Raw genomic sequence first — 288,358 nt, forward strand, 5'->3', positions numbered from 1 at the left:
TCCATCCCATTCTTCATTAAGATTAATTTTTAATTCTCTTTATATACAGAAGATCAACTCTATAATAAGTAAAGATTTTAACATTTTGCACCCACACAGACACACAAAGTATAAAGTACTGTTTGAAGACAAGTTTTACTGTTAATTCACATAGTACAACTCATTAAGCACAGAGGTCCTACGTGGGGAGCAAATGCACAGTGACTCCTGTTGTTGATTTAACAATTGACACTCTTAATTATGACGTCAGTGAACACCCAAGGCTCTTGTCATGAGTTGTCAAGGCTATGGAAGCCTTTTGAGTTCGCCAACTCTGATCTTATTTAGACAAGGTCATAGTCAAAGTGGAAGTTCTCTCTTCCCTTCAGAGAAAGGTTCCTCCTTCTTCAATGGCCTGTTCTTTCTGCTGGGAACTCACTCACAGAGATCTTTCGTTCTTTTTTTTTTTTTTTTTGCGCCAGAGTTTCTTGGCTTTCCATGCCTAAAATACTCTCATGGGCTCTTCAGCCAGATCTGAATGCCTTAAGGGCTGATTCTGAGGCCAGAGTGCTGTTTAGGACATCAGCCACTCTGAGTCTGCTGTGTATCCCGCTTGCCATGTTGGATCATTCTCTCCTTTTTAATTATATCAGTTGGTATTAGCAGACACTAGTCTTGTTTATGTGATCCCTTTGACTCTTAGTCCTATCATTATGATCAATTGTGAACTGAAACTGATCGCTTTGACTAGTGAGATGGCATTGGTACATGCCACTATGATGGGATTGTATTGGAATCCCCTGGCACGTTTCTAACTCTACCATTTGGAGCAAGTCCATTTGAGCATGTCCTAAATTGTACATCTCCTCCCTCTCTTATTCCCACTCTTTTATTTAACAGGGAACACTTTTCAGTTAAAATTTAAACACCTAAGAATAATTGTGTGTTAATTATAGAATTCAACCAATAGTATTAAGTAGAACAAAAAATACTAAAAGGGATAAAATATTAAGTTATTCCTTGACAGTCAGGACAAGGGCTGATCAAGTCACTGTTTCTCATAGTGTCCATTTCACTTCAACAGGTTTCCTTTTTGGTGCTTGGTTAGTTGTCACAGATCAGGGAGAACATATGATATTTGTCCCTTTGGGACTGGCTTATTTCACTCGGCATGTTTTCTGGATTCATCCATTTTGTTGTAAATGACTGGATTTAATTGTTTTTGACTGCTGTATAGTATTCTGTAGAGTACATTTTTGTATGGCTCACATACAGAAATTACCAACAACAGATGCTGGCAAGGATGTGGGGAAAAAGGGACACTAACCCACTGTTGGTGGGAATGCAAACTGGTTAAGCCACTATGGAAGTCAGTCTGGAGATTCCTCAGAAACCTGAATATAACCCTACCATAAAACCCAGCCATCCCACTCCTTGGAATTTGCCCAAAGGAAATTAAATTGGCAAACAAAAAAGCTGTCTGCAACTTAATGTTTATTGCCACTCAACTCACAATAGCTAAGACCTGGAATCAATCTAAAAGCCCATCAACAGTAGACTGGATAAAGAAATTATGGGATATGTACTCTATAGAATACTATACAGCAGTAAACAATGAAATCGGGTCATATGCAACAAAATGGAGGATTCTGGAAAACAACATGCTGAGTGAAATAAGCCAGTCCCAAAGGGACAAATATCATATGTTCTCCCTGATCAGTGACAACTAACCAAGCACCAAAAAGGAAACCTGTTAAAGTGAAATGGACACTATGAGAAATGGTGACTTGATCAGCCCTTGCTCTGACTGTTGATGAACAACTTAATACTTTGTCCCTTTTAGTATTTTTTTTGTTCTATTTAATACTATTGGTTGAACTCTGTAATTAATATGCAGTTATTCTTAAGTGTTGAAACTTAACTGAAAAGTGTTCCCTGTTAAATAAAAGAGTGGGAATAAGAGAGGGAGGAGATGTACAATTTAGGACATGCTCAATTGGACTTGCCCTAAAAGGTAAAGTTAGAAACATACTAGGGGATTCCAATTCAATCCCATCAAGGTGGCATGTACCAATGCCATCTCATTAGTCCAAGTGATCAGTTTCAGTTCACAATTGATCATAATGATAGGACTAAGAGTCAAAGGGATCACATAAACAAGACTAGTGTCTGAAAATACTAACCAATAGAATAAACAAAGGGAAAGAATGATCCAACATGGCAAGCGGGATACACAGCAGACTCATAGAGTGGCTGATGTCCTAAACAGCACTCTGGCCTCAGAATCAGCCCTTAAGGCATTCAGATCTGGCTGAAGAGCCCATGAGAGTATTTTAGGCATGGAAAGCCAAGAAACTCTGGCAAAAAAAAAAAAAAAAAAAGAACGAAAGATCTCTGTGAGATCCCAGGAGAAAGAACGGGCCATCGAAGGAGGAGGTACCTTTCTCTGAAGGGAGGAGAGAACTTCCACTTTGACTATGACCTTGTCTAAATAAGATCAGAGTTGGCGAACTCAAAAGGCTTCCAGAGACATGGCAGCTCATGACAAGAGCCTAGGGTGATTACTGATGCCATGAACAAGAGTGTCAAATTGTTAAATCAACAACAGGAGTCACTGTGCACTTACTCCTCATGTAGGATCTCTGTCCTTAATGTGCTGTACATTGTGATTTAATGATATAACTAGTACTCAAACAGTATTTTACACTTTGTGTTTCTGTGTGGGTGCAAACTGTTGAAATCTTTACTTAGAATATACTAAATTGATCTTCTGTATTTAAAGAGAAAAAAAATAGAGTACATATCCCATAATTTCTTTATCCAGTCTACTGTTGATGGGCATTTGGGTTGGTTCCAGGTCTTAGCTATTGTGAATTGAGCTGCAGTAAACATTAAGGTGCAGACAGCTTTTTTGTTTGCCAATTTAATTTCCTTTGGATAAATTCCAAGGAGTGGGATGGCTGGAGTGGATGGTAGGGTTATATTCAGGTTTCTGAGGAATCTGCAAACTGACTTCCATAGTGGCTTTACCAGTTTGCATTCCCACCAACAGTGGGTTAGTGTCCCCTTTTCCCCACATCCTTGCCAGCATCTGTTTTTAGTTGATTTCTGTATGTGAGCCATTCTAACTGGGGTGAGGTGAAACCTCATTGTGGTTTTGATTTGCATTTCCCTGATTGCTAGTGATCTTGAACATTTTTTTTTCATGTGTCTGTTGGCCATTTGTATTTCATCTTTTGAAAAATGTCTATTGAGGTCCTTGGCCCATCTGTTGAGTGGGTTGTTTGTTTTGTTGTTGTGGAGTTTCTTGATCTCTTTGTAGATTCTGGTTATTAATCCTTTATCTGTTGCATAGTTTTCAAATATTTTTTCCCATTCTGTTGCTTGCCTCTTCACTTTCCTGACTTTCTTTTGCAGTACAGAAACTTCTCAATTTGATGCAATCCCAATTGTTAATTTTGGCTTTGGCTGCCAGTGTCTCTGGGGTCTTTTCCAAGAAGTCTTTGCCTGTGCCTATATCTTGCAGGGTTTCTCCAATATTCTCTAAGAATTTGATGGTGTTGCGTTGTAGATCTAGATCTTTAATCCATGTTGAGTGGATTTTTGTGTAAGGTGAAAGGTAGGGGTCTTGCTTCATACTTCTGCATGTGGAAATCCAGTTTTCCCAGAACTACTTGTTGAATAGGCTGTGTATGCTCCAGGAATTGGTTTTAGCGCCTTGATCAAATATAAGTTGGTTGTAGAATTTTGGATTGGTTTCTGGGATTTCTATTCTGTTCCATTGGTCTGTCCATCTGTTTCTGTACCAGTACCATGCTGTTTTGATTACAACTGATTGTAGTGTGTCTTGAAATCTGGTATTGTGATGCCTTCAGCTTTGTTTTTGTTGTACAAGATTTCTTTAGCCATTCGAGTTCTCCTGTGCCTCCATATGAATTTCAGCATCATTTTTTTCTAGATCTGAGAAGAATGTCTTTGGTATTTTGATTGGAATCACATGGAATCTATAAATTGCTTTTGGGATAATGGACATTTTGAAGATGTTGATTCTTCCAACCCATGAGCATGGAAGGATTTTTCATTTTTTGATATCCTCTTCTAGTTCTTTAAGATTTTGTAATTCTTATTGTAGAAATCCCATCAAGGTGGCATGTACCAATGCCATCTCACTAGTCCAGGTGATCAATTTCAGTTCACAGTTGATCACGCTGATAGGTATAAGAGTCAAAGGGATCACACAAACAAGACTAGTGTCTGCTAATACTGATAGAATCAAAAAGGGAGAGAACGATCCAACATGGGAAGCAGGAGACACAGCAGACTCATAGAATGGCAGATGATGGGGCCATCAAAGAAGGAGGTAACTTTCTCTGAGGGGAGGAGAGAACTTCCACTTTGACTATGACCCTGTTGGAATAAGATCGAAGTCGGCAAACTCAAAAGGCTTCCATAGCCTTGACGACTCATGACTAGAGCCTAGGGAGATTACCGACCCCATAAACAAGAGTGTCAAATTGTTAAGTCAACAACAGGAGTCACTGTGTACTTACTTTTCAAGTGGTATCTGTTCTTAATGTGTTGTCCAATGTGAAGTAATGCTATATCTTGTACTGAAACAGTATTTTACACTTTGTGTTTCTGTGTGGGTGCAAACTGATGAAATCTTTACTTAATATATACTAAATCAATCTTCTGTATATAAAGATAATTGAGAATGAATCTTGATGTGAATGGAATGGGAGAGGGAGCAGGAGATGGGAGGGGTGTGAGTGGGAGGGAAATTATGGGGGGGGGAAGCCATTGTAATCCATAAACTGTACTTTGGAAATTTATATTTACTAAATAAAAAAAATTCCCATTGCAGAGATCTTTAACATCCTTGTTTAAGTTTATTCCAAGGTATTTGATTGTTTTTGTAGCTATTGTGAATGGGATTGATTTTAGCAGTTCTTTCTCAGCCGTGGCATTGTCTGTGTATACAAAGGCTGTTGATTTTTGTGCATTGATTTTATATCCTACATTGCCAAACTCTTCTATGAGTTCCAATAGTCTCTTAGTGGAGTTCTTTGGATTCCCTAAATAAAGAATCATATCATCTGCAAAGAGGGATAGTTTGAGTTCTTCCTTCCCAATTTGTATCCCTTTAATTTCTTTTTCTTGCCTAATAGCTCTGGCTAAAACTTCCAGAACTATATTGAATAGCAGTGGTGAGAGTGTGCATCCCTGTCTGGTACCAGATCTCAGTGGAAATGCTTCCAACTTTTCCCCATTCAATAGGATGTTGGCCATGGGTTTTTCATAAATTGCTTTGATTGTATTGAGGAATGTTCCTTCTATACCCATTTTGCTTAGAGTTTTTATCATGAAAGGGTGTTGTATTTTATCGAATGCTTTCTCTGTATCTGTTGAGATAATCATGGTTTTTCTTCTGCAGTTTGTTAATGTGGTGTATCACATTGATTGATTTGTGAACATTGAACATCCCTGCATACCAGGGATATAACCCTCTTGGTCTGGATGGATGATCTTTCTGTTGTGTTGTTGCATTCTATTGCCGAGAATTTTATTGAGGATTTTTGCATCTATGTTCATCAGGGATATTGGTCTGTAATTCTCTTTCAATGCTGCATCTTTTTCAGGCTTAGGGATTAAGGTGATGATGGCTTCATAGAAAGAATTTGGGAGGATTCCTTCTCTTTTTGATTGTTCTGAATAGTTTGAGAAGAATTGGAGTGAGTTTTCCTTTAAATGTCTGGTAGAATTCAGCAGTGAATCTATCCGGTCCTGGGCTTTTATTTACTGGGAAAGACTTTCTTACTGACTCAATTTTTGTCTAAGTTACGGGTCTGTTACGTTTTCTGTGTCTTCATGATTCAATTTAAGTAGGTTGCATGTGTCCAGGAATCTATCCATTTCTGATGGATTTCCCTGTTTGCTGGCATACAGCTCTTTGTAGTAATTTCTGATGATTCTTTTTATTTATGTAGTGTCTGTTGTTACATTCCCTTTTTCATCTCTGATTTTATTGATTTGGGTCTTGCATTTTTTTTACTTAGTTGGGCCAGTGGTGTGTCCATTTTGTTTATTTTTTCAAAAAACCAGCTCTTTGGCTGATCTTTTGTTATGTTTTTTTGGATTCAATTCTGTTGATTTCTTCTCTGATTTTAATTATTTATTTTCTCCTACTAGTTTTGGGTCTGGTTTGCTGAGGTTATTCTAGATCCTTGAGATGCATTGAAAGCTCATCTGGTGCCTTTCCAATTTCTTGATGTAGGCACCTATTGCTATAAACTTTCCTCTTAACACTGCTTTTGCTGTGTCCCATAAGTTTTGATACGTTGTGTTGTTATCCTCGTTTACTTCCAGAAAGTTTTTGATTTCTCTTTTGATTTCTTCTATGACCCAGTGTTCATTCGGGAGCATGTTGTTCAATCTCCATATGTTTGCATATTCTCTAGGGATTCCTGAGTTGCTAATTTCCAGCTGCATTCCACTGTGGTCTGAGAATCTGCATGATATGATTCTAATTCTTTTGAATTTGCTGAAACTTGCTTTATAGGCCAGTATGTGGTCAATCCTAGAGTATGTTCCATGTATTGTTGAGAAGAATATAAATTCTTTAAGTGTAGGATTGAAAGTTCTGTAGATATCTGTTAGATCCATTTGGGCAATAGTGTTGATTAAATCTGCTGTTTCCTTGTTGATCTTCTGTCTGGTTGATCTGTCTATTTCTGAAAATGGAGTATTGAAGTCCCCCAGTACTATTGTATTGGAGTCTAAGTCTCCCTTTAAGTCCCTTAACATATCTTTTAAATAAACCAGTGCCCTGTAATTAGGTGCATATACATTTATAATAGTTATATCTTCCTGTTGAATGGATCCCTTAATCGTTATATAGTGCCCCTCTTTGTCTCTCTTAACAGTTTTTGTGTTAAAGTTTATTTTGTCTGATATTAATATGGCTACGCCAGCTCTTTTTTCATTTCTGTTGGCATGGAATATCTTTTTCCAACCTTTCACTTTCAGTCTGTGTGCATCTTTGTTGGACAGGTGTGTTTCCTGTAAGCAGCAAATAGATGGATTTTGTTCTTTAATCCATTCAGCCAATTTGTGTCTTTTAACTGGACAGTGCAGGCCATTAACATTCAGTGTGACTATTGATAAGTAATAACTTTGCCCTGCCATTTTCCCAAAGATATTTTCTAATATATGCTTTGAGCTTCCTGTGATCTTTTACTGGGAGGTTTTCTTCCTTTACCTTTTTTCATAGTGATGGCCGTGTTTCTGTGTGTAACACATCTTTAAGCATCTTTTGCAGGGCTGGACGAATGGTGACAAATTCTTTCAATTTCTGTTTGCTAAGAAAAGTCTTTATTTCACCTTCATTCACAAATGAGAGCTTTGCAGGATATAATATTCTGGGCTGGCAGTTTTTTCTCTCTTAGTACCTGGGCTATATCTCACCATTCCCTCCTAGCCTGTAGGGTTTCTGAAGAGAAGTCTGCTGTGAGTCTAATTGGAGATCCTCTGAGAGTAATCTGATGTTTCTCTCTTACACATTTTAGAATTTTTTCTTTATGTTTCACTGTGGTGAGTTTGATTACAATGTGTCTTGGTGAGGATCTCTTTTGGTCATGTTTATTAGGGGTTCTATGAGCTTCCTGTACTTGGATGTGTCTGTGCTTCTGCAAACCCAGGAAGTTTTCTGCTAGTATCTCACTAAAAAGGCCTTCTAACCCTTTCCCTCTCTCCATGCCTTCAGGAACTCCTAGAACCCGAATGTTGGTTTTTTTTAATAGTATTCTGTAGATTCCCAACAATATTTTTTAGATTTCTAATTTCTGCTTCTCTTCTTTGGTTTGACTGTATACTTTCCTGTGCTCTGTCTTCTAAGTCTGATATTCTCTTTTCTATCTCACTGATTCTGTTGTTAAGACTCTCAAATGCGTTTGTCATTTGATCTATTGAATTTTTCATTTCATTTTGATTTCTCTTCAATATCACCATTTCATGTTCTACTAGATTCCTCATTTCATTTTGATTCCTCCTTGAGAGTTCATTTTCATGAGAGAGATTTTCTATCTTGTCCAGTAAGGGTTTCTGTAGTTCATGAATTTGTTTTTGTGAACTTCTAAATGTTCTTATCATAAATTTTTTGAAATCCGTATCTTGCATTTCTTCTATCTTATCATCTTCATAATCTTGAATTGGAGTGTCATGTTCATTTGGGGGCTTCATAATGTCTTCCTTGTTCTTGTTTCCTTGGTTTCTGTGTTTGTTGCTTGGCATTTTGGAGATATTCTTTGGTTTCTTCTTTTTTTTTTTTTTTTCCTCACTGTGGTGGCTTTTCTCGTTGTACTATGACTCTAGATTAAGTGGACTGTCTGCTTTTGGTGAATCTTTAGAGGCTTCTGGTGGGTGTGGCCAGAGAGTTCTGTTCAGTTCTTCAGGGTTAAGGATGTGCCAAAGGTGACACACCCAGGTTTGGCGTGGTAAATCTCTTTCTCTCTTTTTTTTCTTTTAATTCAGAAGGGAAATAATTCCACACAGCTGAGCGGAATTGAAGGCAATCAGTTTCTAATCTCTGACTCCTGTGGGTATAATATTTGCTCTGTCCCAAGGACCACACAAAGGATCTGTGTAGTCCTCAGTGAAGCTCAGATTCCCCTGCAATCTCGCATGGGTTGCCAAGGTTACCGAATTTGTGGCGTCTGCCACTGAGTACTCACGTCTGTGTCACTCCGTGAGTTCTCCCACACACCCTCATTTTTTTCACAGTCCCAGTTCATAAGCTCCACACATTCACTAGGTCTTAACCTCCTGTTATTTCTCCCCACCCAAGTCAGGTTTTTCTGCTTGGCTGAGGGCAGGCGCAGCCCTGAGGTGGTATAGCTGCTACCTATGTCCAAAATGGCACCAGCTCTTTGTCTTGCTTGCCTTTGTGAGGTGAGTGGAGAAAGACAATCGTGTCCGTACTGGTCCCTTTTTTATTTTTTTCTATCCTCTAGTTAGCCTGGTGAACTTTCCCCCATGGGGCTTCAAGCCTTGTTCCCTCCAGGCTTTTCCTGCCACTTTCCTGCCAGTGTCTTGGGATACTGAGGTTTCGCCTCACCTACCTTTCCAGCGCTGGTGTGTAGACTTGGTCCCTGGGGTCCCGAGCCATGGGCGCCCATGCCTTCCATGTAGGTCCACCTTGTCCCACTAGTTCCGGCAGAGTTTCCTCTGCAGTTTTTCCCCTAACTCTTCTCTGAAACTACAGTACCTCCATTTTTATTAAACTATCTTTTCCTGAATCATCAGTGTGCTCCCTCCCTATTCCACCATCTTGGAGCCCTCCTCTTTTTTTATTTATATGTCTGGCAATTTGGTCCACCATTCACTGAAAAGAGCCCATTTTTCTACTGCTCTGCAGAGCCACCTTGTCATAAATCGAGAATCTGTATGATTCTGTTTCTATGATCTTAATGGAGTTCCAGCCATTGGAGAGTTTTCCTTTCCTTGCAACCATATTCCACTGTATTGACTTAATTTTTAAAAATTTATTTTATTTGAAAGAGATATTGAGTGGTGGAGAAAGAAATTTTCCATCTACTGGCTTACTCCCCAGATAGCCTCGATGGCCATGGCTGGGCCAGCTGAAGCCAGGAGCTTCTTCCAGGTCTCCCACATATGTGGTAGGAACCCAAACACTTTAATTATTCAGTATTATTTTTATACCTGTAGTGTATTGTTTATTTACTTTTTATTTTGAGAAATAGAGCTAAATCCTATGTGCTGATTCACACCCCAGATATTTGCCATGGCTGGCCCTGGGCCGGGTCCAAAGCTAGGAGCTAGAAACTCAATACAGGTGTCCTGTGTGGGTGGCAGAGACCCAATTACTTGAGTCTCAACTGCTGTCTCCCATGATCTGCATTAGCAGGACTAAAGGACCGGAGGCATCTTCCACTGCTTTCCCAGCCACATTAGCAGGAAGCTGAATCAGAAGTGGAGCAGCTTGCCCTTGAACCCAGGCCCACATAGGATGCAAACATTGCAGGTGGGGGCTTAACCTGCTTTGCCACAACTTTGGGCCATGCACACTCTTAACTATTTCTTTTTTTGTAAGAATTTCCTCATTCCTTCTTCCCCTCCTTTCTTCCCTCCCTCTTTTCCTTCCTTCAATTTATTTACTTGATAGGTAGTTAGATGGAGAGAGGAGAGAAAGAATCATCTCATGTGCTGGTTCACTCAAATCGTTACAACAGCCAGGGCTGGATCAGACTTAAGACAAGCACCTGGAACTCCCTATAGCTCTCCCATGTTTGTGGAAGGGGCCCAAGCACTTGGGCCATCTTCCACTGTCTTCCTGGGAGAATTAGTAGGGAGCTGAATCAGAAGTGAAACCGCATGCTTCAGATCCAGCTCTATGCCAATGGCCTGGGAGGGGCAGTGGGGCATGGCTCAAGTGCTTGGGCCCCTGCCACCCATGTGGGAGACCTGGATAAGGCTACCAGCTTGAGTTTGACCTGGCCCTCACTGTTGCAGACATCTGGGGAGTGAAATAGCAGGTGGAAGATCTCTTCTCTCTCTCTCTCTCTCTCTCTCTCTCTCTTTCTCTCTCTCTTTCTGCTGTGGCATAATAAGTTAAGCCTCCACCTGTGGCGCTGGCATCCCATATGGGTGCCTGGAAGAAGCTCCTGGCTTTGGATCAGCCCATCTCTAGCAGTTGTGGCCATTTGCAGAGTGAATCGGTGGATGGATAAATAAAATAATAAAACAAATAAATGAAAATCTCTCTCTCTCTGTATGTATCTGCCTCTGCTTATCTCCTTCTAACTCTTTCAAGTAAATAAATAAATCTTTAAAAAACTGGAGCAGTTGGGACTTGAGCCAGTACTCCTATGGGGCATTACAGATGGCAGCTTAAGTTGTTGTGGCACAATGCTGGTTCCTGTTAAAAGTGGAAATGTTTTTTTTTTTTTTTGAAATTAAGTGCTCTTTAGGAAAGTTGTGTGCCAATTGATAGTGTCATATGTTAGTGTCCTACTACCCACATCTGTATCAACATTGGATATTATGATATTCCCATGAAGGAATACAAAGGGGCTTCAAAAAGCTCACAGAAAATTCTCAGTCTTTTTTTAAAAGATTTTATTTATTTATTTGAAAGAGTTAGAAGCAGAAGCAGAGAGAGAGAGAGAGAGAGGTCTTCTGTCCACTGGTTCACTCCCCAGATGGCCACAATGGCTGTAGCTGGGCTGATCCGAAGCCAGGGGCCAGGAATATTCTCTGGGTCTCTCACGCTGGTGCATTGGCCCAAGGACTTGTGCCATCTTCCACTGCTTTCCTAGGCCATAGCAGAGAGCTGGATTGGAAGTGGAGCAACCGGGACTTAAAACAGTGCCCATATGGGATTCCAGTACTGCAGGTGGTGGTTTTACTCTATGCCACAGTGCTGCCCCTCTTATTGTCTTTTTTTTTTTTTAATTTAAAATTTATTTGAGAAATGCAGAGATACACCACCACCACCTCTCCCACCTGCTGGTCCATGCCCCCAAATGCCTGACTCTTTTTGTCTTTTGATTCTACTTTTCCACATTTTGTTCCTTTTTAAAAAATATTTGAGAGACAGAGTTGCAGACAGAGTTCTTCCATCCACTGGTTCATTCCCCAAATGGCTGCAACGGCCAGACCTGGGTGGATCTGAAGCCAGGATCCAGAAGCTTCTTATAGGTCTCTCACACGGGTGCAGGGGCCCAAGCACTTGGGCATCTTCCACTGCTTTCCCAGGCCATTGGCAGGGAGCTGGATGGGAAGTGGAGCAGCCAGTACTTGAACTGGTGCACATATGGGATGCCAGCACTGCAGGCGGAGGCTTAGCCCACTATGCCACAGGGCCAGTCCCTTCACAAAAATTGTAAAAGCCTCCTCCTATAGTCTTGAAAGGTGGAAAGTCATAAGCTTAACCCCTAGAAAAATATTTATGATTATAATTAATGCAAAAGGCAGACTGCAACTGCATATTTAAGCAAAAAATGGGATAACACAGTTTTAAGGCATTTTTCCTTCCTCTTCTCCCAAATTTTCCTTAATTATACTAGTTCACAATGTGAATGTAGAAAATAAATACTCTGGAGTACAAGAGGCTTGGTCCCTGTGTCAGTTTTCAACCAACTTAAGCCATACTAGTAACGGTAAACATAAAGGAATTTAATACAAAAAATCCAGTTTATATTCACTGGCAGGTGTAAAAGGTGTTTAAGATTGATTCTCAGGGCCAGCGCCGTGGCTTAACAGGCTAATCCTCCACCTTGCAGCGCCAGCACACCAGGTTCTAGTCCCGGTTGGGGCACCAGATTCTATCCCGGTTGCCCCTCTTCCAGGCCAGCTCTCTGCTGTGGCCCGGGAAGGCAGTGGAGGATGGCTCAAGTGCTTGGGCCCTGCACCCCATGGGAGACCAGTAGAAGCACCTGGCTCCTGGCTTCAGATCAGCGAGATGCACCGGCTACAGCGGCCATTGGAGGGTGAACCAACGGCAAAAAGGAAGACCTTTCTCTCTGTTTCTCTCTCTCACTATCCACTCTGCCTGTCCAAAAAAAAAATTGATTCTCAGAACAATGCTACAAAACTGCCAGACATGGGAACAATCAGGAATCCAAGTTCAGTGGGCCATAGAACCTTAAGGGTACTGGAAGTTACTACAATGCTGTTGGCTACAAGAAAATACCACCTTAGCTATGGACCAGGGAGAGGGAATTTATTGCTTCATGAGCTAAAAGCAAACTACGAGGTTTAACAATATTAATACCTCATAGACTTCTATCTTTCTCTCTCTCCACTAAATTCAATTTCTGAGTTTAGATGAATTTGATTGTTGTGAAGCCAATGACATGCAGAACACTTGCCCCAAGGCTGTCTAGGAGACATGGTTTTCATCCCTACAACTTGTAACTACTGGCTGCCCCTCTGTAAGAGGTGAGATCTGCAGTTAAGTGAGTCAGTCTTACCCAGACCCTCTCTCTCCTGAAGTTTGTGTTGACAGAGTGATAACTATGAAGATGGTAAAGGACTGACCTACCTGATCTGCCTTCTACTCTTCTCTGCCTTGTTATGTGCCCTAGCTGCTGGTTGGTTTTATCAATGGCAAGTCCCAGGGAAAGCACCTGGCTTCCTCCCTGCTCTCCAGTTGTGTCCTCCTCCCAAGCCCAGTGCCTGCTGGTGTACCTTCTCCACCATTAACTGCTGTTGCCAGGTGTCAACAACAGTCCCCCCCCCTTCCACCCTTAGTTCTGGAAGTAGTAATGGTTTATCATTGCTCCTTGCAGTTGCTCAGGGTTTTAAACCACCCTTCGTTGGTTTGCTTAACCCCATTTATTTAATAGTCCCTTTATTCAACTCTATTCTATTGCTTCCATTTGAGTGTGCTATCTTTTCTTGCTACAATTGAGACTGTTATACTGAGAAGACAAGACAAGATTTTTTTTTTTTTTTGACAGAGTGGACAGTGAGAGAGAGAGACAGAGAGAAAGGTCTTCCTTTGCCGTTGGTTCACCCTCCAATGGCCACTGTGGCTGGTGCACCGCCGTGCCGATGCAAAGGCAGGAGCCAGGTGCTTCTCCTGGTCTCCCATGGGGTGCAGGGCCCAGGCACTTGGGCCATCCTCCACTGCACTCCCGGGCCACAGCAGAGAGCTGGCCTGGAAGAGGGGCAACCGGGACGGAATCCGGTGCCCTGACCGGGACTAGAACCAGGTGTGCCAGCGCCGCAAGGTGGAGGATTAGCCTATTGAGCCACGGCGCTGGCCTAAGACAAGATTTTAATTCTGTGGTGCAGACAGTCCATCTGTTATGGACTGAATTGCATCCCACAAATACATTTTTGATTTCTAAACTCCACGAGTGGGCACTGTGGTGCAGTGGGTTAAGTTTTCTGCTGCTTGGAATGCCCACATCACATGACAGAGCACTGGCTTCAGTTCCAGCTACTCTGCTTTCGATCCAGCTTCCTGCTAATGCATCCTGGGTGGCAGCAGAGAGCCCAAGTACTTGAGCTGTGTCACTCGTGTGGGAGACCAGGATGGCGTTAAAGCCTCCTGGCTTCGGCCTGGCCCAGCCCTGGCTGTTATGGGCATTTAAGGAGTGTACCAACGGATGGAAAATCTTTCTCTCTGTCACTTTGCCTTTCAAGTGATAAAAATAAACATTAGAAAAATACAAAGATTAGTACCAGCTGGTGCTGCGGCTCACTTGGCTAATCCTCCGTCTGCGGCGCCAGCACCCCGGGTACTACTCCTGGTTGGGGCGCCGGATTCTGTCCCGGTTGCTCTTCTTCCAGTCCAGCTCTCTGCTGTGGCCCGGGAAGGCAGTGGAGGATGGCCCAGGTCCTTGGGCCCTGCACCCACATGGGAGACCAGGAGGAAGCGCCTGGCTCCTGGCTTCGGATCGGTGCAGCGTGCCAGCCGTGGCGGCCATTTGGGGGGTAAACAGAAGGAAGACCTTTCTCTCTGTCTCTCACTGTCTAATTCTGTCTGTCAAAAAAAAAAAAAAAATTGGTCCCTTAGAATTCGGCCTTTTAAAGATTTATTTATTTGAAAGTCAGAGTTACAGAGGGAGAGACACACAGAAAATCTTTTTTTTAAACTTTTATAATTTTCTTTTTTTTTTTTTTGACACAGAGAAAGGTCTTCCTTCTGTTGGTTCATTCCCCAAATGGCCGCTATGGCCGGCGCACTGTGCCGATCCAAAGCCAGGAGCCAAGTGCTTCTCCTGGTCTCCCATGGGGTGCAGGGCCCAAGCACTTGGGTCATCCTCCACTGCCTTCCCGGGCCACAGCAGAGAGCTGGACTGGAAGAGGGGCAAGCAGGACAGAACCGGAGCCTCAACCAGGACTAGAACCCGGTGTGCCTGCGCTGCAGGTGGAGGATTAGCCAAGTGAGCCATGGTGCCGGCCAGAATGCGGCCTTTTAGAGATAGGGCCTTTACAGATATAATTCAGGTTCAGTAGCTTGTATGGTGGGAGGGTAATTAATCTGATTGCTTTCTTTACAAGCAGAAACAGAGGTGCAGAATACACAGAAAAAGGATGTGAGGCATGAGGACAGAGCCATCTCCAAGTCCAGAAAAGAGGCCTCAGAAGAAGCAAACACTCTGACACCTTCATCTTGGACTCTAGCTCCTGACACAGTGACAAGTACCTTTCTGCTCTTGAAGCAATCTAGTCTGTATTATTTTGTGTTGGCAGCCCTAGAAGACTGAGTACCACTTCAGAAACCAGCACAAAAAATATGGGAAAAGTTACCAATTTTCTGACTTTCAGAGGAAGGAGCAGCATGTGCAATGTGCACAAGGTGCATTGTGCCATGTGTGCAGTGTTGCAGTGTGTGCAGTGTGCAGTATGTGAAGTGTGTAGTGTGTATAGTGTGTGTTGTGCCATGTGTGCAGTGTTGCAGTGTGTGCAGTGTGCAGTATGTGAAGTGTGTAGTGTGTATAGTGTGTGTTGTGCCATGTGTGCAGTGTTGCAGTGTGTGCAGTGTGCAGTATGTGAAGTGTGTAGTGTGTATAGTGTGTGTTGTGCCATGTGTGCAGTGTTGTGGTGTGTGCAGTATGTGAAGTGTGTAGTGTGTATAGTGTGCGTTGTGACATGTGTGCAGTGTTGCAGTGTGTGCAGTGTGCAGTATGTGAAGTGTGTAGTGTGTATAGTGTGCGTTGTGCCATGTGTATAGTGTTGCAGTGTGTGCAGTGTGCAGTATGTGAAGTGTGTAGTGTGTATAGTGTGTGTTGTGCCATGTGTGCAGTGTCGCAGTGTGTGCAGTGTGCGCAGTATGTGAAGTGTGTAGTGTGTATAGTGTGCATTGTGCCATGTGTATAGTGTTGCAGTGTGCGCAGTATGTGAAGTGTGTAGTGTGTATAGTGTGCATTGTGCCATGTGTGCAGTGTTGCAGTGTGTGCAGTGTGCGCAGTATGTGTAGTGTGTATAGTGTGTGTTGTGCCATGTGTGCAGTGTATGCAGTGTGCAGTATGTGAAGTGTGTAGTGTGTATAGTGTGCATTGTGCCATGTGTATAGTGTTGCAGTGTGCGCAGTATGTGAAGTGTGTAGTGTTGCAGTGTGTAGTGTGTATAGTGTGCATTGTGCCATGTGTGCAGTGTTGCAGTGTGCAGTATGTGAAGTGTGTAGTGTGTATAGTGTGCATTGTGCCATGTGTGCAGTGTTGCAGTGTGTGCAGTATGTGAAGTGTGTAGTGTTGCAGTGTGTAGTGTGTATAGTGTGCATTGTGCCATGTGTGCAGTGTTGCAGTGTGCAGTGCATAGTGCATACAGTGTGTAGTGTGAAGTGTGTGCAGTGCATGTAGTGGTGCAGTCTATACAGTGTGCAGTGCATCCAGTGTGTATAGTGTGCAGTGTGTACAGTGTGTAATGTGCAGTGTGCAATGTGTAGGGTGCAGTGCATGCAGTGTGCATCGTGCAGTGTGTGCAGTGTGTGGTCTGTGCAGTGCACCTGCTGCATCCATGGCAACACTGCCCCACTGAAAACACTGCACACACTGCATGCATTGCACACAGCACACTACACTGCAGGCACTGCACGCTGCGCAAGGCAACACTGCACAACACTGCACAACACTGCAGGCACTGCACACCACACACTGCACACAATTCTCAGTGCATCTGAGTTCCACTTGGTTTCCAAGGCCCTTCATCCTTGGCCTTATTCTTTGAGTCTTTTTATTATTATTATTTAAAGATTTTATTTCTTTGAAAGGCAAACTTGGGGTGGTGAGGGAGAAAGAAAAAGAGATTGATATTATATTTGCTGGTTTATTTCCCAAATTGCCACAACAGTTGGGACTGGGTCGGGCTGAAGCCAGGATCCAGGAACTTTATTAGCATCTCCCACATGAGTGGAAGGTGCCCAAGTACTTTGGACCAGACTCCTTTGGTTTCCCAAACCCATTAACAGGGAGCTGGATTAGAAGTGGAGCAGCCAGGACTTGAGCCTGCACCCAGTTCGGATGCTGGCATCTCAGGTGGTGGCTTAACCTGCTGTGCCACAATGACAGCCCCCTCATCCTTTGACTTTTAGCCCTGCCTTTGTGTGGATGACCTCTGTTTTCATGTCTCCTCCCACAATGAATCAAAGCAATGGACTGCACAGCTCAATTGGAGGACCACAGAGATGACTGTGTGTCTCTGTTTGGTTTCCTGCACCACTAGCTTTTGGGGAAACCATCCATCATGCCATGAGGTACTCAAGCAGTTCTGTGACAATGTCACATAACAGGAGAGAGGCTCCCATCAACATGAAGTGCCAACTTGCCAGTTGTGTGAACGAACCACCTTGGGGCTGATCTTCCAGCCTTATAGACGACTGCTGTCTCAGCTGATGTGCTCATAGTTTCATTAGACTCTGGGCCAGAGTTGCCCAGGCAAGACAAACTATCTCATCTACCTAGCTCAATTTTATTTTAAGGAAGGCTCCAGGCTTGTGAAGACTGGCAAGCCTGAAATTTGTAAAGCTGGCCAGTAGGTTGGAAATATAGGTAGGAGATGAGTTCAAAGTCTGTGGCACAGGCCAGCAAGCTAGAAACTCAAACAGAATTAATATATTATAGTCTTGGGCAGAAACCCTTCTTTGGAAAACCCCAGATTTTTCTCCTAAGGCCTCCAACTGACTGGCTAAAGTTACCATGTACATCACAAGATCATAGGAGAAACACTGAGCCAAGAGTTAATCATCAACAGTGAGTCATAATAATAAAATTCTACCTAATGTAGCACAAAAACACATCTTGAGAATGTAATTTTCAGGTTCATTGATGTGGCGTAGTGGGTTAAACTGCTGCCTGCAATGCAGGCATCCCATTTGGGCACCAGTTCGAATCCTGGCTGCTCCATTTCCAATCCAGTTTCTTCTAATGAGCCTGGGAAAGCATCGGAAGATGGCCAAAGTGCTTGGGCCCCTGCACCCATGTGGGAGACACAGAAGAAGCTCCTGATTTTGGCCTGGCACAGCCCTGGCTGCTGTGGCCATTTGGGTAGTGAACCAGTGGATGAAGATCTCTCTCTCTGTCCCCCTCTGTCTCTGTAACTCTTCCTTTCAAATAAATAATACAATCTTTTAAAATCATTTTCTATAGGTATTTACTCATTTTATTAGACAATAATTTTGGGTACTATTAAATCAACGAACCTGAGGAGGAATGTTATTTGATCGCAATAGGTACCATGCTTCCCTACAGGGCCTGTGTTGTTGCACAGTGAGTTAGGCTGCCACCTGTGATGCCGGCATCCCATATGAGTGCCTGGTTCAAGACCCAGCTGCTTTACTTCTGATCCAGCTCCCTGCTAATTCTCCTGAAAAGCAGTGGAAGATGGTCCAAGTACTTGGGCCCCCACCATCCACATGGGAGACCCAGATGGAATTCCAGGCTCCTGGCTTTGGTTTGGCCCAGCCCTGGCTATTGCAGTCATTTTGGGAATGAACCAGTTGATGGAAGATGTCTGTCTGTCTGTCTGTCTGTCTCTCTCTCTCTGTCTTTCCTTAACTCTTTCAAATGAAAATAAGTAAATCTTTTTAAAAATAACACAAAATGCTTCCCAGTTTTAATCCAGCTTTTAAATATGTAATAGCTTTCACAGAATTCCCAAGTCATTCTTTATAAAACTCTCCTTAAAAAAATTGCAATTCAAAGAGTAATCAGAGGACATATTTTTTCCCCCAAAGGAGTTACATGCAAATACCCAGAAGTTTCATTATTTATAAGGTGATCAGAAGACAGATGAGGAGAGAATGACCTTAAAGAAGATAACCTCATCCTCTCCAAACTCCCCAAATATGATTTTGTGAAAGGCACAGGTGCTGAGTAGACAAAAGGGCAGACTTACAGCCATGCTTGGGATTTTGTGAAGTATTGGAGATGTTTGCAAACTGTCACAGAAATGAAAAATTCCAATTAACAGAATCCTTCAAGTCATAGATTACATATAAAATGTACTTTGTAATGATAACATTTGCACCCAGGTCCTTATTTGTTTATTTATTTGGGCCCCTCCCTTCTCTCTCTCTCTCTCGCTATCTCTCTCTCTTTCTTTCAAGATTTTTATTTATTTCAGAGGTAGAGTTACAGAGAGAGGGACAGACAGAGAGGTCTTCCATCTGCTTGTTCACTCCTCAAACAGCTGCAACAGCCAGAGCTGGGCAGATTTGAAGCCAGAAGTCAGGAGCTTCTTCCGAGTCTCTTACAAGGTGCAAGAGCTCAAGGACTTGGGCCATCTTCTGCTGCTTTCCCAGGCCATAAGCAAAGAGCTGGATCAGAAGTAAAGCAGCTAGGACATGAATTGGTGCCCATATGGGTTGCCAGCACTGCAGACGGAGGCTTAGCCTACTCTGCCACAGAGCTAGCCCCTATATGGGTTTTCCTTCAATAAAATACTGGTAGCACTGGCAGGTGGAGGAGTTAACAGGGCATATGCACATGCTGACAATCTCAGTTTTTCCCGTTTTCCCTGACTAGCTCAGGACTCACATTTTAGCATGATCTAATGAGAGCTTTGTTGCAGAGAGTGAGTGACCCTAGAGAACAGAGAAGCTGGACTGGGAAGTACAATTAATGTAAGATTTCTTTTTAAATAAAGATATCTGAAAGGCAGAGTGAAACAGGAAGGGAAAGATCGACTTCCACCTGCTGCAATGGCCAGGGCTGGTCAAGCTGAAGTCAGGAACCTGGAACTCCCTCCAAGTCTTCCACGTGGGTGGCAGGAGTCTAAACACTTGGGCCATTTTCTGCTGCTCTCCCAGGCCATTAGCAGGGATCCAGATTGGAACTGCAACAGCAAAGACTCAAAGGAGCGCTCACATGGGATGCCAGCATTACAGAGGCTTAACCCACCAAACCACAATGCTGCTGCCCAAGTGTGTTTTTTTTTTTTTTAAAGATTTTAATTATTTGAAAGTTAGAGAGCTACAAAGAGAGGGGTAGAAAAAGAGATCTTCAATCTGGTGGCTCACTCCCCAGATGGCCACAATGGCCAGGGCTGTCGGCCGAAGCCAGGATTTTCTTCTGGGTCCCCCATTTGGGTGTAGGGCCCCAGGCACTTGGGCCATCTTTTGTTTTCCCAGGCCATTAGCAGGAAGCTGCATTGGAGTGGAGCAGATGGGACATGAAATGGTACCCCTCTGGGATGCTGGCATTGCAGATGACAGCTTTACCTGCTATGCCAGAATACGGTCCCTCAAAGCTGGGCTTTTGGTCCATATAAAGACTCTAAGGATGGATGGGAGCTATAAATAGCCTCATTAGTTTACAATGTCAGTATTCACACTATTTAAGGTCTTGAAACCAAAGTGAAAAGTTTTATTTTGTAGCAAAAAAATCTACAATTGGATCTTTATAAAAGATGTGTAAGAAGGGATAAATAAAATTATACATAAGATATTGTTTTTGAAATTTGGAATGATGATCAACATTCAGTTTACAAGAACTCACGAACAGCTAAATACATCTTTTTACATGAGGGAAGTAAAAGCTGTATTAATCCCTTGACTCATTAGTTTGTTGAAACTTTCATATACAGAGACTATACCGCACCTAAACAATAAGCCTATGTGAAAGAAGACAGATTACTTCAAAGCATAGTAATACATATTTAGATGGACTAAAAACAATTATCTCAATAATCTGACAATTTAATTTACCAAATCAAGTTTACCGTTATCAAGTCCACGATGTCTACTGCATTCATTTATACCGTGGCTTTTCATCTCACTGTTCAGGTTTTAAAATTACATATTTTCCATATCATAACAGATGTTCTTGATGACAACTGTTATGCCAGGACGCATGTTTCTTTCTTGCTAGTGCACCAACTTTTGGTCACAGGCACAATTCCTGTTACAAACTGGATGGCTTAACTGACTGTGGAGGCTGAGTTCTACTAGCACAAACCAGAGATAAGAACTGAAATTGTTTCTATCACACCCCAAAAGGCTTTGGAACCACTCAGATGACATCTCCAGTGGGCCAGCATCCAGAGGCATTAGCTGTGGAAGGATGCTCACTATCGATGACATAGTCCACAGGCATCGAGTAGTTAGTACTTTAAAAAAATATTAAAAAAATACTACTTTCCCTTGAGGGAGAAAGCAGACAACTTCCCACTGGTAGGAAGACAAGCACAGGTGCCGCATTTCCAGTTGAAGTGTGAATAGGAAGACTGTGCACCCCATTAATTAAATATAAAATGTCCAGAAGAAATTCTGACCTTATTGTACAAGTACAGCAGTGTTTGCATATATATTTAAATTCAGGACTAAATATAGTGCTATCTACATGCAAAAACACAGTCATAGTACCTTTATGGAATTTGTCTAATCACAGTAGTTTATGTGGTACTGATTAACATTAAAATGTATAAACTAGAGTACAGATTTATAACATCTTTTATAGCTTATGTGGGTTAGAAAGCTTATATTTTTCAAGCTTGAATTTAGCTTTTCAAAGGACAGCTATGTGTGCTTTGCTTGACATTTAAACCTTCATAAAATCTTAGTCTTTCACAATAAGAAGTATACAGGAGCTGGTGTTGCGGCACAGGAGGTAAAGCTGCCGCCTGTGACACTGACATCCCATGTGGGTACTGGTTCATGTCCTGGCTGCTTCATTTTCAATCCAGCTCCTGTTAATGACCTGGGAAAGCAATAGAGGATGGCCGAAGTGTTCAGGTTCTTGCCACCCAAGTGGGAGGCCTGGATGAATCTCCAGGCTCCTGGCTTCAGCTTGGCCCAGCACTGGCTACTGTGGCTGTCTAGGGAGTGAACTGGTGGATGGAAGATCTCTGACTCTCTATCTCTCTCTCTGTATAACTCTTTGAAATAAAATAATTAAACCTTAAAAAAAAAAAAGTTGAGGTTGTCAAACATGTAGCAGAAAGAAGAGTAGTAACATCATAATAGTCACATGGGTAACCAGTGGCTTTCAAGCCTTGCCAAAATCTAGCATTTTAAGAGTTGAGTTAGGGGTGAGTTAAAGGGTTTGGTTTGACTTATTTTTTCAAGTGTGTTATTTTAAAACCTAATAAAAATGTGTATTCTAATGTGTTACATACTCTTACCATGCCACATTAGACATATTCTGTATTAACTTCAGCTACTAGGTTAATCTTAGTTTAAGTTGTATTCTCAGGTGTATACAATCTCTAAATAATCTCCTGAGATGTGTTTAAAAGCTGTTATTGTTCATATTTATATTTGCAAGAAGCAAAATTTTATTGAGAGTATGCAAACAGAATAAGGCATAGGAACAAACTGCTGAGATTTCTCAGCTCCTCATACCCCACATTTGCATTACTCAGAAATAATTCAGAAGCCTTGTTATTCTTACTAAAAGACTAAAATAAGTAACCTGGACACTCAACACATTTATAAATATACTGATAAAAGGGACTTTTCAGTAGGTATGTATTTGGGTAACGAAGTTTTAAGAAAGCATTTAATGCTAAAAATCTTTGGAAGATGCTGATCAATAAATTATCTTTTAATTTGTTAAAACAATGTTAATGTGATTTAGTTATCTACAGCAAACCACTTTTCTAATCCATTTCAACTCTTAAATTGCTCAGTATAATAGGGAAATTTCTACAGATTAGAGTATTGTAGATCTTCAAAATTGGTGAGTTGTAAAAAGTGAAGCAGAAATCACAGTAAAAACACTCATAATTGCTTTGGGCCCTCCTGTTGGGATACACAGCCTTAAAGAAAGGTTTTCATTCTTGAGTTGTATATTTTTGTGGTTTACCTCAAAGTATGTTCATCCTTCAGGTAATACAAGTTAGTATCTTTATGCCTAAACTATACTGTGTGTTTTGATAGTTGAGGCACACTTCAGTCATTTGAGATTTTATTTTGTGACTTCATCAATAAACAGCTTGCACACCAAACTCAAACAATCTTTTTTATTTAAAAATCCACCTCAAAATTCACTTCTGGGCTTTAGTTTTTGTTTAAAAAGAAGCAAACATTTAAAAGCATTAAATGTTACTAGTCTACAGTTCATCTTGTTATAAACACTTTTAGTCTGTGGACTGGGGAAACAAACCCATTACATTGATTAGGCACAGCACTATGGCCAAGGGGGCCAGAAATCGGCACATCTGTGTACTTAGGCAACAGTTAGAGGTCTGAATGGAGGGAAAGGTGTCATGCCTCAGCAGTGAGCATTTCTATCTCTATGTATGTCCCCTCCAAAAACTGTTAGTCTCAAACCAATATATAAGAGATTGCATGTAACTTAGTTAACAAACTATACTTGCTTTCTAAATTATGTTGCAAAGCTAAGACAGATGAATATAATAGTAGCCTCACTAAATTTCTGGTCTTGGTATCAGTGTCACAGGACCATGTTATAGGTGAGACAGAATTATACCATTCCTCTGGTAGTTTCAGAAATCTGAGTGGAAGGGGTCCATGACTGTAAGATTTCACATTATAGTAAGGCTCCAATATTTCTTGAATTGGGGCAGTGAATAGAAATCACAGTACAAAATCTTCAATTCTCTGACTGAAAAAGCAACAGGTGCTACATAGGAGAATCACTTATATAACATTTTTTAAAAAAAGGTAGATATAAAATATTAATTGCATAGGGATTTAAATATAAGGCCAAGAAGAATAGTAAGTAAAAAAATCATAGAAAGGGCACTGTGGTGTCAAAAGAATTTCATTCTTAAGAGTAATAAATCTGAATTACTGTCTAATTAAAAATCACAGTATGTTGCTATAACTAACAGTGAGTGTCAACTGCTTCATTAATTCCAAACTGGGAACCAATGTTTACATTAACAAGAACACAACTAAAGCTTGTAGTCTAAACCTGATCAGTGTATTAGCACATCAGTGCCTTGTACGTACCTGATTAGTTATACAATCTACCTTTCGCAAATAACATTTAATAAATGTTAACAAGTGTAAGAACACAACATCACTGCATGCCACCAATGATTTGCAGGCTTACTTGATAGTGTTATATTTCAGTCTTTCAAGAGTGCAAGATCCTACCCGGCAGAATCTTCACTCAATGAACCAAAAACACTGTAATTAACAAAATATAACAAAGTTCCGCCATGAAAAACTAAATGTACATGAACCAGAGAACTAGGTCCTGACAGCAGTAGGACATGACATACACTATCCTTAGCATTTTGGAAGGCAATGAATTTGGTAAGTCCAACTCTACTTTGTAGCCTAAGCTAATAGTTACCACCCGAAGCTTCAGGGAAAGCTAACTTGTTTATCTACTTCTCATTTTAATGTCTTTAGACTTTAAACACTAACTTCCAAATCTAGAAAGTAGCTTAGTTAATTTAGTACTGTTACATAGAATAGTGGCGGGGGGGTGGGGGTGGGGGTTTAGGGGGGAGGGGCAGGAAGTTCGAAAGGAATTCTGTTAAAGTACATGGGGGAATACCCAGACCAATGTTTTTAATGAAAAAGTGCATAAATACAGTAATACTACAAGTGTGTTAATTACGGAACAGATGTTTCTCTGGGAGCTAAATACTATTTCCCCACGTTATTTACACAGCACGAATTGTTCAGATACCACAAAGCACCATTTACAGTCTAAATTGCTTGATTATGTCTGAAAGGTCTTTTGACTGCAATCCTACAAGGATCTACCTAGAGTGTCAAGTCATCTTCAAAAAAGGATTTCTCTCTCCAATGTGCTTCTCTCTCGTTCGGAAACGGCAGAGTGCTGCTTTCACTTCACATTCTTGCTGGGTGTTTCCGACTCTGTGGACTGCCGGCCGTCCGTCCAGGCTTCCCGCGTGCTCTTCAGAGCCAGCGTCTTCTGTTGGTCAACCACAACATAATCCACTCTCTCATCAGCGACACTGCTGCCTGAGCCACTGCTCTTTTGCTAAAATGCAAAGAGAAAAGGTCCCACATGTGAAGGAATGTTTCTGAGTGAAATGCGTTCTTGAAACAGACACACAAATGTACCATGAACACTCTTGAAATTCTACAGGGTCTCACACACAATGACAAAAAACATTACCTCAATTTAACAATGGTTTCTGTCTCCTAACTATACAGTATCTTCCCCTTAAATTTAAAATTATTACATGTAAGCATTCAAACTAGTGCTCCTATCACAGATAAAATCCACAGCGCATAAGGAGAGCAGACACCTGGCTCATGTTGCCATGCACAACTGGACTGTTCCTATGAGTTACGCTTGACTTACACTATTTTCATTCTATTTAAAAGGCAGAGAGAGAGAGAGAGAGACAAACAGATCTTCCATCCACTGCTTCACTGGGGCAAAGCCAGCAGCCAGGAACTCAGTCCAGGTCTCCCACGGGTGACAGGGCTCCAGCTGCCTGAGCCATCCCTGCTGCCTGCTAGGGTGCAGTAAGCTCCATTGGAAGTGGAGCCAGGACTTGAACCCAGGCACTCCGGTGAAGGCTGCAGGCATCCCAAGGAGTGTCTAAACTGCTGTGCCAAATGCTTGCCTCTTTTCAAGCCCTGATCAGTGTTTACTTTCAGAACTAAGGAATGATTTTTGAAAAGCATATTTTAAAAATGATGGGGCCCATGCTGTGGCATAGGGGTAAAGCCACTGCCTGCAGTGCCAGCATTCCACATGGGTACCCGTTCAAGTCCCAGCTGCTGCACTTCCAATCCACCTCTCTGCCATGGTCTGGGAAAGCAGGTGAAGATGGCCCAAGTGCTTGGGCCCTTGCACCCATGTGGGAGATCAGGAAGAAGCTCCTGGCTCCCGGCTTCGGGTCCTCCCTGTTGCAGCCGTATGGGGCGTGAACCAGCGGATGGAAGATCTCTTTGTATCTCTTTCAAATAAATAAATCTTTATTTTTTTTAAAAAAATGACAAAGTACATAGGCTAATGGACACTCTTTTTTTTTTTTTTTTTTTTATTAAACTTTTATTTAATGAATATAAATTTCCAAAGTATAGCTTATGGGTTACAATGGCTTCCCCCCTCCCATAACTTCCCTCCCGCCCGCAACCCTCCCCCCTCCCGCTCCCTTTCCCCTTCCATTCGTGTAAAGATTCATTTTCAATTCTTTTTGTACACAGAAGATCAGTTTAGTATATATTAGGTAAAGATTTCAACATTTTGCCCATATAGCAACATCAAGTGAAAAAACTACCATTGGATTACTAATTATAGCATAAAATAGCAATGTACAGCACATTAAAGACAGAGATCCTACATAATTTTTTTTTTCAAAATAATTAATTTTCTATGCCTTTTCCATTTTAACACCAGGTTGTTGTTGTTTTTTTTTTTTTTTTCATTTCCAATTCTCTTTATACACAGAAGATCACTTCAGTATATAATTAGCAAAGACCTCATCAGTCTGCGCCCACACAGAAACGCAAAGTATAAAAATACTGTTTCAGTACCAGTCGTAGCATCACTTGGCTTTAGACGACACATTGGGACACTCTTATTTTTAAAATCCAACTAGATATCAGACAGATATAATTATCAATGCATTGCCAGGTGTTAAGTAGGGGAAGTACCGAAGGTGTAAGAGAAATAGAGGGAGAAGTGAGCTTCTAAATGGCAGAGTTCCTGTCTGTAGGGTGCATTTTTATCTCCGCAATGCAATTGGGAGGAGACACTAAAACAGACCATGTTGTTAAGCTAAGGGTTCCTGACCAACTGACGTGGCCCCAGAGTGGTGGCAGCTCCTGGTTCCAAGAAGAACCAAATACAAATCCTTTTTGGAGGGAATTTAGGTCCTCAGGATTCCCACAGAGATGTTGGGCAAAATGCACAAAACACGTGAGGAAACAGGCCGTGAAGAGGCTAAGTCAGCAGAAACAGTAAACACAGAAACTTGGAAGGACTTCAGCTTTTGAAATTATGGCATAAACTAACACTGAAAGGAAGCGAAGGAGTAAAATAGGGGATAAAATTATTAAAATCAAAGAATCAAATACAACTTCATTTTATAAATGAAAAACAATTGAAATTAAAAGCTAAAGAAAATTGAGAATGAACTTGGTGATAGATTTAAAGAAACTAAGTAGAGAGTGATAAGATGGGAAATGAGTGGTAAAACATGGGAAATGAGGTGAGAAGTTCTAACATGTCTAATCAGAAACCTGAGAGAACAGAAAGAATAATATTTAAAGAGATGACCAAGACTTTGCCAGAATGACAGATGTTTCCAGAATTGACAAAGAATAACATATAAAGGAATTGTGAACTCAGTAAAAACCCTTTTCCAAGAATGATGGAAAAATAAAGATATTTTAGCTAAAAACTTAGAGAATTCACCGTTCACAGACTTCCACTAAAGGAACTTTTAAAAGATGTATTGCAGGGGAAAGGGAAACTATTAAGGAAGATGTGATACAAGAGTGATGATAAATAAGCTGGTAAACATAGGAAAACATAAATGAACGTTTAAATAACAGTAACACTAATTTGTGAACTCAGACAAAATTCTGTACAAAATAGCACATAATCTGAGCTAACATTTCCAGGAGAGTGAACACACTACCTTTGGAATTTAGTGATCATGTCAATGGGGAAAACAGAATTTGTCAGTCTCCATAATTTTTTTTACTTGTGATCTAGGAAACAGCATGAGGTAATGAGCTTTCTGAAACTTAAACACACAATTCCCCTCAAAGATTATCCTGTAGGTTTACGATGCGAGTTACCTGTGTTTCTAGAATCGGGGTTCGCTTACCTTACGTGGTGGTGTGGACTTCCCAGAGTCTAAATCGAGGTCGAGGTATTCTACTTGCTTGTCTCCTTTGGGCTTGATCACAGGACTGCTTCCTCCATCAAGACTGTTACTGCCAAGAAGACTCTGCAAGTACAGCACAACCACCTCAGTGCTGAGCCATGAGAGGGACGGCCCCCTGTGTGTGGTCTGCAGGGGCCTACATGTTTGCTGCAAGAGGACACAGCTTAAGGAAAGGCCTATCTAGAAAATTAAGTACTTGTAGGATTGAGAGAAAATAAGTAGTAGTTTTAAAATGCAATTAAAACTTAGAGCAAGCTAGGAAGTAGTTTCAAAAGCTACCCATGGTTCAAACTAAGATTGGGACATCAAACTGAAACCACCTGTGAGAGTTCAACCTGAACATTATTAAAATTACTTTTGTGCTCAGTATTTTTAGGTAGATCTTTATATTACCTACTTTCAAATTAATAAACTTTCTACATTTTATTTAAAAGCTTTCCAAATAAAACTATCACCTAAAGACTTTGAATAAGGACTCCATTGGAAAAGCCTGTTTTATTTGAATCCTCTAGAATTCTTACCACTTAATTCCCCCTGCTTTCTCTTAGCCTGATCCTTTCCTTCCTAAAAGGAATTGTGCAATTCTCCAAAACAAGATAAAGAAAATATGAAGATAGATGACAGCAATAAACAGCAAGAAAAAGCTTAGGGCAGGAAATGGCAAAGAAATAGGTTAGCAGGAAGTTGAAGATCAGGGCTAAGCGAAAAAGGATGGCCAAGACGACATCCCTATATACATCCTCTATGACAGTTTTCTAACTGTGCTCCAAAAAAGGATCTGTTTTCCTGCCTTTCTGCTTTTAACCCCATTGGGAAATGTTCCTGACTTCTCAGAGGAAGACTCCATGCGTGTTAGAGCTTTCACTTGTGTGCCTTCTGCCATGGTGTTACTAATGTTCATATAGGATCTCATACTTTAGAAGAAAACCATAGTGATGCAATGAACTTAAAAATTTATACCAGTTATGATAAAACAATCTGAAAGCTGCATAAACCTGGCTATATTGATTGCTTTCTATTGCTACTTCATTTCTTTTTCCTTAGGCTGAACAGAGAACGCTGTGCTTTACAGAATGGACATTTGCTAGACAAACACTGAACCTAGTCCCTCGTTTGGTTGAGCAGGGCTGCTGACAGCCAGTATAAACCCTCGTTGTGAATTAGGAAAGGGTGTTTCTTCCCCTAGGGCTACACGGCTCTGTGCCCAGGCCCAGGCTGATGAATGGCATCTGGCCTGGATATGGGTACATGGTGTGTGCAGTACTGTGTACATACTGCATACTGTGCAGTACACAACTTGCACAACTGCATGTGACAGCCCTATCTGGAAGAAAGGATTTTTTAATCAAAGCGACCAAGTGCTGCTAATAAAATGTTCAATAATATTGAAAGTAGCAGGCACAAAAAGTTTGGGTACTCAATTGATAGAAATAGTAACCTTCCCCTTCTCCCCTTTTCTAGTTTGTGAAGAAACTGAAATCATCAGGAAAGTGTTTCTTTGAATAACTGCACACTTCACTGTCACACACAGAGTCAGCTTGTGAGTGTATGTAGAATTCTGCACTCAAAAGTGATCCGTGGAAGACGGCAGGCAAGTGCCGGACTGGAAGCACACAGAAGCAGTCACGGTACCCGGAAGGCTATAGACTCCGTAAGTTCATATGACCTGCATGCTTAATACCTATTAGCTCTTCCTAAAGACACTTTCTCAGAGTTGCTCATTAAACGTTGTATCTAACTATTATTAGAACTGTGGATTTTTTTCACTGTCATGTGTCCATAAGGAAGTCTATTTGCTTTTTTTTTAAGATTTATTTTAGAGAGAAAGGAGTGAACCAGCTGATACAAGATTTCTCTGTCTTTACCCCGTCTCTGTAACTCTGCCCTTATATATCTTAAATTACAGAAAAAGGCCTAATTGAGTTAATAATAAAAATTGGAAACAATATCTTTTTTTTAATTTTATTTGAAAGAGAGTTAGAGAGGTAGAGACAGAGAGAGAGGTCTTCCATGTGCTAGTTCACTCTCCAGATGGTTGCAATGGCCAGCGCTGCGCCGATCCGAAGCCAGGAGCCAGGAGCTTCCTCCAGGTTTCCCACGTGGGTGCAGGGGCCCAAGCACTTGGGCCATCTTCTACTGCTTTCCCGAGCCATAGCAGAGAGCTGGATCAGAAGAGGAGCAGCCGGGACCAGAACCAGTGCCCATATGGGATGCTGGCACTTCAGGCCAGGGCTTTAACCTGTTGCGCCATAGCGCCAGCCCCAGAATATCTATTCTGATGTAGTATTTAGGATTTAAATTCTTACTAGAGTCTATTTAGTATAATCAAGAAAACAGCTAAGTCATTGAAAATAATAAAAACCAGTAAGTTGAACACAGCTTTATGATGCTTGTAATTCAAAGGTGATCTAAATGTTACTTTAGAATACTTTATAAACCTGCTAAATTTTCAATTTCATTAGCTAAAAAAAGGATCAAATCAAGTCTGTCAAATCACTTAATTCTAGTCTCTGACAATATAGAGTTGTCAGGAACCTCTTTTTGCCTAAAGTCAATTAAATATGAGAAACAAATTCATTGACAGAATTAGGCTTTATATTTTGTATCTCCAAATAGGAATTTTTAAGGAAAATCGTCATTAAAATGTCACTCACTCCAAATTTTGACATTAGTTCCTTGCTTATCCTGACAGATACTGCCTGGTGTCCTCCACCACCTGCTCTCCCCTCTCCCCTGAGAGTGGGATTTTTAGGAGGACCCACTGTCCCTCAGAACTAAGGCCGTGCTTCCTAGCCACCTTGGTGTCTGTGTGTGGCTGCACAGGCGAGACTCCGGTGGATGGTGTGTACCTGGAAGCTCCCAGGGACCTTCTTCATGAAGCAGGTGTATTGTAGCCTCTGCTGCTTCTCCCTTCCCTCCCCGCGGGGTGTGGGACTGCACTTGGTGAGGGCCATGCCCAGGGGACAGCAGAGTCCAGGGCTGGAAGGGGCTGACTCTCTGAGGGCTTCGGAGAACTGCACTGCCACAATAATTTTGCATCAATTCTCTGCGCTTTACCATGAGAAAGAAATCAGCTTCTCTCAAGTCACTGACTTATTTTTTTGTTAACTCAGAGGTGAGCCTAATCCTGATATGCCTGCTCACTAAAAAACCAGCAGAGCAAGTCTTAAATCTGAGAAAAAGCAAAAGCACACTACTTTTAAGAATTAAAATTAGTTTACATTCTTAAAACATCTGAAGTTATTTCTGGCAACTATGTGACAAAATGCTTGCTACTATTAGAAAATTCTGCTTTGTGATAACATGGCTAATCTAAAATTATGTAGCAGGACTTTTTAAAGCCATCTAAGGATATATTACTGAAACAGTCTCAAAGACTTTCTTCACATGACTGTTTCACCATGAACTGGGCCTGGAGAACTCCATTATAAAATGCTTCCTATGTATTTTCTTAGACTATATATAAAAAAAAAAAGCACATCTTAAATATAGCTGGAAAATTTTATGTTTTTCAAACAATTTACAATGAAAGATAATGATGTCACATGTTGACTCTTTTACTGGTTTTAGACTTTATGATACTATTTTAAAAGTTGTCTAGGGGCTGGTGCTGTGGGTAGTAGGTAAAGTCACCGCTGGCAATGCCAGCATCCCATATGGGCACCGGTTTGAGTCCTGGCTGCTGCACTTCCAATCCAGCTCTCTGCTGTGGCTTGGGAAAGCAGCAGAAGATGGCCCAAGTCCTTGAGCCCCTGCACCCGTGTGGGAGACCCAGAAGAAGCTCCTGGCTTTGGATTGGCGCAGCTCTGGGTGTTGTGGCCAACTGGGGAGTGAACCAGCCGATGGAAGATCTCTCTCTGCCTCTCCTTCTGTGTAATTCTGATTTTCAAATAAATAAATCTTAAAAAAAAAAAAAGAAAACAGATTTATTTGTTTGAAAGTTAGAGTTACACAGCAAGAGAAGGAAAGGCAGAGAGAGAGAGAGAGAGGTTTTCTATCCATTGGTTCACTCCCCAATTGGCTACAATGGCCGGAGCTGCACCGATCGAAAGCCAGGAGCCAGGAGCTTCTTCCAGGTCTCCCACATGGGTGCAGGGGCCCAAGGACTTGGGCCATCTTCTATTGCTTTCCCAGGCCATAGCAGAGAGCTATATGGGAAGAGGAGCAGCCGGGACATGAATCGGCGCCCATATGGGATGCCGGCACTGCAGGCAGAGGATTAACCCACTGCGCCACAGTGCTGGACCCTACATCTCATCTTCTAAAAGATAGTGTGAGCACCGACTGTAAACCATTAATGAAAACGCCTGAAGTTGGGTTGGCCCCTGACATTAGTCCTCGTGCACATAGAGCTCACAGCCAAGGTGTTTCCAGAGTGCCTTTTCTCGGAGGCTGGTGTCATGAGACACAGATAACTGACCTGTTGGAGATGTTATTCTGGTTTTCCCTTGAGTGCCTGACATTTCCGAGAACATAACAGCAGCTGTTAAAAATAAGTAAGTATCCATTGGCTGGTTCACTCCCCAATTGGCCGCAATGCCCAAAGCCAGGAGCCTCTTCTGATTCTCCCACGCAGGTGCAGAGGCCCAAGGACTTGGGCCATCTTCTACTGCTTTCCCAGGCCATAGCAGTGAGCTGGATGGGAAGTGGAGCAGCTCGGTCTTGAACCAGCACCCATATGGGATGCCGGCCCCCAAATAAATAAATCTTTAAAAGTTGTCTATCATTTTTTCCTCAAGTATATAAAGATGGGAGGGAAAATTCACATCTTGCATGATTGAAAAGAGCTGCTGGAGACAGAGAAGCTTAGAGGAAGGCTTTACATACCTGGTCTTCACTGGACAGGTTTGGGTTCATGGGAACGTAATTCTCTTCACTGTCATGTGAGTCGCTGCTTGACGTTGTGCTGTGCACTGAATCTGGTCGTGGGGACAGGGGAAACCTGGAGGAGCTAATGACAGAAATTGTCATTGCAACAATAAACCTTGACAAACATTTATAAAATCACATCCAAAATAAAAATGAGTCATAGCATGCATACCTTCAGAAATACTCATTTATGTTTATAATTATTTATGTATGCATTTATTTTTTTTTTTGACAGGCGGAGTTAGACAGTGAGAGAGACAGAGAGAAAGGCCTTCCTTCCGTTGGTTCACCCCCCAAATGGCTGCTATGGCTGGCGTGCTGCGCCCATCTGAAGCCAGGAGCCAGGTGCTCCCTCCTGGTCTTCCATGCTGGTGCAGGGCCCAAGCACTTGGGCCATCCTCCACTGCGTTCCTGGGCGACAGCAGAGAGCTGGACTGGAAGAGAAGCAACCGGGACTAGAACCTGGGGTGCCAGCGCCGCAGGTGGAGGATTAGCCTAGTGAGTCGCAGCGCCGGCCTATTTATGCATTTATTATAACATGATTTATTGTGCAGAGCCAAACACAAATAATATGCATAGCTGTATAATGAAGAACATTTTGGACATCAAATTATCTTGTGTAAAACAAAAGTATATTACCGGGGGCAGGTGTTGTGGTGCCGTGGGTTAAGCTGCTGCCTACCACATATCCGTTCACAGGTTTGAGTCCTGGCTATTCTGCTTCCAATCGAGCTCCCTGCTAATGCACCCGAGGAAGCAGCAGATGGGGACTCAAGCACCTGAGTTCCTGACAGTCATGCAAGAGAATCAGGTGGCGCTCTGGGCTCCCAGCTTTTGCCTGGCCCAGCCCCAGCTCTTGGGACCATTTGAGTAGTAGACCAGAGGATGTAAGATCTCTCTCCCCCTTTCTGTAATTCTGCCTTTCAAACCATAATTTTTTTAAAAAATACAGTACCAGTGACTTGGTGATGAATAGAAAGTCACAAATATAAAAAGGAAAATTTAAGAAATTTAAGAATATTTTTAAAAGATTATTTGAGAGGCAGAATTATAGAGAGAGAAGGAAAGACAGATCTTCCATCCCCTGGTTCCCTCCCCAAAAGGCCTCAATGGCCATGGCTGGTCCAAGCCAAAAACAGGAGCCTCCTCAGGGTCTCCCATGTGGGTGCAGAGGACCAAAGACTTGGGCCATCTTCCACTGCTTTCACAGGCACACCAGAAAAGAGCTGGATTGGAAGTGGAGCAGTTGGGACACAAACCTGTGACCATGTGGGATGCTGGTACCGCAAGTGGTGGCTTTACCAGCCACGCCACAGTGCTGGCCCCTAAGAATTCTTAATCTGCAAAAATTTTTATTTGAAAGGCAGGGTGAGCAAGTGAGTGATATCTCTTCTATCCACTGGTTCTCTCTCCAAATGCCCACAACAGTCAGGGCTGGGTTAGGCTGAAGCTGAGCCTGGAACTCCATCCAGGTCTCCCAGGTAGGTGGCAGGGACTCAAGAACATAAGCCATCACCTGCTGCCTCCCAGAATATGCATTAGTAAGAAGCAAGACTGAGAGCAGAACAGCAGGACAGGAACCAGGCACTCAGCTATGGGATGTGGATGCTCTAAGCTTAACCTGCTATGCCATAACACCCACCCCAAGGATTCTTATACATATCAACATAGGCTTACAACTTTGTAAATTATTTTCACTTCCCTATATATATTTAAATAAATCTCAATTACATGATTCCCACAAGAAATTTTCCAGATCAGCTGTCCTCAGAAATTTTGGGTTAAATGAACACTTCACATTTTTAAAAATTATTGAGAACTCAAAAATTATTGAGAACTTCTGTCTATATGAATTATTCTATTGATGTTTATCATAATAGAAATGAAAGCAGAAACCTTTTTAAACATAAAGGTACACAAATACACACTCCATGTATGATATCATGTTATCATGTAGCCTATGGAAAAATGCAGGATACACTCAGGAGAGAAGCAGAATGGAAAAAGCAAATACTGAATTAAAATAGATTTAACAGAAGTCAAAAAGGTGATGTGCCTCAGTCCATTCTTTGAGATCTGCTAATTCTAGATATTTTCCACAATAACAACAATTCCAGGTATAATCATTATCCAAACAAGGTATTTTAAACAACTCACTCTCGAGCAAAACTCCTGGTGATGGGAGATCTAACTGGAGCCTGTAATTCCTCCCACTCTGGCAAAGGTTTTATTTCTAAAGGTGCTGGCTTGACTGAAAAAACAAACAGCAGAGAGATTTTTTAGTACCCAGAACTTTGGAAATAATACAAGAGTCTCCCTTTACATCTCAATCTATATTCGACAGCCAGGGTACAACTAAAATCAGCTTGTTTTACACAAGAAATGAGGTTCATGGATGTTAAATGGTTTTTCCAATGATACACAGCCAAACAACTAGTGACAGAAACTGGATCTTTGACAGTGTTTCATAATTATTAACTCAAGGACTCAAGTTCTATTCAACAGGTTGTCCTCTGAATTTAAGCAAAACTTTATGAACATAAACTAAGAACGAGAAAGGGTAATACGGTCCAATTGCTTTATTGGTGCTCAATTTATACTTTTAATTCTTTCATGAATTCCCTCTTTTCACTAACTTCATTGTCAATATGGAAATTAAGTTGTTCATGTAAAAAGTTTCTAACTTCAATATTGAAGAATGGGAACTATACATATAAAATGATGCACGGGAAATATGAAAAACAAATCTTTGCTAAAAAGAAAGCAAAAACTTTGCTAAAGTCAAAAGAACTTATCAAACCTTTTAAGAAAACTCATGCCTAGTTTGGAAATAACAAAACCAAACCATAATTACTGTATCTTTTGACTCAAACTCTGCTCTGAGCAAAGGCCATAATCTCAAACAATTACCTGAAATTTTCAGCTTAATTTAGCCAACAAATCCTTTCCCAATTAAATAAAATTCGGTAGATGCTAACATTCTTATTTTTATTTATAAATGGTCTTTACCTCATTATTGCAGCGACTATTGTACTAGTATGTATAATAGAGTTCTTAACCCATTACTAAGACTGAAATGTTTTTCAGAAATTTATAGAGTAAGCAAAAGAACTAAAACAATCTTACCTGTTAATATTAATTGTATTTTAGAAAATTATTAAGCATATTTTTTATCCTGCCACTCTAAAGGAAAATTTTTCATTTTGCCAGTTTGCTAGTTAGTCTGTTCCTATGTGTATAATTCTAATCAATGATGTTATAGTTATCAAATACAAAACAGATGGTCACATTTAAGGACTGAGGCTCAGGAGTAAGTATTTTTGTCAACTCAAATACAGTGAAGAGTAAATTGGTTAAATTTGGGTGAAAGCAATTTTATCCATATACTTAAAGTAGACCTGTACAGAATACTGCACTGACTGAAGTGCAGTATTTTTAATTCTTAATGTTACATTTTTTTGATAACCAAAGGCTAATAATACACAGCAGCTTAGCTATCAATATCTAAGTAATGGTATAATTAATGCGATAAATGACCATTGTTTCAGAACAGACTATGTATAAAGACAGGAGACAAAAGCAGTTTACAAACTTAAAACAATGTGTTGTCTAAAATGTTAAAGGAATAATGAAAAAGGATAAGGCTGAATATTATATATTATCGATATATAACATGCTGCTGTTAATGGCATAACAGGTAGACTCACTGAGTTACAGGAAGCATTCACTTGACAGACAACATGCTGGGATGTTTTATTTACAAAAGTTGTAGTATCTAAGGCTCTTCTTTACTGCCTTAAGAACAGAACATTACAAGATAAATTCCCAATACCCCATACAGCATGCGGTGCTAGAGTACATACCCTTTCTTCTTGTAGCAAAGTCACCTATGGTTTGTGAATCAGTTCGCTCTAAACCATGGGGTTTGGGTCTTAAAATTTTAGGACTTTGACCTAATTGGTAAAAAGAAGACTCTCTTAATATGATGTTATTTTTTAATTGGAAAATGGATTCTGTACAAATAACAGAGCCCCGTGCAGAAATGCTACATCTCAGAAGCATAAACAACAGTCTGTGGAAAACACTTCAGCCTTGCTATGTACCCTCCTGCGTGCTCAGCACCACGGGAGGAGGAAGCTGCATGCAGTTAGCAAAGGGTTATAACCGACGGACGGGTTTCAGCAGGACCACCAGCCTGGTTAGTTGTTAACTTTGAGGAAAGGGAGGAAAAACGTGTGCCATGTTAGTTTTTCTTCTAACATGTCTTATAAAATGGGATCAAATAAGAAGTTACAAAGTCCCTCCGATCTCAATTACATCTCTTCTTTGAAGTTTGGTGTCTCATAAGAAAACACGAAGGTCTCTGCCCACACACAAGCACTGTGTTGAGACCCAGTCATTGGCCTCAAACTTTCCCTCTCAGAAGCCTCAACTGCAGAGCAGCAACATCATCTGAAAGAGTACTTTAATCTATTCCGTTCTCAATGGTTCCACATATTCTTAATTCACAAAGTTGAACTGACATCTGCTAGAAGGCAAAATTAGCATTTTTGGATAAAGGTTGATATCTAGCCTCTATCAAAATCTAAGTCTCCGGCCAGCGCTGCGGCTCACTTGGCTAATCCTCCGCCTGTGGCACCAGCACTCCGAGTTCTAGTCTTAGTTGGGGTGCCGGATTCTGTCCCGGTTGCTCCTCTTCCAGTCCAGCTCTCTGCTGTGTCCTGGGAAGGCAGTGGAGGATGGCCCAAGTGCTTAGGCCCTGTACCCGCATGGGAGACCAGGAGGAAGCACCTGGCTCCTGGCTTCGGATCGGCTCAGCGCCAGCTGTAGTGGCCATTTGGGGGGTGAACCAACAGAAGGAAGACCTTTCTCTCTCTCTCTCTCTGTCTAACTCTGCCTGTCAAAAAATAAAAAATCTAAGTCTCCTTAAAATATAATTCTCTAGAATATAATAAATAGTAAAATTTTACTATTAGGAAAATACATTTATGGTAGACTCACAAATCAAATCCAGTTTCTCTACTTCATGGATAGATATCCTCAGAGGACATAAAGAAGGGACTTGCTCAGCTTGCAACTTTAATCTGATGCAAAATGAAGGCTTCCTTTGGCCCCCCACCCACTGGTGTGGTGCTCCCATACCATACGGCACACTGCTTTACCTCTACACTTGCTGGGCTGCAGAGAATCGAAAGGCATTTGTAGTTCAGTTTTGAGCTCCTCTGAGATCACACAGTCGCAAACTAGAGAACTCAACTGGAAGAAGAAATGTACTTATTGCTACACTTGTGTGTAAGGCTGACGTTACTGTGACTACATGGATGTGGCTTGAAGCACCACATCTGTGTGAGAGCCACAGGTCGCCGACATACACCTGAGGTGAAGTGTAATAACTATGCAAAACTTCCACAACGACTTTAGGCTTGTGGGTGTTTACCCACTGTGTCCTCGACGACTTCCTCTTCAGAGAGACCCGTGTGCGTTAGCTCTGTAGCTTCCTCCTGATTTCTTTCTTTGTGGTTGTCTCCTATTCCTTACTCTGCATTTCTTAACTCTGCACCCTCAACATCATATCTGAGTTTGTAAATGCCCACGGTCATGTGGCTGCTTGATCTGCCTAGTTACACTTCCTCACTTTTTCTTCAGGCCCCCACTTCCCACTAGTTGGAATAAGTCACTTCCAGTCACCTCTCCTGTACTGGAAACCAAGTTGATCATTTCTGCTCTAAACCATTTTTCACCTCCCCAGGCTTAGCCAGGGCATCAGTTCCCGGACCCTTAGGCAGACAGCCTCAGTTATATTTCCACAATCCCTTCTTTACCCAAATGTATTTGGTCATAAAACACCAGCGCCTTGCCAATATGACAATAAAAAGAGCTTTTCAAATGAGCAGCTCTGAAGGGGGGAGTGGATGATCAAGGTCGGTAAGAAGTTACTGAAGCCTGTATAAATGCAGGCTTGATGGCTACGTTCCAGAGTGATCACGGGCTTATGAAAAATAAGAAGAGGGCTATTTTGAAACCTCTGCTTAGAGGTAGAAAAACAAGGCAAGAACAAACCTACTGTTTGGGAAGGAAGAGAAAGTAATCTTAACAGATTAAAAAAAAAGAGCGAGAAACTCAACTCCTATCTTGCTTTATTCTTCTCCAGCTAGGTGAATGACATTCAAACTGAAAAGGAAGAAACAATAAATGGCAACAAAGAGCCTGCTATGTGAGAAAAGTGCTAGGCAGGACCCAGCTCCTTCCAAGTTCTATTCAGTGAGTTTTATTCCAAGACACCCAATGACTTCACAGACAAGGACACAGAGTTCCTAAGGGTTCTCTGGAGCAGTCATGGAGAACGTGGAAGGCGCCACAAGAAAAAGCTGTGCGTGCTTTGGACGTTGTGTTCTTTTGGATCGCACTCTGCTCTGGTGAGACCATTCTCTAATTCTCACTTCAGCCCACTCCTCCACTCACCACCGTCAGTTTCCATCCCGACTTTACTAACCAGTGTCTGTGAGTTTCTAAACAATGCTCAAGTGATGCTCTGCTGAGACTGCCCTGAGGAAAATCTCAGCACTGAATCATTCATGATGAGCATTTACTGAAGGGTCCTTATGCCCTGGGCACTCTAAACCTCACAACATGCTCCCAACAACCTTGTAGGAAAGGTACCTTTAAAGCATGTCTTGTTGATCTGTCAACACTTGTTGGAGAGACTGGGACATTTGCGCAGAGTCACCTAGCTGGTGGCAAAGCCAGGAATTGAATCCAGACATAGGGCTCATTCTGTTATTCCTATATCCTTATTCCAGTCTGCAATCCTTACTGTACTATAGCTCTTCCCACAAAAGGATGCGAATTGTTTTGCTTTTATGTACAGTAAGTCCTCCCAACTTAATTTCAAGTACTTCAAACGTTAAATAGATATTTAACATCATTACATTTCTCTGACAGCTTTACCTTCATGACCAGTAATTTCTTGTCAGTCACTACTGAAGCCAAACCCATACCCCTAATGTCTTTGATGTAGATTTTATCAGGTCTCCATATCTCTTTCTTAGCTTGCAGTTCCTCTGTGAAGATTAACTCTTTAAATTAAGGGAGTGACACAAGAGCAAGAGACTAAGTCATAAAGACCAGAATTGCCCGTACAGCTCACATGGTTAACATCTCGGTTCCAGCCTGTATTCCAAGGGTTTTTGAGGACATTTACAGAACCTGATCAAAGAAACTACCATCCAGTCTACCCTTGGGCCCAGACAGCCTGGAGCCCTCCTTTGCCATTCCAAAGGAAACATGCTTGCCAGGCAGAGGAAGGCCATGCGCACTGTGGACCAACCAGAGGCCCACACGTGAGCTGGTCACACCCTGCTCATCTCCAACTTTGAACTACAAGACCCACTGTCTTGACTGGGGGGAGGGGGGGTTCAGGAATTGAACATTAGATGCCTGACTCCTTATTCTGTGCTTTGCAATAAACACATGCTTTCTTCTGTCACCCCTGTCTCGGTGATTGGCTTGCTGTGCACTGGTTGAGCAGACTCAGTTTGGGGCTCTAGAGCAACTCCAATCCATTCTTGGGGTGTTCAACAGCAAATAAAAGCAAGTCTAAAACAGATCTGATTGTGATGATGCATACTACACAAAGTAATTTTCAAAGGAGTCAAATGAGCCTAGCAATCATATATAAGCCCCAAGCAGATGCATGGAAACTGGAAGCATTTTACCCCAACTCTTCCTCTACTTTATCTTCTGTTATCAGAGTACTCCTTTTCCACGATATAAAGTGAGATTTTCAAAGCGCATTTATTACATTTACATGTATTTTCTACTCTATGAAAAGCTTAAGGTTGGTTTTAGGACAAAAGTTAGTGTGTCACTCAGGTACTTTGTTAGTTTTCCCAAAATCAATCTGTTCCAGATAGGAGTGAAATTCATGCCCAAACCAAGGCCCAATATCACTTAAGAGGTGAGAACACAGAAAAAAGAGCGTGCAACTACTCTTTTTTTTTTTTTTTTTTTTACTGTATTCTTAAATCAGAATGAGCTTTCTAGGTCCAACCTGATTGTGTTACCTGCCTGCTTAAGTCTTTTAAGCACTTAGAATGAAGTCCCAACTTATTAGCATGGATCATAACGCCCTCAGGATCAGGGACCTGCAAGGCATTTGGCACGCCTTCCTCTGCTTCTTCCCTCCTTCCTGCCTACAGGGACCTGCAAGGCATTTGGCACGCCTTCCTCTGCTTCTTCCCTCCTTCCTGCCTACAGGCTGCCTGCCCACCCGCCCACCCACCCAAGACGCCGGGCCAGTCTTATCTCCTCTTTTTGAAAGCATCCAAGCAGGTTGTTTATTCTGACTCGATGCTTCTCTGTTCTGCCTCCTCTAGCACCATTTAATTGCAGCTTAGACTCCCATACTTTCCTCAGGGGAGCTTCCCTAACAGTGCCAAGGCTTACCTCAACCACAGCCCCTTCCACAGTCATTAGGATAATGTGTTTACTTTCCTGCCTCCCCCGCCAGGCAGTGAGCCTCTTCAGGGGAGCAGCTTTTCTTTCCCCATGGTTGGAGCCCTAAGGCTCAGCAACAGGTATATGTTGCTGCCTGTGACTGGCAGGCTTTTAAATCCAGGTTGAATGAATGTTATTAAACTGCCTTTCTTTTTTAAATACGCTGATCGATTTCACACACTTCTACCTGCTTGTCTTTTAAAAAGGGGAACAACTAAATGTTCTTCCCATGGTTGGTCATCTCAAATATGGTCAAAGTAGCCGCACAGGATCGTGTGTTAATTCCAGAGACACAATCCTTTTCAAAAAGTCCATACACTACTGAGCATCATCCTAGTAGGTACTGCTTGAATAAATTCAACTCAAAGTGGAAAATTTATTTTCCCTATCATTCTAGGTTTAATGTGGCACAGGTTAGTTGGTTGTCCCGATATTTTGGAAATTCTATTTCCAGTAGGTAGCTCCACAATCAAGAAAGAAAAGTAATTCACAACATTATTATCCTCTGCTAGTCCCCCAAATTAATCAAGATAGAATACTGAAAATTTTTACACTTAATGGTCTCATTGTATAAAGGGTATAAGAATCACACCTGAAGATCAAGACTACTTCAGAAAAATAAAACCCCACACATTAAGGCTATCTGGACAGCTGCACTCCATTATTTATGCCCTTTAAATTGTTACAAGTTAACCTAAATCCTGATTTAAGATTGAAAATAACATCTGTTCATCGAAGCCTAGTAACTTTCTAAGTGGGATGCAAAGTGTGCCCAGTATTGTTAGATACTTTCTCATACCTTGTTGTCTTATATCACATTTAGTTAAAAAGGAGCACAGCACAAGAGAAAAGCAGAGACATTTTTCTTACTATGATGATTCTGAGTAATCCTTTTTTTAGTGAACTATTCTTGATTTTGTTATGGGTATTTCAACTTGGGTGCTCTCAATTCATTTTGCATCTAAGCAAATATACCAAATAAATTTGGTCAAGGAGCTAAGGATCGTCTCTGAACAGTTAAGTTTTAAAAGAATGAACAATCTCCAGCAGTAACCAAGAACCTGCTTTCTCCTGTCCTACTGTAAATTACAGTCACTTCGGGTTGCTCTGCAGAACTAGGACAGTTAATCTCACATGTACACGAATACCTAGTACTTTCTACGTACACATGTGTAGTTACCCACAGATGTAGTATATATAAGAGGTACAGTATATATCATATTACTTTGGTATATATAAAATATTATATGGGCAAAACAAGCTGAAACAGATTATGCTAAAAAATCTTAAAATTTTTCTAACATATAGAGATCTTACATGAGTCTACATTATACTCTCACTGCATGGAATCTCATTGTGAAATACACTGGAATCTTTCAAACTCTGTTCTGCAGGGCCAGAGGAAGTAAAAAAAACAGGCAGGGGCACAAGAACTTAGGACTTGTGTCCTTCCAGAAAACTCAGCACCTCCACATTTATGCAGGGTTGCAAGCTATAAAACTGAAGTTTGGAGTTAAAAAAGTCGAGATCTAGGGCCGGCACTGTGGCCCATGGGTATTGGTTCATATCTTGGCTGCTCCATTTCTGATCCAGCTCCCTCCTAATGGCCTGGGAAAAGCAATGGAAGATGGCCCAAGTGTTTGGGCCCCTGCTACCCACATGAGAGATCCAGATGAAGCGCCTGGCTCAGCCCTTGCCATTGCAGCCACTTGGGGAATGAACAAGTGGATGGAAGAGTTTTTCTCTCTCTCTCTCTCTAGCTCTTTCAAATAAATACTTTTTTTAAAGTAGAAATCGGGTGCCAACATGTATTCATTGTATGAAGTGCCAGTTTCAATACTAAAAGATATTCCAGTAGTTCAAAGAGTTCATACACTTGTATCTGAATCCTTCAGTGATCTATGAACCAATTAATTATACATCTATTATGTCCAAATATACTTGTGCATGTTGTATGCAAAGAGGACAAGGACTAATGATGTCTAAAACAGAGATTAAGAAATAAACCAGGACACAAGAGAAGGAAACCTGACCCAATAAAAAGCTCCGCCTTTCTCAGATAACCACCCCAGCGATGTCCCTGCTACCCTGGCAGTCTGGATGGCCGTGGGTGTCACACATGGCCTTCTTTACAGCTGTCGGACCACAGCTGGACCCCGGACTCACAGCAGCCACTCAGGTGGCCGATTAGACCAATCAAGTCATCTGAAGAGAGTAAACAAGGAAGGAAGGAGCCAGAAGCTGATGCGAAGGCTGGCCAGGGCACATACAAAGGAGGCAGGAGGTGGAATTGAGGCCGCACAGGCACATGGCAGGCTGAAGCACACCAGAAGCCGAACCCAAAGAAGGCAGAGGATACAGAGTAGGAGAAAACAGAGAAGGGAAGGACGCGGGAGAACCAAGCAGGTGACGAGTTCCCGTGAGACAGAAGAGCAGAGAGCGCGGGACACAGTCCCGAGAACCGCCTCCTGCCCAGAAGTGCTCCTGTGTGGGCACATGTGCGTCCGGACTGACAAACACAATGAAATCCTTTTTCCCAAGGTGCTCTGAGTGACCATCAGTCTCTGTTCTCCACAACTGGACCTTCATCAGAACCAGAACCAGTGATCTCGGCCAAGGTTAATGAGAAACTTACAAACATTCCATGTTCTTAAAAAGCCGTATACAGCACGAGACTTTTAAAATGTGCTAGAAATCCCTGCAGTAAGCCAGAAATTATCCCACTTACCACATGTATGCCAACTTATTTGGTTGCAAGGTTAAGTCATATCAAGACTATGGCTAATTCTCTATGTTTTAAGCACTTAAACCCAAATTTGAAAAGCTTGGGTGGATATTAACCGATCTGGCTGACAACTTTCTTTTATATTACAAATAGTTCCTCACAAAATATGCTACCTTAAAATTTAATGTTACTTAAGAAGGCCAGTGTGAAAAAAACAGCAGCATTTATTTATTCCCCAGCAAAGGCAGGATCATTTTTAAAAAGCTATTCTCTCAGCAGAATAGAAAGATTATACAGACAACCACACTGATCTTAAATAACTACGTCAATAATCTTAAATCTGATTTGATATCATATACTCTGGAGAAGAGGCTACAAAATAGTAGCTTGTGGCCACCATCTAGCTTGGAGAATTGTTTGGTCTGCAATGTTTCTTTTTAAAAATCAAATTAGTTACTTAAAAAATATAATGTAATTACATAAAAACAATTAAAGTAGAACATTGGAAATCAGATCATGTATACAAAATCCCCCATTTTTTTTTTTTCTGTGATACCAGAAGATTTGCCTGGATGGAGCCCTATTGTCATAATTCAGTAAAGGATTTAAGTAGAGCAGCAATAAGTTACTCTGTTTAGATGGAGCAAAGGCATTCATGTTTCCTGCTAACCCCTGTGGCTATTTTAATTTGTAACCTCTTCCCTAGAGATAGGAGACTTATGAATCTCACCAGGTCATCAACACGTGCTATAATAACTATTAATCTATAAACAGCAGCCCTGCTTCACTTGATTAAGTTGACCACTAAGGTAATATGATCTCTTCCCAACATTCTAGTCCCAATTCTGTTCTGGATTTCATGACACGATATCCCCCATCCTTCCACTTCTCCAGAGACTCCTTACCTTTCCTGTCTGGCTTGAGGTTCCTGTCCACGGGGGGTGGTTCACAGTCTGCAACGGGAACTGGCCTCCTGGGAGGTGTCTTTGGGCTGGACCTGAAGCCCATATGAGCAGGTGGAGGAACTTGCATTCCAAATGCAGAAAAATCAAATGTCCCTGGAGTCATTGGCACATAATTTGCTTCCTGAATTGGTTCTGTAAAACTGCTGGAATGTTGTCGTGGTGGTGAGTTGGGATTCATTGGAACATAATTTTCATCCATTTCTTCACTTGATACACTTCCCACTGTCAACACATTTTTGATTTTCTAAAACACACATACATTTGTTTTAATAAACAAAAACTGTCAAATGTCAAAACACAATCGTAAGTCACATCCAATCAAAGCCATCTGCAGGTACTTTTACTTCATGATCTCATTTTAGTCTCAGGATACTGAGTACAAAGATTTTGACAATGACAAGCACTCAAAGATGCCAAGGTCAATTATACTTACAAAGTGATTATGGAAGCCTTCAAGTGAGCTAGATCTATCACTTGGAAATGTTCGTGGAATATCATAGCAGTCTTGAGAACTAGCATCTAAAACAAAGAACAAACTATCATTTCTTCCCATCTTTACCAACTCTTAAATAGGCAGGAATGACCCAATCTCTACACACATGCATACATGCATCCATGTGCACAGATTTTAAAAAGGATAGTCAAAGAAGAATATGTTAAACGAGCTTATTAAATCACTAAAAAATAGACACAGAAATGCTAGCCAGTACCAATGTCATAGCTGATTATCGAGTGAATGTCTAAGCCTGGGATGAGATGATATCTAAAGATGGGGGAGACAGACACTACTTTTATTTTCCTATATTTTACTTTAAAGAGTTTTATTTATTTGAAAGGCAGAGAGAAAGAGGGGAAGGGGTGGGGGAGATCATCTGTGGGATCACTCTCCAGATACTTGCAACAGCCAGGACTGGGTGAGGCTGAAGCCAGGAACCTGGAACTCAATCTGGGTCTCCCATGTGGGTGGTAGAGCCCAAGTACTTGGGTGCTGCTTGCAGGGTGTGCGTTATCAGGAAACTGGAAAGGAGGGAGAATTGGGACTTGAACCCAGGCACTTCCATATGGGATGCAGACATCCCAAGCAGTGGCTTAATCACTGTGCCAAATTGCCCATCCTTATTTTCTCATTTTGTAAGCCAACTTCAACCTTACTTCTATCTCACTAACTTATAACTAGTTTATATAGTTAACTTCAAAAAGGGAGTTAGAAATTGGTATTGGGGCTGGCACTGTGGCGTAGTGGGTAAAGCCACTGTCTGCTACGCTGGCATCTCATATGGGCACCAGTTCTAGTCCAGGCTACTCCACTTCTGATCCAGCTCCCTGGTAATGTGCCTGAGAAAACAGCGGAGGATGATGGCCCAGGTGCTTGGCCCCTTGCATCCATGTGGGAGACCCAGAACAAACTCCTGGCTCCTGGCTTTGGTCCGGCACAGCCCATGACCGTTGCGGCCATCTGGGAGTGAAACAGCAGATCAAAGATTGATCTCTCTTTCTCTCACTGTAACTCTGCCTTTCAAATAAATCTATTAACCTGGTATTGAATAGGTACACAGGCACTTTTACAAGGACTATTCATGGTACATTAAATCTTTATCTTCTATAAGATAGCTGGAAAAAACTGCAAAATACAGAAAATTTAACAGAGTTTTAGGGTATGTGCATTAAAAACATTGGCTTTCTATTTTCAGCATTTCAAGAAAGTCTGAGAATAATCTAGACCCCCTTTTCTCCCTCAAAGTCTGTAACCTTTGCTTGCAGGCTCTATGTCAGGGGTATACTCACTAGCAGTACGTGAAGTGGGTAGTGATAAGGGGAGAGAAGATTGAGTACTTCAAAAGCAAACAAAAATCACACCAACAAAAAGCATAATGGCTTGACTGGAACAGAATCTCGCCTGTTAGACACAGTGTAAATAAAAAGGTAGGAAACAGAACCCAAAAGATGTGACACCTCAGCGGCCATAACGGCACACAGTACAGGAAAGGGTGTGAGTTGGAGGGTCTTTTCGGCTGGGCTATTTCCTGCCCCTTTGCCCCCACAGAGGGCCTGCCCACCTAGGACACAGGAGAAGTGGGAGAGCGAGATGCATGCCTGCAGAGGCAGGAAGGCATCATTGAGGTCACGCTGTATCCTTTCCAGCAGAGCATGCGTGCACACCTGGGTGCACACACGTGTCTCCCCTGCCATCTGAGACTCTGGTACCTTTGCTAGGTGACTGGCTAACTGCACAGCTGAAGGGAATAAAAGGACTGTCATTGACCATCACGCTATAAAAAGGGGCTAACATTCGGAAGACCCAGGCTTGCTTTCGCCAACCTCTCTCAGAGCAGAAGCTGACCTTTTCGCAGTTTGTTCAGCTCCACGGTGGAGATGGTGTTGCTACGTGACGGCGGCATCCCTGCTGTAGGGACGCAGTAACTGCTGTCCGTGTCCGAGGCTGTGCGGGAGAGGCTGCACGTTTCCACAGGAGATCGGTCGTGAGCCGGGTGCGGTTTCGGCGGCCGAGGCGGGGGAATATCTGGAATAGAGTCTAGCTTTGACGTCTGTCCCAAGGTCCCGTCAGGAAATGTTCGTGGGATCTGGTAAGTGTTACCAGGTGTGGGCGGAATGTCGTAACTGATGGAGGCATGCCTCAGTTGAGTCTCTAAGCTCGATATGCCGGTCGGGGTATTAAAAACATAGAGTTCCCCGTCTGCTTCGGTACTCGAGGGAGACGTCTTTGGTAGCACATCGTGGGAGTAGCTCCTGGGCAGGTTATAAAGGCTGGGGTCCACGGACAGCGACGCAGCCCGCGACGGCGGGGAGTCATACATCATCTGCTGCTGGAAAAAACCATTCATTCCGTGTTTGCTCTGGGAGGAGGCGGGATTTTTGTGGGAAGGGACGTTATCATTGCAGTCTGTTTCAGAAGAGGTGGATTTTGTAGAATCCGCATGTGTTCTACGTAAAAATCGTTAATAAACAAGAAAACTTGGTGAGGACAAGTATACAGCCTTGGCAAACATATAGATAGCTTAGCAATCAAATAGATGGCTTTTCGCATTAGATTTTTTTTTTTTTTTTTTGGTGTGTGCGGTAAGATTCAAAGCACAAATATCTTTAGCTTTTTATGATTATATATCAGACAACAGACCCACCACCACAAACCCGCCAAGAGCATTCTCCTTAATTCCTGTCCACACCTCCCAGCTCCCCCTATGAGATCTACGCATAAAACCACAATCCCTGAAGCACTGGAATTAGGCACTACAGAACTCCGGGGGAGGTAAATGATTCAGGCATAGACAAGGAAAAGCATTTCTTCTGGAGAACATGCAAAGACCAGTGCGATTTATAAAGCTGATCCGTTGCTCTTTAACCTGCCAGTGGCAAATTTGTTGTCCTGTGAAACTAAAAGTCTAATGATGACCTGTATCAAATAAATGCAACACATTTATAAATTCAATGCTACAGTCAGGGGGTAACTGAACACGTGTCACATTTCCTCCCTGTTACTACTATTTCTATCAAATGTTTAGCCAACACTGGAACCAGGATCACAGGGTTAACCACCCTCAAACAACAGTCAACCTTAAGAGATCCCATGAGAGGATATTTTAGGCTTCGGGCACATTTGTAGTCTCTGCACTTGGAGGTGTCACTTTCAGAGTAAGCCAAGAGGAAGCTAACAATACAAAATACAAGCACACTTGTTCACGTTCTTAATGCTAGACAAGATACCCAAACTGCTCGTGCATGTTGTCCCAAGTTCTGTAGGACCTTATACAATATTTTCTAAGTAACTTGGGATAGTCAGCTTCCCTGACCTCCTAGCTTCACCTGGCCCTGTGTATCGTCGCCCCTCCCCTCTAGGCTGAGAGGCCCCCCTGCTGTGCCACCTGGATTTCCCTTCTGCCTCCCTGAGGCTGCTCTTGTTTCCCCGACTCCTGTCTCTCCACCTGGGAATGGCCCTCAGCCTTCAATCCCCTTAATGTTGTCCTAAACGTGCCCCTAGGGAATCCTCCTAGTCCATCACCTCACCTTCTTTGAACGCCAACAGCTCCCATCTTCTCACCAAATTTGGTGTCCTGTATTTCCGAACTGGCAATTCTATCTGTTTATTCCAGTACGTGCTCCTGTGTCCCAAGCTAAATTCAGTTACTTCTCAAATCGGTTGTTCTTCCTAAATAGCATCATCCTGATTTATCCCGATTCTCCAGGCTCACAACCCAATTAGCTCAATTTCCTCTCTCTGACTCCCACCGTCACCCAGGCACTGAGTCCCTCCTTCTGCCAGCACAGCCACCCCTCTGCCGGTTTTCACTGCCACTGCCTGACTGCAGGCCTGTGACCGCCGAGAGCTACATTTCCGAGCCCTCCTAACCCAACTCTCCTCTAGCTTCTCCCTCTTGCAGTCTCTCCATGGAACCACATTACTCTACGTCTTTAAGACCAATGTTTTCAAAACGCAGGCTTCAGATCACTCACCTACAGGCTGCAGGAACTGTAAGGCCAAAACTACTGCACTTGGCCTGGAGACCACTAATAACCTGGCTCTATTTCACCTGGCTGTCATACGCTGTATCCCCCCCATTGGAGCCCTGGCCTCCACACAGGCCCTCCTTATCATCATCCTCCCACCAGGCTCATTCCCGCCTCTCCTTTCCTTCAAATTACTAAAGATAGCATTCCCGCGTCAGCAGGTGTACGTGTAATTAAATCCTTCTCTTCTGGTGAAGCTTGTTTCTCCCTCTTTAAAAGCAGGAGTACTGACTCTTTGTGGCATTTCTAATGCACCTACACATATTCCAAAATTTGCACTTCGTTTACTTCAAATGCAGGAGCTGAGAGAAGCTAGAGGCACAGTGAGTAAATAACTAAAGCTCCTCGCTCTGACCAGCTTAGCGGAGAGTTAGTAAAAATAGCCAACTGTTTCTAATACTGTGATAAAACAGGGTGGGACAATTAGGGTGCCATAAAGATCTACTGTGACATTTATTCCAACCTGGGAGTTTGTGGGCATGCATGCCAGAGAAGCACATGTCTGAATTGAGTCTCGTAGGATGACTAGTTTGTAAGGTAGCTCCCATGTACTGCCTTCATCTACAAACACTGACTGTTTGCATGTTGCGACTTCTTAACAGCCTTATTCATAATCTTCAAAGGCACCCATATCTAGAGGGTCTGTATCTTACAGAATTATCTTGTACCTTCATTGCGCCAAGCATAATAGTGGGCACACAGTGAGTGCCTCATAAATATTTGTTATTTAACTGTCACTTTTGCGAAATATATTTAGGTGATGATTTTGAACAGAATTTCTGCTGCACCAGGAAAGCTGTAATCCTGGTGAAATCAAAGACAGACACTGTATAAAAGAAAATGCACTGAAAACTGTCACTTAGCTATTGGCATGTTAAAGTTGATACTGTAAATAACTGTGAATCTCCGTAAAATAAAAATTCAGTTAGTAGCACAGGTAACAAAATTGCAAGTGTGTAATTTTAAATCCTCACAGCAAACAAGCACAATCAAGTTAGAATTTGATAGTATTAACTAGCATTGATTTATAAAACAAAATCTCTTTTGGTCTTAAAAGTAAAATCCCATTACAACAAATGTACAGAATTCCATTTTTGGAACTTTTCTAAGGAATTTCCGTCCATGATCTCACAGAATGGTTCACAGAAACCATTTTGTGGATAATAACAATTTCTACAGAAACATTTTTTTAAAAAGTCTTTGATCCTATACTAGTAATAATCACTTTTTACATTAAAAAATTTGCTTTTTACAAAAAAGTAGCAATGCTTAGTATCTAGTGACCCTGTCCTAAAAACATATCTACTATTCCACAGCTTAACCCCACTTTTTAACTATAAATAAATATACCCAATTGATGGCATCACTAAGTGTTATATATAAAAGCACAGGTTGGTCTGTTGAATATTGTTTTCCTGTTGTTTCTTAAAGTATTTATTTACTTTTTTTTAATGTGAAAGGCTGAGAGAGAGACAGAGCCGTCTCATCTGCTGGCTCATTCCATAAATGCCCACAACAGCAGAGACTGGGCCAGGCTGAAGCCAAGAGCCAAGAACTCTATCTAGGTGTTGCATGTTAGTGGCAGGGATGTTACTGCTGCCTTCTGGGATGTACAGCAGAAGTCTGAACCAGAAGTGGAGGCAAGACTTCAACCAGGCAGTCTGACTGGGAATGCCAGACATCCCAAGAGTCGTCTTAACTGCTGTACCAAATGCTCACCTCCGGCTTTTTTGTTAAATAGTTAAAAAACAAAACAAAACAGGGAGGCAAAAAATGGACAACAAAACAAAACCAAAAACACCTGCCCTCTGACTGCCTGTCAATCTCAGCCTTCCAAATACTCAACATTAAATGGCAAAGACGACCAAATTAAAACACCTTTAGCTTAGAAGAGGAGAGGGGTGTGGGGGCAGGGAGGGGGAAAAAAAACCAGTGAACCCATGGGTTTGGGCAAGGCTTTACGGCCCCTCCGGTCAAGCACTGAAATCCACACACTCGCTTCAACTTAAAGAGTGGCAGAGTCAAGGCCGAAGGCCAGCTCTGCCTCACCACAGTTTTAAGCAATGTATTTGATTTACAACATTTCACTAACACCCTATTTGTTTATTCCATAGAATTTGCTATATTGGGATTTTACCTGTATGATTAATTTATCACACTGATCCAAAACAATCACAACACACTCACTGCAATGGAATCGTTTTGCTCTCAAAGTCTTCTAGTAGTAGGTACTCCTCTCCTTCTTCAGAAACAAAAGATGACCCTTGGCTGGTTTACAATCACATAAGAAATGGAGCAAGATCACCATTTATAAGTCAGTGACATCTGTTAAGCGAGTAATGCTGTGAGTCTGGAACAAAGACTATGGCGGAGTAGACAGATTTCCAGGAGAGCCTTGTAGGCACAACTGTTCTCTTTGCCGGAATGGCAAGCATTGGGGTTCTTCAGCAAAAATCTGAGTATCAGGGCTCATTAGTACAGCAACATAACCCTCTTACACACCTGAAACGTACACCTGTACAAATGGGTCATCTAAACCTTCACGTCGAGGGTTAACAGGTTTAAAGGGAGGCGCACACAGGCACAGGCACACACAATTTACCTGGTGGGTTCAGGCTTCTTGCTTTGACAGTTGATGAGCAAGAGGTAGTCTTGGGGATCCTCCTGGATGCCAAGAGTTTCCGGGGGTGGTGGAAGGCTGATCAGCTGATAGGAAGGAGGTAGAGCAGCAGACGAATCCACCTGGGAGGACGGTGGTGCCGTGTTTATAGCTAAAGGCAAATCAGCTGGTGCTTGTAGGGAGATGCCAGGCGGCTTCACAGGCTCTGTAACACCAACGTTTAACCGACACTGTGTATCATATTTTCACTTTTAAAACAAAGCTGCTTTAAAGTGTGGCGACAAGTTAGTTCAACACAAAAAAAAAAAGCAGAGTAAACCATGACAATGTCAGTTAAAACAAATACTGCCTAAATGGCCTAACTGGTTCTTGTCAAAGAGATTTAAGAGGACTCTTTCTCCATTCCAGGGGCTCTAAAAACGCCTCGGTTAACCTCGTCTTGAGCAGTCTTTAGTGTTCAGGCCACGGGAATGAAGGGGTTCTGCAGCCTTAGCAGGACAGATTTTTCTATAACACAGTGTTCCTAGGCCAAGTCCACCCTCTCGAGGGGACCCATTCCCAGGCCCGTGGTTCTCTGAGTACCGAGGTCAACTCTTGACCCAATTTTTTATTTATTTTTTTGGTCTTTCCATGTGTCCATGGACTAGGGAGAAATAGTTTTAAATCTGGGACCAGTAAAACAAATTCTAGTCGTGCCCTGGGAAGTCCGAGCTTCAGGGCATCACCTGGGCCCTCAGCCCACAGCCCCATCTGCCATCTAAGGACTCGCCTGCAGCACTTCCATGGTTTCTGTGAAGAAGTAGCTAAGCTTAGCTGTGTTCTGAGAACACAGATTCGTGCAGAATGAAGTAATGTGAAAACAAGGTGAAGAACCAGAAGTAAAATGCTGTTGACAGCACTGAGGCAACCAAGTATAATTTTGAGGGTGCAGAAGAAAAAACGCTCTATTAGTCTGGTTAGGACGGAATGGAAGGCCGGGAGCAACCCAGAGAGAGGCAAATGCTTATATACTCCATGAATAAACAAACCTGAAATAAACAAACAGGAAAAGCTCGGTTGACACTGAGATTTTTCACAACAAAACATTACACACGCATACAGTGAAATTAACATGAGTAAAATAACCCCCAAGACTGAAACCCTGAGGACAGTGCATTAGTTGGCCAACGTGGTAGAATGGTCTCCTCTTTTTTATTTATTTATTTTCATTTTATCTGAAAGGCAGAGAGAGAGACAGAGAGAGACAGAAAGATGGAAAGAGAGAAGTCTTCTACCCACTATTTCATAACCCGAATGCCCAACAGGCAGGGCAGGGCCAGGCCAAAGCCAGTGATTGTGGGTAGTGGGACACAAATAATTGTGCCATTGTCTGTTGCCTCCCAGGGTGAGCATTTGCTGGAAGCTGGACCTAAAATGGAGGAGCCAGGAGCTGAACCAGACATTCCATTATGGGTTGCAGGCATCTCAAGTACTGAAACTGCTGAACCACACATCCACTCCACCTCCCTATCCCCAGTGCCTTTTAAAGTCCCATTGTGTGCCAATATTGATTGTAATGGCAGGGGTTGCCTACCATGGCTGTTTGAAGGTCTCTGCTTTCATAAGCTTGGTTGGGAATATAATCCAGGTTTTTCTCTAGCTCTTGCCTCTTACACATCTTCACATACTATGAACGAGGCCTTTTTTCTTTTTAAGTAATCTTTGAATTCCAGGCCTCTTTTCAGAAAATTGAGGATCCTGTAGCTATAAAGAGGGCAAAACTACTTTCACCATTAACAAGTGAAAGAAACAGAAAGCTAAGAATTAGGAGGTTGCACTGATGTTAATAAAACAAGGTCAGACAGATGTGATGGCTTGGTTTGGGTGGTTTTCTTCTCCCACTTAAGAGGAACTGCTCAATTATTAGTGTATAGATACAAATTTTAGAAAGAATATTAAAGGAAATGTGTGATCTATAAAAACAATCATCTTCAAAATTTATTTTAGGGGTTACAGAATATTAGAATTCATATAGCTTTATACAGTGATATATTTCTAGTGTTTAGCTTGTTATTGTACTGGTTGAACTAAAAATTTAACTAGATCATTCAATTCTAACATGTTTCTACTTCAGAGGAAGGTTGTACATAAAACCCACTGTGGATATAGCCTGTGCAATACATTGACTGCTTTCTGGTCCTTCTGCTAGTTTTTTTTCTCCTCCATGTAGTATATATTTTTCCTAATGTCTTCTTTAAGGGTTTACTATGAATTACTATTTAATATGTGACATTTTAATCCCCATAAATAAATCTCTGAATATTTTCAACTGAACCAAAACACCAACTCACCCATTTCATGGGGTATGCTGTATACACCATTTTATAATCAATATTTAATAAATGTGACTACAAGTGCTAAGAGTAAACACTGAAGTTATGGCAATAAATTATATAAATAGCTAAAAATTCATTTTTCTGTTCTTACCTTCCATAAACAAGAAAGAAAAATTAACTCGACATAATATAGGTGTTATAGTTTGTAAGGTAAGCCCTTATGAAGACTTGCCATAAAATGGAATTAAAAGATTAAAATTTGGAAATTAACTCCTATTTACTCAGGCAAACTTCTCAAACTGAAAATAGTTTTCAATTAATTAGCATCTGGTAAGGCTTGCGGAATTCTGAGAAGCAGAGCTCAAACTGCACACGCAGGTGAATGGGTCTTATAGATTTGGACTCCTTGCTTTAAGCTTTTCTAAAACCACACAGAGAAAATGCGCAGTGAGTTTCTCCCATGAATGAAACTTTTTTTTTTCAGCATTTACCACACGCAAGGCATAATCAGCACAGGTGTTCTGATTCTTGTTTGTTATTGGGACCCATGATTAGAGATATACTGCTATTCTTAAAAAAAAAGTCTTATTAATGTGTTACTATTCAAGCTTCATAGTTAGGATACAGTCTGTGCCTAGGAAGAAGAGCTGTAAAGTGAGCTAAGTGAATGTTGCTATAGCACGTATATAGATATTACAGTTAATTCATAAAGATATCAAAAAGCATGATTTATTCTAACTGCCAAGAGAAGCTTCTCTTGGTAGTTAGAAGCTAGAAAGAGAAGCTAGAAATGACATTTTACCCCTCTCTGGGGATTAAATCTTTAGAAAGTTTGTTGGAAATGTAGACAGAGAGATAAAGGGCGAGAGGGAGAAGTGAGAGAGATGGAGACACACAGAGAGAACAAACTCTTCCATCCACTGGTTCACCCTTCCCTCAAATGCCTGCAACAGCTGGGGTTGGACCAGGCCAAAGTCAGAACAGGGAGCTCAGTCCAGGTCTTGCTCAATCCAGGTAGAGACACAAGTACTTGAGCCATCACCAGCTGCCTCCCAGAGTACGTATCAGCAGAGAGCTGGAATCAGAGGTGGAGCTGACACATGATTCCAGGCACTCTGAGATGGGACGTGGGCATCCCAGGAAGGGTCTAAACTGATGCATCAAATGCTCATCCTCCCTTTCTATTAACTTAATAAGCCAACTAACCTGAATTTGACCCTAATTGATGCAACATATGTGAATACTTCAAAAAGTTCATAGGAAATAGGATCAAAAGATCAGTTTACTTTGGTGCAAAAAATTTTGAAATCTCTGTATAGGTTTTTTTCATTAATACACATGCCGGGGGCTGGCACTGCAGCGTAGTGGGCTAAGCCTCTGCCTGCAGTGCTGGCATCCCATATGAACCCTGGTTCAAGTCCTGGCTGCTCCTCTTCCATTCCAGCTCTCTGCCATGGCCTGGGAAAACAGTGAAGGATGGCCTAAGTGTTTGGGCCCCTGCATCCATGTGGGAGACCTAGAAGAAGTTCTTGGTTCCTGGCTTTGACAGCCCAGCTCCAGCTGTTACAGCTATTTGGGGAGTGAACCAGAGGATCGAAAACCTTTCTCTGTCTCCCCCTCTCTCTGTTACTCTGCCTCTCAAATAAATAAATAAAATCTTCAAAAAATTAACATTCCCATGGAAGGGAGACCTTTCATATACTCAGCAATGTATATTAAGACAAATATTTCATTGTGTAATTATTATTCTCTAACACAAAATTTCTGGTCAAACTTAAGCAAATGGCTTGAAAAAAAAGAAATTTTGTTGTACTTTATCACGAGATGTAACCTACTGCTCCTCTGCATTACAAGTCCTGGAGCAGACCGTTTGCTTCCCACCTTGTGTGACTTTCTGCTCTAAGTTAATGTGGGTATTACCTTTCTAAGAACCAAACATTGGTGTCGGGTCCGCTTCCGTGGGTAAAGTTATTCCTCAGCTCTTAATTCAGAGGACATGAAGAGTATAATTAACACCCATTAAAGCTCTAATAAGCTGTGCTGGAGCAAATTTCTAATTGAAATTTACTTGAAAGGCTAATGAGTACTGCTAAGGAAAGCCTTTCAGTGAACAGCTTTCCGTGAAGAGAAGATCCACAAACGGTAAACTGGCCCACGTGATGCCGAGCCTGATACATGGGTTTGTGCTATTCAACACCAGAAAGCCTGGTATCTGTGTCCTTCATGGAAGCTGCAGTGCCTACCTAGACAACGCCTCCATTCAAAATAATCACTTTTTAAGAAAAATGAAATGGCTCCAGCCCTAAGAGACACATGCTACTCTTTTGTATTGAAAAGGTATACTGTATCCACAGTAAGGCAGTAAGTTTTCCAAATTTGTAGTCACTAACTTACTGTACCTAAGCATGCAAATACGGAACTAGGGTGTTGCCTATGCTATTGGCAGAAGACTGGCAGAGATTTTTTTTCTCTGAAGACAGGCTACCTATGCTGATTGAATATATTTTGGCTTCTATGGTAAAAAGTTTCATCTTCATGTTCATAATTGAAAGTAAATAGTTCAAGATTAGCATTTCTATTGATAACTGACTTACTTGGTGTGTTGTAAAATTTCCCTTCTCTTTAAAGAAAAGCATTTTGAACAGATCCATGTTTAGTTTAGCAAGTAACAGTCTACTGAGAGTATGTGCTGTCATTAACACTAGCATAACCATGTCCTCACTTCTGAAGACATTTTTCAAATGGAATAACATTTTATAAAGGTAAATCTAACAAATGGCTGCAAACAAGAAACAGCAGTGGCTGAGATTTTCAGTGAAGTGAACTGTAGTTTCTGCAACTGATTTCAACAACTATTAAAGACTCTTGTTGCACCACAGTCTGTGTGTTCTAAGCAGAAAAACTATCTCCTTATGTGCCTTGGCAATCTCCTTAAAAGGTTGTGAACGCATTCCTGAAGACTTTAAAGCAGACCCTCAGGCAATGCTGAAGAATGCCATAATTCTTATCCAGAGGTGTGATGGCATCCGAATCACCTAAGGAGTATTCTAGAAATATATGCCTAGGTCATACCACAGAAGACTCAATGAATCAGGATTCAGAGGACATATTAAGTGTTAAAGTGAAAATATAGATAGGATTAAGTCTTAAAGTGATCATGTAAATAGGATCAAGTGCCTGGTAATAATAATAGATAGAGTTAAAAAGGAGAGCATGTTCCAACATAGGAAGCAGTCCACACAGCAGACTCAGAGAATGGCAATTGCTTTAAGTAATACTCTGACCTCAGAATCAGCCCTTAAGGCTTCTTGGTCTGGCTGAAAAGCCCATGAGAGCATTTCAGGCATGGAAAGCCAAGACACTGTGGCAAAAAATGTTCTATACGAAGGAGCTCTGTGAGTGAGATCCCAGCAGAAAGAAGTGGCCATCAAAGAAGGATGTGCTCTTCTCTAAAGGGAGGAGAGAACTTCCACTTTGCTTTGTGGACTCAAAAGGCTTCCCCAGCCTAGGCAGCTCATGTCAAGAGCTTCAGGTGGTCACTGATATCATATATAAGAGTGTTAATTGTTAAATTAACAACAGGAGTCACTGTGTAGTAATTCCTAATGCAGGTCCTCTGTTCTCAAAAGCTGTATTATGAGTTAACTGTAAAACTAGTTTTCAAACAGTTTGTGTGTGTGTGTGTGTATTGTGTGCAAATTGTTGAAATCTTTACTCAGTATAGAGTTGGTCTTTTGTGTACAAAGTTAATTAAAAATTAATCTTAATGAAGTATGGGACTGGGAATGGGAGAGGGAGGAGGAGGGTGGGAGTGTAAGGGTATGGTGGGAGGAGGGATAACTATATTCCTAAAATTGTATTTATGAAATTTGTATTCCCTAAACATAAATTAAAAAATGAAGAAAAGATCTCAGAGGAAACGGCCTGAAAATGTATAATAAAAACACAAAGGAAAAACAAGCAAATCTACTCTCCAGCTGAACTGGTCCTCAAGAAAACAGCAAATCAAAGCCACCAGACATGACTACACACACATTAGAGTGGCTAAAATTAGTAAGTGACAATACCAAATGATGAGAATACGGAGTGACTGAAGCTCTCAAACACCATGGGAAGGAAACTAATCGGTACGACTTTGGAGAGCTAAATCTATAAAAGCTGCATATAAATATATATATGGTCCTTGACGCAGCAATTCCACTCACACTGTACAGCCCAAAAACTAGGTGTTTGTGTTCATCAAAAGATACACACGAAAATGTTCACCTCAGCTGTATCCGTACAATGGTGCTTTAAAAGTTCATGGGAAGGGCATATTAAGGAAAAAAATAAAAACCTTTCAATTCCATGAACTTTCTGAAGTACCTCCTACTATCTGAAAACTGGAAACAACCCACATGTCCATCAATATTTGAAGAGATTTGTAATTTGTGACACAGTCACACAATGGAATGCCACCAAGGATGAAGAATGGTTATATGCTACAACATGGACCAATCACACAAATCTAATATTGGAAAAAAGAAGCCACATTCAGTGTTCCCATTTCTGTTAAGTTCAAGAATAGGCAAAACAAATCTATGGTGATGGAAGCACACACACAGAAAGAGGCTACAATTTGGATAGGGGTTTTACTGGGGAGAGTCATGAGAAAACCTTGTAGGGGGCACAAATGGGCCATTTCTTAACCGGAGGAGCAGTCACATCTGGAATTTGTGCCTTTCACAGGAGTAAGTTACACCTCAATTAAAAAATAAAAAGTTAACAGAGAAGTCCCCAGTTGAAAAAGACTGCTTTACAGGAATGGAAATGTATGTATACTCTTAGGTGCTAATTTACTTCTTTACAAAAGAAAAGAACCTCAACGGAGAATCTTGCTTTTTTTTTTTTTTTTTTTTTAATTAAGGCACTAAAATCTGGGCATTTTGAAAGAAGTAACTGGGAGGCAACTTTCTACTGGTGCATCCTGCAGCTAGACCAGGAGCCTCTACGCAAAGCTCGGGAGCCTTGTGCAGGCCCTGGGCTCTGCTTCTCACCACTTGCTCAGCAGATTAAACAGCTTCCACCTCGGTGCTGCAGACACAGAAATAAATCTGCACATTTCCAAGAAAAACAAAAGAAATTAGTTTCTACCCTCTCATCTAGGAAGGGAAAGCATTCATAGGAACCACACACAGCTCAATGAGCTCGAATTTAAAAACAGACAGAGCCTGCCAGCATTCTGCGTATTCAATAATAGCAGTGGTCACCTGGGGCAGCGGAAATAACATGGGAGCGATATTTTGAGAGGTTCCTGGAATCAAAACACAGGTCAGATTTTTCCCCTTTCCTTTTGTTTTCAGGGGAAAATTAGTTATTCTCACAGGGATGGGGGATACTTATTTTCTCAGAGCACAGTCCATTCCTCCCCACACTGAGCCTGAAACTTAAGCAGAGTGAAAAAAATCATCTCATGATGTTAGCCAGCTTTCAGCCAGGAGCGGGAGCACACTCAGCTCTCTCAAGTGGGAAGAGCACAGGGCTCAGGGAACAGATACAGGCAAAAACAAAAACACTATTATGAAGAGACTGGTGGTGAGGTCTAGGTATAAACACGGCAATATAAAACAGGTAGGGAACAAAGATGTTTTGATACTTACCTTGTCACATTTAATGTTAGGACTATGATTATAAAAGATAACCACGGTTGTCTGCTGTTTAGAATTTCACACACATCTTTAAGTGAGTGAAATTTTTTTTTAAGTGCTTTGCAAAGTCAGCTACTACAAATGCCTAAGGAAACACGGGGGCTGATTTTAAAGCCTTTTTGCAGTTTTGCCACTTTGCAGCAAAAACCAAAATTGCAGAGAACAACAAAATATTTGTAGGCTCCATGATATTACTCAATGAAGAATTCTGTATCTTTCACTGATTTATTCCAAGAAAATCACTATATATTCCAATACAGTATATTAAGACATTGCTAACTGCGACAATTTCGGGAGACAGCTAAGATGAAGTTGTGAAAAATCTAAACCATAGAATTAAAAAAAATAATTCAGCTGCATTTAGCTATAGCTCATGAACTAACTGTAGAGACTGTTGGCAAAATTCAGGGGCTTGTTATAATAAACAGATACAAGAGATCTGTTTGGCATAGCTGTTTTCTTGGTAACCAACTAGCGGACTACATGTATCAAATTTGATTAATCATACTGTGAGTTTTCTTACAACATTCACTCCCACACCTCGTATATTGTGAAAATAAAAGTTCACCAAATAAGAGTTTCATTCAGTTCAAATATACTCATAATACAATCAGTTTTATAAGAGCTTGGGAGTTCTACCACCACAAAGGCCACTGTAGCTTTTAAGTCACCCCTCCCCATACTGGTTGAAGATGTATAAAGTGCAAACAAACATTTGCTGTGACTGATTCTGCCTTTTAAAATCAATGCCAACATTCCATTTAAGTACAAAACAAAGTTCTCGGTAATGATCAGTTATAGTCAGTCGTCACAAAGCCATTTAAAACTACCTGCTTTTTCCCAGCCCCTTTTAAGACTAAATCAGGCATTTTTGCTGTCTGTGATTATCTATTTTTTCTGTAACAAAGCACTTGTTAACTAGTGTTGTAATTCCTGGATGTCTGTCCCATAGACTGTAAGCTCTGTGAGAATGAGAACTGTATTCACACACTTCCACAGTATTACTATACACACACACAAACACACTATACACACTATATATACACATACATACACACACTATATATATGCACATACACACTACATATACACACACATCCACAAATGATGTGTACACACATACATATTGTGTATACACACAGCATATATACACACATCCACACTATATAGACACATATGTACACACTATGTATATACACACATACACTACATATATACATATACACTATACACATACACATATTATATACACATACATACACTATACACATACACACACTATATACACAGATGCACATACACACACACTATAAATACACACACTATATACACATATACACAGTACATATACACTATATACAAAGATATACACACATATATACTATATTTATACCCACACACTATATGCACAGACGCACATACACACTATATATACACACATACACACTATATACACACACACTATATATATATACACACATACCCACACACTATATACACAGACGCACATACACACTATATATACACACATACACACTATATACACACATACCCACACACTATATGCAGATGCACATACACACTATATATACACACATACACACTATATACACACACACAATATATATACACACATACCCACACACTATATACACAGATGCACATACACACTATATATACACACACTATATACACACACTATACACACACAGTCACACACACTGTATATATACACATACATACACATTATACATATATACATAGATGTACACACACATACACGCTATATATATACATACACTACAGATACATACTCTATACACATATACACACTGTATATGCAGATGCACATACACACACTATATAAACACATACACTATACACAGTACATACGCATATACTATATACACATACACACTATATACACACATACACACTATATACACACATACATACATACTATGTACACACACTATATACATATATACTATTTACACACAAACATAAACACACATACACACTATATATACACACAGACATATATATACTATATATATATATATACAAATACTATGTATATATACACACACACACACACACTCTTACACTTAGCAACAGCTTTACACTTAAACTTAGCAACAACTTCAATGAATTTTTTTGGATCGTTCCTTACATGAAGGAAGCTACAAGCTCAATTCCACGTCTGTCATGTTTACCATTTGTCTCTGTCATACGTATTTGTTGAGTGAATGCCCACGGCCAAGCCGAGTCTGAGCAAATTCATGGAACTTGGGGAACTCATGAATCAATTTCCTAAAGCAAGCCAAGCCTTTCTCTTTCCAGAACGACTCCTCGGAGCTCATTGAGCTCCTGGATGATAACACTCACTCCTTCCTTCCAAGTGGCCAGAGAGAACAAACTCTGAGCTGTACAACCTGCAAAGTTAATCGCAGATTCTTGCACGCTGGAGAGTCTTTTTTCTTTTAATTTGCTTATCCATAAAAAGCAACTCCTCATCCTTTAACATTTAATCATGAGATTGAACTAATTCAGTAGCCTCTTCAGGCTCCTCTTGTCGTGCTAATTCTGCTATTTCCACCTCATCCCAGGTGAAGCCTTGAGTCCCTCACACTGATCCAGGAGAGCACTGGAGATTCTAACGTGGGGGCTTCTCAACTGTACTCCCTCCTCAGATGGGCTTTCAAAAATTAGACAATCATAGCGCTTGACTGAAGAATGCCTGTCTTCTAAGACAGCATCTCATTCCCTTTGGTAAAGAGAGCTAGGAAGATTATGAAAACAGAAGAGAACAGTGACCTCCTTCCTCATCCGTCCTGGACTGCTCAGGCTATGCAGGTAACCAGTGGAGACAGAAATCAGCCCTTGGTGCTCTAAACAAATTCTATACTGGAAAAGCAGCAGGCAAAGGAACAGCAGCAGCATTGAAAAGGGTCGAAGATGACAAATTTATTTTAACTGGAAATCCATCACACGATGAAACTAATGTGGTGTGGAAATACAATAATCATCCTTACAGACCTGTTGTTAAATAACCGTTAAAAAGAGACACCTCATCTGTGACTGTAAAACCTTCCACTGCGCTCACACATGGACCGTCAATACAGACAGGAAAGGAAAGGAGTTTAACCAAGGTTAGAATAGTACCTCCATGCCCACACACTCTGTTTAGTAACTTCACAAAAACAACTATGGCCTCAATTCCCCCTGTGAAACAACTTGATGAATTTTTAAATCATGAGGGCTTTGCAGAGGCTCTCAAGTTCTCAGCCCACCCCTACTCCCAGGGGAACTGGGTCCCTCCTTCCCTCTCTCTCTCACTGCTGCTCAAGGGGTTTTCAAGATCGTCTCTCTATGGGGTTTCCCTCACTGGGCTAGCCCCAGCCCAGCAAGGCTCCTTCTCCAGGGGTGCTGAGTGGCCAGACAGGAAGCAGCATGCTGACCTGGGCTTATGAGAGATGAGTACTGCTTCTCCAATCCAAATCTTGACGACGATTATTAATACAGTTTTTTCCACCCTTCAGTAAATCTCTAGTACACCTCAATATACACATCTGAAAACGTATACTTCTAAATGTGAGTATGGTGGTCTCCCCTTATCCAGATGTCAGTAACCTGCCATCCAGTGCTATCTGAGGGACTGGTGTTGTGGCACAGTGGGTTAAGCTGCTGCCTGGGGCACCTGCATTCCACATCGGAGGGCAGGTTTGAGTCCCAGCTGCTCTGCTTATGTTCTAGCTCCCTGCAGATGCACCTGGGAAGGCAGAGCAAGATGGCTCAGGTACTTGAGGCCCTGTACCCACACGGGAGACCTGGATGGAGACCTGGCTCCTGGCTTCAGCTTGGTGTAGCCCCAGCTGTGTGGCCATCTGGGGAGTGAACCAGCAGACAGAAGATACTTCTCTCTCCCTGTAACTGCCTTTCATTAAGTGGAAAATTCTAGAAGGAAACAGTACATACGTTTTAGGCTATGTGTCATTCTGTGTAGCCAGATGAAATCTTGTGCCATCTGGCTGGGGAACTGAATCACCCCTTTGTCTGGTGCACCTGTGCTGTATATCCTACTCACCAGTTAGTCACTTAGCAGCCATCTCAGGGCCAGATCGACTGTGACAACATCACAGTGCTCATGTTCAAGTTAGCCTTATTTTGCTTATGAGTGGCCTCAAAGTACAACAGAATGGATGCTGGCAGTTTTATTCCAGCATGTTGCCATCACTGTTCTAACAGTTATTATTGTTAATCTCTTATCATGTCTAATTTACAAATAAAACCATCAAAGGTAGGTATGTATTCAAAAAACATGATATAGATAGGAATCGGTACAATCTATGGTCTCAGGCATCCACTGGAGGGGTCTTGGCACACATTCTGTGGATAAGGGGGAATGATTTTCTAACTACGAAGACAAAGGACAGAGACCTCACTTAGTTCACCTTTCCAACTCTTGGCTCTACAAACCTAAATTTGTATGGTGTGGGGCATGAGCGCGGCCAGGCCAGGCCAGGCCCGGCCCGGGGGCTCCGCATGCGCAGCTGCTCCAGGGTGCCCCCGCCCGAGCTGCGCGGAACGAAGCCACGCGGAGCCAAGTAAGATGGCGCCCAGAGGAAGTAAGATGGGCGGAATCCAAAGTTGTTTACCACTAAAACTAATTGGCTGCGCAACAACAAGGGAGGTAACAAAACTAGTAACAAGTGTATAGACATAGGGCTAGTCCTATAGAAATCCCCCCGTAAGGTGACTGTGTAAAGTGATTGGCTGGTCCTTAGCCCTGCCCCAATGACTCTGCAGTTTTGTGCTATAAAAGGTTCTGTTTCTCAGGAAGTAAATGAGTCCTTGCTAGACTTGGCTCCCCGCTGCGTCTGATTGTCTCCGGGACAGGGAGGCTGGGGAACGGGCGAGCGGTCGCACTTACCTTTCCTCGGACCCAGTCCATCCTTGTACGGGTGGACTAAGACCCAACATCTGGCGCCCAACGTGGGGCGTGAACAGTTACTTTTCGGCCGAGGCTAAGCGGTCTCTCAGGGTAAGTGAAACCTTTATTATGGGTAATTCTATTTTTAAGGCAGTCTGGGATATAGAAGAGACAGAGGAAGATATCGACAGTAGGAAAGATGAGGAGACACAGACGGTGGAAGTTAGAACAAAAGTAAAATTTCCTCCCCCCGCCTACATTTCAGAGGAATCCAGGCCCCCGCCATACGCGCCTGGGAGCGAGGAGGGAGCGTCATTCTGTGTGGCCCCACAGAGGGACTTATGTGACCTAAATCCCAATGGCCAGCCCTCCACTGAAAGACAGGGGCTTGGGGAGGTAACCTATGCGAAAGCTTGTCCGGTGGACATAAAACAGTGTAGGGAATTGAACTCTGGGCCTGGGAACTTGCTGCCTCAGGCCTACCCTGTTAATTTAGCTCCGGGGGCTAATAGGCCCTTGGAATGGTACCCGTGGGAGGCCAAGGACCTCAAAGAACTCCGCAAGGCAGTAGCAGAGGATGGTCCAAACTCACCCTGGGCACAAACATTGCTACAAGATATAGCCTATCACCCATGTGTCCCCAAGGACTGGCTGGACGTGGCCAAGGCAGTCCTCACGAGTTCCCAGTTCATAAAGTGGTGCGCCTTCTTTAAGGAGGAGTGCCGGGTGAGAGCCGAAGCTAACCGAGCAGCCCAGCCAGCTATCCCTATTACGTATGCTATGCTGGCTGGGACGGGGGAAGGATTCTCTACGGGGGTCCAGCAAGCTGCGCTGCCTGCTCCGTACCGTGAACAAGTGAGGCAGGCAGGACTTAATGCTTGGTACAAGCTGGATGAGGGGCCCACTAAATCTCCCATCGCGGGGGTGCGACAAAAGCTGGGAGAGTCATTGCCAAATTTTGTAGTTAGGGTCGAACACAGTCTCCGTTGTAAGTTGCTGGCTGGGGACCTTCGGGATCAGTTTGTTAAAATGCTTGTTTGGGAAAAAATGAATGCTAATCATCTGAAGGCCTGCGCTGGCCTGAGGGCGGCTCATAAATCCCCAGAGGCAGTTAAAACTAAGGTGAAACTTTCAGGTGTGGCGGCAACCCCTAAAAGCCCAACACTGCCTCAACGCACTGCACCTCCAATTCCGCCCATGTGGCCACCCCTTTATGGTTATTCCCCTCCCTTGAATCGCCCGCCGCCATCTTGTAAACAGCGTGCCTACTCAACCCCACAGCCAGTCCTACTAGGCCCCGACGTGCACAGTCTTCCCTGTAAATGGGGGACCACGGCCTTTCTCTGCACTCTCTTCCAGTCAGTGTAGCCTGTTGCACCCGTACAGGCCACAGCTAGATACTCTAGGGAGACTAGTCCTTGGGCTGCTTTTTTCCTCTCCATTTACAATTCAATGCTGTCCTCACTAGGAGGGGGAAGAAAAAATGCCTTTAACTACCACTGGCCTTACCTAAAGGAACAAAAACCTTCATCCATTAACCCTTTCCAACCTAATGAGTCTTTATTTGCAGTTAATAAGACTTTTTCTCCAGCACTACGGAAGTCTCTCATTCCCTGCCGCTTTGTTTCAGATGTGTTTCCCTGTCCTAAGCAATGGGCTCCTATGCTGATGACCAGCTCTTTTCTGTGCTGCTGTAGTTAACTTATCTGAGAGTTTGCACGTGTCTTGAAGGTTTCGTGTTTTATTGGATTTGTCTGTCTTTAATGTTTGAGTGATTACCTAACTCTGATCAGATCTACCCCACAGCTTTGGTTAAAATACTCAGGTTACATGTACTGGTTGTTGGATGAGTGGTTTGACTCTCTAACAGTTTAAATTCTCAAATGGAGTCTAACAACTTTGGGACTTCCAGTAGGATCCCTGGAACTCTCAAAGGATGGGACTCTAAATTTGTTAAAGTATCAACTGTTTGGGTCAATTCAAATTATACAAAGTGTATTAAAATGTTGTGAATAATGTCAGACCTGTGCTGTATTCATGTTCTTGCTTTCCAGCTAGAGTGGCCTTACTAAAGTAAGCCAATACAGATTGGTTCAGAGAATTAAGTTAACGCAAAAGCCCTTCGGTTTGCTTGGTAGCTCACTTGCTCAGTTTTATGCTTTAAACTTGTTTCTCTTAACGATAAAGGTCTTTTCAAAGTTGTAAACATGTACTAGTGTCCATGTTTGCTGTCCAGGAGGAGTTAATGGTGTAGTATTCATTAATAACTCAGTGTCTTATGTATTGTGTACTTTTCACATCTTAAATTCAATAAGAGAAACTTTTTGAGTTTGTTAGCATGTATTCTCACAGATTGTCCATACATGACAATTCAAGACTATGTAAAAGTAACTACAGGTATAAAGTTTCAGAAGGTGTGAACAAGTCATAAAAGGTTTTAAAAGGTTTACAACTTTAAAATTGTTTACAGAGTTTTCTTTAAGTTGAGTGCTAATGCCAAAATTACATTGACCTAAAGTTAAAGTAAAAAATGTGCACTAATGTTGGCAAATATCTGGAAATGGTCTCAATCGTAAATCTTGGAATCTGTTTTTGCGAAAACTGTAACGTCTATTTTAACAGTGTCTGCTTAATGGGTTACTCTGCCATTTCTAAAGTTAGGTCATGTAAGCTCTTTTTAGCTCTGTTAAGTAGTTCTAAGTCATGTAATCATTTTGTATACTATTATGTTCAAGGTGTTTATTCAATAACAAAAAACATAAAATTCATGTTCTGTCAAGGTAATCTATTGTGTACTCTACTGTCTCTGTTAAGTTCAAATTGATAAAAAGCATTGCTAAATACCTTTATGATTAGATTTGGTCTAAAAGTGTTAAGAAAAAATTCTATTCTAACCAGATACTCTAAGTTCTCTTGGCACCTTTAACAAACTTTCTAAAAATCAAAGTTCTAAATTCTCTAAACTTTTGGTATCTCCAAAAGGGCCCCTGGAGATATCAAAAGATATATCTCTCATCTTACAGAGATAATAACCAATTGGGATGTTTAAAAGTGCTGCCAAGATGTAAAATGATTCAACACTCTACTAAAATTCCTCACAACCCACAGAAACAGGCTATGGTAAAAAAAAACCATCAATGCCTCAAAAAACAGTTATTAAAACAAAAAGGGGGAGTGGCTACCCCCCCATCTACAGTTACATAAGGCCTTGTTCACCATCAATATTTTAAATTTTTTGAAAGGGTCAAGGGAGTCAAGGTTCCAAAAACATTGGGGACATTTATCCCCTAAACCTCAGATGCTTAAAATACTGGCCAGAAATATCAGGCCTATGCCCGAGGCAAGTAACAACCCACCCAGGGAGCATTTTGCCCCTGAGGGAGATCCCCTTGTCTTTCCTCTTCCAGAAACGGATGGAGATCGAAATCAAAAGGCAGGCGATGATGCGGACGCTACTCTTCACTATGATCCTGACAAGAAGTGCCCAGCCCAGTGACGGGGGATTCGATGACCCAAATGAGATCATCAAAACACTTCAGGAGGACCTGAAAAAGATGAAGAAAACTCCAAGAAAGCCTCTTTTGGATGAGCCTTAATGGACTCTTTCCCTACCTCTTCTCTCTTCTTGGACTGCTTCTTGCCCTGCTTTTAATCCTTGCTATTGGCCCATGCATAATAAATAGGCTTATACAGTTTATACAACAGCGCATAGAGGCAACAAGGGTAAGACAGGTTGAGGTTCATTACCAGAGGCTGCTAGCCACAGAGGGCTACGATCCCCTGAACTGGGGAAGCGCCCCCGGTGCTCTCCACATTGCCAATGACGGGTAAGATTCTGGATGGACCGGAACAACCTAAGACAGGCGGTGGAGAAAGCTCACCACGCCCCCATAATTACAAGTCACGCGACACCCCAAGACGGGTAAAGCACCCAGCGTCCTGTACCAACCTAAGACAGGGCTCATGGCCAAGCTGCCTGGGTTACCAATGACGGGTAAGGGCAAGGACGGCTGGGGGCAACCTAAGACAGGGATCGCGTGCTAAAACAAAAAGGGGGAATCTGTGGGGCATGAGCGCGGCCAGGCCAGGCCAGGCCCGGCCCGGGGGCTCCGCATGCGCAGCTGCTCCAGGGTGCCCCCGCCCGAGCTGCGCGGAACGAAGCCACGCGGAGCCAAGTAAGATGGCGCCCAGAGGAAGTAAGATGGGCGGAATCCAAAGTTGTTTACCACTAAAACTAATTGGCTGCGCAACAACAAGGGAGGTAACAAAACTAGTAACAAGTGTATAGACATAGGGCTAGTCCTATAGAAATCCCCCCGTAAGGTGACTGTGTAAAGTGATTGGCTGGTCCTTAGCCCTGCCCCAATGACTCTGCAGTTTTGTGCTATAAAAGGTTCTGTTTCTCAGGAAGTAAATGAGTCCTTGCTAGACTTGGCTCCCCGCTGCGTCTGATTGTCTCCGGGACAGGGAGGCTGGGGAACGGGCGAGCGGTCGCACTTACCTTTCCTCGGACCCAGTCCATCCTTGTACGGGTGGACTAAGACCCAACAGTATGGGAGTCCCCTACACAGGTTCTGAGTGATTAAAGAGGAATATAGAAGAGAACAGGCAGAAAGCAGTCAGGCAGGGGCTGGCGCTGCGGTGTAGCAGGCTAAGCCTCCACTTGCGGTGCCAGCATCCCATATGGGCACCAGTTTGTGTCCCGGCTGTTCTTCTTCTCACTCAGCTCTCTGCTTATGGCTTGGAAGAGCAGTGGGAGATGGCCCAACTGGGCCCTTGCATTATGTGTGGGAGACCTGGAGGAAGCTCCTGGTTCCTGGCTTAAGAGTAGGCCCAGCTCTGGCTGTTGATGCCATTTGGGGAGTGAACTAGTGGATGGAAGACCTCTCTCTCTGTCTCTCCCTCTCTCTGTAACTCTGCTTCTCAAATAAATAAAATAAATCTTTAAAAAAAAAAAAAAACAGTACATAAAGGTACCTGAGAGGATCTTTCTCCAGGCTCTTTTTAGGACTTGTGTTAAATAAACCATTTGTTTGATAATTTTTCATTGTGGTTTGTGACTGTTTCTCACCTTGGTTATTTTATAATTTCATAATGTAATGTAGTTTTTAAAAGAATAAGACCTAAGGAACTGGGTTGAATCACATAAAATGCTGTTTTTAAGGTAAAAATAGTCAATTAATCAGGGGTGTTATTTGGCTCACCTTAATACTTATCTTGGAATTCAATAAGCTCTTTTTTTAAAAGAAATATTTATTTATTTGAAAGTAAGAGGTAGAGAGAGAGGGAGAGACTGAGAGAGCGAAACCTTCCACCTGCTGGTTCAGTCTCCACAATGGCCAGGGCTGAGACAGGTTGAAGCCAGGAGCTTCTTCTGCGTCTCCCGTGTGGGTACAGGGACCCAAATACTTGGGCCATATTCTGCAGCCTTTCCCAGGACACCAGCAGGAAGCTGGATCGGAAGTGGAGTAGCCAGGACACAAACCCGGAAGCTGGATTTGTGGCAGCTTTACCTACTAAGCCACAACACCAACCCCTAAAAAAAGCTCTTATTTTTTTCTTTATAAACATTTATTTATTTATTTGAAAGGTAGAGTTACAGAGAGAGAGAGAGAGAGATCTTCCATCCGCTGGTTCACTTTCTAAATGGCCACAACAGCCAGGGCTGCTCCAGGCTGAAGCCAGGAATCAGGAGCTTTTGGGTCTCCCATGTAGGTACAGGGGCCCAAGCACTTAGACTATCATCTGCTTTCCCTGGAGCATTAGCAGGGAGCTGGATTAGAAGTGGAGCTACAAGGACTGGAATCGGAACCCATATGGGATACCAGCGCCACAGGCGGCAGCTTTACCCACTGCTCCACAGCACCGCCTTCCCCCTCTTAAATAAGCTCTTAATTATGTCTTCTTGCCATTTTCTTCCTCGGGACAATAATTTAGACACTGCCCCACAATGACTACGTTTCTCCCTCTAAAACTTGTAAAAAGTTTCTTCCCAAACGGATCAAAAGGCTCAGTGCTTTTTTCCAAATACCAAGTTCCTATTATAAAGCAAAATATTATATAACTTAATTAATAACAGAATTTATGGCCTTTTTCAAAATATATCAAAAACAAGGAAAACTTATAAGGAATAATACAGTCCTAGCTTACCTTCTTCTGTAGGATTAAACCCACAGATGTCACAAATGCAACGAACCCACTTATTCATCTCCTCCTCACTGTCTGCCACCAAGTAGAAAATCCGGTCAATAGTGTTGATATCAAAAATGTAGCTGTTTTCAAACTCCTTTTTGTTAAATGTCAAGCCAGCATCAACTTGCTGACATAAATTTAAATCAATAATACGAATAGGCTTTTTGGCATGATCATTTTTGTAATATTCCAAGACATCCGGATCGCCAGTTAAACGGCCACTGCGTAGCACAAACCATCTCCTCTTCCATGCCTGGAAATAAAGAAAAATAAAAGATCCATTTAGCATTAATTTGAAAATTTTCAAGAAGCTGTACATTTATAAAACTGATTTGATAAATGCATTGTCCAGAGACAGTCACAATGTTTTTGCTTCGTTTCCAAAGCAAAAGTCAAGTTTATCCAGGCCTCAGTTAACTTAGTAATGTATGTATATTTAGTATCTTCTATTACATCTCCTACTATATAATATCAAATCAACAAGCCAAGGAAGGGATGGATTTCACTAGATATAAAAAAAGTAATGGTTTCAACAAGTGGTGTTGAGAAAGCTGGATATCCACACGCAAAAGCATGAAGTTGGACGTCCCACCAAATGAAAATAAGCCAGACACGAAAAGACAAATGGTGCATGCTTCCACTTAATATGAGACACTCAGACAAAGACAGCAGAATGGTGGTTGTCAAGGGCTGTAGGAGAGGAGGAAAGGAGAATTAGTGTTTCCTGGGTACAAAGTTCCAGTTGGGGAAGACGGACGGCGCTGATGGCTGTACAACAATGTGTAAGGCACTTAACAACACCTCAACCTGGTCAATGTTATGCTATGTGTATTTTACCACAATTTTTACTAAAAGCCATGGTTTCTCACACCTTGTTATCATGCCATAAAAATGTACACAAAGTTACTTCTTTATAAAGATGCTACCACTTCTAAGCTATACATTTCGCGTTTTTAGGTGTGGGGGCAGGGAAAGGTTGAAGGGAAAAATGGATTTAGAAGCTTTCCTGGCTTCACACATGAGAAGCAAGCAATGCACCATGTCTTTCTTTGGGGAGCCTGTTTGAAGATCTGTGCCAACTAGCAATGGCTTCATTTTATCCTGAAAATATATGTGTACGTGGAGAAAAGAGGACCGACAGCTAAAATCTACATATACTTCTCCAGCACATGCTTACTTGTAGTCTCTATCGTCACCAAATTTTCTACAGAATTATGACATGAACTGATTTTGAGTCATAGTTCTCTGATGGACCTGCCAGGAAGCTTATGACAATGGCCTGAAGCAGAGGTACACCACAAAGTGAAAACTAAAGGGCCTGAGGAGATCCAGAAACCAGCCAGTTCAGCCTTTAATAATTTTGAAAAGCTATACTCGATTAATTTGGGTGATCACTTGAGGTGTAGTATTTTAAGAAAATTTAGCTGTATTAAGAAGAAAATTAGGGGTGGGTGTTGCAGCACAGCAGGTTAAGCCGCTGCCTGCAATGCCTGCACCTCATAGCAGAGTGCCAGTTGGAATTCTTGGCTCCTCTGCTTCTAATCCAGCTTCCTGCTGATGTACTTTGCACAGAAGCAGATGATGGTCCAAGCCCTTGGGTTCCTGCCACCTATGTGGGAGACCCAGATGGAGGTCCAGGTTCCTTGCTTTGTTCTGGCCCAACCCTGGATATTGCACTGGGGAGTAAACCAGTGGAAAGAAGATCCCTCTCTGTTTCTCTCTCTCCCTGTCACTCTGCCTTTCAAATAAATAAATTTTTAAAAAATCAATTAGTTAGTCAATGCGCTATTGAATATGTTGTAAACACTGTGCTGGGTACTTGTGGGAAGAAACATAAACATGTAATTCATGATTGCCACCCTCAAGGACTTTATTAATTGTGAAGTAATAGGTAACATACATGAAAATGTGCAAACATAGTAATCTTGGCAAAATACCTGCACAACTTTTGCGATATGGACAGGCATTCTGTTGTGGAAAACACAATCCTTTAACAAGAAAAATCACAAAAAAATGTGAGGAGGAGGCAGGGTAGAGTTCCAAAGATGTTTCAAATAGTATCAAAAAGTCATAAAGCATTAAATTTACATAAATTTAGTACTGGTTTCTGGATTTTAAAAATCCAGAAGGCAGGGGCTGGCATTGTGACGTAGTGGGTAAAGCCACTGCCTGCAGTAGGGGCATCCCATATGGGTTTGTGTCCTAGTTGCTCCACTTCCAATCCAACTCCCTGCTAATGCACCTGGGAAAGCAGCAGAAGATGGCCCAAGTTCTGGGGCCCCTGCACCCACATGGGAGACCCAGATGAAACTCCAGGGTCCTGGGTTTGGCCTGGCCCAGTGCTGGCATTTGTGGGCATCTTGGGGACTGAACCAGTAGATGAAAAACAGATCTCTCTCTCTCTCTCCACCTCTCCCTCTAAAAATGAATTTAAAAACTTTAAAAAATGTATTTAATATGCATCTATTTTCTTAAAAATAAGTACCATTTCTTAGTACAATTGTGCCTCTGCAGATGTTTGCCCATCAGGCAGTAAACATGAAAAAGTAATGGAGAAGTAAAGGAAAAAGAAAATAGAGTATCAGTAATGTATCCAGGGCCATCAAGCAATCACACCTCTTGGTAAGTGACTTTTCCAGATAAGTGAGGGCTCCATATTAAACACAGAAATGACTTTTTAAAACTTTAATGCCTTGCATGCGAATCTTTTTAAAATGCCTTACTACATAATTCATTGAACATAATCCACCCCTTCCCCAATGATTCAAGCTAAGTATTATAGGCATCAATTCCTGTCCTGCTCTGTAGTGAAGCTCTCAGGGGCTGCAGGGCAGGACAGATGGACATCTGCCCCTGGACTGAACGGTGCCTCATGCTATGCTTATATATATAGTTCACCTGTGGTCTTTCAAACACAGTTCTCTGTCTTTTCTCTCTTGTAAGTTTTACCAGTTGTCATTTCTCTCTTCTGATAATACAGTTCCTGCTCTGGAGACTTTGCACCTGCTAGACATCCATAAGGCTTTTTGCCTCAGCTTTGGCCTGGCCCTCTCCAATCACTAGGCTTTCCCTTCCCTGACCACCTCAACCTAGCCACCTGCAAGGTAAAGTAGTGGCCCTGTTACCAACGTAGTGACTCTTCTTTTTTTGCAATTCAATTTTTCCTTGCATTCACTTGTTTAGCTTCCAATGCCCTAAACTAGATCGAACAGCCCAAGAAGACAGCGACCATGTCTGCTGTATTTGCCATTACATACACAATGCAAAGCGCAGTACCTCATACTCAGAAATATTTGTACCATAAATAAATACACTTCTAAGAGTATGTTGTAGAAGTTATGAGAATAGTAGATTCGATATATGAGCCACATGAAAAGGAGTACTTTTTAAAACATTTTCACTTAAAAAAAGAGCTCTGCTATTAAACATCCACAGGATAAAATAAAATACACACATATCAAACACCTTGGGGAAATGACAAAACAGCTTATATGTCACTCTTTGTATTCTGGTTGCTTGTGGCTTCCTCCATCCATTCCTTTGCTTTCCTGTTGAAATCACACTGTTAAAAGTCAAAATCCCCTTAGAAATGAAAACAACTAAGAAATGAGTAGCAATGAATCGAGGTGCACTAGATACCCCGGGCCAGCAATCACAGGCTGAGTAGACGTGGTACAAGACGTGAACCCTTACAGCAGGAAATGACAGCATTGAAGTACAGACTTTCGCCAAGTGGTACCTGCCACTTATTTATTTATTTTTAACATGGCCCAAATGTGAATGTTTGTCTCAGTCACAAAATGAGTCACTCTCATTGAATCTGGCACAGATTAAAATGGAAAACAAAAGCAATTACATAAAGTACACACTTTAATAAGGCAGATACAAAGGTTCTCTGGACTGTGGTACAAAGCACAGTGTAGCTACAGAATAAAGCTTGGTGCTCGACAAGAGAACTGACATCAGCACCCTTGCTAATCACAGCACAAAAGCTTCTCTATGTTTTGTCAGAGCACAAAACGGGCCCATATAAGTCAGTCTTTGTTATCTGAAAATATCTGGGATTCTTAAAGTTCGTCCTATTTTTATCCTTGCTGCCTTGGTAGCCCCAGAGAAAGCTGCACCCTGCCTTTGCCAATCCTTGCAGAGCAGTAACAAAAAGGACAAATTTTCTAGAAACCTTCAAAACCGAATACTCACAGTAGTTTTACACAAAATTCACGTGAAAAGCCATCTCAACTATTAGATTTCCATCACAAGGAGGTAATGAAGATGAAATATGCTAGAAGTCTGAACAGCTGAGAAGGGCTGGGTAGAAACTTACTTTGTTGTCATATTTTATATGCAATTTAAGTCACTCTCATTTTAAGTTGAATAAATGATGTAGCAACATGACATCATTAGCAAACCTACACTTTGAAGTAGCGTAAAAGTACTATACCCTGATTCCCTAGGCCCGGTGATAGTCTACTTGCTACAAAGTCTTTGGTCCTCCAGCAATCTCCCACCCACTGCCCCTAATTTTTCCATCCTTGCTTCTTGCCTCTTTGCCTCCCACCCACCTGGGAAATGCTTGCAGTCCCCCTAACACTCTGCTCTCTCCTACCACTGCACCTGACATGTGTAACCCTGGAGGCACAAGATCTAACCCCTGGATTCAACTCAGCCCCCTCTGGCCACCAACGTTGAGCTGGCTCTAAGCTCTTAGTTTCTGCTTTGTTCCCAGTTACATGACTGACACCCCTACATCTGAATTTTTTGAGAGCTAGAGTCTTTTTTTTTTTTTTTTAACTTTCATCTTTCTTTTCCCACTGCCTCGCTCCAAGTACGTCCTCCGTCAATGTCTGCTGAACGTACAGTCGAAACTCATTTGGGCAAGGATAAAATCGTGAAAGTTCTCACACTGTCCCTGCATTACAGGGATAATGACATGACTGCCATCCAGTTAGCCCATTCAAGCACTATTGGGCAAGGGGAGAAGTGTAGAAACAGTAAATCAATTTGTTTTAAAAACTACAGATACGAGATTTATAAACTTCACATCGAAATAACTTTCTAAAGTACCTTCTGTACTTAAGAAAACCGGATGTATTATCCTGAGGACAATCCTATCACACTGAAGCTAGGTCTTAAGTTAGTCTGATCACAAACAGGGTAGAGGTACGTACATAGTGATAAGAAACTGCAGGGGCTGGCGCTGTGGCCTAGCAGGTAAAGCTGCCACCTGCAGTGCTGGCATCCCATATGGGCCCCGGTTCAAGTCCTGGCTGCTCCACCTCCAATCCAGCTATCTGCTGTGGCCTGGGAAAGCAGTAGAAGATGGCCCAAGTCCTTGGGCCCTTGCACCCATGCAGGAGACCCAGAAGAAGTTCCTGGTTCCTGGCTTCGGATTGGCGCAGCTCCTGCCATTTCAGCCAATTGGGGAGTGAACCAGTGGATGCAGGATCTCTCTCTTTTTGCTTCTCTTCTCTCTGTGTAACTCAGACTTTCAAGTAAATAAATAAATCTTAAGAAAAAAAAAAAAAAGAAACTGCAGATGGAATCTCACTTTTTAATGAGAAGAATTTTCAATTTGGATCAGCTTAAAACCATTACCTGAAAAAACAGCACATGACTGGTATGGTTTGCCACAACTCTTAATCCTTTCCCTGTATTTACTGAAAGAGCGGATTATTGAGGAAACAGCTGGTAGGTATATGGGCAGGTAAAAGGGCAACACAGGGCCAGCGCCATGGCTTAACAGGCTAATCCTCCGCCTTGCAGTGCCGGCACACTGAGTTCTAGTCCCGGTTGGGGCGCCGGATTCTATCCCGGTTGCCCCTTTTCCAGGCCAGCTCTCTGCTATGGCCCGGGAAGGCAGTGGAGGATGGCCCAAGTCCTTGGGCCCTGCACCAGCATGGGAGACCAGGAGAAGCACCTGGCTCCTGGCTTCGGATCAGTGTGGTGTGCTGGCCGCAGCGGCCATTGGAGGGTGAACCAACGGCAAAAAGGAAGACCTTTCTCTCTGTCTCTCTCTCTCACTATCCACTCTGCCTGTCAAAAAGTAAAAAAAAAAAAAAAAAAAAAGGCAACACAGAGCAGAGTCCAGAGTTACCCAGGAGTTCTCAATGCTAACTGCCCACTGTCAGTATCATGGCAGGGCAGGTGTTTGGTGCAGTGGTTAAGAAGTTGCTTGGTGGGGGGGAGGGGGTGGTTAAACCGAGTCTGCAGTGCCGGCATCCCATATGGGCACTGGTGTCGGCTGCTCCACTTCCCATCCAGCTCTCTGCTAATGTGCCTGGGAAAGCAGTGGAAGATGGCCGAAGTGCTTGGGCCCCTGAAAAGATGTGGGAGACCTGGATGAAGCTCCTGGCTCTTGGCTTTGATCTGGCCCAGCTGTGGCCATCGTGGCCAACTGGGGAGTGAACCAGTGGATGGAAGATCTCTTTCTCTCTGTCTCTCCTCTCTAATTCTGACTTTCAAACAGATAAATAAATCTCTAAAAAAAAAAAAAAAAAAAAGCTGCTTAGGGCACCTGCATCCCATATTGGAGTACCTGGGTTCAAGTTCAAGTCCCAGCTCCACTTATGATTCCAGCTTCCTGTTAAAGTGCATCCTGGGAGGCAGTGGGTGATAGCTCAACTAGTTGGGTCCCTGCCACCCTTGTGGGAGACCTGGATTGAGTTCCCAGCTCCTGTTTTCAGCCTGGCTCAGTCTGGGCTATTGTAGGTATTTGGGGACTGAACTAGGGATGGAAGATATCTCTCTCTCTCTCTCTCAATCTCTGTCTCTTTCAAATAAAAAGGAAAGAAATACCTGTAGATCCCATGGGAGGGGGTAGTCAAGCCCAGATAGCTTTAAATGTTCAACTGGTGGGGCTGGTGTTATGGCATAATGGGTTAAGCCACTGCCTGCGATGCTGGCATTCCGTACAGATGCCAATAAGTCCTGGATGCTCCACTTCTGATTCAGGTCCCTGCCAATGTGCCTGGGAAAGCAGCAGAAGATGGCCCAAGTCCTTGGACCCCTGCACCCACGTGAGGGACCCGGATGAAGCTTCTGGCTCTTGGCTTCAGCCTGGCCCAGCCCCTGCCATTGCACTCATTTTGGGGAGGGAACTAGTGGATGGAAGATCTCTCTCTCTAACTCTGCCCTTTCAAATAAATAAAATAAATTCTTTATAAAAAAGTTCAACAGGTGATTCTAAGATTGAGAACACTAAATCCAACCAGTGCACAGAACTGCTACTTAAAAATAGATTTTTTTTCTAAAAGGGTCCTTTCAAGCTCCTAATTCTTTATTTGTTCACATTTTCTGCTCTGTCTATGCCTTCTCATTTGTAAAAAATTTATTTAATTATTATTTCTTTGTTGGAGAGGCAGAGACAGGAGATCTCCCACCTGCTGGTTTATTCCCCAAATGCTTGCAACAGTGAGACTGGGAGGCAGGAACTTCATCCACGTCCTCCACATGGTAACAGGAACCCAACTACCTGAGCCATCACTGCTCAGGGTCTACATCGGCAGGAAGCTGGAGGCAGAAACCATTCCCTGGGGACTGAACTCGGGCACTCTCGTGTGGCACGTGGGTGTCCTAATTAGCGTCTTTACCACTAGGCCAAGTGCCTGCCCCAACATCGCCCTATTTTGTCCATAATATTTATCCCACTTGGAACTGTCTTTGAACTGATTTCAAATCCAGTTCATTCTTCAAGATGTTTTTCAACCTTTCCCCTCTGCCCTCGACACCCCTGACAATCAATCTGCTACTAATGTCTCCTGCACTGCCGAGGAGGAAGGCATTGGAACAGGCAGTTATTTTACATTTCCAAACTCTCCGAATGCTAATACATTATTTTACCAACTAGACAGCAGCCCCTTGAAAGCTGAGGCCATTCCTTAATTTTTGTTTTAATTTCCGTAGCAGTGCTTCCCATGTTATAGACACACAAAGGCTTGATGAGGTCCTTAAAGTTGGTTACTAATCAGAATGATCACGGAAAGCCACTGAACTACAATGAAAAAGATCTCAAAGAAGACTAACACTGGGTGAAAGTACCGGACAAGGTTCTTCCAAACCACACTTACCTGTCTCGCCTCTCCAGTCTCTCACCAGAATGGCTCCTTTTCTCCTCTATGTTTTATGCTTTTATTTGTGCTCCGAAACACCTTACCTCTCTTACCCAATGAGCTCCTACTCATCCTTTAAGACCTGGTTCTAGAGCTTTTTTTTTTTTTTTTTTTAAATTGATCCATTTATTTGAAAGGCAGAGATATACAGAGAAAAGGAGAGAGGGAGGGAGGGAGGGAGAGGAGAATCTTCCATCTGTTGTTTCACTCTCCAAATGGCTGTAACAGCTAGAGCTAGGCTAGACTGAAGCCTGGAACCAGGAGCTCCTTCTGGGACTCCCACAGGTGCAGGGGCCCAAGAACATGAACCATCTTCCTCTACTTTCCCAGGCCATAGCAGAAAGCTGGATCGGAAGTGGAGCAGCAGGGACTTAACTGGAACCCATATGGGATGCCGCTCAAGACCATTTTAAAGCATTCCTCAACTTTCCCATTAAGGAATTTGCACTTGCTCTTTGGAGCACTCAGCACTGATCACCTAAGTAGCCAATTAACAAAAGCTTATTTGCTTATTATACCCAAGAAAGACTTCTGTGGAGCAGGTATTTTACCTAGAGGTTAAGACACTGCAGTACCTGAGTTGATTCCCTGCTGTGGCTCCTGATTCCAGCTGCCAGCTAACTCAGACCCCTGGAGTCAGTGGTGATGGCTCATGTGGGACACCTGCACAGAGATTCCCGCTGCTGCTGTTGGCTCCCAGCTTTGGCCTTGGCCCAGCCCCAGACATTCCAGGCAACCAGGGAGTGAACTAGCAGATGGGAGCTCTGTCTACCTGTCTGTCCCTTTGTCTCATAAATTAAGTAATTAATTAACAAACAAATAAATTACACGGTGAAAGAGTTTATGCCTACAAATGCCCTACAAAAGAAAGTTATCAATATTAAAAAATCAGGAATGATATGCATAAAATAAAACTACAAAAAATTTATGGGAACATCACTTTCTTATTACTCTGCAATTAGTAAGTGGATGTCTCCTTTTTTTAAATATAGAATTCCGGGATACATCTGGAAGGAGGCTTGCTCAGGAAATGGCTTAGACAAATAAAGCATAGTGACTTTGTTTTACAGACTGGAACTCAGGGGGTTAAAAACAAACAAGCAAGGAAAGCTGGGAACATCGCAAACCAAGCAACAAATTTTTCCCTCCCTTCCCTTAAAGTCCAATGGTTTAATATTCATATTGTTTTAATTTTCTTTTAAAGCCATGTAAATTAATGGTAATATATTCTGATACTTAAAAATCTAAAGTAACTACTTTGGGAATTACTTTACCTGTTAAAAATATTACATGCTCTTATTATTAGTAATAGAGTAAATATAATAAAGAAAAACAAATTAACCATGAAGCTGGGACAAAAGAAAACCATTCGCTTTAAACTACTTGAGTTGTTTTCCAGGAAGCCCCATCTTTTCTCATAGAGCAAAATAAGGAAAAAACAGGCTCGGTGGAAGTTTCCACTGCAGTGGCTCTATCGTTATGATCATCTGTTCCAAACACACACAAGCCTAAAATTTCCTGTTTTCCAACCATTGTCACCATTTTCTAGCCTTGTACTATCTGTGCTAACTTTAGCTTAGTAATATAAACAAAAGAACACACCAAAAATAATGCAGAACAATGCCTAGATGGAGGCTTTCAACCGTTAAAGCTTTTCAATATAAGAGTTTACATACATAGCCTGGATAAAAACAAGTTAGATGGATATCAAGCAATTTTATAAGAGCAAAAAAAAAAATTAAACTCAGAAATAGTAACTGGAAAAAATAAGAGAATTTGGAATTATCAGTAATGTATGTAATTTGCTCGTTGAAATCCGCTAAAAACTAGGCATAAGTACAGAATAAACAAAAAGAAGAGCAATAACAAAAACTCCTTTCTATTTAACATATGTGACATAACCTAAAGCCTCTTCTGGGTTATGGAACTGCTCTGAGGATATGATAAATTAGTGTAACTTTTTCTCAGAAAAAGGCACCTAAGGAAAAATGTACCCAGTTCCAGGTTCCCAGGACGCCCATGGCTCACGTTAAGGACCCCTGAAACAGGACTTAACTTTAATACTGCCAACCATAGGCAACAGCTTGGTATGCGACTGGGCTGCCCTGGACCCCAACCAGGGAAATTCAGTTACTGAAGCTCCACAGGAGAGTAGATCACCTCATGACAGCTCACGTGGGTTTTCACTTGTAAGTACTATTTCATTTTTTTCCATCATATTCCCAATTGTTGGGGCTATGTCCACCCTAACTCTGGGGATTTTTCAGTCTTCCCAACCCTAACCAGGAGAGGCTGGAGAGATGCAAGAACCTAGCTGGAAGTCCATCCAAAATAAGCACGCAGAGTTCTGCATGAGTAGGACGGAAGCCTTGGAGGACAGTGTAGCTCCAGGTGCACTGACAAGGAAGACCACCTGCCTTGGGTTATTTGGATCCTTTTCCTAGTACCACATACAAAGAGTCAGTGAGCTCCGGTGAGGATGTGAGCATAGTCTACCTATTTTATTTATTAAAGATTTATTTATTTATTTGAAAGGCAGAGTGAGAGAGAGAAAACAAGGGGGAGGAAGAGGGGAAAGGGAGGGAAGGAGGGGTGCAGGGACAGAGAGATGGAGATGTCTATTCACTGGCTCACTCCCCAAATGTCCACAACAACCAGGGCTGGGCCAGGCCGAAGCCAGGAGCAGAAATTCTATCCAGGTCTCCCATATGGGTGGCAGGAACCCCAAGTACTTGGGCCATCAGCTGCTGCCCCCCAGGATGCGCATCAGCAAGAAGCTGGACCAGAAGTGGAGGAGGGACTCATTCCTGGTACTCCTATGGGTTGCAGGCATGCCAAGCAGTGCATTAACCACTGGGCCACAATGCCTGCCCCTACTCCATCTTTTCAGATCAGTTTTTGGCTTGATTCTGTCCTAGACAAATGACAGTTGGAGTTTATATGCAATACAGTCTGTTAAGAGACTTGGAATGGGAGTTGCACTAGTGAAGAACAAGTACCTGGCTCTGCCGTGTGGGTATCTCCCTAAGAACCTCTGGAGGCGACGGTGATGCAGATGTCCAGGCAGACTCCTCCCAGTTTAGCTAACTACTGCAAAACTGCAATTAAGAGGCATGAGCCATGTAGGATCTCTATCTTTGATGTGTTGACTATTCGAATTGACGCTAAAACTACTACTCAAACAGTACTTTATACTTTGTGTGTCTTTGTGGGTGCAGTCTGTTGAAATCTTTACTTAGCCAGCACTGCGGCTCAATAGGCTAATCCTCCGCCTTGTGGCGCCGGCACACCGGGTTCTAGTACCGGTCGGGGTGCCAGATTCTGTCCCGGTTGCCCCTCTCCCAGGCCAGCTCTCTGATGTGGCCAGGGAGTGCAGTGGAGGATGGCCCAAGTGCTTGGGCCCTGCACCCCATGGGAGACCAGGAGAAGCACCTGGCTCCTGGCTTCGGATCAGCGAGATGCGCCGGCTGCAGTGCGCCGGCCGCAGCGGCCATTGGAGGGTGAACCAACGGCAGAGGAAGACCTTTCTCTCTGTCTCTCTCTCTCTCACTGTCCACTCTTCCTGTCAAAAAAAAAAATCTTTACTTAGTATATACAAAGTTGATCTGTATATAAAGATAATTGAAAATGAATCTTGGTGAAGAATGGGATGGTAGAGGGAGTGGGATGGGATGGCTATGGGTGGGAGGGTGGTTATGGGGAAAAAAGCCGCTATAATCCAAAAGTTGTACTTTGGAAATTTATATTTATTAAATAAAAGTTAAAAAAACAAAACAAAACAAAAAAAGAGGCATGAGCATTATCATGCACTCCAAATGTGCTCATAGTTATTGAGCTATTAAGTACATTTCTAGTAATCTCACCTAAGGAAATAATGCAAAATACAGCCAAGTATGTAGGTCCCAAAATATTCCACACAATGTTGTTTCTGATAGTAAATGTCTGAAACAATCTAATTATTCAACAGAAGGCAGAACAACCAAAGCTCCCAGTTTTCCCAGGACTGTCCCAGTGATAGCACTGAAAAGCCCACATCCTGGGAAACCTCTCAGTCCTGGGCAAACGAGGATAGTTGGTCACAGCCGGGAATTGTGTACATGAATTATGACATATTCCCATAAAGACATCTTACATAGCCATTAAGATAATGGTTAGAAATGATATTTTCAAGATTTTTTTTTCCCTCCCACAGATTGCAAAATTTCCAAAACACTAGAAATTTATCTTTTCCACTTGGAGCAAGTGGACTGTGGTGCAAAGGAATGCTGGCCACACCCTCCTTTCTGGGTGATCTGGCTCCACTGTCACCGACTGCTCCAGGGTGCCTGCTGCACCTTGTGCCAGACTCTACCACTGTGCTGCCTCTAGCACATCAGTCAGTCCTTTGTTCTCGCGAGACCCTGTCTTATTCCTCCTTGATCTAAGTGCTTAGCGTAGTGCACAGCATACAAAAAGTTGGTGGCTAAAATGTATGCACGGTTTCTGCTACCCGAATAAATGAACAAATGAACGAATGTCTTCTGGGACCCTGATGATACGGTGGGTCCCTGTTCTTCACTAACTAGGTCTCAGGTGGAATGGATGATGCACAAACCATCAGTGGGCTTTCCTGTTGCTGTCAGGAGGTCAGCCATGGACTCTTCCAAACTTCCGCCCACCCGAGGCTCAGTAAACAAAAAGTAAAACCTATTTAAAGATCAAGTCTGTATGAACCCTGGGACCCAAACCATGGCAATGTGCCAGTATTAGGAGTCTATAACTTCATAGAGGATTATGAGAGCATCCATATATTTTAGCTGATTTAAGTTAATATTTTTATGGATAGTTACATAGCTTTCCTCCAACACACAACTCATCATGTGTGTGTGTGTGTGTGTGTAATGACCTTCTGGGCTTTCACAAAGTTGAATGTAACGTCATTATGGAGGATAAGAACAAAATGTCATATGCTATGAAGTATGATGTCAATGAACATGTTCAAATGAAATCAAGAAATGAGGCGTTTACTTAAAAATTGTGGTTAATGTGTTGGGAAACTGATACCTCATCTCAAAGGCACAAAATCTTCCCATGAAGCTATAAATTCTAGTTGTGATTTTACCACTGTTCAACAGTCTTCGCACTGACCGTCACGGGAGCTCCTAGCCACCTGTGGCTGGCTCTGCAGTACTTGAGAAGTGGCTGTTGCAACAGGAATGGATTTTCTAATTTAAATAAAGATATGGGGGGCAGGGCATGGAGGAAGAAGGGGAGCAGTGTTGTGGTACAGTAGACTAAGCCTCTGCCTGCAGCGCCGGCATCCCATATGGATGCAGGTTCATGTCTCAGCTGCTCCTCTTCTGGTCCAGCTCTCTGCTCATGACCTGAGAAAGCAGTGGAGGATGGCCCAAGTGTTTGTGCCCCTGTGTGGGAGACCTGGAAGATGCTCCAGGCTCCTGGCTTTCGATCAGCCCAGCTCTGCCGATTGTGGCCATTTTGGGAGTGAACCAATGGATGGAAGACCCCCCTGCATCTGTAAGTCTACCTCTCAATAAAATCTTTTTTTTTTTTAAAGATGTATTTATTTATTTGAAAGGCAGAGAGAAAGAGGGAGGTCTTCCATCTGCTGGTTCACTCCCCAGATGGCAGCAAGGGCCAGAGCTGCGCTGATCCAAAGCCAGGTTCTTCCGGGTCTCCCACACGGGTGCAGGGTCCCAAGGACTTGGGCTATCTTCTACTGCTTTCCCAGGCCATAGCAGAGAGCTGGATCGGAAGTGGAGCAGCTGGGACTCAAACTGACGCCCAGAACTGCAGGTGGCAGTTTTACCCACTATGCCACAGCACCGGCCCCAGCAAATACATAAAATCTTCAAAAAAAAAAAAAAAATAAAGTTATTTGCATGTGTTATTTGCTGTGCAGTACAGGCTTTTTTAAAATGTTTATTTTTTATTTTACTTGAAGGACAGAAAGAGAGAGATTTTCCATCCTCTGGTTCATTCCCCAATGTCTGCAACAGCCAGCAATGGGTCAGGCTGAAGCCAGGAGCCCACAACTCTGTGTGGGTCTCCCATGTGGGTTGCAGGGGCTCAAGCACTTGGGCCATCATCTACTGCTTCCAGATGCATTAGCAAGAAGCTGGTTCGGAAGTGGAGCAGGCAGGACTCAAGTCAGCACTCTGATATGGGATGCAGGTGTCAGAAGCAGCAGCTTAACCTGCTGTGCCCAGGCAGTTCAGTTTTAAAGTCTATGTCTTCAACTTAAGGGAGAGGCAGTGAAAAGGTGAAAAGAATGAAGCTCTTAATAATAAAATTCACAATGAACACTTACCGTGTATTGTTAGTGTAAACTCTTATGCCTGAGATTCTACCAAGTACATGGACCTGTCTTTTGATTTCACTGAGTTCCACAAACTCTCTACCCCACAAATGCATATCACCTATGTTACTATTGCCATTAGTTGCAAAAAAAAATGCTTAATTCAGTGCATCAATGACTTTGAAAATAAATTCAATAACAACCTAAAATTTAAAAAATGCATATTCCAGGGGCTGGTGTTGTGGCATAGCAGGTAAAGCTGTTGTCTGGTTTACTGGCATCCTTTATGGATGCCGATTTGTATCCTGGATGCTCCACTTTTGTTCCAGCTCCTTTCTAATGTGCCTGGGGCAAAGCAGCAGAGGATGGTCCAAGCGCTGGGGCCCCTGCCACCCACATGGGAGACAAAGATGAAACTCCTGGCTTCAGCCAGACTCAGCCTTAGCCTTTGCAACCACTTCTGGAGTGAACCAGTGGGGAAGGAAGATCTCTCTGTCTCCCCGCCCCCCCCCTTTAAACAAATAAATCTTTTAAAAAATATATCACCCATAAAACCAACCGATTTCTAAATTCTATTTCCCTTTCAGTTATCCAATTCAAAATAATTACCACTGGGGTAGAACTAGTGTGAGTTTCCAGCAACACAAAGAAAAATATTCCCATTTTCTCCTCTAAGTTTCTCAGTGAACATTCAAAATTTATAGCGAAATAAAACACTGCTATATTAAGAATTGGAACACAGTTCAAAAACAACACTCTCATATTGAGAACTAGAGGAAAAGCACTGAAATGTCACAAAAACAAATTTCAAATTTCCATAATTACATTTAGATGTAATAAGCCAAAACAATGCTCAGTATCATTTTCTTCTGAACATAAAACTCAGTCTAAAGCTTCCAGAACAAAGACATGTGGCAATGAAAAATTTCTTAGAAAGACCTTAATTTTCAAAGAGATAAATTATGCACCCTGGAGTCACTGACTAAAAAACCCATTAAGTCCAACAGGCCAGGACAAATAAGGTCATCCAGAGAGAGCTAAGTACAAAATTGAACACCAGACAAAAATCACTGCACAGATTGTGAAGTCAAGATCTTCAGTTGCAGGAGGAAGGCTTAGCCTAAGGCTGCCGCCGCTGCTGCTGTCCTCTCTCCCTCGCTTCCCCTAGAGGCTGGGGGAGGCGTCCACACTCTCGCAAAACATTTGATTTCTCATCCGTGCTTCATGCAAATAATGATCTCATCGCTCAAGAAAAGCTGTTGACCATTTACCTCTTTTCCTTTTCAACAAATCCAAGTGCTATCCTGCCCACTCTCTGGTGTGCTGGCCCTACAGTGAGCCCCGTTCTCTCTTTCCTGTCAACTTTTTATCTCCTCTATGCTACTCAAGCCTCATAACCTTTGGCCCACAGGAAGTAGATTCAATGGACTGAAAATGACAGGGACTGCAGGGACTTGTGTTTGTAGGCTTTAATGCTTGGGGACTAGGAGAGAAGGGATGGAGGAAAGAGAAGTCAGGCAACTGCTGTGCCCAAGGAATGACAGCATCATTTAACAGAGCTCAGCTGATCTTGAACTCCATGCAAAGCTGGTAAAATTCTTACCCAAGTTATGCAGTTATACAAGTTGAAAAAATAAAAAAAAAGCACCCTCAGTATAGTAATACAGTCGCTGACATCCAGATCTCCCAGGTGCTGTGGACACAAGAGAACCTGCACACTCATCTCCAGGGTACAAGCTCTGTGAGACAGGCAGTCATTCACCAAGCGCTGGCATCTAAGGCAGCAGGGGACAACCGAGTGTCTGACTTGCCAACTTGGAAGTTCACTAAAGTCTGTAAAAGCTAAAAATAACCACACAAACATGTTTACGGCATTTTTAAAAATACAGGAGCCACAAGGGTCCTCTAAATATAAACCTTGAGTTTGGAGCTCAGAGGTTGGCTTTGGGTTTTCAGAGATGTCATCAGGACATCCCACATTTCACCACAGAAATTCACATTTCGGTATTTGACCTTAAATATACAATTGCTGGTATTGAACTAGGGAAGAGGAGAGGTGGATTTGGGATGGGGAAGAAGGCAAGCAGGAAAGGAGAAGATGGTACCACTCCCCTTATTTAATGAGAGGGCTTCAGAGTGCCACAAACCCCCAGTTCTTTGTGGTAAGGCCTGACCTTCATGAAATTCTGAACAAGGGGACATCCTGTCTGTATTTTTCCACTCGACAAGTGCCTTCTGCACTCCAGCGGTCCCTTCCCCCTTCACATTCCAAAAGTTGTAGATGCTGCTGCGATAGACAACTGTAGATATGAAGGCAAGTGGAACACAGACACAGGTGCACAAGTTCCCCCACCCTGGCTGGTACATTAGTTTGGGCAAGTTGAAGGCAATTCTTAATTCTTGATCTGTTCCTGAAAAGTGACAGAATTCTAATCAAACAGGGGGAAAATGTTCCAACTAAAAACTGTGATGCTCACACCAGCAGAAATGCTTAGAGCAGCTGGATTAAGACTATGAAGGAATCAGTGGCGTGTTTTATTAGTAAAGGAAACCAGTCTATTTGGCTTCTATAAATTACGTACAATCATTCTTTGGTATTAGTTTTTGGCTGTATTGACTTCATTTTTATTTTCTGACTTTAATTCTAAGAAACCTCAGGGGCCGGCCTTGTGGCATAGCTGGTAAAGCTGCCACTTGCAACACTGGCATCCCACATGGACTCTGGTACTAGTCCCCAGCTGCTCCACTTCCAATCCAGCTCCCTGCTCACAGCCTGGGAAAAGCAGTGGAAGATGGCCCAACTCCTTGGGCCCTCACCACGCATGTGGGAGACACAGATGAAGTTCCTGGCTCCTGGGTTTGGCCTAGCTCAGCCCTGGCCATTGCAGCCATCTGGGGAGTGAACCAGTGGGTGGGAGATCTCGCTCGCTCTCTCTCCCTCTCTCTAATTCTTTCAGATAAATAAATAAGTCTTAAGAAAAAAACAAGAAACCCTAAAAATTTAGCAGCTGTTGGGGTGGGTGCTGTGGCACCAGCAGGTTGAGCTGCCTCTTGGGATACCCCCCCATCCTCTCATATCAGAGTGCCTGGTTCCTGCATTTCTGAACCAGCTTCCTGCTAGCATGCTTGGAAGGCAAGGGATGATGGCCCAAGTGCTTGGGCCCCTTCTACGCATGTGAGACACCCGGATGGAGTTCCTGGCTCCTGGCTCTGTTGTGGCCTAGCCTGGCTGTGCAAGCACTTGGAGAATGAAACAGCAGTAGAGAGCTCTCCCAGCCACTACCTGTTTTCTCCCTACAACTCCTGGCCCTGTTGCTCTGCCTTTCTAATAAATAATAAAAATAATGTAGCAATTGTTAAAGAGCTAAGATAGAAAAACCTGCTGCAACAGGCTAAGTCTTATACGTCACAAGCTTCAAATGTCTGTGCCCTTTGGTAGAATCTATATTTCTGAAGGTTGTCCACTATCCAAGCAAAGTATGCTCGAGAACAAACTGTGCAAGTAGATACAGCATTTTAACCAATTTATTCTTAGTAAACTATTAGCAATAACAACGTCAACTGAAAAGTTAGGGGGAAATTATTCACAATCCAGCTACTATTAAAGACATGGTTTTTTTTTTCATATTCTCATGTAATCTTAATCCATATACACACATAAAGTAGCTGGTTTTTAAAATAAAGGCAAATGCATCTCTGCTTTCATGAGTGACATTTCTAGCCTTCTGTGGCAGGTTTAAAATTTCAGTTCATTAATTTTTCACGGCCTGCGATTTTCTTCCAGGTCTTGCTTACCACGCCCGGATTATGAGGGGAAAGATGAGGCCCTGCCCGAAATGCTTTTTGAAACCCAATAAAGAAAATGGATTTAGTACTGTAAAAACTGAATATATTCATTTACCACAGGCCTTCTAATTAAGCAGAGCATCCTAGACACATTCTAGCGATAAAGACATTTAGTTATAACTCAAAGAATGTCCTGTTAGGCCTTGACCAACTTGGTGCATAAGCAGTTGATGATCTAAGCAAATAACAACTAAAACAATGCACAATCCTCTCAATTGCAATGCAATCACCTTGCTTCCCAACACAGGGACTGGAATCTCATACTATACAAGTAATTTATTAACCCTAACAGATGAAGAATAATTTCTTGGAAAAAAAAATCTCTCAATAATCAATTTGTTAGGCTTTATCTCCCGAAGATTTGTGAGAATAAACACCTTTTCCCCTCAGCCATTTAAAAGTTCATAGTTGAAAAATCAAAAAAGACTACACAATCTACTTACAGTTATCTACAATGAACAAAGAATGGTTTATTCCGAAAACAGGACACTAGGAGGGGAAACAAAACATCTCTGTTTAAAATGAACTGAGCTTCAAGAAAGAAATAAAAACAAAAGCGCCACCTTGTATTTTGTTGAATAATTGACAGTGACAAGGCAAAGCAGTGCCATTTTCATTCGAAGATAACGCAACCCCAGGATGGCAGGGCAGATAACTTTCTGGTAACTGGACTGATTTTGCCAAAGCAAAGACAGAAGAAGAGAGAAAAGCCCCATCTTTAGAAAGCCTTCTAGAACTACGCAAGTTAAAAGCTGGGGCTTAATCTCCCACAACCTATGCCCGACTGCAAACCCATCTAGCATTCTAATCGGTAGGAGAAGCTTGAAAAAATAATCAGAAATAAAAACTACCCAGCACTGTAGCTATCAAGCATTCCTTCTGCTTCCTCTCACGGCCTGGCCCGCTCCTCCCACCAGAAGCTTCTAGGGCAGCCAGCACCAGCCATTTGTTTTCACTCAGTCTCGTAGGCTCTTTCCCTCCACGGCTCTGCTCTCAAAACTTCACACACACACACACACACACACAATGCCTGACAAACAGGCTCCAAGCAGTGGGAATGAAGGCGTGAGGGTGCAGGTGTGCAGTGTAAGATGAACCCTACAGCAATCATCATTATCGTCATCAAGAGGCAATCGGTTAGTGCTCATTATGAAGTGGTCTGATGGGGGGGCATCCCAGAAAAGCAAAGGAAGGACTGTGACAATGAACCGAAGATTTACCATCAAACTCGTGTCAGTGTGTTTACATTTTATATGTAGAGAGAAAAGCAGACCCCAAACCACTCCAGATGCTATCATGTGAAACACAACTAAGCAGAAGACCCTTCCCCCAAGATTTCCAGGAACATAAACGAGCCATAGAGGTTCAGTTCTTGCTTCTCCATTCTTTTGTCCGCCCCCTAGTGGAGAGGTAATGAGAAAGTGAACTTTTAAAAAGGCAACCACTATTAAAATCTGCGGAAACAAAGAAGCACAAAAGAACAAGACAAAACAGCCCACAGAGGGGATTTTGAACTTGTGCCAAATCAGACAGCCAAGCACGAGAAGGTAGCTTCTGAATTCCTATTAGACACTTTTGTCTTAATGACAAAGCTGTGGTTTCAGCTTGGGTAGGTTAACTATTTCCTTAAGCACCTTTGGACTTTTGAACACAACCTCTTAAGGAAGCACCGACATCTAGACTGCTTCTAGGTGGTTTATGGCTTCCTTAATATTTAAGTAAACAAGACTGATGGGCCAACTGACGTGCTCTGGCCACTTTGTTTTCGGTTTTCAGACGTTCTAGACATGCATAAGTAAAATAGAACCATTTCCACAAAGACGACTCTGGCAACCCAAGAATTCATTTCCACAGGAGTTGAAGTCAAGAACAGGTACAGTGAAAGAAAGACTCTGGTCTGGGAATGGCGGGCGTGGCTGGGTGACTCCTCTGGGAAGATCCCCAGGAGGATCTTTCTGTCTAGGAGGGGCGGGGGCTTTGCCTATGACTTCATCAGCAGCCACAGCCGACTCTCCTATAACCAGCAGCTCATTTCACACCCGAGTTTCACAGTAACACACATACTTCTTTAAATACCAAGATGAGCCGCACATAGGTAAACAACCCATCAGTGACACATTTGCAAGACAGCCAACCAGAGGGTTCCAAAGGGCACACACTGGGCGAAACTTTACAAAGTGATCCCTGGAGGGGGCTATTCAAGTGATGGACAGTTTCTGGGCTTCAGTGACTCAGTCGCTTTGTTTCTTAATTTCTACAACCACCACAGTGCATTACTACTTATGACTGTGATAAATAAAGTGACCTCGAGAGAGGCAGTTCCAGATTTCCTCCTATATCTAAGGACATCTAAAAACTATGCCTGCATAGTTGGAATGATGCTTTTCAGAGCCATATTAAAATCAAAGGAGATAATTCATATAAAAATAGTCTGAAATGAAATAGAAAGGCACTCAAATAGAGTTTACCTAATGATCATTTTCACACCTTCTGTGAAGTGCATTAGTATGGTAATTTTGGCAGGTACTAAAAGCAGTTAGCATCAGTGACTTATGACTATGGGTTGTGCAGCATCAGCTTAAAAGATTCAACAGCTTTTAGCCTAAATCGGGGCAGATGAAGTATTCCAAGGTTTATTTTAATAAGCAAACGCTCAGGATAAAGGGACACTGAACTTGCACTTTTCTGTCCTCAGACTGTTGTGAATGCTAGGAAAGGAAGGCGAGACAGACAGAGGGAGCTGACGTTCGTCTTCTGTTGTTCATTTCTTTCCCTTTGGGCAAAATCTGAGCAACAGGAAGTATCGAGAAACACAGAAGAGAATTCCTATTCCTGTCATGCTTTTGCCAATGTCTCTGTCGTTCCTCAGATTTCTACCAGAAAAGGCAAATTTCAACCAAAGACTTTCAAGTGATGTGTTCCTATCCTCAAGGTTCCTATGCCAAGAGGAAGGAGGTGATTCCCCAGCTCCCTGGATTTGGACATGGATTCTTGAGTTCAGTTTTATCCCTTATCTGTTGTACTGCCAAACTATTCATAGAGGGTAAAACAACTCAAATAATTCACTTTCTTTAAATCTACTATATTAAGACAGTGATGTCACCACTAAGTTTTAAATACACTAACATTATGATATAATTCTTAAAGCATGCTTATAGATCTAATTTAATGTCTTGGAGTCTGTTCAAATTATTCATTAAAACGAGTAACAAGGAACACAACAATAAAGCAGCAGCTGTTGCATTTGTATATTGGATTTGCAGTGTGTAGTGTATTTATAGTTAAACAGAGCAAAATTCCCACTGCCAAATAATTAATTATATTGTAAATATGAGTGGAGTGTAGTATCATTATCAAAGAATTAAGTTTATACAAGCAGTATTAGCTTTTCTGTGTGCTCAATTAAACTTACAGTTTCAGTTACAATTTTTAATTGTATTTATTATGTTTCTGCTGCCCGGTTTAGCATCTTTTTTTTCTAACCACACTGTAAACAAGTTGAGGCCAGGGACCCTGTTTTTTTCACTACTGTCCACTGAGATCCCAGCACATTACAGGAAAAAACAGGTGCTCAATGCAAATGGGTTATGTTAAATGTTCTATCAAGTTCCTATCTGTAGGAGGTTAAAACATCATATGGTTCAGAAACGCTTATCAGGCAACACAACATTCTAGGCCCAGGCATCCACACCCCCAGTTCTACTCTAAAGAGAAGCTGGTCATGGTGGAGTCTGCTTCCTAACTCTCCTGCTGGCTAGCCTTTGTCCTCCTCCTCCTCCCTGTTTCATTTCACTCTACCCACTCTCCGACTTTCTCTGTGTCTGGGGAGGAATGGGTTTATTTATTCCCCTCCATTCCAGAAGTGCCCCGAGGTGGTCACCCATTGCTCCAACCCTCACTGGGCTTGTTTACAATGTTTACAATTAGTATTTATTGGGGCCAGTATTGGGGCCCAGCAGGTGAAGCCACCACCTGCATTCCATATGGGAACCCAGGTTCCAATCCTGGCTGCTCCCTGCTATTGCGCCTGGGAAAGCAGCAGAAGATGGCCCAAGAGCTTCAGACCTTGCCACCCACGTGGGAGACCAGAAGAAGCTCCTGGCTCCTGGCTTCCGCCTGGCCCAGCCCTGGCCATAGCGGCCATTTGGGGAGTGAACCAGAGGAGGGAAGATCTCTCTGTTTCTCCCACTCTCTCTCTCTCTCTCACTGTAACTCTGCCTTTCAAATAAATAAATAAATCTTCGAAAATTAGCATTTCTTATTTCTCCCTCTGTTCATCAACCCTAAGAGTGTCAGGACACAGCTGACGGCACAGTAAGCAACTCTTTCAAGAAGATCTCCCTTTGATTCATCTGGGAGGGATTCGGTTTCTTATCATAAGGTAACCGGAGGAGACATGTCATGTTTCCAAATAATATGCTTACATATGATTTATCACTCTTAGACACCGTCTACCGGAGACCTGCCTGGGAAGCTCACTTCCCGCCCTTTCTGTCAAGGTAATGACATCACCTGCTTCAGCTTCAGCACAGAGGCCGTCGTTCATCCCCTTAGGGTGCATCCCCTACAATTCCTGGAGCAATTAATTTGCATCGTCTTCCTTCATCTTGCCTTACTTTCTTCTGTACCTTGCCTAATCCACCTTCTGTACCCATAAACCACCAAGGTGGGTAATATTTATATTTTGTTCTATAATTAGCTCAACTGTCTATGATTTTTTTTTTCACTCTAGAGATTAAATCAAAAAGTTCAAAATCAAGAAACAGCATTTACACTACCATGACCATGGATGTCCTAGGCAGGGGTAGGATTACACTTGCTTCTCTACTTGTCAGGGTCACCACCCTGTGCCTCTTGATGGAGAATGCTCTCCCGGGGTCAAGTTCCAACAGATTCTCCTTTTCTCAGCTCATCAACTGCTTTATTAGATCTTCAGCTAAGCTTTTCATTACACTTCCTGTTTTATTAACCCACCCCTTTCCTGGGCCCCTTGCTGCAATCTCTCCTAATCCCAATCCCCTTCTCCATTCAGGAATGGGTGCTGACAAGCCTGGCAGTGCCCTTCATCCTGCAGTTACCTACAGGGCTCTCCAAGGTAGATCCACCCACTGCTGTACACCATGCCTCTCTTTCTCAGCTTACTCCTCCTTTTGTTACATCCCAGGCCTAGGAAAGGGTATGCTCTAAAGAATAGAGACAAGCAGAGTGGCTAGTAATAGTGTTTCTTCATTTACTTCTATCTGAACAAACACAGCTTCAAAAACTAGCAGCATCTTAGAATAAAGGGAACAAAAGTTTAAAAGCTCTCTCAAACATTTGGGGGGGGTTGAGAATTATCTTGGCATTCATCATTTCAGTCACAAAAACATTAATCCATGAAAACAGGAGTTTTAGGTTCAACTTCCCTTTTATGTTCTCAAATGTATACCTGTTAAACATAATTTATTCTAAATTTAAAATGCTCTTTGTAGCACAAGGATCTCTAAACTGATATCCACTGCCAACCTACATGCATCAGGGAAGGAGACTTTGAATTGCGAATGATGAACTATATTTGGTCTGTTTATTCATTAAAAATATTTGAGCAGCTGCCTGTGTCACTATTGCCACAGGAGGGACAGCAGTTCAAGAAAACTTAAATTTTAGAGAGGAAGGACCAAAAAAAAAAAAAAACAAAAAACCACCAAGTACATTGATTTTGGCATTCTGTAACTGCTATTAAGGCTATTAAGGAAAATTCAAGTTGATTGGAAGTTGTCACCTTACCTAATCAACCCAAAGGAGGAGGGTGGGGAACTGTTCTAACACCATCCATAAAATGTCTTTTCCTAGACTTGAGCCAACACCATTCTTAATACAGTCCCTCTGGGCAGCGGCAATTATCAAGCTCTTAGGAGCCGATCCTGGGAGCCTATGGGCTTGAAAGCTCTTCAGTCGTCCTCTCAAACATCTCCATCAGCTAACAAGATGAGGTAATCAATGTGCGGCTTCACTGTGTAATCTCCACGCAAGGCCATTACTTCAGTCCCCTGCCATCATCAAATACCCCTCCTGGAACACTCACACTCCAGTCCAATAGCCATCAACACAACAATCCAAGTGAAAAACCAGGAAAAAGAAGACGGAATTGTACTTCATTACATTATTTGTTTTTTAAACATTTTCAATATTTTGTTTGAGCTATGTATGCAGAGCAAATAGAGGTATCAGAGAAGATGAAGTAAAGTATTTTGGAATTCAACAAATAATGATGATGACTAGGGCAAGTGGTTAAAGGGAATAGAAGTGCTGTGACCTAAAAAATATATGTGGACACTTCAAAAAGTTCAGGGAAAAATGGAATTAAAAGATAAATTTTGGTGCAAAAATGCTGAAATCAACATATATGAGGGGCTATCAGAAAGTTCAGTGAGAATGTGTGTTATGATAAAAATAATACATACAGATTTCTGTTCTTTTTGCACTCAAATTTATCTCTTAATTCCAATTTACATGAACTTTTTGAAGTACCCTCATGCTAAATGATGATTCTGCATAAATATGTGACAGATTTTTCTGGAGAACATACCTTACATATAATGTACAGTAAACATTGACTGAATGCTGAAATTTTTTTGTGTGCAATAAAAATGAACCAAAGGAGCCACAGCTTCCTTCAGATGGGAGGAATTAAATGTACACACAGAATAACGGAGGTGGACTCCCAAGGGATGTCAACACTGGGCGTCCTGGACAAACCTCCAGCCTGCCTTTTAATCTACATCTTCCTCCTCTTCTGCTGTCTTATTCTTGTTTCTGAATCCTTCTAATATTATTTCTCGTCTATGTCTCTTGTTTCTATTTTATTTCCTCTTAGGTTTGTCCTAAGCACATAGAAGACTTTTTATGTTTTTTTTTTAAAGGATTGTCCTTTTTTTAACTTAAAAAGCAGCTAGCACTATTTTTCTTTTGATGTGCTCAAGCAACTTCTACATTTGAGTGAACGTCTGTCTTCAGTTTTTTCAGGAATGTAGGCTCCATTGAAAAGAAAATGGCCCTCCATTTTCTTTCTTTCTTTTTTTTTTATTTGACAGATAGAGTTAGACAGTGAGAGAGAGAGACAGAGAGAAAGGTCTTCCTTCTGTTGGTTCACCCCCCAAATGGCTGCTACGGCCAGCGCTGCGCCGATCTGAAGCTAGGAGCCAGGTGCCTCCTCCTGGTCTCCCATGCGGGTGCAGGGGCCCAAGCACTTGGGCCATTCTCCACTGCCTTCCCAGGGCCACAGCAGAGAGCTGGACTGGAAGAGGAGCAACTGAGACAGAATCCGGCGCCCATATGGGATGCTGGTGCCGCAGGCGGAGGATTAACCAAGTGAGCCACGGCACCAGCCCCGGTCCTCCATTCTTGACACAGAAATCAGAAAATGCTTTTTGATAATTTGGACATTCAAGAGTTGAAAGCAAGAACTAGTTTATGAACTTTCAAGACTTTTTTCAAGACTGTTATTATTAGTAACAATAATAATTATGAGCATTTATTGAGTACTCATTAAGTACCATTGTTCTATAGACTTTACACATTAGCCTAACCCTCACCACAACCCCATGTGATAGACACTATAATTATTCCCATTTATAGATGAGAAAACAAGTCACAGAGAGATTAAGTAACTTGCCCAGAGTCATACTGGATATGGCAAAGCCAGGTCTTGACAAAACCAATGCAGTCTGGACCAGGAGCCCATACCCTTAATCTGTGATGGCGGCTGCAAACATTTTTGTAAAGAGTCCAGTTGTGAATATTTTAGGCCTTGTAGGCTACCCAGGGCTTCTTTCTCATATCCTTCTTTTTCATTTAACAGTCCTTCAAAAATGTGACGAAGCTTCTTGGACAAAACCACACCCACAGGTCAGAGGTTGCTGACCCATGTTCTAAAATTTTATTATTTCATATGAGTCAGTCTACTACTTGTCATGTAAACAAATTCAGACAGAAGCAAAAGCAAAAGATTCTAGATAAACAGGCTTACAATCTATGGCCAGTGAATACGCACAAGCTTTCAATCATTGAGTAACCACTGAAACAATACAGGTGAAGGCCGGCGCCACGGCTCAATAGGCTAATCCTCCACCTGCGGCGCCAGCACACCGGGGGTTCTAGTCCTGGTCGGGGTGCCGGATTCTGTCCCGGTTGCCCCTCTTCCAGGACAGCTCTCTGCTGTGGCCAGGGAGTGCAGTGGAGGATGGCCCAAGTGCTTGGGCCCTGCACCCGCATGGGAGACCAGGAGAAGCACCTGGCTCCTGGCTTCAGATCAGCGCGGTGTGCCGGCCGCAGCAGCCATTGGAGGGTGAACCAATGGTAAAGGAAGACCTTTCTCTCTGTCTCTCTCTCTCTCTCACTGTCCACTCTGTCAAAAAAAAAAAAATTAAAAAAAAAAAAACAATACAGGTGAAGAAAATGCAAAATCAAAATCAGAGAATTGCAAGTGGGTTATGGACAAATCCAAGGACATTCAGCTCATAGATGTGACCCAGGAGCAATTACTGCTAATGGGAAGTAATAAAGATAAATCTCAGTGAGCTTCAACAGTCAAGTGTTTCAAGTAAAAAGTTCTCTACTTTATTTGATGGACATAGTAACTACTATATAATCTGTTCCCTGATGGATACGGCATCTGAATACTGAAGAAATGCCATCTTCCTCAAAGTCCCTTATAAATACTACTTAGCAGTTACATTCTCAAGATGTTGATCCTCTTCAATGGTATAAACAGAAGATGGGGCCAGCATTGTGGCACACTAGGTTAATTCTCTGCCTGTGGTGTCAGCATCCCCTATGGGTGCCAGTTCGAGTCCCGGCTGCTCCTCTTCCAATCCAGCTCTCTGCTGTGGCTCAGGAAGGCAGTAGAAGATGGCCCAAGTTCTTGGAAGAAGCTCCTGGCTCCAGCAGTTGCTAAATGGGAAGCTGAACATTTGTATGTATGTATATATAAAACTATACATTACGGGGGCCAGCACTGTGGCATAGTAGGTAAAGCCACTACCTGCAGTGCTGGCATCCCATATGGTCGCCGGTTCGAGTTGCAGCTGCTTCACTTCCGATCCAGCTCTCTGCTATGGCCTGGGAAGGCAGTACAAGATGGCCCAAGTCCTTGGGCCCCTGCACTCATGTGGGAGACCCGGAAGAAGCTCCTGGCTCTTGGCTCCTGGCTTCAGATCGGCTCAGCTGCGGCAGCTGCAGCCATTTGAGGAATGAACCAGCAGATGGAAGACGTTCCTCTCTGTCTCTCCCTCTCACGGTCTATAACTCTACCTCTCAAATAAATAAATAAAAACTTAAAAAAAAAAAAAAAAGGAAGCGGAAGAAATGTAGCATGTTAACTATCAGCTCAAGATCCTTGAGGAATTTGTAAATCAAAATATCACGAATGTCTAGACCCTATATTCTTCCTGGTGATCTTGGCAAGGCCCAACTTACATAAAATACTAGCATGTTATCACCAACTACCACCCTCTGAAGACTTCAAAGCTTTTAAATAAGTTTCTGTAGCTTCCATATATTACACCACAATGTGTCTTTTAGAAATCAAGAGATCTATTTCAACAATGTAGTGATCATTTTGAAAAATTTGACCTAAAAGTAGGAAATTAAGCAATTTATAATGGCTTGTGACTCTACCAAAACAGCTCAACCTACAAATCCCATCCGTCTCTTAGACATCGCTCCTTATACTGCTAATTATTCTTGCCATTTCTCTGTGTGAAGGGTAAAAAATCTGAGAAACAGACTCACTTCTACTCTCTTGCCTATTAACGTAGGGCCATCTGTTTAAAATAACTGCAGTTATTTTCAGCTGTTAGGCAGTGGGTTACTTATAAAAACAAAAACAGATGCGTCCTCTTAAACATCACCCTGTTATCAAAATAGGAGCATTCCTCGCTTAAAAACTGTCCAGTGTATGTTATCTGACCGAAAGTTACAGATTTTTAAAAATACCATGCAGCAACTCAAGATGTCATGCTTACTGTCTTTAGCAGCTGCTAAATACACAAGAAAAACTAATTCAAGGAGGTAATTGTTATAAGCATTAAAACAGTATTTGCTAGAACACTAGACTCTTTCCTCTCACAACCTGGCTGTCCTTAAGAACTTGAACATTTTCTCTGCTGGGAAGAGCTGCTTACTTAATAGTTAATTTTTACCCAAAGCACTTTCTTCTAAGTGTAGAAACGCATACATTTAGCTTTTGTTTTTTCTTTGGCAATGGCGGTGAAGAGTTAGAGATCATCTCAGTTAGTATGTCTGCGTGTAACTTTCTTCTTTACATAGGAAGACATTCGTCACTGAACATTCAAGATGAACGCTTTCCCTGTGCAAGTCTCCTCTCCTCTGCCTTCTCTGGTGCTTTGAAATAACTACGTTGCTCCCAGAAAGTTTCTCTGGAAGCCACTGTACTTTGTCCTTGCCAGGTCAGATAAGGGGTTAAGTTTAATTTACAGAGCAGGCCTTCCTTGTCAGCCAGAGTGGGAGTGAGGAGGGGACGGAGAGCACCCCCAGTCGGCTTCCCCTCCTTGTATCTCACATGCTCCCACAGTTCTCACTCCCACCCCCCTTCAGGTCTCCTTCAAGGCTTATTTGGATTAGAACCTCCGTGTCTATCCAAAACAGATGGACAACGGACATCTTACAGAGACACAAATTCTGTGCTGATCAGCTTTACAACAATGATAGTTAGATGATTTTTAAATAAATAAGGAACAGCTGCATTTGTTAAGAGGCTTGGTGCAGATCATTGGTTGCTCATCCAAGTCTCTTCTTCCATTCTGCCGCAGTGAGATTATGCTTCCCAACCTCCCTGGCAACAAGAAGTAGCCATGTGGCTTTCCCTGGAGGAAGGCGAGCGGCAGGGACAAGAGCCTTTTCTGGGCCTGGGCCTAAAGACATAGGGCACGTTGCCTCGCACTCTTCCTACCCTCCTCAAGCTTGTACACGGCTGTGCCCCTGACCCAGCTTGGTCATGGAGACAGACTCCGAGATGCAGGGACGGCACAGCAGCAAGGGGGCAGGAACTTGGGCCCTGGAATTATGCAGGGAGCATGCAAGCCTGGAATGCCATCTTGTTGCAGGAGCAAGAATACCTTTGACTCCCAGTATTTTAGGGTTTCTCTGTTCTAGCAGTTATCGATAAGCTTTATCATGACAGGTATCAGTATACACTGTGTGCAGTACTGTTCTGAGCGCTTCACGTGAATCACCTCTTTAATGAGCGTCTGAGAAAAGCACTGTTAGATTATGCCATTTCCAGATGAAGAGTCACAGAGCTTGCACGGCTGAGTGAGTTTTTCCAAGGACAAAGAGCAGTGATGAACGACACAACGGTCAACTGTAGGTCTGTATGATGCGAACTTCAAACATCTGACTGCTACTGTACACTGCTTTCCTAAGGGGAAACTTAACATCACTTTACAAATGATCTCACTCTGAGATTTCTCTTCTGTGGGACATAAATTGTATTTGGGTTATTCACAAATATCCTTAATGTATTATTTAATGAAGATTTAGATCTTTGTAAAACTGAAAGAATCAGTCAGCAGGCCAACAAGAAATAGCTTTCTGTGTGAAGGTTTGGTTTTTCCTCCATTTCTAAAATTCTATTATGTTGCACACAGGGGCTAAATCTGACCTCAGTTTGGCACTGTACGGCATAGGTTTACTGTCCCTAATCCAAAAACCTGAAATTTCAAATGCTCCAAAATCCAAATCTTTTTGAGAGTCAAATGGTGTTCAAGAAGTTTTGGAATTTCAAATTTCAGAATAGAGATATTCATTGAGTAAATTCGCACAAAAATTTCCAAATCTGAAAACTCCAAAATCTGAAACACTACTGGTCCCAAGCATTTTGGATAAAAGATGGTCAATCTGCAAAGGATTGTTAATTCAAAATGACCTCGCCCTAGCTGTGTTAATATTGTTTATTATGAGACAGCCCAAGAAACACTGTTACTCAACACTGGGGTTTTCCTTTCAGTAGTATGAGGCCACACACCTTCACTCCTCCCCAGCTTTTGAAACTCCAACCATAAATTTTAAAACGAAAATAAATAAGCTTAACGAAAACTCCAAAATCAAAAAAACCTCAAACCAGGAGAGGGACCGGAAAGGTACATAAGTATTAGAGGGGGTCGGCAGGGTGATGGGAGGAGAAGAGACTACAAGATAAACTTCTTGTGTCTTTACATTTGAGAAGATCAAATGAGAATTCTTTCAACTTCCAGAAAGCTCTTATAACTAGGTGCCAGCACACACTTCTTTATTCAGTGAGTAAATATGGACGGAGCACTTATTGTCAGGTGGACTGCCGACACTGGATACAGAAGAGCGATTCAATCAGAGCGAGGACCGGGACGTAAGGCAGTCGCTTTCATACGATGGGACGGTTTTTATCCTAACTTAAATTGGAGTAGAAACTCTAGAATAAGCTGTCTTGTTGTTTAGTAGCTTCAGAATGCACGAGCCCACAAGAAAGGCTTCTTTACTTTTGCTCCTTACCTATCAGACCTCTCTCCAGAGGGGCTGGGAGCGCTGTTGTATTCATGCTTCAGACAAGTAGGGAACTCACTGGGGAAGTCCCACTACTTCACCTGGGTGCTTATCTTTCCTACCCATCCTTCCAGAAGGTCTGAACATACATTTGAAATTCATGGTTGTGCCATCTGCTTCCCCGCACAGACGCCAACCTCACTAGGTTTCCATTAATAGGACACGAATGAGCATCACGAGTCCCTTCCCAGCAAAAGCAAGCATTTCGTGATTGACGCTGGTCTTCTCGTGCTACGCTTGGTTAAAAAGACATGGGAAGAAAAAGGATTGGCACCACATAAACTAAATCACTTCTACATAAAGGTTCTGCATACATTGGATTACCCACTGCAGAAAGATAGCCATGAAAATACTATGTTCTGTGAGTACAACGTGTGAGTGCTTCTAGGTGGGGTTTAGTGTCGTCAGGTACGCTGCCTGCAGACGGTGTGGAGAATGCTCCAGATCTCTGTGGAGTGGACTGGGAAGCTCCCCTGCAGGTGGCCCATCTCCTGCGCTCACATGGGGTTCTGCCCACATGCTCCTCCATATGCCTAGCCAAAGCTCTCTCTGATTTCTGGCTCAGCCACGGTGTTTCAAAGGATAGTTTAAAACTTCCAAATATCAATGTATTCAAATACTGCTTCAGCTCTTAAGAAAACATTCAAAACTTTAGTTTTCTTCTGTTAAAAAAACTAGCTAAAAAAATCACTCTGGGTTTTTAAGGTCTTAAGTAAGCGCTCATAGTTCAACACAATTTTCAGAGCTCTGTTTCCGTTTGCACTTATGTTCTTCCAGGTAGTCATATATATCTTTAGTAATAAGCATTACCTTGTAGGCAGCATCACTGTCACACTGACTAGTAAAATAATTGGTAGGCATTTACTAGATAGAAGAAAGGAAGACAGCACAGCCCAGGCAGATCTGGACCCAGCCTCATTCAGTCTATGTAAGGAGACTGGAAACATATGGGATGATGATAATCCCACACAGAAGGAAATGAGTGCCACAAGAGAGGTATACAAAGCACCAGGGAAAGTACCACCCCCAGGCTAGGGCAAGGGACCAGGGCAGAGGGAAATATGGATGGAGGAGGCGCTCAAATAAAATCAGCAGCCTCTTCTGCCCCAGCCAATCACAGTCCCCAGTCCTCGAAGCCTTTGGATTGAGAGAGGCAGAGGATCCAATAGGGGCAAATACTTGGAGATGGTCAAGTGCAAAGTGGGCATGAGGTACTTCTGTGAGGATGGAGTCCCGACTGTGTTAAGGCTGTGAAGAACAGCAGAATAGCAAATGAAGATGAGGGTCAAGGAGTGGGAGGACCTGAAGTGACACACAAAGAGCATGGACTTTATCGAGCAGGCAATAGAGACTCAATAGCCACACTTGCAGGAGGTGACTTTTAAGGAGGCCGAGACTCTAGGCAGGGGTGCCAATGAGAAGGCAATGGGTACTGGCCTACAGTAGGGATAAAGCAAGGCAGAACAGTGGGCATTAGAGAGGAGGGACATCCTTGAGTTAGGATGCTCTGCTTCGAAGACAGAAGCTGAGTGGGTGCTTGGCACCACAGTTAAGATGGCCACATCCCATAGTGAAGTACCTAGTCCAGATCTGGCTCCATTTCTGCTCCAGCTTCCTGCTAACACACAATCTGGGAGGCAGAAGATGATAGCTCAAGTACTTGGCTCCCTGTCCCCACGTGGGAGATCCAGAAGGAGTTCCTGGCTGAGTTCCTGGTTTCAGCCTGGGCCAGCCCTGGCTATTGCAGGCATCTGGGGAGAGAACCAGTGGATGGAAGATCTCTCGCTCTGTCTCTGCCTTTCAAACAAAACTAAAATAAATAATCTAAGACAGAGCTCATGTAAGTTAGCCACCTTCTTCACCCTCTCCCTTCACCTTTACCAGGATACCTCATACCTGGCTCCTTATATCTCCCCCTGAAAAAAGACTTCTTCGAGGATCACTTGCATGCTGATCCACTCCCCCTGGGCCACTGATTGTCACAAGTACAAAGTACTAACTCTGCATTTCCAAGGCAATGACTCACTCTGCTTACCACATTGCTAACTGTGGCAGATAATACCAGCTGCTCCCTTAATATTCATTTCCTCATTTTCTATAGCAGAGATCAGCAAATTTCATCTGTGATATAGTAAATACTCTGGGTTTTGCAAATGGTCTCTGAAGTAACTACTCATGCCTTCCCTTGTCACGTGAATGCAGACATAGACACGGTTCACTTGTAGTGTCCTGATACAGAATGAGGAGGCAAAGGCATCAGAAGCCTATTGACTTGTTTAAGTCATTTCTGGGCATTCATGAATGGGCTTCACTGTGCTCCAATACAACTTTATCTACAAATGCAGGGGGCTGGCTGATTCAGTGTTCAGACAGTTTCCTCACCACTATTGCACAGTGATGTTTGGCTGGCTAAGGACTGCATGTCCTAGACTCCCTTGCAGCTAGCTGTGGTCATGTGACTGTTCTCACCAATAAGGATGTAAGTGAAAATTATCTGAACAACCTCTGGATCACCCCCATTCTCCTGAGCTGAAGTGAGATCGTGCTGAGCCATCTTGGTGAAGACGAGGGTGACATTCATGGGCTGGCAGAGAACAAGACAGAAAGCAGATGTCCACTGAGGCACCACCCTAGTCTAGGTCCAAAATGGATCACCTGGACTGTTTTGATACTGAATGAGAGGGAAAAGGCAACACAAACATTTCATTTGTTTAAATCACTGTATTTTGGGCATTTTTTTCATAAAGATTCACATTTTCAAGTTTAGCTCAGGGTACAAGCCTGTAACTTAGAAGGGAAAATAGCTTTGCCCCAGGATGCCGGAACCCGTGACCAATCATCAACCCCAGCATGGGGGCACATCTCTATACCCATCACAGGAGATATCTAGTGGTGGCTTACTCTGTGCTGTGCACTTATAAAATACAAGATCTGCTTTATCTTTAAAAGCATTATTATCTTGAGATGTCAGGCCCTGCTTCTAAGCAGCCATGCAGCTCCATCAGGTACAAAAGCAACAGAAGGGACATGTGGCTCTCAAGCTCCTTCTTTTCCCCCAAAGCAACTCCCTGATGTCAAAGAGAAACTAGTGATGGTCTGATTATTGCTTCCAGGTTGACATTCAGACATGGCTCTGTGACTCCAGCTTTCATTTTCAAACCCCAAACTGCCATAAGACCCACTGGTGGATGGCTCCCTTTGCTGAGAGTCAAGTAAAGCAAAATGACACAAGGTTAAATGACTTACCCAAATTCCTTTGAAAGACTTCAAGAATGCCAAAGTGTGGATTTCATCAGACAGCCCCAGTGGCTGCAAACCAGTCTCAGCTGGTACATCACCTCCTCCTTCACTTCCCATTAGAACTTAACTGCGTAGACACTTGCTACACCAGACTGAACCGAGCTCTAAAATACGCCAGCAGAAGGGAAGAGCTCCTTTTCTCTCCAGGAGAGGGTGAGCAATCCCACTGACATGTGTGGTTGCCCTGGTCTGTCAGGTGCAGCATCCAACTCTGCCTGGGGCTTGGCACCCATCATGAGGACCATCTGGCACCATTTCCTGCACAGAGTGGAGGCTCAAGGAAAGTCAAGGTAACCTCGAAACCACAGCACAGCCAATAGCACCAACTGATCATGGTGGATGAACACAAAATTCAATTGTAAAAAACTTTAACCTTTTTTTAATTAAAGGACAACTGTTTTCAAAACTGGCTTAATTTTCCAAAATAGAATAAAAGTTGACTTTCTGAAAATTTCACTAGTTTAATTACCTATGAATTGCTAATTAAAAGTTAATTATATGGGGCTAGCATTGTGGTACAACTAATTAAGCTGACATTTATGATGCTAGCATCCTATGGCAGAACACCAGTTCAAATCCAAGCTACCTGCTTCCGACCCCACTTCCTGCTAACATGCTTGGGAAGGCAGCAGAAGATGGCCCAATACTGGGGCCCTTACCACTCATGTTGAGGGCCCAGATGGGGTTCCTGGCTCCTGGTTTTAGCCTGGCCCGGACCTGGCTATAGAGGCTTCTTGGGGAGTGAACCAAGCTGGTGGAAGACTGGTAACTAACTCTTTCTTTCTTTCTTTCTTTCTTTTTTTTTTTTTTTTTGACAGGCAGAGTGGATAGTGAGAGAGACAGAGAGAAAGGTCTTCCTTTTTGCCGTTGGTTCACCCTCCAATGGCTGCTGCGGCTGGCGCACCGCGCTGATCCGAAGCCAGGAGCCAGGTGCTTCTCCTGGTCTCCCACGCGGGTGCAGGGCCCAAGCACTTGGGCCATCCTCCACTGCCTTCCCAGGCCACAGCAGAGAGCTGGCCTGGAAGAGGGGCAACCGGGACAGAATCCGGCGCCCCAACCGGGACTAGAACCGGTGTGCCGGCGCCGCAAGGTGGAGGATTAGCCTGTTAAGCCATGGCGCCAGCCACTAACTCTTTCTTTCTCTCTCTCTCTCTCTCTCCCCCTCCCTCCCTCCTTCCTTCTCTCCCTCACTGTCCCTCTCTGTCACTCTGCGTTTCAAATAAATAAGTGGATAAATCTTTCAAAAATTAATTATAGTTTCTGCTCTTCTAAGGATTATATAAAGAAAAGGTTTGCTTTGTTACAGATGCATTGCAAAGAATAAATAAATCCATCTTGAGTAAAGCACAAAATTAACATATTCTCGTTACTCTTTTGAACCAATTCTTTTTAAAATTAGGAAGATCTAATATCCCAAATGGGCTTTTTAATCAGCATATCTTCCAATAAGTCTTTGCAGAGGAAAATCATAATGTATATAACGTTATTTAGTCATTACAGATCATTATTTTCAAAGGATGTTTTGGAATATGGAATATGCGCACACACATATTATTCTGGTAAAAAAAAAAAAAAAGGCAGGTTTTGGGGTGGTCATTGTGACGTACTGGGTTAAGCTGCTGTCTGGGATGCCAGCATCCCATATAGTGTTGGTTCCTGTGTTTGCTACTCCTCTTCTTATCCAGTTCCCTGCGAGTGATCTGGAAAAAGCAGTAGAAACTGGCCCAAGTGTTTGGTCCCCTGCCACCCATGCAGGAGACCCAGACGAAGCTCCTGGCTCCAGCCTGGTCCACCCCTGGCCATTGCAGCCATCTTGTAAGTGAACCATCAGATGGAAGATTTCTATCTCTGTCTTTCCCTCTCTCTCTATAACATTGTCTTTCAAAAAAATTTTTTTGTTTAAAAGACAGCAGGTTTTAAAATAGTTTCAGTCATTCTTATAAAAAGAATGCCTATATATGTATATAAATATGTATTGAAAATAAAGACCACAATATTTTAACAAGTTTTTCCCTGGGTGGTAGAATTACAAGTGGTTTTTCTTTTCTTATTTATACTGCTCAGGATTTTGTAAATTGTCTACGTAATACCTCATAGCAGGATACTTTTTTTTTTTTTTTAAAGAACTAGGTATAAAGAACATCCTCGCACTAAAGGCACAGCTTTCTCTTTCCACCATGTCCTGTAAGAGAATGCAGAATGTGACCTTGGGAATAATACACACCACGCTGTGTCCAAATCACACCCAGAAATCTCAGTAGTGCACACACTGAACAGCACACGAGTTTCAAGGACTCGACAGTGGCCATTTCAGGAGGATCAGAAAGGGGCAGCACGCGGGCTGGAAACACAGCGTCCCTGGGGAGAGCGTCCAGCCCCATTACAACCCAGCCATTATCCACGTTCCACGTCCACTAAGCTGACAGTCAAGACGGAGAGGGGAGTGTGCCCAGCACTCAGGCATCTGTGATGGATCACTGCAGAAGGAGGAGACTTCCAGGAATGCTACTTCACGCCGGCTGCTTTCAGGAAACAACTAAACTAAAAAGATGTGCGTGTAGTCGCAACTTAGCAGAAGATGAAATGAACTAGAAACCAGCTTCTACTTCACAACGGATAACTAAAAACAAAGCAAGTCCCCACCATTAGGAAACCCAAGTCAGCATAAAGCTTAAACCTGGAGAATGTTATCCCTGACATCCACCACGAGGCACAAGGGCTGAGGCCCTGTATTTATTTATTTATTTGCAGCTACGGGGTGGGGAGGTGGGGGGAGGCTAAGGGCTGAAGCTAACAGATCACCAGGAATGGTCACGCGACCCCTGAGCGCTGTTTCTCAGACTAGCTTCCTCTGACAAGCAAGCTCTGGTTTCAGAAAGCCAACAGATCGTCAGAGCAGCCTGCACTAGCCAAGCTCCATTACTATGTCCATGACGGAACCTCTTAGCAGAGCAAAACAGGTCTTTGAAAGGAAAAAGGGAAGGTAGGGAGTGTCAGGAAAATGTCTGATAAAATTCCACTGCTTTTTCCACAACAACAAAAACACAGTTTCCCAAGCCCTGAATACAAAAGCAGAGCAGAAAATAAAAGCATGTTCTTCAATTACCACTATTTCTGAGACACACACACTCTTTCACGTGCTGTTTCAATGAATACCTTCTCCATAAGCTTATCTCATCGACAGAGAAAACAACACGGACTGCACAACAGAAGACTTTCAACAATGAAACAACAATGGAGAAGGATCCATTAGTCTAACTAGAGAATAAGCGAAATGACAGAGCAGCAAGGTAAAGGTTGCAGCGGGAGAGGGATGATCTATTAGCATAAATATGATGAAGAAAACAAACACACCTTTCATGGGGCTGCCCCAAAAGGCAGCTTTCGCGCACCTCTGACTTCCATCATCCTGCTCACAAGCAGAATCTAGGAATGTAATATATGACCTCAGTAACGCTGGCCTGGCCTGCACCCAAGTCAGTGACTTCAACCGCTCCACATTAATCACAAAAGCCTAACAGAGTGGACACACGGGGAGAGGGGAAGAGACGAGAGACGCTGGGGCGTGCTTCCAAGAGCAAAGCTAGCTCCTGTTAAAGATGCTGGCCGAGGACGTACAGAAACAAGTTTCAACAGAAAATGGGAATTGTGTCTAAAGAGCCTAAAGTCATTCCATCCACCATGGAAAAGCAGTATGCACTGGGCTTTTTTTTTTTTTTAAAGATTGATTTATTATTATTCATTTACTTATTTAAAAGGCAGAATTATAGAGAGGGAGGGAGAAACACAGATAGAGAGATCTTCTTTCCCTGGTTCACTTCCCAAACGGTCACAATGGCTGGGGCAGAACCAGGCTAAAGCCAGGAACCTGGAAATCCATCTAGGTCTCCAACGTGGGTGCCAAGCCCTTGGGCCATCCTCTGCTGCTTCCCCAGGTGCATCAGCAGGGAGCTGGATTGGAAGTGGGCAGCGGGGTCTTGAACTGGCACCCTTAGGGGATACCAGCGCTGCAGGCAGCAGCTTAACGCACTGTACCACAACACCAGCCCCTGCACCGAATTCTTAACATCTGAGTGATCCTCCCTGGAACAGACCAGAGCACCCACCAAGACAAGCTATATGTCAGGAATGCTTTGTGTTACACAGATTAACATGCTCAATCTCCAGTAATCCAATGAGGCCAATGCTATTAGCCTCAGTTTCCAGATGAGGCATGAACAGTAAGAAGCTTTTGTAGTTCACAAGGCTCTGTGGCTGCAGAGGCCAAGGACCCAACCACTGTACCCAGCTACCTCACTGTGAATGTTTCCAGGGCCCAAGCCCTGCCTGCCTAACCCCTCGGACCTGTAACTCCTAAGGACTACGGTTTTGTTGCTGCTCTATGCCTGCTCCCTGGATCTGTGGGGAAGGGCAGACAGCTCACTTTCACTAAGTATTACTTTATGTCATTCTCTTCAGAAATGATAAATGCCCTCAGCTGTTGTGATAGAATCATTATTATTCCCGTGGTACAGATGAAAAACAGATTCTGCGAGGTGAAGTAACTTGCTTAACGCTAGTGAGCAGCATTTGAACACAGTTGTTTGTACGTGGCTTGGGTTCCTGTCACTACAGAAAATATCCTACCTCCTCTGTCACAGGTTCATCCCCAAAATGCGTTACTAATCCAACAGCTAGAGATAATCTCTCATATGTGAACTGATCATTTTACAGTTATATACTGCTTGGACTACTGAAAGGGATATGGGGAAGGAGGGAAGGCAGGTCAGTGAAACTCCAACACAACAGCAACAACATTCTCAAACTATGGAAAATTCCAATTAGTTAACAAAAAGTGTCAGAAGACACTACAAATGGTTTGCATAAAATGAAATCATAAAAGACAAATTTATTTTGGTGCAAAAAAAAAAAGGAAAACCATGCATAGTTTTTTTGTAACAATGAATTTTCCATGAAGTTTTGAAGACCCTCAGTATTTGCTGTACACACACTCAGCACTGCTGCACACAACTATGAACTGTAAGTATGCAGAACTGTATTTCTGGGATATATAACTAAACATCTGCAAAGCATATTTGCATTTTAAATGAACTGAAGGAACTCACCATTCAAAAGAATTCTGTGCTTAAATTCCTTTGTAGAGTGAAAAGTTTCTTAATAATCATCCTCTAATTTACTTTCTGAGTCTTTGAATTTCCAAAAGCAATTATTTTCTATTTTGGGCAGACCTACTGAGGTATATAATCCAAATTATTTTACATAAGCTTGTGAAGTAGTTCTAACTAAAAATTGAAAAAAAAAAAAAAGTTCACGGTAAACGTCTAGCCTCTTTCTAGCCTGTGGTTCTGTAAGAATTGCTAAGTTGTTTGTCATGGAGGCATATACATTAATTTGCTCTTACAGTTCAGACAGGAATACCTAGAAATAAAAAAGTAGCAGGGATCAAAGCCCTGGTGATTAACATTAAAAAAGGTGCAAAGGTGTAATAAGACAGTGACTCACACAATGTCCAGATATGACTATTTCAAGATTCAATGCCCTCATTTTATGGATAATAAACTGAGTCCCAAGAGTTAAATGATCCTTTTAAAGTCTTAATCAGAGTCTCTGGAAGAAATTCGATAGAAGAATCAATGCAAGAATTCAGAATGCTGACCCTCAATTCAATGCATGGTAGAGAGGGTTCCCTCAAATGGGGGATAATAACACAATCCCAGTATTGTTAAGTTCCAAAAGTACACTATCTATGTTGTATTTTTTGTTGTCTCTATAGTTCTTACAAATTTCCCTGCTTGATAAACATTACTAACTTTCCAATTCTTCTTGAGGGAGGAGGCAATTAGAGGGGGCATCACACCTACTTCATTTCAAGTCTTTGTAGACTTTTAAGTCTAAGGTCCCAGCTCACAACTATGCAAAATCAGTGCCAATGTTAACAGAGAACAGAAAGGGTGGCCATATCCAGAGGCACTGACTTCAGGGTGTTCCGTTGCAGGACTCAGGACTGACAGGCAGTTAACCTATCAGGCTTAAGATTCTTCCTCGGGCCAGTGCCTAGCTTCCTTGGCTAATCCTCTGCCTGCGGTGCCGGCACACCCGGGGTTCTAGTCCCGGTTGGGGCACCAGGTACTAGTCCCAGTTGCTCCTCTTCTAGTCCAGCTCTCTGCTGTGGCCCGGGAGGGCAGTGGAGGTTGGCCCAAGTCCTTGGGTTCCTGCACCCACATGGGAGACTGGGAGGAAGCACCCAGCTCCTGGCTTCAGATTGGCACAGCACCGGCCGTGGCAGCCATTAGGGGAGTGAACCAATGGAAGGAAGACCTTTCTCTCTGTCTCTCTCTCACTGTCTATAACTCTCTCTCTTTCTCTTTCTCTCACTGTCTAACTCTGCCTGTCAAAAAAAAAAAAAAAAAAGATTCTTCCACCCCACAAAGAATATATAGTCCTTCTTGATCTCCAAGTCTTCTTCCAACGTTAAATGTTTTTTTTTAAAAGATTTATTTTATTTTTTTGAAAGGCAGAATTACAGAGAGAGAGGTCTTTCATCAGCTGCTTCACTCCCCAAATGGCTGCAAAAGCTAGGGCTGGGCGAGGCCGAAGCCAGGAGCCAGGAGCCTCATCCAGGTCTCCCATGTGGGTGCAGGGGCCCAAGCACTTGTGCCATCCTCTCCTGCTCTCACAGATGCATTAGCAGAGAGCTTTTATTGGAAGTGGAGCAGCCAGGGCTCAATCCGGTACCCATTTGGGATACCGGCATCTCAGGCGGGGACTTAACCTATTATGCCACAATGCCAGCCCCTGTTAAATGTTGTTATTCTGTCTGTTCCTTCAATTTGATAACTTTGACACAAAAACTGAGATTGTCACAGCCCTGTTTGACTTGCAAGTAATCCCTATGCTCCCCAGCTCCCCCAGCCCCTGTCCTAATGAAAGAGGCAGGAAATGGAGAGGCTTTGGTCTTCAACGGGACCCTGAGTTCCAAGTTCCCCTTTTTCTCTCAGCACTCCTTCTGCCAGGAAAACTCCTGAGTTTTGAGGGATTAGTCTCAGGGTGGTTCTGGTTTTAGCCCCAACGTCAGGGTCTAAGGCTAGGCCAAGAATATCAAAAGTACTGATATGAGGCCACAGTCACAGACAGGCTGCTTCTGCTTGGTCTCCAGCAGGACACGGGTCAGCTGCAGGGCCTGGAGACGCAGGGCTGGTCAGAGGCCAGAGGCACAAGGTCACAGAGAGGCCAGGGCTTGCAGTGTAACCTGAAACTGGAGAAGGTGATTCGGAAGAGACATTCAGACCAAGAAAGAACAGGGAGAGATCTGGAGACCAGAAAAATCAGAGAGTGAGAGACTCCTCTGCAAGTTCCGAGCAACTCTGTTGAGAAACCAAATGTTTTTGTCATCCATGTGATTCAAGATAGACGCAGTTACTATATTTGTTCCAGAGGCTCAAACTGCTAAATAGCACATCTTCAGGTCCTCCCTGGGCTCTTCCACCCTACTAAGTGTGTCTTTAAGACTACTACTGGGGCTGGTGTTGTGGCATACCACTATGCGGGCATCCATATGGGCACCAGTTCAAGTCCCAGCTGCTCCACTTCTGATCCAGCTCTCTGCTAATGGCCTAGGAAAGCAGTGGAAGATGGCCCAAGTCCTTGGGCCACTGCACCCACATGGGAGACCTGGAAGAAGCTCCTGGCTCCTGGCTTCGGATTAACCCAGCTCTGGCTGTTGAGGCCATTTGGGAAGTGATCCAGTGGATGGAAGATCTCTCTGTGCCTTTGCCTCTACATCTCTCTGTAACTCTGCCTTTCAAAAATAAATAAATAAATAAATATTTTTAAAAAATGACTACTTTGCCTCTCAAGCCATCTTGTAAGAGAAATAAAATATATTCCTTACTCATTTTAATTTTTTTCCAATCTTATTTCATTCCCATTGCAGTTTGAATAGGATTAAACAGGGGTTTGATATGCTCCATGCAGTGTAAAACCTTTTGGCACACGATGGGTTAAATGATCTTTAAGGGCTTAGACTATTGTTTCCATGGGAAGCTCTGATCATTGAGAACACTGGGAACAGGGCTAAAAATAATCACTGCAAACTTAAGAAATTTCTTGGATTTCACTTTTCTTTTTCATGTCATTTAAACCTAAACAGACATACACACAGCCTGTTTTCAACCGAGTAGCATGCACAACATAAAAAGCTGGGCATTTCAGTATAACAGAAGAAACTTCATAAAACTCCCACATACAATGATGGTGGATTACATAAAGAAGTGGGAAAGTCCCCTCTGCCCCAAAACTGTGCCAAGACATCTGACATGGTCATGTCTGCCAGGACTCCGCAGTCATTCAACTCACAGTCCATTTTTTTAGATAAATCAGCATAATATTGCAATGTTCCAAAAAGTTCAAAAAGGACTTCTTGCCAGAATAATTAACTTCTTGAGTTCCTCTAAAAGATTTGTTCTGAGAAAATAATGTTTCCCTGGGAAGGGATTTCAATACTAAAAGTAGAGCAGCAAGTTCTGTTATAAATTTTCAACAAATTGTGAACATATGTGGTTGAAAGTTCTGTTACTGTGAATTGAGGTGTCAAGTTTCAGATATTTCCCCAAAAAAAACCCAAAAAACAATCCAACACCCCCCCCCCCACACACACACATATACACCAAGTCAGCTAAACAAAGATATAAAATGAAGCATGGTTATGACCATAATCAATTAAGTGATCAGAACAACAGGATAAATTAACAAATTCTCCTGATGCTTTTTACGTTACTTACTAAAAATGGATTTATCCGTAACTTTCTGAGACTTTTTGTGGTGTAAGTTCAGATAAGATGGCATTAGCCTTAAACCAAACCAAGCCAAACCTAATAAGAACAGACTATGAGATTAAATCTAAAGCATTATCAGCTACTAACCAAAGGTAATGAAAAAATCTGCCAGTAGATTTTACTCTACCTCAGAAAGAAGGTATTTTGTGGAGCCGGTAGCTCAATATCCTGCCATTTTCTCTTATGCCCTCACTAAGGACAGTCCCTCCTGCAGAATCTTTGAAAAGACAAAGAATGATAGGGATCAAAACAACAAGCAGTGTACATGCATGAGAAACTCTGAATTGCCTAATTTCAGTCCCAAAGCGTCTCAGGCTGCCAATCCTCTGTAATTTTTGATGAAGTACAACACAAACCTCTTTAAAGCTGTTTGTAATCAAAAGGTACAAAGTGTGAGAACCAAATTCTCCTGGCTATTGAGAAGAGTCTTAAAATAACCACAAGCAGCTAATATTTAATTTGGTGTTCTTACCTTTATGTGAGAATCCTTAGTGAGATACAAAATGCCCTTATAAAACAGAACGACTTACAGCAGAAATATCTCATCACATATTGCTCTAGTATCGCTACCTCTATTTTTCCGGATACACAAACACGTCATTTTGGAACAAGGCAGAGTATTGTCACTGTAAACACGGCTTCTTTCTTGATGCACGAACTCGAGATAGCCTAATATGAAGCCTGAGCAGCTCCGCCGGGCTGTGCGAGGAATGCAGTCACACTCTGGTGATCTGTTACTGTTTTGATCTCCAAAATATTCAATATACACCTTCACTTCCTTGCTTGTGGTGCTGAACACTAGTTTCTCTGTGACATCAGTCATTTCCCTCTCATTTATTTTATAAGCTGATGTTTTCTTATTTGGAGCTTTTGAAAGTAGACACATGTTCATGATCTGTAAACAAACTTAGAACAAATAACCCTACAGGCCCCAAACAGCACTATATCCTATCCTTGTGTTCATTCTTTTTGATATTCAGTAATTGCCCTGGGTCATAGCTTCTTCAGGCCTAAACCAGCACTGGGTGCCGGGGTGGAGGAGGGGCGAGGGGAGCTGTGGGAGACAACACACAGCACAGTTTCTAAGTTCCCTTCCAGAGACAAATTTCTAGTATTTGCTAGTTCCTCTGATCCATGGGCTCCTATACAGCAGTTGTTCTCAACGGGGTTGGGGCAGGGGTGCTATTTTGCCTCCAAGGGACGTCTGGCTGTGTGCATCGTTCTTGGTTGGCACAGCTTGGAGTGAGATGTATCACCATGTAGCCGGTAGAGACCAGGGAGGCTGCTAACTAACCGTCCTGCAAGGCACAGCGCACAGACGCATCCAGGCCAAACCATTAGTTGTTGTGGACGTGGCGAGTTCTGCTGCAGAGCAGCAACCTTGAGAAACTGATGGATTTATCGCATTCAGAAAACCGCAGACCATTTCCTAAAACATCTGCTACCTTCCTATCCTAGACAGGTAGCTCAAGGGATAGCGACTCCTACAAAGGAAACAGAAAGCAACAGGGCTTATTCTCCGCTCCCTTTCTTCCTCTCCTCTACACCCAAGGAATGATCAGTGCTGAGAAGCAAGATGAGCAAGGTCCCTGCCTTCTAGGTGCTACCTCCGGGGAAGGAGTCAGCTGGTGCCCTTACAAATGCAGCACTAATTGTTCAAACAGGGCAAGTTATTTAAAAGTTTCATTAGGTATCAAAATTGCATTTAATCAGCTGGGTTTCACAGAGGAGCCTTTTAAAGGAAAGTTATGAAAAAGATCAATTCAGCTTGGAAAATGTGTTTAATTCTACCAAAATGATGGATGTTGCCTCTCCAGCTATGCTTAGCACCTCTATGCATCCAAGGGAGTACATTATCAAATGTCCCTCCAAATCCAAGGACCGTTGGGTTTACTGGCCCTGTAAGTCATTCTGGATTCTTCCTTTATGCGAAGAGGTGAGCGACTCAGGGCCAGAGGTCAAAACAATGACTGCACAAAGGGAAACACCTGCTTTCTAGCACTTTCTGGGATGTATCGGGGAGCCACACAGCTTTCCCTCTCAATCAAAACACTTCTGAAAGGGAGGTCTCTGGGACGAATGTTTGCCGGAGCCACCACTACTGTGGCAGCACATCTGAAGCCCCTTCAGTTGAACAGTAATGTCCCATGGACTCTGTCATGGCCACAGACAGTAAACAGACATAAGTATGACCACTACTTCAAGGAAACCAAAAATCAGTTCTAGTGGGGCCGGCGCTATGGTGCAGTGGGTACAATGCAGGCATCCCATATCAGAGCACTGATTCGAATCCCAGCAGCTTTGATTCTGATCCAGCTCCCAGCTAATGTGTCTGGGAAGGCAGCAGAAGATGGCACAAGTACTCGGGCCCCTGCCACTCGCATGGAAGACCTGGATGGAGTTCTGGGTTCCTGGCTTCAGTCTGGCCTTGCACCAACTGTTGTGGTCATTTGGGGAGTGAACCTGCAGATGGAAGATCTCCCTATCTCTTGTCACTCTGCCTTTCAAATAAACAAATAAATCTCTTTTTTAAAAAAATCAATTACAGTAAGAAAACTGACATATATTATAAAATCCACAAAGACCATACAAGCAAATGCCAAATCTAGAAGACTCAAACATACTTTGTTTATGAACTTACAGCATAAGATTCCTACAAGAGTGTGCACCAGATGGGACTCAGCATTTCTGTCGTAGCACATGAAAAGTAAGAAAAACTGCTCAATGGCTTCTTTTCTTTCAATGCTCAATATACTGCTCTTCCAATCCGCACAGGCACATTTCTCATACTTACTGCCAATACAAACCCTCAATGAAAAGTCACTTGACTCTACAGGTTTGGCATGCTCAACCACATTCTGGCCCATGGACATTTCTGCACTGGGCAAGAGACAGAGTCAGCACTCTCTGCTTAAAAGTAACACTGCCAGCCAAGTGTACGGGCATTTGAGTAGAGCCAGGGTGTTACATATTTAATCTAGAAAATCTTACACAATATTTTTGTTCCTTGGGAAACAAAATACTCCCAGGAAGAATGAAGTCAACATTCTGTCTTGATACTAATCCATACATAAGGAGGGGCCTAAAAGCAAATGCTGTAGTCTTACACAGAGTTTGCAAATTCAAAACCAAATCAAAAATGTGCTCTCAAGTGCTTTGAGTACATAAATAGGACTGAAGGCAAAAAGAAAGTTTGCTCTCCGCAAGAAAGTTGGGAAGACTAGACACAGCTCAGACACAGCAAGCAGCAGCAGAGGCAAGTGTGACAGCAGGTCCATTCTCCTGCTTTTTTTTTTTTTTTTTTTTAAGTAACAGAGAGGCACAGGCAGAGAGAGAGATCTTCCTCTGCTAGTTCACTCCCTAAATGGCCACAACAGTCAGAGCTGGGCCGATCCGAAGCCAGGAGCCAGGAGCTTCTTCTGGGTCTCCCACCTGAGTGCAGCACTGGGCCATCTTCTACTGCTTTCCCAGGCCATAGCAGAGAGCTGGATTGGAAGAGGAGCAGTCAGGTGTCAAACCGGCACCCATATGGGATGCTGGCACTGCAGGCAGAGGCTCTACCCACTATACCATACCACCAGCCCCATCTCCCATTTTCCTTAAGCTTTGTCAGAAACAAGGTAAAAATCCTGGAGAAATTGATGTAACTTCCACACAAGTAAGAGGCAGAAGTATTCAACTTCTACTTTACCTCAGTGTTGTAGATTTGAATCAAGGAAGGGACTTGCAACAAGAAAGGGCAGCCCATCCTGAAAAGAAGGGGCAAAACCTCACCTCAGCCAAATGAACCAGGGAGCCATTACCAGCATGCAGCAGCAGAGGTCCCAGAAAAGATGAAAAGGATAAACCATCGACAGGCAACCTTGGTATCAAGTCAAATAAAACCTCTACCTTGGGTTTGTATGTAGACAGATGTAAAGATTTGGGGTGGGTAGGGAATGGCAATTGCTACTGTATTTCAAACATCATGTCAAATTGCCCTATTACATTTTTTAAATGGATTTACGTATTTATTTGAAAGGCATAGTTACAGAGAGAGAGAAGGAATGACAGAGAGAGACAAATTTTCCATTTGCTGGTTCACTCCCCAAATGGTCACAACAACTGGGCTGGGCCAGGCTGAAGCCAGGAGCTTCACCCAGGTCTCCTATGTGGGTGGCAGGGGCCCAAGCACTTGAGCCATCATCCACTGCCTTCTCAGGCACATCAGCAAGAAACTGGATGAGAAGTACAGCAGCCAGGACTTGAACTGGTGCTTCAGTATGGGATGCAGCCATTCCATGCAGCGGTTAAACGCGCTGGGACATAACACCTGCCCCATGAATAAATTTTTTTTAAGCCGAGTATAAAACAGGGCCGGTCATGAGCAGAATGTATCTTTATTTCTTGAAAATGTTTGGATAACATGAAGAAATGTGAAATGGGTGACACCATGAAAAGTGTTCAGAGTTTTTTGATAGGCCATCCTCAACGAGGCCTAAGTACTGAGCTCCTGTAATCTGCAAGTGTGTTCCAGCAGTGGGTATTGTGGTGCAATGGGTTAACCAGCAGCTTATGACACCTACATCATGTGTCAGAGTGCTGGTTTGAGACGGGCTACTCTACTTCTGACCTAACTCCCTGCTAATATACTTTGGAAGGCAGCGGATAACAGTTCAGGTGCTTGGGCTCCTGCCACCCATAATGGAGACTAGGAAGGTGTTCTGGGGTCCTGGCTTTGACCTGGCCTCACCCTGGCTATGGTGAGAATTTAGGGAGTAAACCAGTGATGGAAGATCTTTCTCTCTCTCTCTCTCTCTCGCTCGCTCTACCTTTCAAGAAGATGAAAATAAAAAAATAAGCATTAAAGATAATGACCTGATATCATTTTCTTTTTATTAAACAATTAGATTAATCACATGGATGAAATTTGAGGATATCCTTCTTAATTTTTCAAATGACACAGGTGAAAAATAACATTCAAAAGGGTCTTAATGTAGAATACTCCAAGAGTGCAATGAGATGAAATTTTAATACCGGGACATGTTGGGTACTACTTATTTATTAAATAAATAAATTGTACAGAAATGCTGGAGACCTGACAGTCATAAGTAACATAACTCTGTCGTGTGTGTGTGTGTGCGTGTGTGTGTTAAAGGAAATTCAATCTTCGGCTATGTTTCAAAAATCAAATAACCAGAACAACAGAAGAAATGGTCTGATAGACATTACTCCAGTTTAATCCCCATCTGGAGAAATGAGTTAAATTCAGGGAACAGCAGTTTAAGAGCAAATGAATTATCTGGAAAAAGACTAGGATGGCTGAATATAAAAATTATACCTTATGAGAAACTGTTGACAAAACTGGGAAGGTTTAGCCTACAGAATACTCAGTGAGAATATGATGGCTAGCCTCAACTATTTAAAAAGTTATAATGGGGACACCTTGGAACAAGTTCCAATTTGTCAATGTCTCTCAAAATATAATTCTCCAGGTTCAGCCTGTTAATAACAAAGCAAACACAAGTTCTCTGAAGTTAGGCATGCTATTCAAACAGCCTAAAATGAAACTAGGCTTTTCAGCAACTATGCTAACCAGTTGACTCATAACCAATTCAAACCCAACTTTAACTAGCTTTCCCTTGTGACCACGACAAGCTGTTAGTCTCGGCAGTCATCACCAACAGTTTTCATATCAAGTACATGCTTGCTCAATGTCTGTCTCCACACTAGCATGAAAGCTTCGAGAAGGCAGAGGCTGGTCTAGCTCACAGCTCAATAGCCAGCTCTGAGAACAAACCCTGGCCTACAACAGACATCCACCAAATGTATGTTGTATAAATGAATGCCCATTAAACAAACAAAACACTATGATGATGACAAAAGACAAAGAGCAACAGAACATTTTTTTGTACAACTTCAAAAGAAACTAACACTGAGAAATTATAGCAAGGTAGATTTCTTTCTTTCTTTTTTTAAAAAGATTTATTTACTTGAAAGTCAGAGTTACACAGAGAGAGAAGGAGAGGCAAAGAGAGAGGAAGAGAGAGAGAAAGAGAGAGAGAGAGAGAGAGAAAGGTCTTCCATCCACTGGTTCACTCCCCAGTTGACTGCAATGGCTGGAGCTGCGCCAATCTGAAGCCAGGAGACAGGAGCTTCTTCCGGGTCTCTCATGTGGGTGCAGGGGCTCAAAGACTTGGGCCATCTTCTACTGCTTTCCCAGGCCATAGCAGAGAGCTGGATTGGAAGTGGAGCAGCCAGGACTCGAACCAGGGCCCATATGGGATGCCAGCACTGAAGGCAGTGGCTTTACCCATCAAGCCACAGCACCAGCCCCCAAGGCAGATTTCTTTCTTGTTTTTCTTTGAAAGGCAGAGAAACAGAGATAGACAACACCCCCATTCATCGGTTCACTCCATAAATGCCTACAATGGCCAGGATTAGGCTAGGATGGAAGCATGGAACCAGGAACTCAACCTGTATCTCTCATCTGGGTGGGTAGCAGGAATCCAATTACTTGGGCCATCACCTGCTGCCTCCCAGGATCTACACTGGCAGGAAGCTAGAGTCAGGAGACCAGAGCTGGAAATCAAATCCAAGCACTCACATGTGGGGTGCAGGCATTTTAACTGCTAAGCCAAAAGTGTGCTCCCAGAAAGGCAGATTTCAATGCAAGGAAAACCTTCTCAATAATTGAGAGCTGCTCAACAACAGAGCAAGATGCTCCTTGAAGTGAGACACTGTTCTGCACAACTGAATATATTAACCTGGATGTTGAATGAAGCTTCATGTTAAGGATACATGACCTGGGAAACCTCAGGAATTTCTGAATCGATTACTCTTCACAGAAATGAGCTCTGTAGTATTATGGGGAGGAAAGGGATAGCCCATTCAGTGTAGCAGCTGAGCTGGATCATGTCCAACTACCTCTCCACCTGCTTCCACCTGGCTCTAACCTGTGGAGGCTCAGCTGTTCGTGACTCCAGCAACCCTTGTTCTCCAGCTTTCAGCTGGGTTTGGCCGATTGGAAATAAGGGCAAGAGATAAGGAGAGGAGCCCGAAGTCAGAGGCTGATACCTGGCTGATACCTGTGTGTTCTCAATGGATAGCCTTGTCCCTTGGCAATACATGCTTGTAGTCTTTTTATAAAATATTCCTCCAGTTTCCAATACTCAGGTCTCTGATGAATGCACCACCTTTCTGGTGCCCATCCAGTTTCCATGTGAACTCTTTCAGGAGAAGAAAGGACTGCACTTAGGTCTGAGAATTGTATTAAACAACTCTGATGGTTGGCTGGGGCTCCTTTACATTCAGGCAATTCTATAACTCTTACTCATTAGTTTTAGCATTGCTGTAACACTCAGCCTTCTTGAAAAGAGTTTTCCAAACAGTCATGACCGTGGGGAGACACACAGCACGAGCAGTCACAAGGTGTAAGTCTTGTGTCTCAGGCTTGCCTTCCCCTAAGTTCTGAAACAGCAGTTTCCGGGTGAAGCAAACTTGCTGGCTTCATGTCCAATCATTCCTTCGGGAACAGGAAGCAATGTCAGGTTATCACACAACAACATCAGATCTAGAGGACCCAAGGCAGTTATCAGGAAATCATGTGTGTATTGTGTTCCTTCTTCAGATATGAGTTTGTGAAAGAGGAAGAATACCACCAAACTTTTCTTTTGCAACTTTCATGACTACAGCTGACTGATTTTCTGCAGGAATTACTACTGCAACAAAGTATTTTTTTAAAGATCTACTTATTTGAAAGGCAGCCTAACAGGGAGGGAGGGAGGAAAGAAGAAGGTGAAGGAGATAGAAAGAACTTCCACCAGCTGGTTTACTTCCCAAATGGCCACAACCGCCAAGACTAGGCCAGGCTGAAGCCAGGAGCTTCATTCCACTCTCCCACTTGGGTGGCCAGGGCCCAAGAACTTAGATCATCCTCCACTGCTCTCCCTGGGACATTAGCAGGGAGCTGGAAGTGGAACAGTTAGGAATGGAACCAACACTCCAATACAAAATGCTTGAGTTGCAAGCAGCGGTTTAAACCTGCTGCACCAAACGCTGGCCCCTGCAACAACAGATTTTCAACATGCATTGATTTTTATCTTATAAAACAGTATATCAAATGGGCAATTATTGTATAATAAAAATATTTTTTATGAAATCAGAGAGGTGTAAAAGTAAAATATCTGGTAAGGGTTGGTATCTTCATCTTTATATAGCAAGCACCAAGCAAACAGAGATTAGGTGAGAAAAGGGTACATAAAATCAGAAACTTAGTGGGCAAGCATTTGGTAAGCAATGAAGACTCCGCTTGGGATCTCTGCATCTCGTATCATAGTGCCGGGGTTTGAATCTGGTTCTGTTTCTGAGTCCAGCTTTCTGTCCAGGTGTCTATTTGTCTCTCTCTGGTTTTCAAAATTTTTTTAAAAAAAGGTGAATTTCAACAAAAGAAAGTAAAATAACTTTGTAAGTCATTATATACATAGGGAGAAACTCTTGAGAACTACATATTTATAGCGATTAAGCATATATTTAGGAACTTAAGAGGGATGGCAATGAAAACGACAAATGATAGCTATGACACTTTTATAATTACAATTCCAACACCTTTACAACTGCAACAAGTTTTCAAACTGCTTAAATATCTGGGTATTAGACAATCACAAATAGCACTGTCTACTTCAGAAACACACAGTCCAAGAAACCTGATGACTGTTAGGAGGAAAACAGGAACCGAGAACCCTGACACTCTGGTGCCTGCCTCTTCCACCACGGGGCTGCGGCTCTGCTACAGGCTCCCTCTCTCTGCTCTTGGGACACATCAAGTGAGTGGCACTAGGCAGCACTGGCCTCTCTGAAAGGAACCCTTGTTTACTCTTTTTCTCAAAAACAGGATCTGTCAAAACATCTTCCTCTGCTTTCAAAGACCTGTGAATGTAGCTAAAAACTGCAGTCCAGAACCAAAGTCCTTTCCAACCTGCATCCAGGGTTACTCCACGGACCAGAGCTTATAAAAACCCTCGCTCCAGTTTGCAAGTCTACCTCTGAGTTAAAGTTGGTTCACATTCGGCTTTCAAAAAGATGCAAGAGGGGCAGGTACTGTGGTGTAGTGGGTAAAGTGCCGGCATCCTATATGGGCCCTGGTTCGAGTCCTGGCTGCTCCACTTCTAATCCCGCTCTCTGCTATGGCCTGAGGAAAGCCATGGAAGATGGCCCAAGTCCTTGGACCCCTGCAGCTGCGTGAGAGACTTGGAAGAAGCTCCTGGCTCCTGACTTGGGATCAGTACAACTCTCATAGTTGCGGCCATCTGGGGAGTAAACCAGCAGATGAAAACCAGCAGATGAAGACCCTTTCTCTCTGCCTCTGTCTCTCTGTAACTCTGCACTTCAAATAAATAAATAAAGTCTTAAAAAAAAAAAAAGTAAAAGATGCAAGGGCTCCCTCAGCTCTTGTACTTAGAGAAGAACGTTTTGTACTCTGTTTCATTAAGGCTTCAACGGTAACTAGAATATTCTCTCCTGGAAGGGAAAAAACAAATTAAATACTCCCCAGCCACAGCTGAGTGGTCCCACCTAAGCAGAACACACCCACCATAAAAGCAAAAAGCAGCTGCCCTGGGGCTCTCCACAAACAGTACTCTCCATACATTTTCTTCATTTGCCCAACAAATGCTCAAGCTCTATCCCTTTTAAACTTGGGGCTTCTAAGTATATTTATAAATACAGAATTTCCTTTCCAAAGACATTGAAAATTTCCCCAGTCCTGCCAGCAGATACTGGGTCTAATTCAACAAACATTTACTGAATTCCAACTATGTGCCAGACACCAGATCATTGCACTAGCAATGGAAAGAAAGGTTTTCCCAGAAATGAAGTTATTATTCTTAATTCCTGAGACACAGATTTGTGGCATCTCAACTATAAATAATAACTACCAATTATCCTATGTTATAGCTTTCATCTTGTGAAACCCAAGTGATTTTAGTAATTGCATTCACCAGCCTAGCCCAGCCCTGGCTATTGTGGGCATTTGTGGGGGTGAACCAGCAGGTGGAAGACCCCTTTCTCTCCCTCTTCCCCCACCCCCTCGCTAGCTAACTATGACTTTAAAATAAATATAAATAAATAAAAATTTTAAAAAAGGTTTGGACCAGGTTTCCCCCCCCTCACCAAGAAACCTCTTATTTAAGGAATACAGATATCATAAGTACAACTTTAGGAATATAGTGATTCTTCGCAAAATACCCACCCTCCCACCTACACTCCCACTCCTCTCCCTCCTCCCTCTCCCATTCCCAGTCCCATTCTGCATTAAGATTCATTTTCAATTAATTTTATAAACAAAAGACAATTTTATACTGAGATTTCAACAATTTGCACACATACACACCAAAAAAAAAAGCTGTTTCAGAATAAGTTTTACAGTTAACTCTCATAATACAACTCATTGAGGACAGAGGTCTTACATGGAGTTAGTGCACAGTGACTTCTGTTGTATATTTTTTGTTGTTGTTTGTTTGTTTTGTTTTTGTTTTTTTTTTGACAGGCAGAGTGGATAGTGAGAGAGAGAGACAGAGAGAAAGGTCTTCCTTTGCCGTTGGTTCACCCTCCAATGGCCACTGTGGCCGGCTCATCTCGCTGATCCAAAGCCAGGAGCCAGGTGCTTCTCCTGGTCTCCCATGCGGGTGCAGGGCCCAAGCACTTGGGCCATCCTCCACTGCCTTCCCGGGCCATAGCAGAGAGCTGGCCTGGAAGAGGGGTAACTGGGATAGAATCCGGCGCCCCAAGCGGGACTAGAACCCAGTGTGCCGGCGCTGCAAGGCAGAGGATTAGCCTGTTAAGCCACAGCGCTGGCCAACTTCTGTTGTTAATTAACAATTAACACTCTTAGGTTGATGTCAGTGACCACCTGAGGCTCTTGACATTTGCTGCCTAGGCTATGGAAGCCTTTTGAATCCACAAAACTCCATCTGTATTTAGATAAGGCCATAAGTAAAGTAGAAGTTCTCTCCTCCCTTCAGAGAAAAGTACATCCTTCTTGGATGGCCACTTCTTTCTGCTGGGGTCTCACTTATAGAGTTCCTTCATGTAGAACATTTTTTGCCACAGTGTCTTGACTTTCCATGCCTGGAATGCTCTCATGGGCTTTTCAGCCAGACCAGGATGTCTTAAAGGCTGATTCTGAGGTCAGAGTGCTACTTAGAGCAATTGTCATTCTGAGTCTGCTGTGTGGACTGCTTCCCATGTTCAAACATTGTCTCCTTTTTAATTCTAGCCATTATTATTACTAGACACTTGATCCTATTTATATGTTCACTTTAAGACTTAATATGATCACCTTAACACTTAAAGATGACATTTTTACCACCCAGATTAAGGAGATTTGGAGTCTCATGGTAAGTTTTTAAACTGTACGCTTAGAAGTCCATAGAAATGTATGCAGAACTATACAGCTTTACAGTTACAAACTTTCTCCTCCCTCTCTTATTCCCACTCTTATTTTTCACTGAGATCTATTTTCAATTGACTTTATACATATATAATTAACTCTATGTTAAGTAAAGTGTTCAACAAGTAGTATGAAGGAAAAAAAAACTGTTCCTCGACAGTCAAGACAAGGGTTATTTGAGTCATTGCTTCTCAAAGTGTCAAGCTCACTTCTATAGATTTTCTTTTAGGTGTTCTTTTAGTTATCACAGATCAGGGAGAACATATGATATCTGTCCCTTTGGGACTGGCTTATTTCACTAAGTTTTCCAGATTCATTTTGTTGCAAATGATCAGATTTTAATTTTATTTTCACTGCTGTGTAGTTTTCCATAGTGTACATATCCCATAATTTCTTTATGCAGTCTTCGGCTGGTGGGCATTTAGGTTGATTCTATTTCTTAGCTAATGTGAATTGAGCTGCAATAAATATGGGAGTGCAGATAACTTTTATATAATTATTTTGTTTCCCTTGGGTAAATTCCCAGGATGGGCTGGGTTTGAAGCCGCTGCCTGGGATGCCCACATCTGAGTGACTAGGTTCAAGTCCCTGATGCACCACTTTCGATACAGCTTCCTGTTAATGAGCACAGCACATGATGGCTTGAGTACTTGAGTCCCTGCCTTCACATGGGAGACCAAACTGAGTTCCTTTGGCCTGGCCCACCCCTGGCTGTTAAGGGGGCAACTGAAGAGTGAACCCACAGATAGAAGATTTCTGTCTCTTTCTGCCTTTCAAATAAAGGAATAATAATTATAGTTTCATTCACTAACTTCAAAAAAACTATTTATTGACTGCTGCCTATTAGCAAGGCTACTTTTGACAGCAACAGAAATGTCTCTATCTCATGGATCAGAATCTGAATTGAGAGATAAGAATACAAATAATCAAACACACAAGCTCAAACCGTGGCATGGACAAATTTGATAATTTGAAGGAAATCTGATAATTTGAAGGAAAAGAAATAACTTATTACTCAAAGATCAAGGGGAAAATATTAGGAAAAGTAGCAGTATTTTAGATAGTCAACAAAGGAAGAGATAGTACAATGAAGACTCAGCCATGAAAAGCATGGGATATGGATAGAGAGAGGGAAGAGAAATGAGCCTGAGAAAACTGAGGATCATGAAATTTCAGTTCAAAAATAAGTTGAACCCACTTTGGATAGATAAGCTGTGATAAAACCATAAAGACATTATTATTCAGCAATAACAAGGAATGAAGTTGTGAAACATGCTATAACACGGATGAATCTTAAAAACATGCCAAATCAAGCAGGGGTTAGGACTCCACTTGGGATACCCACATTCCCCAGGGGAGTGCCTGGGTTTGAGTCCTTGCTCTGCTCCAAATTTCAGCTTCTACTAAAGGACAGCCTGGGAAGTGGCATATAATAGCCCAAGTACCTGGCTTCCTGCTACCTACATGAAAGACTGGGATTGAGTTCCGGGCTCCTTTTTTTTTTTAAACACGATTTAGTTCGTTGAAAGGCAGAGTTACAGAGAGAGGGAAAGGCAGAGAGGGAGAGGTCTTCCGTCCACTGATTCATTCCCAAATGGCCACAACAACCGGGGATGGGCCAGGCAGAAGCCAGGAAGTAGGAGCTTCATCTGAGACTCCCATGTGGGTGTAGGGGCCAGGTACTTGGACCATCTTCCGCTGCTTTCCCAGGCACATTCACAGGGAGCTGGATTGGAGGTGGAGCAGCTGAGGAATCGAAACAGCACCCATATGGGATGCTGATGTTGCAAGTGGCAGCTTAACCTGTTACACCACAATACTGCCTCCTCCCCATCCCTTTCAAATAAAAATAAAGATGTAAAAAATTTTGAGGGGCCTGCACTATGGCATAGCAGGCTAAGCCTCTGCCTGCAATGCCAGCATCCAATATGGGCACTAGTTCGTGTCCTGGATGCTTGTTTTCCGATCCAGCTCTCTGCTACAGGCCTGGGAAAGCAGTGGAAGCTAGCCCAAGTACTTAGGCCTCCACATCCATGTGTGAGACCCAAAAAAAGCTCCTGGCTCCTGGCTTCAGATGGGCTCAGTTCTGGCCATTGTGGCCATTTGGGGAGTGGGCAAGCGGATGGAAAACCTTTCTCTCTTGCTCTCCCTCTCTCTGTAACTCTGCCTGTCAAATAAATAAATAAAATCTTTAAAAGATTTTTTTGAAACTGCCAAATCAAACCAGTTACAATGGGCCATATAATCATATATAATTCCATTAAGCAGGGGCTGGCGCCGTGGCTTACTTGGTTAATCCTCTGCCTGCAGCGCCGGCATCCCATATGGGCACCGGGTTCTAGCCCTGGTTGCTCCTCTTCCAGTCCAGCTCTCTACTGTGGCCCGGGAGGGCAGTGGAGGATGGCCCAAGTGCTTGGGCCCCTGCACCTGCATGGGAGACCAGGAAGAAGCATCTGGCTCTTGGCTTTGGATTGGCGCAGTGCCGGCTGTGGAGGCCATTTGGGGAGTGAACCAACAGAAGGAAGACTTTTCTCTCTGTCTCTCTCTCTCACTGTCTATAACTCTACCTGTCAAATAAAAAAAAAAAGGATTAAAAAGGATTAAAAGCAAATGAAAATAAAAATGACAATGAAACTGCACATAAAATGATAAAATAGCTTTCCAATTATGCACCACCCGCACAAATGAGAGGACTTCAAAAAGTTCATGGAAAATGCATATTATGAAAAAGCTGTGAATAAACTTACTTCTCAAAAATTCTTATTTATTTATTGGAGAGGCAGACAGTCGTAAATGGAGAGTGAAGGAGAGCTCTCATCCACAGGCTCACTGCCTAAATACCCAGGACAGCTGGGGCTGGACCAGGATGAAGTTGGGAGCCAGGAACTCAACTCAGGTCTCCCACTTGGGTGGCAGGAACCCAATTACCTGAGCCATCAGCACTGTTTATCTCCCAAAGACTGTATTAGCAGGAAGTTGGAGTCAGGAGCCAGGGTGGGATCTTGAACCCAGGTACTCTGATGGGGGACATAGGTGTCTTAACTGGCATCTTAACTGCTAGGCTCAATGCCTGCCCCTAGACCTACCTTTCACTTCCATTTTCCCTTTCTGAAATACTTTCATACTTAAGGGACACACAGAAAGAAAATGCCTCCCAGACCTGTGGCTGGTGAGACAGTCTCATCTTTCTGTTTACCTTCTTTGGCACAAATTAAACTATTATTTACTGTGTACCTCTAATGAACCAGTAGGCAGGAAATGCATTTCCCTCATTTTAAATCTGATTAATTACTTTGCAATGACGGGATTTTCTTCCTAAGAAGAAACTTCCTTAAAAATAGTCCTCCAATGCACCTATGAACATGCTGGTACTTTTAACTTCTGTAATGCTGAAACAACAATTATTTATTAGATCAAGTTGACATACATCCAATGAAGAAAGATTATTGCCAATTCCAGATAATGGTCTCACCTTGTCAACAGAAACACAGCTAAGGATACGAGATTTCATTCTGTGATAAACAGAAGAGCAAGGAATCACAGACATGAATCACTGAAGGATTTATGGATTGCTCTGTCACTAAAACTAAATTACTCAAATGTGGGTTTTCAATCTCCCATAATTATGGGGACTAAATTCTAGATTGATTTTTTACATTAAAAGAAATGGCTAATGATAAAGAAGAAACTAACAAGGCAGAAGTGTTTATTCTGCCTAATGGTTAAGACACTAGTTCAGACACCCACGTTGAGTATCAAAGCCTGGGTTGGAGTCCCGGCTCTGCTCCCCACTCCAGCTTCCTGCTGATGTGTATCCCTGCAGGCAGCATGTGCTGGTTTAGAAAGGTAGATTCCTGCCACCCCTGTGAGACCTGGCTTGAGTTCCCAGCCCCTGGCTACCAGCTCTGGCCTGACACAGCCCTGGCCACTGGGAAAATCTGAGCAGTGAAACAGGATGGGAGTTGTCTCTCTCTCTCCCTCTCTCTGCCTCTCAAATAAAAATTTGAAAACAATAAAAGAAACTAATAAGGCAATAAAATATATAATTTATTAGTGGTTACTGTAGAGAAGAAAAAGAACACTCTAAAACGTATTTGCAAATTCAAGTAAAGTTTCAGTACTGATTCAGGAATTATCATGTGTACGCTCTGCTCACTAAATGGAATTCTAGAAATAGTAACTGTTTCTGGGAGGAAGCAGTCATTAATTCACCTGCCAGAAACAATCTATTACTTGAATCACAGACTTAAATTAAAAAAAAAAAAAAGAGAGAGAGATTCATCAAGAAAGAAGTGTGTGGGGAGCCGGTGTTGTCACATAGTGGGTTAAGCCTCTGCCTGCAGCGCCAGCATCCCACATGGATGTTGGTTCGAGTCTCAGCTGCTCCACTCTCAATCCAGCTCCCTGCTAATGGCCTGGGGAAGCAGTGGAACATGGCCCAAGTACTTGGGCCCCTGCACGCACTTGGCAGAATGGAAACTCTTGGCTCCTGGCTTCAGATCAGCCCAGCTACGCAGCCATTTGAGGCCATTTGACGAGTGAACCAGCGGATAGGAGACCTCTCTTTCTTTCTAACTCTGCCACTCAATTAAATAAATAAATCTTTAAAAAAAAAAAAAAAAGAGGTTTGTGGTTCAAAACAGATTTAAAATTAAAGATCGGGTAAGCTTTCCAAGTTTCAAAGAAAAAGACTACTTCCACATAACTTAAGTCACAATTCAGAAAGCTCAAAAAAGGCTTATGTTTTACTTCAGGGAGTTCAAAGTATATTTTACAAATACTTGCAGAACTTTTTTATATAAACATCCAGACTTCCCACATTCTAGCTCCCAGAAACCAGGTTTTGTTCATCAAATATTACATTAGGATACATGGGCTAAGTGATCTTGGGGGGAAAAATCTGACACTGAAATGTTTTTATTTATCTGAAGAAATACTGTCTTATGTGCATATGCATGTTGTGTGCATTTTTGATAGACATCCCAGGGGACTAACACACACACTTGCTATCTACAGTTTGGAAACTACCAAAAACTATTTAGAAAGAGCAAACAAAATTATATGTAACCCTAACAGCCAAATATGAGTATGAGTACTATCCTTGTAGGGTACTTGGGCTTCTGAAGTTATGTCTGTACATTCTATGAGGGGGCTTCAAAAAAAATCCATGGAAGGTATGCATTATGAAAAAATTATGCATAGATTTCAATTTTTTGCACCCAAACTTATCTTTCAGTTCTATTTTTCCATGCATTTTTTGAAGTCCCTTTATATTTATGTCAATTTCATAATGCATGTGGCTCCATTCTTTTTATGATAAAAAGCTAGACTAAAAATAGCTTGTTCCTGAATTTTTCACCCTTAATAAAAAAGACAATTTTAGAAATACTTGAATGCTATAAAGGTGGGGTTACTACTGTTCATTGTTACTCATGAATGTCAATATGTTTTCTCGATTATCATCTAAAAATAAATTAGACAACAGACCTACAAGGATAAAGGGTAAATGAATACACCAATTCAGAAATCAAGGAACTGTTGAATTTCAGAGCTGGAAGTGATCTTCTGGGCTATCTGAGTCCAAGTGGAAAACTGACTGTGACCTCACCAGGATAGAGTCCCTACTTTATTCACATGTGACCCAGTCATACAAAGCCCTCCATGTGCCAGGGACTCTATAAACACATTTGAAATAAACTACCAATGTTTGTTGGATGAATGAAATTCATTTGAATGTAATGATTTATAATCTCAGAGGGAAAGACTTCTGGCTCTAGTCCTTCTCCAAAGAAACAGCTTATTGTTCATTTTTATATGAGCAATGAATAAAAGCCTGGGTAGAAGAACATGTAACGGCAGTTCCCAGCTAATGGAAAGGTTGTAATCCCAAAGTTTGTATGTAAGTAGATTCACTGAACTCTGAATGCATTATCCCATAGCAACAACACTGCACATTATGGTTCACTTCCTTGACCAGCCCACAAAAGCTTCCTTAAGTATACAGTTCCAGCAGACACTAACCACCACGTAGAAAAATGCCGCATGGGAAAATGTAGTTAGCTTGGCACTGTGGGAACCATCATCATCCTGCTGCTACTCAGGAGGCAGATCCCTTCAAGATTAGAGATTGGGGATATGTGGGTGAGAAATCAGATCAGGGAATGCTGCTAATGGCATACAAAGAAAAGATGGGTTACTTCCTGATTCCCCTTCTGCTCCTCACTCTTTCACCAAGCTAGCATATTTGGAATGTCTCCTGTATGTCAGGTTCCATACTAGGCTCTGGGAACACAGCAAAGACCATCATTGACATAGCTTTTTTTTTTGTTTGTTTGTTTTTTTAATCTCTCGGGAGTTTATAGACCAATGGGAAAAACAAATATTGAAGAGTTAGAAAGGAGAATGGGAGAAGGAACAGGGAAGGAAAGGGGAATGGAGGGACAGAATGAGCAGAAAAAGAAAAGAATACTAGAAATGTTGGGTATCATTTCCCCCTCCTTCTTCCTCCATCTGCGCCCATTTCAGCACTGGGGCGAGAGGAGATGAGGAACAGAAACAAACAACTAGAAAGTAGATGCAAGGAGAGTTTCTATTTCTGTCTCCCCTACTTCTACTCCTTTTTACAGATTGCAGTGCCAGCTCCAGCAGGGCAGAGGTGACTGATGTGGGCCGGGGGGATCGGACAAGCCAACAGTGGGACTGCAGTGGTGATGGGAAAGGACTCCAGTGAGGAAACGCCTATGACCCCAGAACCCAGGAGAAATTGTGCTGCAAGCAGGATGCACAAGATGAGGCTGCACCTAAGTCAGGGTCCATCCAGGGTAGATTCTACTCTGGAAACCCAACTTAAAGATACTCAGATCTGTTGCAACACAAATCCAGTTTTCTCCATAATCTTCTAACAACCCACTCCGAAAGCCTTTTAATCTTTTCTTGCAAGTGTAGTTTCATGCCTATGCCCCTGAATTCGCAAGAGGGAAGAATTAGACAACTAACTGTAAATGGTTGACCTTCTCTGAAGTTCAATTCTAATGATGCTTTAAGGTGACATGAGGCTCTTCAGACTCACCAAAAGACAAACAAGCAACATAAATGCTTGGAAGATCTCACAAGGCCATTAGGAAAGTGGCAGATTAGCTTCAAAGTGGGCAGAGAGAACAGATTCAGGGGGACTTAACCTAAGTCTTCCTTGTGGGACAGTGGCCCTAAAAACAACAGCTGAGACTCTAGCCTGAGATGAAACACTCCAGTGCATCTACAATTCACAGCCCAGGTGCGGGTGGTCCTCAAGACCACCAAGATCAAAACATCCTAGAAAAAAAACTAAAAGCAACATAAAAAAGAAACTCAAAATTAAAATACAAAGTTTGAGTATGTGAACCTAAAATTGTGTGAGATTTCTCTCACTGCCATAGATTTACAGAGAAGAGAAAGAGTCAGAGAATATGATTTTAAGTTTTTAAAAATTAGTAGTTTCTACTTAGAAACAATGGCTTGTTTCTTTTCATTTTTAAGATTTATTTATTTGAAAGGCAGAGAGACAGGGAAATCTTCCATCTGCTGGTTCACTCCCCAAAGGGCAGCAACAGCCAGGCCTATCTGGGCCAGGCTGAAGCCAGAAGCCAGGAACTCCATCCTGGTTTCCCACATGGGTGGCAGGGGCTCAAGCTCTTGGGCCAACTCCTGCACGCCTTCCTAGGCACATTAGCAGGAAGCTAGATTGAAAGCAGTTTAGCCAGGGCTTGAACTGGCACTCCAAATATGGCACATGGGCGCGGCAGGCAGCAGCCCAGCCTGCGGAACCACGGCTTGGACCCCAGAATGTGATTTTTGAATTACACAAGGCCAACATGACTTCCTGCTTGGTCAGTCTACTCCACTGGCCTGCTTCCCATCTTATCCTATTTGCATTCCCGAAGTGCCAGGCTCCTGACCACACCCTCCTCCTGAAAATGACACTCTTTGGCTGCCAGGTCCCTGTTCTGATTCTCCTCCTACCAGGTAAAAACCGGTCTCTCTCTTGCTGGTTCCTCTCTTCCTGACCCACCCTCAAGACCAGTTGCTTCTCTTACTCTATAGACTCTTCCCAGACCACCTCATTGATGCCCAAAGCATGCAGGGACTCCTGTGTTCCTATGACTTCTGAATCTGTGGCTCTGGCCCCAGTCACTTCTGGACTGAGGAGGGTCTTGGCAGTTCACAACAAACTGATAAATGATGGATTAAGAGAAATGATGCAGAAGCACCTGCTAAAATCTCTGGTTTAAATCAGGGGAGTTACCTGTGCTCTCTCACAACTAACAGGGAGGAGCAAAGCGGGCACTTGGCAAGTACAGAAGTTTCTGAAGCTGACACACAGTTTGAATCTCATAGCTTCTGTAAACCAGCTGTTTCATTTGGGAAAGTTACTCTAAACATCAGCTTCCTTACCTGTAGCAATGAAGGCAATCCTGTCTACTTTTCAAGGTAGTTTTTGTGGATAAGGTATATGGTTGAAGAAAAAAAAAAAAAAAAAAAGCTAACCAGCACCTAAAACAGCTATTTAATAAAAAGTATCGGTTCTAATTATATCTGTGGATGCTGCTGTTACGAGAATGCTGAGCCATTACAAACACGGTTATATTTTTTCCTTCATAACTTATTAGCAGGCATTTCTAAGAACTGTAGGAAAGTCACTACGGTTCACATTTTTTTAATCTTTTTTCACCTCCACTTCCAACATGCCATAGATCCTGGGGTTACCTGATTCTTTCTGATCACTGCTTTCTCTGTGGACTTTACAAGAGTGCAGGCACGTGATCAGGAACGCTGGCTCCACCAAATAAATCCATCCGGATTTTGAACCTCAAGCAGCTACAAGCAGCAGGGATTTTTAGCAACCTGGGTCACAGGTGGGGCCAGTGAGTGGGTAGTGGTGCTGCTCAGCCGCTAGCAGCACTGATGTTGGTAGTGAGGCTCCGGGCCTACAGTGATGGCCACTGAGACAGCAGCTGTGTTCCCTGGACCAGTTTGGCACTGTGGTTCCTGGTGGATGAGCTTCCAAGCTACTTCCTACCCTTCCCAGAGAGGCTGTGAGCTACCTGATGTCCTTAATAAAACCTCCAGATTGAACTAGGCAGACTTCTGTTTCTTACAACTGACAATCCTGAATGATACTCCAAGTCAGGTATCGTCTTACTGCTTTGGGTCAAAGGACACTGTAGAGAACAAACAAGTACAGCAAGAGTTTCTCAGCAAGTCATGGGAACATCTGAGCAAGTTGCACTGCTGAGCAAGATGGTGCTGGCATTTAAAGGGGACAAAAACAGGGGAGTAAGCATGTGGTCTGGTGGTTAAGATGCCCACGTGCCACACTGCAGTGCCTGGGTTCAACATCTGGCCCCAGCTCCTATCCTCAGCTTCCTGGTTACGCAGACCCTGGGACAGCTCCTGCCGCCCAAGTGGGGGACAAGGATTGAATTCCCAGCTCTCAGCTTTTGCTCTTTGTCATTCATTCTCTGTCTCTCAAGACAAGAAAAGGAACAAAAACCATTTTTGAAATGACATAACAAAATGGATAACAGAATGAATACATCACCATGCTGTTTTAACAGCAGTATAATCTAAAATGATTAATTTGTGCCTATCAGACTGAGAGATGCAGTAGTCTCCTAAAAAGCAATCAGTTACTTTCTATGTTTGAAGGTTTCTTACTGCTGGAGAGAGCCCTCCAAAATGCCTGAACTTTCTTCTTCCTACCAAGCTATCCTCAAACACAGTGACTAAGTTGGCGTAGTCAGTAGCCTGATATAGAAATCTTAAAAATACACCTTTGGGGGAACAGAGCAGGTAGGAATTTTAAAAAATGTAATTTCTGCAACTAGACGTAAGCATTCACTCTTTCTTTAGTTAGAATTGCTATTTCTTCTGGAATAATCTAACTTCTGTCACCTAGGATAATACATTTGCTTTCTTGAAGTTACTACACCTAAAATTGTACAGAAGTCTATATTAAATTTTCCTTTTCACTTATTATCGGTGACTTTCACCACTGAACTTTAAAAACAATCTTTTCAGCAAGACACAAATTGCAGCAGAAGTCACATGAAAAGCAAAACTTTGGCACATGAAAAAAATTCTTATTAACAGCAAGCAGCAGGATTCTGAGAACTCAAAAAAACAAACTTATTTTAGCATGATGGCAAGCATTTAGGGAAAAGGAACTTACAGGAAAAAGAGTTTGTATTGCCAGTTATTCATTCTTTTTTCCTTTTTTTCCCCCTATTTTTGCCATGTCCAAGTAGAATTCCTTACCGTAAAACCTAACTTCATTTTTCCATTTTGTCCTCTCAAGTCTCCGTGTTCTGATTATAAAATCAAACAGTTAACCACTAAAACGAGGGTAATTCCATGAATGTATATTTTTAACCTTTAGTCCAAAAATAAAATTAGAATAGAAAAAAAGGATTTTTGATCTCAAACAATAAGACACCCTTAAAACAGAAAAAAAAAATGTAAAAACAAAAAATCAGAAGAATGTAAACTGTTTGAAAAATTTCCCAGTTCCTGAATTCCAATTCTTTTAATTCATGTGGTATGTATGTCCTCTCTCTCAGTATTTCAGAGTGGGAATCTATAACACACAGGAATCTCTTTTTTTAAGATTTGTGTATTTTTTTGAGAGACAGTTACAAAGTGGGAGGGAGAGGAGAAAGCACTTCCACCTACTGGTTCACTCCCCAAAAGGCTGCAAGGACTAGAGCTGTGCCGATCTGAAGCCGGGAGTTCTTCCAGGTCTCCATGTGGGTACAGGGACCCAAGGGCAACACAGGTGGTGGCTCTACCCACTGTGCCACAATGCTGGCTCTGCAATCTCCTGTATTTAAGTCAGGATTCAAATGAAGCTAGATCATTTGCACAAGGCCATGTTTTTTAAGCCATTTTCTATTCTCTAATTATTATAAGCTAAAGATACTAAAAAATCAAGCAGGCTACAACTTGCCTTATATACAGAAATGAGAACTTTTTTAAGGGCATTTTGAACTAAGAGTGACTCATGGGGGGAAACATAGGTTACTAGTTAAGCTGAGGTTTTCTCATTGAGGGTTCTGCAGTCAGTCTCCTTGCACTGAGGAGCCTTGAGATAGGAGCAGGTGAGTGAGAGTCTAAGCAGTGTTAACATGGCAGGGGGAGTCATCACCATCACTTTGGGTTTAACAAACACCCTAGGGCACTAGGAACCCCTTGCAAATCTCAAACCTACAGAGAGGAGTGGTGCTCCGGGAAAGACATCCACATCTATTATTAGATCCCATTCTCTTGCTGCCCTGACATCAAATGAATACGAGAAATACATACTCTGGGCACACAGCCCCACAGAGGGCTCAGTAACAAGGTGCAACTTTTATAAAGTCAAACAGATAGAGGTAGCAGACGCTTCCAGAAACCAAATGACATGGAACTGGGGCAGCACAGCACCAAGCAGACATTGCAGATTGTCCTCACACCGCTGGCGGAAACCTCCTCTTGTCATACACCGAGCAGGAGACAGGACTTGTCTGTCCTTCGCTGACAGATGAAAACAGTTCTACCAGTTTGTTCATTTTGCCCATGAAAAAAATAACTCATTGCTGGGCATAGTTAACGTTTAGTATCAGACATGGCAGGCTGGATGCCATCTGGATGAAGGAGGCCTCTGACCAGGTGTTACTAGAGTTACTACAGCTTTAGGTTTACTTCCTGTTAGAGAAAACGTAAGTGTCCCCAGAGGAGGCCGACCCTGGGGCACCTGACAGCTGGGGCCCACTGATACTGTCACTCCTCAAGGACTGTTAAACTTCCAATACCATTTAAAATGCTATCACCCATTTACTCAGCTCTGCAGCTTACAATAAACCAACCAAACAGGACTGGCCAGTCTGGATTATACAATATGTAAATCAACCAGGGAGCTAGGAAGCCAGCTACAGCTTGACAAGTCTGGACAATAGCTAAGTGAGTTCAACCTTACTACACCTGAAGGCAGCCTCTTCATTCACTTTTCTCCTCCCGGTGCTTTATAAACTAAAATACGAAGAATACCAAAACCAGGAACAAGTTATCCATATCCCTGCAAATACCAACTGGCAAGTCACAAAGATCAGTATTTGAATTTCATTTTTTAAAATCTGCTATCCTAATTGAGTAACTCATACTTGGGCCTGATAATATGAACACAGTCTAAAGAGATTAGTACCTTCTTCCCACACATACACACACACTATCAGCTTTAATATAGGCTCATGCCAATACCCAAGTTTCACTAGCATTGTTTCAAGACCAGAATAAATTTAATTTCATGCATGTACTTGTTTGACAAACAGTTTATGTCTACCACCTTCAGATATAATACCACCTTCAGGCATAATAAATAGGAAAACTGGTAACATTCCGTAGGCATTCCTATAACACAACAAACTGACACAAAGAGAATCTTCCTAAGTGAAATATTTAACATTTTATAATAAAAAAGGAAAACACTGAAGTGATAGTTATTCTTTAACTTACATTGTTTTATGAAAACTACAATTGCCTATGAATTTTTCTTTTCAACAGGCTGCCATAAATTTTTTAAAAGTTATGAAAAATCAAAGTTGTGTTTCTACAGTTCAGAGAAGGTGGTGATCATAATTCCACAGTATCTCTTTAGAGTCAGGTGATATCAACCAATTTCAAATAAATCACAGAAGCTCAACAAGACAGCTGAAATGTTGGAACTTCAGTCTAGAAATTTAAAAGCACATCACACGTAATTGACATATAAACTAATAGTATGTAAAAGTATTAAGATTAAATAATTAAAATATTTTATGGTCATTCAAATATTTGACAAAAATTCAGGGCTTGATTTAATGTTCCAGAGTTTTTTTTCTAGGTTCTATTTTTGTTAACTTTTTAAAAAAACAGCACTGATTTAAATTTGTTCTTTCCTGTTACTGATATTCCATATAAATGATATAAAAACAAAACTTAAGAGTCACCTTTGAAGAAATACAGGAGAAAAATGCCCTAAGGGGTTGGGGGTGCCCTCTTCTGGAGGGAGAGTGGGAGTTGGTGTCATGAGGCTCTTATCATTCCCAAGAATAAACAAGCATAAGGCACACTTGTGAACTGGCCCCAACCATGGAAACTATCACACTGTGGCAAGCACCCACAGCTTCTACAGATTCTAGATTCAAATACCAGCTCACTACACTGATAGCCCAGCCACCCTTCACCACAGTGGTAACCCAGGAGGGATAAGAGTCCGGGCAGGAGGTAAGGGATGAAGGTACAGGCCAATGATGTTTGAAAAACCTCTCTGGTAATTTTTATACTCTCGGAACCTATTCCCCAAAATGAGAACTAAGTGTATCTTGCCTCATCGTCTCTTAAAACCCTGTAGCACTAAACCATCTGAGAACCCTTGGTTTCAACTGACTCCACCCTTGTCTACTTTTAGAGCCCAGTGTTGTGGTTTGGGCCAGAAAGGTGTCAATGACAAGTCAAAAGAGTATTTCTGGAGAGATGCAGAACCCAGGCCGCAGAACTGGAACCTTGTAAAGAGCATTTTTACACCACAGGGAGTTGCACAGGCTGGCATCTTTATGATCTGAGCACCCACTAAGTAGGAGTTGATGCTACAGGCACCCTAGTTTAGCCTGTCTGTCCTGTTCCAACCATCTTCGTTCTCTGGATAAGCTCACAGATGAGATTCCCCAGCTAGCCTCCCACAAAGTCTGCAAAAACAAAAAATAGGCTGAGAAGGAACTCAAGTTCACCCATGATAGGTCACCAATAGGTATACTGCAGATATGCCCTATGATGTATAATTTTAAAATACATTAAAGTGGAGTGTAAAGAAAAGATTAAATTTGCTACAGAATTAAAAAAAATAGTAACAATAACATGAAAGATCATTCTGCTGGGAGTTTAAAAAAATAGTAACAATAATATGAAAGATCATTCTGCTGGGAGGGTAAGGGAAGTACCCTAATTAGTACCTTCTACAATCTTTCCCTCAAGAAGGAAAAAGTAAAAAGTTTACAGGCTCAAATCTCTACATTCCTCTGAGAAATTCCCACTGTTCCTTTGGCAGCCCTCCAAATAGGCTAGCTTTAGCTGGCAAAGAGTCAAACACAGTTATTCAAAATATGTTAATAAGGCTAACATGGCACTTGCATCACATGACCCCACCCTCCCCTTCTTTGTGTGAACTGAACCTGTGCAGGTTAAAACAGGCGTGCCAAACACTTGCTAAGTGAGATTACCGACTGGTTGGCTGAACAACTGCCAATTTAAAATAAGCATTTAGGGAGAATGGCTTCGCTATGTGTGTTGTATTTATAAATGGATACAGATTTTCATGTTGATGCTCAAGTGACTCCCACTCCCATATTCTTCTATGGGTGTAAAAACATAACGATAGCACTAATGATTTGCATTCTGTAAGAACCATATTCAAACTACCCGAAACATTCCACCATACTTGATGAGAACACTAAAGAAAATTTCTCGGTGAAATACTTCTTATTCTACAAACGAAGAAATGGAAACAGTGTTGATGCACTGCGGAGAGGAGTGGATCTGACAGCAGCACTCATTCCATCAGTTAATCCACCTCCTCCACGGTATCTCTTTAGCCTGATACCAACTATTCCTTCTGTGGACACAGTAAAATCACACAGCACCTCGCTGTTCATCTCTGGTTTGTACATATTCCAAAAATCCCAGTATTTCTCTCACAAAATCAAACTATATTAACAAAGTTTCATTCCTCTTTCTCCCTGCCTCCCAAAAAAAAAAAAAAAGCATTAGCTTGTTTCTTCATCCACACAGACATTCCACACATAGTCTGAATTTTAGAACTTAGGCCATGCAAGCTTCATTTTCAGAACAGAAAGCATGGGTTCCAAAAACATCTCAACACTTCCCAGTCTCTAAATTAGTCTTCAAATCATCAGACCTTATGCAGGAAATCGGGATCCAGTGTCTTCAGTTTCAGAAGTTCAAGGGGAGCTGGAAGGAAGGCGTAAGTGGGATCACACACTTACCCACAGTGACTCATCCTGCCCTGAATCTGGGCTCAGGAAGGAATTCTCCTAGGGCCACAAAGGGGTGTGGGATTTCCAAATGTGCACTAAAGTAGGATCACCTGCGTGGATCAGGTGAGCAAATCCCACATAATTAACTTCCTACTACTGTGAAGGAGCAGACAGAGGGGAGGCGGACGCCTTCCTGAAAGGTGGCGGCGATAGAGCCCCTGCCCATGCTGCCTGCCGAGGCCACGGAGGCGGGATGGAGAAGCCAGAGGTCGGGCTGGCACGGCAACGGACTCCACTGTACACTTAAAGACGGTCAAGGTGGCCAATTTTATGGTACGTGGGGTTTTCGAAATAACTGAAAATAAAACAGATTGGGATGAATTTCTGATATTGCCACTGCTCTGAAGGCAGCTAAAAGGCTCCTAAAATTGTGCAAGGGTGTGAAGTTTAGAATTCACAGCAGCTCCCTGAAGTCGGAGGTGGATGTGGCACCCAGATTGCAAATAGCTCTGGGCTGGGCATCAAACCCTTCTGGTCTTAACTCTGCCTGCGGAAACCCACGGGCCTTGGAAACCCACAAGCCTTGGAATCAGTACTTCTGGGGCCTAATCCCCTAAGGGCCTGGTTTTTCTCACTAAGAACAGGAAAAGTAATTAAAATGTTGGTCCTTTCATTTCTTTAAGAAAAACTGGCCTGTATCTTCCTTGAGTCAAATTTCTTCTCCGTTTAGTGTTTCAATAAATGTCTCACAGCTGAGAGAAAGTATTCTGCTTCAGAAATACGTGGCTTTACAACAAAACAGAATCCCATGTGAAGTACATCTGCATGTTTCCAAGGCTAGAACTTATGTGAAAGAGTAAAGATATTTCAGTATCTTACCTTGGTAAGAACACAGCTTTCTCAACATGTAACTAACACTCCATGTTGGGACGAAAAACCACACTTGGTAAGATATTTAGTATGCATACAGCTCCTACAAAGGGTATCCTTTAGTAGTTTAGTAATCACTGGGATGAATATATAATAAATATCTGAACAGGTCTATTAAAAATGACTCAAAACATAAAGTTATCAATACACTATGAACTTTAAGTCAATCTGTGTACTTTTCTATTCAAATATAAAAACATTATAAGGCTGAGGTGGGCGTTGTGGCATAGCAGTTAAAGCTGCCACCTGTAGTGCTGGCATCCTATAGGGACACCAGTTCCAGTCCCAGAGGCTCCACTTCTGATCCAGCTCCCTGGTAATGCATTCAAGTAGAGCAGTGGAAGATGGCCCATGTGCTTGGGCCCCTGCACCCATGTGGGCGACCCAAAAGAAGCTCCTGGCTTTGGACTGGCTCAGCTCTGGCCGTTGTGGCCATTTGGGGAGTGAACCAGGGGATGGAAGACCTCTCTCTCTCTTGCTCTCTCTTCCTCTCTCTGTAACTCTACCTTTCAAATAAGTAAATCTTAAAAAAATCTTAAAAAATTATAAGGCTAAATATTATAATTCACTAATAAATCTTCTATCCTAAATTACTAAGGAAATACTTTCCTTTAGTAACTCATGCAAAAGGCAATAGATCTGCTGGCATAATATTTTATAACCCATTTTTCTATATATTAAACCCAACAGAAAACTATCAGTGAAAACACTCACGCTGAAAATTTACAAGCAATATTTTTTTTAATGTGGCACTTGGATGCCTACTTACATTATGCTTCTTCCTAACAGCATTTGTAGCTTCTTTCAGTAAACACAAACATCTACCAATATACTAAGCAATACACAGATTAGAAATATTGGGGCGGGTGCTGTGGCATAGCAGTGAGGCCGCCTCCGCCTGCAGTGCCGGCATCCCATATGGGCGCCAGTTCGAGTCCTGGCTGCTCCACTTCCAACCCAGCTCTCTGCTATGGCCTGGGAAAGCAGTAGAAGATGGCCCAAGTCCTTGGGCCCCTGTACCCACATGGGAGACTTAGAAGAAGCTCCTGGCTTCTAGCTTCAAATCAGCGCAGCTCTGGCCATTGCAGCTAATTGGGAGGTGAACCAGGAGATGGAAGACCTCTCTCTCTCTCTCTGCCTCTCCTTCTCTCTCTGTGTAACTCTAACTTTCAAATAAATAAATCTTTAAAAAAAATAAGAGGGAAAAATCTGAAAAAGTAATTCAGAATATTATGAGGCTAATAAGAAAAGAGTTCTACCAAATTTATGGTTTAAAAAAGACAAGACAGACAGAAAATAAGGTCACCTGAAATGAAGACAAGTCCTGGGCCCGGCCTGTAGTTCTCAGAGCAGGGCAGAAGTCTCGGGGTAGGGAGTCGGCCCTCCACAGCAGCTGGTTCTGGGTCTCCACCCGCACACAGCAACGGCCCTTCTACTCGCTTCAGGAGCAAAGGCATCTACTAACCAAACTTACCCGGATGCTCAGTGCAAGAAGAGGGTGTGGTGGACACTCCATTTAATAACAATAATGATCCTCAACACTTACAAAGCAGATATGAAGATTCTATAAGATCTATGGGCAGGTGGCCAGGGTAACTAAGAGGCTCATGTACTCACCCTCCTGAGTGAATCAGTGGAGGAGAGGGGAGCCTGAAAGATGGGTAAAAAGAAAGGGAGGGAGGAAAGACTGCCAAGCTAGTTAATACAGTGCTACTGTGGTGAAAATTTCCCAGATAGATTATGGGTTTCCAGCATGTATTTATGGAAAAAAGAATATTTTGATGCAAGGTCAATGATTTAACAAAGGATGATGATACCTATCATTTTATAAGTAGTTCCCAAATTCTATTTTCTTTCTTTTTTTTTTTTTTAAGATCTCTTTGTAGGTAACTGAACAGAATTTAAAGTTCCCCTAAGAAAATGCTATGTCAAAAAAAAAAAAGGAAAAGCTTTCTAGAAACAGAGTTCAGTAAGTACATGGTTGGAAATAAATAACCATTTCCACCTGGTCTACCTCTTGACGATTCTCTAAAATAGTCTGTCTCCTGCTCTCTTGCTTTCTTCCTCTAATGTGGACTTCAAAATCAAAGTCTAGGTTAAGAGAGATAGACTCTAATGTGGCCACTGAACACAAATATGCACAGAGCTGAAAAACAAGTGAACCTGACTTCTGCAATCAAGTATAACTATTCTGGTGCTCTTTTAAAAATCAACCACATCTCTACTAACTAAAACCAGACATATATTGTATAGAATGTAGAAAAGAATTCTGAACTATTCCAGGAAATGCAGACTCTAAAAACACGCTCTCAGACTCCACAACCAGAATAACCAGAACTTCTGGCCCAGAGCTGAGCCTCCTGCATCTCTCCTCTTCATCAGTAAGCCACTCACACATTCCTGATTCAGGAACGCACATTCCTCCTTAAATCGATACTTACTTAATACCTCCTGTGACTTAATGATGTCTTTTGAAATGTTTGGTGACACTGAAGTATTATCTCATAAGCTAACCTTTCCAAAAATTCCCTTTTACTTTCGCCATCCTCTAAATATGTCCTCTTTGATAGAAAGTTTAATATCAATCACTAACGGCAAAAAAATAAACACCTATCTTTAAAAAGAAAAAAAAAAACATGAAGATTTATTTGTTTGGCATGCAGAGTGGCAGAGATAGAGAGAGATGGGGGAGACACAGAGAGAAAGAGAGAGAGAGATCTTCCATCCACTGATTCACTCCCCGGAAGACAGCAATGGCCAGTGGCCCCAGCAAGGTCAAAGCCAGGAGGCTGGAACTCCACCCAGGTCTCCCACACGGGTGCAAGGCCCTTACTATTTGGGCCTTCTTCCACTGCTTTCCCTGGAACATTAGCAGAGAGCTAGATCAGACATGTAGCAGCAAGGACTTGAACCAGCACCCATAGGGGATGCTGGTGCTACAGGCCGTAACTTAACCGCTGCCCCATGACAGCAGCCCCATCACACGGATCTTTTTTAAGGATCGCAGCTATTCCCTTCATCTTGCAGAAGACAGATTAAAGTTATTTTCTGAGTTTTGATTCTTGCTTTCTTTTCTAATCCACTCTCTGTATTCTTTTAAAAATTTTTTACTTATTTATTTTGAAAGGCAAAGTTAGAGAAAGAGTCAGATATACAGACAGATATCTTCCACCTGCTGGTTCTCACCCCAAATGGCCACAAAAGCTGGCTAAGGCTGCTCCAGGCAGAAGCCAGGAAGAGTGGAACTCCAGTGGAGTCTCCCAAGTGGGTGGCAGGGGTCCAGGCACTTGGGCCATCTTCTGCTGCTTTCCCAGGCTCATTAGCAGGGAGCTGGATCAGAAGTGGGGCAGCCAGGACCAGAACTGGTGGTCATACGGGATGCCTGTGTCACAGGTGGCAACTCAGCCCACTGTACCACAATACTGTATTTACTTCAATTGGATTTTCTCTCTTCTATTCCCAGCTCAGGATTTCTCCAGCTGTGATCCAAGGACCACCTACATCAGAATCAAATGGGGGGAAGAAAATGAAAATGAAGAAGAGTCTTCATTTTAGAAGTGAATCAGGTGGTTGCCATGTACACTACAGTTTGAGGACCACTGCCCAAAGCCCTTGATTCTTCCCAAAACGAAGCACACTAAGCTGTAAGCACCTTCAGATTATCCGAGAGGAAAGGAGCAGTCCTCCTTTTTGCCTTCCTTTTAAAATGGAGATGGAAGAGGCAAGAAAGCGTGGAGGGTGGAACTGAATGTGAGACTTCAGCACAAACACAGACTTGTCAGCCCTGCTCTGTGGCTACTGCCAATTACAGTAGCCAGGCCTGCAAAAGGACTTGATTACATGTAATTTATAAAAAGTAAACAAGCTGGGCAGCTTGTGAACAATGAATGGTGATATCCCAGCCAAGAGGTAATAAAAAGCATGAATAAATGACTCAGCACCCCCTCCCCCAGACAACAATAGGTTGTACTCCAGCTAGAAGGGCAAGGGCAGATTCAGTATTTTGGTAAGGATTTTAAATGGCAGCAGGCTGCTGGAGAGATTTTTCCCTGTCACATAAACCCTTCACAATCTCCAGTATTCAAAAGCTCAGCCATCTCAATGTTTTTCTCAGTGTTAGTGAAGTGGGAAAAATAAATGTTTGCTTCCTGTAATGCAACACAATCCTACATCTAAATCGTGACTGTTAATGGAACTACGGGGAGAAAAAAAACTAAATAACACAGACGTAAGAATCAAGCTTTATGAAGAAGTCCTCTACACCAGGGTTTCTCAGCTTTGTGCACTGATGTGAGAGTCAGATCCACTTTCCTGTGCAACCTGGAGTGCTCAGCGGCACCTCTGCTGCCAGTCACTGGCACCAGAAGCTCTGCTCCCTCCCACGGTGACAACCGCAGTGTCCTCAGACATTGCCAAATCTCCCCTGGAGGGGGCAAAAGCACCTCCCACTCCCCACTAAAAAACACTGCTGTACACACAAACCTCATGAAGAAATGTGCATATTAGTAAAACGGTTGGTAGAACATACTTTTCGTATTTTTGACATCGTTAAAAAAGCCTGTGGGTACAGACGTTTGGCCTAGCAATTAAGACATCCCTGTCCTATATCAGAGTACATGGGCTCCATTCTTGGCTTGGACTCCTGATTCAGCTTCCAGCTAATGCAGACCCTGGGAGGTGGCAGAGAGAGCACAGGCAATGGGGTTCCAGACACCCATGTGAAAGACCTGGATAACGTTCCTGGCTCATGGTCCCACCTGGCATTTGGGGAATGAAACAGTGGATGGGACCATTTCTCCTTCTCTTTCTCCCATTCAAATATACAACAACAAAAAGTTTTAGTCCTGATTACTCAGTGCATTAACTAAGCGGTTACAAAAGTGCCACATAACAAAGTGGTTGGCCTCCTTCTATTTCCTAGTCCTAGTCAATCAGCTGACAAATGCTGTCAATTTTACCTCCAAAGTTATCATTTAACAGAGCCAATGCACCACTCAGACATGGAAGGCACAGAGCCTGGGGCCGATGATACTTTTAGGAGCACCTGAAAAGTGTTTTAATACTAACTTCTTTTAAAATCAGGATAAAAATAAATAATAAGGAATATATAATGACAAATCCAGGTTGGAATATATTCATCTTCGTATTGACATAGCTGCAAAACATAATTTTAATTTTTTAAAGATTTTCTTTAAAGACTTATTTTATTTATTTGAAAGGCAGAGTTACAGAAAGAGAGGAGAGATAGACATCATCCCTCCACTGGTTCACTCTCCAAATGGCTGCAACAGGCCGAAGCTAGGAGCCAGGAGCTTCTTCCAGGTCTCCCATTTGGGTGCAGGGGCCCAAGTACTTGGGCCATCTTCTGCTGCCTTCCCAGGCCATTAGCGGGGAGCTGGATCAGAAGTCGAGCAGCAGGGTCTTGAACCAATGGTCATATGGGATGCCAGCATTGCAGGTGGCCGCTTAACCTGTTATACCATGACATTGAGCCCAAGTAGTTTTTTTTTATTTTGTTTGGTTTGTTTTTTAAAAGGCAAAGCCACAGAGAAAAAGGGACAGAGAAGTAGAGTTAGAGAGAAAGATATCTTCCATCTGCTGATTCCCTCCCCCAAATGGCCACAAAAGCTGGCTGGGTCTGGGCCAGGCCAAAGCCAGGAGATTGGAGCTTCATCCAGGTTTCCCACATGGGTACAGGGGGCCAAGTGTTTGGGCCATCCATCTTCTGTTGCTTTTCCTATGCCATTAGCAGGGAGCTGAATTAGAAGTGGAGCATCCAGGTTTCAAACAGGGGCCCATATGGGATGCTGGAGTCACAAGCAGTGGTTTAACCCTTTATGCCACAACACTGGTCCCTTAATTTTTTAAGGAAGGAAGGAAGGAGGGTCCATGACAGCAAGAGTATATGGGGTTCAGAGAGTCCTAATATCCACACCACACCTTCCATCTAAGGGGAACTGAACAACTAAAGCTAATATAACCAAGTGTGACAGGTGCCATGCTATGGGAACAACAGAGCATCACAAGAAGACAGGAGTGTCAGGGAGGCCCCTCTGGCAGAGGGGGAGAAGGGAGGACCAAGAATTTCTGGGAGAGGGAAGAGAATGTGAAAAGGCCAGAGCGAGGGATCCCAGGGCCGATCTGGACCTGATAGTTCAGTAGGGCTGAAGTGGAGAGCCAGAGAAAAGAGGCCAACCCCCAATGCTAGCAGACAGACACTGGCACCATATCACAATGAAGCCTGCCAGCAGAGGGGAAGAGGCTGAGGCCTTCCTAAAGGCAGAGGGACGCAGAACCGCTTCCGCCTGGAGGACAGCAGGATCAGATTTGTTTCAGAAAGGCCTTTCTGGCTGCCTTCATGGAAGGAGGAGGGGAGGAGACTACAGGCAGAGAGACCAACTGGCTACTGAAGCAATGTAGAAGAAAGGCAAAGTAATTTAGGTAGCAAAGGGGCTAATAAGTCAGGAGATACTGGGGAAGTAAAACTGACAGGGTCTCGTCATTGGGCATGGCAAATGAGGGAGAGGGAAGAGTTCAAGAAAACCTGCTGGCTTAAGCCACTGGACAAGAGATGGTGGTCAACTCATTGAGGGAGAGAACAGCAGGAGGACCAGGTTTGCGGAGAGGAGGACCAGAGCTGCTATGGGCAGGCTGACTTCAAGTTGCTGCGGGTACCTAAGCACTTAGAGTAACAGATCTGGAAAGAGAAATAGACTAAGATAGAGTATTCAAATTATTCGCAAGTAATTTGGGGTCATTTGATTGAGTATTAAGAACCATGGATGGGGAGCTGGCATTGTGGTACTGTGTGGGTTAAGCTGCCACCCATAATGCCAGCATCCCATACCAACAGAGCATCAGTTTGAGTCCTGGCTACTCCACTTCCAGATCCAGCTTCCTCCTACTGCACTTGGCAAAGGCAGTGGGAAAATGGCCCAAGTATTTGTGCCCCTACCACCCATGAGAACGGGATAGATTTCCTGGCTCCAGGCTTCCGCCTTGCCCAGCCATGGCTGCTGCAGCCATTTGAGGAGTCAACCAGCAGATGGAAGATCTCTGTCTCTCCCTTTCTCTCTGTCACTCTGCCTTGCAAATAAATTTAAAAAACACAACCACGGATGGGCTTTGAGGATCAGAAAACATGCAAGGTTATGATGTATATGTTTACAAAAGTCTTATGGAGACTGAGTGCTCAGAGCTCTTATCAAAGTTTCAAAGGAGCTCATGATCCCACGACAGATGAAGAGCACTAAGAGAGACAGGAAGAGACAGCCAGCACCAGAACTTTCGGGAGCTTCGACACTAAGGAAATCGGAGCTTGGTGTCAGGAAGGCACAAGAAAGGCTGCATTCTGAGAAGACAAGCTGAGCGTCTCCATCCATGTAACCTCACGAGTTCCATGAAAAACAGGGACTAAAATGTGTCTGCTCGGACTTCTCAACCAGGAGGTCACTGGGTGAACTTCGTAGGTGCTGTTTAGATCAGGGTGATGGAAAAAGACCCACCCAGGCTGCATCCCACTATGAGATGAGTGGCAGGTAAGGAAGAAGGGCAGGCTAGTGTACCCAGCCAACATCATGAGCCTGAATAGCAAACGAAGAAATAGAAATCGGTTTCAAATGTGTCCCGTCTTTGAAAAGGTATCCACCTTTTGAGGTGCTGGTGAAATGTCTCTTGGCAGCTTCACTAAACCTTCACAGAGTCCCTGAAGGAACCTCCTTGTGCTGAACACCCCCAGGGCTCATCTCACCCATCACTGGTGAGAATACAACTCGCAACAGTGAATGCGCCCAGAGTTCTCCAGCAGCACACAAACTCTTCAAAGGGAAGGCAGTCTCCATTTGGCCCTCTTCTTCCGAATTCTTCACAGTGCCTTCTCACAGCAGGCACTCAAGCCAGGACTGAATGGATGTGACCTGGAAGGTGAGAGAGCTGACCCCGACAGAACAGCTGGTTAAGTTGTATGACCTCTGGACAAATCAATTAGTCTTCCAGAGGCTAATTTTCATTCCCTGTAAAATGAGGAGGTTGGACTCTTGACTAGTGGAGGAGGAGATGTGTGTGACTGGGGAAAAAAGATACTCAATTGTTTTTGTAATATAAATCACAGAAAGTAAGAATGAATTGAAAACCAAACAATACATGAAGAGTAGAATGGATTAGAAAAGGTGGAGAAATAGTGGACAAGACAATTTGTGATTTTAGGTTCAAAATTCTACAATTAGTTGGTCGTACTGTTTAATAGCTCGTGCAAGGCACTACACCATACATTTTAGACAAAGAACAAATGCCATCTTTGTCCTCTGGAAAGTGATATCCTATTACAAACACTAAAGCATGATAAGCGAAGCTGTAATTTTCTCTGTAAACAGATCATGTGTATGCACCTTTTACTGTGTGTGCTGCGGATCGTTATGAAAATCACCTAGAAAAATACATTAGGTTTGCTTTTCCTTTTGGAAGCACCACACATCTGTAAATTTGACCCTGGATGATTTGATTGCTTCAAAGAGAAAGAAAAAAGAAATCTGGCCAATGGCACCAGTTTGATTGTATGCCCTTCTCTTTGGCCATGAATGGCCATAAACCCAGTGCACACTGTTCAAAAGGCTCTGGTTTTGTGTAATGGCATCACTAGGAACAAACTACCTTCCCAAACAGTTCGCATTTCTACCAGCTCAGTTTTTCATTTTACCTTTTCTCAGTGCTTCAAACCCTCAAGTCTGAAATTGTCAGACAGACCCTGTGAAGTCCAAATACTCCTACGTAACTTTGGGGTCAGTTATAATTTTGCCAGAAGGCAGGGGGGTTCAAATGATACCTCCCTACCAGAATGAGGTAATTATTCCTCACCAAGCTCTACACAACACCATTGGAATTCAAAACACTGAAGGCAGAATTTTACCAAGAGCTTCTCTTCCCAGAGTGAAAGACTGAAGCAGCGCTCTCTCTCCAGATAACCCAGGCGTCGGTCAGCCCTCCAAGCAGCGCTAACAACTCTGGCCAAGGCACTGCTGGGCATGGGTTATGGGCCGGGGCTGAGAAAGCCCAACAGGCACTTAATTCTTCAGTCAGGTAGTCTTATCCCAGGGAGGAGTGGTGCGGGCCAGAAGGCGACCTGACCACATTTCCCAAGACAGTAGTAACTAAACACTGCATTTCGGGAGGGGGAAAAACAAACTGCGTGCTGGGTGGACACCAGGGCTCCTTTTCTCCATTCCTACTTAATAGCCACACAAACTAATACCTTCCCCCTCCGGGAGAAGAGGGGAAAGACCCTGCAAGTCAAAATTCTGACACAAATACTTGTGATGTTGGTGGCTAGGTTTCCGTTACAGAGGAAGATGGGGAAACCAATAGGAAGAGCCAGGGAGAGCAGGCAACTGGGGACAAAGAGTACTTTCACCTTTCTCCTACTTCGGAAAAAAAAAAGCTATTTAGCAAATAAAATTTTATAGCAGCTGGCACACTGTTGCATTTCAAACAACAGTAAAAACCAAAACAAAAACCAACAAAAACCAGCTGCATTCTCCTGCTGCTGCAGTCCACATAGTCACAGCACAACAAGCTTCATAACTAAAAAGACACTTACCTGCTTGTCTCAGTATGGGGGGAGTGGGGCTACAGAAAATGCACATCAGCTTTGGATTTCCAGCTTTCCCAAGAGAAAAGTACCCTAGTAAATGGCGCAGTACTTCCAGTGAGAAGCAGCAACATGCAAACAAGTTACCAAGCCTTGGTACTGCCTGTCATTCCCTTCCCCCACTCAGACCACAGGCTGGCCTCCCTCACTTTTTCCTTGAAACGTAAAATAGAACCAATAGGTGCGGGGTGGTAGTTTCTCCCCATACCCCCTGTCCTTAAAGAAAAGTATATGAAACTGTTTCAAAAAACCCTGAAGTATCGGAGACAAAGCAAAAGAAAATAAATCAGAAAGGGAAAGGAGAAACAATAAACAGGAGAGTGAACCTTTAGTATTTTTCTTCCTTCAAAAAAATAAAAAGACCCAAGATTTTTACATTGAAAAGAAATAGTTGGATTCTGCATATATTGTTTTTAATTCATGGAACAACGTAGCCTTTTTTTTTTTTTTTCCTTTTAGGACATTGTTTTTTGAGCACATAACTTAGGGGCAGTACTATGCAAAACACAAATTCAAACTAAAACTCTGAGAGGACAAAAACACCACCGTAAGAAAAACTCTTGATAAGTTTGGCACTCTTTCCAGTCCATGTAAAAGAAAACTCAGCTTAGAAATACGATAAACATTTCTGAAAAACACACAGAAAAGTAAGGAAAGAACAATGAAGTGGTAGAAAACACTTGAAGATAACTCACATTTCCCCTCCTAGAAGCGCTATTCCTTCACCTCTTACGTCCTCACGTGCAGTGTGTACATGCATGGAGTCGCCCTGCTAAACAACCCCATGGAAAATTTCTGTTCCAGATAGCACTGCAGGACAGGGCTTGGCAGCTCCAAGCTGTAATCAGAATGCTTCAAGAGCTAATGTAAGAGAGATAACAACCAAATATGCATTGCAGTGCACATGGTCTTAACTCTTTGGGGATAAAACAGGCTGTTGGGGGCGGGGGGTCAAAAGCTGGTAAGTTAGATTTTCTATGCACCACCCAGCAACGCAAACTGGGGAGAATCTGACCTATGAATAAATGAATTGATGACAACACAAAAGATTCTTTCTGGAGTTAAGGTATTCTTGTATTAATTAGTTAAGGTGTTCATGCATACAAGGCTGGAATGGCCTGAAGCTTCCGGGTCCTGGAGGGCCTTTTCCCAGCAACTGAACAGGCCTACATTGCCATCCACAATTCACTAAGGATCCTGGGGCCATCAGGTTGGCAACTGAAGAGGCTACTTATTTAATAAATGTGCAAATCCACGGTACAGTGGGCCACTTCTCCCCAAGAGTAATCTACAGAAGAAAAGAATGCTAACTGTATTTGTGCTGTAGTCCAAGAAGGGAGAATAAAGAGACCTGTGACTTGATAAGTTTTCTGTTCTCGGTCGACAGACAGACTGAGATAAAAGGAGTCACAGAGACGTTCTGACTTCAGTCCAAGTTCAAAGGGTACATTCCGGTGGAGCTCTAACTTGGGGGAAATGAACTGCCACGTTAACGCAAGGAAATGTGAAAGGAGAGAAACTCCTATCAGCAGTCAGAGGGATGTGATGGGACCCAATGGCGCTATTCTCTTTCCTCCAGCACTGGCTGGCACTCCCACAGCTGGGCTAAGATGGCTTCCAAAGTCCAAAATAAGACGCTGGCCCAAGGCGGCCCTGGCCTTCCTGCTGGAGCTCAGAAGCAAAGGAATCAAAGGTTCTTTTATTCTTCCTCCCTCCAGAACGTGCTCCCTCTCTGTTGCAAACGAAATGCTTGCCAGAATGAATTACTTAGCTCCAAACGGACATAAAGAAATCTTAAATAATGCATGTCCCTTGGAATTTTAATAAGTTCAGGTGACCAAACAAGTTGTTTTGTTTGTTTGCTTTCTAGTTTGAGGCAGAAAATGCACTTGTAGTTAGGAGCCCCTCAGGAGCAACTGGGTCTTGGCAGAACCAAAAACTTAAACTTCTCAAGCTGGAAGCTACAGCTGACATCCGCACTCGATGCGTGAGACTGTTCCTACGCAGTTCTTTTCACTACGATGCCCTCCTCCTCCCTTAACACCAGCCTTCCCCTATGCTGGTGTTATTGCTGCCAGCAGTTAACTCAGCTCTTCCAAGAACAGAGCCTGAAACGTTTTTGTGAATTCCTGGCTGGCACTCCTCCCCCCCTCCACTCTCAGTCTGAACTCCAGGCAATTATGCTCCACAGCCCTCATCTAGCAATTAATCCTATACGGCCTTGTAACATATCTCTTGTAAAATGAATTCAATGTTTGTGCATTTATAGCTTGTCTTCACAAATAGATTAGAAACTCCTTAAGGCCAGGGAGTGGGTCTTTGCTTTCACAACATTCCACACACAGCACCTTACAAAAGCTCCTGAAATACCTACTTAGTTGACAGATGCTGCTTGCACTTCTACTATGAACCAGGCTGTCTGTCTGTCTGTCTGTCTGTCTCCTCTCTCTGCCTGGGTGATGGCAAGCACACCAACATTCTGTGAAGAGAAACACAGCACAGGCCCCAAAGAAGTCTGCCTCGTCAGTTTCTAATACATTCACTAAACTATTCAAGATGAACAAGAAGCTAAGATTTCTTGCCCCCAAAGGAAGCCTACAAAAAAGTTCCCCGTTTGCCCCCTCCCACTCAAGGAAATGTCTGCAAAGAGGAATGCTAAACTGCAAGACAATTCACGCCCTTCCGTCTCACACATCACAGATAAGGGAAGCTGGGATCATAAGGGTCAGACCCTGTGCGGGTGTGTGGCAAGGCCAAGTGGCGTGCGGGTCCCTCCACTCAGTGACGCACCAGTGTTTGTGTCAAATGACTTTTTGAAAACGAAATCCTTCAAAAGTAAAGTGGTAGTCGCCCTCCACCTGCTATGGTGTCCTTTCTGTCAGTCTCAGAAAATCAGGAGAGCGGGTTCGTAACATTTTGAATCAAACACCTTTTAAACTTTCTCAATCTATAATTTATGAAGTACTTAACCAAATACTTTTAAGATTAACTCCAAAATATGGCATTTTACTCCCTAAAATCCTGTCATCTTATAGTCTACATATTTCCTAAGCTGATTTATTGCAGCAAAATACAATGAGATAACCAACTGTGCTGTCAGCCAGATTACCCAAGAATAGTTCTTGCCATCTTGCTAACGTCTTAAAAATATTTTTTTTAAAAAAAGCAGAGAATTCTAAAACTGCCCTCCTCACTGATATACCTTCCTAATGGTAATTGTTAATCCCAATAATCAACAATCAGATTTACGAGTTCAGCAAGCTTTACATGGAGCGTTCTGTACTTAGCATTAACCTTGAGTAAAACAAAAGAATTAACTATCATAAAGGCTTAATGTGATTGCTAGAGTCAAAGTTCCTGCCACACAGGAACAAAAAGGAACCATCAGGAATTCCAATGGAATGTTTACTGACACCAAGAGAGCAAGAAGATTCTTCCTTCAACAGAATAACTAGGCTTGTCTAGACACTGAGTAGAAGATCGGAGTCTGGAGATTGCTCCTGATGACCACCAAAAAGGGGAGAAGGAGCTTCCAATCGCAGTCCTCTCTGTGGCAATGGCAACGGGGGCTTGGTGCTTAGCACAGGCCCTCAGCTGTCCTTGAACCGAGGAGATGCTGGCCCGCGCCCCATCCTCCACATCAGATGTCAGGTGCTCACCGGGTAGGAGGGGCTACTTCTGTTTCTAGGCGCATTTCCAGAACCAGGGGTATGTTCTTGAAGTCAGGACGAGAGCTGTCTTATTAACTGGCAGCTGCAGAGCAGCCAGAGCCCACGCTGAGCACAGATTACCCACCCAAGAGCAGGCTGAGCCTTGCTCCCAGGCTGGCTGTCAGCTATCAGGCCACCTTGCTCTGGCTTCAGAAGCAGGTTTTCCTGCTGGGGTGCACACCTGCCCAGTGCCAACAGCCAGGCCAGGGAGGATCCTGAACCTGGTGCCCAGGCTTGTGGCAGGCCACAGGCAAGTGCCTCCTGCAGGGCCATGGGGGTAGCCAGCTGGCTTGAAGCAATCTTCTGTTTACAGACTTACACTGTATTTCAGCTAAAATTTCAAGTCTTGCTGAAAATCCCACCATTAGTTCTTTAACTCTGAAAAAAAATCTGTGCACTGCTGTTGAGTGCATATTATCAAGAGTTTATTTCTTTTCTATAATCCTAATGACAGTGATCTGTATAGCATTCTACTCCCATCCTTAACAAAGTAAAAAAGAAACAGGTGTCTACTATATAAAACAGGAGAAAACCAGCAACACAGTAGTACCAAAAACTGAATAAAAAGCATAAAAATTTTCACCTCCTTTTTTTAAAGATTTATTTATTTGAAAGGGAGGGTTATAGAGAGAGAGAGGAAGAGAGAGAGAGATCTTCCATCTGCTGGTTTACTCTCCAAATGGCTGCAATGGCTGGGGCTGGCCCCAGCCAAAGCCAGAAGCTTGGAGCTTCATCTGGTTCTTCCATGGGGGTACAGGGACAGAAGCACTTGAGTCATCATCCGCTGCTTTCCCAGGTATATTAGCAGGGAGCTGGACTGGAAGTGGAGCAGCCAGGACTCAAACTGGCACCAATGCTGGCATTGCAGGTAGCAGCTTAACCCACTACACCACAACACCAGCCCCACACCTCCATTTTAAGTAGACTTTAAAAAATTTATAAGCACATACAAAAGATCCTCACTGGGGCTGGTGTTGTGGTGCAGCAGGTTAAGCTGTTAAGCAGGTTAATGCCAGCACTCCATGAAAGAGCCAATTCCAGTCCTGGCAACTCCCCTTCTCATTCAGCTCCCTGCTAACACACCTGGGAAAGCAGCAGAAGATGGCCCAAGTGCTTGGGCCCCTGCACTCACATGGGAGACTCAGATGGAGTTCCAGGTTCCTGGTTTCAACCTGGCCCAGCCTCAACCGTTGGTGGCCATTTGGAGAGTGAATCAGCAGATAGGAAGATTTCCCTCCTTCTCTCTATAACTCTGCCTTTTAAATCAAAATAAAAAAAAAATTTTTTTAAAAGATTCTTACTGTTTTGCAAATAAAGAAAAAATTAGAAAGATAAGAGAAAGCAGGGGAATCTGCTCATCACTCTAGTCTTTCTCAATTTGTTTTATTTCATCATTGTCACTCTCTTTAGGAAACTCCAATGGTAGGAGTCTGTCCTGGTAGTTCAGCTACCAGTTGGTTGGACTTCTGTTCAATTCCTGGCCCCAGTTCTCAATTCCAGTTTCCTGCTAATACAGATAGACCCTGGAAGGCGAGGGTGATGGTCCAAGTGATTGGGCTCCTGCCACCTTCATGGGAGATCTGGGTTGTGTTCTTGTTCTAGGCATCAGCCTTGGGGCCAGCCTGGGCATAAGGAAGTGAACCAGCAGAAGGGAGCTCGCACATGCTCAGACACTCTCTCTTTGCCTCTCTGCTGCTCAAATATATGAATAAATAAATGTAAAAAGTTAACAAAATTAGAGAAAGGCTTCCACATTAGTTGAACACACAGTGTGCAAGAAAACAATGCTACTTAAGTTGACTAGGAAATGGCAAACATACTATGGATTTGTAATGCACTACTGGCGGCCATAATTTGAGATGTCTTTAAAGACATCTGTGGCGTAGTGGGTAAAGCCACCACCTGCAGTGCCGGCATCCCATATGGGCACCAGTTCAAGACCCGGTTGCCGTATTTCTGATCCAGCTCTCTGCTATGGTCTGGAAAAGAGTAGAAAATGACCAAGTCCTTGGGCCCCTGCACCTGCTCCTGGCTTCAGATGAGCACAGCTCCAGCTGTTGTGGCCAACTGGGAAGTGAACCAGTGGATGGAAGACCCTTTTCTTTCTCTCTTTCTACCTCTCTCTCTCTCTCTGCCCCGCCTTCTCTCTTTGTGTAACTGTGACTTTCAAATAAATAAATATTTAAAAAAAAAGAACTAAAACAATTTTTCATCTTAAACACCCTTCAATATCATAGTAATCAGTGTTCGGACTACCCTATAAACACTGTAAATGGTGAGACAACTGTCAAACCCCCACAGGTGAAATATTTCTCAACCAAATCAGGATGTTCATAAATGCCAGAAGTCTCATTTAATAATTATAGTTCCAAGCATCCAACATATTTTTTCACAGCAAACCTGTTCATTAAAATCCATTATCAAGCAATATTTTGCTGACTAGGTGGCCAACAATGCTCCCTTTTATGCAGAAAATGGTCTACATGAAAAGAAAACAAACATAGAAAATGCATATGCATGCCTGTATCTTCCAGGACCAAAACTGCTTTAGCAGAAAACATTCTAAATGGATATTAAGACCAAAAGATCAATAATTTGAGAATATCAAAATATTCTGGGCAACCACCTTAACAGATAAAAAGCTTAAGGCAAAGCCTGAACTTGTAACATGGTCCTCCTGGCCCCTCAGTTGTAAGGCTACTTGCCCATTGTCTTCCTGGGCCATCTCCATCTCCATTACCAGTGTAGAAACAAACCAAAAACCTACTGCCATAGCAGGCAACACTCTCCACTGCTGCAAATACAATTTAGGAACTCATTGCCTCAACTATTTCTAGGATTTCAATCTACATTGAGCTTGTTTCTCAAAATATCTATCAAAAGGCCAGTGTTGTGCTACAGCAAGTAAAGCTAATGCCTGCAACACTGGCATCCCATATTGGCAAAGGTTTGAGTCCCAGCTGTTCTACTTCCCAAACAGCTCCCTGCTAATGTGCCTGAGAAAACAGAGGAAGATGGCCAAATATATTTGATGATATTTGATATTTGGACCCCTGCCACCCACATGGGAGACCCGGATGGAGTTCCTAGCTTCAACCTGGCCCAGTCCTGGCCATTACAGCCATTTGGGGAGTGAACTAGCAGATAGAAGATCCCTGTCTCTCCTCTCTCTCTCTAACCTGTCTTTCAAAGAAATAAATAAATGTTTAAAAAATAATCTATAAAATATCCATACCACTCAACTTGGGTACTGCTGGCTGACTTTTTCACATTTGCTTATCTCATCACCCCAAAGACTCGGAAAGCTACTTGAAGGCAAAGACGTCAGCACTGTGTCCCTCATCTACAGCCTGCATGCTCTTTGCATTCTCAACTCACATTCACGGAATCACAGACTATGACTTGAGTGGACCTTCAGAGATGACCTAGTCTGAGCTCCACATCTGAATGAGCCAGATGAAGTCACCAACCTTTAAACCTCTGTCAGGCAGGCAGATTTGGGCTCCAAATCCTACCTCTGGCACACTCTGGTTATATAGCTGTTTTGTGTACAACAGAGATAAAAACCTATTTCAGAAAAATGGTTTAATCATCAAATAAGATCAAATACATTTTTTATTGTATTCGAAAGGCAGAGAAACAATGAGAGGCACATAGATTTTTCCATCCACTGGTTCGTGCCCAAAATGCCTGCGACAGCCAGCGCTGGGTCAAGCTGAAGCCAGGAGCCCAGAATGCAATCCAAGTCTCCCATGCGGGTGGCTGGGACCCGAGACCTGAGCCACTATTGACTGCCTCCCACAGTGCACAACAGCAGGATGCTGGATCAGAAGTGGAATAGCAGGGACTCAAGCTGGGTACTCAGATATGGGAGGGAACCTCAAACAGCACCTTAACTGTTCCACCAAATGTATATAAATATAAATATATATATATTTACTTTTTTTGGTCCTTTTAAAGATACAATCTTTTCGGTTGATTTTCTTCCTGGTTACTATTATCTTAAACTGCAAGCGTAAGAGGCAAGGCTTTTTCCTATAGGATTTCCTAACCTTATGGTTGGTGCCTAGGACAGTCTTGATGTCTTTTGAGTGAGTCATGAAGCAACCATGCAAAAGAAAGCATTACACTCCACTACTACTGGCGAGTTACGTGTTACTCTTTAGTTCTCCCATGAACCCCATCTCTTAGGTCCATGTCTTTCCTAAACTGTGCCTTCTCAAAACAAACATATCTACCTTCCAACTCCTCCTCGCTCTCACCCATGGAAGCTTCTCTTCAGAACTGAAAGCTAAAACAAACAACCCTGCCCCTGCCTCTCTCACATTTTTAGCATCAAGTGTGCATCTTTACCAAAATATTCGGGCAAACTATGATAGACAGAGAGACAGGATTTAGAAGCAGAGCTCTCTCATGATCCGCAAAATTAGCTATCCATAACAAACGGAAAGTAAACCAGAAACTCACTGGGGAGCTGTCAGTGAAGTTAAATATCACACTTCACTCTCTGCTATGCAAGTAAACAGTGACTAACAGGATTAACCGGAGCTCCATACCGAGTGTAGATGTCCTTAAAAAAAAAAAAAAAAAAAAAAAAAAAAAAGCAGGTTCCATCCACGCAGGTAGTGCCTCATACTTACGGGAGCATTTGTTTTGCTTTTGAAAACACAACTTACAGAAAGTCATGTTTCTCCAGATGCCAGGACAAAAGTGTCATTTCTTCCCTTTGCAAGGGCCAGCGACCAAAGAACCAATGGGGAGGAGGAATACCAGAGCCCTTCAGAGGACACGGATTCCCACTACAGTGAGGCGGAGTCTTTCAAGGAATATTTCTCCCAATAGCTACGACGACTTGACACACAGTGTGCGTCTCGCATCTATTACACAAATACCCTGTAAGCCACGCCGGTGCCCTGGGAAAGGACCGCAACACACAGAAATCCCTCGTGGCTTCGGCGGGGCATGACAGCGCGTCCAAGGCGCCCAAACACCAGCCACTAGGCTCCCCCCAGCGCACGCAGCCGCCAAGGCTCTCGGGCCAAACCCCAGTGTCTCTCAATTCCAAACCGCGAAAATGCGAACCCTGCTCGGCCAACGCCAGGGCGCCTAAGAACTTTCCTTTCTACGCCTTTCGCAGGTCTCTCCTATCAATGTCTCGGGTTCTCCTGGAGGGGCAGGAGCCGGGAGCGTGGACTAAAGGGAGGAGGGCTGAGGGCGGTTTTCCTAGTGCGCGAAATGCGGGGGCACAGCGGCGGCTACCAAGAAAGGCGGCCGCCCCTCTCGTCGTGGCCCCCTACCCAGGCTAAAAGCAAGAAGGAAAGCAGGCAGCGGCGCTCAGCTGGAGACGCCGGGCCCTCCGAAGGGGACGCCGAGGCCCGCGAAGCAGGGCCGGCTGCGATCCAAAGCAGCAAAGTTGCTGGCCAAGTGGAACCAGGGCGAGCGTGAACAGCACCCGGTCCCGAGGCTGCCAGGGGCCGGGGGGGAAAGAGGCCGAGATGGGCGGCCCCGAGGAGGGGTGTGGGCGCGGCGGCCGGGGCTCTACTTACATAACGCTTCAACTTTTTCTCCGGCGGGGACTTGCGGAGCCATCCCGAGCAGACCACTTCGCCGCCGCTCATGGTGCCCGATCGAGAGCCCGGTGGGCGCGCTCCCGACACAGCCCACACGCACCCCGGGCCGTCGGGGCTGGCCGGCTCCGCGGCTCGCTGGCCCGGCGCGATCGAGCCCCTCTGCTCCTGAGGTCAGCAGGCGGGAGCGCAACGCGAGCCGCGGTCTCCGCGGGGCCGAAGGCGCGCCGGCCTCCTTGCAGCGCGCCCACCTCGGGGTCCCGCCGAGCAGCGTTTGGGCTCCGCGGGACTCTGCCCGGACACGGAGCCGGAGCCTCGGGCCCCCTGCGCTCCGCCCCCGGGGAACAGGACCTCCGCCAGCAGCTTTCCGAAACGAGACAGCAGCGCACAGGCACACACACAATGCCCAGTCCCGCGCGTCCGCTCTCGGGCTCGGTGCGCCCGGCGCGATCTCCTCCTTCCCTCTTCCCCGGAGGAGGGCGGGTCGCTGCTCCGCGGCGCCCGGGCAGCCGAGAGGAAAAGGAACGAACAAGGCGCGAGGCTCCCGCGGGCAGCGGGCGCAGGGCAGGTCCCGCGCCGAGTCTGCGGCCAAGAGCGGGCGGGCGGGCGGGCGCTGGGGAGGTCGCGGGTCCGGGCGGAGGGTGGGTCCACTCTGGCGGCCGCCGCGGAGGGCGGGGAGCGGCGGAGGAACTGGGCGCTCGGCGGCGCGGCTCCGGGGAGGGGAGGCTCCCACTGTCCCGTCCCCTCGCGCTCCTCCCCCACCCCGGGGCGCGCGGCTCGGCGCCCGCTGCCGCTCCCTCCCTCTCCGGCCCGCGAGCTCCCTCCTCCTCCTCCGCCCCTTCCCACGGTCGGGCCCGGCTCCGTGGTGTGCCCAGACTTTTCTCTTAAACTCCGCCGGAGCGCTTCCAGCCACAACAACAAGGGCCGGGGAGGAGGAGACCGACGGAGGGAGGGAGGGCGCGGGAGTCCGAGAGGCACCCTGGGATCTGTAGTTCGGGGAAGCCGGAGCAGGGTCCCCGGCCGCCCCGCGGCCCCCAGCCGGCTCCCAGCCCGGGAAGGCGGCGGAGGCCTGGGCCGAGGGCGACGCCGCGGGGGCACGTCCGAATGGCCAGTCCTGGGTTTGCCATCTTGACTGAGTCCAGGTGTCCGTTGGGGATCCAACTGGTGCCAGCGAGCAGAAGTTGTTTTTTTTTTTTTTCCTTTTGGAGGTTGCGGGGTGGGGTGGGGGTGGGGGGTTGCTCTACTTGACAGCCTGAAAAGAAAACCGGCCTGGAGGGAGGCAGCGATCCCGCCCACCGTAGCCGCTCGGGACTGACGGGCTGGGACCGCAGGGCGAGGCGCGGGGGAGCGCGCCATGGCGACCAACCTGCAGGCGGAGGACCGGGGGGACCCACCGGGGCTGGCGCGGGGTGGCCGCGGTGGAGTTCTGTTGGAGGGCTGGGGGCGCCGAGCGGGGCCACAGGACGTGAGTGGGTCTGACTCTGGGACATCCTAGACTCCCTCCGTTCGGTGCCTGTGTCCTCCACTTGCCTCCGTGCCTCAAAAGTCGACCCTCGGGATGTTGCCTAAGAAGACGGAGCCTTCCTGGGTGTCCAGGTTCTGTTTGCCTCCCCGTGTGTGTGTGTGTCTTTTACGGTTATTTCTGGGCGTGAGTTTAATAATGATCCTGTAACAGAAATCCTTTCCGATTATTTATGAAAAGCAAAGCTCCCATACACACTTTAGGAGATAATGTAATCACAGCGCTAAAAACACGAGGAGATAAAGGAACATGTCTGGGAAAAATAGCTTTTTGTTGACATCACTTTCGGATTCAAGAGTCCCACTGAGTTTGAAATGTTATACACTGGGGTAAGAAATGGGGTGACAAGACATAGATCCTGCCTACATGGAAGTGGTGGCATAGGACGGTAAACAAAGGTCAGCAAATCCACAGTTTGGAATAAACGTGTGCTCTGATGGAAACACACAGGGCAAGCAGAAACAGCGGTGGTGGTGGCACTGGGATGGGATGAGAGGGTTGTCTTCTTCCAGGAAGTATTTTACCCGAGACTTGAAAGATGAAAGGGGGGCTCAGCTTCTGTTTTGTGGATAAGTAAAGGGAAAAACCAAGCAGGTCTTGAAAGAGAAGGAAGCAACAAGAGGGTTACTTCATAGTGAGCCCAAGTGGCAGTGGTGTGGGAGGGAAGCAACTGAATTGTGCCAGCTGTCGCCCCCTAAGCTGATAAGAGACGCCCCCATTGCACTGTTTAAGTGGGCTTCCTCCTTCCCTAACTCTCATTAGATTAATATCCCCAACACTGTCCAGCAATGTCCGAGAACACCCAGATAATACGGATGGTAAAGTAACCCCGTAAGTTATCAGAAAATAAGGCTGGCGTTCTAATGCTATCTTCCACTTATAGAGAGAGCCTCATTACTAGAAAACACATCTGAAGAGAGCTGGTTCTGTTGGCATTTAGGGGCTTTCATCTTTTGGCAGGTACTTCAGAGTACGGCCAGGACTAAGCTTCTTCCAGACCTGGTTTCAGTTCTCCAGTCACCCTTGTAGTAGCCGTGACCTTGGGCAAAGTACACATTGAGTTTCAGTTTCCTGGTAGGTGAAATGGACCTGGCAATACTGACTTTACAGAATTTCAATGAAAATTAGACATCATAGAATTTTAAATGCTGGGCGTGCAGATGTTGGAGGGTTTTGCTGCATGTTAGGACACCAGTAAGTGTAATTTTTATGGAAGTTAATAAACCAAAGCAATTCTTTTAATGTATGTGAACATAGGTCATCCCACAAAAGTCCTCCAAATGAAAATAAATCATCAAGTACTCCCACAGGCAGTGTGTACACTGAATTAAAAGTCATTAGAGTTAGCATTAGCATTGGTAAGACCAGTCCTCTGTTGGACAGTTAACTGTTGGCTTTAGCAAATTTACTACTCTCTCCATTCTTGTTACATATTTGTCCTTTTTTAATTGGAAAAACAATGTAATGTAGCTTGTAGTATTTGGCTTTTGGGATTTCCAACATTTTTATTATTTAAAAAATCATTTATCTAAAATACAGAGGAATAGACAGATCTCCTATCCACTGGCCCACTCTCCAAATGCCCACGGTAACCAGGGATGGACCAGACTGAGCTGAAGCCGGGAGCCAGTATTCATTCACAGAGCTGGTATTCATTCTAGGTCTCCCATGTGAGTGGAAAAGACCCGACCACTTAAGCCATCACCTGCTGACACCCAGGGTGCACATTTTCAGGAAGCTGGACTGGGGAGTGAGCAGAGCCAAGACTCAAATCCAGCCATTAATACAGGCATCCCAAGCATCAGTGTCTTAACCACTGTGCCAAATGCCAGCCCCAGTATATTTTAAATGAGACATCCAATTATCTTGTTTTCCGGTAAGATGCCTTTTAAGTCATTTCCCTGTCTTCTGCTATGTTGTGTTTCCAGAGGTTTAAGATATGTCTCCATGTATGTACAGTATTTTGGAAAGGAAATTTTCATTACTTTTACATTAAGAAAGTACTTCAGAAAGTTTGGAGAAAGCAGAAAGAAAGCAACAGTTTTAGGGGCCAATGTTGGGATGCAGCATGTTAACCCACTGCCTGCAATACCAGCATCCCATAATGGAGTACCAGCTTGAGCCTCGGCTGCTCCATTTCTGATCCATATTTTTGCTAATGGGAGGAAACTGAAGATGGCCCAAGTATTTGGGCCCCTGCCACCCACTTGGGAAACCAGAATGGAATTTTGGGCTCTGGACTTCTTCCTGGCCTAGCTCTGGCATTGTGGCCATTTGGGAAGTGAATTACTGGATAGAAGATACTTTTCTCTATCTCTCCGCTTATCAAATACATAAATAAAATCTTTTAACAAAATTATATTTAAAAGATCTGTTTATTTTGCCCCCCCAATGAAATCCATGCATGTAAATGGTTTTCAGAATGTTCATGGAAAGTGCATATTTTGAAAGAACTATGCATAGACTTCAAAATTTATCTTTTAATACCATTTTCCATGATTTTTAAAAAATTTACTATTTATTTAAGAGGTCGAATTACAGATAGAGAGAGAGAGACAGGTCTTCCATCTGCTTGTTTATTCCCCAAATGGCCACAACGGCTGGAGCTGAGCCTATCCGAAGCTAGAAACCAAGAGCCAGAAACTTCTTCTGGGTCTCTTACATAGGTACAGGGGCCCAAGCACTTGGGCCATGTTGCACTGCTTTCCCAGGCCATAAGTAGAGAGCTGGATTGGAAGAAGAGCAGCCAGGACTAGAACCAGTGCCCATAAGAGATGCCGAAGCCATAGCAGAGGCTTAACCTACTACACTACAGTGCTGGTCCCTACATCATTCCTTTTAATTTCTAAATAATATTCCATTGTAGCCTATGATATATTTTGTTTGTCCATTCATTAATGGATGGAAATTTGGATTGTTTCTACCGGTTTGATATTATGAATATGCTTTCAATAACTCTCAAAGCTTCTTCAGGCTTGTCAAATTTCCAAACCCTTCATCTTTCCCATCAACTGAAGGTTTTCCCTATTGCTGCACCGGAAAAACCAAAAGGCTCAGATGGAGTCTCCTTCAACCTCTGGCCATTAAACATGCAAGCCTACCACCATCTATACTCCTTGTACATCCTCTCCTTCCTAGGGCAAACAGAAGATGCTTCCTTCTTCCCATTAAAAGTCACCGCCTCCACTCATGCTTTGGATTTCATTCCCATTGCAATCTCTCAGGAACTTCGTCCTAGGGACAGGCGTTTGGCCTAGCAATTAAGAGGCTGATTGAGATGCTTGTGTCCCACATCTGAGTACCTGGGTTTGATCCCTGGCTCCAGCTTCTGATTCCAGCTCCCTGCTAATGCAGAGCCTGGGAGGCAGGAGTGATGACTCAAGTGGTCTTGTGGGAGACCAGGATTGAGTTCCTAGCTCCTGGCTTCTGGCTTCAGCCCAACCAGCCCAAGCTACTGCAAGCATTTGGGGGAGGGAACCAATAGACAGGAGCTTGCTCTCTCTGCCTCTCAAAAATATAAACTGAAAAGAACAAACATTACCCTATGAATGACCTCTCTATACCTAAGTACTCTATTGTAATCTTTTTATAACCTTTTGTGTGTGTTGCAATAAAATTTTATTTCCAAAAATAAGTGATAAACCATATTTTGTCAAAAATCCATACTTTCCAAATTTTGCTTTGTATTGCTGTGATCTGATTGGATATACATTCACACACATACACACACACACTCTCATACCTACACACAAATACACATTACTATGGTGTTTTTTAAAAACACACAATTTAGCCATTGTAAGACTAATCTTATATGAAACTACTGATAATATGCAGTTTCAGATTATTTAATTCTTGCAGAATATTAGCATTTTCCTTCTGAATAACCTACTGGATAATGAAAATGAAATTTGGTTATATTATACTTAAGAAAAGGATTATAGACAATAATAGATTATAGTTTATTAAGTTTTAATTGAAAATGAAGTACCCCTCACGCTGTAAACATAGGAATTTCCCTTCTAAAACAAAAGTGTGAAAAACCCTCTCTATTCTATATTCCTTATTAGCTACCAGCTTTTTCTCTTCTTTCACAGTCAGACTTCTAGTAATGTTGCTATAGTCTCTAACTTTCACTCATTTCTCTATGTGCTGCATTCTGGTCACCAACTCAATTTCTTTGATTCTTGCCAAAGTTACCAATGACACCCCCCCCCACACACACACACACCATTACCCCAAGCATGACTTTTTCTTGATCATTCCTTCCAAAGACTCTTGGTACCTTTGGTGTCGAGACACCTCAGTTTTGAACCTTCCTTTCTGCTCACTCTGTCTCAGATTTCTGTGCAGGCTCTCCCTGTACTGACCCTAGGACCTCTTCTCTCATTCTATACTTTCTTGTGTATGGTGATACCAGTTACTGTCTATACACAGACACTTCACAAGTTTCTCTCCCCCACCCAGCTCTCTCTTCTGAATAACCAGCCTGTGAATCCTCCTTCTGTTTCCACTTGGCTTCAGAAAATCAACATCAGAATCCCGATCTCTTCCCCAGACCTCACCAACTCTCTTGTTCTTTTCCAGTTTGTCTCTTTTTTAAAATTTATTTATTTGAGTGGTAGAGTTGCTGAAAGAGAGGGGGAGGAGAGAGAGAGGGAGAGAGGGAGAGAGGGAGAGAGGGAGAGAGGGAGAGAAGGAGAGAGGGAGAGAGAGAGAGAAGACTTCCATCTGTCCGCTGGTTCACTTCCCAAATGGATGCAATGGCTGGAGTTGGGCCAATCTGAAGCCAGGAGCCAGGAGCTTCTGAATCTGGGTCTGTCACATGGGTAAAGAGTCTTAAGCACTTGAGCCATCTTCCACTGTGTTCCCAGACCATTAGTAGGGAGCTAGATTGCAAGTGGAATAGCTGGGACCTGAACCAATGCCCATATGGGATGCTAGTACTGCAGGCAGAGTCTTAATCTACTATGCACAGCACTGGCCCCCAGTTCGTCTCTTTAAATAGCTCTGTGGAATCATCCTTTGCATGCTCCTCTCTCATCTTCCCTCACCCGTCCATTAGCAAATATTGGCCTACCTATGGAGTATTTTTCTATTTACCCATTTCCCTTTGCTAATCTTTTTCAAGCTCCTTCATCTTTCATCTGGATTTCTGGTCATAGACTTAGTGTACCCACATGCTCTTTTTCTAATCAATAGACTCTCAACCTCTTAGCCAGAGTAATCTTTATAAAACATAGATCTGATCACTTCAATGATCATATGAATGAATCATTGATCACCTCAATCACTGCCCATGGAGTATAAGATGAAGACTCAAATCCTTATCATGGTCTATGAATGAGTGCATGAACTCTCTCCTCCGGCACGTGCAGGTCTCTTGTACTACTCTCCTATCACCTTGCATGCCGAACTGCTCAGACCTACTGATTCCTCAAACACACTGTTCTCTCTTCCCACCACAAGGCTTCTATTCTTGCTGTTGCAGTGCTGGGCATGCTGCCATCCCCTTGATTTTATTGAGACTGGTTAATTCCTGCCCACCCTCCAGCTCCCAGGACAACTCTCTCTCCCACGGGAAATCTTTTTCTCATACCCTAGGTTGAGTCATATTTCCAATCCTCTTACCATCCTGTGCACCTGTCCCTCAGAAGATGCATCAGGGTTTCCACTTTTTTCATCTGTTCATGAGTCTCTTTTATTGACACTTACTTCTCTTACTAGAGGATGGACTCTATAGAGGAAAAAGACCACGTCTATTTTGTTTATTTAGTTTACCTATACCTCTAACACAGAGTGAAGTGTCTGGTACATGTATATGTATATATATAAGTATGCTAAGTACATATATGTAAATATAACGTGCTTAATATTTATTTGCTGAATGAGCTGAATGAGCAAATGAATGAGTGAATGAATGAAGGGCTTTGACCCAGTGGCTGATTTAATTTGTTTGTTACTGTCATGGCAACAAGAGAGGATGCTGGAGCCCAGGGACTTGGACAGGAAGTAGCTCCTGAGTAACCAGACACCAAAATGTAACAAACCATGGGTCTTACTATTACCTAAAGATGCAATTATTTTTCTTGATAAATTTTTAACTTATGTCTATTTGATGATTTATTTATAACAGACATACATTACTTTGTAAAAGGAAATTTTTACTTAAATCCATAAAAATGAAAGTCATTGAATATCTTTTCACTGATAGATTTTTTTTTTTTTTTGACAGGCAGAGTGGACAGTGAGAGAGAGACAGAGAGAAAGGTCTTCCTTTTGCCATTGGTTCACCCTCCAATGGCCGCCGCGGTAGGCGCGCTGCGGCTGGCGCACCGCGCTGATCCGATGGCAGGAGCCAGGTGCTTCTCCTGGTCTCCCATGGGGTGCAGGGCCCAAGCACTTGGGCCATCCTCCACTGCACTCTCTGGCCACAGCAGAGAGCTGGCCTGGAAGAGGGGCAACCGGGACAGGATCGGTGCCCCAACCGGGACTAGAACCCGGTGTGCCAGCGCCGCAAGGCGGAGGATTAGCCTAGTGAGCCGCGGCGCCGGCTTCACTAATAGATTTTTAAGCCTAAACTTCAAAAGTTGAAATTTTCACACATCTAATGTTTCTAAGGAACTAGTGTTTAGATCTCAGAGTGAAAATATCCTTGGAATAAGATTTATACATAATAAAATAGTCTTGAAGCAGATATAAAAATAGATTGTGTTTAGAACATTTCAATTACTATAATCAGGGGTTACGATAAATTTATTTCTTTATGTAAAATGTCTTTTTTTTTTAAGATTTATTTATTGATTTGAAAGTCAGAGTTACGCAGAGAGAGAGAGAGAGAGAGAGAAGTCTTCCATCTGATGCTTCACTCCCCAATTAGCCACAACGGCTGGAGCTGTGCTGCCGAAGCCAGGAGCCAGGAGCTTCTTCTGGGTCTCCACGTGGGTGAAAGGGCCCAAGGACTTGGGCCATCTTCTACTGCTTTCCCAGGCCACAGCAGAGAGCTGGATCGGAAGTGGAGCAGCCAGGTCTCAAACCGGTGCCCATATGGGATGCTGGTGCTCCAGGCCAGGGCACTAACCCACTGCACCACAGTGCCAGCAGTAAAATGTCTTTTTTAAAAAGATTATTTATTTATCTTGAAAGTCAGAGTTACATAGAGTGGGAGGGAGAGAGAAAGAGAAATCTTTCATCCTCTGATTCACTCCCCAAATGAGACCCAAACTGGTACCTATATGGGATGCCATACCAAATGTGGTGACTTTATCTACTATATCACAATACTGGCCCCTAAAAATCGTTTTACTACAAAGATATATGCTTTTGTGATAAAGGAGAAGGAGACTCCAACTTTATTTATTTATTTATTTTTATTCATATCAGAAGGCAAAGTTGGGACTGGAGTTGCAGTGTAGTCGGTTAAGCTGCCATCTGGGATGCCAGCGTACTATATCAGAGCACTGTTTCAAGTGCCAGCTGTTCTTCTTCCAATCCAGCTCCCTGCTAATGCACCTGGGAAAGCAGCAGAAAAAGACCCAAGTACTTGAGACCCTCCCACCTACATGGGAGACCTGGATGGAGCTCCAAGTTCCTGGATTCTGCCTGGCCTACCCCTGGCTATTGTGGCCATTTGGGGAGTGAACCAGTGGATGGAAGTTTCTCTCTCTCTCTCTCTCTCTCTCTCTTTCTCTCCCCCATTTTTCTATAACTCTGCCTTTTGAATAAAAAATAATTCTTTAAAAAGAGGAGGCCAGCGTGGTGGCATCAAAGGCAAAGCTGCTACCTGCAACACCTGCATCCCATATGGGCACTGGTTCAGGTCCTGGCTGCTGTACTTCTGATCCAGCTCCCTGCTAATGGCCTGGGGAAAACAGTGGAAAATGGAAGTGTTTGGGCCCCTGTCACCCCGTGGGAGGCTCAGATGAAGTAGCTGGCTCCTGGTTTTGGCATGGCCCAGTCCTGGCCTTGAAACTATATGGGGGAGTGAACCAACAGATGGAAAATCTCTCTCTCTCTCTCTCTCTCTCTCTCTCTCCCTCTCTATCTCTGTCTAGCTCTGACTTATCAGTCTTTTAAAAAAAGAAAAAGGAGCAGCTGGCGTTGTGGCACAGCCGGGTAAAGCCCTGGTCTGCAGCAACAGCATCCCATATGGGTGCTGCTTCATGTCCCAGCTGCTCCTCTTCCAATCCAGCTCTCTGCTATGGCCTGGAAAAGTAGTAGATGATGGCCCAAGTCCTTAGGCTCCTGCATCTGCATGGGAGACCCAGAATAAGCTCCTTGCTCCTGGCTTTGGATCCACTCAGCTCTGGCTGTTACGGTCATTTGGGGAGTGAACCAGCAGATGGAAGACCTCTCTTTCTCTCTGGCTCTACCTCTCTCTGTAACTCTTTCAAATAAATAAAATAAATATCTTTAAAAAAAAGAAAAAGGAAAAAAGAAAAACAAAGACAGAAAGAGGGGATAGACCGACAGACAGAATGAGAACTTCCATCCCCTAGTTCATTCTTCAAATGCTGCAACAGGTGGGCATGGGCCAGGCTGAAGCCAGGAACTCTATCCAGGTCTCCTACATGGATGACAGGGATCCAATTACTTGAGCCATCATCTGCTGAGTCCCAGGGTCCACACTGGTGGGAAGCTGGAACCAGGAGCTGGAGCTGAGACTCAAACCCAGGCACTCAGATTTAGGATGCAGATGTCCCAAGCAATTTCTTAACTGCCTGTGCCAAACGCCTACCCTGGTATGATAAATTTAAACACATTATAGTATCACTGCCTGAGTTGTATAATATTATTTTCTAACCTAATATTTCAAAACTTAGATTGCTAACTAGACTGAAAGAGTTTTTATCTTTTTTTTAAATTTATTTGAAAGGCAGAGTTATAGAGAGGTAAAGGCAGAGAGAGAGAAATCTTCCACCCTCTGTTTCACTCCCCAAATGATCACAATGGCTGGAAATGAGCTGATCCGAAGCCAGGGGCCAGGAGCTTCTTCTGGGTCTCCCACGTGAGTGCAGGGGCCCAAGGACTCAATCCATCTTCCACTGCTTTCCCAGCCATAGCAGAGAGCTGGATTGGAAGTGGAGCAGCTGGGACTCGAATCAGTGCCCATATGGGATGCTGGCAATGCAGGTGGCAGCTTTACCTACTATGTCACAGCGCTGGGCCTGAGTTTTTATCTCAAAATGTAAATAAAATTCCTTTGTGGTTATAAAATGAAAATATCATATATAATAGTATAGAGATAACTGCTTTAATCATTACCTTTTCATACTTCTTTAGTTCAAAATGTATTATCTTTATTTTAGATAAGCAATATATACCACTAAGTACAAGCTTATATCTACTTAGTTTTCTATTGAATTTAAAATTGTGAAATGAGGACCTAAGATCACTGCTAATTATTAAGTTATATTTAAAAGCATCAATACAAGTAGCCAAGAAATTGACTCCATATGACAGAGTTAACATTGAAGTGTAGTGGGGAAATGACAGACTTTTCAATAAATGGTGCTGGGTCAACTGGATATTCATGTGGAAAAAAATCAATCCTGTCCCCTATCTCATAACATACACAAAAAGTAATTACAGATAGACTATACATTGAAAATTAAAGTGCAAAAATTAGAATATTTCTAAACAACAATTTGGAATGTGAAAAGTAAACAGACACAGAAAATGGTAACTCTAAAATTACAAAATCATGCATTGAGCAACATTAAAACTGACATCTCTCCATCAAAAACCAAGAGTAGAAAAACAGATCATGGAGTAGATGAAGACTTTTTTAAAGATGTATTTATGTATTTGAAAGTCAGAGTAACAGAGAGGCAGAGGCAGAATGAGAGAGAGAGAGAGAGAGAGAGAGAGTCTTTCATCCGCTGTTTCAAGCCCCAACTGGCCGCAACCGCTAGAGCTGAAATGATCTAAAGCCAGGATCCAGGTGCTTCCTCTGGCTCCTCCCACATGGGTACAGGGGCCCAAGGACTTGGGCCATCTTGTACTGCTTTCCCAGGCCATGGCAGAGAGCTGGATTGGAAGTGGAGCAGCCAGGACTTGAACCAGTGCCCATAGCTTACAATGCCAGCGTTCTGTATGGGCTCTGGTTCATGTCCTGGTTGCTCCACTTCCAATCCAGCTCCCTGTTAACAATGCACCTGGGAAAACAGAGGAAGATGCCCCAAGTGCTTGGGCCTCTATCACCCTCATGGGAGACCGGGAAGAAGCTCCTGGTTCTTGGCTTTGGTCTGGCCCATCCCCAGCCATTGCAACTATTTGGGAGAGTGAACTAGTGGATGGAAGATCTCTCTCTCTCTGTCTTTCCCTCTCTCTCTCTCTGTAACTCTGCCTTTCAAATGAATAAAATAAATTAAAAAAAAAAAGACTTAAGGCTCCAATCAAAGCAGAGTTAAAAAAACTAGATTTACCTGCTCTATGGAAACACTTAAAAAAAAAAAGGTTAAAATATATGAAACAACAACTTTTTTGACACTGGACATCAGATAATGAAAAGCAGTCATGCAGGAGACAGGAAATAAACAAGCTGATCACTTCTCTCAGCCTGCTGCCCCAAGAGACTTTCTAGACCACAGCACAGGGAGCTTGGTGGTCTGGGCATGTGGGCCCATGCAGGATGGTTGCAGGATGGATTATAGGCAGGAAAGGGATGCAGAGGGGGACCCTGGAGATCCCCACGCAAGTGGAAATCCCTCGAGTCTTCAGGTGAATACTATTTAGCAGATGCACATGAAGAAACTATCTGATGCTAGAAGAAAAAAAAAAAAACATGAAAAGGATTAGGAGGGAAAAGATCAGCAGGAGCCACACATGATGAGAAGAGTTCCTCTTCTCCCTAGCCAGCTTGGAAAACATTGTCATTCACAGGGCACTGAAGAGATCTCTGGAGGATGTTGTCTCAGTGGTGGTACAAAATTAGCTCTAGACTAAATGTCACTGTGGTTTTGCCTAAGAAAACCTGTCGCAAAACTCTATAGGATCAACCTAAGTAGCTTACCCATGTCCAAGAACAAAACTGAATGCATTTACAGGAGAACAGGAAGATTCAACAAGATAAACTGTACCATGTCTGAAATAGGATCAGAAATTACAAGGAAGCAGGAAGTTAAAATCCAAAATGAGGGGAAAAGTCAACAGATTGAAGCCTTGAAGCCAATCTAGATATGGCTCATATGATAAAATTAATGGCCAGAAACACTAGAGCAGTTATTCAAGAAGCCAGAGGATGACCTAACCTGCTATGTAGACACATGGAAGATATCATGAACTAAATCAGGCCAGCACCGTGGCTCAACAGGCTAATCCTCCGCCTAGCGGCGCCGGCACACCAGATTCTAGTCCCGGTCAGGGCGCCGGATTCTGTCCCGGTTGCCCCTCTTCCAGGCCAGCTCTCTGCTATGGCCCGGGAGTGCAGTGGAGGATGGCCCAAGTTCTTGGGCCCTGCACCCCATGAGAGACCAGGAGAAGCACCTGGCTCCTGCCTTCGGATCAGCATGGTGTGCCGGCCGCAGCAGCCATTGGAGGGAGAACCAACGGCAAAGGAAAACCTTTTTCTCTGTCTGTCTGTCTCTCTCTCTCTCTCTCACTGTCCACGCTGCCTGTCAAAAATTAAAAAAAAAAATTAAAAAAAAAAGAACTAAATCAGATATCTAAATATGAAAACACAGTGATTGGCATGAAAAATATATTGTACACAATAGTAGATTAGACTCACGGATGATAGTTGAATTTGAATACAGAAAATATGAAACATAAGAGGAAAAAAGATTGGAAAGATGCAGAGTATTAATGAATATAGGACCACTTACAGCAACCTAATGCATATGTAAATGGAATCCCCAAAGCATGGTAGGGTGCATGTTGAAAAAATTTCAAGAGAAAATGGCCAAAAAATTATCTAAATTTATTCACAGCTATAAGCCTGTAGATCTGAGAGACAACACTGGTGAGAGAAATTAAAGACCTAAAATCATGAGTTCATGAGTCAAAACACATTATTTTTTTTGGGGGGGGGAATACTTTTTTTTTAACTTTTATTTAATGAATATAAATTTCCAAAGTACAGCAATGGCTTCCCACCCCCCATAACTTCCCTCCCACCCACAACCCTCCCCTTTCCCGCTCCCTCTCCCCTTCCATTCACATCAAGATTCATTTTCAATTCTCTTTATATACAGAAGATCAGTTTAGTATATATTAAGTAAAGATTTCAAAAGTTTGCACCCACATAGCAACATAAAGTGAAAAATACTGTCAGAGTACTAGTTATAGCATTAAATCACAATGTACAGCACATTAAGGACAGAGATCCTACATGATATATTTTTAAAAAATTAATTAATTTTCTATGCAATTTCCAATTTAACACCAGGTTTTTTTTTTCATTTTCAATTATCTTTATATACAGAAGATCGATTCAGTATATACTAAGTAAAGATTTCATCAGTTTGCACCCACACAGAAACACAAAGTGTAAAAATACTGTTTCAGTACTAGTTATAGCATTACTTCACATTGGACAACACATTAAGGACAGATCCCACATGGGACGTAAGTACACAGTGACTCCTGTTGTTGACTTAACAATTTGACACTCTTGTTTATGGCGTCAGTAATCTCCCTAGGCTCTAGGGAGCCAAGGCTATGGAAGCCTTTAGGGTTCGCCGACTTCGATCTTATTCTGACAGGCTCATAGTCAAAGTGGAAGTTCTCTCCTCCCTTCAGAGAAAGGTACCTCCTTCTTTGATGGCCCCGTTCTTTCCACTGGGATCTCACTTGCAGAGATCTTTCATTTAGGTCTTCTTCTTCTTTTTTTTTCCCAGAGTGTCTTGGCTTTCCATGCCTAAAATACTCTCATGAGCTCTTCAGCCAGATCCGAATGCCTTAAGGGCTGATTCTGAGGCCAGAGTGCTATTTAGGACATCTGCCATTATTATTGTTGTCAATATTTCCTCAGATAAATCTATAAATCAGGACCATCCCAATCGGTCCTCTAGGAGCCCCACCAGCAAGTACCCATGTATTTCTTGGAATAATTGACAAGCTGAGCCTGAAATTCATGTGCAAATGAAAAGAGATTAGAATAGTTAATTTAACTTTGAAAAAAAATACTTATACAACCTGACTTCAAGGTGTCTTACAAAGCCACAATAATGAAGATAGTTTAGTATTGACATTAAGATAGAAAAGTGGGTTGATAGGACAGAATAGAGTTAAGAAATAGATACACACACACACACACACACACATATATATATATATATAGTCAATTGATTTTTGACAAAGGTACACAGGAAATCAAAGGAAAGAAGATAGTCTCCTTAATAATTGATGCTGGAGCTGGTATTCATGGCACTGCAGATTAAGCAATCACTTGAGTTTGAGTCGTGGCTGCTCTGCTTCCAATCCAACTTCCTGCCAATGTACCTGGGAGGCAGAGGATGAAGGCTCAAGTTCCTAACACCCACATGGGAGACCCAGATGGAATTCCGGACTTCTGGCTTTGGCCTGTCCTGCTCCTGGCTGTTGTAGCCATTTGAGAAATAAAGTAGCAGACAGAAGATGGAAGATACCTCTCTCTCTCTTCCTCTCTCCCTCTCTCTCTCTGACTCTGCCTTTAAAATAAACAAACGAGTTTTTTAAAAATTCATGCTGAGAGGCCTGCACTGTGGTGCTGTAGTGGGTAAAATCTGCCTCCTGCAGTGCTGGCATCCCATATGGGCACCAGTTCAAGTCCCAGATGCTCCACTTCCGATCCAGCTCTCTGCTGTGGCCTGGGAAAGCAGTAGAAGATGGCCCAAGTCTTGAGCCCCTGCACTCATGTAGGAGACCCGAAAGAAGTTGCAGGCTCCTTTAGCCGGCGCCGTAGCTTAACAGGCTAATCCTTCGCCTTGCAGCGCCGGCACACCGGGTTCTAGTCCCGGTTGGGGTGCTGGATTCTGTCCCGGTTGCCCCTCTTCCAGGCCAGTTCTCTGCTATGGCCCAGGAAGGCAGTGGAGGATGGCCCAAGTCCTTAGGCCCTGCACCCGCATGGGGAGACCAGGAAAAGCACCTGGCTCCTGGCTTCGGATCAGCATGATGCGCCGGCCACAGCGGCCATTGGAGGGTGAACCAACGGCAAAAAGGAAGACCTTTCTCTCTGTCTCTCTCTCTCTCACTATCCACTCTGCCTGTCAAAAAAAAAAAATTAAAAAAAAAAAAAAGAAGAAGAAGTTGCAGGCTCCTGGCTTCAGATCGGTGCATCTCCAACTGTTGCAGCCATCTGGGGAGTGAACCAGCGGATGGATGGAAGACTCTCTCTCTCTCTCTGCCTCTCCTTCTCTTTGTGTAACTCTAACTTTCAAATAAATAAATACATATTTTTAAAAAATTCAAGCTGAAACTATTGGGTATACAAATGTAAGCGCAAACAGATAAACTAAAACTTTGATCCATACTTTGCAGCATATGCACACATACTCACAACAGAGCCCAGATCTAAGTATAAGATCTGATAAAAATAAAACTTATAGAAGAAGATACAGGAGGAAATCTGTGTGATATTTTAAAAATGTATTGAATTTGGTTTTATTTGAGAGGCAGATAGAAATATAGCCAAGAGATACCTTTCAGCTGCTGGTTCACTCCTCAAATGCCTGCAACAGGTGGGCTGGACCAGGCTCAAGCTAGGAAATGGGAACTCAGTTTGGTTTTCCCATGTGGTTTGCAAGGGCCCAGTACTTCAGCCATTACCTGCTGCCTCCCAGAGTGCATATTAGCAAGAAGCTGGATCAGAAGCAGAGGAGCTAGAATTTGTACTAGGTACTCTGATACAGGATGGGACATCCCAAGCAATGACTTAACCACTGTGCCAAATGCTCACCCCTCTGTGTGATATTGAATTAGGCAAAGATATCTTAGATATAATTTCCAAAGCATGACTCATAAAATAAAAAGTGATACATTGGACTTTCTCAAAATCAAGAACTTGTGCTTTTTGAGACACTATTGGAATGAAAAGACAAACTACAAATGGAGAGAAAATATTTGCAAACCACATCTGATGAAGGACTATATCCAGACTATAAAGAGAGCTATAAAAATCTAATAGTAAAAAAACAATCTGTTTAAAAATAGGCAGAATATTTGTACAGACATTTGACAGAAAAGGACATGCAGATGACAGATAAGCACATCAAAATGTGTGCTAAGATCAAAGTCGGCGAACCCTAAAGGCTTCCATAGTCTTGGCTCCCTAGAGCCTAGGGAGATTACTGACGCCATAAACAAGAGTGTCAAATTGTTAAGTCAACAACAGGAGTCACTGTGTACTTATGTCTCATGTGGGATCTGTCCTTAATGTGTTGTCCAAAGTGAAGTAATGCTATAACTAGTACTGAAACAGTATTTTTACACTTTGTGTTTCTGTGTGGGTGCAAACTGATGAAATCTTTACTTAGTATATACTGAATCGATCTTCTGTATATAAAGATAATTGAAAATGAAAAAAAAAAACCTGGTGTTAAATTGGAAATTGCATAGAAAATTAATTAATTTTTAAAAAATATATCATGTAGGATCTCTGTCCTTAATGTGCTGTACACTGTTATTTAATGCTATAACTAGTACTCCAACAGTATTTTTTCACTTTGTGTTGCTATGTAGGGGCAAACTGTTGAAATCTTTACTTAATATATACTAAGCTGATCTTCTGTATATAAAGAGAATTGAAAATGAATCTTGATGTGAATGGAAGGGGAGAGAGAGCGGGAAAGGGGAGGGTTGCGGGTGGGAGGGAAGTTATGGGGTTGGGGGAGCCATTGTAATCCATAAGCTGTACTTTGGTAGTTTATATTCATTAAATAAAAGTTAAAAAAAAAAAAAAGTTAAAAAAAAAATCACTATTCGCCGGTGCTGCGGCTCAAAAGGCTAATCCTCCGCCTTGTGGTGACAGCACACCGGGTTCTAGTCCTGGTCGGGGCACCGGATTTTGTCCCGGTTGCCCCTCTTCCAGACCAGCTCTCTGCTGTGGCCCAGGAGTGCAGTGGAGGATGGCCCAAGTGTTTGGGCCCTGCACCCCATGGGAGACCAGGAGAAGCACCTGGCTCCTGCTTTCGGATCAGTACAGTGCACCGGCTGCAGGGCGCTGGCCACGGCGGCCATTGGAGGGTGAACCAACGGCAAAGGAAGACCTTTCTCTCTGTCTCTCTCTCTCTCACTGTCCACTCTGCCTGTCAAAAAAATAAGTAAAAAAAAATCACTATTCATTAGGAAAGTACATAGTAAAATCACAATGAGATACCATTATACATTTATTAAAATGTCTAAAATTAGAAAGATTGGTCACATCAAATATTTGTGAGAAGACTGTGCAAATCATACCCTACTTTTGGGACTTTAAAATGGAAGACATTTTTGCAGTTTCATATAAAGTTAAACATACATCTACCATATGATCTAAATTATCCACTCCCAAATATTTGCTCAAGATAAATGAAAGCATATGACCATAAAGGCACTTGTGCACAAATGTTCATAGCAGCCTTATTTCAAATGGCTCCAAACTGGAGATAACCCAAATGGCCATCAGTTGGTTAAGGGATAAACAAAGTATGGTATATTCGTGCAGTGGTCTACTTTTCAGTAATAAAAAGGAATGAACTAAGATACCAATAATGGCATGGAGGAATTTCAGGCTCATCATGCCTGTGAAAGAAGCCAGACAAAAATAAGGACTTAGCATATGCTTCTATTCATATAAAATTCTAGAAAATACAAATTCCTTTATAATGGCAGAGAGTAGAGTAATGGTAGCAGAGTTAGGAGGAATGAATATGTTCTTTGTTTTAAAAAAAAATTCATTTCTTTGAAAGGAAGAATAACAGAGAGAGGGAGAGACAGAGAAAGATCTTTCATCACTGGTTCATTTGCCAAATAGCCACAGCTACCAGGGCTCAGCCAGGCCAAAGCTAGGAGTCAGGAACCTCATCCAGGTCTCCCACAAGGGTGGCAGGGGCCCAAGTAGTCTGGTCATCCTTTACTGTCATCTTAGGCACATTAGCAGGAAGCTGGATTGGAAGGAGAATAGCTAGGGTGCCAGCAACATAAGTGGTGGTTTAACACCCTGTACCGCAATGCAGGGCCCCATTTTATTATTATTATTATTATTATTATTATTATTATCATTTTGGTTGATTGAATTGAAAGTCAGAGTTACAGGGAAAGAAGCAGAGACAGAAAGATAGAGAGAGCAAGAGAGAGAAAGAGAGCGAGCTTCCATCTGTTGGTTCACTCTCCAAAGGGCCACAATGCCTGGAGCTAGGTTAGTCTGAAGCCAGGATCCAGAAGCTTCCTCTGGGTTTCCTATGTGGGTCCAGGGGCCCAAGGACTTGAACCATCTTTCTCTGCCTTCCCAGGCACATCAGCAGGGAGCTGGATCACAAGTGGAGTATTGGGAGGCCGGTGCTGCGGCTCACTAGGCTAATCCTCCACCTGCGGCGCCGGCACACCGGGTTCTAGTCCCGGTTGGGGTGCCGGATTCTATCCCAGTTGCCCCTCTTCCAGGCCAGCTCTCTGCTGTGGCCCGGGATGGCAGTGGAGGATGGCCCAAGTGCTTGGGCCCTGCACCTGCATGGGAGACCAGGAGAAGCACCTGGCTCCTGGCTTCAGATCAGTGCGCCAGCTGCAGCGGCCATTGGAGGGTGAACCAATGGTAAAGGAAGACCTTTCTCTCTGTCTCTCTCTCTCTCACTGTCCACTCTGCCTGTAACAAAACAAAACAAAACAAAACAACAAGTGGAGTATTGTGGACAGGAACCGTGTGGGATGCTGATGCTGCAGATTGTGGCTTAACCTGCTGCACCACAATGCTGGCCCCTGGGCTCGCTATATTGGTGGTGATGATGGTTTCATGGTGTGTACCAGGTGCCAAAATTTATTAAATTCTCCATTTTAGAATGTGTATTTTATTGCATGTCACTCATACCTTAATATTAAAAAAATGGTTGACGCAATAAGGCAAAAAGGGGAAAAGACTTAAATAAGAACTTTAGGCAAGACTAATCTGTGGGAGCCAAGAGAATGGTTTCCTTGGATGTGTAAGTAGGGGGGGGGTGGATTGGGTGTATGCAGGTGCTGTGAGGGAGAGGGGGCTGTTTCTAGAGGGTGGTAATGTTGAGACCTTGATCTTGGAGCTGATGACATGAGAAGATTTATTTTGGAAATTCATTCAGCTGATCACTTGGGATTTGTGTGCAGTTCTGTATTTGTGCTATACTGCAATTTAAAAGATTATTTGTAATTAAAATTATATACACATGTGTGACCATGGTCCAGAATTTTGCAACAAGTTGTCAGCTCTGTTCAGGGTAATCTCTGCCATGCCTATTCTGGGAGATGAATCCTCTCACTGTGCTTTTCCAGGTGGTAAAATATTTTCTCAAAAGTTTCTCAGAAAGCTGTTTATTATTTTTATAAGTGAGGGATGTGCCTATTTTAGCTTCAAAGAAATCAGCAACCTCTTCCAGACAGGAAATTGCTTGGGAAACGCAATTAGATTGTTCAGAATGTTAATGCAGAGGGATTCCAGTAGGGTGGTGCCTTGGCACACTAGCCAATTTGCCTGTTCAGCTTTTAAGCTTCTTCTCTGGGAACTGCCTCCCTGCCCCAGCCCACCAGGGTGGACTCTGGTCATGGTTCCACTGTCTGACACTGTGACTTCTCGTGCCGGCTGATGGTACCGTTTGAACTATGGGGAAACAATTGACAAGCTGTGCTAAGCCAATCAGATGGGATTGGAACAGGCCATCAGGTTAGTTGATGATGGGCCCTGGAACTTGGGGGGTCTTGTAGCTCTTCATTAAGTAGAAATGAGATGTCTACTGAGGGAAGGCAACGAATGTTCATGAAGCACCACAAAGACTTCAGCCTCTCAAGGGGCTATGTTGGGGGCCTTGCCCTTTCAGTCCATGGGATTTCATGGGCTAAATGAGTATCTCTCTCTTTATTTAATGAAACATGACTAGTTTCTTTTGCTTGCATCCAAATTCTTCCTGTCTCAGACACTTGGCAAGTAATAAATCTAAGTAGCTAAAAGCCTGCATTATTGTGGCAAAGGGGAAGAATCCTATCATAGACTCTTAGATTTGCAATAAAACTTCCAAGTTATCTGAGTCAAACTTCTCCCCCATTTCAGGAGTCTCTTCACCGGGGAAGTGTCTCCTGCTCTGTTCAACTTTGTTAAGTGCCTGCCTACACCCTTTCCTTTTCTCTATTTTTCCTCTCATCTTCCCTTTGTTCCTCCCTCCCTCCAACAAATGTCCAGTGGATGTGAACTTACGTGCTTAGAATTAGGCAAATTAGGCAAAAAATTTTAAAAAAAGGCAAATTCTCTGATGACATCCAAATGAGGAGGAACATAATATATAAGAATATAAGAAAGCTGGTGGCAGGCATTTGGCACAGTGGTTCAGATGCTGCTTGGAACACTCACTGTCATATCACAGTGCCTGGGCTTGAGTCCAGCTCTGCTCCTGATTCCAGCTTCCTGCAGGTGATGGCTCAAGTATGTGGGTCCTGGCCAAGCTATTCACATGGGAGACTCTGATGGCTCCTAGCTCCGGCCCAGCCCATCCTTGGAAGTTGTGGGCTTTTGGAGAATGAACTAGCAAATGGCAATCTGTCTCTTTGTCTTTCAAACAAACAAAAAATTATATAAACACAAAATTTTTAAAAAAGGAGCATAAGAAAGTAATTTATATTAGTGTATTAGAAGGTGATAAATCCTGAGGCCAGCATTGTGGCATAGTGAGTTAAACTGCTGTGTACAAAGCCAGCATCCCATAAGAACATGGTTCAAGTCCCCACTGCTCTGCTTCCCATCCAGCTCCCTGCTAATGCCACAACAGCAGCCCCTTTAGTTCTTTTTTTTTTTTTTAACAAATATTTAATTGCATTTGAAAGATAGAACAAAAGGGAGAGACAGGGGAAGGGGCAGGGAATTGGGGGAGAGATAGAGCAAGACTGATCTTGCATTGACTCACCAGGCCAAACGCAGGAGCCAGGAGCTTCATCTTTGTCTTCCGCATGGGTAACAATCACCCAGGCAATCCCATCTACTGTGGATGGGAAGTAGAGTGGTTGGGACTTGAACCGTCACTCCTGTATGGGATGTTGGTGTCATTGGCAGTGGCAGCACTTCAGCTGTTACTCTGAGTCAGGGGGAGCCTTCGCAGGATGCTGAGCAGGGACACACACTCAGGTTTTAACTCAAGTTTTAATGCAACTGGCTTCTGTTTTCAGGACAGATTATAGGAAGGCAATGGTAGATACAGAGAGAGTGATTAATTCTAAGGCAATCAGTAACACTGAGTTAAAAATCTGAGCTCCTGTCAATTTCATCTACAATTCTAGACGCTGTAGCAGTTGAAAATTTAATTATTTTTCTTTTATGTTTTATTCGATTATATAAGTAGCTTTGATGTCCTTAGTAAACAACTGAAAAACACACAAAAAAGTAAGAATCATTCATTATACTACCTTCAGAGAGAACCATATTCTTGTTTTCACATAGTATTATAATGTTTTATTATGCATACAATAACATATCTGAATTTTCTTCCCCAACAATTCTTCAGCTATTTGACAGTTGTTTTATCCCATAAGTATTTCATTCTCTAGGTCAAGGTTTCATGTTTTGGGATCAATGGATACATTCCAAGTTTCTTGAAACCTCTTCGAAGCATAAACAAAATTGTGTGTCTGTGTTTTTCATTTCTCAAGGGGGCCCATACTATTGGAGAAGGTTAAGAAAACGGTGCAATAAGTTTTGGGATATTTGTCTCCCACAGAATGGTCTCATTAATCACCCCATTTCAATTCACCACGGCAGGTTTCTAGCAGCCATGTTTGTTTAAGGTGCTGCAGCCACTTGGCCACTGATGATAGATACAGGGTAGGTACTTGACCCATGCTATGCCAAGCAAATCCCTTCTGTTGGGAACTTGGAACTGGGACGGAAAGGCAGTCAGTTTCTGGCAAGTAGACTAGGGTCTGGAGAAAGCTGTCTCACACAGACAAAAGAGAATGAAGCAGAGGGGAGGAGCGGAGAGCCAATGCTGCCAGCATTCCCAGTGACATTCCATTTCCTGGCTGTAGCTCTTACTAAAGCTCAGCTGTATTCCTACCCTTGGATTTTATGAGACACTCCTGTTTCCAGGGGTGATATTCAAAATATTTAAAGCCATACTCTATGGGAACCGAAGAATCAGAGCAGATGCCAGAGATAAACAACCAGTTCAGCCATACTTATGCATCTTATCTGAATGATAGCCCTGTCTATATCATTCAGAGTCACATCTTCCCTTTGCCGAAACCAACCAAGTTATCTGTGGAGCCAAAAGAATTTTAGTGGATATAGAGCCTCTGCTCTGGCCAAACAGTTGTCCCAACCATTCCTTGTGCAATGAAGAGCCTAGGCCTCTCTGTCCTGACCTTTTCCCTCTAGCTGTTTGGTTGTTAATGACCCTCTTGCAGAATGGAGGTCAAAACTGAGCAGTCAGCTGTTGCCTGAGCAGTTGAAGGTGAGTACACGGAGATTATTGCCTTGCGTGATTTGGACACAATCCTATTAATGCAGCCCACAAGAAGATTAACTTTTAGAGCAACTAAGTCACATCACACTGAATTTCTGATCAGCAAAAGCACCCAGGTCTTTTCACATAAAATAAACAAGCCATTTTTTTCCCCCACCATCTGTATTCATGAGGTGGTATTTGAATCTAACTCAAGACTATCAAATTTCATTCTGGGGCTCTTGAACCAGTCTTCCAAGCTCCCAAAAGTTTTAACAGTCTCCATCATATTAGCCATCTCTTCGAGCTTTGTGTCATCCACAGATTTGAAAACTGCTCTCTTTTACTCTCACACAATAAGACTTGTTTAAAACCTAGTCAAGATTTTAACTCAGTGAGTGACTGGAGTTCCACTTGGGTATCAGATCTTGCCCAATATCTGGAAGGCTGGACTCTGGTCAGGTGGCCAAACTCGCAACAGGTATTCTTGCAAGAGGCACTGAGGAACGTTTTAGGAGGTGTCAGAAATCTGTAGCCAGGAGCAAAGTTGAATTTCAAATCAAGTGAAATAATTAGCTTGGGGACAATTGCAGATATAAAGTTCAGTAGCCCAGTAGGCGGGGATGGGAAATCCACTTATCTGGATATAGGACTTGTCTAAAAACTGTCATCTGGGGCCGGCACTGTGGTGCAGCGGGTTAATGCCTTGGCCTGAAGCAGCCACATCCCATATGGGCGCCAGCTGCTCCTCTTCCAATCCAGCTCTCAGCTATGGCCTGGGCAAGCAGTAGAAGATGGCCCAAGGGGCCGGTGCCGTGGCTCACTTGGTTAATCCTCTGCCTGAAGCAACGGTATCCCATATGGGAGCTGGGGTGTAGTCCCGGTTGCTCCTCTTCCAGTCCAGCTCTCTGCTGTGGCCCGGGAGGGCAGTGGAGGATGACCCAAGTGCTTGGGCCCTGCACCCGCATGGCAGACCAGGAGAAGCACCTGGCTCCTGGCTTCAGATCAGTGCAGCGCCGGCCGTGGCAGCCATTTGGGGAGTGAACCAACGGAAGGAAGACCTTTCTCTCTCTCTCTCTCTCTCTCTCTCTCTCTCTCTCTCTCTCCACTATCTGTAACTCTACCTGTCAAAGAAGAAGAAGAAGAAGAAGAAGAAGAAGAAGAAGAAGAAGAAGAAGAAGAAGAAGAAGAAGAAGAAGAAGAAGAAGAAGTTGGCCCAAGTCCTTGGGTTCCTGCACCTGTGTGGGAGACCTGGAAGAAGCTCCTGGCTTCAGGAGGTCTTGGCTCCTGGCTTCAGATCGGCATAGCTCTGGCCATTGTGGCCATCTAGGGAGTGAACCATCAGATGGAAGATCTCTCTCTATCTCTGTTTAACTGTGCCTTTCAAATAAATAAATAAATCTTTTTTTTAAAAAAAAAAAAAAAACTTCTTATCTACTTGTTAAGGACAGAATCCAGCGCCCCAACCGGGACTAGATTAGCCTAGTTGGCCAGCGCTGCGGCTCACTAGGCTAATCCTCTGCCTGCGGCGCTGGCATTCCGGGTTCTAGTCCCGGTTGCTCCTCTTCCAGTCCAGCTCTCTGCTGTGGCCTGGGAGTACAGTGGAGGATGGCCCAAGTCCTTGGGCCCTGCACCCGCATGGGAGACCAGGAGAAGCACCTGGCTCCTGGCTTCAGATGGGCGCAGCATGCCTGCCGTGGAGGCCATTTTGGGGGTGAACCAAAGGAAGGAAGACCTTTCTCTCTGTCTCTCTCTCACTATCTAACTCTGCCTGTCAAAAAAAAAAAAAAAAAAAAAGAAAAGAAAAAAGATTTATTTAATTATTTGAAAGTCAGAGTTACACAGAGAAAGAAGGAGAGACAGATAGAGAGAGACGTCTTCCATCTGCTGGTTCACTTCCCAATTGACTGCAATGGCTGGAGTTGCGCCAATACAAAGGCAGGAGCCAGGAGCTTCTTCTGGGTCTCCCATGTGGGTGCAGGGGCCCAAGGACATCTTCTACTGCTTTCCCAGGCCACAGCAGAGAGCTGGATTGAAAGTGGAGTAGCCAGGACTCGAACCAAAGACAAAACGGGATGCCGGCACTGCAGGCAGCAGGCTTTACCGCTATGCCACAGAGCCAGCCTCTTTACTTTTCTTTCATTCCTGCACTTAGAGACCTAAATAAAAATGTTCAGTAAGTTCATGGAAACTCATCTATTATCAGTAGAGTAAAAACCCAGCAAAAGTTCAGTGAAGACATTTGGTTTACCTCTCCTGGTGCATGCAAGAAAAGTTGGAACTCTGAGGTGCACCTGAAATGCTGGTCTCTGCAAAGAGTGGCATGATTTCCTACCCATGAAAAGGGGGATATGGGGGAAATTGGCAGGATCATTAAGTAGGAATAGTTGAACTGGGAAGTTGTTTTTTTTTTTTTTTTTTAACCATTTCTGTCTCTAGCCCTGCATAGTAACCCCAAACACTAACCCGTCAATCCAGTACTCCCATTTTCCCATGATGCACCTGCTTCTCCTAAACCAGGAAGGAGAAGACAACATAATGAGTATGAAATTAAAATCTGTGTGAAGGCACCTTGAAATTCCCAGAAAGCCTCACACATACAGAACCCTGCGCAAACTCCACCTCGTTTGTATATTTAATTAGGGGCCACACCCCACCCTATAAAAAGGACTATTACCATGGGAGCAGGTCTTTTTCCCTTTGGCTTCTTGTGCTTTCAACTGGTCCCTTTCTGGCCTCCTCACACACTCTCTCCTCATAGGCAACTCTCTGCCCACTCATGATGGATCTCTCTCCCTGTGGGTTTACCCACTCACCTGTGAATGTGTATTTCCTCTTTCACTTTTAAATAAATTCTACGCTCACTTGTGTACCTTATTTATACCTTTTCTTTGAATTCTTATCTCTGTGGGGGCAAGAACTTGGGATACAAATCGAGATATATATATTCCTGTACAGAGGCATAATCTCAATGAGGTGAGACATGGCCACCAGACACCCATCTATCATCCTGCTCCATGGAGCACCAGTAGGCATTTTCTATGTTACCATATGCATTTCTCTCCAGAATCAGATGAAGTAGTTTATTTTTTCCTAAGTTCCGAGATTCAACATGCAGTAGCCTAGACTTTGAGGCATTAGTGATTGGTTTAGTGGAATATGCTAAGAGTCTTCAGAAGGTTTATGGGAAAGGCATTTTATGAAAAAACTAGCATCTGCTGGTTTACTCCCCAGTTGGCCACAATGGCTAGAGCTGCGCCGATCCGATGCCAGGAGCCAGAAGCTTCTTCCGGGCCTCCCACACAGGTACAGGGGCCCAAGGAATTGAGCCATCTTCTACTGCTTTCCCAGGCCGTAACAGAGAGCTGGATGGGAAGTGAAGTCTCGAACCAGTACCCATACGGGATGCCAGTGCTTTAGGCCAGGGCGTTAACCCACTGCACCACAGCGCCGCTCCCTCAATTTTTTTCTTTTTCACAAAAGTAAACTTAATTCCATTTTCCATGACCTTTTTGAAGTACACTCATTTTCCTCTCAGAGATTCCAGTTTGCAACCTGAAATGTCCTTGCAGAGATCATGACTAATTCAGTTATTTATTTGTTTTTCTTGTAAGAGACCCCACTCTAGGTACTATGTGAAGGAATTCTAGGAGGAAAGGTTATGAAATCCCTACAAAGTGCATATTTTCTAGTGGGATTGATCTTCAGGTTGTCTAAGTTTCAGCTCCCAAATGTTGGGGGAGGTCCTATTTTTCCTTGAATGATTAGTCCATGGGGTACTCACTGTTCCCGTGTTTGTGCACAGAGATTGCCACTAAGACGTCCTGCATTCCTACTTTTCTTCTAAATATTAAAACAGAGGGGACTACCTTATCCATGCCAGCTTATCTCCGTGGTCCCTTTAAGTCTTGCAAATCTCCTAAACACACTCATGCTATGCTTAGGAGGCCCAGAAATTACTTTGCTTCCTACTTCTCTGGCTGAGGTAAAGAGTATTTGTGATGTCCATGAATGTCCCTATCTGTTGGGACATCTTGAAGCCAGTTTCTCTGGGATCTGACTGTCTCCCTGGAGACATCTGTTGTTTTCCATCCTCACACTTCGCAGAGGTCAGCCCCCTCCCTTGGATTCTGTTCCTGGAACAGATTGAGAAACACTCTATCTGGGATCTACCGCTAGCCCTTGGCTCAGGATCTCTCCTTCCCACTTCTTTCTTCATCCAGTCTGCTGGAATGTTGTTAGCCTCTTCCTATGTCTTTGGCCTAACTTTTTAAAAGGTTTATTTTATTTATTTGAAAGGCAGAGTGACAGAGAGAGAGAGGGAGAGACAGAGAGAGAAAGAGATCTTCCATTTTCTGGCTCACTCCCCAAATGGCCACAACTGCCAGGGCTGGTCCAGGCCAAGGCTAGAATCCAGGAACTTCATGCGGGTCTCCCGCATGGGTGGCAGAGGCCCAAGTACTTGGTTCATCTTCCACTGCTTTCCCAGGTGCATTAGCAAGGAGTTGGATTGGGAGCAGAGCAGCAGGGTCTTGAACTGGCACTAGGATATGGGATGCGGATGACACATTGTCAGACCTCTTTAGTCTAATTAAAAAAAAAGTTTGTTAATTTGAAAGAGATACAGAGAGATAGGTAGAGAAAGATACACACACACACGGTGGGGGGAGGGTAGAGAATCTTCCGTCTGCTGGTTCACTCTTGTGGTAACAGTCCTCCTCTATGTGGTGGTACCCTAACTGAATAAAGAAGTGGAGTATAGTGGGGTTTAGTGTACATGGGGCTTTCTGGGAGTTTCATGGTATCTCCTTGTGCAGCTTAACTTCCGCTTGGCCATATGGTGTCTCCTCCTTCCTGGTCCAAGATGAGACACACATTTATTATGAAAAAGTGGGTGTACTGGGTGGACGTGTAAGGACTGGAGTTAGAATAGAGCACTAGAAATTATGAAAAAAACTTCCAACCTACCTATTGCCACATAATCTTATAGTCCATATAGGAAGACTATCAATACTCAACGCAATATTACTGGCATGAACTTCCAGTGGTTTACAAACTATTCAGAAAACAGAGACATTATTGTTTGTTGTGGAGAAAGGGTAGGCTCTGTAGAGGAGGTTGAATCTGAGCTGGACTTTGGTGAACGGTTACACTTTGATCTGGTAAAAGGCCAGAAGCTTAAATTGCAGAAGGAGAGAATAATATTCTCAAGACCTATATGAATGAAGGTGAGCTCTGGGACTATGGATCAAGAAGGCTGGGAAGATTCTGGAGAGCCTGGAATCCTAAGAAGTTGATCTGAACATTTGGAACAATATTTTCTTGAGTTTGGCACCTTAGACCCCTTGGCTGTTCTGATACATGAAACAATATTTTCTCATACAGGCTAGGTGAATATGAACCAACAAATACATTCATAGCTAAATTAATTTTAAATAATTCAGGAATTTTCACCAGTGTTTCCCAAGAGCCTGGAGTATGCTGGGCTTTCTGTTGAAGGTGGGCACTCCAGCAGTAAACAAGGGACACTATTTCTGCTCTCATGAGGGAGGCAGATATTAAATAAGACATTTGTCACAATACATACTTTGACATAACAAGTATGGGAATCCAGTGCCAGGAACAAAACCTGTTTCCAGTTCAAGGTTGAGGGAAGGGATCCTTCAGTTGAGACCTGAAGGATACATGAAAGTTGAGCAGATGGAGAGGTGGAGGAAGACTGGGCTAGGCACAGGCAATGGTTATCCAAAGGCATGGAATGGAGATGGTGTAAGACATTTGAAGACCTGGAAATATTTCTGTGTGACTGGAGCATTAGCAAGGCTTTTAAGCCAGAGAAAGAGTCTGGACCAATTGAGGGATTCTGCCCCTGTTTTTAAGGGTTTGCATAGTGAGATGATTTATCTATCTTAATTTGACCCTTGCTATCATGTGGCGGGCAGGGAGTGGGTAGATTAGAAGAGGAATAAGACTGGAAGCAGGTAAATCCAATTAGGTAGCTGCTACAGAAACATTAGAGTTATTTAAACCGGGCTGGTGGCAGTTGAGAATGTTAGAGACAAGCAGATGTATATATATATATATATAGAGAGAGAGATAGATAGATAGATAGATATAGATATATATGTATATATACATACATGATATATTAAACTAAATTAAACAAAATTATTTACTGTGACAGTTTATGTACTAAGAGTATCAAGGAAAGGGCTGTAACACAGTACATTTTTTTTTTGACAGGCAGAGTGGACAGTGAAAGAGAGAGACAGAGAGAAAGGTCTTCCTTTTACCGTTGGTTCACCTTCCAATGGCCACTGCAGCCAGTGCACCTTGCTGATCCAAAGCCAGGAGCCAGGTGCTTCTCCTTGTCTCCCATGTGGGTGCAGGGCCCAAGGACTTGGGCCATCCTCCTCTGCACTCCTGGGCCACAGCAGAGAACTGGCCTGGAAGAGGGGCAACCAGGACAGAATCCGGTGCCCCGACCAGGACTAGAACTCGGTGTGCCGGCGCCGCAAGGCGGAGGATTAGCCTATTGAGCCACAGCAATGGCAACACGGTACATTTCCTAAGGCAGCACAAAACCTTTTGTTGTTTTCTCAAGAGGAAGGACACAAGGTACCATCATCGTATCATTGTCGACATTATCAATATCAACTGACATGGGGCCTGAGACAGCAGATCTATAAGAAAATTGAGAGAGGATGCTGAGCAAAGGAGATGCAGGAAGAAGTCCCAGTTCTTCATCAGGTTAAAATACCTTCCTGGGGCTCAGTTCACTCATTTCCATTGGAGAGGGTGTTTTTTTTTTTTTTTCCCCAAATCCAGAGACTGAGTTAAAGAGGATGGCAGCCTGTCTGTGTTAGTGGATAAGAGCTGGGATGCAGAATGAGTCAGATCTTAGCTTCAGGCATGGCTCTGCTACTTCCTTGCTGAGTGGCCCTGGGGAAGTTATCTAACTTCTGTGATTCTCAGATTATTTACCTATATCCTGAAGGTTAGGCATATCTACCTTGGGATGGGCATCATGGTGGAACAGGCTAGGCTGCTGCTTGAGACACCTGCATCCTATAAAGAAGTGTTGGTTCAAGTCTGATTCCTCCATTTCTCATTGAGCTCTCTGCTAATGCATCCCAGGAGACTACAGATAATGACTCAAGTGCTTGGGTCCCTACCACCCAAGTTGGAGATTTGGATGGAGTGCTGGGCTCCTGGCTTCAGCCTGGCCCAGCCCTGGATATTTCAGACATTTGGACAGTGAGCCAGCAGATAGAAGATCTCTATCAGTCTGCCTTTCAAGTAAATTAAATATACATTCTTTCTTAAAAAAAAACAACAACATCTACCTTATTGTTGAAATGTTTATTAGTTAACTTTTTGTTACTATAATGAAATACTTGAGACAAATAACTTTATAAAGAGAAAAAGGTCTATTTAGCTCATAGTTTTGGAGGTTGAAGTCCAAGATGGGATGGCCCCATTTGTTTGCCCTCTTCGAAGGTTATGAATGACAATGGTGAAGTGTGTGCAGAAGGACAAGATGGCAAGCAAGGGAGTAGACAGAGTGGATGAGCCCAGACTCAGGCTTTTGTAACAACCATCTTGTGAGAACCACCTTCCAGGGAAAGCCCCCAATGACCTAAGGACCTCCCACTAGGCCTCACCTAAAAATTTTGTGAAGTGGGCAATGCGTATATCAATTTTAATCCAGGTTCTTGCCTTTTACAGATATAGAATTACTAAGTGGAGACTGGTACTATGTGCAAAGAGGAACAGAATTTATTTCTCAGTAAGAAAATAAATACACATTCCTGGTTAAGTGTGGGCAGTAGCACAAGAAGAAATACTCCAACATGAGTGGCACAGAGTCACCTGAAAACTGAAGAGAAGGAAAAAATTAAACAATATCTATAATTGAGAAGGTCTGTCCAAGCGGGAGAGCAGAAGAGTGGGAGAGCAGGAGAGGTCCAGTTGAGGCCTCTCTGTGGCAGGAACCAGTATAAATGAGAGCTGTATTTCCGAGAGCATTCCGTGGTGGAGAGAAACAGACTCTAAGGCCTATGGCTGAACGAGAGCTCTTTTCCTCTTTCCACCTCTTTTATACAAAAAATGGGGTGGTACCACAATTGGATATACAAATAGGATGGAGTCTTAGCTTGTATCCTGGTCCCGGATGTGAGAGGTGCAACCTCGCAAGGTGGGCACATCAAACACACAGTTGAAGAGACAGGGTTAAATTGCAGGGGTTAGGATAATTCCAGCTTGCCTACACTTTAACTAACTGCCTAGTTACACCATATCAGTACCACCCTGGGGATCAAGCCTTTAACACATGGGACTTTGGGAGCCATTCAACATTCCAGCTGACAACAAAACCACAGCAATAGGATAGAATGATGTAAAGAATATAAAGCTACAAGCACCTCTCTTTGCTACAATAGGCACTCAAAGTTATTTCCTTTCCCCTCTTCTGTTCAGGAGGAGAGTAACCATTCCAAGCACCACCCCGCCCTATGAGAGAGCAATGAAGCCAGATCAGACCCAGGTTTCCTGGCCCAGTGTTTGTTTTACAGTGGCTTCTGGCATTAAAAACGCATCACCTCCTAGGGGAGAGTGATATGGAGACTTGTTCAAACTCTTCTCTAAACTTATGGAACATCTGTCAAATCACTTTTTTTCCTGCTGGTGCTCTTCTTCCTCTGTTTCTACAAATGACCTCGTGATTGGAAGTCCTGAAGTCTCAGCCTCCAGGTCCTTCATAGCTCCAAGCTGCGTGAAAATTACGTTGGGAAAAGAGAAAGGCTCTTGTTCCCATGATCAGAGCTGCCTCTGAACATCCATTCTCCCCTTCTTCCTCAAAAAGAAGAGTGTAGTGCCCAACTGAACGACCAGCTTTGTCAGTCTAGTTGCGGTGAGGTGTGGTGTGGCCATGTGTCTGCATCCTGGTTCATGAAATGCAAATAGAAGCTTTTAGTTGAGGCCCTGGGAGGGTTCCTGGAAGGGACAGGTGCTGTGCTGTGATAGAAATGGAAGAACTGAGGCTCTGACTTGTATTATGAAGTGACTTCGAGGAAGGGAGCTACATAATAAGAAGAACCGAAGGGCTGGCACCATGGCACACTAGGTTAATCCTCCTCCTGCGGAGCCGACATCCCATATGGGCACCAGGTTCTAGTCCAGGTTGCTCCTCTTCCAATCTAACTCTCTGCTGTGGCCCAGGAGGGCAGTGGAGGATGGCCCAAGTGCTTGGGCCCCTATACCTGCATGGGAGACCGGGAAGAGGCACCTGGCTCCTGGCTTTGGATTGGCATAGCTCCGGCCATTGCGGCCATTTTGGGGGCGAACCATGGGATGGAAGACCTTTCTGTCTCTCTCTCTTTCACTGTCTGTAACTCTACTTCTCAAATAAATAAATAAAAAAATCTTTAAAAAAAAAAGAACTGAGCAAAATCAAATAATAATATGGGTCTCTGATGGTTGTGAGACACTATACCTACCTTGATCTGCCCACTGCTGATGACAGAGGGATTTCTGTTCTTTCTTTTTGCAAAAATATTGATTTATTTGAAATGTAGAGTGACAGAGATATCTTTCCCATCATAGTTTTTTAAAATTTTATTTAAGGTATACAAATTTCATGTATTCCCTAAACAGGTTCAGAAACATAGTGATACTTCCCACACTACCCTCCTTCCTGCCCATGCTCCCACCCTTCTTTCTTTTCCCTTTCCTATTCCCACTTTTATTTTTACAAAGATTTATTTTCAGTTAATTTTATAATCATAAGGTTAACACTATACCAACTAAAGAGTTCAACAAATAGTATGAAGAAGAAAACACTATTCTTCAACAGTCAAGACAAGGGCTGTTAAAAAATCATTGAAGCTCAAAATATCAATTTTGCCCCATACATTACTTAAAAGGTACCCAATTAGTTATCACAGATCAGAGAAAACATACAGTATTTGTCTTTTTGGGACTGATTTATTTCACTAAACATAATGGTTTCCCATTGCATTCATTTTATTGCAAAAGACAGGATTTCATTTTTTAAAACCTCTGAGTAGTATTTCATAGTGCATGTATACCATACTTTCTTTTTGTTAAACGATTTATGTATTTATTTAAGAGGCAAAATTACGGGGAGAGAGAGAGAGAGAGAGAGAGAGAGAGAGAGAGAGAGAGAGAAAGTCTTTCGTCAGCTGGTTCTCTTCCCAAATGGCTGCACTGGCTGAAGCTGGGCCAATCTGAAGCCAGGAGCTAGGATCTCCCATGTGGGTGCAAGGGCCCGAGCACTTGGGCCATCTTCCACTGCTTTCTCAGGCCATTAGCAGGGAGCTGGATTGGAAGTGGAGCATACAGGACTGGAACTGGTGCCCATATAGGGTGCTGGTACCTCAGGCAGAGGCTTAACCTACTGTGCCACAGTGTGGGCCCCACCATAATTTCTTCATCCAGTTTTCAGATAATGAACATCTGGGTTGATTCCTTATCTTATCTATTGTGAATTGAGCTGCAATACACATGGGGATACAGATAATTATTTCATATGCCGATTTCATCTCATTTGGGTAAATTTGGTAAATTCTCAGGAGAGGGATGGCTGGGTCATATGGTAGGTCTGTATTCAGATTTCTGAGGTATCTCCATAACCTGCTATTATTTCAAGTCTCCATTAGCAGCAATCAAACACAACTTCTGACACCATCTGGCAGCCACAGCCCTACCTCCCATCAGCACAATACTAAACACTTAGTAAGCATTATCGGATCATGTAATACCTTTTCTTTCCTCTCATTTGAAAGGCAGAGTGACAAAGAGAGGGAGAGGAAGAGAGAAAGGGATGTTTCCATCTGTTGGTTCACTCCTCAAATGGCCACAACAACTAGGTCTGGACCAGATAGAAGCCAGGATCCAGGAATTCCATCTGGGCCTCCCACATGGATGGTAGGAGCCTAAGTAGTTGGACCATCTTCTGCTGCCTTCCAGGCACATTAGCAAAAAGGTGACTAAGAAGCTGGACAGCTGAGACTCAAACCCACACTCCTATATTAGATGGTGGTGTTGCGAGTGGCAGCTTACTCCAGTGCACCACAACCCTGGCACCTCATGTGATTCTTATAACTCATTACAAGAAAAATAAGTTTAATGTTATTATCTTAATTTTGCAGCTTATGCAGAGGCTATGGAATTTGCATGAGACTGTACAGGAATTAAGTAGCAGAACTATGATTCAAACTCAATTCTGCCTGACTTTAAATTTCATATTTTCAATTGCCATCATCAAAGGATGCTGCCCACAATTATCCTGATTTTGTATTTATAAGTCATGCTGGTCACAATGACCTGAGTATTTCAACATGCTCCACAGTTGTATTTCATATCGCAAATAAGTAAATCCCTTGAATCAGCCATTTGATATCAAGATTATGCTTACTTGATCATGCCAAGTATTCACTGTGTGAATAGCTGAGGTCCAGATCCTGCATCTGTTGTGATCAAGCCACTACAGTATGTCTCAGAAGTCCTGAGTCCTTGAGAAAGCCCCAGCCCTTCTTCTCCATCTACCTCTTAACTGCAACACCTGGATCCTGGTTGTATGCCAACAGATAGAGCCTGTAAGTGCAAATCTAAGTGGCAACCTAAACTCCAAGATTAAACATTACAATTGTTGAACAGAAATGGGGAATTTTTTTTCTTCAGAACTTAGGGAGCTTTTAAGAAAGCAGACAGGCCTGGCCAGTATCCCAGCCCATACTTTCCAGGATGCTTCCTCTAGCAGGAGTGGGGAACATTTTTCTGCCAAGGACCACTTGGCTATTTATAGCATCATTCACAGGCTATACAAAATTATCAACACAAAAATTAGCCTGTATTGATCTATTGAATATGAGCCCTCCTATAGTTACATTGGAAGGTCCAGACCAAACAATGTCATGGCCCACAGGCCAGAACATCTCCCACTCCTGCGCTAGGAGTTGTTCCTTAATCAGAGGGTTGGGCAGAGGCTGCAGTGCGGAGTTGTAGAGTTGCTGTTCTTGATAACCCTGAGCAGCAAACTCAGGAGAGGCCTGGTTTGAGCAGATCTGTTGGGTCCTCCAGGCGAGGGGCAGAGCTTTGAGCCAGAGCCAGTAGACTGTGAATATGAATTGGCACTGTAACAGAGTGTCAGATGCTCAATGGCTTAGAACAGCAAAAATGTATTTTCTCAGTTCTGGATGTCAGAATTCTGAGGGCTCAAGGTGTTAGCAGAGCCATTCTCTCTCTAAAGACTCTAGGGATCCTTACTTCTGATAGCCTCTGGATTCTTTTCTTTATAGATAGGAAACACCTCCCCACCCCCACCTGCCCATCTCTTCACTTCAGCTTCCCTTGGTGTGTTCCTGTCTCTGTGTCAAAGTTTCGCCTTTTTATAAGGATATCAGTCATATTGGACTCGTATCCAGCACAATGACAACACCTTAGCTTGACTACTGCCAAAATCACATTCTGAAGTGCTGAGGGTAAGAACTTCGACCCATCGTTCTTGGCGGATACCAATCAACTCATATAAAGATGAAACCCAGCTTACAGAAGCATTTGTGGAAGAGAATGAAGAGGGGACCATGCAGTTAAAAGGCCAGGAATTCTTGGAAAGACGTTAAGGGACCATGAACTCAGACAAGGTGCCACTCAAGTTCAAATCAAAGTTACCTAAATCTCCAAGGTCCAGAGCTTTCATGTGAAATCTGGGCTACAGAAGGATAGTACGAACGAAGAACACTGCCTCTTGGATGGGGCTGTAAGAATCCTCATGCTGTGGGGGGTAGATTCACCGTCCCCAGGAAGCCCATCTCACAATACAACTTCTAAGTACTTCTAATATTGATATTAAGGTATCTTTCCAGCTATCTCTAGGAAACGTTTACCTAAAATATAATCATGTTCCAACAACATCATTGAAGTCCAAAGTGGAGGAGGAGGATGTAGCTGATGTATTTGTACTTACACAAATAGAAGGGTACCTTAAAACAAGAGAGTTGAAATATAATTGGGTTTTCTTTAGTACTACTAAAAGTAGCAGATGGTGATTTTACACTAACAATTACAAGTCAATTATCCCCAAAGAGAAATGCTTAGATATATTCAACATTCTGGTGTTCATTCCCTACCTCTACTGTACCTGGCGACTCTCAGTTGAACTACTTACCTCTTCCAATGTGGCTCAGTCCATGTCACTTGGCAAAACAATTAAAGCATGAAGCAGGAATCATTTCAGTTGCTGCAGGTTCCCCTCATGCTAATGAAAAATTACTATATAACTCTCTTCAGGTTTGTTCCAAATAGAATATCCAAAATCTGGCTCTGTACTACAAATCTGTGTTGATGACAATGTTCCCTCAATTTGTAGGGCTTTTACTGTATGCAAATTTTGCCTTCAGTTTGTGAGTTTTTTTTTTTATCATAAACACTTTTATATAGTAAATATAATTTTCCAAAGTGCAGTTTATGGATTACAATGGCTTTTTCCCTCCCATAACTTCCCTCCCACTTGTACCCCTCCCATCTCCCGCTCCCTCTCCCATTCCATTCACATCAAGATTCATTCTCAATTATCTTTATATACAGAAGATCGATTTAGCATATATTAAGTAAAGATTTCATCAGTTTGCACCCATAAAGTGTAAAATACTGTTTGAGTACTAGTTATAGCATTAATTCACATTGGACAACACATTAAGGACAGAGATCCCACAATAGGAGTAAGTACACAATGACTCCTGTTGTTGACTTAACAATTTGACACTCTCGTTTATGGCGTCAGAAATCTCCCTAGGCTCTAGTCATGAGTTGCCAAGGCTATGGAAACCTCTTGAGTTTGCTGACTTCGATCTTATTTAGACAAGGTCATAGTCAAAGGTGAAGTTCTCTCCTCCCTTCAGAGAAAGGTACCTCCTCCTTTGATGGCCCCATTCTTTCTACTGGCATCTCACTCACAGAGATCTTTCATTTAGGTCTTTTTTTTCCAGAGTGTCTTGGCTTTCCATGCCTAAAATACTCTCATGGGCTCTTCAGCCAGATCCAAATGCCTTAAGGGCTGATTCTGAGGCCAGAGTGCTGTTTAGGACATCTGCCATTCTATGAGTCTGCTGTGTATCCCACTTCCCCTATTGTGAGTTTACACACACACACATACACACACACACTCATCCTTTACTATTATCTTGTTCAGAAGCTTGTGTAGAAAGACCATGCATTTATCTTCACCTTCATTTTGAATTCTTATCCAAGATATCTGTTTAATCCTCTAGTCCAGTTGTGAGCTCTGGGATAAAACCTTACTATAGTAATTCCCTTCTTCCAGTGGTGATGGCCATGTGAGTTCTCAGAAGCTGATGGTCTTTATTTAGGTTTTATGGCACTAATCCTAGGTTCTGTGTTTTTGAACTAGCCCATCTACTATGATCTCTGTTAGTTACTATGGGGTTTTCCCTTGATCTGAGAATGGAGATTGTCATCTCCTTACATTTGTTTACTTGTCACCTTGCATTGGATGGTTGTCCCAGCTTGGAATTAGCAAAACTTTTCTGTGAAGGATTAGATGGCAAACCTTTTGGCAAACATGGTCTCTGCTGAAATTATTCTGTTCAACAAGTAACCACAGACAATGCATAAATCAATGAGCATCACTGTATACCAACAGATCTTCATTTATAAAAAGAGGCAACAGCCTAGATGTGTTCCAAATACCATGGTTTGCTTGTCCCCATCATAGTCTATAACTTTTCTCTTTATTGCCTCAGTTTCTACTTTCTTACTCTCAATTTCTCTATTTTCATCCCTTTATCTTCTACTGCTGAGAGTAAAGTGCTGTGCCATAAAATAAAATCCCAAGATTGGACACTAATCACTGATGGATAAAGTCATATAAGCTAGTCTGTGCACCTGAGTAACAATTTTAAGTCCTAGTATACATGAAGACTTCTTGGAAGAGGCACGCAGATTAGGGCTCCAGATGGTAAATTCTTTAACAAGATGCCATTTAGACAGTTTTTTTCTGTTCCTTCCCTAGGAACTATCACCTTTCCTTGACTCTGTGATGTGTTAATCACCATCTGGTGCCTTATCCAATGCAATTCCTTCCCCGTTCTTTGACTACAAACCCTGGCTTTGTTCCGCTCTACCAGCAGTATGCACAGGAAAGATAAGTGCGTCCCAAAAAAGGGAGTGAATATTCTCTTTGCATTTGTACTGGATTATGTCTGGGACCCAGTTCTGGGCACGGGTATTCAGGGGACTATTCCTGGAGCTTCTAGGAAAGAGTTTTTCCTCTGTGATTACAAAGAGATACATGAAGAGAAACCATGACTCCCCCTCCCCACTCTCTGCTGTTGACTGTCACTGGAGGAGAATGATGTTCTCATTCTTGCTGTACCCATCCCTATTGTAAGACCCTGAGGGGAGACACAATGGACACTTTATTATTGGCAGAAGGGAAAAATGAAGAGCCTAAGCCTCCTCTTACATCTACAGTATATGCTTCAGATTAGCCTTTCAAAAATCTCAAAGATTCCAAATTCCGAAACACATCTGGCCTCAAGGGCTTTGGATAATGGGTCTTGGACTTGTACTATAATTTGTGTCCTGTATTGGATAATAAAATTCCATTTCTAGGGCACGTTGTGCTCCAATGCATTCAAGAAGACATATTCTCTACACTCTAACAAAGAAGTCTTCCTGAGTTCAGCACTCCCCCAGAGTCTCTGCCTCACTGGGTTCAAGTCTACACATGAAAAGCCATTATTGAATGTTATTCTGCCAATGAGAAATGAGTGTAGCTTTCTCTTGGAAAGTTTTTATGAAGAGCACCCCATACAAGGGGACAAGTAGCCTGTAGATACCTTCCTTCTTCAAGATACTGTAATGGGATGCAGGGAAGCAACGTGGGGAGAGAGATCAGTTCACTGTTCTGACTGCACAAATGAAATACACAACAGTAATGTATGATTGTCCTTTCTCATCAAAGCTTCTCATTTCACCAAATTTCCTGTTTTATAATAAAGATCACTGTATCTGCTTGTCTGATAAAATCTGTTTTATTATGGCCTATGTACTTCGGGTGGCCCACAGTGAACCTCCAAAGGCAGTAAATTGCATCTTGGAAATGCAGGCTTTTTGGAAATGTGTCTGCATCAGAACTCTGGGGGATTTAAATGCAGAGGGATTTGCAAGGTTTGCATTTTTCATTCATTAAGGCAGTGTTGCTGCCAAACTTCCCTTCCTGTTAGTCATACAGGGAGAAGGGCTCAACACAGTGGGCTGATCATAAATTACCACGGCATAGCGCGGAGCAGCCCAAATGTAACACCAAGGGAAACGTGGATCTTGGAACAAATTTTGTGAACAATTTCTGAGAAATCCAAATATATTGAAAAATCCTATGCTTATAGAAGAATGGAAGACTAAGTCTATCTTCAAATTCAGCAGACCAAGAAGTAAGCAGGTTTTATTCTCTAACCCAGTGCGAGAACCAGCATTAGATGAATACGAATAATCTTTTTTTGTAGTTTTCCATAGAAAATTACTACAATTAAATGGTTTTTTATCTTGACCTGTGGTTATTAATCTTCATCTCTTGAATCCCTTTGAGAATCTGAAGAAAGTTCTAGACATTCTGTGCAGGAGTTGCTCACAAATATAAATGTAGTTGTGTGCATGACTGTTGTGTGTCCCTTGAGACTCATTCATAACCCTTAAGTTAAGAACGCCTTCTCTTTATACCAGAAATTCCTTTATGGCAGCAGTTATGTCTGATCATCCTGTCTATGTCTACTTTGCATGGCGATCCCTGTCCCCTACTCAGAAATTCTCCAGTTTCCTAACAGGAATTTGTGGCTATAAAGTTCTCTTCTATTTTTGTAGTGTTCTTTTAAATAGTCCAAGGTGTTCATTTGATCACGAATGCAGGTCTTTAAATCAGTTCTACAACATATCATTATGTTCCCTTGATGTAGGAAAAAATAATAATAAAATGTTTCCTCCTCTCTAACCCAAGAATTGCTCTAAACCAAATTTGTACTTTGGCAGAATTGGAAACGTAATTGCCACTACTGGAAATTGCTCGCTGGTTATGTAAGTTCTGCTTCATGTGTACTTTCGAAAGTCCTCACCTTTACGGACATCTTTCCAGAACTACAGGGTAAAAGGGCCCTGCAGGTGTTCCACTGAGCAGTTCCAGGGAGCACATTCACCCATCAGACCAGGTGAACTGAACCTTCATCCAGTGTTGGGAATAACTCCCATTGAGTCTTTACTGTGCTAGCAACTTGTGCTATCTACACAGTACCTAGCAAGTTGAATCTTATCTCTGTTAATCACTTGAGGACATGAGGCCAAGAGAGTTAGAATAACAGGCTCACCATCATAAAACCTGTAAGTTAGTAAAAAAAACTAAAAAAGATGAAAAGAAACAGTAAATTATAGAGTCACAATTTGAATGCAAACTTTTCTGACTTTAAAACTCTGCACTGGGATAGGTGTTTGGGCCACATCAGTTGGGTTGCCCACATCCCATATTTCATTGCCTGGATTTAAGTCCTGGTTGCCCTCTTGATTCCTGATTCCAGATTCCTGAGAATGTACACTCTAGGAGGCAGCAGGTGATGGTTTAAGAAACTGGGCTTCTGGTACCCTTGTGGGAGACCTGGGTTGCATTCCTGCATTCCTGGCTCCTGGCTTTGGCCTGGCACAGCCCCAGCCATTGCAGGCATTTGAAGAGTGAACTAGCCAATGGGAGCTGCCTCTGTGTATGTGTCCGTCTCTGCCCTTCAAGTTAGAAAAAAAATACATGCAAACAAAACCCTGCACTTAGCTGCAATGTTACCCCTCAACTTTGGATTTTAAAATTTGTTAAATAAAAAAAATTGTCATTTCAGGGACATGAACAGAAACAAGATTAACATCTTCCCCTCTACACCAGGGAAAATTTCCCAGGAGACATGGGTGAGGAGCATGCTGGAGCTGTCATGGCATACCTGGTAGCCGGTGTTCCCACTGTGGTGAATGTAATGGCACCTCTGTGCACAGCTTCTATTGCTGCAAGAGAGTTGAAGACAAACTGCCAAGGAGGATCTAGACAGCTCCAGGAAAAAACTGATGTCGGGTCCCTCCGCCTTATATTTCATCCTTCTCACAGCTAAGTAACACCAATCTTTTCTTTTAAACTTTAGCTGTTTGAAAGGTGAGGACAAGGAGAGGAAGGGGGGGGGGAGAGAGAGAGAGATAAATGTCCCATCCACTAGTTCACTCCCCAAATGCCTGCAACAGCTGGGGTTGGGCCAAGGCAAAGTTGGAAGCTAGGAACTCAATCCAGGTTTCCCACATGGGTGGCAGGAACCCAAGTATTTGAACTATCATCTGCTACCTCCCAAGGTGTGCATTAGCAGGTAGGTGAACTCAGGATTGGAACTGGGACTCAAACCCAGGCACTCTGACATGGGATGCTGGAGTCCCAAGTAGGACCTTAATTGGTATGTCAAATGTCAGCAACAGAGCCACTATTCATAGGTGGAAATGCACTGTTTGGGGAGTTCGTGTATGTTCCTACTGGTCTGTATCCAGGAGGAAGCAGCTTGCTCTATGGGCTTTCACAGCCGCATGACAAAGGAAGGGATGTGTCCGAAAGAATACTGAGACTGGGAAGTTTGGAAGCTGATACAGGGGAGTATGTGTGTGTGCGTGTGTTAGAGTAGGAGAAGGGTGCAGGAGAGGCGCAGGTGCAAACTAACAAATAAACTTCTCTTTTCTTAGATCTTATTCATCCAGGAGGTGCCCAGGTACTCCTGGTAGAAGGCTTCATTGCTCTAAGCTAAGAGAACCAACACTATCATCTGGATTTCCCAGCTCTGCCCCTTGAGTCTCTAACTGGCCTGTTCCCTGGGAAAACTCAGAGATGGAAGAAGTTAGAAAAGAAAAAACAGGTTCTATCCAGTTTTATACTTCCTAGCTAGACTTTAAATAGTGAAAGCAGGTTCCTGAGTTTACCCTGGAGCTTCTGCCCTAACAAAGGGAGTCTACAAGAGAGTTCCCTGGCTGGAGCCATGATTGCCAGGGTACACAGGATGGTGGGAAAGAAGGAAGAGGGAGACTGTCTTGGAACACATTGCCTGGCAGTGTCCAGAACAGACACATGGGAGCCTGGGGCAAGCCTTTCGTTAACCTCGTATCACCCCAGGAGAGGAGCCAAAGTCACTCGGAAACTGTGCAAGCTGCCCAAACAGACGTCTCCTCCTTGTCGACAGTCCAGGCCTGCGTAAAGCAGGCTGGGCCCCTGGCCCCTGGCCCTGGAGGGCAGTAGTGACAGGCACAGAAAAATCTTGGCGGCAATGGGTGTGGGAAGCTAGAAACCCTTGCTATAATGCAAGCCACTAAGTCAGTAAAGGTAAAATGCCCAAGGGTAAGAAGTAAAGATTAAAAACAGCCTGAAGAATCTTTTCTGTATTTTGCCTAAACTCAAATGCTTTGATTGCTGTTAAAAAATAAAAACAAAAACAAAAACAGAAACAAGAAAGGCTAGGACAGGCATTTGGCACAGCTGTTAAGTTATTACTTGGGATGTCAACTTCCCATATTGTACTGCCCATGTTCGAGTCCCAGTTCTGCTCCTGATTCTGATGTGGGCAAGGGGTATGAATTTTTTTCCTTCAGGCTCTTGTCTTGCAGAGACAAACATGCTAAGAAATGACACATATAAGGTACACAAAATGATAAAATTTATCTAAAATGAGAGAAAACACACACAATGCTCCCCCCTCCCCCCACAACACACACACATGTGAGCATGGGTTACCAGTCAGTAGTGGGCAGTGGGCCAGAAGATTGTGGGAAAGGAGAAGGGTGGGGGAGGGAAGACAGAGAGAGAGCTCCCAGCGGCCCCTCTAGCCATGGTCTGCAGTGGTGGACAGAGAAAGTCTCTCCCAGTTGTTGGTCTCTTTTACAAGGTGGGGGAGTGGTGTCTCCAGGTGTGAAGCTACCTGGAAATCATAAGGCACCTCCACAAGTTCCGCGTGGAGCTTCACTTTCGTATTTTCATGGCATTCCCTTTAGGTCTCTGAGGCAGCAGAGGCATCCCGGCAAAGGGGGCGCTTTGACTGACAACTAGGAGGATAGAATTACACAGGGGGGCTTGTGACTTCCAGCTCAGCAGACCAACCTAGCTGCTTGCCTTCCCCATATCAATTCCAATTTCCTGCCTGTGTAGACCCTGGGAGGCAGCAAATGACAGCTCAATTACTTGGGTCTCTGCCATTCATGATTGAGTTTCTTGCTCCCAGCTTCAGCTCAGTCTAGACCTAGCTCTTACAGGCATTTGGGGAGTTAACTGGCAAATATGAGCTCTCTCTCTCTCCTTTCTTTCTTTCTCTCTCTTTCTGCCATTCAAATTAATAAATAAATACCATCACTTAGATCCTATTGTTGAAAGTCTCCTAATGTGAATAAAATTACAGATTACCTATAATTTTGTCAGACTAGATATAAAGTCTTAATTAATAATTAATTAAAAGATTAACCTATAAATCACTGTGTGTGTGACAAAATTCCTGGTTATTTAAAATCTAGTCCCCTTACTTCTCTTTGTCCATGATGAAGAATAGATCAGGTCTGTTGTCAACTCCCAGATGAATATTTTCTTCTTTGATGGAAGGCAAAACCTAAGAACAAGAAAGTGAACTTCATATTCAAGTAAGGCAGAGCAAGTGTCCTGGGAGATGAGGAGAGTTTAAGAACTACTTCTCTTTTCCTTTTCCAAGGGAGGAAGAAGGAAATATACTGGGGATATTTTTCTTTTCTTTTTTTTTTTAAGATTTATTTATTTGAAAGGCAGAGTTACAGGGAGGCAGAGGCACAGAGAGAGAGAGAGAGAGAGAGAGAGAAGTCTTCCATCTGCTGGTTCACTCCCCAAATGGCCGCAACAGCTGGAGCTAGGCTGATCTGAAGCCAGGAGCCAGGAACTTCTTCTGGGTCTCCTACATGGGTTCTGGGGCCCAAGGACTTGGACCATGTTCTACTGCTTTCCCAGACATTATCAGGGAACTCAAACCTGGCACCCTTATGGAATGCTGGCTTTACAGGTGGCAGCTTTACCTGCTACACCACAGCACTAGGCCTGGGAATATCTCTCTTTTCTACCCCTCTACAATCTTCCTCTCTCTTCCATTGGAAAATGCATTTACTAAACATTTTCTGTACTCAAAACCCTGTGTCAGATCTCACTGAAAGTACAAGCATAGACAATCCCTGGTGCCTCTTCTGGTAGGAGTTCTGGTGGGGGATACGAGAAGTCCAGAAAACAAATAACTATAACACATTGGGTAAATACGAAGGCAGTGAAGGCAAGGAGAAAGACACTCCTTTGGGAAGGATCATGAAAGACAACATGAAGAAAGTAACATTTAAAATGAACCTTTAAATAATGAATCACATCTAATCACAGAGAGGATTGAGCATTGGTTAGCCCGTGTCTGGAGGAGGAAAATGCTGGAGCTGTATGACTGAGAAACAACCAGGTGGCAAGTGGGGCTGAAGGGACGGTGTGTCTAGAATAGGGCCTCTGGAGCAGTTTTCTGTAAAAACTGGCTATTGTGGCACACCACTGTAGCTTGTCCTCTACAGCTGATGTCCTAAGAGCTAGTGGTTGGGCAGAATACAGATTAAGTGAGAAAGAGCAGGTGGCAGGGTTTTTTAAGTCCTCACATACTTTTTTTTCTTCCCAGTACTCACATTTCCTCTTCCTTCTATCTTTAGTTATTGCAGGAAGCAAGCTTGGTCTTTTGCACTGACAAGGGATTCTCCATCCATTCTGCTTTGGAAGCCACAGCACCATATTTTAAAACACACAGGCATTTTCCCCTAATATTAAACAAAAAATACTGTGTCTAGCTTTTGCTTTGAAATTAAACAATAAGCTTAACATTTTTGCTTCTCAAAATGGCTACGGCTATAGCTATTTGCATTCCAATGCTAAACAAGACAGGACTTACAACTATTATCAACAATCCTAAGCAAGTAGCATGTCTGAACAAAGAACATTTAGGCTACTTTACTTTACCAAAAACAGGAAACAATGTTTTCTGATATATACTGTAGAATACTATATTTGGGGGAGACTATACCAGTTGAAGTCACATGGATTTTTGAACTCTGATGGGTTTTCTTGGCATTATTCCATTCCAAGGTAGAAGATGATTCATGAAAGTATCAAATCTTACTCAGGAGAAACTGCAGTAGGAGGAAGTCTTCCCAAGTCAAAAACTGACAGTATTCTGATCTGATTTTGACAAATTTTCTTAAGGAGGACACCACATTCCTGACCGTGATATCACTGAGAAGTGATAAGGGTCAGGAAGGAATACATCTAGGAAACCTGCCCAGCTCATAAAATCCTCCACATATCACAATTCATCACAGCTACATCCAAAAGCCCAGACTTGGTCTCTTGGAAACATCTGTTTAAAAAGAAGACTAGACTTTGCCCCAAACCTACATGTTATTTTTTTATTCTCTTTTTTGATCTACATCTTTCATACTTACTAACTTCAATGTATGCTGAAACTCTTTCTGTACATTTTTGTTTTGTTCTAGATGCATCAAACTTAACCAGTTATTCTTGGGAAAAGTATAAAGTGACTGCTTTAGCGGATTTTTAAAAAATTGATTTAGGATATATATTGCAATGTTTGTTTTGCAGTTACTGTAATGAATAATGTTTTATTTCTCAGAAAAAAAAAAAAAAAAACTTGTTCCAGGTTCAAAATTCACTCAAAGTCCTTCCTATAAAATACAGATATATATTTGAACAGTTGAACTTGTCATTCAAGTGCTACAAATTTCTCAGGTAACATTTTACTCTCATTTCACAAGTTGAACCGAGGTACATGGAAGTATTGGAAGTACAGGGTACATGAAAAAGTTCATAGCAAAATAGATTTGATAGGCAGTGCATATTTTTCATGAACTTATGGAACACCCCTCTTATTGGTAAGAAGGGGTTAATTTCTTGGCTAGGACTGTTTACCTCCAAGACTTTTATTAGATGGATTTCTTCTTGTACAGAACAGAGGACACTGGTACAATTTCCTTGGATGGGAAATCACATCAGGCTTCTGGAAAACTCAGGAGCTGGAGGGGAGCTCTGATAAAGGAGATAATATAGGCTTTGGATGGTAGAAGTTGAGCAGGAAAGGGAAACTGGGAGACAGGATCGTGTAAACCCCGCATCACCTACCTTATAATGTTATCCAAGGACCTGGTGATAGGAATCACTTCTTGACGTTGAGAAAAACCTAGAAACTATTTATTTCTCAGTGTCTGAGTGGTTGAAAATAAATTAGTGTAGAGCTGTTTTGAATTTTCCCCTTTTCTGTAGGTAATTAGAGGGATCTGGTGGAGAACACGGCGACTTTGAAGTGAAATGGGCTCTGGTCTTTATTCTGGCTCTACCACTAATGTGCTATGTGATGTTGGGTATAGGACTTACTCTCCCTGACCACATTTTCCCTCATGTTTTATAGAAGACCCTGCAATATTCCCCATCTCGCAGGATTGATGTGAGATCTAAATAATTGTTTGAAAGTAAGTTTAAGAAGCTCAGCAGGAAATTTTCAGAAAATACTGTATTTCTTTCCCACAATGCCTCATTTCATCTTGGAATTTTGCATGGACAGGCTCAGAGTGCAAAGCAGGACAACAGGGCTGTTCTTGACAGGGTCCTCCCGAGCTCAGCAGCAGCCAGCACCTCCCGGGCTCCAAGGCTGACTCACTCTCTCAGGGGACCAGGGAGCAGAAGAAGAAATGGCTTTCGGTTGGCTGCCAACTGGAGCAGAGCCTTTCCAGAGCTGCCCCAAGCCCAAGGCGTTTTTCTGGAACGAGCCCAGCCGTGGATGGAAGAGACCTGGCTTCTCTGTGTTTGGCTGGCTTTGGAGTTTCCACAGAATCCTGCCAGGGTCCTTCCAGAGCCCTGCCAGAGGTGAGATGCCATTCCCCTCTTCCTCAAAGCAGTTATGTTAATTAATCAAGACGTTTTGGAATAGGACTTCTTCCAGTAGAGGATATTTCCCACAAACATTCCAGACTGGAATATAGCTTCCAAGAAAAAAAATATTTTAAATGTCCTAACCCCTAAAACTTTATAAATTATCATTCAAGCTAGAAGCAGTGACAACTTGTGTTTCTAAATGAATGTCATTTGAGGTTAGAAAAAATCAATAGTTATCCTAGCAACCATCTAGTGCATTATAGAATTAACTTTAGCCTATCTAATTTGCATGGTTAAAATCACTTTCAGAAACCATGGGTCTAAAGAAGAAAAGGAATCCAAGAGTTATTGTGTGTCAGTGTGTTGATCATATTTGTGTCTGTTTCTCTGGGATGGTCAAACATTTCTACAATGATATTTTTAGTAGATGTGTTAATTTCTTTATTTGATTGTAAATATTTTTGCAAAATGTCATTCACCTGGAAAGCATGTGACTAGCAACCCGTGAATGGCACATCTAAGCTTAAGGTTAAACCTTCTACAGAAATGAAGATCAAAAACTGGGTCAGCATAACAGAGGCTGGAGTTTCTTGGGGAGGAGAAGATTAACATTTTTTTTCCCTACTACTTGGAACAGCCGTTGGAGGCAAGTGACACTTATTTTGCTTTTCAGATAGTTAATTTGCTTTTGCTTTTCTTTTCTAGCCATGTGGCTGGTGCAATGAAAGATGGGTTGAAATAGCCTGTCAATTAGAAAAGAAACCCAGATCTTTGCGAAAGGGAGAGGTTGAGTGAATGTTTTTGCCCTTATGTGGAAGGGCTATGTCAAAGCTGCAAGCAACGGCCGGCGCCATGGCTCAACAGGCTAATCCTCCGCCTTGCGGCGCCGGCACACCGGGTTCTAGTCCCGGTCGGGGCACCGATCCTGTCCCGGTTGCCCCTCTTCTAGGCCAGCTCTCTGCTGTGGCCTGGGAGTGCAGTGGAGGATGGCCCAAGTGCTTGGGCCCTGCACCCGTGTGGGAGACCAGGAGAAGCACCTGGCTCCTGCCATCGGAACAGCGCGGTGCGCCGGCCGCAGCCCGCTACCGCGGCGGCCATTGGAGGGTGAACCAACGGCAAAAGGAAGACCTTTCTCTCTGTCTCTCTCTCACTGTCCACTCTGCCTGTCAAAAAAAAAAAAAAAAAAAAAGCTGCAAGCAACGCCTGAGTATAGGTTAACAGAGATTCTCAAAGTGTGGCTGTATTTGTCTGTCTATTACTTTAACTAGAGTACCCAAGTGGAGCTGATAGGGAGAGATACTCCACAGGGTAGACAGGGACCAGAGTGGGTCCTTCCTGCTCTCTCAGCCCCGGAAACAATGAGGGAAAATCAAGTTATTGACTTCTATGATTGGTGACAGAACTTTCACCCAATTACCATAGCCAAGAACCAATTAGAACAGTCATGACATAGTGACTCATTTGCATCTTTCCCAGACCAACCATGAGCACTTCCCCTTTCTAGTCCTAAAGGAGCTCTAGGCAGGTTCTCCTAACAGCTATCTTGTTCTCAGAACCCCTCCTGGTGCTGCTGGGGACTTATTCTTATACTTAATAAACTTCCTTCACATTGCTTACCCTTCCTTGTCCATGTGCCTCATCCTTCATGGTCATGAGACAGAGAACACAGCAGAGAGTAAGTAGTGTAACACAAAAAAGCTGTGACACTTCTAAAGATTCCGTGGAAAGAAAAAGCTACGACAGCAATTCTTGGTAAAGAAAAGGCTTATTTCAACTTATAATTTTGAGGTTATAGTTCCGGATTGGGCAACCCCATAGTTGGTGTGTGTGGTGGCTGGACATGGCACAGACAGAGGAACAGTCATATAGTAAGCTAGGAAGCAGAGAGAGCTGAGCAGAACTAGAAGTCAAATCATGAACCCTCTCATGAGAACTAGCCTGCAAGGAAATGCCCCCAATGACTTAAACACCTCCCACCAGACTCACTTCTCACACGCTTTACAATTGTCCACCCTTAAACCACTAACCATTGATGTTAAGAGACCAGAGTTTAAATGTCTACATGAAATTTGGGGAGACAAGAGCTACTCAACCCACACAATTCTGCCCCTTGCTCCCCAGAGCTTGTATCCTTCTTGCATACGAGACACAATCAATTCCATCCCAAAAGTCCCAAATGCTTAACTCTGACGGATATTAATTTAAAAGTCCTTTTTCCATAATCTCATCAAGGTGTTCTCTGTCTGGCATCCTCACGCTTTGTTGAGGGCTGGGATCCCAGAGACTTGGGCAGCCTTGCCCCTATAGCTTTGCTGGTCACAGCCAGTGTTTCAGTCCTTGCAGATGGAAGTCTCATATTTGCAGCTCCATGAGGCATTGCCCTAGCAGGGGCTCCTTGTAATGACTCTTCCCTTGGAACTGAACTCTGTTTAGATTCCCTGTTTTTCTGAAGCACCTTTTGAAATCTAGGTGTAAGCTGCCATACCTCCACAGCCTTATTGGTCTTTGCCCACATGGCTGCTCTCTGAAGTGACACTCTAATACTTCTGGCATTCCCAGGCTGTTCTGCCCCACTGCTTGTAGCTGTCCATGTCTCACATTTGATGGTACCTCTATTTTTTTGGGAGGGGGGCGGTTTCCTCTGCAGCTCCACTCTCACAGCTCCACTACACATTGTTCCATGCATGGACTCCAGCCCTGCAGCATCCCTCTGCTGGGCCTCCCAGGCTTTCCTTTGAAATTTCAGTGGCAGTTGCCAGGACGCCACAACTCTTGGATTCTTCATACTTGCAAAAACAGCACCATGTGGACAATAACAGTATCTTCCAGCTACAGGAGCCTGGCTGGGACATAGCAAGCCAGAATCTGGAGCTGGCCTCTGGGAGAAGAGTGCCTGCCCTAGGATTCCTTCCTGAAAGGAGTCCGCCTTAGAAGATCTGTGATCGTCTGATGGACCTGTGATAGGAAAGCCCCAAAGATCTCTAAAATGTCTTCAGGGTCTTTCTTCTACTGTCTTATTCATTAATATGTAGCTCTCTTTTGCCTAAACTTCTCCCTTTAGTAAACAGTTTCTCTATGGTATTTTCCTGTCCATAAAACATGACTTTGTCTTCATTTCTCTTCTGGATAATCTGCATATTTTCCAAATCTTCCATCTGAAGATACGTTGTTCCCTTTTGCTCCTGACTCTCACTGAAAAACTTACTAGGAGAAGCCACTAACACTCATGCTGCAGCTGGAACACTTGGCTTCCCTGAAATTTTCTTCTAACAAACAACTGAATCCACTATCTTTAAATTCAACTTTGCACCAGATCTCAGGATGTGAACACAATACAGTCAGGTTCTTTGCCACCTTGAAACGTGGTGATCTTCAGTCCAGTTCCCAATAAGATTCTTATTTCTCAGTGAAACCTCATCAGCATGTCCTTTACTGTGCATATTTGTACCATCATTCTGGTCTTCTGACCCCTCATCAGAATTGTTCTTTACACTCTGCTTAAATCATGCTAGGCTTTCTCTAAATTTCTCCGCCAAATTCTTCCAAGCTTTCCTAGCAGAGCAATTCCAAAGGGTCTCCCACATTTTTAGGTATAGTTTTTGTAGTGATGCTACTTCTTGGCACCATTTTTTTTTTGTATTTGTCTGCTTTTGGCTACTTTAAAATACACAAGAGAAGCTTCTTAGTAAAGATAAGGTTTATTTTAGCTTACAGTCTGGAGGTTGCAGTTCAGGATTGGGCAGCCTCATAGTCTGGCATCTGTGAAGGCCGGTCAATGGTGGGTGCAGGGGAACAATCACATGGTGAACTAGGGAGCAGAGACAGCCAGGCAGAACTTCGACTCCAATAATCAACCCTCCTTTTAGAACCACTCTCTGAGGGCACACCCCTAACCCCCTAAACAACTCCCACCAGACACATCTGTCAGATACCATCATTAGATAAAGCCTCCACTCTTATTGCATCAACCATTGACATTAAGCCAACAGAGTTGAAACATCTACACAAGTTTTGGGGAGACAAGGCGTGCTCAACCCATAACAGTGGTCCATAGGTCAGCTGCTCCAACATCTCCAGAGAACTTTTAATAGACACAAATTCTCAGGCTGCACCTGAAGTTGATTCAATCACAAAGTCTGTGGGTGAGGCCCAGCCCAAGTTTTAACAAGCCATCCAAGTGGCTCTAATGCTGGCTGGAGTTGGATAGTTGCTAGCCTAGAAAAATCCTGCCTACTTCTAGGCCTACTGTTAATGACACTGGAGGGTTTATGTTTACCTGGCTTGACCGAGGAGAAGAGATTTGGGATCAGGAGCTCAGCTGATAACAAAGTATGTGGATATGGGATCAATCTATGTATCTGCCTTTGGGACTGGCAGCAGTAGTAAGTATCTGGCTGCAGAATCAGGATTCTGACTCAATTTGTTTCTTGCAGGCACAGTATAGACACCAGCCCTGTCTTCTGAATAGGATATAGGTACTCTGGACCCTATTGCTGGATTAGCTATTACTTTGTTGAAAGATCTTATGCAAGTCACTTTTTCATGCATCACCTGGGGAGTGCCCTTAGCTAGGGCAAGACTAACTACTCCAGTTGGGTTAGTCTTTGTGGTCGAGGCCATTTCATACTTCTGGGTATCTGGTTCCCTTACGTTGCCACTGGGACACTGAGATTTCCTTTGACTGAACATGTCGCAGGACTGACTGGCGGTGTCAACATTTGGAGTCAGTACCGTACTGGAGAATTTAGGGCAACAGACTCACTCAGATTTCTCACTCTGGAGGCTTTCCACTATCTAATATTAATGAGGACTGAAAAGTCATAATATGAAGGTTTATATATTTAATTTCAAAAACACTTTGCACCACAATTTCATATTCATTTCCCACAAACTTTTTGAAGTCCCCTCCTACAGACAGACAGCTCTTTGCTGTGGATGTTAGTTCAGTGGGAAGTTTGCAGATTTGGAAATGAGAAAAGGCTAGGTTTGCACCCAGGTTCTAGCACTTACTAGGTCAATTGCCTTGAGCAAGTTGCTTCTTTTTAACTTCCTCAACTTGATATAGGAATAATAATGGCTACTCTCTAAATTAGTGGTAACGTCACTAATGTTTAATGATAAATTTATTGTTCATATTAATATATTGATAGATTCAAGCTCAGATCTGCAATTGATAAATCTGTTTCACTTGGGATGATTCACATATCTTGATGCTATTTTTCCACCTTGTTTTTGTTCTTGCAATTCTATGTTGTTTGGGTCAATATTAATATATCCCTTCATCAGTGACCACATACACTGATGGGGGTTGAAAGTTATTGGATATAAGGAAAAGGCAAGAATGGATTTGTAGCATTCACAAGTAGCTGACAAAGTATAATGCTAGAAAATTGAGTCAAAAACTTCAATTGTTTGTAATCATGCCTTTAAAGAGAACGAGGGTTTTCCCTTCATTTCACTCTGCTGTTTTATTGGAGGGCTTGGGGGAGTGCCTTACAAAAGGTAAGTGAGGTCGAGGAGCCTCAGTTATGGGCTTAACAGCTTATGGCTCAGGGCAAGTTGCTTAACCTCTGGGACTCATTTTCATCATCTATAAAAATAGATTAATACCTAGTTTCCAGCGGTGTTGTAAGGGTGGAGATTTAGGTAAACCCAATTGTCTGCCTTAATGGAAGCGAGCAATATATAATCTAGAGAGCATGAATTTCTCCTTGGCTTTGGGGAACCCTATGGTTCCTTTTATTCTATAGATTTATCTTCTTAATACTTGGCATAGGCCAGGATGAAAATTTCCCTTCCATGTGGAAATTATTCCTTTGTGTTGTGGGAATACATCTGTTTGGCAAGAGATTGTCACCAAGAAGTCACAAGACTTCTACACATAATTGAGAGTTGACTATGACACATTGGTCAACTCAAAGGTCACAGGCCATTGGAAGGGCTCTTCAGGATTACTTCATGTGTCAGCTGCTGTCCTCTCTGTGCCAGATGGACAGTGTGCAGAGACATGTAGAGCAGGCTGAGTGGGAAGTAAGCCATGCGCAGGGGACAGGCAGGCCTGGTTAGGGCCAGAGAGAACAATGTCCAGTGTTGCAGGTGGCCAGTTCTCATAAAGCATAAGTGACTATTTTAGTGATAGCTTGGGAAAATAAGGTCATTTTACCTCAGTTTTATCATCTGTAAAATAGTGATATAGCATCTACCTCACATTATTCTCCTAAGGATTAAATGACATAGCTTAAGGCAACTAGCCCAAAATAGAGTATTTTAATGTGTGTGTGTTTCTTTAAATCCTTATTGGTCTTGAATATTTTTCACGACTCTGTCTTCATGTTCTGTCCCAAAAAAGCAACACTTTTAACCTTTAAAATACAGAAATAAGCTATTTTCACTTAATAGATTACACTTTGACTTACCAGAAAGAAAATAATCTTTGTTTCTTGAGAAGAACTAGTTATTTTTTCTTTTTCTTCATTCCCTAGAATATAGCTCTGGCCTGATCTTTTCTTTCTTCTCTTCATAAGAAAGGAGCTAGTGGGTTTTGAGCTCAAACATGAACTTGGAAAAACTCCTGAGGTTTTCAGGCTCTCATCTACTTAAGTATTGAACTCACCAGTTCAAAAAAAAGGTTAGGCCCCTCTGTATACATCCTCACACTTGGCTTTTAGCTTCAAATTCAAAGTTAATTTTGTCTCTTTTTCTATAGGAATCTGTTGAAGGTATTGTATTTGTTCTGTTCTTTTTTTCTTGAAATATGATAAATAGTAGTATATTCCTTGGTTAGCAATGCACATAAGTCAATGGGTACCATGCTAACTTGTTTACTCATACTTTTTGTTCTTTTATGCAAAATAAAGGCCATTGTGAAATGGAAGCACCATGATGTGGAAATCATACGTACTTTTGAGTCTAATAGGCAGAACAGATACATTAAATGGTAGCTGTGTAGCTTCAAGCAACTTACTCAAGCTCACTGGGTTTCAATTTTCTTATCCATAAAAGGAGAATAATGATGCTTATCTCATAGGATTATTATGTTAGGTAAGCTCTAACAGTATAGCTCTTATTGATTCATAACACTAGATACTGTAATATTCATCTCAACATTTAGCAAAAGTTAGGCTCTTCATCCTCTGAGGCACTCCTGTTTTCTTTCTGAGGATGAGGCAATGGAAGCTCAGAGAAGTAACCTGCTCATCAAAGTAGGAGGTACCTTTCTCTGAAAGGAGGAGAGAACTCCCACTTTGACTATGACCCTGTCGGAATAAGATCGAAGTCAGCGAACCCTAAAGGCTTCCATAGCCTTGGCAACTCATGACTAGAGCCTAGGGAGATTACTGACGCCATAAACAAGAGTGTCAAATTGTTAAATCAACAACAGGAGTCACTGTGTACTTATGTCTCATGTGGGATCTGTCCTTAATGTGTTGTCCAATGTGAAGTAATGCTATAACTAATACTGAAACAGTATTTTACACTTTGTGTTTCTGTGTGGGTGCAAACTGATGAAATCCTTACTTAGTATATACTGAATCGATCTTCTGTATATGAAGATAATTGAAAATGAAAAAAAAAAACCTTGGTTTTAAATTGGAAATTGCATAGGAAATTAATCAATTTTTAAAAAATATCATGTAGGATCTCTGTCCTTAATGTGCTGTACACTCTTATTTAATGCTATAACTAGTACTCAAACAGTATTTTTCACTTTGTGTTGCTATGTGGGTGCAAACTGTTGAAATCTTTACTTAATATATACTAAACTGATCTTCTGTATATAAAGAGAATTGAAAATGAATCTTGATGTGAATGGAAGGGACGAGGGAGCGGGAAAGGGGAGGGTTGTGGTGGGAGGGAAGTTATGGGGGGGGGAGCCATTGTAATCCATAAGCTGTACTTTGGAAATTTATATTCATTAAATAAAAGTTAAAAAAAAAAAAAGTAACCGCTCAGAGATACACAGCTAGAAAATGGAGGAACCAGGGTTTAGGCCTTTTTTTTTAACCTTAAATTTAGGGCACTATTTACTACCCATCACCTGCTCTTTCATCATGAAAACTTAATTCTTTGTGGTTTCCCGGAGCAAAAACTTGTGAATGCCAAACACACATGCTTCACCTATTTTCCTTTAAAGCACTGATTACCTTCTGCTTCATAGCATAATTACTTTTGCATATGGATTAGTTGTTCTATTAGCCTATGCCCAAAAAAAAAAAATCAAAGCAGAACCTGATTCCAAGCCTTCTTGGATTCTCTATAGTATTAACCCTGGGCCTTGGAATTAGTAGGTACGGAGCCTACGTTCAACAAGTATAGAGTCAAGTGGTACAGGTTCATACCCAGCTGTGTGCAGAAGTCGTAAAAGCAAGGCACTCCACATCCCTTTTGTATTTTCTGGAGCTCAAGTTTTACAAATAATTTTTTACACCTGTCTCTTCCTCAAATACTTGAGGTGGTTCATTGCTCAAGTTAATCTGTAACTGCCTTCACTGACTCATTTGAAGGGATCAACGAGTTCACATGCTGATGTGAGTAAAGAACAGGGAGGGGACAGGCGTCTCATAATTTATTGAGACAAGCACTGACATGTCAAAAAATTTGTATGCAAATGAAATGTTCTGTTTAAATAAATCAATTTAAAAAACATACATGTTGCAACCATTTCCAAGAAGTGCTCTGCAAAAAATTAATGTAGTTGAAGGACTCACCAGATAAAATCTAAGTGTTCATCTGCTTGCCTAAGTTATTTGATAGGGTCCTTGTCCCACTCCTACTGCCTCACAGGACTCTGCACATGATAAAGGAGTTAAGCTATAAATGATTCTGCATGTACAGTTACTGGGTTGCTTTTTGTTCATTTTATTCTATACAGGCTTGCCAACTTTGAGACAGAAGTTAGGCTTGGAATTCACTGAGGGATCCCCAGGGGAATAACACCAATAAGACATACTCCACGTAGCCAATAGTTCTGAGCAATGTGTGGGAAAATGTATACTGATAATTAAATCCTGGGGGATTGGTTTCAGAACTAATCAATCTCAGGAATACATTTGCAGCTCAGAGGTAGTCTGAGAGATGAGCTTCCACCGAGGTAGGTAGGCAGCACTGGAGGTCTGGGTCATGTGCTTGGGACTCCGGAGTCATCATTTTCTTCTTCCAGTTCTGCAGCTCCTTTTTGGCTGGGTGCTATTGTAGAACTCTACAGACAGCTTTGTGCCTTTCTTTGTTCATGTAGGACAGTGTTTCTCAAATGGGGGCTATTTTGCCCCTTTCCCCAGAGGATACTTGGTGATGCCTTGGAACATTTTTGATTGTCCCAACAAGGACTGGAATTAAGGGAAGGTGACTGCTACTGGCATCTCGTGGGAGGCACGCAAGCATGCTACTCAATATCCCACATTGCACAGGTCAGCCCCACACCAAAGAATGATCTATCTCAAAATGTCCATGGTGCTGAGGTTGAGAAACCCTGATTATGGAGACAGTGGTAAAGAAATCTCCTTAACCTGACCCCCTCGAACGGAATATTAGACCATTTTATTTTGTAGAATACTTTGAGCTCTTTGGATGAAAGTTGCTGTGTAAGTTTGAAAAAAAAAAAAATCGTGCTGCTACAAGTCCCCAAGACTCAGTGAAGCTTGCTGATGGGATCTGACTCAGCACCTTCCCACGATTTAAAGGGTTCTCTCTGCTCTTATTGGGGTTTGTCTTGTTTAAAGGCTTATTTTTCTTTCTATAGGTTTTGCATTTTATAGATTTGGTCTGGAACTGCCTAGTTCTCTAGGAGATTTCTAAGTCATCTCTGACATATTGTTAAGATTCTTAAGGGGAAGTTTTTAAACTGGTCTTGGTTCTAGACCAAAGGACATTTATTTTTTGGAGGTCAAGAAGCCAGGTGAGCCTTTAACAGGGAATCCACTGCTGGTTGATGGGGCAGCTCGCTCACATGGGGCAGCTCACATGTGAGAAAGGGTTAAGTCCATAAGAGCAATCAGTCTTCACTGAGTCGTCTTTTCCTTTTGCTCTTCAGTGGCCCCCTGGGATTACACAGAGACTGACAAAGAAGGGAAAAAACGATTTCCAAAGTAGACACTCTCAAGAATCATTATTTATTTTTTCTGGAACCATCCATTTAGAAAAAAAAATAACAACCACACAGACAAGACAATTCTAAAACAAGCCTGCTCCTGATTTAAGTCATTTGCTTCCTGCTAACCTGTCAAAATTCAATTGCATCCCATGAAGTTGGTTTGAAAGCCAGATTGGTGCATGATGTATTTTAAAAATTCCTTTGACTTTGGCAGACTCTAGCAAATATCAAATGTGTTAGAAACCTGGGAGGCCAGGAGAATGGAGAAATAGTTTATTTTCAGAGAAAGTCAATTGTGTACTTAGGTTGCTGGGAAGTTTTTCAATGAAAAGAGGATTTGACTAAGGCCAAAGATCGGAAAAAGCAAAATATAAGTATTGAAGATCAGGCAAAAAAGTAAAATTTCGACTTACAAAATTTGTTTTGGCTTAGAAACCTCTGCCTCATTATGCAGAAGTGCATTCTGCCCGTCCTGTACGTAACACTTCACATCAGTCCAGGGTATTTCTTTCATGATGGTACAAATCATAAAAATATCACAAACTGGAGGACACCCCTGGAACTCTCTGGAGGAATATCCAAGAAGTCTGCCCTGAGAGTCAGGGAGCGAGATCTAGAGAAACCAGTTACCCATAATTGTGAACAGCAATGTTGCTCTTAGCTTTAACTTTGCTGTCACAGGAATGGGCATTTCTCTAGAATTTTCTTCCTCTCACTGTCTGAAAGGGATTATGGGAATCCAAGTGGTTCCTAGTGATGACACTGACATTATGGATAATGTCTAGGGGCTAGACCTAGGATGCTGAGAACTGACTGTTGGATTCCCAGAACACTTTACATCTTGATGTCTGGGATGCTAAGTCAGCAGAGTGACTGTCAAAGGAAATGCAGACGGCAGAACTCCATTGGAAGTAGATGTTAGAAACCAGATATTTAAGCAGAATGTTGCAATAGCTTCTTTACTTTGTTTGCAATGGTGGTGTGGTGATGTTTACTTTGCCATAACTTTGATAATGTTTACTCATAGACTTCTACAGCTTGAATAACCGATTCTTTTGCTGCTAATTCAGTGTACTCTCTCTTTTTTTTTTTTAAAAGATGGCCCAAGTACTTTTTTTATTTTTATTTTTATTTTTTTGACAGGCAGAGTGGACAGTGAGAGAGAGACAGAGAGAAAGGTCTTCCTTTTGCCGCTGGTCCACCCTCCAATGGCCGCCACGGTAGCGCGTTGCGGCCGGCGCACCGCGCTGATCTGATGGCAGGAGCCAGGTGCTTCTCCTGGTCTCCCATGGTGTGCAGGGCCCAAACACTTGGGCCATCCTCCACTGCACTCCCTGGCCACAGCAGAGAGCTGGACTGGAAGAGGGGCAACCGGGACAGGATCGGTGCCCCGACCGGGACTAGAACCCGGTGTGCTGGCGCCGCAAGGCAGAGGATTAGCCTATTGAGCCGCGGCGCCGGCCTCTCTCTTGGCTTCTTATGGTTTCTAGAATCAATTATTGCAGAAATCCGTAGCTTGTCACAGTCACAACTATGTCCTTATTTAGATTTTTCTCTTCCATGTAGATTAAGTGGAGGACTAGAAATAAGTTAAATAAGAGCAAACATGATGTGATTGGTAGATCATTAAGTAGGATCAGGATTTCCTTTGCAGGTCAGAGGTACAAGCAGGGAGATTTAACTATTATGGTGAAGCAAAGTGGTTCGTTAGTATTGGTTATATCTACAGTAGGAAAATAATGCCTGTTCAAGCTGAGAGTCAAGGTGATTTAGAGTAGAGGTTGGCAAATTTCATCTTACAGGGTCTAATAGTAAATATTTTAGGCTTGCAGTTTGCAACTACTCAACTGTGCCATGTTAGTATGAAAGCAGCCACAGACAGTACTAATGGGCTTGGCTGTGTTCCAATGAATCTTTATTTATGGATAGTGAAATTTGACTTTCATGTAATTTTCACATGTCACAAATAGCATTCTTCTTTTGATATTTTTCAACCATTTTAAAATGTGAAAAGCATCCTTTACTTGTAGAGTGTGAAGTGGCACAGTAGACTTGGCATGTGGGCAGTAGGGGCCTGATCCCTGGTAGAGAAGAGCATTGGGTTAAAAATCAGGACTATTAATAAGTAATAAATTAATCAGACACTATTAATAAGGTGCTTGATTTGACTGAGGGAAAATCATTTTTCTAAGCTCCAGTTCCTTCATGTGCAAAATGGGGATAGTAAAATCTCCTATTCATGCTTATTTTGGGAGTTAAAAAGATGTGACTGTACTTCAAAATGTCTGTGGAAAATAGAAATACATGATAAGCTTATTCTGGGGCAATAATTTTTTTGAAACCCATACGTACAAACGATTTTTTAAAGATTTTTATTTATCTATTTGAAAGGCAAAGTTACAAACAGAGAGAGGGAGAGACAGAAAAGTCTTCAATCCACTGGTTTGCTCGCCAAATGGCTGCAATAGCCAGAGCTAGGCTTATCTGAAGCCAGGAGCCAGGAGCTTCCTCTAGCTCTATCATGTGGGTGCAGGGGCTCAAGCACTTTTGCCTTCTTCTACTGCTTTTCCAGGCCTGTAGCAGAGAGCTGGATCAGAAGAGGAGCAGCCGGGACATGAAATTGTGCCCATGTGGAATGCCAGCACTGCAGATGGAGGCTTAGCCTATTATGCCACAGCACAGGCCACATACAAGACATTTTTTAAAAATTGATGGGAAATGTGTACTATGAAAATACTATGCATAGACGTCAATTTCTTTGCATCAAAATAAACTTATCTTTTAATTACATTTTCCATGGACTTTTAAAAAAAGATTTATCTGAAACAATTAAAGAGAGAGAGAGGGAGAGTCAGAGAAAGAGACAAAAAGAAATTTTTCACCTACTGATTCACTCTGCAAATGGCCATAATGGCTGGGGTTAGGCCAGGCCAAAGCCAGAAGCCTGGAACTCCATCTTGTCTCCCATGTGGGTGGCAGGGGCCCAAGCACTTGGACCATCTTCCACTGCTTTCCTAGGCACGTTGGCGGGGAGATGGATCAGAAGTGGAGCAGATGGGACCTGAACCTACACTTTCATGCAATACCGGTGCCACAAGCAGCAGCTTAACCCACTGTATCACAATTCTGGCCCCTCCTATGAACTTTTTGAAGTACCCTTGTAACATAAGCAAAATTCTCTTCTTCCTTATCATGAGTGCAAAATAACAAAAACCATTGTTATTAACTTGAATCTACATTTGTCATGGGGGTCCACTGCTATTCGTTTATTTCAAAGCAACGTAAACCAGATTTTTTCAGGTTTGTCTCTTTGGTTTTATTTAGCAAGGATTTTCTTTATCCAAATGTATTTCTGTCATTTCCTGTGAGAGTTTACAGATCCAGAAGTAAAATGAACTCAGATCTATATGTCCGTTCCCACATGGGTAACATTCAAAACATGTTTTTCTCCTAACCTTCTTACACTGTTCCAGGGAGAAGCTTGTCAGTTTAGAATTACAGTTACTACCTGGGAGTTGGCTGTACTCTGGTTTGCCCTTTGCATCAGAGCTGGCAGGACAAGAGTCTTTGTTTTCATTTCAGGGCCTTATATCTGTGACAGAGCAAGAGATGTCACGAGAAGAGTGTTTGCCTGCCTTTGCACAGATATATAAATGAGCACCCAGAAAAAACTTTGCTCAGAATAAGTTGCACATCTGATTCTCCAAGGTACAAGCATTTCTTCAACTCCATAATTTTTTTTTGCATAATTTGTGAAAATAGTCTTACAAAAGAGCTGCCAGCCTAAAAGTCTGTATTCATTTGAATCTAGATACACAAATCTTCCATTCGAAAGAAATACTGGGATGAGTTAAGAAGCAGTGGTGAAGATGCCATTTGGGACACCCAAATTCCAGTACCAGTAGCTGGATTTAAGTCCTGGCTCTGCTTCTGAATCCAGCTTCCTGCTAATACACATCCTGAGAGACAGCAGGTGATGGCTCAAGGCCTTGGGTCTGCAGCACCCGCATGGGTGACCCTGGCTTTGGCCTCTCGTAGCTAGTGTTGCTATGGGAATTGGGAGACTGAACCAACAGACAGAAGATCTCGGTCTCCTTCTCTCCCTTTCAAATAAGTAAAAACAAATTTATTAAAAAATTAAAAATGAGAAATACCTGTTTTTCCATCATGACAGTACCAAATCAAACGTTGAAGAAATGTATGATCAATGGGACCAGGATTAGGATGAGGGAAATGAGGCACTTGCAATGGATGCAAAATATAAGGGGCACCAAAAACTCAATAATAAGATAAATCATATTTTAATAGGATACTTTAAAAATAAAAATTAATGCAAGAAAATGCACAATGAAGAAAATTTCAAAATTTTACATAAAGGGAGGATAAAGAGCAGTGCCAGCCAAGGCATATTGGAGTCTAAGGCAAAATGAAAAAGTAGTAATACTGATCCAATAGATCTTTTATAGACCCCTCCTAGCTATTTCTCTCCTAGTGAATGTACCTAAAATCAGTACTAAAGTAAAGAACATTGACTTAGAAACTGAGTTGGGGTCAGACGGTTGGCACAGTGGTTCAGTTGCCGCTTGGGACAAGCCTGCATCCCGTATGGCATGTGTGGTTCAAGTTCTGCTTCTCTGTGTCAGACCAGCTTCTTGCTAGTGTGCACCCTGGGAGGCAGCAGATGATGGCTCAAGTACTTGGGTCCTATGCACCCATGTGGGAGACCTGGGTGAAATTCCAGTCTGGGGCAGTTTGGACTGTTACATTCGGGGAGTGAGTCAGCAGATGGAAGAGCTCTGTCTCTGAAAGACAAGAAAGAAAAGACAAGAAAGAAAAAAAGAAGAAAGTGAGTTGAGTGGTTCTGAGACTGTATTTCTCCCTCTTCGTTGTTTGCCCTTTGCCCTTCCATGTTCTCTTGGGTTCTTCTGTTTCCTTTTATTTCCTTATCAGTCACATTTCTTTTTGCCACTTTCTTTCTGTATATCAGCTTTGGCCCATTTACTTTTCCTCGGATTTTGCAAGGAAAGTGATCAAAGAACTCTTTTATTTATAATAACTGAGTGGTTTTCTATAAGTCAACACTAACTCTGGGGCTAAATGCTCCTTGTTGATAGTGGTTTATGTCCTCTTGGCTTGAAGCCGACATAATGACCTCTTCAGCAATTCTCATGATTCCCTGGGCTATAGCAGTCTCCAATCTGGGAAACATCACTCTGTGTGAAAGCTGATAAGCCACAATAAGGTCTAGGGATTTCTCTTTAATCTATCAGTGGCAATCTTGGAGTAAGTGCTCATGAATGTAGAAAGCCACTCCTCTGTGACTGCTGACAGTTATTACAGTACATTCTTTAGAGTAAGCGTTTGAAAACGAAAAGTTTGAAGTAAGGACCACTGGGGATCTGAAGGGCTGTTAAAGTGGTAGCATCTGGCATTTATAATGTGAACAAAAGCTCCCCTCCTCTTCCTTAATCTCTATCCCAGATGAGAACATGGCTCAGTACCAAGAAAGTTTTCAGTTTTGCTTCCCAGGGAAAGCTAAGCCAGAAGCATAGAGTGCCACAGGGAAGCGACCATGGGAATAGGGTCAGAACTGTCATATATTCCATGTAGTGGATAGCACACAACAGAAACATAACCTCTGATGAACAAGTTTTAAATTTAAGTAATTATGTTAACATTGTTTGAATCCAGTCCTGTGATTCCAAAGCAGATAATCAAGTAGATCATGATTTGGGAAACTTTTCACTGTTATTCAGTGTTTAAAAATGTGTTGGCTTCTTTGTTGCCAGAGTGTGTAGATAAATGTGTGTTATAGTTCCTTTAATGCAGAATTTAAGCTCTAAAATGATAAAATAAACATATCACATGTTTATTCACATGTTGTCTAAACAGACACACAAAGTGCTTTTGTGGTTAGTTTGAAGTTTTCATTTCAGTTTTCTGTATTTATTTGTTTTTCTTTTAAGAAACAATGTGAATATCCTGTGCTGGGATGGGCTGCGATTTGGGGGAGGTGTTTCTTTTTAGAGGACGGGAGAAACTGAAGTTAGTTGCTCCAGGCTTTAAGGCTTCCCGTGTTAAGTAAAATTAGGCATGGGCTTCTACAACAAAAGAGAGTTCTCTGAGGCTATCAGGAGAAGACTTTTTCAAGCAAGTCAGGGTAAATCTCAGGTAAGTATGGGGCAATGTTTCCAGACTTATGTGTGCATTGGGATCACTCCCACGGCTTCTTTAATTGCGCCTTGCTGGGCCCCATCCCCCAGAGTCTGACTCAGCAGGTCAAGGTGAAGCTTGAGTATTTGCATTGTTAACAAGATCCCAGGTGATGTTCATGTTGCTGGTCTACGAATCACTGATATTTTTTCTCCATCTATAGTTCTAACATTTTAATGAAAATGTTCAAATACACAGAAAAGTTGTATGACGTTGTTGTATTTGTTTAATCTTACTACCAACATTCTAATTATTTTCTTTGTTGTAGTAAGAATATTTAGTGTGACTTCTGTTTTTTAACAACATGCTAAAAGTGCTATAGATTATTGTTAACTATAGGCATCCAGCTGTAGAGCAAGTCTCTAGAGCTGCAGTTTGCATAACTGAAACCGTATATTCTTGAATACCAGCTCCCTCTTCCCCAGTTCTTGATAAGCATTCAATTCTCTGCTTCTATGAGTGTGACTATTCCAGATGGTACATATTAAGTGGAATTATGTACTATTTGTCCTGTGATTGGCTTATTTCACTTAGAACAATGTGCTTAAGATTCATCCACATTGTTGCAGGTTTTCCTTCTTTTTCAAAGTCTGAATAATTTCCCTTGTATATATTTACCGTACTTTCTTGACCCATTCATCTGTTGATGGGCATTTGGGTTGTTTCTGCATATTGGCTATTATGAACAAAGATGAGATAAACGTGAGAGTACAACTATACCTTCAATGTCCTGATTTCAGTTATTTTAGATAAATACCCAGAAGTAGGATTGCTGGATCACATGACAGTTCTGTTTTTAGGTTTTTTTTTTTTTTTACAGGCAGAGTGGAGAGAAAGGTCTTCCTTTTTGCCATTGGTTCACCCTCCAATGGCCGCTGCGGCCGGTGCATCTCGCTGATCCGAAGCCAGGAGCCAGGTGCTTCTCCTGGTCTCCCATGCGGGTGCAGGGCCCAAGCACTTGGGCCATCCTCCACTGCCTTCCCGGGCCATAGCAGAGAGCTGGCCCGGAAGAGGGGCAACTGGGACAGAATCTGGTGCCCCAACCGGGACTAGAACCCGGTGTGCTGGTGCCACAAGGCGGAGGATTAGCCTGTTAAGCCATGGCGCCGGCCATTGTTTTTAGTTTTTTAAGGACTCTCTATACTGTTTCCATAGTAGCTGGACCACTTTATATTTCCACCAGCAATGTACAAGGGTTCCAATTTCACCATCTCATTCAGTCAACATTTGTTATTTTTTGATAATAATCATCCTAACAGTTGTAAGGTAATAACTCACTGTGGTTTTAATTCACATTTCCCTGATAATTAGTGACATTGAGAATCTCCTTATATATCTGTTCGCCATTTGTATGTCTTCTTTGAATAAATGTCTATTCAAAATTTTGCCCATTTTTAAGTAGGATTATTTGTGAATGCTTGTTTTTGCTATTCACTTATAAGAGTTCCTTACATATTTTTAACATTATCCCCTTAAAAGATATATGATTTATAGATATTTTCTCTTATCCCATAGATTGCCTTTTCACTCGCTAAACTGTTCCTTTGCTGGGCAAAAGCTTTTTAGCCTAATGCAATCTCATTTGTCTAGTTTTTGCTTTTTTTTTTTTTTTTTTTTTTTTTTACCGTGCTTTTGGGATAACATCTAAGAAATAATTGCCCAGGATATACATCATAGAATTTTTCCTTTATATTTTTCTCTAGGACTGTTATAGTTTCAGGTCTAATATTTAAGTCTTTAATGCGCTTAGGTTAACTTTTTGCATGACATAAGAAAGGGGTTCAATTTTATTCTGCATGTGGTTATCTCATGTTCTCAACATCATTTGTTGAAGAGAGTATAATTTTTCCATTGTGTATCTTTGGTACCCTTGTTAGAGATCCTGTATGTGTGTTTATTTCTGGACTCTGTTCTGTTGTCCTATATGTGTCTTTTTTTTTTTTTTAAGATTTATTTATTTTATTTGAAAGTCAGAGTAACAGAGAGGGAGAGGGAGAGGGAAGAGGAGGAGAGAGAGAAATCTTCCATCCATTGGTTCACTCCCCAAATGGCTCAATGGCCAGGGCTGGGCCAGGCTGAAGCCAGGAACCAGGAGCAGCTCTTCCCAGTCCCCAACATGGGTGCAGGGGCTCAAGGACTTGGGCCATCTTCCACTGCTTTCCTGGGCACATCAGCAGGGAGCTGGATGGGAAGTGGAGCAGCTGTCACTTGAACTGGTATCCATATGGGATACTAGCTCTGTAGGTGGTGGCTTTTACTGGCTACACCACAGCACTGGCCCCTTTATGTGTCTTTATGTGTCATCCCACACTCCAGTGTGGGATGCAGGCCACATGACTGCTACACTAAATGTTTGCTCCCAAACATACCTTTATGCCAACAGTTTTCATTGCTATAACTTTGTGATACACTTTTAAATCATAAATTTTAAAGCTTCCATTTTTGTTTTACTTTCTCAATATTGATTTGCTATTCAAGGTCCTTTGTAATTTCATATAAATTTTAGATTTTTTTTCTATTGTTGTAAAAAATACCATTGCAATATTATTAAGCATTGCATTGACTCTTTAGATTCATTGAGATAGCATGAACATTTTTAAAAAAAAGATTTTATTTGTTTGTTTGAAAAGCAGAATGACATAAACAGACAGAGACAGGGGGAGATAGCTTCCATCTACTGATTCACTCCCCAAATGGCCCTATGGACTAGGCTGAGCCATGCCTTCTCTCTGAGTCTCCTACATGGATAGCAAGGGTCCAAGTACTTTGACCATCCTCCACTGTCTCCTAGGTACATTAGCAAGAAGCTGGGCCAGAAGTGGAAAAGCCAAGGCTCAAACCAGCCTTCTGATACAGGATGCCAGAATCACAAGCCACTGCTTAGCCTTCTGTGCCATGACACCAGCTCTGGGTAGTATGAACATTTTAAAAGTCTTAAGCATTTTAAATCTATATACATGGAAAGTCTTTCCATTTATTTTTATTTTTATTCAAATTCTTTCATTAATGTTTTATAATTTTGGTAAGCAAGTCTTTCATTTCCTTTGTTAAGTTTATTGCTAGATATTTTATTCTTTGATGCTGTTGTAAATAGTATTTTCTTCATTTTTCAGATATCGTGGTTACTGGTACAGAAGCACAGCTGATTTTTGTATATTGTTTTTATGTCCTGTGACTGAACCAACTTCATTTAGTAGCTCTGATAGCTTTTACCTGGAGTCTCAGGGTCTTTTGTGTATGAGATATTATGTCATACTAACTTCAGGTATGATTTATTAAGGCACCTGAATTTTATTAACATTCTTAAAGATGGGAAAGGTATGTTTTTTAAAGATTATTTATTTGAAAGGGGGAGAGAGAGGGAGAGGGAGAGAGGGAGAGAGGAAGAGAGGGAGAGAGAGAGAGATCTTCTATTTGCTGGTTCACTCCCCAAATGGTTGCAACAGCCAGGGCTAGGCCAGGCCAAACCCAGGAGCCTGGAGCTTCTTTCGAGTGTCCCACATGGGTGCAGGGGCCCAAGCATCTGGTCACCTTCTGCTGCTTTCCTAGATGCATTAGCAGAGAGCTGGATTGGAAGTGGAGCTGCCGGAACTCAAACTGGCGCCCATATGGGCCGCTGAAGTTGCAGGCAGCAGCCCCACCCACCACACCAAAACACTGGCCCCTGGAAAAGCCTTTGAAGAAAAAAATCACCAGTAAAATCCCAAATATTTACAACTATGTAATGTCAGATCTTCAACAAGCAAAAAATAAAGAAAATAAAGCACAGTGAGGTGTGCAAAGTATGTGCTTTTTTGGTCAGAAGACGTGAGATTGACTCGGGCATTGGCATTTACTAGCTGTGTGATCCTGAAGTCTGAAGCCCCGGTTTCCTCTCCTGAAAATGAGGATTTTATTTATCTTATGGGTAATTGTGAAAATAAGATATACATGTTAACTTGCCTGGAGTTACTCAATAGATACCATCCTATGGTATGATTTTTCCCATGGCTCGGTACTGTTTCCTTGATATTTTCCGGCAGTTCAATTCCCAGACTTTGGGGGGTTTCCTCACTTACATGTGCTCATCAGAACTCTGCTGAACAGTTAAAGGGGTCTCTGGAGATCTTTGGAGTTCTCTCTCCACCTAGCTCTTCTCTCTGATACTCTGTTCTGTGGACTGTGCCACATGGGTCCTGTGGAATTTTTATACATCTCCTCAAGACCCCTATCCATCATTGTCTGATTTTCAGTGTTTTGAAACCACTGTTTCATTTATTTTGTCCCATTTTATTTTTTATTTATTTTTGGTGGTTTCAAGCAGTGAAATAAATCTGGTCTCTGTTACTCCAGAAGATTCATTATTTTTTTAAGCATTTTATACTGTTAAATAAATCATACATATATAAGAGCATTTAAAATATATATGCACATTTTTTCTTTATTTTTTTTTAAATTTATTTGACAGATAGAGTTAGACAGTGAGAAACAGAGAGAAAGGTCTTCCATCCCATGGTTAACCCCCCAAATGGCCGCTACAGCTGGAGCCACTCTGATCCGAAGCCAGGAGTCAGGTGCCTCTTCCTGGTCTGCCATGTGGGGGTAGGGCCCAAGCACTTGGGCCATCCTCTACTGCCTTCCCGGGCCACAGCAGAGAGCTGGACTGGAAGAGGAGCAACCAGGACTAGAACCCAGTGCCCATATGGGATGCCGGTGCTGCAGGCGGAGGATTAACCAAGTGAGCCATGGCACTGGCCCCCTATATGTACATTTTAAATAATGAAGCAAACACCCTTCTACATATCAACCAAGTTAAAAACTATAACCTTGAAAATTATTTAAGAATTTCCCACTGCAGCTCACCCCAATTTTATTACCTTTTTTCTCCCTAGAAAAAAATAGTTTTTCTGAAATTCACATTTGTCATTCACTTTTTTCTTAGTTTTATCACCAATATGTTCATGCTTTAATAATGTACATTTTAGTTTTGCCTGCTTTTTCACTTTATGTAAGTGCAATCATGTTTTTTACATACTTTTATGAATTGCCTTTTTTATTCTACACTACTTCTGATGTTTGCCCATATACATGTGGTTCCTGCATTCTCATTGCTGATGACAATCCACATTTTGTTTTTCCATTTTGCTGCAGATACACCTTCAGGATATTTTGAGTTTGGAGCTGATGTGAACAATGCTGCTTTGATTATTACACTTGTCCCAAGTGCTCATGTGCAAAATTGATCTAGTGTAAATACACTGTAGCTAAATTACTGAAATTACACTGGGTGTGTGCCTTTGGAATTTTCTCATGATGAACAATTGTTTTTCAAAATGATCAAGTCATTTTATGCTGCCCACAAAGTGCATGTCACTTCCCATTGATTCATTTATTTTTTTTAAAAAGATTTATTTATTTACTTGAAAGTCAGAAAGTTACACACAGAGAGAAGGAGAGTCAGAGAGAGAGAGAGAGGTCTTCCATCCACTGGTTCACTCCCCAGTTGGCTGCAACAGCTGGAGCTGTGCCGATCCGAAGCCAGGAGCCAGGAGCTTCTTTCAGGTCTCCCACTTGTGTGTAGGGGCCCAAGGACTTGGGCCATCTTCTACTGCTTTCCCAGGCCATAGCAGAGAGCTGGATCAGAAGTGGAACAGCCAGGACTCGAACTGGAGCCCATATGGGCTGCCTGCACTGCAGGCGGCGGCTTTACCTGAACGCCACAGTGCCGGCCCCAGATTCACTTATTCTTTTTTTTTTTTTTTCTTTTTTAAAAATTTTTTTATTTTTTATTTTTGACAGGCAGAGTGGACAGTGAGAGAGAGAGAGAGAGACAGAGAGAAAGGTCTTCCTTTGCCGTTGGTTCACCCTCCAATGGCCAGTGCACCGCGCTGATCCGAAGGCAGGAGCCAGGTGCTTCTCCTGGTCTCCCATGCGGGTGCAGGGCCCAAGCACTTGGGCCATCCTCCACTGCACTCCCGGGCCACAGCAGAGAGCTGGCCTGGAAGAGGGGCAACCGGGACAGAATCTGGCGCCCCAACCGGGACTAGAACCCGATGTGCCAGCGCTGCAAGGCGGAGGATTAGCCTATTGAGCCGCGGCGCCAGCCCTCACTTATTCTTATACACTGGATATTGCCAGACTGATTTTTGCAAAGCTGAAGGGCATGTGACAGTATCTTATTTTGGTTGTTACTACATTTTCCTAATTGCTAGTGAATTTAAGGATGTTTGCTGTGTTTGTAATTTGCCCAGTTTTCTCTTTTCTTAAAAAAATTACATCTTTTATTTCTTACTTAGTTTTCTTTTTACATACTGAATGCTAGCTTTTTGTACTTTCATGTGTTGAAGTATCTCTTCATGTTTTGTAGTTTGTCTTTTCACTCTTTTTCATGTCTTTTGAGGAATTCCTCATTTGAAGGTAATTGAATTGAAAAACTTTTCATTTAAGAAAATTTTCATTTAAGAAGACACTTTAAAAGATTTTTTTTCATTAGTCTCAAGATTGTGAAGATGCTGGGGAGAATGGGTGGGGAGATGGAACCAGGAAAGGTTGATTAATGGGTACTCACGTAGCAGTAAGAAGTTTTAATGTTTGCTTGCACTGCACAGAAACTATAAACAATGAGAATGACTGCATACTTTAAACAAAACAACCAAACAAATTAAAGAAAGGATTTTTTTAAAAGATTTATTTATTTATTTGAAAGTCAGAGTTACACAGGGAGGAGAGGCAGAGAGAGACAGAGACAGAGAGAGAGAGAGAGAGAGAGAGAGAGAGAGAGGTCTTCCATCCAATGGTTCACTCCCCAATTGGCGGCAACGGCTGGAGCTGTGCCAATTTGAAGCCAGGAGCCAGGTGCCTCCCCTGGGTCTCCCACACGGGTGCAGGGGCCCAAGTACTTGGGCCATCTTGTACTGCTTTCCCAGGCCATAGCAGAGAGCTGGATCGGAAGTGGAGCAGCCGGGTCTTGAACTGGCACCCATATGGGGTGCCAGCGCTTCAGACCAGGGCATTAACCCACTGCACCACAGTACCGACCCCAAGAAAGGATTTTTAAAATATTTTCACCACAAAGAAGTGATAAACTTTTGAGGGAATAGATGTGATTTGGACATTAAACAATGTATTCAGGTTTCAAAACATTGCACGATATCCTCAAAAGCACAATTTCTATGTTACTTAAAATTTTTATTAAGGAGAAATTCTCCTCCATGATTAATAAAGCTTTAGTTTTTGCTTTTCTCATTTAGGTCTTCACTCCACTTGGATTTGATTTAGTAGTGCACTGAACTGCACAATTACTTTGCACCGAGCTGCAATACCAATTCTATTAGTTAGCAAGTAACTCTATGTGCATACCCATCTCTTGTTAGCTCTTCTGTCTCTTCCTGTGCCAAAACCACATCGTGATAATTGCAATAACTTTACAATGGATTTGATAACTGGTAGAGCAAGTTCCTACCTTTTTCTTTCTCAAGAACACATTGGTTCTTATTGGCCCCTTGTCCTTTTATTTGTGTCTCATAAATGGATTGTCAAGTTCCACAAAACTCTGGAATTTTTATTTGCATTGTACTAAGCCATTGATCATTTTGAAGAGAACTGACACTTTCATGGTAAAAAGTCCTCTAATCCAGAAACATGATATAGAAGTCCTTCTCTTTAGACTTTCTTAAATATGGTTTGTTCAAAATGCTTTATGGCTTTCTCCATAGATGTTTCCACATCTTTTTTAGATTTATCATATATCTATATATCTATATATATATATTTCAGGAATTTTGGCTCTGCTGAGGACTTTGTACATATTTTATAAATGTTTATTTATTTTTATTTTAAAAATTGAGCAAGACAGAGAGAGAGAAGGAGAGAGATCTTCATCCACTGGCTGACACCCTAAATGCCTGCAACAACTAGAACTAAGCAAGGCCAAAGCTAGGAGTCAGGAACTGCATCTGAGTCTTCTGTGTTGGTAGCAGGGACACAAGTACTTGTGCAATCATTACTGCCTGCCAGAGAGTACACTAGTAGGAAGCTGGATTGAAAGTGGAGGCAGGATTTGATCCCAGGCACTCCAATATGGGATGCAGGCATCCTAAGCAGCAAATTAACCTGCTGTGTCACAGTGCCCACCCCAGGTATATTTATTTCTATTATTGGAAATGACATTTCAAAAAGCATATTTTATTTCCTAGCTGCTGTTGCCTATAAAATGCAACTCATTTTTGTATGTTAACTTTATATCCAGCTACACTGCTAAACATTTATTAATTTTAGTAATTGTAGTAGTGAATTTATTTCCTGGTACAACTAAGCCACTTATAATAGTGGTAGTTTTGTTTCTCTCTTTTGAATCTCCAGGTAGGACTTTTATTATTTCTCTTATGTTATAGCAGTGATTGGAATTGGGCATCCTTATCTCAACTCTGATTTTGAAGGGAATATTTTCAATAGTTCACTGTTAACTGTATTGATGATATGACTATTATCTCATTGTCTTCTGCCTTGCTTTCTTTTTATTTTTTAGATGAGCAGTTATTTTTTAATCAATTTTCACTCCTCTGATCACTTTTAACTTCTTTAACTTTAGTTTTCTGCAATTTTACTATGAAATATTTGGTTGTATTTCTTTTGGCTTATCTTCTTTAGACTTTGCAAGTATTATTGAATCTGTGAGTTGCTATATTTTAACAACTTGAGAAAAATTTAAGCATTCTACTATCAAATTTTTTTTCTGCCAAATTATCTCCCATATCTCCTTTTGGGACTGTAATTAGTTATATATTAGTCCTTCTCATTCTATTCTCTTCACATTATGATTTCTTTCTTACAATTATCTTCTTTTTTAAAAAGATTTTATTTGTTTATTTATTTGAGAGGTAGAGTTACAGAGAGACGGAGATGAGCGAAAGGATTTCCATCTGCTGGTTCACTCCCCAAATGGCTGTAACAGCAAGAGCTGGGTTGATCTGAAGCCATGAACCAGGAGCCAGGAGCCAGGAGCCAGGAACCAGAAGCTTCTTTAGAATCTCCCAGGTGGGTGCAGGTTCCACTGCTTTCCCAGGCTGTAGCAAAGAGCTGGATTGGAAGAGAAGCATCTGGGACACCTATATGGGATGCCAGTGCCGCAGGTGGAGGCTTAGCCTACTATGCCACAATGCCGGTCCCTAAATTATCTTCTGTTTCTTTTATTTTTTAAGTAAAGAATTTTTTTTAAAAAAGTTGAGATTCAAACAAAATAGAGAGGAAGGTCCAGAGAGTTCTCATATGCCACCTGCCCCCACATCTGTTATTGTCAATATCCCTACAAGGTGGTACATTTGTTACAGTGTTTACTGAGTCTTCCTTCCACTGTGGCTTAAATTCCTCATATATTTATGCATGTCATCTATCATTTCTTTTAGCTTTTACCTATATCTTTTAAAATATTGTTTCCTGTTAGTTTGAAGTTTCTAACTGGTACTTCTAACACCTGGGGCATGTTTGAGTCTATTTCTACTGATTCCTTTATTTCTTGACAGTATTTTTTCTCTTGTCTTTTTGGATGACCCAACTATCTGATGGATGGAATGTCAGGTTGAAGAACTGTAGCTAATGAGGCAAATAGAATGTACTCCTGGAAGTGGGTGTGCCTCCTCTTCTGTCGGACTGTTAGCATCGAGTATTGAGGCAATCCAGTCACAGGTAGAACTAGATTTGGGTTTTGTTGTTACTCTTACCTTCAGTGCGCCACAAGATTGAAATCCATCCAGCAGTGAGTTGCTACCTTGTACTCAGTGTGTGACTTGGCAAGAGTCCTGCTCTGCCCTTAGCTTTACATGTGCACCATGAAGGGAGTCTCTTTTCTTTAGGGGTACACTGTGGCGGATCATTACTAATGGCAGGCTCATGGTTGGAGGAAAGAAGTAATTATCAGTCATCCTGGTTCAATATAAGCCTAAGGCAGGCATGTGAACTTGAACCAGGAGTGTGAAGCCCTTTTGGCATTTCTGCCCATATCTACCTTTCGTAGTGAGATTCTGCACCATATTTTCAATGGTTTTTCCACTCCTCCACTGTCCTAAGACCCCTGATTTGCATCTGTGCAGGAGTCTGAGCCCAAGTGATATTCCCCAGGAGGACAGTTTTTATTGATCCTTCCTTCGTACAGTAGATTTTTGTACAAGCGGGAAGCAGGCAGTGTTCCTCTCTGCCCTCCACCCCCAGTGTAAGTCGGTCACCATCTCCACTCGTCCACCACAGTGCCTTTCTTGAGTCTTCTGCCCTTCATGCCACAGCACCAGTCCCCAAAGAAATAATTTTAAAAACTTGAGAACAAAAATGTACCATTTCCTAGCTATGCCACTCTCACGAAATGAATAATTTTGTACAATCTTTGTTCTAGATATTTGTTAGATGAGAGTTTAGATATTAAATTTGAACTATTTAAAAATTTTAAACATTCTAGAAGTATTTCCCTATGATCTTTAACACTGGACATCAAGTAATTTAAGCCTACTCAGACTAACATTTTTTAAAAACCTTTATTTATTTGAAAGATTGAGAGAGGGGAGGAGGAAGGGAGGATGGGAGAGAGAGAGAGAGAGAGAGAGAGAGAGAGAGAGAGAGAGAGAGAGAGAGAGAGAGAGAGAAATCTTCCACCTGCTGATTCACTCCCCAAAGCCAGGCACTTCATCCAGATTTCCTACATGGGTGGCAGGAGCCCAGGTACTTGAATGATCTTCTACTGCTTTTCCCAGGCACATTAGTAGGGAGCTGTATCATAAGAGGAGCAGTCAAGACATAAACCGTATCAGGTGCTGGTGATGCAGGGGGTGGCTTTATCCACTATACCACTACACTGGCCCCTCAGATTAACTATTAAACAATAATTATACAAAGCAGACATATTAAAGTTATTTATGAAGATGAACAAAACACTAAATTGAAGTTCTGAGAGCACCAGGGAGTAAGAAATGATAAAAATATTAGCAGTTGATAATTTGTTTTGAATGATATCCACAGTTATTACATTTTGGAAGAGCTGTTTTCTCACTGGGCCTTTTGAGGCTAATTAGTCTTGTCTTCAGTAATCATTGCAATGAAATACAGCTGACATTTAGTGTTTGCTATTTGCCAGCATAGTTCTATGTGTTTTAATCCTCACAGCTTTTATTTCCACTTTGTAGTTTGAAAGTGGAATACAAGGAAGTCAGATAACTTGTTCAAAGCTACACAGGTAATATGTGAAAAAACTGAAATATGAATTCCAGAAGTTTGGCTCCAGAGCCTATGTTTTGTTTTGTTTAAAATTTATTTGAGAGAGAGAGATAGAGATAGAGATAGAGAGTGAGAGAGCAAGCGAGAGAGGGATATTGCTCCCTTCTGGAGTCAGGAGCTGGGTATGGAAACCAAGTACTCTAATATGGGCTATGCAAGTCCTAGTGACTAAGCTAACTGCACGCCCTGGAGCTGATGTTTTCATGTGAGATTGCACTGCCTCCCACAGTGCTGTTCTGCACAAGTGGATGCACAGAACTGTCCCCTACTTCTGGAGACAAAACACTTGCATTCTTTTCTTTCACTACCTTCTATTTGGAAAGGGTGCAAAATTGCATAAAATTTGCAGGATGAAGATAATGAACACTATATATTCTTCATTTAGATTTTAAAATCTTTTGTTTCTCTTTTTTTCTCTTTGAGCCATTTGCAGGTATCTTAATAACTCAAGCCTAGATATTTCTTCTTGTATCTCCTAAGAATCACTTGTCTTCTTGTATCTCCTAAGAATCACTTGTCTTATGCATAACCTATTATCAAATTTCTGTAGTTATTTGATTATTTTTATAGCTTTTTTTTTAAACCCGGAGTGCAATGAAGGATGACTAATTGCATTTAGTTGTACTTCTTTTGTTCCTGATCTAGAGTAATTTCCCACTTCCTTTTTACTTTCGTGACATTGACTTTTTCCTAGTGTCTAGGCCAGACATTTTTGCTGAATGTGCCTCTGATTCTTTGATTGCTTCCTTCTACATAATTAGATTCAGCTAAAACTAATTAGACAGGAGTACTACACAGGTGATGGAGTCCTCGGTGAATCACACCATGGACATGCAGCGTCAGTTTGTCCCACTGGTAATGTTAAATTGGATCATTAGGGTAAAGCAGTTTCTGCCAGATTTCTCCATGGGGAAAACGCTTTTCCTCTCAAACTGATAATTAATATGGGGAGGCGTGGCAGCATTGTGGGGCAGCTGGTAAAGCTGCTGCTTGTGCTGCTAGCATCCCTTATTGGAGTTACAGTTCAAGTCCTAGCTACCCTGCTTCCAAACCAGCTTTCTGCTAGTGCGCTTGGGAAGGCAGCAACAGATGGCTTGAGTACTCGGATTCCTGTCACCACGTGGGAGACTTGGCTTTGTCCTGGCCCAATCACTGGAGTGAACCAGTGGAAATAAGACTTTGCTCTCTTCCCCCCAACCCCCGTGTTGCTCTGCCTTTCAGATAAATAAATCTAAAAAATTAATATATGTGAACTATGTGAATATAGTCCCCCTCCAAATGCTTTGGCATCCATTTTTGGTTTTTCTGAATCAGGTGTTGCAGTAGTGATTGTAAAATGGCTATTTCCTCATTTCCATCACAACTTTGTGTTTGTTTGTTGACATTTTTTCTGTAAAGAATAGCTGTTGCCACCATGACTATATAAAAACATTTTTATTAGTATCAACATGAGTTCCATGGGTCTTTTGTTTTCTGTTTACACAGTGTTCATTCTGGTGAATGTACGAACTACAGTGGTGCCCCCCGCATGTTCACTCCTGGCATCTTTTGATCTCTCCGAAGTCCTGAGAACTAGCTTACTTTCTGGCACAGTTTTACGTTTCTACAACAAAATGTTCCAGGCTCAAGGAAATCCTATTGAGGGCCCTCTGTATCTAGTTGTTACACATTGTCCCATCATAGATTTCAGATCTCTTCCAATTTCTTCCTTCATCTTTCCTACTCATTCTTTTCTAGGTTTTTTTTGTTTGTTTGTTTGATTCTGCAATTTATTTGAGCCATTGTGCTAACAAAGTGGTCTTTTATATACATATATTATAATTAATCAAAATGATTTAAAATTTATAATGTAAATACTTGGTCTAAGCTTATACTATAAAACAGCTTCCTAACCTGTCCCCTGCTTCTATCTGGACTCCTGTAATCCATGCCTCCAAAAATTACCAGGAAAAATCTTTTGAAAACATAAATAAGGTAGCTGTCATATGTCTGCTTAAACTCCACCCATGGTACCCCCTCGCACATAGCATAAAAGCAAAACTTCATCCAATTGCTACTATATACTTCTCCACCATCCCCTCCTACCACTTTTGCTGGCATGTGGTAGCTTTGTCCATCAACACACTAAGCTTGTTTCTGTCCCAGAGTCCTTGCTGTTGGACTTCTCTCTTTAGAAGGCTCATCCTTGGGATCTTTGCATGGCAGATTTCTTCTCATTATTCCAGGTCTTAGCTTGAAGTTCTTTACTATTTGTCCATTAAAATATGACCACTCCTCTTGGTATCTTAGTTTTCTTCATGGCATTACTATCTGTATTCCCCACCTCCCTGAGAACAGAGACTATAGGAGCAGAGGACTTGTCTGTAATTTTCATAGCCATCTCCTTGAATAGAGCATACAAATTGTGAATAATTATTGTCTATACAAATCAACAAATGAATGAATGAATGAATTATGCAATCACTGCACATCAGAACCTTCGGTGTGACATGTATGTATCCAGGGAGTTTGGGGATTTTGCTTCTACTGGATGCTCAGGTACCATGGTTATTATAGGTCCATTTTTGTGTATGTGAGGGAATGGATGGTTCAGAGTTAGTCACGTACAAATCCATGGTGAAAATCTCTCAGTTCTGGAGGGAAGTTTTTCAATAGTTCACATGTCACTGTTTCTGTAGATGTAGTTAATTAGTAAGCATACGGGGAGCTCCACATATGGATATGTGGCGACCATAACTAGGATGAGTGCTCACCCTGAATGCTCCTGGTGAGTGTTTACCCTAATGTCAGGCCACGTGCTTTGAAGGAGGTAGTGAATGGGAGCAACAAAGACCCAAGGGGTCTTGCTCTGTGCTGCTTACCACACAGCAGCTCCTCTTTCTTCTTGAGAACAGTCTGAGAGAACTATATTATTTAATGATGCTACTCATACTTCTAGTGCATTTAGAGATAAACATGACTCCTTTTTAATTACTTCCATTTACTTTGAAACATAGGCTCATAGCAGAGAGTTATGGAAACAAGACAAAACAAAACAAAGACATAGATCCAAAGGAATTATTCTCATATAATTTAATAAAAATAAATTCCAAATAGAATTAAGGTCCTTCCATCTTTCAGGTGAAATAATTATATCTATAATAGTCTAGAATCCATGTGATGGTGGATGAAGTGGGATGTAGCCACTCATTTGACTCTGTCCACATATCTGGTCATTTTCGGTTATGTGGGCAAATAATATCTCATTTTAACTTTGAAATGTTTTGTCTTCTCCCAGAACATTTGGTTTGACATATCATTTTACTTCTTAGCCCTCCAGGTTCTTAGTTATCACCAGGTCTGCAAATAATGCTGGAAAATTTTATTACTTATTAAAATTGCTGTGAGGATTAAGGAAAAGAAGATAATTTTTTCTAAATTCTTAAATAAAATGGCCACAAAACAGTTCAGAATATTTCTGAGGTTTCCAAGATGGCACAACAGGGAGGAAGCTTACTGCTCTAGTCTAGGGGAAGATAGTTTAAAAGAGAAAATGGAGTAGTTTGTTTAGCCAGTAAGCTTAAGCACAAACATATAAAATGTTTTTAGTTTCTTTCTACCAACACGTTTAAAACATAAACATAAACATAAACATAAACATAAACATTTTATATGTTTGTGCTTAAGTTTACTGGCTAAACAAACTACACCATGTTAGATATTTAAGAGGTGTTTTCAAATACATGATTCTTAAAATTTATAGAAGGCATTGGACCTTCTGGTAAATGTTTTCTTAAGTTGTTATCTAAAGGTTGAAACGGTTTGCTAAGTATTCATGTGATATTGCTATTGTCAGCAAGCGATCTAGGACTTGCTCCCTCATTTCTCTATTCTAAGCACAACTTGTTCTTTCATTTCTCTATTCTCTTCAAGGTAGGAAACTAATTCTATTATGAAGGAATCTGTAGGATGCACAATTTAATCTTTAGACCTTATAAAAGAGATGGCTAACATTTTTTTGTAATAGCATAGCCAAAATAAGAACTTAAATAATAATCTCATAGCTAGATTCACTTCGCCATCAGCGAAGTATACAGTAAGTAGAAAAAACCTCCCTTTCAGACCAAAGGGAAAGAAAGTTTTAAAGTGAGAATATAATTTTCCTCATGGGCATTGTCTACCTTAGAAAAACTACTACAGAACATGCCTGTGACTATAGACTTGTAGTTCAGGCCACCGAAGATTAGAGATGGGACACGGGCACTCCCTTGACTTGCATCCTCTGGTCTGCTTTAACAAAAACCAGGAGGAAAAGAAAGCTCGGCATCAGAAGCAATGGGTGGTAGGCCTATTAATGGCTGATCTGTACAGTGATCTGCCTCAAAGAGACCCAAAAGGCCAGTCCACTGCAGTGGCTTTCAATGTGGTAAGCCTGGGCTTCAGCAGAAGTCAGCTTGTGAAGAGCCCTGGCAGCTCTGCCAAAAGTTGGATCACTGGAAATGGACCTGCCCTGGAGTCGAAGGATGCCCAGGTCAGAGCCACAGATCTTATTGGCTCTAAGCTGAAAAGCCCTTCACTCAGCCCAACTTCCAAAGTGACCACTGCAGCTGAGGGGATGGTCAAGTAGGGTCAGCAACATTGCAGGCAGAACTGTAAATTTCTTGTTAGAGATGCCCCCTGCCTTTACCTGGCCAGCTCTCCTCCCAGGCCAGCCAAATAATGAAAGTCAACAGAGTGCCTTCCCCTAGGAGGTTCACACCTCCCTTAGGATATACCCCATGTGAAGAGATAGATAGGCCTGGGCCTCTGAATTTACAAGGCCTAAAGCCCACCAGATTATTATCAAGCCCCTTCTATCAGGTTCTATTTGCCTCTCAATCAGAAAAATTACTTGTAGCTTAGACAGCACCTTTCTTAGCTCCTCTAATAATGACTCTGTCCTTTGTTCTAGGCCCTGTCTAGTGCACTTGGGCCTCATTCCTTTGTAATCATAACCTCTACTCTACCACCAATGGCTCTACTCCCAACCTGTGTGTACTGATGGTCCTCTTCCCCACTTAATGCTGTATAATTGTTCAAACCTGGTAAATGCCACTCTTAGGATCATTGGTTACTATCCTCACTCTGTCTTTTATGACCTTGTCTAAATATGATCAGAGTCGGCAAACTTGGAAGGCTTCCATAGCCTTGGCAACTCATGACGACAGCCTAGGATGGTTACTGGCGCCATAAACTAGAGTGTCAATTTGTTGGGTCAACAACAGGAGCCACTGTGCAGTTGCTCCTCATGTGGGATCTCTGTCCTTAATGTGCTGTACATTGTGATTTAATGCTATAACTAGTACTCAAACAGTATGTTTCACTTTGTGTTTCTATGTGGGTGCAAACTGTTGAAATCTTTATACTAAATTGATCTTCTGTATATAAAGAGAATTGAAAATGAATCTTGATGCAAATGGAAGGGGAGAGGGAGCGGGAGAGGGGAGGGTTGCGGGTGGGAGGGAAGTTATGGGAGGGGGAAGCCATTGTAATCCATAAGCTGTACACTGGAAATTTATATTCATTAAATAAATGTTAAAAAAAAAAGAGAGAAAATGGAAAGAGTGCAATCTCAGGGAAGAGTTAGAGAGAAAACTCCACACAAATTAGAGGGACACTGTAGACCTATGTGGAGGGTGAGGATGCACACAACTCAGGATGCCACTAGCTGAGAGCCTCAGCACCAGCTTTGGAGAGTGAGGTGAGACCAGACTGTGGCAGCCCACGCCACTGTGGGAAGAGCCTGGCATTTGTCTGGCTTAGAGGCTTGTTGGGGACAGTATATCTTCCAACCTAGAGAAAAAAGAAGGGCATGTTTCTCTCTCTCCAACCACCTGGCACTGGTATCTTGTAACTAGCCGAGAGAGGGCAGGCACTATTTAGGACATATGCAACAGCCGTGCCCACTCCTGTCCATGCAATCAGCAACCAGCCTGAGAAGAGATGCCTGAGTTTGGCTGGGAGAATTGACAGGGGGCTGGAAGCTTGTGACTGTGGGAGCCTTGTGTGCTGGGACTATGAAAACACTGTGGCTGCATGAGAGGGCGCAAGATGTGGCTGGGTCTTTGGGCAATCACTGTGGTGTGTCCACATGCTAGGGGCTCCCTGGTTTCCTGGTGAGGGTCATTGCTGCGGGATCTGTGCACACACTGAGGACTGTATGGATCCATTGTGTGGTTCTTCTGGCAGCACAAATGAATATTGTACCCAGTGTGGCTAGAACCCAGGCATTGGTCTCCTTGGAGGAGAGGGAGTGAGCATGAGAATACACTAACAGAACTAAACAAACCTCCCCTTTAATTAAAAAAAAAAATGAGGAGATTTACCATGTCCAACTTGGGTGTCACCTTTGACACTCCCATCACCCTGGAGCACTGAACAGAGCTCCCTGACCACACCCAGCACACACCTCTGGGAATTGACTGAAAGAGTAGACACTCCACTAAGCCACAGAAGCATAGTCCAAAGATAAAAGCCATCACAGAGAAAAAGAAAAACCAACAAGTATTTCCATAAGTGCCTAATAATAAACACATCAATTCAAGAAATAGGATTAGGGAAGACAGCATGACACCCACATAAGGACACAACACTTCAATATTAGAATGTGAAGATGGGGGCCCGCACTGTGGTGTAGCAGGTAAAGCTGCTGCCTGTAGTGCCGGCATCCCTTATGGGCACCAGTTTGAGTCCTGGCTGCTCCACTTCCAATCCAGCTCCCCAGTGTGGCCTGGGAAAGCAGTAGAAGATAGCCCAAGTCCTTGGGCCACTGCACCCATGTGGGAGACCTGGAAGAAGCTCCTGGATCCTGGCTTCATATTGGTACAGCTCCAGCAGTTGCAGCCATCTGTGGAGTGAACCAGTGAGTGGAAGATACCCCCACCTCTCTGCCTCTGCCTCTCAACTAAATAAATAAATCATTTTCTAAAAAAGTGTGAGGATGAAGAGATTGAAGAAATAACAGAAACAGAATTCAAAAAATTGATCATAGGATTACTTAGAAGTATCCAGAAGAAATTCATGAACTAAAGAAATCCATACATGACATGAATGAAACTTTTTCCCATGAAATCTATAAAGAGACATCAAAATGAAACATTGGAAATGAAGAATTCAATAGAACAAATAAAAATGTAGGGGAAAGCTTTAACAACAGGCTCAGCAATGCAGAATAAAGAATATCTGAGTTAGAAGACAAATATCTGGAAATTTTAGTCAAATAAAAAAAGAAGAAATTGGAAAACTAAAAGATACTGTTGAAGATTTATGATACTATCAAACTATCCAACATATAGTTCTTAGGAGGCCCTGAAGGTGTGAAAAGAGAGAATGGATTAGAAGGCCTTTCTGGTGAAATAATTACAGATAACTTCCCTAATTTGGAGAAAGAAGGGAATGTCCAAAAACAGGAGCACATAGAACTCCTAGGAGACATGACCAGGGAAGATCTTCACCATGACACGTTGTAGTCAAACTCACCACAGTAAAACATAAGGAAAAGATTCTAAAATGTGCACAAGAGAAGCACCAGATTACTTTCAGAGGTTCTCCAACTAGACTCTGCTGACTTTGCATCAGAAACCCTACAGTCTGCGAGAGAATGGTGAGATATATTCCAAATCTTAAGAGAAAAAAAATGTCAACCCAGAATATTATACCCTGCAAAGCTCTCATTTATGAATGAAGGTGAAATAAAGACCTTCCATAACAAACGAAAATTGAAAGAATTTGTCACCACTCATCCAGCTTTACAAAAGAAGCTTAAGGATGTGCTACACATAGAAACACAGAAACACTGTCATCACTATGAAAGAAGATGAAGGCAGAAAATCTCCCAGTAAAAGTACAAAGGAAATCCAAAGCAAATAATATGAATGTTTATGGAAAAATGTCAGGGCCAAGTTGATACTTATCCTAATCACCTTGAAGGTAGATTACCTCAACTCACTAGTTAAAAGACACTGGCTGAATGGATTAAAAAACAAAATCCACCTATTTGTTGGCTACAAGAAACACAATGAAGATACATGCAGACTGAAAGTGAAATGATGGAAAAAGATGTTTCATGCTAACAGAAACCAAAAATGAGCTGGTGTAGCCCTCCTAATATCAAGACAAAATAAATTTTAACACAAAAACTGTTAAAAGAGAAAAAGAAGTGCATTATGTAATGATTAAGGGATCAAATTCAAAAGGAATATGTGCTTATTATAAATGTATATACACCTAATTACAGGGTATCTGGCTATTTAAAAGAAATGTTAATGAATTTGAAGAGAGACATAGACTCCAATACAATAGTAATGAAAGACTTAAATACAACACTTTTAGCAATTTACAGATCAACCAGACAGAAAATCAGCAAGGAAACAACAGAATTAATTGACACTGCAGACCAAATGTACCTAATGAATAGCTACAGAAATTTGCACCCCACAGTTGTGGAATACACGTTCTTCTCATCAGTGCATGGAACTTTCAATAGAATAGACCCCATGCTAAGCCATAAAGCAAATCTCAGCAAATAAAAAAAAAAAAAAAACACAACCTAAATCATGCGATGCATCTTCTCAGAACACAATGGGATAAAGCTGGAAATCAACAACTCAAGAGTTTCTAGAACATATGTAAACACATGGAGACAGACTGAACAACATGCTACTGAATGAACAGTGGGTCATTGAAGGAATCAAAAGAAAAATCAAGACATTTCTGGAAATGAATGAAGACTGCAATACAACAGAATAAAATTTATGGGAAACAGCAAAATCAGTGTTGAGGAAAGTTTATATCAATTGACACCTATGTAAAAAATTGGAAAGGCACTAAGTAAATGAGCTATCAGTGCACCTCAAGGACCTAAGAAACAACAGCAAACCAAACCCCAAACTAGTAGAAAAAAAGATAAAATTAAAGAAGAAACACATAAAATTGAGTCAAAAAATACAAAAGATCAGCAAAACCGAAAGCTATTTTTAAAAAAAATAAAATGAAATTGATGTACCACTGGCCCACCTAAATAAAAAAAAAAAGAGGGAGCAGACCCAAATCAATGAAATTAGAGATGAAAAAGGAACTGTAACAACAGACAACACAGAAATATAAAAAAATCATCAGAAATTACTACAAAGAGCTGTATGCTAACAAATTGGGGAACCCAGAAGAAATGGATAGATTCATGGACACATACAACCTACCTAAAAAGAGCTATGAAGACATAAGAAAACCTAAACGGACTGATCACCATGACAGAAATTGAATCAGTAATAAAGAACCTTCCACAAAGAAAATCCCAGGACTGGAATGCTTCACTATTGAATTCTACCAAACATTTAAAGAACTAACTCCAATTCTTCTCAAGCTATTCAAAGCAATTGAAAGGAAGAGAATCCTCCCAGACTCCTTCTATGAAGCCAGCATCACCTTCATTTCTAAGCCTGAAAAAGATACAACAGAGAAAGAGAACTACAGATCAATTTCTCGAATGAATAAAATACTAGCCAATCGAATCCTACAACATATAAGAAAGATCATTTACCTGGACCAAGTGGAATTTATCTCAGATATGCAGAGATGGTTCAACATTTGCAAATCAGTCAATGTGATATAGCAAATTAACTGCTGAACAAAAACCACATGATTATCTCAACAGATGCAGAGAAAGCATTTGATAAAATACAACACCCTTTCATGATGACAACTTTAAGCAAATTAGGTATAGAACAAATATTCCTCAACACAGTCAAGACAATTTATGACAAACTCATGGCCAGAATCCTATTGAATGGGGAAATTTGAAAGCTTTCCCACTGAGATCCAGAACCAGACAAGGATACTCACTCTCACAATTGCTATTCAACATAGTTCTGGAAGTATTAGCTAGACCCATTAGCCAAGATAAAGAAATTAGAGGGATACAAATTGGGAAGGAGGAAGTAAAACTATCCATTTTCTCTTCTTCTCTCTTCTTTTCTCTTTTCTCTCTCTCTCTCTCTTTATCTCTCTCTCTCTCTCTCTCTCTCTCTATTTACTTCTTCCTTTCCTCATTATAGCTGGTCTAATGCTGGGTACACAGAAATAGTATATAAGAAAATAACTTCAGATATCTAAATCAATGTGGATTTCAAACAGGCACCTATCTTTCTGCACAGAACACCTAATGTAATGAAATAAGAGTCAACACAAGATCAGCAGCATCACAGTTTTATTCTTTTTCCCCAGCTTCTATTGTGAAAATTTTTGAGATTGAAACATTGATACAGTTTTTATATATCTTCTGTTTGCATTCAAAACTTGGTAAATTTTGTCACATTTCAAATTAAGTTTCAGACATTTTGATCATTCACTCATCAATATTTCAACATGTACCTCCTGAAAATTATGTACATTTTTTACCATGCCATTGGCATCCCTAAAAATTAATATTAAGCCCATATTATAATATAATATCTAGTTCATATTGAAATTTTCTCAGTTGTCACCGAAAATGTCTTTCATAGCTGGTTTTTTAACCATGATCCAATCAAGGCTTATAAATTGAATGTGGTAATTAGTCTTCAGTCCTCTAAACTTTGGAACAATATCCTCTTCTAATACTTTTATGGTTTTAATATTTATTTTTAATAATTTCTTTTTTTAAAATTTATTTGACAGGTAGAGTTATAGACAGTGAGAGAGAGAGAGACAGAGAGAAAGGTCTTCCTTCCGTTGTTTCACTCCCCTAATGGCCGCTATGGCCGGCGCTGTGCAGATCCAAAGCCAGGAGCCAGGTGCTTCTTCCTGGTCTCCCATGAGGGTGCAGGGCCCAAGCACTTGGGCCATCCTCCACTGCCTTCCCGGGCCACAGCAGAGAGCTGGAATGGAAGAGTAGCAACCAGGACTAGGACCTGGTGCCCATATGGGATGCCGGCACCGCAGGCAGATGATTAACCAAGTGAGCCACAGTGCCGGCCTCTTTAATAGTTTCTAAAAATGCATCTTGCTATCAAATATATCTGTAGTATTTATGTTATTTTTAAAAGAAAGACATATTTACTCAAACATACATTTATTGTAGCATTTTTAACCCATGGGATTTGTCTTTGTTTATACTATATTATCTTATATTTTTTGTAAGTAGCATTTGAATAGCCTCTGTTTTTTTTAATGCTTATGTATTCTTTCTCTAAGTAGATTAGGAATGCTTCATAAGGAGTTGGCTTGAGGCATCTTTTTGTGGCAAAACTATTTTTAAACTTGATTTTTAAATCTTATTATTTAGGTATTTTAATACAGAGTTGCTGGTAGTATATATTGAAATCGTATTTTAGGAGGGCAATTTTGGAAACATCTATCAAGACTAAAATATATATGCCCCTTGGTTAATAATTCTATACTTAGGAATTTCTACAACAGAAATATTTGTGCAAATGAATAAGGAGTACATGTGAGGATAGTAATTGCAACTTTATTTATAATAGCCCAAAGTTAATGACAATCTAGCAAACACTTGTGACTGATTAAATCATAATAAATACACAAAATAAAAACCTTGTAGCTGAGAAAAATGAGATAGATTTCAAAGTCTCCATGAGAAAAATATTCAAGAAATATTATGTGGGGTGTTGCCTAATTCCATTTTTGTTTAAGATATTTTATATATATAAATATTTTATATGTTTAATAAATGTGTAGATAAGCATTTACCTACAATTTTATATGCATGGGAAAATGGGTGGTAAAAGTTATAGTAAAACAACTGTGTGTATTTAAGATTATTTTTCTTAAGAAGCTGGATATTTGTTTTCTGCAGCTGTGGGTTTTGAGAGACAGTGAAAGGAGTGTTCTTCCTTTCTACTGTGTAAACTTCTTTATGTTTTATATTTTACAATGAAAGAATGTGTATGATTTTTTTTCTATGGAAAACTGCTTTTCTTTTTTAAAATTGTATTTATCTATTTTTACTTGCAAAGGAACACAGTGTGATATCTTCCATCTGCTGGTTCACTCATGCCCACAGTAGTCAGGGCTATGCCAGGCTGAAGTCTGGAACTCCATCTGGGTCTCTCATGTGGATGCCAAGGGCTCAAGTAATTGAGGCAGCATCTGCTGCCTCCCAGGGTGCACATTGGCAGGGAACTTAAATCGGGAGTAGAGCCAGAAACTCTGATATGGGACACAGGGGTCTCAAGCAACGTCTTAACCACTTCACCAGTGTATGTCCCACATATTGCTTTTATAACTTTTATAACTAAAAGTTTAACAAAAGTATAAAACTTTTGTCATATCACAATAAATCATATATCAAAATAATTTTCAGAGTATTTAAAGAGATAAATGTAAAAGTCTAGGGGCTGTTACTGTGGCATGGAAGCTTCCAGCTGCGGTGTTAGCACCCAACATGGGCACTGGTTCAAGTCCCAGCTGCTCCATTTCCAATCTAGCTCCCTGCTAATGAGCCTGGGAAAGCAGCAGAAGATGGCCCAAGTACTTGCACCCCTACACCCATGTGGGAAACACAAAAAAAGCTTGTGACTCCTGGCTTCTGTCTGGCCCAGCCCCGGCGGTTGCAGCCATTTGGGGAGTGAACCAAAGGAAGGAAGATCTTTGTTTCTGTCTCTCACTCCTCTCTGTATCTTTGCCTTTCAAATAAATAAGTAAATCTTTAAAAAAAATAAAGGTCCAATCTCACAAAGAAAATTGAAAACAATATTCAGCAATTAAAGTTAAGAAAAAATATGAGACTTTAAAAATCCTTATGCTTCCACATGTAAAGCAGAACCACCCTAATTAAAACTCTGCTTATTTAAATATAATTCTAAATGTTTGGTTAGAAAATTTTGCTAAGGCAAATTAAATCAGCACTTAGCTTTTTGAAGAGTCTCATAAACAAGATCTGTGTCCTAAGACTGTCTTTACCTATTTTTAAAATTTTTTTAGAGATTTATTTATTTATTTGAAAGTCAGAGTTACACAGAGAGAGAAGGAGAGGGAGAGACAGAGAGACAGGGAGACAGAGAGAGAGGTCTTCCATCTGCTGGTTCACACCTCGATTGGCTGCAACGGCCGGAGTTGTGCTGATCCAAAGCCAGGAGCCAGCTTCTTCTGGGTGTCCCACGTGGGTGCAGGGGCCCAAGGACTTGGGCCATCTTCTACTGCTTTCCCAGGCCATGACTGAGAGCTGGATCAGAAGTGGAGCAGCCAGAACTTGAACCGGTGCCCATATGGGCTGCCTGCACTGCAGGCGGCGGCTTTACCCGCTATGCCACAGAGCCGGCCCCAAGTCTTTACCTATGTTTTTAAAAATGTCAGAAAGAAGGGAAGGGATCCCCTGGTGGATTGTTCTCCAACTAAAACTTGGTGAAACAGGAAATGTTTAGAGCAAGGCAGTGTCAGGGAGACAGGAGCTTAGGGGGAAAAGGCAGAAGAAAATGTGGGGAACAGGTGCTACTGTGCTACCCAGGAATCCGCCTTCTCTGCTCTCAGGGCCACCTGCCTGCGGCACAGGAGAAAGGAGGAAGTGCTCTGGCTTAATCAAGAATAACAACAAACTGTTTTTAATGAACTGTAACTGTAACTGTACATACTTATGGAGTATAAGATGCTATTTTGATATACGGATACAATGTGAAATGATGAAATTGCCAGATTGCCATAGCCATCGTCTCTAATTGCTTTGTTTTGGGGACATCCAAAGTCTTAACTTCTAGCTATTTTGAAATATACAACAAATTATTATTAACTGTATTCAGTCTACTGTGCTTTAAAACACTAGAACTGGGGCAGGCGTTTGGTGCAACAGTTAAGATACTGCCTGGGAAACCTGTATCCCTTATCGGAGTGCCTGGCTTTGAGTCCTGGCTCTGCTCCTGATCAAGCTTCCTGCTAATGTGCACCCTTGGAGACAGCCGGTGATGGCTCAAGTGGTTGGGTCTCTGCTGCCCACATGGGAGATCCAGAATGAGTTCCCAGCTCTCAGTTTTGGCCCAGCCCAGCCCTGGCTATTGTGGACTTCATGTTGTTGTCTCTCAGTGTCTTTCTCTGTCTCTCTGCCTTTAAAATAAATTAAGTAAACAAAAGCACTAGCACTGATTCTTCATAACTGGGATTTTGTACCCAGTCACCAACCTCTTTTCTATCTTCCCCTCCTGTTACTCTTTGCAGTCTATGATAATCAATATTCTGCTGTCTAATTCTATGAGATCAACTTTTAGCTTCCACATGTAAGATTATGTTATTTGTCTTTCAATGCCTGGCTTATTTCATTTAGCATGATGTCATCCAGTTCTATCCATGTTGTCACAATTGTCATGATATCATTCTTTTTGGTGGCTAAATAGTATTCCATTGTGTGTGTGTGTACCACATTTTCTTTATCCATTCACCCATTGTTGGACATTTAGGTTGATACCATGTCTTGGATTTTGTGAATAATGCTGCACTTAAAAAGAGTGTGTAGATAACTTCTTTGACGTACTGATTTCCTTTTCTTTGGATTTGTACCCCGTGATAGGGTTGCTGGTTCCATACCAGGGCTTTTTTTTTTTTTTTCAAGATTTATTTGAAAGGCAGAGTTACACACACACACACACACACACACAGAGAGAGAGAGAGAGAGAGAGAGAAAGTGAGAGAGATCTTCCATCTGCTGGGTCACTACCAAAATGGCAGTAACAGCTATGGCTGGCCAGGCTGAAGCCAGGAGCCAGGAGCTTCATCTGGGTCTCCCATGTGTGTGCAAGGCCCCAAGCACTTGAGTCATCTTCTGCTGCCTTCCCGAGCACATTAGCAGGGAGTTGGATTGGAAGTGGAGCATCTGGGACTGCAGCTGACGCCCATATGGGATGCTGGCACTGCAGACAGCGGCTTCACCCACTGTGCCACAGTGCTGGCCCCCACTCTACATTTTGACACTGACTTGGCACAAAAACCTGGGAAGATCTAACATTGAAAGACTACCCTGGATGGGCTGGGGGACAAACAGAGTGGAGAAACTCATTCAATTTTATTATTATTAACAGGGAAGGAAAACTGAGACAAGAACTTGGGTGTTCATAGTTATTTAACATTATGATAATTTTGCTTGCAATCTAAACTTAGCATTTGGAAATAGCAGCTAATCTTTGTGCTTAGATATTTCCCCCTCTAAATGATGAGCTCTATCTAATTGAGGTTTTCAGAAACATAATTGAATGCAATATTGTGCTAATATCTTCATCCCATTAAAATATTCCATGAGGCCACAATGTAGCTACAATTTCTTATAGAAACCTGGATGACAATAGGTCAGGAACATTCCCTATTCTTTCTAATTTTCTTTTCAAACTATACCAAGTTGATCAATTTTTTTTCCCATTCAATACCTAAATTATTGTAATCACAGTGCTACATTGGGCACATGGATTAAAAGTGTGAATTTTCTTCCCATCTGTTTCTTCCAGTTCTTCTGCGCTCTGTGTAGGGTAAGACATAATCTGGACTCTCCTCCCACAGTGAGGTAAAGAAGGCTCTGAATCAATACCCAGAGCGGCTGGGCCAGTCTGGTTGCTGTTTTCAGGAAGGATGAGTAGCCCGATTAATTTTAGACATTGCCCTAAACAGGCAGGATTACCAGCTACAGAGCCTAATGCGTTTCTTAACCTGCAACTGGTTGCCCCGTGTATTTTGTATATTTGTGTGTATGTGTGTGTGCATGTGTGTGTACACAATTACTTTTGTTATAAGATTTGGGAAATTATCCAGGACTAATAAGTTGCAAACAGAGATGTGTAATGTAGATCATTTGTCAATGCCTATTTTACTTTTTTTTTTTTAAAAAAGCTTTTCATTTATTTTATTTTTTTGAAAGGCAGGGAGATAAGAGTGTGATCTTCCAAACTGTGATTCACTCCCCAGATGCCTGCAACAGACAGGATTAGGCCAGGTTGAAAGTAGGAGCCAGGAACTCAACCCAGGTCTCCAGTGTTGGTGGCAGGAACCCAACTACTTGGCTATTATGACCTGCAGCCTGCCAGAACGCGCATTAGCAGGAAGCTGTAATTGGAACCCAGCCATGGATATATGGGATGCAAGTGTCCCAAGTGGCATCCAATCTGCTACACCCATGGCCTTGCCCATCTTTTACTTTTTAAAATTTGGACCAAAATGCCTCAGGTCTGCTTGCTGCTAGTCTGCTGCAGCTCCCCAAAGGCTGGCCACTGCTAAGCAGGTGTCCAGCTCACACTGTGGAAGTCCCTCATTTCGTCTGGGCCACTCAGTTTCCGGCTTGACCTTTGTCCCTGACACTGTATTTTCAGTTCCTTCTGCCTGAGGTTTGTGGTGCTGACTCCTGGGTTGTGTTGGACTTTAAAAGGTACAGAGTTCGTGTGCTATATTGTGGACTTTGTGTGTGTGTGTAGGGGGGAGTATCTGGTTTTGTTTTAAGACATTTCCTGCACACTGGAGTAGCTTCTGGTATTCGCAATGCAGCTTGGTCAAGGAAAGGTGGAGTTCCTTTACTTTATTCTCTTTGTCTGACTGACAGGAAGAGTAGAAAATTCCTCTTTAATTTTTTTTTTTAGTAGCAGGGCTGTGCTGGTGGGACTACTAATCAGCATATTACAACCATATTTTCCATATTTACATAATATGCAAATGATTTAGTTTCTCCACATTCTTACCAGCACTTGGTATTATCACTATTTTTTATTTTTAGCTGTTCTGATAAGTATCTAGTGATATGTTTCATTGTAGTTTCAATTTGCATTTTTCTAATTGCTAATGATTTTGATCATCTGTTTTGTCTATTTACCACCTGTGCATGCCCCATTGTGAAGTGTCTGTTCATGTCTTTTGCTCATTTGGTGGTTGGATTTTTTGGGTTTTTATCCCTCTTGTTGAGTTTTGACAATTTTTTATATGTCCTAGATACTAGCCTTTTGTTGGGTATATGGTTTACAAATATTTTCTCCTGCTCTATAGCTTCCTTTTCATCCTTTTTACATGGGCTTTTACAGAGAAAAACTTTTAAAATTTTGTGAGATTCAGTTTATCAGTTTTCCTTTTTACGTATTTTTGCTTTTGGTGTCAAGAATTCTTAAGGTAGGTCTACATCCTGAAGATTTTCAATTTGTAGATGTGTGTCTTTTACTAACTTGGAGGCGTTTTCAGCTATTATTTCTTCAAGAGTCTTTCAACTTATTTTTATATGACTGCAGTGGTACAACCGTTGGCTCTCTCATTATTGTCCCCCAGATAGTGACTCAAGTTCATTACTTCTCTCCTGTGTTATCTCTGTTTTACTATTCAGTCTATCTATTTTCAAAATTTCTGTTATGGCATTTTTAGTTCTATAATTTCTAACTGGATCTTATTTATTTATCTATTTGGTGGGGGAATGGTGGAGAAAGAGGAAGAATAAGAGAAATCAGTCTTCCATCCAATGACTCACTAAATTTCTGCAAAGGTGGGGTGGAGGCAGGCTGAAGCCAGGAGCTAGGAACTCAACCCAGATCTCCAACCACTTGAGCTATCACTTGCTGTTTCCCAGGGTTTGCATTAGCGAGGAGCAAAAATCAGGAGTAGAACTGGGACTTGAACCAGGTACTTTGATGTGGGATGTGGTCATCTTAACTCAGCCAAATACCTACTCCATTATTTTTTATGTCTTCTGTTTCTTTGCTGAGATTTTCTTTTCTTTCTTTCTTTTTTTTTTTTTTTTTCATTTGTTTCAGGAAAACTTGTCTTTCATTGTGAAAGCATTTTATGATGATGTTTTAAAATCCTCGTTAAATGAGCCCAGCTTTGGATATTTCTTGGTACTGGTATTCCTTGATTGTTTACTTGTATTTAAGTTTTGGCTGTTGGTTATTTACATTTTAATCCTGGACACTTTGCAATTATGTTAGGAGACTATGGGTCCCATTTAAAACTTTCATTTCAGCAGACACCCTGTTCAGGTTTTGGCCAAATTTTGTGCCCTGTGTCTAGTAGCAGTTCAATTTTAGGGCATTTGAGCTATTATTTTGGTCTGCTTGGCTTGTCTGGTGCCTCTGTGGCTCCTCTTCCTCTCTGCTGGTGCTGGCTGAGAGAGTGGCAGGGTGGTCCCCAGCCCTGGATGCCAGGTGATTCCTCTGTGAGGAGCCACCTAGGGGTGACCCTTGGCTGCTTTAATGCCTATAGGAAAAGGAGAGCTTTGGGCCCCTGGGAATAAAGAGGCATCATGGACTGGGCTACTTGCTATAGTTTTGTCTCTGCTGCTGGTTCTGCCCCACTGCTTCAGTAGTTCTCTACAGAAAATGGGAGTCTCAGGCCATGCAGGGCGGGAAAGTGCTTCTGCTACCTAGAAGGCTCTGGCTCCATGGCCTTGCCTGTAGGGCTGAGCTTCCCTTATGTTGTCAGAGGGACTTTTGTTCAATCTGGAGGAGAAATGAGCTCACCTTGCTGCTTTCCATTGCTATGGTGAGTGTTGGGGAACATATCGTTGGATGACCTTCTTCTGATGGGGTTGGGTGGAACAAGATACCACTGTGCTATTCCTCCCATCTGGGGAGCTTGTCCTCTAAGTGCCTCCCAAAGTGCTCTGGTTGTCTCCAGTGCCTTTTCCAGACTTCACAGCTGAGCTGTGAGCCATTTGATCCAGACTGGTAGTCTGTGCATATGTTTACATCTTCTGTTGTCTCTCTTCAAGAACTTGGGCAGGATATGGAGACAGAAGGCTGTTTGATATGGCAGACACACATTGGTTAACATCTCATTGGCTTAGAATTTGCTAATTTACTTTTTCTAAGATTCTTTCTTGAATATTTCCCCTTCATTTGATTCCTAACATTTTTCTCGACAGCTCTTTGGCCCTGGCACAAGTCTGTACAACTGTACGAGTATTCCTTCTGCTCACAATGACCTGGAGGACCACAGAATGTACTGAACAAGGAGAGTGATCATTTCAAGTTTTCCTACTTTTCACCTACAATTTATTCAAGATGTGTGTAAAGTTTCTGGGAAGCAACAACCACCCCAGTATTTACTGAATTTAACAACCTCCAAATGCTAAACTAATGACAGATATAGTTGTAAAATCGCATACATGTAATACCATCAGTAATTATCAATTGAATGCATCAATCATTGCCATGAATATTTTTATTTTCTTGGTGTATTTGATCCCCTTTTCTTTCTTTTTTTAAAATATTTACTTATTTATTTGAAAGGCAGAGTTACAGAGAGAGAGAAAGAGAAAGAAAGAGAGATCTTCCATCTGCTGGTTCACTTCCCAGATGGCGGCAATGGCCGGAATTGTGTCTATCCAAAACCAGGAGCCAGGAGTTTCTTCTGGGTCTCTTACATGGGTGCAGGGGCCCAAAGACTTGGGCCATCTTCTACTGCTTTCCCAGGCCATAGCAGAGAGCTGGATTGGAAGTGGAGCAGCCGGGACTTGAGCTGGTGCCCATATGGGATGCCAGCACTGTAGGCGGTAGCTTTACCTGCTATGCCATGGTGCCAGCCCCCGCCCCCTTCTCTTTTATTCACAATTGACACAGTTGAATGAGTTACAGAGCTGGGTTATACACTCTGGCCATGTGTGTTCATTGTACACTTCATGCAAAGGACATCTACAGGGGCTGGCGCCATGGCACAGTAGGTTAATCCTCCGCCTGCAGCACCAACATCCCATATGGGTGCCAGTTCAAGTCCCAGCTGCTCCTCTTCCAATCCAGCTCTTTGCTATGGCCTGGGAAAGCAGTGGAAAATGGCCCAAGTCCTTGGGCCCCTGCACCTGCCTGGAAAACCCGGGAGAAGCTACTGGCTCCTGGCTTCAGATTGGCGCAGCTCTGGCCGTGGCGGCCATTTGGGGAGTGAACCAACGAAAGGAAGACCTTTCTCTCTGTCTTTCCATCTCACTGTCCGTAACTACCTCTCAAATAAATAAATAAATAAAATCTTAAAAAAAAAGAATATTAGAAAAAGGACATCTACAGGTCCAGTACATTCAGCTATTCATGAATGACAAAACTTGGATACATGTTAGGATGAATAAACTGTTGGTTTTAGGAATATGGGGAAAGATATTTATTAAAAACAAGAGTCAACAAAAGTGGGAGTGAGAAGAGTTAGATGCCCTTCCTCCCTCATCCTAAATTCTCGGGGTGTCCTTCAGGGATCCTTTTCAGTTTAGTCTGTATATAGCCTGGGTGTGAGGCTCCCATGGTTCACATCAAAGACTCAATGGCTAATAACTGACCTCTGAACTTACTTGGTTTCCCAGGAATTTATATTCAACTTCAAACAGAACACTACTGGGTGAGGACATCATACTGCATTTTAGCTGTGAGATACTGCCCTGGAGGTACTCAATGCAAGTGTGCTGCAGGAGTGAGCCCTGCACATCAACTCCAATCACAGAATGTAGAACACTGTTGCTCTTGGTTATTTAATCGTACCTCTTACTCATTCTAGACTATATGCAATGGACAAAGAGAACTAAGTTAATTTTCCTATTCAGCCTCTAACACAGTATTAAATACACAGTAGGGGTTATTCTTTAACAATTCTAGACACTGACCAGAGTGAAGAAGAGCACAAAATGTCAAAGAATTGGTTGTTTCCCTCAAAAATTAACACTTTGTTGAACACTAACGGGTAAGCAACTATTAGTAATGCAAGTTACTAAATTTATGCAAGGAAGAGATTAAAATGCTCAGTGCTGGTATTCTCCAGCACAGGAAAGTTGATTGCTATTTGATGGGATCAAGGAAGGCTTTCCAAAGGAAGTGGCTTTCAACAGTCTGTAGAAATAATGCAGTCTAGTGTATGGGAAATTCCTTCTCTAGAGTGCATCTTCCTTTTCCTGACTTCTATTCTTTTTCCTGAAAGGAGAAATTCTTTACAAACTCTTCCTGTCACTAAGGGTCTGCTTCCTGCGGAAAGTCCTGAATAGCATCCAGTGACTTCAAAACAAGAAACTCTGTGTGACAATAATGAATCCAGATCCGGGTGCTTAAGTCAGGAACGAAAATATTAACCAGATTTTCAACTCAAATACTATTCCTGGACCTTTGGGAATCTTTCTGTTTTGGTTTAAGCAATTTGTTTTTGGCTCATAAGTAATCTCAGATGGTAGCAGCATTACTAATTAGATCTTAGTCCTATTGACTGTAATTCATTTAAGGGTGTGAACACTTTTTTCCTCCTTAATTAGATTCATTGTGTTATTGAGTTCTCTGATGACAAAGTGAAATTTATGAACTACAGTAATAGAATTTTCCAACTGAAGGGCGATCATATGCTCTTAAAAAGAGAGAATATATAACAAATTCATTTGAACTTTGTCATTCTCATATTACAGGACTTTCCATAAAATATTTAAAAAATTTTTTTATTTAACTGGTTTTGGAGGTAGGAGAGAGATTAATTGTATTATTTTTCCTTAGATCATTTATTCAGCCCAGAAAGGTTAATTCACTGTTTATCACACAGCAAATCAGTAGCAGAATAATTGCCATATTGTACGCCAGTTTTGTGGCCATAAAAGAAGTTTTAAAAACCTTTGCCACTAGCAGGATTGTCACTAACTGTTATGAAATTGGGGCATGGGGGTGGAGGTACAGCAGTTAAAATGGGAAGGTGGAAGAGATGAAGACTGTCTGATAGATGCAAGAATTCTTGAGGCAAACTCTGAGCTCAGACCATTGGCCCATACCATCAAATTGGCCCATATCAAAAGAGGCTGTGATCCTGGTCTATAGCATAGATGACTACATGAGGGTCTGGTAAATGCATAAAGCATGGTCAGGCCTTTCTTTCATCAGAATAGCTTATATCTCATTGTCAACAAAGCATGTTAGGGTGAATGCATTTACTGTTTATAGCCTACAGTTTATTGTCATCTACTCATATGATGTCATCACAGTAGGCCTCTTCTTGAATAGGTTTTAGTCTATAGAGAGGCATGGATGACAATTTTTAGATGTGTCTCCATAAGATATGGTACAACTCCTTATTCAAGTTAGGATGTTAGTAAATCCTCTTGATAGTATTAACTTAGAGCTAAGTGATGTCCATTGTGTTTATCTCTGGTTCAAGAAATTTTTGTCTATTTTTAAAATGTGTTTATTCATATATTCATTTTAACTTTATTTAAAAGGGGAGTGAGAGAAAGGGAGAGAGAGATAGAGAGATCGATCTTCCATTCATTGGTTCACTCCCCAAATACCTGCAACAGCCAAGAGGGCTGGGCCAGACCAAGGCCACAAGCCTTGAACTCCATCCAGATCTCCCACATAAGTGGCAGGGACCTAAGTACTTGAGCCATCACTTGTGGCTTCCCAAGATGTGCATTAGCAGGAAGCTGGATGTGAAACGAAGAGGCAGGACTCAAGCTAAGCACTCCAACAGGGAGTGCAGGTGTCCCAAGTGGCATCTTAGTTCCAGTACCAAAGGCTCAGCCCTAATTTCTATATTTATTTGAAAAGCAGAGTGATTAGAGAGAGAGAGAGAGAGAGAGATCTTCCATCCAGTAATTCACTCCTTAAATGGCCACAATGGTCAGGGCTAGTCCAGGCTAAACCCAGGAGCCTGAAACTCCATTTAGGTCCCCGACATGGGTGGCAGGGTCCCAGTTGCTTGGGCCATCCTCCACTGCTTTCCCAGGAGCTTCAGCAGGGAGCTAGATCAGAAACAGGGCAGCTGGGACTTGATCTGGTGCTCTGACATGGAATGCTAGAGTCGCAAGGGGTAGCTTAACCCACTCCATAATGCATGCTCCATAATGCATGATTGCATATTTGGGGATTGGTGGTTTCCCCTTTCCTATTTGTGACTCACGAGGGGCAGCACCAGAACTCATGTCTATTGGTGAGTCTCCCTGATAAGCCAAGCAGGGCCAATACTATTCTTTCTCTTAGATGTTTGGAACGTTGACCTGAGGGCCAAAAAATGTTTGAGTTCCCTGCTCAAGAAAACCATTAATAGAAGAAAGAAGGTCCCCAAACTCCCTGGTTCCCTTATGTGCTGCACGGAGTGACTGCCTGCCAAGAGGCAGAGATTCCATTCTCTCATTCACTATCAAACAGCGCAATTTCTCTTTGGTGTCAGCTGGTGTTTATTTGATCTCACAAAAAATGAGCCAGCTAGTCTAGGGGTAGTCATAGAACCATAACCCCATTCTAACTAGTGGTAGCCATCAGATAGATGATAATCACAAACCTAATTCTAGCTAAAGAGACATGGTAGGAAGTCTACTGACAATCTTCTGGGAAGTACTTGTTGCTCCTTGAAGAAAAGAGAAAGAATAGGAGAAGTTTCTGTCTGCCCCCAGACTATCTTTGAATGGAGTGTTTGATGTTAAGGCAGCCATCTTGTGGTCATAAGACAGCCAAACACAAGAGTGGCTGACATATTGAGGTTCTTTAAATGAAATGTGGGGAGAGTCTGGCTTCCTGAAGACATTTTTAAGTGAAAGAAATGGTCTTGCGATATTTAGAATGTTATTTTGCCTGATAATTACATCTTTACTTCTAAAGTCATCTCTCAATAAAATTTTTGGTTATTGGCAAAAACTATATTCTAGTGATAGACTGTGTGACCCACATCTTCTTCCTTCTATTCTCTGTGGGTACTTCAAAAAGTTTGTGGGGCTGGCGCTGTGACATAGCAGGTAAAGCTACTGCCTGCAGTACTGGCATCCCATATGGGTGCTGGTTCGGTTCCTGGCTGCTCCACTTCCAATCCAGCTCTCTGCTATGGCCTGGGAAAGCAGTAGAAGATGGCCCAAGTGTTTGGGACCCTGCACCCATGTGGGAGACCCAGAAGCAGCTCCTGGCTCCTGGCTTCAGATTGGCACAGCTCCAGCCATGGTGGCCACCTGGGGTGTGAACCAGAAGATGGAAGACTTTTCACTTCTCTCTCTTTTTCTCTCTCTTTCTCTGTAACTCTACCTCTCAAATAAATAAATAAATCTTTTAAAAAATTTTTTGTGAAAAAATGTAATGAAAATGCAAATTTATTTTGATGCAAAAGTTGAAATTGAATAGATTTATCTTATATATCCTATAAAATTGTTTTTCCTCTTTGGGTAAAAAAATTTCCATTTTGTGCAACCAAAACAAAAAACAAAAACCCTAGCTTATTAAATAGGTTTTTTCACAAAGCATTTGAGATTTTTTTCAAGATCTATTTATTTATTTGAAAATCAGAGTTGCAGAGAGCAAGAGACAGAGATATCTTCCATTCACTGGTTCATTCCCCAAGTGGCTGCAACAGTCCAGGCAGGGCCAGGCTGAAGCCAGGAGCCAGGAGCTTCATCTGGATCTCCCATGTGGGTGCAGCAGCCCAAGGACTTATGCCATCTTTCACTGCTTTCCCAGGTGATTAGGAGGGAGCTGGATCAGAAGTGAAGCAGCTGGGACTTGAACAAGTGCTCATAGGGGATGCCAGTGTCACAGGTGGTGTCTTCACCTGCTGTGCTACAATGTTGGCCCTGAGATTTTTTTTCTTTATGACATGGTATGAAGTCAGGAAAATGTTCATCCAAATACAAAGAGTAAAAAAAATACTTCTCTTTCTTGAATGTTTTCTTCTTCAGTTTGAATTAACTGTGCATGAAGATGACAGTAAGCCCAGAGACTGTTTACATTCGGTTTCACAAAAGAGGGCTGAGAAAACTAGAGGTTGGCTTAATGAAAGCAAGGGTGCTCTTGTTAATAACTTAAGAAATACAATTCCGAATTACCGTTTGTACCACCTGAGGTGAGGATAAAGTTTGGAGACAAACATGTTGCACTGGACATTTCAAAGTGGCATAACCCCCTTCAAGGGATAAGATAACAATCAGTAAAAGCTACAAAGACATTCAGATCCTTTGACCAAGTAATACTACTCCAGAGAATTTCTCCTAAGGAAATATTTTGACAGATGTAGGACAGATGTTTTTATCTGCAATGGGAAAAAAGGAAAAAGAAATCAAATATTTAAAAGTAAGACATGATTTAGTAATACAGTGTATCAACAATGCTGCTATAATATATCCATTAGACATAATAACTTTGTAATATAGAATACATATCCTCTATATAGAATATAAATATAGAAAGCATTTATAATAGGGTTTTTCTAAAAGCATAATACATAATGACAAGTAAACTGTGATTGCAATTATAGATAAGATCTGGAAGGTATATGAAAAAATACAAAAATAGCTTTTGGAGTTAAGTGGAGTTGAGGATGATTTCTTTCATTTTTTTAGTATTATTCTTAAGTGTTTCAATATTTTGTGCCAAGAATTGTATTGTGCCAAGATTATAATGTGTGCATGGGAAGAAGTTTTGATGTTCTTCACACAGCATATGGAATTAAGAATTTGCTTATTTTGTGTTCCTGTGTTGAATAGTCTGAGTGATGGAAAACTCTTGGAGAGGAGTAGCTGAGAACTCATAAGACCATCACAAGAGATATGAACGTTTAAAACACAGCTCATCAAAACGTCAGCAGAATGATTGTAGTCTGGTCTCATACACTCTGGGTGGCCTGTATTCTTCCTGCTATGGTTTGAATGCATCCCCCAAAGTTCATATGCTGGAAACTTGATCCTCAGCGCTCCTGTGCTCAGGTGGGGCCTTGAAGAGGTGATTAAATCATGGGGGAATTATATTGTTATTGCTAGAGTTGGTTCCTGACAAAAGGATGCATTTGGCCCCCTCCTCCCTCTCTGTCTTCCACACACACACATGCACAGTCTTGCCCACCCACCCTCTGCCAGGTTATGATACAGCACAGAGACCCTCATCAGATGCAGGTGCCTCAACGTTGGACTCCACAGCCTCCATAACCGCAAGGAATACATTTCTTTATAAATTACTCTCTCTCTGGAATTCGGCGATAACAAAACACACAGAACCCTTTCTCCCTGCTGTCTACTGGGTGGCTTTTTATCTTCTTTTCCTGGAAGTATTTCAGAGTCTAACAAATCCTCTCCGAGGCCCTCTGAAGTTGACCCGGTGGCTGGACACTCCCCATTTATTGCTGGGAAAAGATCTCAGTGAATAAAGTAGTTCCTTCACTAGAATTGATATTAAAAGGAATAGAACTGGTATAATAACAACATCTGGAGAATATTTTCATTTGTGCTTTCAGATGAAGAAGTGCTGGAATATGGGCAGGGCTGGAGTAAGAGGGCCTTGGGAGTGCACTGCTAGGTAGAGCAAACACATTAAAATCTACTTCTCTATCTTCAAATAAGATAACCCTGCGCAATTACACACCTGAATTTTATACAATAAAAAATTCAAAACACTAAATACCAATGGTCATGTCTAAGGATAAGAGGATAAGCATGGGCCCATGTTCAGAAAGAGCAGAGATGAAAACACCCTTGGAGAAAGCCTGCACTGGTGGATCAGAAACCTCGCGTGCCACACAGGAAGGGAAAGTTGCCTTAAGGGTCTGTGCAAGGTGGCAGTTGTTCATAGAGAAGCATATGTGCGTGTTACAGTGGTTCTTAACCATGTGAAGACCTCCACCGTGGTGGGCAATGGAAACCTGGGGGAGAATTCCATATTGTCAAGATGAATGGGAAATGCTCCTTAATTTAGTCAGCAAGGGCCAGGAATACCAAATTCACACAGTGTTGGAGACTGTCCTGAGCAATAAAGGATCATTTTATTTTATTTATGGGATATCCCATAAAATTCAAATAGAACCCTTGTAGGGAAATACCATTGTGGAGAATCAAAGCTGGGAATAATCTTGAAATCATCATCAAAAACAGAAAGAATGAAGAGACTGCGGAAACACCCTCTTCTGAAGTTGAATTTTGTTTTGATGGGAATTATTGCAGTTCTGGTTTGCTAGGAAAGGCCTCATTGGAGATTTTTATATAAGATTGCCTGGGCACTTTCCAGGAAATGCCAGCTGTTTTGGAATTCTCTACTGTAATTAGATGCACTCTGTGACATTGACAGATTTATTTTTGTTTAAAAAACGTATCTGCTGAAATTTTTGTTTGTTTTTGTGATGTTTCTAGGCTTCGTAATTTCATGTAGCCTTCTGGGATAGTCAACTTAAGAGCAGAGTGCTCCAGTCAGTTAAGGAGATACAGGAAAAAATGCTTCTCACATGCATGGATTTCAATTTTTTTGTACCAAAATCAACTTTTCTTAATTCATTTTTCAGGGACGTTTGAGGGCCACTAGTCTCATGGCCAAGCCAGGTGATACAGTGATAACTGAAAGCCTCCTGGGGAGTCTTTACCATCATATTTCGTGTGCAGTCTACTGGTCCCTCGTGCAGTAGCTCTAGTTACGACTCCCTTTTCTCTCTCTAGATGGAAGCTAGGTTAACCTCACTGACTAGAAGTTCAAAGGTGTCAAAAAAGAAAAAAAAATAATTCTTATTTACATTTTTCATGTTGAGTCTACTTGTGACTCAAAACAACCCAACAATTTTTAGCCCTCACACATTTTTATTTTAATTAGTTATTACCTAGGGCTGTTAATTATTAGATAGCTGAGTTTATGCTAATATGTACAGGCACACATCACAATACATGAGCTGATGGAGCATAAAAGAATTCTCTGTAATACATAGTCTTCATCTGTTAGGTGTGTCTACAGTCACGTAACATGGTTATGTTTGCTCAGCACATAGTTTTCAGTCTTTTAATTTTAATCCCCTTTTCCCTATGACTGAGGGTTTATTATTTTAGAAGATTAATATAAAGGAAGGATTAGATCCATCCTGTATTACACTGCACATTACATTTGTATGAGGGGAAAACTCATCCACTGAAAGACACATTCCTAAACTGAGGAAAAATAAACACATTGGAAAAGGAAACACTATCAACTTATTTTCAATCTTTTCTGTATCCTACTACTGTATTTAAAAGTGTATGAGGGGCTGGCGCCGTGGCTCACTTGGTTAATCCTCTGCCTGTGGCACCGGCATCCCATATGGGGGCCAGTTCTAGTCCCGGTTGCTCCTCTTCTAGTCCAGCTCTCTACTGTGGCCCGGGAAGGCAGTGGAGGATGGCCCACGTCCTTGGGCTCTGCACCCGCATGGGAGACCAGGAGGAAGCACCTGGCTCCTGGCTTTGGATTGGTGTATCTCTGGCCATGGCGGCCATTTGGGCCATTTGGCCTTCCAATAGAAGGAAGATCTTTTTCTCTGTCTCTCTCTCTCACTGTCTATAACTCTACCTGTCAAAAAAAAAAAAAAAAAGTGTATGCAACTCTAAATCCTGGCTTCTTTATATCTGAGATGTTAGTTTTGCTTTAACATACTGAAAAAAAGAATGAAACCCTGTCTGTCTGCTTGTTTTTTCTCTCTCCTTCCTACATCCCTGTCTTGTAAAAAGAACCTGAGTGCTTTGGCTACTTCACAGTGTTTTGCTGTTCTAGTGCTTGTCTTCACCCATCCTGTGTAGGGAACTCAGTGAAAAAGAAACTTGTCGACCTTCTCACCCCTTGCTTCTCTACATGTGTAGCCTCTGCTCTGTTGCTTTTGGCTGAGCCTTCCGGTCCAGTTACTGGTGAGTGTATTGGAGAGGAGGTGTGGCTTCCTTGGCTGGCCACGGCTCATCTTCCTAGGTGGTTTTGGAGCCTGAACTGCACTTACGATAGAAAAATTCTCTAAGGACTGGAGAGAAAAAGATAAAAGGCTATTTTTCTTGGTTTATAGATCAAACTGAGAGCCTGATATTTGATTTTCAATACTATCCAACCCAAGCAAAACAGTGAAAGAGGTGGGCAGGATGCTTGCTCTCTGCTTATGTGGCCATGATCCTATTCCCAGAGGCATTCTCTCAGAGCAAGCAGAATGTTGCTCACAGCCTGGGTGGCCAGGGCAGCTCCCTCCCAGAAAGAGGAACAGAGGGCAAGGGAGTGGCCAGAGCTGGAGGGAAGGTGAGCTTGTTGGCGCTTATTCTTCCTTACCTCCTGGGCGGGCCTTAAGTTGAGAGTACTGATGGAAACTGTTTTTTCTTTGAGGTTGTTTTATATGAGAAGAAATATGACTATATTACTCTAGTCCATCTTGCCACTTCCACAGCATGCCATTTCCCCTCAACGGATATCAATGACTTTGTAATGACTATCTCTTGAGAGGACACAAGAAACCATGGAAAGTAGTCTGGAGATACACATGTTCTTCCCTCTGTCAATTCTAGTAGAGGTTTATCACGTGCCGTTTGCTCTTTCCTGACACCTAGTTTGCCTGCTGCTGTCTTGCTCTGTTCTCTGTTCTACTCAGTTTTCAATCCTACCATGCAAAAGCCTTCCCTGAGAGTATTCATCCTTTTATCTACAGGTTATGCCCTTTCAGGGCATCAACTATCCAACCTCATTGGGAATAATAAGGCCTTATTATAACTTTATTCTCAGGGCTGGTACTGTGGCATAGTAGGTTAAGCATCCACCTGCGGTGCCAGGATCCCATATGGGCAGAGGTTCAAGTCCTGGCTGCTTCACTTCTGATCCAGCTCTCTGCTATGGCCTGGGAAAATAGTGGAAGATGGCCCAAGTTCTTGGGCCCTTGCACCCACGTGGGAGACCTGGAAGAAACTGCTGACTCCTGGCTTCAGATCTGCTCAGCCCCAGCTGTAGTGGACATTTGGGAAGTGAACAAGCAGATGGAAGACCTCTCTCTGTGTCTCTCCCTCCCTCTGCAACTTTGCCTCTCAAGTAAATATTTTTTAAAGATTTATTTATTTGAAAGGCATAATTACACACAGAGAGAAGGAGAGACGGAGAGAGGTCTTCCATCTGCTGGTTCACTCCCCAGTTGGCTGCAACGGCCGGAGCTGTGCCGATCTGAAGCCAGGTGCCAGGAGTTTTCTCCAGGTCTCCCACATGGGTGCAGGGGCCCAAGGACTTGGGCCATCTTCTACTGCTTTCCCAGGCCATAGAAGAGAGCTGGATTGGAAGAGGAGCAGCCGGGACTCGAACTGGTGCCCACATGGGATGCCAGCACTGCAGGCGGTGGCTTTACCAACTACGCCATAGTGGTGGCCCCTCAAGTAAATAAATAAATCTTTAAAAAGAAACTTTATTCTCTAGGAAGTCTACAAGCATACTGCATACCAGATTTTTGTCCCTTCTAGGGCAATAAAACAGTAGTCAATGGTGTGTGCCCAATCCAGTATTTCTGTGATGATACTAGAGGGATTCTTGAACACATGACTATTAGGACGATGACAATAACAAAATTACAAAAATGAGAGTGATTGAGTCTGTGTGGTAAAGGAAAACTGTACATGTTTGACTATAGACTTAAGTCTTTGTCTGGATTTCTGTTGGGATTTTCTTTTTTCATTTTACTTGAAAGGCAGAGAGACTGAGACAGCACTTTCATTTGCTGGCTCACTCCCCAAATGCCTGCAACAGCCACGGATGGGCCATTGTCAGACCAGGAGCCCAGAACCCAGTCTAGGTCTCTCATGTGGGTGGTAAGGACCCAAGTATCTGAGCCGTCATCTCTTGCCTCCCAGGATGTGCAGTAGCAGGAAGCTGGATTGGAAGAGGAGCTGGGACTCAAACCAGGCACCCTAGCGTGGAATGTGAGCATTCCAAGTGGCATCCTTTCTGTTGAGATCTTAGCAGCATTCCTGTACTTTTAACTCTTTTCAATCTGTGCAGTAGCACCTGGTGGCCTGAAAACGACATTTTCTAAGCTGTTTTGTCATAATTTCTAGTTTAGACTCCATGTATGAGGGTTTCTCCTTGAGATGTTGACTAGAAGAGGCAGCTGGCTCTGCAGCTAAGGGCCAGCATGTGCACTCTGACAAAGGGCAGACCTGAAGCTTAGCCAGCAGCTTGTAGGGGTTCTTCTGGAAATGATGTGCCTGATGCTGCAGGAAGTTGACATCACTGGCTGAGGTTTCTTCTGCTCTCTGAACTTCTTGATTTCCTGAAAGCTGTGAGTAACTTCCCTGATATTTATTCCTCTAACCTTTACAGTAGTTTTGGGTAAAGTTTCCAATTCTCTGTATGAAATCTCTTCCTGGCTGGCGCCGCAGCTCACTAGGCTAATCCTCTACCTGTGGCACCGGCACCCCGGGTTCTAGTCCCAGTCAGGGCGCCAGATTCTGTCCAGGTTGCCCCTCTTCCAGTCCAGCTCTCTGCTGTGTCCCGGGAGTGCAGTGGAGGATGGCCCAAGTGCTTGGACCCTGCACCCGCATGGGAGACCAGGAGAAGCACCTGGCTCCTGGCTTCGAATCAGCGCGGTGCGCCTGCCACAGTGTGCCGGCTGCAGCAGCCATTGGAGGGTGAACCAACAGAAAAGGAAGACCTTTCTCTCTGTCTCTCTCTCTCACTGTCCACTCTGCCTGTCAAAAAAAAAAAAAAAAAGAAGAAGAAGAAAAAAGAAAAAAAAGAAATCCCTTCCTTCTTGGTTTTTACTTTCTAAAGCAAACCCTTATTGATAAAGTCTATATAAAAAGAAAAGACAGTAAGGGCTAAAAGGTGGATTTTTGATAGAAACTTCTAGTGATTACTCATCAAGGCCCCACTGGTTTTAAACAAGAGTCATTATTTTTTTTTTCCTTTAAGGTATTGACACTCTACTTACCCTCTTGTGTGTGTTCTGCTTAAAAGAGAACTCATACATTTATGTATAGTGGCTTATACATTGTAGGTCCACCATACTTGCTGAATTAAAAAAAAATGTCTTGCTTGAATGCATTTTATATATAATACTTGTAGCTGAATAGCATTCAAAGGAGGCTATTCCACTTCTAACACATTTGCAACGTATCTGATGCTTCCATGTTCCAAGGAATATTTTATCCCTCATTGTAAATAATATTGGCTCCGTGCCTATTTATTCATGCATTAACATGTTTGTATAGTAAATATTATTGATTGCCTACTATGTCCAGGCAATACAATAAGCATTTAGGACATATCAGTGAACAAACCAGGCAGAAATCCCAGCCCTGATCATCTCACTGCCTTGATTTGATCTTGAAACCTGAGACTGAATGCTGACTGTTTCCTCTGTTCCTTTGTGCCTTGTGCCTCATTGTAACTAACATAATTATTCTTGGTGGGGGGATAAGTTTCTTGATTACAAATCCCAGTGGAAAACTGATTCAGCATAGCAGGAAGAAGCATGGAGTCCAAGGGCCTGTCTGTAAACCTCTTCCTGGGAAGCTTCATATAGGCATGACAATCTCTGTTTTCCTCGCTACCCAAAATCACATACATGTATGGGTAACATTTCTTTCTGCTTGAAAACCCCAATTCCTTCCTCTTTATTCCAACAATGGCATTCGGGCACAGTTTCTTTTCAAGCCTCTGCAAGTTGTTCTCCTAGATGGATAATGTTTACTAGTGCTTTCACTCATGTTCCCTCTTGCCTATAGTTTATAATATTGCTCTTACTGTTTACTTTAGACATAAAATAGTCTGAAGTGATTTCTTGTTCTCTATATTGTTTTTTGGCATATTTCCACGGAGATGTCCTCATTATCTTTGCTCATATGGCACCTCTGTGTGATTTCTGGGATGAGACTGACTCATTGCTTATGACTAAGTTTGGTACATTGCCTTTGAAAAGGATAACCCTATAGTTAATCCCAACATACTATAAATACGCCAAAATATTAAGTAATATAGTCGTAGATAACTGGCAGGAATGTATCACTCTCATGTATATAGTTTGTTCTTCTTTGTAAATTGAATATATGAGGAGGATAATTCATTCAAATGTCATTTAGAATACTTAGCACTCTAATTTCCTGGTGGTCCCAAAAGATGACTGGAAGGAAACCAGAGAGGATGAATGATTCGGGATGATATAGAGTTGAAGGCCACTGAGATAGCGTCTTGGCCCTTTTTTCCATGTGCAGGTTTCATTTCCTGTCTCGCTCTCAGGGTGTGGAACCCTGAGAAGCACCGAGAAGGGCAGGGCTGGAAGTGGGTGTGGTAAGATCTGATCCTGGGGCCAGAAGAACAGTTAGCATCCAGGCACCAGCACGCCCAGATCCAGCTGGGATCTGGGCCACTGGGATTTGGCTCTGTTCAAAAGAACCTGGGATTTAAATATAGCATAGGCCAATGGAATTCATTTAGATAATTGGGACAATCAATATGGCATGGATTGTTTTTTCAAAGATCGAAAACTTTACTTCTAGATTTTCATCCTCTAGGTCCAAATGTGTAGATAGAAAATAGCAAATCCTGCCAAGTGTACTTTATTCTGTTGGCTGTCCACATTCAGAGGCAGTGATAGAAGAAAGACAGGAAAAAAATGTGAAAGGAATGGGGAGAAAAAGGTGAGGAAGGCAGTAGGGAGGACTTTTAAAAGTTTACCAAAAAAAAAAAAAAAAAAAAAGGAAAGGAAATACAAGAAGTTCACTTTTAAAAAATGCCTATGAATTACCTTAAATCAGAAAAAAAAATCCTAGGAAAATGAGCAGCTAATTTTAATCTTTTTCCATCCAATCCTGTTCAAGCTGTTGAAGGAGTTCAGGAAATGCCACCCCATACTGTGATATTCTGCTGGGCTGATAACTTTGAAGCTGGGCACCTGGGGAGCAGCACATTGGCAGAGGTTTCCTCTGAACTCCCCTTATCTGCCTAAAGGTTGATCCTCCCAAAGAAGCTCAATTATCAGGGACTCTTACTAAACAGGAAAAATTAACCTGGATCACTGCAGAGGAAACTGGAAGGTGACACCGCCACGCCCAGACTTACCCTTCTGAGGGCTGCTCCAGACGAGTTTTTATAAGTACACATTTTTATTATTTATTATTTAAAAAGATTTATTTATTTGAGCATAGAAACAGAAAGAGAGAGAAAGGAGAGAGCACACAGGTGCAATCTGACACTCATGTACCGGTTCACTCCCCAAATGCCTGTGACAGCTGGGGTTGGGCTATGCTGTGGCACAGCGGGTAAATCCACCGCCTGCAGTGCAGGCATCCCATATGGATGCTGGTTTGAGTCCTGGCTGCTCCACTTCCAATCCGTCTCTCTACTATGGCCTGGGAAAGCAGTAGAAGGTGGCCCGAGTCCTTGGGCCCCTGCACTCACGAGGGAAGATCCAGAGGAAGCCTCTGGCTCCTGGCTTCAGATCCGCGCAGCTCCAGTCGTTGCGGCCAGTTGGGGAGTGAACCAGCAGATGGAAGACCTCTCTCTCTCTCTCTCTCTCTCTCTCTCTGTCTCTCCCTTTCTCTGCTTCTCCTCTCTCTGCATAACTTTTTCAAATAAATAAATCTTGTTTTAAAAAAAGAAATCAGATCTGGTATGGAATGTAAACACTCTGATGTGGAATGAGGGTGTCTTAACAGCTAGGCTAATAGTCTACTCCAGACAACTTCTATTACCTGAGAGACTTTTTATATACGTGACAACCATTACTCCCTTCACATCTCCTGTCATCCTCTGATAACTTGAGTCTCCAGCTTCCACCCACTATTCCTTTCTGTAGTTTAGGAGTAATATAAGGGGCCAGCGCCGTGGCGCAGTAGGTTAATCGTCCACCTGTGGCACTGGCAACCCATGTGGGTACCGGTTCTAGTCCCGGCTGCTCCTCTTCACATCCAGCTCTCTGCTATGGCCTGGGAAAGCAGTGGAAGATGGCCCAAGTCCTTGGGCCCCTGCACCTGCATGGGAGATCAGGAAGAAGCTCCTGGCTCCTGGCTTTGGATCGGCGCAGCACTGGCTGTTGCGGCCATTTGGGGAGGGAACCAACAGAAGGAAGACCTTTCTCTCTGTCTTTCCCTCTCACTGTCTGTAACTCGACCTCTCAAATAGATAAATAAAATCTTTAAAAAAAAAAGGAGTAATATAAGCTTCAACCATCTGACTCCTCTTTGAATGTCATATTTTCTTGGACCATCTTGCATGTATATGTTTAAATTTGGGTTTTCTCCTGTTGATCTGTCTTACGTCCATTTGATTTGTAGCACAGCCAAACAACCTAGCAATGTGGCAAGGAGCTCTTCTTTCTTCCTTGATTGTGTTCCAATCAAGGCACTGCTGGGAGATTCAGAAAGATGATGCTTAATGGTGGCCCTCCCTTTTGTAGCTTATTTCCACTTTCATCCAGCCTATTAACATTTCTACACATATTTATTGAAGTAGAAGGAGGTATGTAGGAAGGCACAGCGGGAAGTGTTCCAGCTTTGAGTTTGTGGTAGGTAAATGGTAGTTGAGCAGCCACAGCCTGCACATTCCAGTTTTGTTGGCCAACTAAGGAACAGTACGGAAAAGAACTCCTGCTAAGCAAATATTTTTGCAGCTAATGGGCACAATTACTGAAGTTTCACACAACACTTTACTTGCATTGCAGTAAATTTCCCTTTCACATTCAATATCCAACCATTCAAAAACACATCTGCAGAGTCAAATTTGCCTTACCAAATTTTTCCAAGTCCTATCAAATGGGTGGAAATGGTTGGGCTTGGTTCAGGCGGTGAATTTCTTCTCTCTCACTTCTAGGATTACTTGTTCTAATTACAGAATGTGCTGAGGGCAGAGAAACAGTTGGGGTCTGGAGGCAGGAATAGGGAAGGGGCATTTATGTATATTATGTGGAATGCCTTTTTATATGCCAGTTGGCATATTTAAGATCTTTAGTTTATTATCTTCTTTTTTCCTACAAAGATTGTTTATAACAGGAAAGATATAAGGAGAATACAGTTGAAAAATACATGATAAATAATGTAATAAAACTAGGAAATAAGTTTAAAAATCATATAGTTCAGGCAAAGAAAATATAATGAACTATTATATAGATCATCAGATCTTTATAGTGACTTCCCTCCCCCTAAAAAAACACAAAAACAAAGAAATGAAAAAGAAATGTAAGCAAGTATTTATTGAGTGAGTTTGGGCAGCTGTGTCCAACTCTTAGAACACAGAAAAGCATTTAAAACAATACATAATAATGTCTACCTATATCATCTTTGATATCTTCACCCTGGAGAAAATTAGGTGATAATTAGCTTTATTCTGACTACAGTTTACTAGGATAATCAAAACATCATTAGGCAAAAGTCATGCCTAGGAAGTTGTAGACTATTTGTAAACACGTCTAGGGGCATGAAATGAGGTGTTACTAGAAGGAATCAAGGAGTCTGGCTCTGGGTCAGAATACTATGTGTGATTTTTTCAGGCCTGATTGCAATCACTAAGGCTGTATGTGACAGCTTTCATGGCAAACGCTTGCTGTTTATACCAGTGGGTGTGGGGGAAAATCACACCCTCTGTTACACTCCTAGGTAGATCTGTTGGGAGGCCGGTGTTAGGGCACAGCAGTTAAGTCACCCTCTGCGGCGCTGGCATCCCATATGGGCGCTGGTTCAAGTCCTGGTTGCTCTACTTCTGATCCAGCTCCCTGCTAATGGCCTGGGAAAGCAGCAGAAGACGGCCCAAATGCTTGAGCCCCTTCATCCATGTGGCAGACCCAGAAGAAGCTCCTGGATCCTGACTTCGTACCGTCCCAGCCCTAGCCATTGCAACCATCTGTGGAGTAAATCAGTGGATGGAAGATCTCGCTCCTTCTTTCCCTCTCTCTGTAACTCTGACTTTCAATTAAATAAATAAATCTTTAAAAAAAAATTTGTTGCCATTGCTCCCAAGCACACTCTGTGGTACTGATCTTTTGAAAGTTCGGTGGCTTTTGTATGATTGGCCAGTTAAGGAGACAGAAGAAATGATTCGAGTCTGGGGACAGCTTTATGGGTTAAATAGGAAGGAGCTGGTATGCAAAAACATTGGCAAGGCAAGTTCTGATGGGAGGGGCTTGCAATCCATTTGGCCATAGAGTTACTGCGTTTAGTGAATTTCCTAAGAAAGTAGGAACTCAAAGGGGCAGTGTAGTATCAATCCCCTCTCTCTTTTGTTCATGTCTTAATCCCGAGGAAATGGGGCAAGGACTGCTCTAGCTACTTCTAGCTGACCAGAGGCATAGATTTTGGGTTAAGGAATGAAAATTGTTCTATATTTAATTACATGCATTCTTGAGTTCCAAGATTTGGCCCTTCAAGAAGCTGATTTTGCATCAGCATAATCTTGTTCAAGGTCTGTTGTAAACTTAGGGAAATACAAAATATACTCAGTTTGAACACAGTGAGAATAATTAAAATATTCATAGGAATTATGATAAAAATTTATAATCCTGAGTAGAAAAAGCTACTTGAGCCTGAAACCAGACAGCTGACCATGTCATGTAGAGGTTCTTCTTTCTTTGCTTCCTGTGACCAGGTAGCTTTTTGTATTATTCAGTTTATGCAGGTTTGACTTTTTTATTTTTTTATTTTTTTTTATTTTTGACAGGCAGAGTGGACAGTAGAGGGAGACAGAGAGAAAGGTCTTCCTTTTTGCCGTTGGTTCACCCTCCAATGGCCGCCGCGGTAGGCGCGCTGCGGCCGGCGCACCGCGCTGATCCGAAGCCAGGAGCCAGGTGCTTATCCTGGTCTCCCATGGAGTGCAGGGCCCAAGCACTTGGGCCATCCTCCACTGCACTCCCTGGCCACAGCAGAGAGCTGGCCTGGAAGAGGGGCAACCGGGACAGGATCGGTGCCCCGACCGGGACTAGAACCCGGTGTGCTGGCGCCGCAAGGCGGAGGATTAGCCTACTGAGCCATGGCGCCGGCTTAAGTTTATGCAGGTTTTAATTTCCTGAGCAATATTAATGTAGGTACAGAAAGTGGTATGAGAAATTGCACAAAGCCCCTCCCCCCTTAAAGATTTTGTTTATTTATTTGAGAGGAAGAGTTACAGACAATGAGAAGGAGAGACAGAGAGAAAGTTCTGCCGTCCACTGGTTCACTCTCCAAATGGCCGCAATGGCCGGAGCTGTGCCGATCCGAAGCCAGGAGCCAGGGAGCTTCTTCTGGGTCTCCCACACTGGTGCAGGGGCCCAAGGACTTGAGCCATCTTCTACTGCTTTCTGGGCCATAGCAGAGAGCTAGATTGGAAGAGGAGCAGCTGGGACTAGAACCGGCGCCTATATGGGATGCCAGCACTGCAGGCGGAGGATTAACCTACTGCGCCACAGCGCTGGCCCAAAAAGCACCCTTGTTTAATTAATATTCTAATGTCATTCTATTGTCTAAAACATATGGAGTGAGGGAATTCAGGGATGCCTGTTCAGCAGTGTGTTTCTAGTTGGTTTCAGCTATTTGCTCAGTAGTAGCTAACAGAATGTAAATTATGTCCTGATTTATATAGATTTCAGGATTGGATATGACAAAACTTTGTTCAACATTGTCATCATATCAAGAGAGTTAACATCTCTCTCTTGAATAGCTCACCTTCTATATAGGTGGCAATTCTGCAGTCTTTTGTGAGAGTGACTCCCAGGCAATCATGCAGAATAACCCTCCCTCTATAACCTCCTGGATTTTTAAATTTTGTTTAAGGCTGACACGAGTAACTTCATTTTGGTTTTGGTAACTTGTATATTCACCCCTTTTGATCAAGATTCTTTTCCCAAAAGTGTCACTGATGATTTGTCTTGTAGCTAGATTTTGTTTGTCCCTTGTCGTCAGGATGGATTGGTCCGGTTGTTGATATGATCTGGCTGCACATTTGGAATGAAGTGATTCACAGCCTGGAGTAAGAGTCAAAATCCTTTAAGCCTCATGTTGTTGTGGGGTGGATGGGTCCAGTTTGTTGCTCTGCTACAAGGAGAATTAGAGGACAAAACATAGATAGAAGTTAGAAAATGAATAAAATTTATTAGAAAGCAAAATCAGTTGAGAGAGAGCGGGCATGATCAAGAGTGAACTGTGCCCTACAAGATTGGGGGTCATCCCTTTATGTGCTCTGGAGGCATGAGCATCAGGGGTAGTGGTGTTTTGGGTAAAGATTTCCAGGAATTTAGTGACTATCCATTTAATGGCCTATTTAAGAAGTCTTAGGAATATCTTGGCATCCAGTTCATGACAGTAGTAATTTTATTATAATAATGTTATAACAGGTTATAGATCATTGTAGGGCAGTAATATGAAGCCATGTTGTGTATTTTCAGCTGGTGCTGGTTCTGGACAGTAGTTTCAGATCACTGGTTATGGTAGCAGGGTTTTTTTTTTTTTGACAGGCAGAGTTAGTGAGAGAGAGAGAGAGAGAGAGAGAGAGAGAAAGGTCTTTCTTCCATTGGTTCACCCCCCAAATGGCCGCTACGGCCAGCACGCTGTGCCAATCCGAAGCCAGGAGCCAGGTGCTTCCTCCTGGTCTCCCATGCAGGTGCAGAGCCCAAACACTTGGACCATCCTCCACGGCCTTCCTGGGCCACAGCAGAGAGCTGGACTGGAAGAGGAGCGACCGGGACAGAATCCGGTGCCCCAACTGGAACTAGAACCCGGGGTACCGGCGCCACAGGCGGAGAATTAGCCTAGTGAGCTGTGGCGCCGGCCATGGCAGCAGTTTTATAGTAGGTAACCCCGAGGAAAGGTGTGGGGACATCTTTTCTCTTGCTCTTTTCCTGATCCCTCACTGTCTCGTAACCTATAACAATTTGAGTAACAAAGAAATTTTAGAAGGAGTAGTTCTTAGGGTAAGTTTCCCGGAGTTCATAGTTAGGTTTAACTTTATTGGTTCTATAAATATGTCATCATCTCAGAGTCTTAGGACACCATTCTTTTGTTAGGATTTGTACTTCTTGGAGCCTGCACTGTGGTTCAGCAGGTTAAAGGCCTGATCTGCAGTGCCGGCATCCCATATGGGCATGGGTTCGAGACCCAGCTGCTCCACTTCTGATTCAGCTCTCTGCTATGGCCTGGGAAAGCAGAAGAAGATGGCCCAAGTCCTTGGGCCCCTGCACCCATGTGGGAGACCTGGAAGAAGCTCCTGCCTCCTGGCTTCGGTTGGGTGCAGCTCTGGCCGTTGCAGCCATCTGGGGAGTGAACCAGCAGATGGAAGACCTCTCTCTCTCTCTTTGTCTCTCCTTCTCTTTGTGTGTAACTCTGTCTTTCAAATAAATAAAAATAAATATTTAAAAAAAGGATTTGTACTTCTTAATACTTTGATAAGCAATAGACATAAAGGTTAGAAGTAAAGTACAAAATGAAACCAAATTCAGCATATCTCAAGACAGTGCATAGAATTATAATCTAATGGTAAGTATTTTAAAATTTTGGGGCACAAATTCAGTAAAAAAATGATTTACCATATAATAATCTCAGTTTTCAAAAACTCTCAAGGTTAGGAAGTCACACTAAAGTCAACTTTAGATTTTAACTGTAGTACCTAATCTTTCAAAGTTCCTGGGATTATTAAGAAGTGGTAATTTATTTATTCATGATAAAGCTGGAAATCCTCGAAACAAGACATTTTGTGTGTTTTTTTAAATACGGCAGTTATTTCAAACATATCATGTAATGAGGAAAACAGAGTTTTACTGAATTTATGTAAATAATTACATTGTCACAAAAAACAACAATATTTATAGGTTTTAAACTTTGGAGGAATTAAGTAGGGAGAAACAGAAATATGTTTATCTATTTTTTACCAAAGTACACCGAAGTGTTGGAAACCAAAGAAACCTCAAGGAAAGCCTAGAAAATTAAAAAAATATCTACCCCAATACAGAACTAAATATGTCTTCATTAAAAGACATAGAAATCATCAAACTTTATCAGGTCATTCAATCTCATGTAACTTTTCCCTTGTTTAATCTGCATTAACAGCTTTATGAGTCCATCAGTTTCATAATTAGGGTTTTAAACTTTTTTATTAGTTCATTTATCTTGAAGTTATCAGAAAATTATATTTAAGAATATTTGTTAAACTTAATACTTGTTAAACTTAACACTTCAATCTAAATTTCTTATGTTTTCAGCACAGTGGGGTGACTATAGCCTACAATAACCTCTCATATACTTTTTGAGCAGGTAGAAAAATGAACTTCAAGTCTGCAATCAGAAAATGATGTCAAAAAAAGGGAAGTGTGAAGTGCCCTGATTTTATCCATACATATTGGCTACTTGTATTGAAATACCATAATATAGGCCATACATGTGTACAATATTGCTAATTAATATTTAAGAAAATATAACATTAATAAAAAAGAATACCTGTTGAATTGCTTTTATGAATCTGACTACAAATGATTTTAGGGAAGAATCAGAATTCCTAGCAAGAGACTTGGATTGAGTTCCTAGCTCTTGACTTCAGCCTGGTCCAGATCCAGATGTTACAGGCATTTGTGGGGAGCGAATCTGCAGATGGGAGATCTTTGTCTCTCTGCCTATCAAAGAAACAAAATAGATAAACAATTCTGTAAACATTAATTTTTATTTATGAACTTAAAACTATTTATCAAAGATTTACTTAAGTCATATGACTCAAAAAGCATCTGGGTTAATGTAATAATTTTGACTTATGTGAGCACTTATTAACTGGTAAGCCAATTAAAAGTACAATTCTTCAGGGGATTCTACCATACAGACACAACATATAACATGTACAAAGGTATAACACATAACACTCACATATATATGTAAATAGCGACCTTATCTAACTATTTTGTCCTCAATTTAGTGTTCCTGGAAAACTAGCCTGGGCTCCCCCATTAGTACTATCCTCCTACATAGGCTCTGCTATGTGGTTGGGCCCTTCTGATAATGGGGATGGTTATGAAATTGTTGCTCTCTCTTAGAATTTTTGCTTTTTTACGAGAAAAAAAAAATGTGCACAACAGAAGCAACACAAAGCATAACAGATCCTAGGCAAATAATAGCTACTAGATCTCAGGGTGCACTGAAACCAGGGCCCACCCTTTCCCAGGTAGGGCATCCAACAATTAATTCTGCAAGTAAACGCAGTCCCACCTCGAATCAGTCAGACTGGAGCAGGGAGTTGCCCCAGACAAGGGCCATGAAGAGCCCATTGAACCCACGGAGCACTAACCTATGAAGGCCCAAACAGTCAGGCAAGAAGAGAGAGAATATTGCTCTTTGAGATCACTCATCCAGAATGATCCAGAAGACATTTCTTCCCAGAGAAGGAAGTGCTAAGGGCTGCAGTGGATAGGGAATCCCACTGGTGAGCCACTAGAGTGAATTTAGCCAGATGGCCATTCAGGCTGTTAAGGAGAAGCTGCTTAGCCTCCCCACCACACCACTGCAGGCCTTAAGCCCCGTATTGGGTGCTGAGTTGTTACAGATGTAGGTAGATTCTCTGCTCCTTGTTTCCAATAACTCGCTGATAGAAAATTTTTGAGAGGAGAAAGGCTTTATTATCATGGAGTGGTAAAGAGATAGGAGAAATGATTCAAATTTGTCTCCCCAACCAGGGGATTTGGGGAAAGATGTACGGATAAGGTAGGAGGGAACTAGAATGCCCAGCGAGGCAAATTCTGAATCCATCAGGCTAGCTTAAAGCTACAAGTTAAGTGAGTTTCCTGAGAAAATAGGAACGTAAAGGAGCATTCTGATCTCATTCCCCTAGCACTTGGTGCAGTCTCAAGGGAGGCACAGCAGACTCATGCCTGGAGGCCAACCATGCTCCTACGTATATCTGCATTCCTAATCCAATTACCTCCTCAACAAGACATTTTTCTCTGCTCTGGCTCAGTGCTCAGCGCTTTCCCACTACTTATCTCTTCTCCCTACCCTCAGTGGGCAATGACACAATGGTTGAGCCATCTGACCTTCACCTGGAGCTGTTGTGTGAGGGGAAAACTAGATCATTGGAGGAGCTGATGTTTTTCCTGTTTGGCCTCTTTATCCTATTGCAGTAACTGAATAAGGCTTTGCTGGTACTTTTTTTTGTCTTGATAGACCACCTTAACACCTGTCAGCTCAGCTCTTGACAGTAATTGGATATCAAACTTTGGAACAGAGACATGATGTACTGTTCTTAGGCGAATGGATATTTATCCACTAACAGTCAGGCAGCTTCATCCTTGGATGCAGATCACAACATCTACCACTCTTGACTTTTCTAGGATGGGGGAGTTCTGGAGAGAGGAGGTTATGTGCTGCTATGGTTTCAGTGAGCGTCTCCTCTAAGATTCATGTTGAAATTTAATCCCCACTGTGGTGGTGTTACAGAAATGGGGTCCTTGGGAAACGGAAAAGTCATACGGCCTCTGCCCTCATGAATGGCTTTGTGGCTTACAAAATTATTGGACTGAACTAATGTAGGTTCCCCCTTTTGACCTTCCATCCCTTGTGCCGCAGAGGCTGTAGCCACGAGGCACCATGCTGGAAGGAGAGTCAGGGCCTGTTTGGGGACTGAAAACCAGCATTTTGATTTTAGACTTTCAGCCTCCAGAGCTATAAGAAGTAAATTTCTATTCTTTCTGAATTTCCTAGTGTAAGGTATTTTGTTATAGTGCCACCAAGAGACTGAGATGGGTACACAACATAGTCCTCAATGCCTTCAGGAACAACTGCACAGCCCTAGATCATCCAGCAGAGAATGCTAGCCTTAGGGCATCCTAAAAGTAATTTCTAGACTCTTGGTAACTGAATATGCTTCTCTATGTATGTACACAGGGAAATACCTAGTCTATTATTTCCTAAATATTCAGAATTTTGAACAAACAAGGGTGTTATGGATTGAATTATTTCCCTTTCCCCACAAAATCTTTATGTTGAAGCCCTAATCCCCAATGTGAGTATATTTGAAAGCAGGCCCTTCAGGGCTGGCACCGTGGCTCACTTGGTTAATCCTCCGCCTGCGGTGCCGGCATCCCATATGGACACCGGGTTCTAGTCCCAGTTGCTCTACTTCCAATCCAGCTCTCTGCTGTGGGCTGGGAAAGCAGTGGAGGATGGCCCAAGTGCTTGGGTCCCTGCACCCCCATGGGAGACCAGGAAGAAGCACCTGGCTCCTGGCTTCGGATCAGCGCAGCACTGGCCATAGCGGCCATTTGGGGGGTGAACCAACGGAAGGAAGACCTTTCTCTCTATCTCTCTCTCTCTCACTGTCTATAACTCTACTTGTCAAATAAAAAAAAAATTAAAAAAAAAAAAGAAAGAAAGCAGGGCCTTCACAGAGTTGATTCAATTAAAATAGGGCCATTAGGGTTGGCCCTAATCCAGTCTCACTGGTGTTCTCATTACAAGAGGATATTTGGACACAGAAAAATATATCTGGATGTACATGCACAGAGGAAAGACCACATGAAGACACAGGGAGAAGGCAGCCATCTGCAACCCAGGAAGGAAAATCAGCAGAAGCCAAACCTGCTGCAAGCTTAATCTTGGACTTCCAGCCTCCAGAATTGTAAGGAAATAAAAGTTCTGGTGGGTAAGCCAACCAGTATTAATTATGGCAGCCCTGGCAAACTAACACAGCCACCTCGAGGACTTGATGCAACATGAATTCAATGAATATCTGACTCAGAGGCAAGTGGAATTGCATTTGCAGCAAGTTTCCAGGTGATGCTGATGCTGCTGGTCTGGGGACCATACCCTGAGGTCTCCTGCGAGGATGGAACTTTCACTCACAACTCTGTTTGCTAAAGACTCAGACTCTGAGAAGTTACACTTTAACTCCAGAAGTTTGTCCAGTGGGGAGGCCCTTGATTCCTGTCAGGTGGAAAAGATAACTCCAAAGGCGAGGGTTTTTTGCCTTGTGGAATTTCATTGGTTTTAAAAACTAACAGAAAACTGAAGTAACCTTCTCTCTAACCCCAGTTCCTATGAATAACAGTTCTTCAAACAGGCTTTGAAGTTAGGGCACTAGTGGACTGAAAACATTTTGACATATGTTAATACATTTTTGACTTTTTGGAAGTTATACTTTGACAACCCCTCCTCATGTAATCATAAGTCAGTTAAAGCAGTAGGAACTGATATATCTCTTTCCAATCTCCCCTCCTCCCTAGATATGAGTGAACTTTAATTTTTAAGATAATAACTTCCCTACTCTTTTATTGTTTTACCACCTAAATGTACATTCCTAAACACCAGTTTAATTTTGCTTGTTTTTCAAGCTTATGTGGTTGAAATCATATAGCATGCATTCTTTGTGACTGATTTCTTTGAGCAACAATGTATGTGTAACTTTGCATTTGTTTAAAGAATCCTTCCATTAATCCAAGTTCCAGGCAGAATCCATGCCTTTTGATCCTCTGGGTCAGACAGTTACAAGCTCATTGTAGATACCTAATAAGTGAATCTTGATGTGAATGGAAGGGGAGAGGGAGCGGGAAAGGGGAGGGTTTCGGGTGGGAGGGAAGTTATGGGGGGGAAAAGCCATTGTAATCCATATGCTGTACTTTGGAAATGCATGTTCATTAAATAAATGTTAAAAAAAGAATATAAAAAAATAAATGCATACAGGGCAATGGAAGAATGAGTGAGGAGGCAAATTCGTATCTGCATATAGTGTGTTTAGAGGGCCAGAGAGGTCAAGGTTAATAGGGAGAGACTCTGAACTAGTCATAGCTTGCTTTGTGTAGCCTCACTCTTTCCTCCCTTTTTGGTTCTTTATCCCTTTTCTTAACCTGCCCACCACCTGCAAAGTGTTCAGCTTCTTGCTCTCTCAGCTTGACAGATCTTTCTGGAGAAAATAATCACATAGAACCCCTCCCAAGTTGTAAATGGATTTTAAAGGAGGACCCACAGGACATGGTGTCTACTATCCCATCCTTGGCTGCATGGCCTGTAATCTTTGAATCATGTCTATGCCTTTGGTACTTTCTTGGCAGTTGTGGTCAGAAATATTTGAAATGAGAACGTTCAGTGACTTCTGCTCTCAGAAAACAGGAAGTGTTGGAGATGAGAGTTTTGTTTATCGAGTTTTGAGGAGGTAAGAATTACTGCTTGAAAACCTAGTTATTTTGTTGAAATAACAAAGTTTCTTTCTTTCACAAGAAAGAAAGGAGAAGGCAAAAAAAAAAAAAAAAAAAAAAATGCAGTCCCCAAGGCTACTGCAGAGAACAGCGTGCCCTCCCATGGAGTGAAGTGAAGTCAGTAGAGAACAGCACAGGGTAGGGGAGAAGAGAGGAAGTGAAAGTTGAGAAATAGCAGGTATTTAAGAAGGATTCACAGGAATCAAGAACTACTGACACAGGTCTTCCTGGTGAGATAGTGAGGCTCCTGAAACCACTGCAGGAGTTAACACTTCTAGAGACGGTAGCAGGCCCACAATCCAATGCCTTTCAGCTATTGTTTATCCAAACAATGGGGTGATTCAAGCTCTTCAAAGGAATGAGCACTATTTCTCTAAGTAATTATGGAGTGATCTTCAACATAAAGATTTTTTTCTTAAGATATTTTAATGGACTTACTATTTTTTAAAATAAAAAAAAATTCATTGTATTTGAGAGGCAGAGAGCATGTTGTGGGGTGGGGCCAGAGAGAAATCCTCTATCTCCTGGTTCACTCTCCAAATGCCTACAAGAATCTGAGCATGTCCAGGCTGAAGGCAGGAGCTGGGAACTCAGTATGTTCTCCTACATGTGTGACAGGAACCCAAGTACTTGATTTGCTGCCTCTCAGAATGCACATTACCAGGAAACTGGAACTGGAAGCAAAGCTGGGACTTGATCCCAGGTACTCTGATATAGTTCTACTCCTGTGCCAAATGCCTACCCTTAAATTTTAATTAATTTATTTTCATTTGTTTGAAAGGCAAACACACACACACACACACAGAGCGCTAAATGCCCCCCAAAGCTGGGGCTGAGCCAGGCCAAAGCCAGGAGCCCAGAGCTCAATCAGTATCTTCCATGTGGATGTCAAGGACCCAACTACTTCAGGCTTCACTTCCAGCCTGCCAGAGTGTGCATTAGCAGGAAACTGGATAATTGGGAGTGTAGCCAGGGTTTGAACTTGGGCACTCTAATGTGGTATGTAGGCATCCTAGAAGCATCTTAACTGCTGTGTCAAATCCTTGGCCCTTCCAGTACGGTTTTTTTAAAGGCAAAGTGGACAAAATTACATATAGTTTACAACCTTTTTTTTTTTTTTTAATTTTTGACAGGCAGAGTGGACAGTGAGAGAGAGAGAGACAGAGAGAAAGGTCTTCCTTTTGCCGTTGGTTCACCCTCTAATGGCCGCCGCGGTAGCGCGCTGCGGCCGGCGCACCGCGCTGTTCCGATGGCAGGAGCCAGGTGCTTATCCTGGTCTCCCATGGGGTGCAGAGCCCAAACACTTGGGCCATCCTCCACTGCACTCCCTGGCCACAGCAGAGAGCTGGCCTGGAAGAGGGGCAACCGGGACAGGATCGGTGCCCTGACCGGGACTAGAACCCGGTGTGCCGGCGCCGCAAGGCGGAGGATTAGCCTGTTGAGCCACGGCGCCGGCCACAACCATTTATTTAAGAGAAGGGCATGAATGTAAATATATATTCATACTTTTTTTTAAAAAAAGAAACGATAGTAGGATAAGCTATAAAATTAAACAAAATAGTTACTAAAGGAGGAGGGAATAGAATGGGAAAAGGAATAGAAACTTTCTTTAAATGTACTTTGTTTTGTGGGTTATTTTTATTTTGTATCCATGGATATGTTTTACACAGTTTCAAAATTAAAAAAAAAAAGCTTTAAAAAATAAAAATTTAAGAACAAGATACATATATGAAGCTAACTCTCTATCAAGTTAGACGTATAACTACCTAGTGAGTAAATACTCTGTCTTTATAGCAATTTGACTATAATCCCTAGAGGGATATACTTTGTGGGCAACTAGAGAGCAAGAAAATTTGTTCAACAACAAAAGCAACAAAGTTCACAAGGGAAATTAAAGAGAGAAAAATGACAATGGAAACCCGGAGACATAAAAGTCTGAGGAGGCATACTGCTAATTGCCATGCATGGACTATGTATGGCTCCTGCTTAACACAAATAAACTGTAAAAAATAAAACATTTAAAGACAATTGGGGATATCTGGACGCTGACTAGAAATTTGATGTTGAGAAACTTGTTATTTTTGAAGGTGTGAACATTTTATTACAGTGAATTTTATCTTAAAAAGAATTCTTACAATTTTAATGATACAAATGGGAATATTTAAAATGATGCTTAGTACTGCTACAAAATAATATCATGGGAAAGGCAAGTGGGGATAGGTATGTGAATGTTTATTATGCTTTTGTTTTCTACATATTTGACATTTTTCAGTCTAAAAATAAACTACAATAAAACAGTAGGAGAGTCAAAATTCTCACTAAGTGGAACCTTCGTAACTTGTATTAACAAAATCTTTGCATAATCTTTTAGTTAAAGATGTGGGTCTATCTACTCTCTTATGAGATTCAAACCCCTAGAGATAAGCATTTTTTCAGGCCATGGGAGAATGATCAAGCCCTTGATCTCCTATTAGTTCTCAGTGGTTCATTGGGCCAGCTGATTTAAAGCTTGTCCTAAGACTTTTTCCTCCACTTAATCTGCTTTTGTTTTTTTTTTTTTCTTGCCATCACTAGTCTAATTCCATCTTTTTGCCAATTCATGCCTAAGCTATTATAGTTACTACTTTTTAAAATTTCTTTCCATAGCTTGAGGCTAATAGAACTTTAAAGTAAATTCAGTAAGATCTCCCTAAACACAGATGTTCTATAAGAGGTCTGACCAAAAGGGCATAGATTGGAGAGGCTCTCTATCAATTAAAATCACTTTAAACCAGTGACTAGAATTTATGTAGGCTCAATGGCTAGTTAGGTAAGTGGTGATTTTTTTTTTAAAGAGTAAATAAAGAAAGTAGAAATAGATGCACAAAGCAAAATTCAAAAAAAAAAAAAAAAGAAAGAAAAATGCTGTAACAGATTTCCCTTCTATTTTTAGCCTCCAGCTTTCTCTCTGATAGCTCTAGCAGGTGCATTCCTGCAGAGATATTCTAAATATATCTGTAGAAAATCTAGTTATTCATGACAAAGAGTAGTATACTGAATGCTATTGAATAATCTTTAACTTTCCCCAATGTTGGGATTTTTAAGGGCTTCTTTTTTTTTTTTTTTTTTTTTTTTTTTTACTTCTGGACAATTATTCATATGATCAAGACAGAAAAAAAATTCTGAAATTATACTTGCCTCACATTTATAATTTTCCTTGGATTTGAACAGTTATTTCTTGATTTTGACAACCCAAGCAACCCAGTACTGAGGGAATAAAAGTTGAAGTTAGTGTATGCATGTACCCACTGATGGATTTTAATGAACATTTTTCTTTGAGTTCTGGTGGTGTTGTAAAATTTACATTAAAAATCTAATAAAACTAGATAATTCTGCTTTTGCTTTCTATCTCTCTAGTTTCAGAATTGCAGGTTTTTTTTTTTTTTTTTCAATGAAGACCAAACCCATGGGGATTTTAAATTTGAGGGCAACTTGACATAACTGACGGTGTGTTAAGATGTCGGATGAAATTGTATTGCAATAAAAATGTGGAGTGTAGGTTTGCCTGCGGAGATGGGGAGTGGGAAGGAAAGGTAGAAGGTGGCAGCAGCAACTGCTTAAAGAAACAGTACTCAGTTGACTCTGAGTTGGCCATTTAAAGTCATACTCCATGCATAATACAAGCGATTTGTATTAGCAAATCATTATGTATATCACTAGATCAATTATCAGAAGCTATATGCCAAAAATGTCAAATAATATTTTACATAAAACCATACTTTCCAGTTTAAAATAGATACACAGAAATCCAGCTAACTGTCCTCAAACCTGCTAACCTTTGTGTGGCCTTCTTTCCTTCTTTTTTTATCATGTTGTCTTCCTTCACTCCCTCTCTATTTCTTCTCAACATTTTCTCTAGTCCATAAGAAATTCTTGTTACGGTCCTCAAAGATAGAGAAGATCTGAAGCTGGCCTTAGGCCCACCCTTCTGCAGGTTGTCTTTCTGTATAACAGACACGACATCAGATTATACTTCATAAAGTAGATGAACCTGGATAAGTCATGGGCTGAACAGCTAAACAAATTAAACAGAGGTTACAAAGATACATTATTCAAAAAGTCAGAGCCCATGAATTAAATAAATGCTGAAAAAGAATCTATAAGAATTTAAATATAACTAAAAGTGCTAAGTAAAATAATCTTTCTCTATTTTATGGCATGTTTAGAACTAAATAGATTAAGGCACAATTGAACCAAATATTTTCTTTCAGAAACCTAGTGCCTACTTTCCTCAAACTGGAATTTTCACACATTATCTTATTTTGTGATTTCCCAGTGCTTTAAAAATTCTAATATACATTCCTTCTATTATTTGGTATGCACTTTGGGAATCATAAACTATTAAATCTGAAAGAGTTTCTTTCCAGCATTTTCATTTCCAAAGCAAATACAATACATAAACGACCATTTAGAAAAATCACAAGGTTATCATAGGATTCTGGAAAAACTTCCTGTGAAAAGCACACTCTGGGCTCAAAACATTTTTTTTTTCTTAAGGGAAGAATCCAGATATTTTTCTTTATGACTTTGATTTGCAGAAGTGTATAATCTTCTCTGCATGTCTTCTCTGCCCATGTTCCATATGGCTAGCATAAGGGTGCTATTAAGATGTCATAAGTCTGTTATCTTTCCTTATGGGCTGTTGTGTCTTGCAGCAATGGCATTGCTTGCTGCCAACTCTGATGTATCTCTAGCGCCAATATGTGGTTTCATAGAACCATAGATCAATCTCAGATCTGTATATTTTAAACATGGTAATTTAATCAAAACCTATTTTTTAAAAGAATTTTGAAAAGAGAGAGAGACCAACAGACACAGAGTTATTCCTCCTGCTGGGTCACTCTTCAAATGCCCACCACAGCCAGGGTTGGGACAGGCTGAAGTCAGGAACCCGGAATTCAACCCAGGTCTCTCATGTTGGTGGCAGGGACTCAACTGCTTGAGCCATCACCTGCTGTCTCGTACAATGTGCATTAGCAGGAAGCTGGATTGGAAACAGAGAAGCTGGGACTTGAACCAGGCACTCTGATACGGGATGCAGATTTATCAGTGGCACCTTAACTGCTGTGTCAAAGGCTTGCCCCACAGCTTTATGTTTTCAATGATTCTGTGCAGCAGGGGGGTCATCAATAGGAATATGTGACCTGGGAGAACCTGTGCTTGGCATTTTTATTCAGATAAAGCTTCATTAAAACAGACTCAAATGCTGCCCTGAAAGAGAGAGGAAGACAGAAGAGAAGTATACACCAGTTATCTGAGTGTTAACCATGTATCTGTGCAAAGGGATGCAGGCAGTTTCACTTGACTTGGTGGAAAAAAAAGTAGGTGAGGAAAGTGGGAAAAGTGGTTTTGTATGGAGGAGATTCCATGTATTTAAATGATCCTCAGGTATGTTTTTTGTTTTTTAATTGCCAGTCGTGAATGTAAACTACATAGCTGGTGTAGTTGGAGTTCTCTCATTAAAATAACTTCAGTGAAAACAAAGGTTTATTACGGAATGCAAGTAGATGAGAACCAGGGAAAAATGAGACAACCAGCATGGTTTGCCTCTAAGGACCAGCCTGTTCACTGAATCTCCTTTTCTTATGCGGTCCCTGCCTATCTTTATATGTCTGCTATATTTTTTATCAGTCACCTTCCTTATTTTAGATTACCCAGATGGCATCTGAGGAATCTCATCCAATAGACTCACCCAGAACTCGCACCAACAACTAATAGGTAATTATCCATGTCTTTTGACTTCGTTTCCTGAGAGAGACTCCTGATTGGCCACATTCAAAGGAAAAAAGTCCTGGCTCATTGGTTAGCACAACCTGGGTTGTCCTTGGAGGCTGTATTTTCCAATTCAGCCATGAAAGGGAGGTATAGCATCTGGTGGGATGTTTTCTATGGAATGTATTCTGGATATGACCGTGATAAAGAACTCTTCATGGGTGTTTAGGTAACACTGCCTGAATGCTTGTTCTCCTTACTGCCTTTGTACTTCTCTCATTTAAAATTTTTAAAATGGCCGGCGCCGCGGCTCAGTAGGCTAATCCTCCACCTTGTGGAGCCGGCACACCGGGTTCTAGTCCTGGTTGGGGCACCGATCCTGTCCCGGTTGCCCCTCTTCCAGGCTAGCTCTCTGCTGTGGCCAGGGAGTGCAGTGGAGGATGGCCCAAGTTCTTGGACCCTGCACCCACATGGGAGGCCGGGAGAAGCATCTGGCTCCTGGCTTTGGATCAGCGAGGTGCGCCAGCCGCAGCACGTCGGCCACGAAGGCCGTTGGAGGTGAACCAATGGCAAAGGAAGACCTTTCTGTCTCCCTCTACTGTCCACTCTGCCTGTCAAAAATAAAAAAAAATAAATAAAATTTTAAAAAATTGTTTTGATAGGAGAGAGAGAGAGAGAGAGATAGAGAGAGAGAGAGAGAGAAACTTTCATCCACTGGTTCACTCCCCAAATGACTCCAAGAGCCATGGCTGGACCAGACCTGAGCCAAGAGCCTGGAACTCCATCTGGGGCTCCCATGTGGGGAGGAGTCCAAGTACATCTTCTGCAGTTTTCCCCGGCACATTAGCCAGAAGCTGGATTGGAAGCAGAGCATCTGGGGCTCAAACTGGTGCTCATATTGGATACTAGCAGCGTCACAAGCGGTAGCCTGACCCACGGTGCCACAACATTGGCTATTTTCCCCCTTGGTTGAATAATTGTAACACACAGCCCCAAGGAGAGACTTATAGCCTAAGCATTTCCATGCCAGTGTAGGATGCTGGATGGTGGCTGTCATGGGGGAATGATGACCAATACTTAGTCATTTTTTTGTCACACTAGAGGCAGAATAGATTTACCTTGTTTTGGGTAATTTTCTACACTGTTATGGGTAATGGCAGTTGTGACTAGTAAATTGAAAATGTACCATAAATGATATCAAGTCACTATGACAAGATGTCTTTTGAAACCGGGTAAAATATACACCTAACTTATTAGGCTTCAAAGATCTCTTTAATCATGTTCTTTTTTTTAATTTTTAATTTTTATTTTTTGATAGGCAGAGTTAGACAGTGAGAGAGAGAGACAGAGAGAAAGGTCTTCCTTCCGTTGGTTCACTCCTCAAATGGCTGCTACGGCCAGTGCGCTGCGCTAATCCGAAGTCAGGAGCCAGATGCTTCCTCTTGGTCTCCCATGCAGGTGCAGGGCCCAAGCACTTTGGGCCATCCTCCACTACACTCCCAGGCCACAGCAGAGAGCTGGACTGGAAGAGGAGCAACCGGGACAAAACCGGCGCCCCAACCAGGACTAGAAGCCGGAGTACCAGCGCCACAGGCGGAGGATTAGCCTAGTGAGCCATGGCGCCGGCCGAGTCATGTACTCTTGCTACACGTAAGTATTAAGCCTCATATTTTTCCTCGTATTATAACTGTTGGTTGGATAATATCCCTTCCTTGCCAGACTCTGAGTTACATGACTGTACCTTATTAGACTTCCTAACCTTGCCATCCAGCACAGTACTTGCTACATAGTAGATGCTTAATAAATGTTTTTCATTCTTTTTGTAATTTTTTATTTTATTTGGAGAGACAGATGATAAATGGAGAGAGAGTGTGCTTGTGAGAGACAG

General features: G+C 42.4%; 2 protein-coding genes across 2 annotated transcripts; both read right to left on the minus strand.

Moving 5' to 3' along the window:
• Positions 1 to 24,354: 24,354 nt before the first annotated feature.
• On the minus strand, positions 24,355 to 160,470 carry GAB1 (GRB2 associated binding protein 1). Its single transcript, XM_062199557.1, has 11 exons — positions 160,331 to 160,470; positions 71,029 to 71,323; positions 51,926 to 52,148; positions 47,141 to 47,742; positions 45,233 to 45,318; positions 44,740 to 45,043; positions 36,477 to 36,566; positions 34,771 to 34,864; positions 32,572 to 32,695; positions 27,685 to 27,807; positions 24,355 to 24,872 (listed from the first exon to the last, which is right to left on the minus strand). The coding sequence occupies exons 1-11, from the start codon at positions 160,400 to 160,402 to the stop codon at positions 24,714 to 24,716; spliced, it is 2,172 nt and encodes a 723-aa protein (XP_062055541.1). The 5' UTR covers positions 160,403 to 160,470; the 3' UTR covers positions 24,355 to 24,713.
• A 55-nt stretch (positions 160,471 to 160,525) lies between these two features.
• Positions 160,526 to 161,707, minus strand: LOC133765248 (basic salivary proline-rich protein 2-like). Its single transcript, XM_062198890.1, has 2 exons — positions 161,648 to 161,707; positions 160,526 to 161,512 (listed from the first exon to the last, which is right to left on the minus strand). The coding sequence occupies exons 1-2, from the start codon at positions 161,705 to 161,707 to the stop codon at positions 160,526 to 160,528; spliced, it is 1,047 nt and encodes a 348-aa protein (XP_062054874.1).
• Between the last annotated feature and the right edge of the window lie 126,651 nt (positions 161,708 to 288,358).

This window comes from Lepus europaeus, chromosome 8 (assembly GCF_033115175.1).
Source record: "Lepus europaeus isolate LE1 chromosome 8, mLepTim1.pri, whole genome shotgun sequence".
NCBI lineage: Eukaryota > Metazoa > Chordata > Mammalia > Lagomorpha > Leporidae > Lepus > Lepus europaeus.

What these genes read in the sequence shown, in the direction of transcription:
- LOC133765248 (XM_062198890.1), bottom strand. Translation starts at nt 161,707, where the DNA reads ATGGCGCGCTCCCCCGCGCCTCGCCCTGCGGTCCCAGCCCGTCAGTCC. An exon ending in GTCAGTCCCGAGCGGCTACG is followed by an intron (nt 161,513 to 161,647) that starts GTGGGCGGGATC and finishes CGCTGGCACCAG; the next exon opens with TTGGATCCCCAACGGACACC.
- GAB1 (XM_062199557.1), bottom strand. Translation starts at nt 160,402, where the DNA reads ATGAGCGGCGGCGAAGTGGTCTGCTCGGGATGGCTCCGCAAGTCCCCG. An exon ending in AGAAAAAGTTGAAGCGTTAT is followed by an intron (nt 71,324 to 160,330) that starts GTAAGTAGAGCC and finishes CTTTATTTCCAG; the next exon opens with GCATGGAAGAGGAGATGGTT. An exon ending in CCTCAAGCCAGACAGGAAAG is followed by an intron (nt 36,567 to 44,739) that starts GTAAGGAGTCTC and finishes TTTACCAATTAG; the next exon opens with GTCAAAGTCCTAAAATTTTA.